Source organism: Condylostylus longicornis, unplaced genomic scaffold, assembly GCF_029603195.1.
Source record: "Condylostylus longicornis isolate FDR11 unplaced genomic scaffold, ASM2960319v2 ptg000163l, whole genome shotgun sequence".
In the NCBI taxonomy this organism is placed as follows: domain Eukaryota; kingdom Metazoa; phylum Arthropoda; class Insecta; order Diptera; family Dolichopodidae; genus Condylostylus; species Condylostylus longicornis.
The window spans coordinates 322,072-564,518 of record NW_026578131.1 but is presented as its reverse complement, the minus strand read 5'-3'; the positions used below and the strand labels follow the sequence as shown (position 1 = coordinate 564,518).

At 26.3% G+C, this 242,447-nt stretch overlaps 3 protein-coding genes across 8 annotated transcripts; 1 reads left to right on the top strand and 2 right to left on the bottom strand.

Annotated features, from left to right (window-relative positions):
- The first annotated feature begins 50,540 nt into the window (after nt 1-50,540).
- On the top strand, nt 50,541-219,982 carry LOC129616211 (ras-specific guanine nucleotide-releasing factor 2-like). Of its 6 annotated transcripts, none has more exons than XM_055531722.1 (30): nt 50,541-50,586; nt 129,654-130,213; nt 138,317-138,355; nt 139,432-139,500; nt 140,002-140,166; nt 142,919-143,025; nt 143,257-143,404; nt 144,760-144,927; nt 147,743-147,898; nt 148,149-148,326; nt 149,549-149,742; nt 150,950-151,178; nt 151,686-151,809; nt 151,898-152,001; nt 152,071-152,313; nt 152,437-152,583; nt 152,668-152,889; nt 162,631-163,227; nt 164,307-164,667; nt 167,527-167,716; nt 174,903-175,015; nt 184,689-184,868; nt 190,550-190,570; nt 202,635-202,784; nt 202,881-203,085; nt 203,150-203,247; nt 205,278-205,397; nt 207,634-207,796; nt 218,714-218,911; nt 219,618-219,982. In XM_055531722.1, exons 2-30 carry the CDS (start codon nt 130,124-130,126, stop codon nt 219,804-219,806), a joined length of 4,968 nt encoding a protein of 1,655 aa, XP_055387697.1. In that variant the 5' UTR covers nt 50,541-50,586; nt 129,654-130,123; the 3' UTR covers nt 219,807-219,982. The 6 variants fall into 6 exon arrangements, with proteins under 6 accessions (XP_055387697.1, XP_055387692.1, XP_055387694.1 ...); XM_055531717.1 differs by having other exon boundaries at nt 167,527-168,247; XM_055531719.1 differs by lacking the exon at nt 138,317-138,355 and having other exon boundaries at nt 167,527-168,247.
- On the bottom strand, nt 77,226-80,857 carry LOC129616154 (inducible metalloproteinase inhibitor protein-like). Its single transcript, XM_055531640.1, has 4 exons — nt 80,827-80,857; nt 80,608-80,760; nt 79,188-79,406; nt 77,226-77,431 (listed from the first exon to the last, which is right to left on the bottom strand). Exons 1-4 carry the CDS (start codon nt 80,855-80,857, stop codon nt 77,226-77,228), a joined length of 609 nt encoding a protein of 202 aa, XP_055387615.1.
- On the bottom strand, nt 81,841-97,405 carry LOC129616153 (uncharacterized). Its single transcript, XM_055531639.1, has 11 exons — nt 97,294-97,405; nt 97,070-97,213; nt 94,310-94,396; nt 94,074-94,256; nt 92,039-92,203; nt 91,448-91,486; nt 90,691-90,896; nt 88,142-88,241; nt 87,915-88,070; nt 82,092-82,254; nt 81,841-81,919 (listed from the first exon to the last, which is right to left on the bottom strand). Exons 1-11 carry the CDS (start codon nt 97,403-97,405, stop codon nt 81,841-81,843), a joined length of 1,434 nt encoding a protein of 477 aa, XP_055387614.1.
- Nucleotides 219,983-242,447: the final 22,465 nt, after the last annotated feature.

Genomic DNA, 242,447 nt, shown 5'->3' with positions numbered 1-242,447 from the left:
ATATGTGTCTGGTACCGTTACTGCGTTAAGTCGTTTAAAGTCGATAACCATTCTATACTTCTTCACACCTGATGAGTCGGGTTTCTTGGCTACTACCCAGATCGGTGAGTTGTAAGGGCTTTTCGAAGGGCGGATAATTCCATCCTCTAGCAGCTTTTTGATTTGTTCCTCTACTTCCTTCCTCATATTGGCTGGGTATGGATATGACTTGGTGTATATGGGATCATCAGTAGTAGTTTTAATTTCTGCTTTCACTTGTGTGTCTATTATTTCCCTGTCGTTTATTGGGCCAAATATTTTCTCGTATTTCCTTATTATTCCCATAATTTTTTCTTGGATTGCCTTCGGTAAATGGTCTGCCCCGATTTCGATGGTGTTGACTTGAGCTGATGCCTTTGCCTTTAACGGAATTTTTATATCTGGCTTGATCCTTAAGGTGTTGTTCTTTCTGTCTATAATGGCTTCGAGCTTCTTAAGCGTGTCGTCTCCAATTATACCATCAAAGGTCTTCAATCCTGGCAAAACAAAAAATTCAATGAAGGTGTTGTTTCCCAGACTCTGAAAAAATCTTCCTCCGATCTTCTTGATGATTGTTATATCTCCTCCAGCTGAACGTATCTTGAATGGTTTTGTTGTTGGTTTGGCATTTGTCGCGATCTCTTCTCTTACAAAATTTTTATTAGCTCCTGTGTCGACTAGAAATTTTAGGAGCTGGTTGTTTTTTGTCTTGAATTCTAAGTAAGGAACGCTTGAAAGGCGTCCGTCATAAAATTTACTTCTTGAACCTCATCATCTGCATATGCTGGTTCTTCGTCATATTCGCTGCATTCTTCTGGGTGGTCATCTACGTCGTCTTCAAGTGTTTCCATATTGAATAGCCTTTGGTGCTTATTGCTAGGCATGTTGCCTACTGATGGTGGCCTCTTGTATATTCCCCTGTAGTTGTCTGGCCGGTTCATATAATTAACCTGACGTGTTTGTATGGATCGGTCAACGTCCATCTTCTCTAACGGTTTTGGCGGTCTAGGTGGAGGTTGCGATTCTCTCTGATGTTGAATGTTGTAAGCCAAGTTCCGTTGTTCCACTGTTAATGGCTGTTCTGGTTGATACGACCTTGGGTTCCCAGCACTTGGTTGTTGTCGTTTCATGGACATTTTGTTGAATGGTACAGTGATTCTGTTGTTATCATTCCTGTTGTGTATAGCGAAGTTTCGGCAACTATAGTTCTGGAGCTCTAGACACGTTGAATATGCTTCTGGCAGAGTTGACGGTTTCTGAAGCATCAAGTACCTGGACAATTCCCCATTGAGCCCTCGGATAAATACGTCCAGTGCTCTGTTTCTTTGTGATTCTATCAGTACGTCTATAGTTTCTTTTGTATAATTCTCGGTCTTGATCTTATTGATTATGAGGGAGAATTGATGGTTGACTCTGGCGTAGAATTCATCTATGGTTGATCTTTCCTGTGTCAGTGTGCTCATTTGGTGCTCCAATGTGCGTATGTCCCGTTTGTCGGCATAATGCAGGGACAAACACTGCTTGATTGCGGCCCATTCTTCGTCGAACAGGTTGTACGATATTAGAGCTGCATCTGCTCTACCTCTAATTTTTCCTCTAATAGCTTGTAATATTGCTCTGTATATGGGTTTGTTTCTGACAACTTCGTAATCTCGTAGAATTGATTCTACGCTGTGCACCCATGATACATACTGCACTGCATCGCCATCAAAGGTTTGTAAATCTTTGACACAGTCCGGAAGTCTCGATATTTGTTTCAGGTCGTCTTCACTTTTCGGTGCTGCCAAATTTGTTACCTGCGGTTGTGGTGTATTGAACTGAGCCTCTAGTTTTGCTAGGCGAATTTCAAACCGTTTGCTTTGTTCAATTTGAGCATTGATGGCTCCATTTAATTTTTTGAGCTCTTCCATTATTTGTTCCATTTTTAACTTTTTATTAAGGTAATTTCACTAATTAAATTATTCTATTACGCGGTTTTAAACTTTTAAATTATATTTTTCTTTCAAATTTTGTCGATTAATTTCAAATTTTTTGTTAAATTTAAGTTTTTAGTTGGTTAATCTTATTAATTTTTCACTGGTTTTATTTAAATTTCTGATTACTTTTGTTTTATTTTTTAATTAAATATTTCTTGGTAATATAAAATTTAATTGGTTAATCTTATTAATTTTTTACTGGTTTCATTTAAATTTTTAATTACTTTTGTTTTATTTTTTGTATTAAATATTTATTGGTTAAATTTTAATTTTTCAATTTATTATCGGTTAATTGATTAATTTTTCAAATTTTCAATTTAATTTTCATTTATCACTTCAATTTTTTTAAATCTTAATTTTTTTAAAATTAACGAAGCTTCTATATTTTTAAAGCTTATTCAGTGAGATGCAGTTAGTTTCCCTCAGTTAAGTTTTTAAGATTAAGTGTAATGAAAAACTACTTACAGGAAAAAAACGTAATTCATCTGTTTGAGTCTTGGTGAGTAATGCGAATAGCGGTTGAGTTGTGTTTGTCCTTTTTAGACGTGAACTTTTATTCTCGTAAACGTCCTACTGCGGCACAATCTTCAACACTTTTTTGTAAGTACGGTTTGCTTCAGTTCCTTTTTCTTTTTATTTCACTTCGGATTTCCACAATACGCGCACTATAGTTGGGTACACTTTTATCGCGATATGCTTATTTTTCTTCTTTTCTTTTAAAATTTAACGAAGAGTTTTGCGATTTCACGATTCAAGTCACGTTGGGCGCCAGTTATTAAACTATCTTGATTCGATTATAAAAAAATAATTTTATTTCACACAATGTCACAACTATTGCTTAAAAATTAAATTTTACAATTACTTAAATTCGAATTGATAGTTTAATTATAATATTCTATTCTTATTAACACCAATTTTAGACTAAATCATATCTTAAAATCTAACAGTATTTATAGTAATTAAAATTAAGTTCATTTCCGGCCTCGTGCAAAATTATAGACGTTTCGTCAGCATTTTTGATGGGAACGATAATTTCGTAATTTCTTCATGTTTAAACATGTTCGATTGCAGACGCTGTGTCAGCAATTTTCATGTGAACAGAAATTAGTATCGTACTGAAGATGTAATTTGATACCACTTGAATATGTAACTAAAGACGGTGATAACTTGTATAAAGTATAATAATTTTTAGCACTTTTCCAAAAATTTTTTGAAAAAAAGTGCTTATTAGTTTCACTCTGTCCGTCCGTCCGTCCGTCCGTCCGTCCGTCCGTCCGTCCGTCCGTCCGTCCGTCCGTCCGTCCGTCCGTCCGTCCGTCCGTCCGTCCGTCCGTCCGTCCGTCCGTCCGTCCGTCCGTCCGTCCGTCTGTCCGTGTGTCTGTTTACAAAACTTTTACACCCTTGAAGATAGAAAGCTGAAATTTTGTACGTACATAGATCTTTACTAGAAACTTATTTCCGTAGAACAAAATTTTTACCTATCTCCCCCCCTCTAGAAGTTATACCCCCCCAAAAACCTAAAAATGGCCTTTTTTAAATATTTGTTGCAATGAAACCATAAGCATTTTTGAAATTTTGCAAACGCAGAAAGGCAGTGGCTTGCCTCCCCTTGCGCGGTATATTATAGTTCAACTTAAGAAAAACAAAATGGCCGCTCAAATTTACCGTTATTTAAAGTCCTTTTTTTCCAAATTTTTGATGTCGTTTTTCTTCTAGACCCCAGACTGTAGAAGCTTGAAATTTTAGGAGCTTTTATATATTAATAAATAGTTCATTTTGTTAGAAGAAAATTTTTTTCCATCTCCACCCCCTCTCAAGTTATCACCTCTTGAAATTCGTAAAATTTGAATTTTTGACACCTTATATTTCCGAAACCGCAAGCTTTTCCAAATTTCTGTAAACGCAAAAAGCTAACGGTAAATTCAGTGAAATTAAAAAATATAATTATTTTTCTTAACTCACACAATTAACCCTTAAAATCGAGCATTATGTTAACCCCTTTTTATATTAATTTTTGCTTTATTTCAAAGACTGCATATATGCGTCATCCTAAATATATGCAATCCTAGAAATAGTTTTGTATATGAATGAAAATAATTTTAGTAGTGTGATAGCTATACATAGATTGTATTTAAAAGCAGAATTTTCACTTGTTGAATGGAAAAGTGCTACAATACAAACCATTGGTTTGACCCAACTTTATTATATATGTATGTATAAGGCTATATTTAATGGTCCACATAAACTAAGTTTATTTCAGTAAAATTATTAACTTGTAGTCAAAAATTACAAAAAAAGTAGCTATTTAACAAGAAAAATAATTTTTTTTTTGCGTATTTTGTGAATGAAATTACATTGAAAAAATTATTTTTTACTTGACATTTACTTGTTTACTATATTGATTTACTTATAAATAATATGAATTTGGAACTTCCTGTTTACGTGTATTGTTTATTAATTTTAGTGACATTTTTATTAGTTTGCTTTCAAGCTAAAATGTTGTAAATAAAAATTTTTCAAATATTTTAATAAAATAGTTAATCATGATAAAGAAGAATTCAACAATAGCTATGTAGTATTCAAAAGATATGGTCAAGCACCGCTCCACATTGATGCTAATAACTAAAAATTAATCTAAGCTTTATTGCGCCTGTATGCAACTCAATAGATTGACCTATTTAATAACATTAATGATGCAGAGTATTTGCACACTTTCATATCTGAAGAATTTTTTATTAAAATTTTAAGTTAGTCTAATGCGCCTAAAGGTATGGATTTTTTTTAGTTTTTCAAGACTTGTTAAATTCGTAAAAATCGCCATGTATAGATGGCTATATTTATATATGTATTTGCCTTACCATTTGTAACGTTAAGAAATAATGGTCTTAGATGTAAACATAAGTGTATGTTTTAACCATTTCTACCCGTCTGCCCGTCCTGTCCGTCTAGTTGAGCTCAGCTCACCAAATTTTCACAATTAATTTATCATAGTAAATGCCGGAACCGTATTTAAATTGAATTTGATTTGAGGTATTGGTTCGGTAACTACCCTACAACTTCAAAAGTTATTTGGCTATATCTTAGCAATTATTGAATTATGTGTGTTAAAAATCGTTAAATTTCTTGAGTTCTTATGGTAGCTGCCATACAACTTTAACAGTTGTTTGGTCATATCTTTGAAATTAATGCAGCCTAATATAGTAATAGGGCAACTATTATTTTCATGTGAATATGTTGAATTCTGAAGAGATTTAGCTATGTCACTCCTTTCTGTTGTGGCAACTTAAAAGTTGAAGGAGCTAAGATCTATACCAAAATTTTTACAAAGTATTTATGATAGTAAATACTATAACTTTCTTAATTCGAATTCGATCGAAGTCATAGTTTATTCAATTGTCCTACAATTGCGTACGGGTATCACAGAATTGACATGATCAACTCTATTTTTTCTCGTTTAATTTTTAAATTTAATGAGGTGAAGTGTTTTCTTTATATAAACATTGAAAATTGAAGTATTACGAGTATTTGAAATGAGGAAAAAGAACAAAAATGTTGATTTTATGAAAAACACGTGTCAATTTTTTTTATGATTTCTTTATATATTTGACCAATTTGACATTTGTTATAACACAAGCCGAAGAAAATAGCTCTACATTATACATATTCACATATGTATTAAATTTTCGATTTTCACAACTATTAATAACTTGAATGTTTGCCACACAATAATTAAGATTCACAAAAATTAATTAGAATATATTCCATGAAATGAGATATTAAATATCATTAATAAAACGTGTATGGTCTAGAAATAATTATGAAGAATCCTTAAAAGTGTTTATTAATTAAAACAAGGACAACCAATTTATGTCCGGTTAATGACAAAATTTTTCATAAAATCGTTATGAGTTTTTCTTAATTTCCTATTTTTCAACTGAACGTGTGGCTATATTTAGACAAATTTTTCATCTAAAATTTAAACTTTTTTTTTGCCGAAGAGGGACGTGGGTAAAATAATTCCTTTCCTCTAGTCACCGCAGCCAGTCATGGCTTATTGTAGTGCACTCATATCCCACTAACTACCCCAATCCCAAGTAAATACCCGGAGATATCGCTCAGGGGACTAGAGCTCCCCAACATTGAGAAAGCGTCACGTAAAAAACCATTTGCACCTCCTGATAGTCAGAGCATTTAATACACCCAATTCGTATGGCTGTCTCCTCACCGTCCCGGCAGAACCGATACAAAAGTGAGTCCGATTTACCCAGTTTGTGCAAGTGAAAATTTAAACTTAGATTGGCATGATTAATTTGAACTTGAAAATAAATTTTAGTATTTGAGCAGTGCAATAAGTGTAGCTCAATAGAGAGTAAGATAAAGTTATTTGTTTTATTTTTTTTAGGCATAACCTTATTAGAATATTTTATATTCGGCCAGTTTAAATCGATATTTAATCAAAACTCGATATTTAATCGGAGTGTTCACATATTGTAGAGATGCCAAATTGTATATTATATTTTATGTTATATATAGTTTTTTCAAGCCGTGAGATATTTTCAAGGCCATGTAAATAAAATTGAAACAGTGAAGAAGTCTGAATGTATAGGAGTCCTATATTTCTTCAAGTGTAATATTGTTTGTGGATTTTGCTTTCATAGAAATGAAAAACGGTCTACTGCCACAGTATTCGAAAAAGTGTCAGAATTATGTTGGGCAAGCAATAAAATGCTATTTAAGGTCATCTAGTATGTTTCGATTGCTTTTATTTAGAAGAAATAACGCACAAAATAATGTGTTTTACAAAGTTGTTTAGTTGTTTTAATAATCTACCATTAAAAATTAGAAACAAAATAAGCTCGAATAATTTGGAAAATATTGTTTTCTAAAATTTTTATTGAAGGAATTCGGCATTTGTTTTGCATGTAAATTTTTTAAATTCTTCATAACATCGTCTGCGTATTTTAATTGATATGTATATATAACGCAATAAATTATAGGCAAATTATTATATTCCCCCATAAATTTATTACTTATAACATTTTATATAATAAAATAATTCGGAAGGACTAAGTTGTTTATCAGAAAAAAATTTTATGGAAAAGAAATTAGTGTTATGAATTTGTATACAAAATACATATACACATAACCTATGACATAACATAATAATTTAATATACTTTCATACTGTCAAATATATGTGCCAATGTCTATAATAAAAATATCCTTTTAGTAAATAAATATTAATATATTAATTATGACAAAGATTTTCCAAAAGAATGTTTATTTTAGATAAAGGCAAGTGTATTTCTCTACAATTCAAAAGTGGAAGTATGTATATATGTTGCCTGTACATAACTAAATAATCATTTACTTTTTGAACCATAGTCAACCTAATTTTTAAAAATGTAGGTAGTAGAGAAAGTTGAGTAAGAATAATACAGAATTCTATTTAAAAATGTAAGTATTTATGCATGTGAATATAAGAATACTATATATGATATGTGTGTGTATAGAATTTATAGAGTGTATAAGAGTTGAAAAAGAAAAGATAAAAAAAATAAGCAACAATGAACTGTTTCAATATAAATATGAGAGTAGAAAGAGAATGGCGATAATAAAATATAATAAGAGACAAAAAAAAACAACAAGAATATTGTGTTAACTTTGGCAACACAACGGTTAAGGACGAGGGCAAGGCCAAAAGCTAACAAATAATATGACCTTTCTATATATATTTTATGTGTACATACATTTAGTTGTATGTGTATACAGATAATTTTTTTATGCTACTATTATTGTTGTTGCTGTTATGATTTTTTCTCATCTTTTCAATGTAAAAAACCAGTAAAAATTTTTTTATTTTCATGTTTTTTTTTTAACATGTTGAGTACAAAAATATTATTGCGGATACCAGAATAAAAAGATACTATGTAGTTTTTCTTCATTCCTTGGAGCTGCTTTTTTTGTTGATTATAAATGTATATATGGCAGCTACCCTGCAAAAAAAACAAGAAAACAAAAATTAGAAAAAAAATCCTATGTTATTTTTTAAAATACAATTTTTGAAGGATGTGTTCGAGGTCAAATTATATTCATGTATATGTAATGTATATTTTTATACATGCGTTTGTTGTCATATATATCGATTATATTAAATATAAAACAATATATATATATATATATATATATATGAGTATTGTGAAGGATAAATGATAAAAAGGACTGTTGCATGATTTTTAAAGCTTTTTTTTATTTTTCCTTTTATTCTTTTCATATACTCATCTTTTTTACATGTATACATTTATAGATTTATATATATATATATCTGTGTATGTATATGTCATATATCTTACGTTTTATTTTACATAAAAATGAAATTGAGAGTTATTTTGGATTGTAGACCATTAGCATGAAAATAAAAGAAAGCAAAAATGAATACATACCTGTTGAAGTTTTCCTAACTTTTGTATTTTTTATTGTTATACATACTTATTATATTTATTTTATGTAATTGTTGATTTAAGTATGTATATAAAAAATATATATTTAAGTATATATTATAATAAATTCTTTCATAGTACGTCTACGTCAATGGTATATAGCGCAAGTTCATGTTTTTATTTTTTTTTGAAAACGTGCTGGAGTATAAAATAAATAGAGAGTTTAGAGAATGAAATAATTTTATTTTTGTCAGAGAGAGAGAGAGAGAGAAAAATCGTATATTTATGTCATATATGTACATTTAATAACAAAATTTCTTTCAAAGAGTTTAAAGAGAAAATGAAACTACACTTATAAAGTGTAAATTTGTCTCTTGTTAGTGTTGTCTGTTTATAGAAATATTCAGATATATTTATGCTAAATTTTTGTTGAAATGATGCCTGCCTCACAGTGCGTGGATTGTGCAGGTTATTAAAATTATTAATTTCTATCTCTTGTAAAAATTCCCCGTCATTGAAGTTATTATCACTGAAGTGTATTCAGTCAGCCAACTACAGAATTGCCTTGAAAATTTTCTGTCACACTTTTCTTATGCAACAAGAGCATTTTCATTAGAAAACCCGTAGATAAAATGCATAACCGTGTACTTTTCGTTTGAACCAAACATTTTCATTTTGTGCTATTTTAATCGAGTTCTCTTGATAAATTATTTCGTTAACTAAATTGGACCGCATTTATGTTGTTGCAACTTGCATTGAGGTCTCAGACTCAAACTTTTACTTACATTTTGCTTTAAGATACTTATTATTTTGCAGGTATTGAAAATTACTTAAATTAAGTCTAACAATATCTGACCATTGGTGCAGTGGTTATGGCACCGGTCCTTTAACCGAAGGGTCTCGGGTTCAAACCCCGGTCAGGTCACTATAAAAATTATATTCAATATTAATAATAACTTAATATACAATACTAATAAAAAAATATTATACAAGTAATTTTCAAATATTCCTAATATTCGATATTAAAAAAAAAAAAAAAAAAACTAAGAAAAATAAACAGTAAATATTAATAACCTCAAATAATTAATATAAATAAAAACTACGGCAGGCTAGTCACCTACCTAGTTAAATCCTATGACGCTATGAAACTAGTGCATGAGAAATCATTTACTAGCCCTATGATCCTTCTAGGAGTGAACAAAGGAAAAAAAAAAAAAAAAAAGTCTAACAATAGTCATACTGTGGTATAGGTCTACCAATTAACTAAAAATTTTTTGGACACAACTTTTCTCTTGCGTCAACAGCTTCGGCGTTATAATGGATATTCATTGGACAGAATTTTTTTCAATCCGATATTGTTGACCCCCCAATATTACCCCTAGAAGAACTACGTCCCTATTCAAGGAATTATCTACCGAGAGCTTTAACACTTCGGACCGGATCCGGCCACCCTGTATATAACTACTGAATATTTTTTTAATAAATAAATGTTGATTTTTTGTACACAAGTTTTAAAATTTCTCTTTAAAATCATTAAAAGCTTTTCATATGCTCTATAAATGTATATTTGGAATTTTTCTCTCTAAAATATAATTTTAATTTTCGTTTCCATTCGATTTTCATCTGTTAAAGTGAAAATCAAGTTTTCTCAACATTTCTTTTATTATCCTGTTTTTTTAAATACATTATATGTGAACATTTTCTGATAAATATAGAGGGAGACGTGTTTCTTGTGTTACGAATGCTAAGAAAAACATGCACATACACAACTAAAATTTTGTTTTACCGTTAATTTTGTACATTACAGTTGTAAAAGTATAATTTTTTTTTTTTGTAAATATACTTGAATTGAAGAGTCCGTGTAAAGAATGTCAATGATTTATTATTATGATAATGTTCGTAAATTATACTAAAATTTGTCTAATTTAAGAGTGGGGGTAGAGATCTTGTGATTAATTTTAAATGTTAAGTAAAATAATAACGTTATTTACACATTAAATAAATATTTTTGAATTAGAAATTATTTATTAATTTAAACTTGCATGTAATTTTGTAAATTCTAATATTGTGTTAGCGTAATTTAGAATATTTTGTAAAAAATAATTTTTAAAAACTTTGATTCGGAATTAAATTTAAGTGCGGTTAAATTTTAACTGATATTATAGAAAATTATTTTGCTCGTAATGCTTTTAGGAACATAATGTATGAGAATAATTTCTCAAAATTAAAGTTAACTGGAGAGACATTAAATTTTGCCTCATACATAAAATTGTATCTATTTTTATTATATTGTGGTTTTTATAATTTTTCATCTTCTTCTAGCATTTAAATGATTAAAGTTATAATACAAGAGTATAGTGATGACGGGAGTGAAAAATCATACTGTCATCTCCATGCGCTACACTCTAGAAACGTCGGAAAGCAAACAGGTGAATAAAATGTGAGGCGGTGGAGGTTGGTTCTATGGTCATATCCAACGCCAACTGTTCGTTCCTGAGTGTTTTAGTCTGATGCTTGAAATCTGCCAACAATAGACGTCCCAAGAAAATTATAAAAAAATCAATGTAACTGAGATCAATAAATGCGTAAAATTTAATCAGAAAATTGTTGATTATTTAACTTAATAAATAAATTTTAATATTATACAACTAATTATTAAAATATTTACTCCAGTATTTATATTTCCATAATTATTTACATTAAACATTTTATGATAATAAAAATTTATGTAAAAAATATTATGAAATTTACATAATATATAAATACATGATATATATGTATTACGTACATATATGTAATTTATTTGTATATATATATTTATATATATATATATATATATACTTTAAAGATCAGGGATTTTAAAAAAATTGATTTACATAATAAATATATGCAATATACAAATGCGTATATATATATACATAATATACTAATCATAATCTACAGTAGATATGAATTCCATAAATACATATATTTACATACATATATACATACTACTATTATTTATATAATATTATACAGTATATGCATATAATGTTAATATTTATTTTTGGAATTCACCTGTTTGCTCACACATAATGTATGTATATGTAATTAAAACAAAAAGTTTTTATATATTAAAATTAAAGTATATATGATATGTGTTTATATATAGATTACAAAAAAATGTAAAATTTTGCAGACATACTTTATATATATTCATTAATATATAAGTTAACAATGTATTCATATAGAGTGTACATAATAATTTTACAATATTTTTGTTATTCTTTTTTTATTTTTATGTTAAAAAGCAATATCTCGCTGTATAGAAGTTCAAAGAAAAACAAATTTTTAACTGGTATGCTTTTTAGTATTTTAGTTACTTTTGTTCAGTTCAGTTGATTTAACCGTATAATAGTACAGAACTAAATAAAAAAATTACAAATAGAACAAAAATAAAGGGGTAAAATAAATAGAATAATTGAAAATTATTTTTTTTTGTTAATTTGTATATAATTAAGTACCTATATACACATATAGATACATACACATATAGTTATTAAGTAAAAGTGCTCTTCAAGGGTAATTTTTAAAAAAAATAATAAAAATATAAATTCAAAAATAAAATATTTAACAAAAATTCTTTAATGTAAAAAAAAGGAGTGAAAAAAATAAATTTTGAAAAATTTAATGAAAAAAAAACAAGAACAAAATAGAATCCTTTTTAATTGTTACCATCTTTTTTTTTTTGTTTGGCTATTTTTATTTGCATAATTATAGGAGGAAGAGGAGGTATTTTTTAGGCAGAATTTTCCGTTTTGTTATTTATTTTATAACATGAAAATGAACGAAAATAAATAAATTGTTTTTTTAATTTAAATATTCACACAAACTCATAATTAAAAAATAAATTTTTTTTTTGGTTATACTTGTGAACATTTTCATTTATTTTTGCTGTTCTTGGAAAAACGGATTAAAAACAATTCTTTTGGCCTTTTTTACGGTAAGGAAAATACTTAAATAAATATTTTTAAAAATGTATGTATGTAGATGTAGATTATTGAAAAAAAAAAAGTATTTTTATATATACACATACCTATATCGTCCTAAATGAAAATTCATGAAATCCAAGAAGTACATTTTTAATAATTCAGCTTTAGAGTTTAAATCAGGCAGTCTTTTTTTCAAATCATTAACTGCTTTGAATAATAAAGTATTAGAGTCTCCTAATTTATGAGACTAATCTTTGAATTCTTTCTAAAGTTTGAAATTTCAACATTAGTTTATTATATCTAACTGATTTTTGTCAAACTTGGATAAAGTTTTCATTTAGATATTTCCGCTTTACATCAGAATCACATTTTGATTTGACGGTTTTATATAGGGTAGAGTAAAATGTTATAAGTGAATTCTTGAAATGAAACACCAATTTTTTGTAAGAAGCTTACGGACCTAGGATAACATAATTTTGAACTTAAATCTTTTGTATTGAAAAATTTGTACTTACAAACTTTAAAAATTAAAAACATAAAATAAAATATCGGCAGAGCTCCTATATCTTCTCATCAACAGTAAATTTAGTACTAAAATCTAAAATGAGAGAAAAAACATAAATTTTACTCAAAAGTCAATTTAGGATAATTTCGTTCTAAGTTGCTGGCGATAATATGTATACATACTTTTTGTTTGCTTTTCTTCCTTCTTACATATACACACATTCCGACTGAGTCTAAAATAATAACAATAAAATTAAATAAAAATATTAAATACAAAAACCAAAAAAAAGTTATTTCATAATTTAATTTTCAACTATAAAAATATTCTCATTTATTTATATACATAATATGTGTACAAATATGTACATTATAAACTTATAGTAAGATGAGCAATTGTCGTTTATTTAGATGTAAAAATTAAATTCTTAGTATTAAAACCAAATTTTTGTCTCTTGAATAATGTGAGTAATAAATTTAAAATAAATTTTAAGTGTAGGTACACGCAAAAGAGAATAATTTAAAATAAATATTAATATTGAATGTTATTAAAAATCATTTTATATAAAAATAAATTTTATTAAAATTAATTACAATATATATTTTATAAGGTAATTCAAATAATTTTATATTATTAAAGGTAAACTAAAACAATAAGTCCGGATATAACATGTTTTCAACTAAATTGCTGGAATATATTATTTTATTAAACAACTTCTATTACCCAAACACTGTTATGTTTCCTGACTTATACAATGCGGTAGCAAATATACGAGTACTAGATAGCATAAAGAGTTGTATAAAAAAAATTCTTTGTTTGATTATCTTGAAAAGGGTATTATGGATGGCCTTTGCATCCTTTTACATTGTTATAAAATAATTCCGAACATCATGAAAATTTTGGAAGTCGTGTAGAAAACTTCCGCGATGGTTTTAATAACAGTAAGTTTTTCGCAGTTCCTCTATGGCCAAGTATACTAAAGGATAAAAACAACAAATGTGGTAATACGAGCCGCTTTAGGAGAAAAATCCCCCAATATTTTTCTTCTTCTTTGAGGGAGAGCATAAATCTCTTTCAGAACACGTGCGGAGGTATCCTTATCATCCACACAGATTCCGCAAGTATCTTTACTTTTCAGACCCAGCCTATACCGAGGTACGTGATCTCACCGGTAAATCGGTAGTATCCCGAAAAGACTGGTTCTAATTTCTGGTTAGAATCGCTTCTGATTATAATTTCCTGCAAGCTTTTTGCTTGCTACAGCTCCGGAACTAGTCTGATTTCGCAGAAGGATAGACCATTACAGAAACGCTTCTTTTAATTTCTATTCTTTCTCCGAAATTAATGCAACATTTTTTTATTTCGTAATATAACTATCTAACTGAGAGCTAAGAGAGAAATGCTTTAGCTTCTCTCTTATTGTATTATAATTTTTAAAATTGGCCAACAACTGTCGAATTCTACATTAACGTCTTGTATGACCTACTAAACTGTACTGTGAATTTTCTGGTAGATTACTTAAATTGTTATTCGATTAAAATACTGAAAATTTTTTCCGAAAATACTTGATGATTTAAACATTTTTCTAAAGAAATCTTAATCAAAATAAACATTTTCACAGGACTCCTTCTACTTTTATCTTGTTCTATATTTTTCAATTATTGCATATTTCAGAGTCTGCACGTATCAAGGCCCCTAAAATTGATTTTTTTATTACTTATAATTATTATATGTAAATAGAAAAACAAAATACAACACAAATGTACACTTGCAATTTTTCATAATGAATTTATAATTTTTCAAAATAAAAGTCTAGACGAAAACTCTTTCAAAATTAAATCCAATGTGATTATAATGCATTTAATATGGTACGTATGTATGTAGATTATACATTTATATAGTACGTATGCATATGGAAAACTGTGAGTAATTTCAAGAATAAAATTAATGATAGTATTTTGTGTAATTTTAGAATGTTCTAGGTTATACAAGTTAAACGAAAAACGATGTCTGTAGCTGAAAATCCCTGCCATGAGTTTTGTAGGCCTGATTAAGAGAACTGGTATGTTAATGGTCTTTTAGTGCCGCGTATTTGTAACACTAAGATTCGACATGTGGGAAGAATAAGAAGATTCATACCTCTCATATATCTTACCCCTTTCAAAACAAAAAGCCAGATGCCAGGAATTCGAACAGCTAAACACCCCGATTTTTGTTCGAAGCAAATGTTTAACTATGTTTACATTGAGGAAAATTTCTCCTTTGTGAAAAAAAGTGTTTTAGTTTAATTAAAATTCCATTTAATTCTATTACAAATTTATTTACGAGCACATCTTATACACCTTCTCTTATAGAGTTATAGATGAAGTTTTGTTACCACACAAGCGTAAGTAATCTAGATAAATATTCTTTTGTTAGAATTCAATATTTGAAACGATTATTTGAGCACAAAAAAAAGAGACAAAAAAAAAAAACATTTTACTAAATGAAAATTTTGATATTTTTTATCGCAATTTTTGTTATTTTTAAACTTAAAAATTAAATGCAAACAAAAAAAAAAACAACAATTTCTAGAACTAAAAGTAAATATTATTGGAAAAGCAAATTAAATTTCCGACAATATTGTTTTTTTGGAATACATTTAAATTGTTTGAATAAAAGCTATATAAAGAAATTACTACGCCATTCTGTAACATTTCAATATTTTAACTGGTTCTAAAAATTTGGTGGAATTTAAAACTCAATCTCATCTACAGTACGCACAAATTAATCACAACATTAATCACATATTAATTAGCAAGACTGTAATAGAGAAAGAAAAATAAAGACAGAGCTTGACCCCGACAAACCCCGGATTGGAATCGGCAAATACCAGAGTCCTACTGATTGCGTGAAAAATTCGAGACTCGTGGGTTACACTTGGGTAAAACTAGGCATATGTCATCCTCCTTGATCTAAAAAATCTTAAGTTGTTGTGCATGTAACTCGGGCAGGGGGTTTTGATTATCTTTACCAAAAATTAAACCAACAATTGGAAATCAAAATATAGCATTTGAAAATCTGTAGAATATAAGATTCTGCTCCGTATCAAATTACTGAATTAAATGCCATCAAAATTTTCCTAGTGTTCACAAAGTTCAATTTACTTTTTAATTTAATTGCTTGTGGGTCTGATTACGAATGGAGTCCAACATAAGCTTTTTTAATTATTAGTCGAATATGAACATCATACGTGAAACTATGATTTAAAATAATGCCCAAATTTTTCACTGATTTTACGAAGGGAACACATATTCCTCCAATAGTAACTGTTTCCTCCAAATGAAACTATTCGTATGAAGCGGCTCTTGCTCTACTATACGGCATTTAAACCTACATGGATTAACAGGAAACTCTAAATCTAAAAACACCATAACAGTAAATAAGTTTATATCAATTTTCATAGAGATATCGGCAGAAATATGAAGTAGAAATATTTGAAAAATAGCTTTGCAAACATTTAAGACTTTTAGGTCAAATTCTCTGTTTTTACTGTTTTGAAAAACAGAATACTTTCACTAGCATGATGGAAAATTGCTTTTTCTCTACACCAAATAAAATTATTGAAAAAGACTATGAGAACCCTTATAATATATAAAATTTTAACTAAATTTATTTGCTTACTTATTACCGTGAAGTAACAGGTGATTAAATTTCTTTGAAGTTTAATTTAATATTGAAATCGCGCTGGGAATATTTTGCCAATCTCGAAATTTCATTAATTTTTAAAAATTTTTTAGCAAAAATAACAAAATTGCATTTTAAATCTTAAAGCGTGTGTGTATAAGAAAATGAAAATGAAAATATCCAGTTCCCTTATTTTTTTTATGTTTTAAGAGCATAACAAGTGGTGGGATGCTCTTTAGTCTTTCATTTTTTAAAAATTCATATGGAATTTATTTTAAAAATTTCTTAGAATTTTATGTTGTTTTCCTTTTCAGAAGAATTCGAAGAATTTTTGTTTTTCTCCTGCTTTTTCAAAATTTACATAATATTTTTTTTTACTTAATTCAAATGAAAATTAATAAAAATTAAAATAGACGTTTTGCAAGAGTGCATAAGTTATTAAATTTTAAATGGTAATTCTAGACAAATTAATCAAATTAGATTTTCTCTTAAATGAAATATATGAATGTAGGCTATTGGTTTTTTAGCAATGCCCTAAGATAAATTTTTTGTGGGTATATATTTTCTGTTTGCTATATAAATTTCAGTGTTATATGAAGTATGTGTATGCGTTTTATGTATTATAAAACTGCAAAACGCACAAACGCACTCTCCGCATCTTATTTCATATTTGTAAAAAACACATTATTAAATATTATTCCATTAGTAGCAAGTCCCAACAAGTTTTATTTCTGGTTAAAAGCAATCCTACATTATCCAGACACTCTGACAGGAGATTAACTAAGAAACATCTGTATTAAATTGAAATTTTATACATGCTTCGGTTGTAGGTCCTTGTGGCAAATAAATGTAACCCAAAAACATTCAAACGGAAAGGCGGATGTATTTTAAAAAAACTCTACTTTTGAAATGATGAAATGATTTTGTGCACAAATTTACAATCTGAATTTGATTTCAATACCTTTTTTTTTGCAAAATTTTTTTAGGTTTAGAAAACTGGAAATTGGAAATCCTGAAAATTTTGCCAAAACTTATTTAAGTACACATAATTTTCATAGTTTCTCTGATAATATTTTCTGAGATGATATTTTTTCGGAAATTTAGAAATTGCAATTGCAAAAATTGATGCTGCAAAAATGAAATTAATACTTAAAATAACCTTTAACCAAATTTGGCCAAATTTCGAGAAAGATTTTGTTAACAAAGTATTAATATTAATACAGATTTTAAGAAGTTCAAGGAGTTTTGTAATGCTTTTTTATTAATTTGTTAAAAAAATTCATTCAATAACTAGACTCTATAGAAATACACAAAATAAAGTAAATAATTCGGAATTATAAAGCATTCAATAATAACTTAATAAATTTAGAAAAAAATTATTTTAATATATTTAAAGTAAATTCCATGTTTATTTTTAATTTCGTATACAAATACGTGAAATTTCATTGCATAATTCATCATTTTCTTTATTATTCCCCAAAAATAGCTTTAATTTATTTTTAGGTTTAAAGTTTGTTTCCTTGAATTTAATATATTTTGAAAATTCAAAATTACAACGTCAGTTCTAATAAAATAATTAAGACGGCAGCAATTTTAAAAAAGTGTAAAAGTGATTCAGACTGTTGATTCGATTTAATTTCTAATCGTATTCTAAGTAGTTTCTGTTTTAGGCAACATATTAACACGATATAGTATTGGAATTGCAAGCACACTTTTTTGGCATGTGGAAAAGTGCTTACTTTTGTAACCAATTGCTCACAGATTACTTTTTTAATAATACTCGCAAGTACCCAATTAGTAAATTGTATAAATAACATTCATTTAAGATGTAGTTACTCGTTGAAAACTAATCCTTTCGTTTAATCACGATATCAGCCGAAAAAACAGTAATCGTATCGTGTTTAACCACGAAGTGAGTCGAAAACTTATTGTTTCGTGTTTTAACCGATTAAATGTTTTCTTTATAATTTCATTTAATTTTTCATTGAAATTTGATGCCTTTACATTGAATGTAACAGTATATTATCAAAATTAATTAACTATTTTGATTGCTCTAATTATTGCTGTAACCCGATTTGGCACAGACCTGACGAATGTAAATGCCAATGATTTAAAGGACTCGGGCTGGTTTACGCCAGGGATATGGAGATCTAGCGGTATCACGACGAGCCCATTTAGTTTATCTTATTATAACCGTAACGTGGAAACCTAAACTAACCTAACCTAATTATTACCGTAATATTTTTTGAATTATGATCTGGAAATTTTCCAAAATTTTGTTTACGTATTTGAACACTTTCAAAGCCTAGAAGATATAAAAGAATTTTACTTTAGTTACGTTAAGAAGCCATTTTCTAAATAATAATTAATACCTTTTTCGTCTTTTCTATAAAATATCCTAAGGATAGCAAATTTTAATTTCACATCCATACTCGTATACACATGCATAAATTTAATCTGTTGAATATTTTTGTTTTATCTTTAAATTTATGAAAGAAAAAAGGAAAATATTTTTATTGTAGGTGTTTGTTATATTTTTAAATGATTAACGTAAGAATTAAGGTTTAGTTTTGTATTATGACGTAATTTTGTATTACAAAACAAAAATTTAAAAATATAAAGATGTTGTATCCTTGACAACAGGTGTCAACTACTTCTTAATCTTCTTATGTGTATAGAAATTAGAATTATAATATAAAACATAATATTATGAAGAAAAACAAAAGTAAAAATAACAAAAATTTCAATTTTAGAAATTATGACAATGTACCATGTTGGTGTAAAATTACACTCAAAATATTTTTGTATATATACATACATACATATATGCATAAATACTTTCGAATTGTTTACTAATTTGAGTTATTTTTAACTAATAAAAATTATTTTAGGATTTTCTTTATATTTAAAACGTAATAAATTCAATGCTTTGTAAAAGTTTGAAAATGAAATTTTGGGTATGAAATCAACCCAAAAACTAAATGAATCTTGTATTTAGTAATTATTATTAAGTTTAGTGCGTTGATGTTATTTGGTTGGGGTGATTGAGATGTTGTCTTTTGATCTGCAATATTTAATTTATGAATTAATTTTTAAATCTATGAATTTCATAGGGTTCTTAAAGCTTACATTTTATTATTTGGTTGGTGTAGCATGTCCATCGCGTCCCAATTAGCACAAATGTGTCGTATTGCTACGACAATCCCGGGACCATCAGGCCGTCAATCAACACACGATTACAAGTGGCCTACTATACATAACGAGTAGTGCATATATTAAAAATTCATTTAAAGTTCTAAAATTTTAAAGAAACAACAGAACTAATGAGTTGATTTATTAAATATTTTAAATAAAAATCAACATTGAATTGATTTCTTGTATATACTACATTTTTGCTTAACAAATCGAAGCCCTTTTTTTTAGTGAAAAAAAATTACTTTTAAATGGGTATAGAAGAGAATAATGGGACGAGAATAATTTTCAATAATTTTTCAATCTCAATGTATAGAATTAGTGTTATTCTATTCCTTTTTTAAATTTCTGAGTGATTGAACATTATTATTGTAGAAGGTCGGAAATTTTTTTGTATTCGATAAAGGAGGACTTATTAATCATATGTATATATTTTGTTTATTTATTACATTACTTCCGCCCCGTATATAAAAGCATTTTTTATTAGTATATATGTAAATGTTTATTATCCTATACTATAATATCTACTTAATGTCCTTGGAGCTCTTTTGATATATGCAAAAAAAACACACACAAATTTGTAAATTAAAGAGGATAGGGCAATAATAAACTAAACTGAAAATTTAGTCCTTTCTTGCTATTTGCATCTTATACAAAATACATGTAATTTAAATTTATTAATATGTATACTATATGTACTCATACATTCATATAAAGTGTACATGGAGCAAAAACTGAAAAGAGGTTAACTAACTTTTTTCTACACTGATGGTGTTTTTTACCTTTTTGCATTTGAACGTAAACGAATTATTTTTGGATTATCGATTTTTTCCTCTTGGATTTTTTGTTACTGCTTTCCTTTTATTTTGTTCTTTTAAAATTATTTTAGAGATCAAAACTATTTTTAGGAGCTTGATGATGGTTTTTTAAAAAGAAAAAATGTTCAAAAAATTCTTTTTTTTTTGTTTATTTGGTTGTTGGGTTTTTAAAATTAAGGTACTTTGTGTGTTTTTGTTCTCTTAGATGAGTTGATAGGGATTGTTTTACAAATTATTTTGCTAGTTAATTTTTTTAATTTTAGTTTTTGTGCTTAAAAAATTTTTAGGTTAACTGTTTCTTTATCATAATCCCAATGTTCTTTTTGTTTGCCCTGTTTAACACAGAATTATTCATGGAGATTGATGTGAAACAAGGTTCTTTTTTACTATACGAGACGTACTAATCTTTTGTCGCCTAGGAGTCTACTCGCAGAAACACTCATGCAGAGCTTTTCAATTTTTTTTATGAAGTGTTCCTCATCTTAAGCTCTTCCAGATTGCTTAAAATGTTACTCCGTGTTTTTAAATTGTCTCCGTATCATAATGAAAAGTGGAATTCCAATAGAATTTCTAGTATATTATATTTGTAATAAATAATAATCACTAATTAACATTAAAGTCACTTGATTGTTCTTTCGCATTTAAGTTTTGTATTTAAGAATTCAGAAACTGAAAATAATGTAATGAATATTCAAAATATTGCCGATTCTTGTAATTATTCCCAAAACAAAACGTGCTTCTTTAATTTTATTAAATTTTAAATTTCAACATTTTATTATTAATGTGTTAAACATTGACAAAAGAAAGTTCAGACTGCATACATACATAGATATATTTTGTAGATTGTAGATTCTTAAGAAAACCGAGTGGGGCAGGAGTATCCTCCGGCCACCGCAGCCATTTGCGACATATTGTAGCCTCCCCAGACCCCCACCCACAACATCCCCGTTCCAAGTGTGAAAGTGGAGACATTCACAAGGGAGTTGGACAGCAGTTTTCGAACGCTTAGGAAGCTCTGTATAAAACAATGCGCCGCCGGACGGCCAGTACCGGGTATATATTATACATATAAAATTATATAGCTTTTTAACATATACACAACATAATCCACAACATGCACCGAATCATCACTTAATGTAATCCGTCCATATGAGCTTTGAAAATAATACCAGTATCCTTTTTAAAATAATGGAACGTTTTAATACAATATAGCGATTAATCAGTAAGAGATAAATGCATTTTTTTTTGTTTCATTTTGAGAAAATTCCGATAATTTATTTATGACCCTTTTAAAATTACAGGATTTTTTAACATTTTAATTTACAACGAAATTATATTGCTCTTAGTCGTATGTACAATTTAGAATTTAGACGCAAGATTTTTGCAATGAAAATTAAAAAAAAAAATAACTTTAAAATTTAATTAATTTGGAATTTAAGATAAAAATAAAACTTATATCCAAGGAAAACCCAATTAAAGCTAACAATTAAGAAAAATTCAACAATAAATTTAATAAAAGTAAGCAAAATAACATTCAAATACCATTTGGAAACGACCCGAAGTCTTGATTTCACTACTAATGATTTCGCAAGCGAGAACATCACAGTCTCCGAGAATGTGTGTGCTCATTTTTCAATAAAATCTGCAAGTATATTCATTTATTTGGCTCAACTTACTGAAGACCGTTAAAACCCCGGAGACAATTCTCACCGGATTCCTCCTCATTTTCATAATCTTCCTCGTTACTATAACAACATCTCGTTAAAACCTTGGGCTACCCGTTTGAATAATTCCTTAGCTCTCAACAAACGAAATGTGGCTCAATTCCGGGCCGAGTAGAGGTTAATTAATTTTATTTCCTGTCACGCCCATACATTTTGACACACAGCGCAGGACGACCCGTTTGTGTGTTTAACGCAACTCATACGTTCTCATATGCTCTGTGAAACAGATACATGCGACTCTCTGCGAAACACCTATATGTATAAATTTTCACATCAAACTGAAGAGAACTTTTTGGGATAGAACATTTTTTAAAATGTGCGTTCTTACACTGTAGACAAAAATCTTTGTTCTATTTCTAAACATTAATAATTTTTTAATATTTTAAATAAATTTAAATTTGAAATTAATATAAAAGGACCTTCATTTTTTGTATGATAAAATAGAAAACTTCATTATTAAAAATTTAATTCTAAATTCAAAAATATTTCCAACGATTATCCAACGTTATTCTTTGAATCCGTATAATATGAAATCATGTCAAGGTACAAAAAACTTCCGACTATGTTATATTTTAAACTTTTATTTTATTCTCCTTAGGTAATTGCAACAATTTTAAATAACCTTTAAAAATTTTTACATTTTCCATTGCAGTCTACCTTTTATTTTATGTTTGAGTTTTAGCGAGAAAATTTACACTATGATCATTAGTTTTATAAATTCATGTATTCTAAATTTGTTCGAGTCTAAACTAATGTATATCATACAAGTCAGTGTAACACTAAGTTTCTAAATAAGTATTATACTAAAATAACCAAAATTGATTTAAAAACATCCGTGAGATAATAATAAAAAATTTATTCAAGAATAATAAGGAACAAAAAAGTTTAATACCCGGAAATTAAAAAAGTTTTTCGTATAAAAATTTTTTAACGAGGACAATTTTTTTTATATTTTTGCCTTTGTACGATATACGATCCTTGATGTCCTTTAATGAAGACGACAACAAAAGTGAAGAAATTATAAAAAATAAGTGAACTATTTTACTCCAAGGTTTTATTAATTTTTAAGTTCTTTTCAATGCTAAAGCAATGAAATATAAAATGTTTTTATGTAGTTTGCTGAAAAAGAGACAAGGAGACAGAAAAAAAGAGATAGTAGAAATAAATTACAATTATTCATGACCTTGATTTTTTATTCATTTTGTAACAAATATGAAATTTTTAGTATATTTATTTTTTACATTCAGCTGGAACATTTTTATTTCTTAAGTTTGCTTTTAGAGCCAAGTGAGAGATCGATCTGTTAAATCGGCCAAATTATTGAGAAAGTCTAGCCTAATTCAACATTTTTATTAGATTTTTTAATTCGACTTATTCGGTTTAGGAATTTGTTTGCTACGTATTTATACGAGACTTTTATTTTTCATTTCATATTCTCTTTCAGATTTTCATTTTAGGAATTTCCAGATTATGTGCTATGAGTTTAATTAACATTTTTTCTAATTCTTCTTCAATATAACAGCGACTGCCAAATTTCTTCTAAATTCAAATGTAATTTGTCAATAATTTGTCAAATGTAAATTGTCATGAATTGAAATTTTCAAATTTTTTCTTATAAAGCAAAAGTATCGAAAAACCTGTTGTGAACTCGCCGTCACTCAACCTTCTCTAAACTTACACAAATTTTCAACAATTTTTCTTTTCTAGCTGCCTTTGACTGCTGTGTTTTCTTTTGCTGTCAAATTTTTTGCATGCCATTTCTCATTTGACATTAAATTTGTGAAAATAAAAAATTAGAGTTGTTTAAACTGAATTTAAAGAACAATTTTGGTAAGAAATTAATGAAATGCAAATATTTAGTTACAGAAATGTAAGTTTTATTTTAGGTACCGGTATAACACAAAATATAGAAAAATTGATGGAACAAAAAATTTCGTATGAAAAAAATCCCGTCGGAGTACAAGCCTCTATATTAAGAAGCAAATTTAGATAGTTCTAGGAACAATATCTAAAGTCTTCTTTCTATTTGTCATAGAATTTTAAATTTAAAGGAATTTCAATGTTCATAATTTTGTACATTTTAAAAATGCGGTCGATTATGTGCTGCTCACATCAGATTTTTTTTATTTATTTGCTTAACTCAAGCTATATGTGAGCGAATGTGCTGTCATTCAATATTTTAATGACATATTATTACTGTCAATATACATAATTAAAATAAATGATGAGAATTATGAAAAAATCACACTATAATTGACAATTTTAATGCTTAGTAATAGTAACATAATTTCTGTATAAAATTCAATTGAATGCGTTAAGAGTTAAAACGAAATCTTTTTGAAATTGAAATCTTTTTTAATTGAATGTTGTTGCGGAAAAAATTCAACATTATCGAAAAGCTTTAAATAAAATTTTTCTTTTTTAAATCGAAAATACAAAAAGGTTATGAATAAATTCAGTAGGTTTGTATTTATTTCTATTTCATATAGAATATCAAAGATTTTTTCTATATATGTATGTGTTTATGTAACTTTAACTTTTAAATATTCCTTCTTTTTATTGACATTTAGGTCAAGGTTATTTTGGATGTTATTATAAGGTTAAGCAAGCCAGAAAAAAGTTTTGTAATTCAATTTGAGTTTATTATTACTTTGAATTGGCAACATTTTACTTCTACATATTTAACTACAAAAAATCTTTTACTATTAAACTGACATTTATATTTTTCTCTACATATATATGTATGTAAAAAGAATTTGTTACAAGAAACAAAAAAACTTTTCTGCCTAATCAAAAATGTCAATGTGTTGTATTGGTGATATGAAAAAAAAGCTAATAAGAAATATTATAAAAAAAACTTGAATTCTTAATATATTCTATGTGTATAAAAATAAACTAATTTAAATAATTTGATAAGGACTTAATATTTCAGAAAAACTTTTCACTTACAATATTTCTTGGAAAAATAATATAAATATGCCATATTAAAACCTCCATAAGGATCAAATTAAAATGGCATTAAAAAAGAAGAGAGTATATTTTTTTTGTGATTTTATACTCTCAATTTTTTATTTTTTACTCTTTCTATGATATTATGTATGTTCTCTTCTGTTCTTTAGTGGTGTATTAAAGATGGCATGGGGAAGAAGAGATGAATATAATATAAAAGTACAGCGATTTTAATCCTTTTGGTGATTTAATTGAAATTATAAAACCAGACAAATTGTCTGGAAAGTTTTCATTTTGCTGACATGAAACTTATGGTATAGATGTAAATAAAATTTTTAATATTTTTTTGTAAAATAAAAGAATATTGTGTTAGTAAAGCAATCAACACGATATTTAACATTGTTTTTGTATTCCCAATTAGATAGTTGAAATTAAATTTAGCTGACAGAGTATTAAAACCAAGTAAATAAGAGTAATTTTGTAAAAATGTTGGAAGACAAATAAGGTGAAAAAGAAGAAAATCAGCTTTGATAAAATGCGTATGTAGCGCACGAAATATATTAGCGAAAAATAAAAGTATTTTATTCCGAATAAAAGGAAGTTTTCTTTTCACACCAATTAAAATAAAATAAAAAAAACAAATAAGGTGCTTACGAGTATTACTGACAATTTTTGGTTCGCCGATTATAAAAAAAAATTTGCCGTTTTTTTACAAGGAAATAATTACCATCCTGCTTTTTAAAAATCTTAACATTTTACGCTCTTATAAATTTCAGCTGTCAATAATTTATTGTGTCGAGACCAGTAACATTCTTTAAAATTCAAGAAACGCAGTGGGACAACATGGGTCAACATTTATTATGACAAAATGGATTTGGAGCTTTATTATTGTTTTTAATCCGTTATTCATTATTTATTCCGGGGTTTTGCCTTTTTTTTTAATTTCAATATTAATTAATAAGAAGTACAGTAAAATAGGCATTAGTAGAAACCAATAAGTTTGTAAAATGAGTAAAAACTATGGTGACTTATAAAAGAAATAATATCTGTATGTTATAAGAATAATAATAATTAAATATAGTAAAACAATTACAATTTAATAAAACATGAAATGATTAAAATAAAATAATAAAGAAAGAGAGATTAATCAATCAAAGAGCAAGTTTGATGAAAAATGTTGTAATAGCACTAAAATTAAAAACACCAATTCGAGACACCCATTATCAATAAATAGCAAAGTATTTGAAAATAATTTATATAATTGATTTTGTAATTAACTTTTTTTTCAAAAGGAATCAAACTTTGAATAGATTTCAATTAACTTGATAAGCTGCTAAACAATCTTGAATCAGCAACTGAAACTTTTTGAGAAGAAAAAGTATTACCAGCTCTAGGAATATGGATATTGTTTCTAAATATGATGTAAAAATTACCGGAGTAGCGCTGGATAGAAGAGATATTGGAATGATCCAACCCGTCTTAACCCCTTTTAAGGTAAAATAACATCGGAATAATATAAATCGAATGTGCTATATCGAATAGGGAATCCAAATGTATTTTGTAAAATTTTGTTTTGGAAAATTTGTAGCCTGTTAACTCCTCCTGTACCACCACCTCATATCGCTGTACCATAAGACAAAATAGAATGGATCAACCCATACTACATTTTAATTTTATCCAAGTGTGAAAACTTATTTTTGTATTTGTACATACGTAAGACCATTAAAAGTATTTAAAATTTTCTGAATAACAATAGCTGATATGACACAAAGCTGAATTAGATGTAGGAATCAATTACTTATTTCTTTTCCAATATTTTATTTAATTAAATCCTTCTCCAAAATTAAATAACAAAATGTCCAAGTTTCCGGTTATATTTTATTAATTGATTTATTTGATAAAAAAATTTAGCATATTTTTGGCTTATGTTTGTAAAAAAATTTATTTAATTAAATATAATTGTTTTCATTATATGCCTAGATACTTTTGGGAAATAACCTAAAAATATAATTTCTTTTTAAAATCCGACCCAAAAATATAATATTTTTTTTTTTTGCCATCTATTTTGTGGTATTTAAAGTCAATTGATTACATTTTAAACTCTAATCAAAATTTTAACACAAAATTTATTGTTGAAAATTCTTTGTCAGACAACCTCTCAACACAACAATACATAACTAGATAGAACATAAAATACATTGGAGAAAAAGGTCATCATCATCTTTATTTCTAAAATTAAATATTGTGTTATCAAATTTGAAATTATATTGTTAAATGAATAAAATTCGGAAAGAAATTGATACCGGGTTTTTTTTGGAAGAAGATGATTTTTTGTCTATTCTGTAAATCTAATCAAGTAGATCAAAATATATAAAAAATATAATTATCCTTTTTTATTTTAAGTTCTTTAAAAGAACATTAAATTTTAATGAAAAAGTTTAAGAAAAAGAAAGAGAAAAGTTTTTTTATTTTTAATGATTTAGGTTTGATTTTTAGTTTGTGGGTGGTGTTTCCCTATATAAAAGCAGATGTGTGTGTATGCGTTTACTTTTTTTATTCTTAAAAAATTTCAAACAGATTGAAATTGTAGACGGCTTATAAGGATAATGGATTTTCGTTTTACTCTAGATTTTTTTAATTTAATGTGTTCATTTACCTTATAATCTATTTACACGTGCCTCATTGAAATTGAATACTCATTCCGATTTTTGAAGCGAGACTGAAATTTATGTTGAAAAATTTTCAAAAGTTAAATATAAACTTTTTTTTTGTGTGTATGTTTGTGATTTTACTTGTATACGGTTTTTAAATTAAAATTTAAAAATAATATATTTTTTTTTTTCATAGCACATTTCATTTGGTTTTGTTAAGCATTTTATTTTGTGGTATGATTTTGAATTGAATATAAGAAAGACCAGTCTGTCAGACATTCGTTTAAATTTTTTATGAATATTTCTTTATATTGAAATAATAAAAGTGTTTTTTTTTTAGTATATTCCCTGTGGATTCTTTATGAGTATATGAATATATATATATATATATAGAAAGATATTATTTATTAAGGTAAATTTATAATTTAAATTCAAATTGATTTACTTAATATTTACGATTTGTTGTATTATGTATTTGAAACTTAATTGAATTTTAATTTTAATATTACAAGATTTTGATTTCGATGAGCTATTGGAGACAACGATTTTTTGAAATTTAAAATTCTTTTGTTAAAATCTGAAACATAATAAAATTCTTAAAGTAAATTGAAATATCAAATGTCGATATTAAGTATCAAGTATTTTTCTTTTTTCTTTTTAAGGATTCACATTTGCCATTTTAAGTTTTAATATATAATTGACAAAATATTTATAAATATAATCTTTTCGATTATTTCACAAATATATATGATTGACACTTTATTTAACTTAATTTTAATTAGCTTTACGATATACAATAATCGTGCAGTGGGGGTAAGCTTTGAAATATTAAAAATGTTATTGAAATGACAACGTGAGGATTAGGTACTTAAAATATTAATTTATAAAACCTTTATGTAGATATATGTATGTTTTTGTTTTTGGTGCGTTGACATGTAGTTAAAGTGATTAGATCAGTTTAAGAGATCGTATGTAGTTAGAAGTTATTAATGAAAATTTGTTTTAATCAATCAGGAATATTTATTTTTAGCCTGCCTTAATTTATTTGGTATAGATTATGTTTCGATATAAAAATTATGATATTGCGCTTGTGACATATGCATTAATTTCATATTCTTGGAAGGGGGAGGGTGACTTTAAGACAGCAACGCGAGTGATAATAATAATTTTCGTTTTTTTCATCCCGGATGAAAACGCGAGTGAATCAAAAGTTTTACAGTTCTTGAACTGATCACTTATTTTACAGTTGACGGGTAGTGCATGGGCTCTCAATATCAAGCTCAATGAATTGCAGTGACAAACCTTATGCTTCGCACCTGTGATTTGCGATTAATGTGAGAAAGGCCAACAATTCTGATTCTCTTCAGAATTGCTCGTTCAGTTTCATTCTTTTAGTTTAGTTTTATTCAGTTCCGGTCATTTCGTTAATTTTTTATTTTTCTTTTTTGATTTTTTTAAAAATAAATGTGAAAATGTGCAGCATCACTTCAGGAAAATGACATATTTGTGTTTTGTGTATTCAATTTTAAATTAGTCAAGTTAAAGTGCTGGTAGTGAGTTAATGAAACCACGTAGAACTCAATTATTTCTCTTTTTCAAATTTAGTTTTGATAAAACTAAAAATATATTTATTTTTTATGAAAATTTTTAATTTTTATGAATAATTTATGAATTTCATTATTATGTTTATTTGCTTATAATTTTACGCAGATAATTTATTGTTTAGTTTGTTTTGTGTTGTTAGAAGAAAATGAGGTTTTTGGATTAACGTGAAAATTAATTTTTATAATTTGAAATGCTTTTTAAAATGTAAATAAAAAATTATATTGGCTGTGTGTTATTACATTTAATTACTATAGAGATATGAAATACATAATGATAATAATTTTGAATTCGGTTTGTACCACATATCTAATTAAAATAGCATATAACTTGAATAAGATGCAAAAAACTGAATTGGGAGTCACAGGGTTGTTAGATTGTAGATTTCTAAGGGAATCGGGTGGGGCAGGAGTATCTCCCAGGCCACTGCTGCCATGCGCGACTTATTGCTGCATCCCTCCTACAATATCCCCGTTCCAAGTATGAGTCGGGAGACATCCGTAAGGAAGTTAGACAGTAGTTCCTGAACGCTTAGGAAACCCTGTCCTAAAGAATTGCGCCGCCGGTTAGCCAGTTCCGGGCAGTCGCAAAGGATGTGTACAGCAGTTTCATCAGTGTCATTGTTGCCCGCATGTCCACTGTGGGCAGGCACCCAAATAAGCGTTACTCCGTTTACCGTTGCCAATTTCACAAGTACAGTGAGGCAGCTCGAAACCAGCCTGGATGTAACCATAATGCCACCCTGTTGTCTGCGAACACATAAATGCTACGGTTTTTATACCCCCTTTCCCAATTACCTCTCAGATAAATCTCTACTGCATGTATTTTAGCCTGAAACACTGTGCAATACGAGCCCAGACTCACATATATACGCGTGTTCGGACGAACACCGTATGCACCCGAACCCACATCCGACTCCGTTGAGGACCCGTCCGCGTACCACATACTTGAACTCGACTCAAGTACCGGAACGCTTCACTCCACGTCCATCGATCGGAAAGCAGAACCCTGTACCTGCAGTCGAAATTGTATCGTGGCAGACAGGAATCCGACATGGTTATTCCCAGAATCGGATCGCCCTCAATAAAATCTCTGTGAGTCCTGTGGGCCTATTTTCGCCCCACTTCGTCCTCGCCAGAGAGAAGTCGGTAAGTCATTAGCCCAGCTTCCTTCACTATGTGAGGATGCAGTGGTGGCAATCCAATCATTACCTGCAATGCAGCAGTGGGAGCCATCCATATAGCCCCGGTAAATCCCAAGCAGGCCGGCCTCTGAAGCTTTTCCAGCGTGGCCCGCACATCCACTTGTTGGACCTTCCTGCACCATACGCTCGACGAGTAGCTGACGATGGGCCTAGCAAAGGCCGTATATAGCCACAATGCCATCCTACGACTGATGCCCCAGGCCTCACCGATGAAGCTTTTACACGTTCATAAGCCCTCCCGATGACTCTATGTATGTAGGTATTCCAGGAGAGGCGATCATCTAGGATTACTCCCAGGTACTTCATCTCCCTAGAGTAACCAATACCTTCACCAAACAGAATTTGGCTCGTTAATTTATCCCTGCTTCTGCGTATGGTGAAGGCAACCCAAGTTCTCTTGCTGAGATTTATATTTAAACCAACGCATCTGCACCACTCTTTCACAACACGTAAATTTTGCTGCAGAAGGTCGGAAATAGTGTTCTCAAATTTGCAGCGTATGACGAATTCCACGTCGCCGCCCCGCCCTGCGGACACCTTTTTTCAGCGGAGATGAAGAGTGTGTCGTCAGCTGTGGTGGACTTAATGATCCTATCCCGTAACATCCGACCAATCCATCTGCTCATTGTCGCATCAATCTCGCGTTTGTGCAACGACTCGCAGATTACATGATATGGGGTGTTGTCAAAAGCACCCTTAATATCAAGAAAGCATACAAATGCCACCTCCCGCACGTCCAGTGAATTCACGAGGACCCCTACTAGACCCTGCAGAGCGAGCGTAGTGGACTTTCCTGATTGGTAGGCATACTGAGACTCATGCAAGGAATTTTTGGAAAGCACAATGTGAAGATGCGCACTGCTGGGAAATTCATCTATGCCCTTGCAGAACACCCCCCATGAGCTTCTTTTCGCTTTCCTTATTTGCCTAGTGTATATCGAGAGTGAGCTTTCATACTACCCCTACGAACCCGACGTCATGGCCCTATTGAAAAACTTTTTGAAAGACATGATTTCAATGGAATAGAGATGTCACGCAGTCAACTTATTCAACATTAATCAAAATTTATTTCTTTGTGAACATAATAACTGTTCAGAAAATCCAATGTCTCTATGGATAGTGTTATAACATAGTTTTTGTAACATTTTTACTTTGAACCCCTTTTTTAATAATAATTATCAATTATTTATGGTAAGTATATTTATTAACCATATCGCACTTATACCCATACCTCGTATGCATATCATTGGAAACCAATCAATTACAAGGTACTGATTTCGTGCACTGTATACATATACTTACATAAATATCTACATATTTGCCAATATATTATTAAAGTCTAAAATATTAAGTTGAAATATGAAAATGTTAACATAAATATTATCATACTATTATTATGATAATTTGAAAATATAAAACGTGAATACCGCCCTCTATAACATGACGTTATTTAAACCGCTAATATATGTGTTTTCCTTTATAAAGCAAATCATTTGGAAAATATTTCGATCCAAATTTTCCTTTTTCATACACTCCTCAAATTTTCTTTTATTTTACTTGTTTGTTCATTGTTATACTTGTGATTATTTTGTTGGCATTATTTGGTATACATTCAAACGTATTGTGTATATCATATATTTTTGTATATGAAAACAGTAAATATGTACAAAATTTTTATACAAATACGTAAATTGACGATTAAATATAATATATTTACCGTGTGTATACCAAGAAGTTTTTATATTTACATATACATATATTATTTATTAATGTATACACATAATTTTGCGTTCGGCAATATGTTCGTCAAAATATATTGATCTAGTTGTAGAATTTGACTGAAATATTTTGTTTTCTCTAATAATAACAGTTACTTTCATTGAATAAAGGCCATAATTTGCTTGATTTTATTGATATTGAATAAAAGTTATTAAAGGTAGAATAACATTAAAAATATTCTTATGGTATTATCAAACAGGTTTTATGTTATGTGTAAACGATATCTGAACCTTATCCAATTGTATAATTAAAAAAAAATTTAAAACTCTTTATTTGTTTTTATGTAACACTAAATTTATTGAATTTATTTCAAATATTAAAAGTCATTAGAAAAATGATTCCTCAAGAGAACCGTGGGCTTAAATAGGCCATCTGTAAGCCTACGCTCAATGAAGCTCAATGGTGCTCAATTACCATTGTTCTTGTCAAAAATAGATGGCGTTCAATAATAATTTTGTATTCATATCTCACAAACGTCGAACTTCATTGAATAACCAGCATAAAATTTGCAATTGTTGGATAAAACTTAATTATATAATTTTCTCTAAATATTTTGTCAGTGGTAAATAAGTGTACTTAAATTTCTTGCAGTTAAAATACTGTGAGTATTTGCATATATGCATATACATACATATCTATCACTTGTAAACATTCACGGTATATGTAACTGTGTATTTATATTCATGTATAATTTTGCGAATAGATATTTATCGTATAATAACTGTTTATTTTTTTAATTAAATTCTTCTATACCTGCGTAAAGAATACGTACAAGTGTTTGTTGATTTTAAACCGTTATAATTTGTAAAAATTTATTTTATCAAAATATTTTGTTGGCGTTTTCCTTTCATAACGGAGCAAATTTAGTGATAATTTTGTTAAATGTGTATACAAGTATATGTGCAAACATGAAATTTCATGTTGGTGTTCTTTTTTCAAAAAGATTTCAAGTTTTTCTATAGAAAAGTGATTTTTACTTACAGACGTACATCTATACATACATATATGTATATACTCGTACATATATATATGCTTATATATATTTCTTTTTAATTTTAGCTTTCTGAAAAGAACTGCGAAAGTTTTGGATAAAAAAATAAGAAAAGATTACCAATTTTTTCGACATTTTGCTTGAAAATATTGAAAGTAAGGACCTGGATCCACGTTAGACCAGATTTGAGGTTATTGGTAGATGCGCTCGCTGCACACTGTTTCTCGATTATGCATTTGAAGAAGATGCGTAAAGCGGACGAGCAAAGTTTTCGTTGTCTAGAAAAAGACGAGACGGTGCAGCGTCTGTTGTGCGAGTGCGAGGATCTGTGGATAATATATTTCGGGAGGGGCTTTGTCATCAATGCTGTAGTTTGTCAAGAGCTTCATAATAAATCTCCCGGTTCTCTATATGCCACAAAACAATAGCTGTATGCTTTTATAATGTTTAAATAGCATTACTTAACAAATGAATTTATACATAAATGAATTACATTTTGACGTATGTATACATTTTGTGAATTTTCAACAATTTCGATTTCGAAAATTTTCTTTTTTAAAGGTAAAATATGTTTCAAGACGGCACTCCAAATTATATTATTTTTGATGTCAAGAAATTATGGGAATGTAAGTGGAATAATGGGTAAGCACAAATGGATATAAAAATGGTGGGAGAAAAAAATAAAAAAAGGAAATAAAGAAAAACTTAAAGTCTGTGGGATTTTTTCTTCTATGATTTGCAAAAAAAAAAATTTTTTTTGTGAACTTCCTTTTGCTTAAAACGTATTAGCCAGCAACAAGTTTGTACAATTTTTGAATGATATGAAATCGATTTAAAGTATATTTAGAAAAATTTAAAAGAAAAGAAACAAATTTGAGAATAATTTAAGATTTGCAAATAAGGCATCTTTTTGTAAAATTTTATTAATTCTGGCAAGTTAAAGCTGTTATTCTGGAAATTAACACAAGAAAAACCAAATCACTTACGATATAGATAACAAACTCTTCCCACTTCGTCATAAATGCAAGCTCAATCCAAAATGTCGACCAATTCAATCTCAGTCATCTGCAAATCTTTACATTTATCCAGAAATACAAAATTCAAAGTATTACATGTGTGAAATAGTCGACATTTGTCGACATGTGTGAAATAGGTTCTCTTGTGTGGCTCCGAAACATGGCCAGCTAAAATGAATACACAAAAAATACAGGTATTCATGAAGAGAAGCCTGAGTTTTATCTGCCGAGTATTCTGGCCCAAAATGGATAAGTAATACGGACGTCATGACTTTAATACACCAGACGCCTATTGCTAGAATAACAAGAAAAAAAATGGGGTTGGATTGGAAATTTATACTGATTTGCACAGTAATCTTTTCAGTGTAAATGAAATGCTTCCCTAAATAAGCTTTAAATTGTCATTGGTGTGGACGTATAGACGTGGAACCCGCAAGGGAGGAGAAGCGTTTGGTGCTACCAGAATACATGGAACAATAAAGAAAGAAATCGGCAGGGCCATGACATGACATGACATGGGTAGAAGTAAAACAAATGGACCCTAAAAGAGTTCGTTGGAGAAGCTTTATTTTATATTCAAGGGTCCAGCAAAGACTTTTTATTGAAATTTTAAATATAAATGAGTTATTAGCAAGTTGCAATTTGATATAACTTTTACTGTGAAGAATAATTAAAGAAATATGATTTTCAAGTAGTATGTCGTATCAAATATGATATGAAAACACATAAAGTTACATCGTGCTATTTGGAAGCGGGAAATTCATGCTGTTTGAATTGAGAAGTTTGCTCATCTGCATGTGAGCCCAGATTTGTTCTCGAAATTTCAGTGACGTCAAAGTTCAATTAAGTGTCAAACAAACCGTCACATTGAAAGAATAAAAGTTAAATAATTTTTTTTTCAAATTAATTTTGTGAAAGTAAAAGTCAGTCACTTTGCCGTTGTTCTTGAGTTAAATAATATCTTTATTTTTTAAATTTTTCCACCGTTATTGCAAATATACCTTTTTGTACTTGGATTATTTTTAGGATTTTTGATTTTTAAGGAGCAAAAAAAAATTTTTTTTTATTTGAATTCGACGTCTTTGTAAAGAGCATGTAGATATATAAATATTTTCTGGCGTATTCAAAGCGAAATATCGATTTTTTTATCTAGAATTAAAAAAATATATAATGAGTTTATGAAAAATTTGCGGTCATATTGAAAAATAATAATATGAGATCTGATTTCAAATAAAATTAGAAAAAATTATTTAATGATTGCCACCATTTAATTATAAAATTTATGGTTTATAATTATAGATATTTGGATTTTATATTAGGTTTATTTTTCTTGTAAATCACAATAACCGCAAGAATTTGATTTAGAAGACGGAAAAGCTAGGCGTTATTATAATATCGTTAATAAAAGACTGAGTAGAGGGGTATATAGTGGAGTATTGTTATGTATGGCACCTGGTGTTTTGTGTTTAAAAGATGTCCAAAGAAATCTTTAGACAGACAGATCAAGTATGGCAGCTATGGCACTCACGTTTTATTTGAATATAAAAACTTGTTATATAATAGATTCATACCTGTTGAATAAATAACGAAGGTAAGTAAAATTTTCTTCTTTGGCGAAGTCATGAGGAGGCTGTATGTGTGCGGGTCACCTGAGCGCTTATGGTGTGCAGGGTCATATCGAGCAGGACGTGGGGATGCCCTCCGTCCATCATGCGGTGGATGTATACCATGGTGGTCGTGCCGCTCCTGACATATGGAGCAGTGGCATAGGCAAGAATGGTGGCTCTTGGTATTGCTACAAAAAATCTGGAACGATTTCAAAAACTCGCATGCATTTGCATCATAGGGGCTATGTGAACATGCCTAACTGCGGCAATGGAGGTGATTTTGGAACTGACTCTCCTGTACCTCATTGTTGGTTCCCAAGTCCCCTGCACCTGAATGCCTTCGCTGCCATTCTGAAGCGGGGAAGGAATGGAGTTGATGTGATGGGGATAGGAGATCGGGACCGTTCCTGAGGGAGGTTCCACTCCTGGCGCTCCCTAGGTTAAACACCTGCATGGGGACTGGGGCAGGAGTGTTTGGTATAAGAATCAAATTCCTCGAATCTATGGGAAAGTTTCCAAACATGACCAGAAGAGTTGCGGTTCTGCCCGCTCCACAAATTGCTCGAGTGCATCAGGGCGGTGAATCTCGAGCGGGATGCTCTAGGGCCGCGCCTCGCACCCAGATTGGGGGGCACAATAGATCCTTTACGTGTTGACAATTCATTGTTACCCCGCGTTTACAATCTACAATCTACAAGTAAAATTTTGACATACTCGTACATAGCACACAACGTAAATATTGTACATACATATGTATTACTGTACACGTATTACTACAGATTTATTTTTTTTTTATTAAAAGCAAACTTTTTAAAAAATATGGTCATAAATGATCAAGAAGCAAATATTTTCATTTTTCATTATTCGACTTTTCTTTATTTTTGTTTAGTTGTTATTTTCCTTTTTTTTTGATAAAAATTTCTGACATAAAACTCTCTGTAAAAAATATTTCCAGTAACTTATGAATTTTTCTTTTCATTTTAATTTTTTTTTTTTTCATTTTATTATTATTATTTTGTAGGATTATTGTATTAAATTAAGACAGACAGTTGCTTTGATCCTTTCCAAAAATATTGTATAGGTTTGTTTTTGTATATAAAAGAAAAGCCAAGAAAAATAAAGAACCAAACCTAATAAATTGTGGATGGCATACTGTTGACGACAATGATGATGACGATGTTGGTTTTTTCTTTCTTTTTATAATGATTATGGCTTTACTTGGAGTATAACAGAAAAAAAATAAAAAAAAAAAATTTAGGAAGGAAAATAATTTTTGAAATATGATTTATTGAATTTTATTGATAAGAAAATATTCTTTAAGTTTTCTTATATGATTTCGTTTGAGGACTTTAAAGAGGAAGAATAACGTATTTGTATACATACATACATTCATAATAATATAGTATATGTCTGTACACCTACATACATATTTAATATACACGTAGATTTGAGTCAAAACTAAGTACAGAATGCTTGATAAAAATACAAAAATACTTTGACATAATAACAAACACTTAATTGCAACCATATTGCAGAGTATATGGTGCTCTAATTATGTGTAGTTACAACTAATTAAATTGTATTTTTGGAGAATTATGGTATCTCTTAGAAATCAAATTTGGAGCTTAGTTGCAAGACTCATTACAAGCTCTTTTTGATCTGAATGTAAAAACCGCAGTAATTTACACAGTTTGTCAATTCCCTTACTCTTTATTACATTCCCAATTATTCTTTCTAAATAAATGATAATTTTTAAAAGATATTCCTCCCGCAATTATGCAGAAAGACAAAAAATATTCTTTGGTGTTATAGAAAAAATTTTCCTATTTATAAATTTTGTCACTCGTATACTAAAAATGAATAATTTAATTATATATGGATTTATGTACTATGTATTATATTACAAAATTTGTTATTTCTTATAATTTTATTAATATTTTGTTTAAATTTACATTTATGGTTTATCCATCTTGCTTATCACTTGCTAAATACTTTTCAACAAAAATTATCGCTTCGCTACGTCACGTATCAGAACGACAACCGGTATATGACTGAAACAAATGTATATTTCTCGATATTCCCCAACAATAATTACTGCGGTCGCCACTTGCAATATCAAATTAAATTTATGCTTGTGATTTACGTCCATGACACATTCTTTGTCATAATTATTTAGCATAGAAACTAAACTTTTGGAAGGCCATCGCCGAAGATGTTATATGAACATTGGTTCAATTTGAATTATTTTATTATTGACCCTATTAAACTACATTCCTCTATTTAAAAAAAAATTCGGTTTTTTGAATTTATTACTACACATTTTTTTTCTCTTTACTTTATAGTTCTAATTGAATTATAATTTTAATGCATGAAAGATGAAACATAAGAAAATCTTTATGATAAAAGTCATTTTTTACAAAATTTTCACATTATTTTTTCATTTTTCCGATTTTTTATTTCTGAATAATTTAAGCATTAAAAATTCTTTTAAAATGATTTCTAAAGTGGAAAGGGCATGTGAAAAGATTGTTTGAAATAAATTTTTAATAAATCATAAGATAAAAGTCATTTAAAAAGTGTTGCTCAAGATGATGTCAATTGATAGATAAAATGAGTTTTAGAAAAAAATAAAAGTTTTTTGATAAATTTTGGAATAACTTGAATGTAAATTTAATTATTTTATGAAAATAATATGTTTGAATATTGTGAAATCATCATTAATATTTTTTGAACTGACAATGTTCCAATGTGGCATTGCAATATACTGTCGCGCGTTTCCAAAATCAATTTTGTCCCAAATTGAGCTGATCTCCAGTTGACTGAATCTCTTTAAGATTTTACTTAAATAAATGACTTAAAAATTTCTGCTTTAAAAGAATGTTACGCAAAATTTTCACTCATAAAACTATACTAAAAAAAGCCTTTAAAAAGGTTTTAAACAGTCACTCGAAAAATTTTACTTAAAGATGTAACTCAAAAAATTTTCACTCATTAGGATATCACCAAAATGTTATCCTCGAAAAAATTATTAAAAAATAAATGGAAAAAATTATAAAATCAAAACATAAAAAACACTCAAAACTTCATTTACAAAAATTTACTAACACATGAGTCACTGACTTTTGTAATTCAATTAGTTTTGCACTCTCCCCAACTCAACGTTTACTGCTTTAGTTTATTCAAGGTATGGAAAACGATTACTACTTCTTTGTGGCAGTGTTCGTAAATGTGGATATCCATTTTGTGCAGGTATTAGCAATGAAATGTGTATCCTCAGGCCGAAATGTGTGTGATGTAGTTATTAATCCCACCATTGATCTGTGAATAAGGCTCTGCCGGTGCTAATATTTGTATATCTGAATCGTAAATTAAACTTAGATTATCAGTTTCAATACTGTCATATTGTCAAAAACGTATTAATTAAAACAATTTATGAAGAAAAATTGGAAGACTTTTGTAAAATATTTCAAAAAATTTTTAATTCGGTTTTGAATTATTTTAGTAATTCAGTGTTCTTTGAAGCTATTCAAGTCCTATACTTATTTTTATTTTACATATGTTATTTTCGAAATCTTTAGTTTGCCTCCACATACAAAACATTTAATATAAAAATAAAACCTGTTAAACTTTAATAGGAAATTTAATTTTATTTTATTTATAAACAAATTTTGTAATTGGAAAATTTTAAATTGGTTGAAAATTACAAGGTCAATTCCGATTCAGTTCACTTGAGAAATTTTACATATTAATTTAAAATTAGATTCTCATGACAACGCATTTTGTTGACCGTGACGCTTTTTTAACGATTTATTGATAATTTATGGAGTATTCTCTAAAAAGGAAAGATCTGAATGGAAATATTTTTAAATCAATTTTTAGAAATCACATTCGAACGAAAACATGAAAGAGAGAAATTTTTACTTTATTTTCGAAAATTTTTTTGATAAATGTTAGTATACACACATACACCATTGTACGTTAGTTTCAGTTATGTTCCAGTAGGAAATGTCAAATCAAAGATTGAAGTTTCTTTGTTTCATCGTGATTTACCCGATCATTATTAGCTGCTGTTTTCGTTGATGTGAAAAAAGCATTTGACAGCGTGGACTACAAAATGCTGATTTTAAAGTCTTATACAAACACGGCATAATGGGAAGTGATTATGAGTGATTTCTGAGCTATCTTAAGAAGAGAACGCAGTATGCTCATTGGAGTTATCAGTAGTGTAGAAAAGAATGATTTCAGCGTGATACAAGGCACTGCTTTATTTTCTTTCGGTGTTAGTTATTTACTGGATTTAAATACAAGAGGTAAACCATTTATATACGCACAGGAACTAGCAATTTATGAATATCTAAAGAAGCTACAAGAAAAAGAGTAAAATTTGTAGCTAATACCGACTTAGCTTCAACCATTTAGGAGAATGACCATATTATTTAAGAGAAAGCGAGCAAAAGTTCTAAAAATTGCGATCAATGTTTGTCAGCTAGATTTACTTATATAATTATATGTTACAAACATCCGGGCGTTATATTAGATGAGAAGCTTACTAAAAGACTATCTAAAACTAGAAAAAGGATCGGCATTGTTAAGTTTTTGAGTAAAAGGGTTTCGCATAGCTCGAAAATTGCAATGAATTTTCTATCGCCGAGTTTTGTGAATACGATCGAAATTTGTACATCTCTTCATGTTTGTTATGTGTAAGTGTTTTTAGAAACCCCTTTCCTGCTTTTTTTTGGCTAGACTTCAACAGTATTTTCATAAGTAAATTTCATAACCTCTTAAAATATACATTATATACATTATTATGTATGTATGCCTTCTTAAAATCTCGATTTAAGTATGGAAAATTTTCTTTCTTTTGGCGATGGCATTTTAATATAAAAGTTGAAATTTTGTTCTTAGTTATGTTTACTCTGGTAGAACTTGACCTGGGATTTATTCCAGACGACTAGAAATTTCTATGCATATATAAAAATAACAAAATCTACATACATGTGCGTATGTGTTTAATTCATACACACTTAAATATCTTTTCATAATATTTAATATTAATTTTATTTGACTATTAAGTCAAATGTCGTTTCTATGACTCTTCGAAAAGGATAAAGAATGGCATTAGTTTACTAATTATTTATTTTTCAAATTTATTTTTATTTTTTTTTGTTTTCGATTTATTTAGTGATTATCTTTTGTATTATTTTGTGTTTTCGTTTTTCATTATCGTTTAATATGTGTGTGTGTGTATTTGGATATTATAGAATACTTAATAGAATATTTACTAAAAAACAAAAGAAAATGTAGAATAATAAATGAAAATTCTAATTCATATTTACTTTAAGGATTAAAAGGACATGCATACGTATTTAAGATAATAATTATGTCTTAAATAATTAAATTTGTTTGAATGAATTATGATTTTTTTTTTTAGATGAGGATGAATTCGATTATATATTAAAAATATTAGAAAACCAAACAAAATTCCAAATTCTCCAAAAGATTTGATAAATTTGAAAGAGAGTAAGTCTTTCTTGAGTATACTTAGAGATAATTTAATATTTGTTTTAATAAAGTTTTGTGATAGGAAATTTTCAAATCAACCGCAACGATTCTTGATAACTCGAAGTCGAACTTCATTTTTGTTGGCCCCAAAAAGTGCCAATTGATATTTATGAAAAATTAAAAGTTTATATGATTTTTCTAATTTCAAATACTTTAAGTTTTCATGCTTACCATTTTATTGTTAGATTTTTGATTTACGCAACTCTAGATAATCTAATTCGCAACCGTTTTTTGTTCTATTGTTGATTTTAGAATTCATTTTCCTTTTAACTCCTTTCCGAGAACATAAAATACTTTATACGAGTATAACGAAAATATAACGAAATATTTAATAAATCATAATCAAACTCAGTAGTATAAAATTATGATGAATTTTTTGTTGGAAACAATCACTATATATACTTTAATTAATTGATTAATATTACATGTCAAGGAAAAATAAAGGATATAATAAATTATGTTAATAACACTATAAGAATTTATAAAACAATATATTAAACTGTTTGTAACCATGAAAAATTTAAAAGCATTTTATAAAATAATTTGTATTTGATGTTGAAAGGCCATAATGTCCTCTAACATGTATGAAATTCAAAGGGTGAATGAAATAATTGAAAGAAGAAATTATAATTTTTAGGCAATTGATTAGACTACATTTGCATGCTTAATATGCAAAATATTTTACTTATTTTTATAAAGGGCTTAAGTGAGGCGTTTCATAAATTGCTTAATAAACTAATTGTTTTGTCCTAAGATTGTCATACATATTTTATTTAATCATATTCATCGTCTTTGTCCTATGTATTACAGCTATTTTCGCATAATTTAAAAGATCCATTTAAAAAGTGTAAAATTTATGTGGAGTACTGAAGGACTAAGTATGCATGAGGGCGTTTCTCGACATCATGTATAGGGAGACTAAAAGGAGAGGCGAATTCTTGTGTGCGGAGGCTCTTAGACTCTTAGGGAAAATGGCCAAAAGGCTTGGGGTCGCCACGACGGAAATGTGTTCCGGATGTCAGCATACTGTAGAGGTGGAGGATATGGAACATATTCTTTGTGCTTTTCGCCAACGAGATTGGATGGTTCAGGTAGGTGATCGTTAGGGTTGAATTATATATGGGGGTTGTGGGCCAGGTGCATTGGCTTCACATTGGTGGCCAGATTGATTTACTATACTTCTATTACTAAATATTTAGTTATGTGAAACAATATCCGTAGCATCGGCTTTGAATTTTCTACGCTCACTCTTCACTCTAGCTCACCATTCCATTAACTAAGACTAGACTTAAGATGTAATTAAATCCTATTATTAGTGTTCAGTTATTCAAAGCGTATGTATGTACGTATCTCAATTAGCTTATAAATTACGAGTTTTTAATTATTAAAATCAGACTTTAATTATTTCGTAGAAAATTGATATATTTTTTTCTTGGAACCCCTTGATTTGTAAAAGATATACGGAATATGATATTAAAATCGTATAATTTTTTACGACAATTAAGTTACGTAAACGTTAACCGTAGATATATACATATGTACGTAATTAAACTGAGAATAATATGAAATTTCTCAATCCGGATTTCGTATTTGTGCCTTTCCAAATAATTTTTTTGCCAATATATTCTGTGATTTTTAATATTACAAATTCAATGGAAATTTTTAATAACATTTTAATTTTTAATAATATTTGTAATATAATATTTCAAATTCCAGTTGCAATTATTCAAATTTTAATAGGAAATCTTAATAAATAAAAATTTTTGTTAAATAATATCATAAATTTAGAGTCATTATCGTTTCTCGATCATAGATCTGTAGAGTTAATACGTATGAAGATTTCATATAATTCCAATTTGATTGTAAAAAATATTATATTGTGAACTTTTTTAATTTAAAAATAGCTAGAATATAGTAAATTGAATTTTAAATTAATTATCCTGGTCAAATAGAACCTTGCAAAATATTAATACGCATATACAGAAATTGTTTAATATTAGAATATTATAGAAGGTTTAATGTTTAATTAGTATGTTTATTTTCATCCTTTTACCCTTTTTTTTTTAATATTACCCACATAATAAATTTAGTTTAATTTAAAATATTTTATACAGCACGGTATATTTAAATGACGTTCATTATAATATAAGGGGCGGATATCCTTGAATAAATTTCATTTTGAAAGGGTAAAGATATTTCGTAGCAAAAATTTTTAGTTAATTATTTTATTTTATTTTTAATTTGCAATTGATTAACTATATATGGGAAAGCAAATTGGCATTATATATGGAAATGGAAGTTATTAATATTTATTTATGGATGTTATGTCCTTTTCAAAAATATTCATATACACTAGGAGATACATATATATACAATATTTTGTTCAGCTTTACTTAGATCAGAAAACAAGAAAATCAATTTCTTTTTCGTTTGGTAGGGATACTGTCGAAACGTGTAATAACAAAATTATTTATTTGTTTTTGTTAATGTAATTCTGTTTGCTATGATTATACACAAAAAAGCTCCTGATCTAAAAAATTTTGTAAAATATAATATAAATTATTGGTAATTGTTACCTGCCGTTTTGACATTCATATAATGTTATGGACTATGGTACTAGAATTTGTTTATTACTCTTATTAATAGTTGATAGACGCTTTTAAACCGAGTGCCTTACCGCGCTAAAATACCGCGCTTTTATAAAATATTATTTTGGTTCCGAACCATTAGCTGGGTTACATACGTAAATAAATTTCAAAAATTTGATTTTGCCGGACCTTTTATTTCAATTTTTTTGTTATTTACTACGTAAAATTAAAAAAAGGAGATAATTTTGAATGAACATATTGTTATGTACAGTATAATTAAAAGATAGATATAAATAGCTCAATTAAATTAAATTTTTCCGAAAAATTCAAAAATGAGGATATGAGCAGTAACATGTGTGGCATTTTATATTGTTAATATTTTTATATATCAATTCATCCATTCACATGTCTGTATATGCTTATGTGTCTTATATAAAACCATTGATATTTTGGAAAAATATTTCAAAATGGTAAAGTGATGAGAAAATTTAGAAAAATATTTAAGGTTATTTTTATTTTTGAATTCTAAAAATAGTGATTTTTATGAATAAAAGGCTTAATGTTAAATAATTAAATTGTATACGCGCCTTATTTTCTTTTTTATTAATTTAGCAGAACAATAATCTGACGTAAAGCCTGTTTTTTTAAATAGAAGAAATTTTTATTTATATAAAATATATTTACGAACTGTTATTACTATTGAGATGGTTTAGTAAAGCATTTATTTGTTATGTAAATTAAATATAATTTTTGATTTTTTAAAATCTTAAAGTTCTGAGTCATATTGAATGTTAAATAGCACTGTATTGAATAATCAAAAAAATTTATACCTGTAAGTTTACTTACAAATCGCTTAACTTTGAAGTTGTTGCTTCAAAACAAAAAAAAAAATTCAAAAATAGTTGAAATTTTAGGATACAACCTCGATCTATCTCTTTGTTTTTTTATTTTAAATTAAAAATTTGCTGGCGCCCTATCTTGAACTTCGTATGCAAATTTTAATACGGCAATTTTAAAAATTATAAATTTTAAATTTTCTTTTTGAAGGCCGCACTTACCCTCTAGCCTTGGAGTGGGTGGCGGCTCCTTCCATTGGGCCGGAACCATATTTTGGGATGCCAAGGATAACGGTCTTGCGTGCCATGAGTGGATGGGAGGAGCAGGCCAGGGTTGAAGATTGGAATGGCTGCTGAGGCCTGTCGCACTCTAAGAAATTTATGCCTCCTCTAAGACTGGGGGGACGAAAGCGGACTATGCTTTGTCGTCCATGTTTGAGGCTATTGGTGGGAGTTCTCACTGGACACTGCCCCTCGATGGTCCATCTGAAAAGGATGGGCAGGATAGGGGACCGAGTCTGTCGTTTATGTAGACGACGAAACGAAGGAGCACTTAAATTTAAATAAAAAAAACCTTCCGCTGCTATACTGCGGTTTGTTAGGTATTTTGGTATTCACATTCTTTTTTAAACTCCCAGCATTCAACAATTAAATTTGTAATTAAATTTAAAAATTTTTCAAACCAAAAACGATACTCACATTTAGAATAAAATATAATGTCTATATATGTATATGCAAATTGAAATATTATGAGTTTTTTCTTTCTTTCAACAAAAGATAAAAATAATAAAATATAAAATTTCAAAAAGTAAATTAAAAAAATTTAAGAAGAAAAACTCAAAGAAGAAAAAATATCCTTTTATTTTTTTTTGTTTGCTTTTTTAAATAAACAAAAATAACAACTGTTTTTAGTATATTTATTTATAATGATATAATATATAGGTACTTATATATTAATATAATCTACTATATACATTATACTATTATATACAAGATAGAAGTATACGCAAAGAGAAATTTATTTTACCTTTAAATATGATATTCGAATTCAAAAAAATGTGCCTTTGCCTTATACTTGTGAAATTTATATGTAAATACTTAAATCTTTGTATATAACATATTATATATATCTATAGGTACTAAAAAAAGAACAGAAATTGTACGTCACATGCTTACGCCAATGTGATTCCTGTTGCGCATCCTTTTACACACAAAATATTTTATAAAAATAATCATTTTTTTTACGTTACGTTTTTGTTTTGTTATCGTTCTTTTTTTTTCGTTATGTTTCTGTTTTTCTTTTATTATTATTTTTTTCTTCTCTTCTTGTTGATTTTTCTTATGATCCTGGTTATTTGATTTTATTTTTTATTCATTTTATCTGTTTTCTTGTTATGTTGTTTTCTGAAGTTTCTGTTTTTCTTTCTTACAACCTGTTTCAGTTTCCAATTTCTACATAGGTGTATAATAAACTCATACACTCATACATGTTCCAATGTGATTATATTATATTATAATACATACGTATGCATATATGTATTATTACATACATACATACATATGCATATATATATGTTTATGAGTACATTTGCAAAATTTGTATCGAAACGTATATGCAACCTAAAGTGTAATGCCAGAGACACATTAAAATCCTTTGGAACACATGCATAGAATTGCTTTTATTTAATTTTTTTTTATTTTTTTTACACCTTATAATGTTCGTTTATTTTATTATGCTATAAGGACATTGCTTTTTATAATGTACACAATTTTCTATAGTTTTTTAACTTTTTTGCGTTTATTACACATTCACTTATATATCTTATATATGTATTTACTTTAAAATACAAAACCAAGCTAAGGACACTAATAAAATACTACCTGTCCTTATGTATAAAATACAAAGCTTACGAATATATAAATATACTCGCATATATAAGAGAGCAATTTTAATAAAACTTTCGCGTATGTGTATGTGTGTGAGAGTATTAATTTTTAGAAGAGATGCTGAAAGAGTTAGAGAGGGTTATGTACTTGAACAATAACACATGTTTAAAAATAATACCCGAGTCCAAGGTTTTTTAAGTGTTAAAAGAAAAATTTTTTTTCAAGTTCTTCTATGTAAGTTTATCTAAAGTAAACCAAAAAGGAAAACAGAAAAATATTGAAAGAAATATGAAAACAAATGAAAAACAAATTAAAAAAAAAGTTTTTAACAGAAACATTGAGAGAAAAGCTTTTTATTATAGTAAATAAAATTACAACAAACTGTAAGAGAATGAAAATTAGAGAGAAAGATAAAGAGAGTGAGAGCCATTGTAAAACTAAGAGTTGTGGTGCAAGAGAATTAAAAACTATAACATGGTAAGTCGATTTTAATTATTAACTTCGAATTCGATTGTGCTACTATCGGCAAAGTTTTAAAAAAATCTAGATTAAAAATAAAAAGAAAATTTAATTTGTATATAAAAACATTCTTGTTTTGAATTGTAAAGTAGTTGCCCTACAATTAAAAAAGTCTTCACTCATTTAAAAACACTTCATACAGGAAATAGTACTGAAGTTGGACATGAGATAATATGAATAATAGTGTTATTAAAACATAAAAAATAAAAGATTATATTAAACAGAGTTGCCATGATCATACAACTTATCACTTGAATTAAATCGCCCGAGTATAACGGTCCGCGGTTGACATGACCAAATTTATCTATTCTCATTTGTATGCATTGTTAAATGAATTTTTCTCTTATTTTAACTTTTATAAAATTATCTTGTATTCTCCCTTCTCACTATACGTACAAGAAAAATGAACTCTTTTAAAAATTATACACGTTTCTCTTTCTCTTCTCTCTTATTCAAACTAAAAAATTTTCCTCTTAAAATTATAATACTCGTACGAGTATTCTCTCGACTATGGTTTTTTCAACATCGAATGACGTAAAAAGGTATTTTGTTTTGTATTTTTTTTTTCATCTTTATATAGAAATTTATATTCAATACACACATACAGTGTATCATAATACGCATTCATAACATTTTATTGTACATACAATTGAACATTTAACATAACACGCAAAAAATATTACAGTCAATAAGAATTCAACCTTTTTTATCTTCTCTTCAACGTATAATTTTCGTTTTAAGGACTTTGAAAGAGATGAAAAAGTTAAAAATATGAAAATAAAAACAAAATGAAAATCTGGACGTAATAGAAAAGTACATCGGAATGTTTTGCATACATACATATATATATACATACAGTATATATGTATATAGATTAAACTGTACTACAATTGTAAAAAAAAAAAGATAAAATAATATTTTCCTTTTGGGAAAGAAAGAAGTGAATTGGAAAACAAGAGACAAGAAACAAAAATTCAAAGTTCTTTTTTTTCACTTTTCAAAATTTAGTTGCTGTCGAAACTCAAAACGTTAAACCACGGACAATTTGAAATTCGTTATCCTGTCGGTTGAAAATAAGAAAAGGAATTTTTTGTTTTTTATTTTCTTGATTTTTTTTTCGCTTATTTACTGTGTATGAACTTTTGTTTTTGTACTTGAAAATTAAATAATAATAACAAAAAAAGTAAAAATAAGAGTAAAAGTGAAGGGAAAATTGTACATTTGTGCTTACATACAAATGTACGTACATATTCTCGATTATAATACAAACTTACATACATACGTAAATGTAAAAATATTTTCGTTTTCAGTTTTGTTTTTTCTTCTTGATTTTTTTTTTGCTTTTGTTTTACAAGAAGTACAATAATAATAGAAAGGAACAATTGAGCGGAAAATCTGTTTTTATTCTTAGCAATTTTTTTTTTTGTTTTTTTTTTCGATTTGTTGTTTTTGTTGTTTTATTGTATATTGTTTATTGTATACCATATTTTGAATTTCAAGTTTATTAAAGTATTCTAGAAAATTTTATGGTTTGAATGATTTTTTTTTGTATTTTATTTTTATTTTGATTTTGAAGGAATTTTTTATTTGTTCGTATAGTGAGAGTTCGGGGTGTCCGAAGAAGAAAACAAAAAAAAAACTTAGTTATTCTGAAAAATATTTCAATAGAACTGAGATTTTAGGAACAATAAGAAGAAAATAAAGTGAAAATGAAAAAAAAAATTTGATTATTTTTGGTATTGGATGCCAGCCATTCTTCTCTTCTTTTAATATTATTCAATAATCGCCATCATACTGACTATAAATTTTATTTTTATTTTTTATTTTTATATTTTTGAAATTTAATTATTTTATGATTGAAATTTTTCTTTCCGTTTTCATTGTTTTTATAAAATAATCTATTTAACAGGTGTAGCTACACAAGATTGAAAATTTTACGATTTCTTTGGAAAATATCCGAAATTTAGAATTGTTGAAAATTAAATTTAATAACTTTCACCACTGATTATTGGAAAAATAATTGAAAGTGTTTTTGTTTTAAAGGAGGAAGGAAAATTTTTTGTTCTATCATAAATATTATGTTTGATTTACGATATACCAATTGAATTGTAAAATGAGTGAAAATTAAATGTTTTGTAAATATTTAAGAATATTTTTGATTTAAACTAAAAATTAAAAAATTAATTTATAATAATATTAAATATTGCGTTTATTTTTAAAATTAAAGTAAAAAAAATTTTGATTTAAATTTGGTGTTATTATTATTCAATGACTTTGAGGTATTAAAATTTTAAAACTATAGAAGAGTATAACATTGAATAATGAATTAATGGTGTGTACAAAATGCAGTAAATACCACTACAATTCGAATATTGAAATATTCTAATTAAGTAATTAGAAATATTTGGAAATTTCAAGTGAAAATTTTTAATTCATTTCTAAATGCTATATTAAAAATATAAATTTAATAATTTTAAAAACTATTTGCTTATTGAATGTTAAACATTACTTTTAAAATGTGAAAATTGTGCAGAAGTTCAAAATTAATGGAATTTTAAATGAAACGATAAATAATAAAAATTTGAATTGTGTGTGAAATTTAACAAGAAAAAATTTTTTTAAAAATAAATTCAAAAAGAAAATTACAATTAATTTCGATTATTAAAATAGCTAAATTAGAAAATATTTAAAAATTCTTCAGAATTAATTAGGGCAAGTGCAGAAACTGAACGTGCTAATTGCTAATAAAAAACCGCATTAAAAAATTCAAATGTGAAATTTTAATTTTTTGAATATTTTAAACTTAGTTCAACATTTCAAACTTAAAGGAAAATTTAATAAATTTTTAAAATTTAATCAGAAAATTTCGATTTTAAAAATTATGTAAATTGGATAATTAAATGTAAAATAGCTTGAACAAAAAAAAATATTTAAAAAACAGAAAAATTTTAAGTAATTAAAAAATCTTATATTTTTGTTTTTTAATTTTTTTTTAAATAAAAAAATAATTAAGTAAAAATTAATCTAAGTCTATTATGTAGATCAAATTTTTTGAGATTTCTGCAATTTTAAATCACATTTTATTATAGGTAAATATAAAATTCATTATAATTAATTATTAATAATAAAATGTAAAAAATTTAAAATTATTGTTTAAATACTATGATAGTAGGTTAGGTTAGGTTGCACAGCCCCCCGAAGGGTATACCTAAGCCACAAGGCGCGTTGTGAATTTTTATTTTTATATTAATATTCTCTAAAATATTAAAAATCTTTCAAATTTAAAGAATTGTCTATTTCATAGTAGATTAATATCAAAAAATAAATGAACTGATAACCAATGATAAATTTTTTCCAGTCAGCAAAAATTATGTATGGGTTATACTTGCTACCTTATGCACACATTTCATTTTATGAATGATTATTACCGTCGACATGGAAATGGAAATACTAGAAATTATTTGGTTTTGAATTAAGTTGTTTGATTTATTCAAAATTTAGAATTGAAATTGTCTATAATTATTCCAAAAACTCATTCACAATTCTATTGAGGAATAAATTTAAAATAGCCCTTATTCAATATAATAAAAAAATAACAAAACAACAAAAGCAAAGTGGTTTAATATTTTTTTAAGGATAAAGGATAAAGAAATTCTTTAATATGTATATGTACATTTTCCCCCATTTTTTTTTTGGGTTTTCAAAAGGTCATGAGCCATATTATACTTTTTGTATTGTGAATTGTGAATTTGTGAATTTTTATTTTTATATTAATATTCTCTAAAATATTAAAAATCTTTCAAATTTAAAGAATTGTCTATTTCATAGTAGATTAATATCAAAAAATAAATGAACTGATAACCAATGATAAATTTTTTCCAGTCAGCAAAAATTATGTATGGGTTATACTTGCTACCTTATACACACATTTCATTTTATGAATGATAATTACCGTCGACAGTGGTTAATTTATTTTTATAAAGAAAGTAAAATATTAAAGAATGGGGCGATACTGTCGCATCACTGTATTGTATAATCTTTTTTTTAACATAATCCGGAATCAATAAATAGAATTTTTTTAAAGATTTGATTTATGATTATACTCAAATATTATTATATTGTACGACGGCTTCATTAAATATATTGAATCATATCCCTGGTTCTTAGTTTCTGAACACATTCGCAGTTCTTGTATCGTGTTCGTTTACTAATCCTCATAGCTTGTTTGAGTGCAAAAGTACAACAGATACTTGGTATATATATGTATTATTTGTATTGATATGTACTGATGATTTATGTACGGATAATTTGTACTGATTTTATGATATAAGTGATTATGGTATTGCTTTTAACCGATTTTATAATGAAAGTATTAAAAAATACTTTCAGTCGACGTTCTTATGTATTAACCTGGTATTAAATTCCTAATAGCTTTATTTTGTAATGTTAAAAATTTACAAATTTTTAACATTCTGCCCATAACTCATTTCCCAGAATAAAAGTCAATAGGTTATATTTGTATGGAATAAACTGAAGTATATAGACATTTAATTCTATTTGGTAAAAAAATGGATGCCTTTGTTTTCCTGAAAATGAAAATACTTCAGTTACTCTGCGGCATCTTTTTGTTATTCCGCCAATATACTCGACTTTCTATCATTTCTTGTATGTTTCATTAGCATATGTTTCGGCTTGTTTATTGTTAGTTTATATATATGTTTTGAATATTGTTACATTGTCTTTATATTGTAAAAACAACATATATAGCTACTGCAGCTATGATAATTAAAATTTATGTAATAAAATAAAAATTGCATATGTTTAGGGGCAGTAAAATTTAAACGAAATTAAAAACAATTTTGCATTTTTTAAAGCTTGATAGTTGACAGCAGGTTTTAATTGCTCGAAACAACAATAAAAATTTAAGTTTGGGAAAAAATTTTCAATTTAATACGATGATAGAAGAGCGAAGTATCCGAAAAGTATGCGACCCGTGAGCTTGATAAAAAGTTAGCTAATTTAAAATTAATTTCATATTTCTAAAATTTTGCTGTTAATTTTAATATTTTTGTGTTAAAAATAATATTGTGATGATTTTCATTACCAATAACTAATTTTTCGATTAAAAATTTTATTTCATACCATGCCCTTATCCTTCTTTTACACAGAGACTTGAAAGAAGAAATTCAATTTATTGTTGTCATAAGAAATTTAGAAATTACTCTCTTTTCAAGATAATCAAGTGAATAATTCAAATTTTTATTATTTCAAATAAATTTTTATCGCGCATTTAATAAAATTTCAAATTAAATATTTCATGTGAAAATGTTTTGTTTCACTTTAAATTCCCCTTAAATTTTTAATTATGTTGAGTTGTAAAGCGAACTCATTAGTTTGAAAAAACAAACACCAAAAATTCAAAATTCTCATACGAGAATTTTTTCTCTTTTTTCTTTTATTTTAAGATTTTCCTATTAAAACTCATTTTAATACTTTGACTTTGCTTACTCTGTGGTTACCATAGAGTGAAGTGATGTAGAGAATGAAAATGTGTGAAGAGGGTCGTAATGAAGACTGAAATTACAGTTGAAAAATAAGGAAAAGACGAAATTTTTTTTTGTCATTCTTGTAATTAAATTCAAAATAATTTTCTTCGTTTGTTCTTGTCTTCGGATGTGTTTTGTAAATGTAAAAGTGTAAATTAAATTTAAAAAAAAAAAAAATTTCATTTTTATTGCATTACATAAAAACGAATTTAATGACGAGATGTGAAAATTTGTATGTGTGTGTGGGTAAAATTAACATTATTTGTGTGTTGTAAGAAAATTTTTCGTGACTTTTTCTTAATTTTTAAATTACAATTTAAATATTTGTGTGTTTCTTGTGGCATAATTATATAGTATAAAAAAAACCAAGTTTGTTAAATTTAATAAGAAAAAAATTAATATTTTTTTTCATAGTTTTCAATTATTTTTAATTATTTGTTTAATAGCATTTGTAAATGTTTGAATGTGTGCTGCATGATTGAGATTTATAATTTATGACATTGTTCTAAAAAATTTTTTAAGTAAGTAAATTTAATTTAATTAAGGCTTTAATACAAAAATTCAATGTTTTTAATGTGAACCATTTATCACTAAACAAGTATTTAAGTTTTATTACAGTATTGAGTTGGGGGAAAGCTGCAATTCCTGAAGCATCAAAACATTTGTTTCATTAATGATAAGAACGATTTTTTTTTAATTTTCTTCTTATTAATTTTAGACAACTTTGCAGTTGATAGAATAGAACGGTAATTTTCAGGAAGGGACAGAACGGTAATTTTTCAAAAGATCGTCAAATTATTCGATATTATTCAAATTGTAATATTAACCGGAAAAAGTGTTAATTTGTAATTATTTAATAATTTTATTCCCAGATTTATAGAATTTGCTTGACAAACATGTATGTATGCAAAAAATTTTGACATTTAACCCTAACTTTAAGAGGTTGAAAACCTCTGCTATAAATCAATATTGTTGCAATCGTTATACTTTTAATTGTTCTAATTCAGCTATAAAACGCCTTTCTTTATATTTTCTCACATTAAATCATATTTTCCATATAATTGAAAATGTTGTCAAACTTCTTTGAATATTAGAATGTCACAAAATTCCTATAAATCTCTTATTTGAATTCAAATTAACTAAATTATTTTTTTATACAATGAATCAATCGAACACTACGATTATATCGAACTCAAACCGATTCTAGTAACTGAATCAAGAACAAATTTTTTTTATTAATTTTAAAGGTCTTATTTTAATTTAACTATATTATAGCTACTTTAACTATAATATTATTTATGTAATTTAAAATAATAAATGAAGTGTACAAATATTTTCAAGTAGCTCCAATAGTATTTAGAGAAACTAAGAGTCTCTGATATAACAAACTTATATTTGTAACGTTGTATTCATTTTTTTAAAAACATGATATACTTGCACAATGAATTTATTTGTATAGGATGGTCATTTTCTATAATTTTACATATAAAGAATGAGTTCAAGTGCCTTTATTAAGAAAGGTTATTCTATTTTATATAATTTAATATCCTATTTTTTTGTATATTTATTTTATAAAACAATAATCTATAAATTTTTTTTGTATCCTTTCACCGGGTTAATCTTATTTGTAAATGAAATATGTGAAAAATTCGATTAATCGGAAAGACAAAATGTTCCTGTACTTTCCATATGTAAGAAATGATTTTACAATGGGGGTTTTATAATTGCCTACTAGTTTGAGAGCCACGGCTTTAATATCTAATTTAATATAGTTTTTAGGTTCTTGAATTGCATATGTAATTTACATAGCTGGAGTTGAATGATAAAATATCCTCAGGGTTTATTTGAAAAATAATTAATTTGCTATGAAATACAATTGAAAACTTTCTCACATTCGAATAAATTTTCATAGAATAGGTTTGTCTAATTAAACAGTTCGAAACAGTAATGGAAATACTAGAAATTATTTGGTTTTGAATTAAGTTGTTTGATTTATTCAAAATTTAGAATTGAAATTGTCTATAATTATTCCAAAAATGTGTAACTGATTCACAATTCTATTGAGGAATAAATTTAAAATAGCCCTTAATCAACATAATAAAAAAATAACAAAACAACAAAAGCAAAGTGGTTTAATATTTTTTTAAGGATAAAGGATAAAGAAATTCTTTAATATGTATATGTACATTTTCCCCCATTTTTTTTTTGGGTTTTCAAAAGGTCATGAGCCATATTATACTTTTTGTATAGGCTAAAATGTTATTTAGTGTTTCTAAAAATTGATTATTATTAAATTTTTGTTAATAATAAAAAAAAAGAAAAAATTCAAATATATTATTGATATTTTCTATTGTTAAAAAATTTTAATTTGATAAATGTACGAATGATAAAATTTTGGGTTCATTATGGATTTTTATTCGAAATTAAAATTTATAAGCTGGTATTTAAGCTATAATATTAAAATAAAATTTTGTTGACTGCAGTTTGTCAAGGATCTACGAATTAGACTCGTATACCCTTATTAATTTAGTCACACAATTTAATAATATAAAATTTAATTTTGCACAAAAATTTATTTTACCAGTGTCGAAGTCTAATTGTTGAAAAATATAATTAAACGTAGTTTGATTCATCCAAATTAATTGAATTTTCAAATGCAATTGGTTTCGTTTAAAACATTGTTCCAATAATTTTTAGATATTTTTTGTTCATATAGTTTCTTACAGTTTTAAAATTTTTTCAAAGAATTCAAGAAATTTTAAGTCAGCTACTTGATTCGCCATATAAACGATGTAAATAATGACAATTATTAAATTAGACAGGTCTACGTATTCTGTAATAACACCAGCAGTCAGTCATAGTGTACGAAAGGTTATTAAATGAAATATAAGATTTTTTTTTGTATTCGAAATTCTTTATTTAGAATTTCAAGTAGGAATCCTTATTTTATTGAATATTTTTGTATATACCTAAGACAACAATATAATATATTTTACATATCCTCCTGGCGAATTTACCAAAAAAATGTTTTGTATGTGTAGATCAAAAATGTTAACAGTACTGAAATGTAAATGTCAATCTTTGTGACGTATTACTTAACCTTTATGATTAAATTATTAAAAAGCAATTCTTTTTTCTTTTTTTTGCTCCTTTTGAAATATTTATGTGAACAAAACAATTGTATAAGTTCTAAAAGAAAAAAAAACAAAACTTTCATTCAACATTATCCATTTAAAATAATTAATAATTCATTAAATTAATTTTCATTTACCATGACTGTGTTTTTTTTTTTCGTATTTTCGTATTTTATTTGAATTTTTGTTAGATACGTGTGGTAACAGTTGCTTTTATACGCATATAAAATTATTACACACATATACACAAAATAATAAACGAGTTATTTTATAAAATTAATGGATTTCGTAAAAATTCGTATATATATTTAGTTAAAATTACAAAGAGAAAATATGAACTACAGTGTATAAAGGAAAACACGTAAAAACATACATGCGGTAGCGCATTGTAACAGTGTATAGAAGAATGAAGAGGCACAAGAGTCATCTTGAACTTGACAGATAACTTTATTGCCTTTTCCTGTTTTTTACCTTAATTTTTTTTTATGTAAAATTTTCCATATTCTTTTTTTACACGTGAGACAAGCGAGTGCCTGATGATTTTCAGTAAAAATAATTGCGTATTCTAATGAAAAAAAATTATTTTTTCTTTCTTTACACAAAAAATTATATGAACAAAAAACAATGTGGAAAAATGTTAAAAAATTTTTTTCTCCATAAAAACCAAATTAGAGTACAAGACCATAAAAGAGAACAATAATAACAAAATATTGAAATCCAAAGCATAAAGGAGAACAAAGTATAGAAGTTTAAAAGTAATAAAATGTTAATGGATGAGAAGAGAGTAAGAAGAGAAGAAAAATATATATAGAGATAAGAGAGTATTTTTGTTTTAACACAAATTTGATATAATTAAGACCAAAGCATGAGTAAATTATTTCAACAGTAAATAATGTTGTTATGCTGCATTGAGTGAAAAGGTCATTTTTTTTTAACTTGACACGGCCTATTGGGGTTAGGTGCAGCCAAACTAATTTTGAATGTATTTCTTAAAATACTGGACTAAGTAAATTATAACTGGATTTCCTTGTTTTGAATGGTGTTCGTTTTTGGTACCTTAATTGGCCGTCACCTCGAAGCTGGCTGACTAAATGGGTTCAAATGAACAAAAAATATTAACTTTTTTCTTTTCCCGCCTTTGAGTGCAATACTGTTGATGTCAAACCTTGTAAATTTCACTTCTTTGATTACAAAGTGGATTTCAACTTGAAATACAAATTGAAAAACTAGTAAATTTTGAGAATTTAGTAGAAGATTATATGGTTTGACAAACCATCCACTTGTAAGCGCCATCTTAACAAAAACAAATATTCTACAGCACTTTTTACAATCACTAATTAATAATTACCATGTCAAAATTATAATTTTGTAGAAAATCTTTTGTGAATTTTGAATTTTCATCATCAACACCATAAGAACTAAAATGTTTTCTAGTCTAGACAAATAATTGGTTTTCTATTTCATTGATTCATTCTTAATGGTTAATTTTAATTTTTAATACCTAAGTACTCAGTTAAAAAAGTGTCATAAAACAGCTAAGCAAACTATCATGATCAAGAAAATGTGAACAATGTTCAAACATTGGAACTATAGAGCAAATATTCTCATTTAATTTTCCATTCAATTTGAAGTAGAAACTAACAATGAAATTGTTCTCATTTAGATTATCGATCCAACTCAATGAAAATTATTTTTTGTACGTCAACCTAGAAAAAGCGAATTAAATGTATGAAGCAATTGTTTTTTATCAATTGAAGTATTTTTCAAAAATATGCGTAATTTTGTGTATGTGAAATTAAAACCTACAAAAAGATAGATACGAATTTTCTTAAGAAGAAATTATTAAAATCTATTTCATAATATTTAAGCGATTGCTTTATAATATTTGTAATCTGCAGAAAAATCGGCCAACTAGCAGACAATGTTTGCAAAGGTTAACCTTAAAGTAATCTATCAGAAATTCAATTGGTTTACGTCTTAACGGATTTTAATTTATAAGTTTTCAAAAGATTTCCAATGACCAATGACGGTCCTATGAACACGAAAACTTTATGAAAAGAAATTATGAAATGTTGAGGTTTTTGTGTGACATTTAAATAACATATTTTGAAAAAGAAAAAAGCATTTTAGAAAATGTCAAAAATTCATTGCAAAGCATTGTACAAATTCATCAAAATTTTATAATTTCTATTCATATACATATATATATGTAAAATATTTTACAAAATTTCTAATATATTGTTTTCTTTCCATGGAACCTGTAAAAAATCAACAATATGGAAGTGTATTGTAGAAGTTATAAAAATACATAATGCCTTGAAAACTTCAAAAACATGGTCGTTTTGCATTATTGAAAAATTTGACATGTCATAAATTTTATTTTAAAATGGGTTTTCTAAAGAACAATATTATTTGACAACTTTAATTAATTTTTTTAACAACAATATGCTAAGGTACAGAAATTTCAAAAGCATGACAAAATGAAAAAGAATTTTTAATTTGGAATTTGGTTCAAAACTTTACACAATGAAAACATTTTCGATATTTCTAATTCTTTTCGGTAAAACTTTTCTTATGTGACCTTAATTGTTAGAGTTATCGAGGAATTCGAGGTAAATTTGTTTAAATTAACTAAGCAGAATGTAACTGCGATTCGATGTGTTTTGTCAAATTTTCAGTTAGAATGCAAAACTATCCTATAGGGATTCCTATTCAGTTAATTATTCAGTAGAGATTCCTGTTCGGATAATTGGTCAATTAATTTACTTTATCCGTTCTTTTCTTTCTCAAACGAGTGCTTTAACGACTGATGGACGGAAGGAAAGCTATAGCTAAATTAATTTAGAATTCGATTCTGAAAAACATAAATTATATATATACATATATTTTGTAGAATCACAAAGTATTCCTTCCTGTTATTATTTATCACTGCGGTTTGCAAAATTTTTATGCAAAGTACTTCGCCTGTTAATATGCAATTTTTTTAACTTTATGCACAATCTAAAATTTAAATTCACGCCTGTACATGTGTATGTATAAATATAATTATTATGTTAATTTACAATGATTTCAATAACATGAAAAATTAAATTAAAATTTTGTTTTAATTTTTTCTTTTCCAGGTAAGCATAATTCTGAAGCAATTCATGCATATTTAGTTCTAAACACCGATTTTATTAATTGTGAATTATGGTAAGATTTTGTCAAAAAAAAATTTTTTCTTAAATTTCGAAATTCCAGTGTTTGAATTTCATCTCCGAATTTGAAATCAAAAAGAGATCCGGATACGATTTTTATCACCATAGGTAAATTAGAGTAAAAGGTTTCTTTACCACCATACATCTGTTCAGCATCGGCGTAGATTTCATTGACGTAAATTTAAATTTTTTTTGACTCGCTTTGTGTACTCCGCAATCACTTATAAATTGTGCCAGCAAGTTTTATTGCATTTCTTTTTTACTTTTGATTATGCTTAAGATTTTCAGTTACATAAGGAATTTTTTTTAATACGTCTATTTTTGATCTACATACGTAAATTTTAATTTTTACAGAGCCTGTAATAACAAGGGTTATATTATATTTTGTGGCAAAGACTACGATTTTTACCACACAATATAATTTTATTGTCAATATAACGATCTGTCTAAAAGTAAAAATTAAATGAAGTTTTTTAAATATAATCTTGTATTTCAACAACAAGGGCAACAGCAAAAAATATTTACAAAACTTTCAAAAACATTAAAAAAAATTTCCTTTAATAATAATGAATCCTTTTTTTCAGGTTTTCGTATTAAAATTAATGTGTTTTGGTTTGATTTTTTTTTTTTGGTTACTTGGAATAAGTATGATTATTATGAATATTTACTTGTCTCCTGAGGTATTAAGAAAAATTGTATAAGGTTATCACATAAAGCAAAGGTTGAAGAGTTAAGGTTTCGTGAACTTTGGACAAATAATGTCTTTACAATATTTTAATTGATATTCCAAAACTCTTAGAAACTTCGTTCTATATTGAATAAAACAGCTTAATTAAAATTTTTGTAACCATTAATCTATAAGGCGAAATTTTTTGCCATATCCGTCGAGTTGCTAGTAATTATTACACCTCTCATCCAATTTCTTCGCAAGTGTTTTATGTATGATAACAAAATTAACACTGAATAAGAGATCATAAAATAATAGGAGGGTACAGAACACATGAGAGCTTGAGAGAGCAATTTACTTAAGGGAGTAAGCACAAAAAACGAACGCACGTGAAAAATTTTCTAGCACCTCGTGGTTTAATCGCTAAAGTTCATTGATTCAAGCTTAAGATGGGAAATTAACTTTTCGAAATTAAATTAAATATCCAATGTTAATAATATGTCTTTGCAGTTTTTAAGAAATAAGAAAATATTTTAAACGACAACACCAAACCTTTCAAGTACTTGTGTGAAAAGTGTGAACAAACACATTTTATTTAAGAAAAAATGTTTCCAATTTTCCTGGAATTTTTTATAAAACAATTTGTATGAGTTTTGAACATTTTGATTTTGCACACTTCACCCCATCCTATTGGCATGAAAAAAAAATCAAGATAAATTGTTATAACGAAATTAGAAAGAAAAGTTGAAAAAATTTTACATAATAATTTTACAGAATTTCTGATGCTTTGCGTAACGAAAATAATGACCTCCATTTTTGCAAAACGCAAAAAAAAAGTAAAAATTTGCCTCGGGTTAATCTTTAATTAAACAAATTAAAATAATTTTTTTTTCGTAGGTTTTTTCTTTTTTTTTTTGTCATGGTTTTTGATGTAGTCCCACTCTTTTATGGTTCATGGCTCAGAAACAAAAAGGCTAAGTTTAGAAAATAAACAAATAAACAAGAACAATATTTTGTAACGGTATTCTTCCAAATAACATAGGGTTACTTTTTATAAAATGAGCAGATAAAAAATAACCCTTTTGAATGCTTTAAAATTTTGACAAGGTCAAAAAATAGACAGACATTACAAATTGGACGTTTCTATGAGCCAATTTGAATATTTAAAACATTTTTTAAGAGATTGGTAATTTCAGACAATCTCTTGACTCTTTCAACATTTTTTTTTTTTTTGACAAAAGTAATAAATATTTAAATTTTTGAAATTATTACTCTCTTAAATATTTCAGTGAAGTTTAACTCACCACTTTATGTTATAGTCTAAATTAATTATTCATTTGTCATTTTTTTTGTTATACAAAAAAAAATATTCAAACTTGTACCTTTGCAAAATTTCAAAGAATCAGCAATATTTTCTTGTTTTTATTTTCCTCGCCAGTCTTTCAATTTTTTTTTATATTCCCTGTTGTTTTCTTGGATTTTGTTATTCATCCTTGAAGTATATCAAATAACATTAAGGTAAAAAAAAATTTTCATCTATAGCCGTTGATGAACCATTTTCTTTTTCCTTCATTTTTAATTATTATTTTTATGATTATATTTTAGGATATATTTTTGTTTAGCTATCATTTTTCTACATTATTAAAATTGTTTCTACTTAATTATAGTGCTAATGATAATAAGTTAAGCGTTAATCTGGCAAAAAAATTAAAAATGAAGTATAAGAATTAAAAATGTTGATTTTGATGGTTGTATAACATAGAACATTGACATAGACATTAATAACTGATAATGATTAATAGAAAAAAAATTTATTATTACTTTCATTGAAATAATTAATGATGAATTTTATGCAACACGGTGATACCAAATTATATTGACAATTAAAATTATGTTTAAAACTTGAAATTCGATGACAATTAAAGCAAGTTTCGTGTCAAAGTGTCATGATATGGTTATGACATAAAATAATAAATTATAATTTAATGAATTATAATTTGATGTTATCTTAATATTATAATGGACAGAAAGTGAATGTTTATCTAGAATGTGAATTTTGTCAAAAGTGGGGAAAATATTTTAAGAATTAAAAGAAAATTCACATCGACCCACTTGTAATGCAGATTTTATTAAAAAAAAATTGACAGAACATTTTTAGCATTTAACTATTTATGACTATAATATACACCGTCACTAATATCGACAAGGTATGTAGATGTAAGCGACAAGTACCATGAAAGTTTGAATCATATACAAGTGGAAAATTTCGTAAACGCTAGAATACATACCGTCACGCGTCAAATTCAACAATATTTGAAAATAACAACTTATTTTAATTGGATTTGTAGAGAACGTTGAACTTGTCTTTTAAGATCAATTAATTCTCATTTTGTTTTTTCCATAAAATATAGAAAAAATAAATTTTGCACTGTAAGTTAAATCAAAAAACAAAAAGTTAATATAAAATTTATCTTGCTTGAAATATGGCAAAACTAAATTCGAAATAATTAACTTTGTTAGTTATTTTTATGCCCATGACATTTATTTTTCATTATTTGTTTGCTTTTTTCCAAAAATCCTTTTTGAAAATCTTTCTTTGCCCATTCTTAGGTCATTATGATTTCATCTGATAATGACAGTGTTTTTCAAAGTTTTTCCATTATATTCTTTTGGATTACTTTTAATTTCCAGCCTCACATGAATATATTTTTATTTCTGTCCTCACAAGAACCAGTCCTAGGTTTTCAGAAATCGGCTAAGGTCCTTAGCAATTGCAATCGCCATGGTTCGTAGTACGTAAAAAGAAAAATGACCCACGATAGAACAGCAGATCATCTGCCATGCAGTTTCCTTGGATTCCGCTGTGTTACGGGGCTCACATCAGCTCAATTTCGGACTGATTCGCCATCTCGTTGAGAAGCGACTTGCCGTCTCGTACCCCTCTAGAAGTAGATTTTTCTGATTCCAGCATTCTTATTGCGGCCTGGCTGTTGGTGAAGATGCTGATTCCGCTGCAGGATACCACCTTGCCAACCAGCTAGCTCATCAAAGCATTTTCTAGTCAACCAATCGCTTATATTTAAACAATTTCGAAAATATTTCAATACAAGTTTCTATTCTTTAAAGTCAAAGATGTTTTTTAAAAAAAAACTAAATCATTTCTCAGGAACACTGGTAATATACAAAATTTAATGTTTGTTTGAAACAAAAAACCTAATGGGTTTTTTAACATGTACCCTTTTTAAGAGAAAGAAAAACGTACCCTTAAAAAGAAAATTTTCTTATTTATTTGCTTTTATTTAACTTTGTCCTGTTTCTTTCTTACCAACAAACTTAAAACTTTTATTTGTTTTTTACTTTTCTTCTTGGTTTACTCTTAATATTATACTTTGGGATCTTCAGAACAAAATTATTGCTTACTTGAAAATATTTTTTTCTTCAATAAAAATTCAAAGGGAAAAATGTTCCTACAAAAGAAAATAGATTTTTATATAAAAGTTTTTAATGCATACCTTTTCCAAAATTTTCACTTTGGGGAAGGAAATCAAAAGAATCTATTATGTACCTACATACGTGAAAATATAGGCAAACTATATTATAGCTTAAGTAACGTTATAGCTTATAAACAATAGAAACTTGCCTTGTTTTATCACTTTCCTATTTATTTATAAAATATATTCTCTATAAATAATATGGGTAAAATTGTAGTAAAGTTTGTTAATGTGAATTGCAGATTATTGAAGAAATATGACAAAGGAGCATTACGTTTGTTAGAGCGGGACAGTCACACAGAATATGTATGGCCGTCTATTTTTCAGAAAAAGAGTTCCATTTGCCAAATTTACCAGACAATGTACAGTAAAAAAGCCAGTAATAGCCAATTAACTCTGAGGAAAACTTCCTTGAGGAAGGAACAGCTTTGCACGATGATATCTCTCACTAGCGTCTCAGCATTCGATTCGTCCCTTAAGCAGAATGGTAAATCTGCCCCTAATAGCAGATTTTTAAAGTCTATAAAAGGGGATGGGCTGCACTAATGGGACCACAGATACCGTCCGCGCTAACTCGTTACCAATTTCGTAACCCCTTTTCCTTTGTGCCCTGGAAAGCAACCGACTGTTGCTGATGCCAGCTTCACCAGTCTGAGCTTCACCAGAAGTTTCGATGTAATCACTAACACCGCTTCCCTTATGTCTGAGAGTGCATAGATGGTACCATTACTTATATCTCCTTTTTAAATACACTCTCAAGAAAATCTCTATTGCATGTATTTCAGCTTCAAACACCGCAATACAGGTTCTGCCAATCGAACATACAGTCTCGTCCGTCTTAAAAGAAAATAGTAGGAAAATAAAAAGGAAGCCGGCATTTCCGGTCGGAATCATTAAGAATCAACTTTAACTGAATTATCATATGAATGAAAGTCGGAAAGTAAACTTTGCTGTTGAAGCAGAAGCGCTCTAAAAGCAGTGGCACGAATTTTCTCTAGAGCTTATAAAATTTTAAGCTTCGCCGTGTTTATCATTTATGTCACCGGATATAGTTAACAGAGGTGGTTAAGCTTGGGTCGAATATGATAATAAAACTTTACAGTTTCAATGACGATCTTCGGGGCGGGTCCATAACTTACATTTAGCAATATAATTTTAATTTAGTGTTATAGATGGAAAGAATTATCATATGAAGTGCAGCAATTCAAAAATTTTAATTTGAATTATAAAAATATTGGTATTCGAAAATTAATACTTGTCCTTTTTTCTAGATGTTCTTGAATGACCTAATCTATTATTAATGCATTTGGCATCAATAATGTGTATGTGATTGTTAACATAATTGGCGTTTATTATTAATTCAAACTGAAACTGAGAGGTCATTCATTTGAATGCAAAAATAACTTTGTTTGCATTTTTTTTTGTGTTGTTTTTTAACATTCATTTTGAATAATGGATAGTGTGGTGTAAATTACTGGAATTAAATAATCAACAACTCATCCATCAATTTTCTTTTCAACATTTTCCCTTTTGTTCAGTCTATTTTAAAATGAATTGAAGCGCGAAGAGATCTTTAATTTTATTGTATATGAAAATGTGTTGGATCGCTTTTATCTTACTTTTCAAAAATAAAGATGAAGTGAAAAGGTAGGTGGATAATATTTTAATGCATATTATATATGTCTACATATACAGTTCTACAGTTAATAGTAAATTTGCATTAAATTTATTATAAGGTTATGTTTGTTTAGCTTGTAACTAGGTCAATGTTGATTTTATTACGGTTATATAACTTTATACCTACGATTTTTTTCTTTTTACTAAAATTTATTTGCCATTCTAGTGCATTATGATATTTTTGTAACGAATTGTACAATGTTAAAAAATTAAAGGTTTTATTTCGGTCTATCTATATATAGCCAGTGTTTGTTGAAGGACTTGTTTTTCTAGTAAAATTTAGTGTGAAATTTGAGTTCTTTGGTGAAAATTAAGCTTATTATATTGATATTTTTTAGATATATTTAGCTGATGTTGTAAATCAGTAAAAACAAGTTGAATTCGAAATTTTCGGTAATCAAATTAAATAAGAGTATGAAATAAAAATCCCAATTTTAATATGGAGCCTTGTATATAGTTTCTTGTATATAGATCCCAATATATTTGCTTATTTTGTAAAAGCAAGCTCTAGTAGTATACTTATTTAGAATCTAACTTTTGTGATAACATATGATAAAGTTCTCGATTTACATTTTTAATTTTTCAAAAATTTTAATTTCTGCATATAATCGCCCGGTGATTTTACTCTGAAATTAAGGAAAATCGCTCTTGTTTATAATAAAAGTTCTTATAGATTATAATGCATAAATTGTGTTTACTTTTGACCTTTTCTAGCGACTTAAATCTATTTGTATCTTATATAAAATGTGATAATAAAGTCCATGAAAAATATTTATAAAAAGGATTATAATTTATTTAACACAAGCATAGTATATGCATTTTTTGTGTGTTTTTTCATACTGCGCCATTAATCTTACACATGATAACTAATTGAAGTGCTGCTCTTCTTCATCATACACAAATATAACATTTATAATTTATTATGGAGAATTCTATATAAATGAAAATGTAAGTAAATAATTTAGGTTTTGGATACATACGTATAATGTAATCCTTGCATGGCGATGCACGTTAGATGATTGGTAATTAAACATATTGGTATACTTCAAAAATGGAATTTACAAAGTTAAAGATTGTAAATTGCTATAAAATATTTGTATACAAAAGTCAAGTTTAAAATTTAAAAAATTATATTTTGATATTTTTGTTATTACGAATACAGAATTTAATTTTATAAGTAATAGGAAATTTCGCTTTGAAATTATGATTAAAACGTGAGGAGACCGGTAATTAAGTACAAAATTATCCACCTATATATAAGATAAAGATCATTTACATAATTAATATAAAGGAAAATTTCCATTTAGATTAAGAAAAATTCTAAGAAATTAAGAAATAACTATGAATAAAAAATATTTCCATTAATTTAGAATTTGAGGACTTTATTCGTATATGAAAAAAAGTTATAGCGATTCTTTCTCATTTCTCTTAACGCCATCTTGTGTTTGTTGTGAGCTAATTAATGTAATTTTCTTTTCCTCATACTTCATATACTTAATGAATTTCACGTACACTTTCTCTTTGTAAAATTTTACGAAAATGTTCTCGAAATGAATTTTAATTAGATAGTAATTTAAAAATTTTATTAAACTATAAAATTCAAAAAATTTTTTTCTTAATTAAAGAATCTTTGGCATAAAACTATTTAAAAGTAAAAAATAAAAGTTGTTCATTTCATTTTCCGCGTAAAAGATAGCAGCAGTAACGCAAAATAATTCTCTTATTCGATTTTTTTGTACGCATAATATGTATGTATAAAATTTACATAATATACGAACAAATATTCATAAAAAGAGCAAAAATATTTTGCAAAAATGGCCCCAATGGTATCATAATGTCAAGAAAGGAAATAATAAATTGTCTATTTTCTTAAAAGAAAATTTTCATTATCATTATTTTACCATGAAAATATAGATACACAGAAACTCACGTAATAATGTATTTGATTATACATACATACACATATATACTAGGGCTTCATTAGAATCTATGAATAATTTTAACAATTTTGTTTTTTTTTTGAAAATACCTAGGTATATTTCTATATTTCTTATTTCAATAAAATTATTTCGCTTGCAAATAAAAATGTAAGAAAAATTTGACCTACTCATAAAAAATAAATTTAGAAAAAATGAGAGAAAAAAAATATGATAAAATTGTAACATTATTGTTAAGTGTACGATATTGCCAACTTGAATAAAACTAGGCTAAATAGTTGGCAAATGTAGCAAAAGTTACATCTTCAAAATCTAGTAAATCGCTTGTATAAAGCGCGTATAATATAGGACTCAGAATACTACTGAGGCACACTAGCCCTAATTGCTCTAAGCGAATAGTACTCGCCGTCTTGTTTGATTCGGAAAAGCCTGTCAGATAAATTTGATTCAGGTAACTTCACGAATTGCAAAAGTATCAGTTTCTTAGGTTTAAATTATAAACCGTCGTGGCAAGTTTTATTGAACGCCTGGGACACGTCCAGAAATATTTTCGAACATATTTGCCTTTGCTCTAACGCCTTTTCCACAATATTTGTTTTTCTGTGTACTTGGTCAATTGTTGCATGCTTTGTTCTAAAACCAAACTGATGAATTGGAATCACTTTCTGATTTTCTATTATAAGCATCAGCCTTGTTAACAACAGTTTTGATATCATTTTTCAAAAATCTCATAGCCTTTCGCGGCAATTCCAGTAATATCTCGGCAGTAATGAGATCAAAGCCTGAAGTCCTATTCGATTTAAGCAACTTTATCGCTTGGCAAATTTTTTTGCATTAAATAAAGCCATAGTGCTTTCATCCATACCAAAATCTTCTACAAAACAAATAGCAGAATTCAGTTCATTTGGTTAAAAAATTCCATCTAAGTGATCAGCAAATAGTTCAGCTTTATCCCTGTTGCTTTTTACCCATAATCCATATGCTTTTTTTAGGGGGGGGATTCGTTTTGTCGGTTTCTTGGTACTCTTCTTTGCTTTCCACAACGAATAATTCATTTCTTTAGTTGCCAATAAGGTTTTTATATAATTCTCGTATGATAATGATTTAAAATTTTCTATTTTTCTTTTGAATGTTTGAGAAGTCTATTTACAATCATTTATGCCCTTAGCATGATTAGTTGATACTGGTTTGAATTCAGAGAATTCTTGTATTTTTCCAGGCGGCTTTCAAGTATCAATTTGATAAAACCCTCCACCTTAGAGTCTAGTTGATCTTTAGTGTGCAGTTCATCATTAATTTATATGTCTAATAACATCATGTTTGAAACCTACCCAATCCGTGGTTGTGTTGACTAAAGTGGATATCCTCCGTTTGTTAGCTATTTTCTCACTAAGAGTTAGAAATCAAAATCATCCTCCAAGTTCAAAAAATATCTCTCTTCAGTAATTTACAAATCTGTAATCTAATATGTATTTGGTCTCTGTTAGGACTCCCAAAAACTTAAAATTGTACAAATTCAAGTATAGTATGTAACACCAATATTTTGTTACGTATGCAACATTTTATTATTATATTTGGTACATTTAAATTTAAACTTGAAACAAATTTATTCATTTCGATAAAAAAAATGGAATAACAACAACATTTCGTTTCTGTGTAATAAGAGTGAATTTGAGTTGGAAAAGTTCGTGGAAAAAGCAGAATAGCATAGATCGCCTGCTTTTAAAGAAACTATGAGGAGAAATAAATAAAAATATGTACTATAACAAGGATTATTTTTCAAAAAAAAAAAATTTGAACTTGTTTTCAATTTTTTTTCTCTTACTTTCTCGTTAATTTGAACTTTAGACAAGGAAGCAATATCATAACAAAATGGATAAAAATTTATTTTCAGAATTCAAGAATTTATTTTCAATGTCGTATTTTATATTGTAGTTGATATAGTGAATGTATGTAAGTGCAGTAACTTGAAGGTCACATTAATGATGATAAAAGGAAATTTCAGAGTAAGAAAAAAAAAAATCTTCAAGTGAAAAATCACCTTCAGTTCCTTCCTCTTGTTTTTCTAAAACATATTCACAAATTCATATTTTAATTTCATTTTAATTTGACCTTTGTCAAAAGATTATTGAATCAAAATTAAGTGCAACAGGTTTTGAAAATTAAATATCACTGAAAAATATAAAGAGCGTAAAAATTAATAATAGGTTCACTCTTAGAGGAGATAATAGTAAAAATAGCTATTTTATAAATCCAATTAAAAATTACTGAAAGAATTTATTTAAAATTTAATTTCAATTAAAATATAAACTTAAACCACATAACAGCAAATTTAGTGTGTAACCGACATTTTTGCTCGGTGCCGATGTAAAACAACAGTAGCGAAAAACCACTTAATGTACTAGATTGTAGGCGGAAACGGTGCCGAAAATATCTTAGAAATGGGCTGAGGAGGAACGTTTCAGCTAAGGTAGCAAAAAATAGAGGAAATTTGCTTTGAGACGGTATTTTTGACCCGCCACTGTTTGTTAGAAGAAATGGGTAACAGACTATGGGCTCCTAACTCGTTGCGTGTTGTCATCTTATTGTGTACTAAAGTTTCTGTGACTGCTTTACTCTTTTTAAGCAGAATACTAATTTTAGAGTTATATCATTTTAGGTTACTTGGAGTAACCTTCAAGGTTGGTTTTTTGAATTTTTTGAAGAGCTTGAATGGTTCTAGCAATTAAAAGAAATATGCAACACCGAGAAATGCAGATTAACTTCATATTTGGTGAAAATTAGGTAGGTTCAGAGACCCCACTTCCCTTACTGTCTAATTATACATATTTTAATAACTTTATTGATTATAAGTAACTTTAAATTAAAATTTCAATTAGAGTATTAAAATAATTTGATTTTCTTAATCAAAATTGATATTGAAATTTGTTTTTTTCATAATTTAAAAGTAAGTTCTATTTAAGGCGAGTGTCATAAATGTTTTTTTTATTTACTTACGTCAAGTATACAGATATTATCATAAATACATACGTACATAATATAAGTGTATTTTACAGTTAATTATTAATTTAAAAACTTATCTGTTTGTTATTTTCGCATAAAAAAACTTTATAATTTATGAAAATGTAGAAAAGTTATACAACCACACTCATATGCATAAACTTATTATACGTAAGTATGAATATGTAAGATTTTTTAAAGAATTCAACAAGTTTTCAAACAAAAAGAAAAATAATTTAAAAAAAAATTTCTTTTTATTTTCTTTTTATAATTGAAAGGCGAAAAAAAATTAGAAAATAAAGTGAATAAATTTTGCCTTCAAATAATAATACTTTTGAAAACTTGAAGTTAATTACTAACAAAAGTTCATCTGACATCAACCAAAACAAAAAAAATACGAGTACAACGAAATAAGTGGAAACACCAAACCACTACCACACGCTTGAAAGCAAAAAACACGAAAAAGAAAATAAAATTTAATAAAACTTTCAAAATAGAGAGCTGAAAAAATGGAAAAAAAAGAGACGGTGAAAAATCAAATTTTTTGGGATGTTTTGCTGCTCAGCAATTTCTAATTCAATTGAAGACAAGAGTCATAAAGAAAATCTTAAAATAGCCAGAATAACATTTTTCAAAGTAAATAAGCAATGAAAAGAGCCTAATTTCATAAGCTTCTATTCATCTTCGGTCGCAGATTTTGTTTTTTGTTTTCACTTTTCTTTTTAATTTTTCATGTTTTTCAAATCTTATTTTTTTGTTTTTTTTTTTTTTATATTTAAAAATTCGTATTAATATTTTATTTTTATCGGAGGAAAAACTTCCTTTAAAATAATTTTTCTTTATATCATGTACGTTCGTTAGTACTAAATATGAAAATTCAAAAATTCGCAAAATGAACATTAAGGTATAGCCAGTTTAGGAACGAAATATATTATATGTGTATAAATGAGCTAAGGTGCTTGGCATTGTAAATCAATAGTTTCAGATTTAAGTGTTATACATATTTCACAGAAAATGTGGAATTTTGTTGTTAGTTAGGAATACGGTTAGTCGGAATGATAAAATTCATAACATTAGATCCAAACTTCCAAAAATGATCGATTATAACGTTACTCTTAAGTTTGTAAAGTGTATCGCTAGAAAAATGAAAATATGGGAGAACTTCGAGTCTAATTACCACTAAGTAAAGGTGTTTCATAAATATTGTTTGCTTATGAACATTTTTGACATATATATGTATTTCAATTTTTTTTTCAAATTTTCATTATTGTAATTTTAAATATGCAAATATGTTGTATAGCTATTACCACTTCAGTACTGCAATTTTTTTTTGAATAGTAATCAAAAAAATAAATAATTATTAAATGTACGAGTATTTACTGTGTCAAAAAATTTTTCATTAACCTCACATAAATATGATGACAACTATGGGAACTGACGTTGTAGATATCTCTTACGTGCTTTTCATTGTGTCATTTTTTTGATCATTTAATATGACATAAAAAGATAATTTTTTCAAATTAAACTCAATTGATAAAAGTCGGAAATTCAATAAATTATCGTATGATTCAAATAATTAAAAGATCATAAAAGTATATTAAATATTTTAGCAATATTAAATCATAAAAATATCAACATAACCCCAAATTATAAATTATGAAGTTATATGAAGTCACAATTGAAAATTCTAATAAAATAAACTAAGCATAAATAAATCGTAATATTATACGTTATTCAAATTACGGTCATTCATTTTCTCTCAAGTTTAATTCCGGTTCTCTCTTCTTTCTTGCTTCTTCTAGGAAATAAGTGAAAATAAACTGTGTGCTTTCAAAACAATAACACTGAAATTAAAAAAGAAGAACAAAAAAAAAAACTTTGAAATAATGAAATAAAATTTTAAATCAGATTTTCGGATTCTTCTGATTTTAAAAGACGCTTTTATTAATAATTTTTGTTTTTTATTATTTTCACAAAATTATACAAAAGGTGAACAAAGTGAAAACTTAGGAACAAAAACATTAAACGGAAAAAAAACAAAAGAAAAAACATAAGAAAAATTCATAATATTTTATAAGGTCACAAGGTCTTACCTTTGAAATTTGTAGGTATAAACAATTTCCTTTCCTTTTTCTCAAAATAAAAAACAAAATTTGTCTAATAAAAGTTAAGAAAAGTGTGAAAAATTTCTATTAAATGTTTACAGTCTTAATGGTAGGATTTTAAATGTTTTTTATTTTACTTTCGTTTTTTATTAATTTTTTCAAAAGCAGTAACATTTATTTGAATTCCTTTTCTTCTTTATTTCTTAATTTTATATTTAACATTTAACTGTATAATTGTTAAAACAATAAACTTAAGAAAAGTTATCTTAGCAAAAGAGTTATTAAATTTCACTAGGGTTGAAAAGACAGACTAACAATAACAAAACAAATTTGATGGATATGTATTCTAGTCAAAAACATATCAAGCAATCAACTGTCAAACTAGCTGTTACACTTCGGTAAATATTTGATATTTTTATTATCGGTATTTCAAGGAAAGTAACCGTAATTAAAAAAATTTCGAATTTATAAAATCACTAATTTTTTAAAATATACATACACGACTACACAAATTAGTACTCGTACTCGGGTTAAAGTTAAGTGGTAAGAATAAGTGAAAAGAAATTGGCCACTTTACCGAATGGGGATAACGGGATAACAAAAAGGTCATTAAAATAGGATGAACTCATTGAAACTAAAATTTTAAGCCGGCTTAGGTAAAGATGGAGAAGAATGATAGATGCTGAAATTTAAAAATATTTTTAAAAAATTGTTAAAATGTTCAACGTCTATTATTATTATGTATATCATAGCAATCATATGTTTATATGTTATCTATGGAAAAGCCGACAAATTCTACATAAATATTCAACAAATCTATCATGCAAATAAACGGTAGCTATAATGTATGCTGCATGTATACTTTTTATACAAATGAAAGACATATATGGCAAGATTTATAATGTACTCATAAAAGGTATACCTACAAATTTTTCATATTTCCTACCATTGTTTTATAATATACAACGGGGTTATTATTTTAAAGTCTTAAGAACTTTTGTTGTTTTGTTAAAGGTATAAAATAATGTATAATAGGATAGAAGTATACTTTTTGAAAAACAAATAGAAAGTGGAGTGTGCTTAAAATTTTGTAAATATAAACTTTGATTTTGAGTAGATTTTCGTAGAATTCATGAGAAGATTCATGGTTTTTCTAAGTATGTAAAAAAAGAGGAGATTTGTTTTTTTTTTCAAATATAAATTTCTAATTATACACTCTTAAGTTTCAACTTTAAAAAGAAGGGTTAAACTTAAAATGTGTGCAAAATTTTTTTTGTAGTGAGAATGAAATATGATAATAACAGTTGTGAACAATTTAAAATAAATTTTATTTTAAATGAGAAAAGTTTAAATGGTATAATGATTGAAGATCTCTTAAAATTAAAAAAATTTTGTAAATATAAAGTTCTTTTTCTTATAATGTGTGCAATGAAGATTTTATACTACTACAGGTTTAATAGTTGTAAAAAATGAAACCTTACGAAATTTCAAGCAAGCGGACATAATTGGAATGGTTAATTTTTTAATTTAAAGACTCTGATTTTATTTTAATTTTTTTTTTGTATAGCTATAAATGTAGTTTTTAGCTTATGTATATCACAAATATTTTGATTGTTCTCTGAGCCTATAATTTCAAATATGATTTTTAAAAAACAAACCTGGTTCTTAAAGAATATCAACGTTAACAAATTTAGCTTGTATAAATGTAAATTTGAAAGTTATTGTCAATAATCTATCTTAATTTAGATAATTAGATGGTGAGTTCGGATTTGAATGAATGAATAAAGTGAAATAAGAATTGATAAATTCAAAACGGCTGGAAAAATTAGTCATTTTTTTCAATTCATTAAATTTTCATGAATTTAATAAAAAATCAAATGCTCTTTGAGAGAAATCAAATATGTCAACTTTATTTTGAGAACAAGAGAGTGTTTTGTCAATTATTAATTGAAGATATAATTTTTTAATCAATCATAAACAACATTTTTTTAGGATCATGAAATATTCATATGTTTTTTAAAACATTTTCGCAATTACTTTTTAGTATTTGTACAAACAAAGTTTTATAGTCAATCAAGATTTAACTTACGTACAATGTTATTGATATAGCAGACAAGTACAATATTTTTTCTGTAGAAAAAGAGAAAAATTCTAGCAAACTTTTAAATTTTATGTTAAGATTAAAAATTTTATGAGTTGAACATAACAGAAAAAATGGGAATATAATTTCTATTAAAAAAGGATAGTTTATTAGCTTCAAGCGAAGATCAACGATTAAAATCGACGAGCGATAAAAATATAACTATAGTTTGTATATGTTCGCCGATTCCGTCTTCATGGGATGCTCTTCTGCTTACATACGTATGTACAGAACTGTGAATGTTATAAAAGGATATTGCCTGTACAATACCACACGTGAAACAGCTAAGAGAAACTTGGAACAATTGCATAGACTCGCATGCACTTCCATCATAGAGGTTAACCAGAGGGATCGTACACCATCATATGGGAAACAGATGGTCGACGGCGTTTGTGCCAAAAAACAAATGTTCTGAGACTATGGCAACGTTTTCGAGTGTACAGAAGATAATATGATAGGCTCTGGTCGGCGCTCTGAATTCGTTTTTTCTATCCTCCACGACATTATGGAGCTGTCTTGGGAGGTTCAATGAATTAGGTAGACGCAATCGGGTCACTCTGTGCTGGATGGCAGTCCAGAAGGGTAGAATGAAATGAGGCAGCTAACGCCTGGTGAGGAGGGGCTTGTATCTTTTCTGCGGAACCGGACCATACAGTTCGTTGGGAGCTAAGAAAGGAATGAAAGAGAAGGCAGTCGGAGCGATTGTTGGGAGAGTGTGATGTTCTCACTCGTAGGAGAAGGGAAATACTTGGGGCCTTGATGTCACGGAGTTTCGGTCTTTCGGGGCTCACAGGGTGCTCAAGCTCATCAGGATGGTGGGTCCTGAGCGGATATCGTAGGGCATGCCCCGAACTGAGAGGACGAACACAATAGATCCTTATACACGGTTGCGGTGCGGTTTTACCCCGGTTATATAAATCTATAATGTCAAACATGATCTAATCAAAGAAAAGTATTCTTGTACGATTAATGTAAAGTTTAATCTGGATCTAATTTACACGTAATATTATTGTCATATTTTCTCTAATTCAGTTTTCACCACACAGATAAAAAAGTAATCTTATCTAGATTTTTAAAATACAATGCCGTCAAAATGAAAAACAACAACAACAAGCAAAAATAATGAAACTTGTTATAAAAGCAAATATCAAAAAATTTAGTATCATGTTATATAACGGTAACTAATGATATAATGAAAATTACCGCGAGTTAATTACATAATTTATTTATTTTTTTTTTCATATGATTAAAAAATAATATTTTTTTTTTTAATTTCTGAAAATGCTTTGAGCAAATTTAAAAATATGAAAATAATATGAACAAAAAATTGTGTATGTGATAAGCGTTACATGTGTTGTGCTTATAAATGAATAAAAATATTCGTATTTGTTACGATCAATGTTAGTAAGTTTAATGAATATTTCTACGCTATTATTGAAAGAATTTTAATTAAAGTTAAAATCAGAGTACTTAGAATGTATTAGAAAAGCATAATTAAATTTTTTTTCTGCTTAGAATAGGATAGAATGAATCACGGTAGAGTTCTGAACCCAATATTGAATAAAAAGGTTTTAAAAACAATACAATATTCAAGTCGGATTTACGTAAGACGAAATTATACTTTTCTCTTCTGCTTTTCAAATAAGGAACAAGTGCGCGTCAATTGTATATGTTCACAAGTTCAAAAAAAAAATGTTTTATTAAACTTCTCAAATTGATGCTTAATTTGCAAATTGAAATATTTTTATTCTCTATAAATTTTTAATAGTTAAAAAAAGTTCTATTTTTAGGATCCCGTTAAGTTATAACGTTACTTTATACATATATAAGTTTTGTTTTGATGCTCACAGACGGTAATTTCGTAAATAAAAAATTAATTTATTTTTTAATCCAATTACTGATAAAAATAAAAACTTGTGTAAATAACATTTTAAATTTAAGTAAAGAAAAAAATGTCTGGATTCTGTTCCTTCCTCTTTCACGCGAAGATATCCACGTACGTTTTTTAGTTAAGCATTTTGTTTCTTAAAAAAATATTGCTTAATTATAATAATTATAAATATATTTAGATAGTGGGAGTTTTGATGATTCAGTTGTATTTTAGTACTTAATTTGTGTAGCAAATTTCATAAGTTAGTACTTCAAAAAGTGTCAATATTTTTTGACGGAATATTTTCAAACTATAAATGCAAACTAAAATTTTAAAAAATCTGTCACAAATTTGCAGTTTCAATGTTACTAATGCAAGTTAAAAATGGTAGATCCAAATATGTCGCAAGATAATTAAAGTTAGTTGAAATTAAAGTAAACTGTAACATACTTCAACAACTGCGAAAATTTCTATTACAAGGAGCAACTTTGAAGTTTTTGCAAAAGTTTTAGTATAGGCTAAAGTTTGAAATTGAAATATTAGATATAATTTTGCAGATATATGTTAACTGCATTTTCAAAAATACTCAGTTTATCAAATTGAGTACTTATTGTCTACGTCGCAATTTAATTTTGTATCTATTAAAAAAACGATTCCTATTACTCCGGTTACACAATATTATCATAAAGAGACGAAAATTTGTCCCAAAAAATATTTAAAACTACTTAAATGTCCATTTATAATGATGAGGGTACAACTTGCCAGTCGAAAAAGGCTAAACATGTGCAAATGCATACATTTAATCTGAAATACCCATCTAAATTTTAAAGCTACAATTATATATTAAAGAAAATAATTTTTAAAAGAATGCCAATTTATTACTATTCGCCATATGTATATTTTAACAATAATTTTTTCTTGAAAATCTTTAGCTTTGTTTAATTTTATACTAGTTATACTTCATTTAAGTTGGCACAGGTAGGCATAATGGGCAATCTGATATTAAAATACATACACCATTATTATCTCTTGTATAACTCGGTTTGCAATAGCAGCCTTCAGTTGGAGAATCGGTTTCGCAGACACTACATATTGTAGAACAACTTGGGTCACAATTTGGTGCTTCATCCGCATATAAATAAATTTCATTTGGGTCCTGGCATGTTGGTCCTGTAAAATGAAAGTTTTCGGAAAAATAAAAATATAAAATTGTAGACACATAATTTAAACTTACTTAAACAGGGTATGTCTTGAGCTGAAATCTCATTTGACAGGTACATTAGTTGTAAAAATATTGAAATAATTATTAATTTCATGTTATTTAATAAAATAATATTGAATTAAATTTCTCAAGGAATTTCAAAGTAGATCTGATAAAAATTGAGGCTATTTCTTTTTTATATAGAATATGTATCCGTTGAACTTCGAAAGCGTGAAAGAAAACAAAGAGAAAACAGAAAAATGTGAGTTCAATATGCGAAATGCGTAATAAATCCCAATTTTTTTTTTGATTTTTAAAACCTTTTAATATTTACATAAGACGAATCACACGTCATTACGCCATATTTGATATTATCGAAAATAATGTGGTTTATTTTTATTCTATAAAACTTGTTGTAAACTTATTGTAAAATATTATGATTTGGTGGTATATCACAATTTTTTTTAAATATTTACTGAATTTGGGGTTCACAAGACCTCGAGTGATATCTTACGACCTTTCGTTGTTGTAGGCTCAAATGTCACCAGCTTCTCAATTATCTCTGAATATTCCAAAAATAAACTTGTTTTTGATTTCATGTTTGATTAGTTTTTAAAAGCAATGTGATTCAATAAATTAGTGACTTGATTTATTTTATATTGTGAAAATTCATATGATATTTCTTCATGGAATGCAAAATTAAACAGTTGAGTGATGAATTTGACGTAAGTTTTGTTTTTAAACTTCCAAAATTATCTAGATTTTTTGACAATGAACAACTCATTATTAACACAAGTTCATGCATGTGCGCATATGTTTTTATGTATTTTAAAAAATCAAAGTAAATTTTACGATATTATTATAAAGGAAAAAATTTTTGTTCGTACACCAAGTTCATTTAATTTTTAATTTCGAAAATCACCAATACATTTGTTATAAATAGCTAAACAACAGTTTGACGTATTGTTTACCTGCGTAACTGAAAGTTCCTTTATTTTAAAATATTCAAAAGTAAACATAAGAATTGTAAACAAAAACATTTTGTTTTTAAAAAAAGTAAATTTAAATATTCTTTTATATGTATATACATACATATGTACATATATTTCATAGACATGAAATATTTACTGAAGTATAAATAGTTGAAGAAAATATACTAGAACTGAAAATATCCGTGTTATGACAGCTGTTATAGGGGGAAAAACGCACTTAATTTATTTGTGCAAACTGCATTTAAAACCTTAAGGTTCACTTATCTACCTGAAGTTTTCGGAATGCGTTAAATGAAAGTTATAATTAAAACGTTTTAAAATAGAATTGAACTCGACGAAAGACAAAGAGTTGTCTACGAAATCCCGTTATGTTCTTGTTTCTTACGGACGACAACGACTTTTGAATATTTTTTTTTATAGTGTGAGTATAATTTATGGAAATTTTCATAAAAATAGTTCATAAACGCTTCTCTGACATTAAAAAATCCATTTTCATGGAAAACTCCCCATGTAAAATTGGGTTATGCAATGCGATCGGTATAAGGATAGTTTCAAAGCAGTATAGTTGAAGGGACTTAATCATTTTGTTTTAATTGAATTCTTCGATATCTTACGTAAAATTAAAGTTTTCAAAATCCTGCAATTTGAATAAAAATTATATATATTATTGAATATTGTTTTTTATTGCAGTAATGACTATTCTATACATTTTTAATTGCACTAGGTTCAGTACCTTGATTATTTTGTGATACATTTTCACCAGAACAAATGCGACATTTATATATTGGAATGCAAACACCATTTTCATCTCTTGCATAATTTGTTTTACAAAAACAGCCATCTACTTTTACATCATCTTTGCATGGTTTGCAAAGTACAGAACAATTTGCATCACAGGCAGGCGCTTCGTAATGATATAAATATATTTCATTTGGATCAGCGCAGGTTGGTCCTGCATATTTATAAAAGCATTAAAATTGTTTTTTATTAAGAAAATTTAAATGAGTCTACTTACTTTCACAAGGAGGTTTAGGTTTTGCAGGAAAGATTTCTCTTAAGCAAAAAATCAATAAAATCAAAAAAATAATAATTTTCATTTTTTGAAAGAAAAAATAGTAAATTTAGATCTGATAACTGTCTTTTGACAAAATTAGTTAAAATCGACAATGCCTTTGTATATATAGATTTTTTTAATTTATGCGCTTATGACGCAATGGCATATTAAATAATGTCAATTTCGATGTAAAGGTTGAAAATATTTTGTTAGTTCATCAAAAAAGCCTTTGCTAATTTCATAACTAAATTTCATTCAAATATCTTATTAGTAAATTGTGTGTCATACGATTTTTTTGGGCCGTGTTACTTTCGTAGAATTCGCATATAATATAAATTTGTTAACCAACCTTCCAAGTTCAGATCTTTTGAACACCTTTTTCTCCAAAACGAAGCTAAGTTTTAAAAGTTTTCTAAAAGACTAAACTGATTAATTCTGTTTATCTGCCAGATTTATCGTAAGATAAGGTGTAATGTCACATGATCCAATTTTCTGTCCCTTAATCTAAAAAATCGCATAAAATTTAATAATAGCTGATCTTAAAAATAATTTTTACAATTCTTTAAAAATACAAAAAAAAATTACTGTAATAAAAATAGATTTTTTATTTTTATAACATACGCTCGAATGAACTTACTAAGTGTCAATGATAAGAAGGTAAAATAGACAAAAAATTAAAATTCGTATTATGTATATTGATGGTTAACAGCTCATTTATTACAATAATATAACTTTTGAGTCAATTAGGGAAATTTAGTGTAGATTAAGCAATGGTTAATTTCAACAGCCTTGCCAACACATTTTAGTCTACGATCTTACAATCCACAACCCCAAATACACACATTCTTTAATTAGCATAGCATATAGGTACAACAAAACCCTGAAAATATTCAAATTTCATAAACATTAAAAATTGCAATAAGGCACAACCAATTATTTTTTTCTACGTTTCTTATTATTTTATTATTTATACAAAACTATTATGTACAGAATTTCTTTAAAAAATAGAAAAAATTAAAATTTGTCCAATTTCCTTTTTAATTGACTATTGGAACATCATTTAAACAAATGCAACAGTCTGGTATTGGTATACAAGTACCGCTTGCTCCTCTAGCATAACCTGTCTTACAAAAGCAGCCTTCAGTAACAACATTATTTTTGCATGGCAGACATAATGTGGAACAATTTGTGTCACATAACGGTGCTTCTTCTCTGAACAAATAAATTTCGTTAGCACCCTTGCATTCCGGTCCTATATGTAATATCACGAAAAAAAAGTTAAAAAAATTTAATATAATTAATTTATTTTGAAACTTACTGGAACACGGAATATCTTGACTAAAAATCATATTTAGGCAATATGCTTGAACAAATATTGCAAAAATAATGCACTTCATTTCTAAAGATTAGATATTTTCTTTTGATTATGTGCTAAAGGATTTATTAAACTGGTCTGATTAATATCGAAAGATCCTTCAGTATTTATATAGTGATTTTTAATGGGTAACGTTAGTGATATAACTTCACACGACATTATGTATAGCTTTTATTAAATTCTTGAAATACTAACAACACAAATGAGAAACTTAAACTTACTTCGTAAATTAAAGTTTTAATTTAAAAATTTAGAATGATCTTTGTTTTAGAAAATATTAGTACTAAAAACAAGGTTTTTTACTACACTACTTAGTCGAGATGAACGTTCTTACTTTTATTTGGATGTATTGGCCGCACTTGGGACGTGATTGCAACAAATAAAGATTTCATTAAGATATTGAAAAATATTATTTTTATTTAGTGGCCGATTTTTTGATTATCCAAGTTGAATAATGTATAATCAGGTGAATTCCAAGGAGAATGGACAAACAGCTTTCAGATAACCGTTCTTGGTTTTTGACTATTGAGGTTATTTTGAGTATATCATTTTGAGTTTTGTACGTTAACGTTTACTTTGGTGAAATTCTTCCCAAAATCTTGTGTCTTAACCTAGCCATAAAATTATGCGTTGATATAATATGGCGTATTGTTATGTGACTTATTGTCAAGAGACATAATTGTGATGACGTTAAAAAATCGTGATATTTGACGAAATTGTTTTTAAAATTAAAGCCTTTATTTTAAACAAAGCAATGCGTTTTTATTTTTATTATGAATTAAAAAAAATATGAAAAAATTTACAATTCGAAAATTTGCATTCAATAGTAGTAAGATTTTGTACTTCATGAAATAAACTGTGCTCCAGTTTCAAATAAACTCCATAAAAAAACGGTTTTGCTTCGTAAAATTTGCAATATATTTTTGCAATAAAACTTCGATTGTGATGAGTTTAATACTAAGGATCATTATCCATTGGTAATTCTGAATTTTGTAAGATAAAAGTGATGTTTTTCTGAAATTCTGCTGTAATATGTCTGGACAAAATTTCACAAGTATTTAAAAAATAAATTCTTAATTCATTAACCATATTATCAATTAATGCCGTTTTAATTAAACAACAAATTATTTTAAATTAAATATCATTTCAGAATAGAATTTTATTGTTTTTTCTTTCCACAAAAAGGGCAATCAGAAATGTGAACACACTTATTATTTGAATCTCTTGCATAGCCCGGTTTACAATAGCAACCAAAAGGTGCTTGGATAAAAACTATAGTGCATGGTTCACATATTGTTGAGCAAGCAGGATCACAATTAGGTGCCTCTCCTTGTTTTAAATACACTTCATTGGGACCGGAACAAGCTGGTTCTAAAATTATTTAAAAATTGTATTAATTATAACGTATACAATTAAATGTCGTGTAGTTACAAATTTTTGTTATTTTAAAAAATTTAGTGTTATTATTCCTAAATGGATATTGTAAGTGACATGCGGTTGTCGAAAAAAATTGATCTATATACATAAACATATGTATGTTTGATCTAATTTTAAAAGCACAATATTATCCGCAGGTTATCCGCACTGGATTCCAATTTCGATTCTAAGTGTCCAGTGTTCAATTAAGTGTTTTTGTGCGGTTCAATTTTGATATGCTCCAGCGAGAATGCTGAATTTAACAATCGCATGCAGTTTCTTCATCTAGGTATAAGCCCTTACTAAGATTTTTACTACGAAATGCTATACTCACTTTCGAAAAAAGGAAAGTATGGTGGCCAAAAGAAGAAACCATCAGCTAACGATACTACTACAAAAAATGATAATAAAACGCAAGTAATCGAAAATTTCATTGTACAGTATTAACGTTTGACCCCCAAATGTCCAGTAAAATGAAGATTTTTCAAGTGATGGTAGGGTTTTTATTAATTTTTAAAATTATAGCTTTGGACATTGCAATAATTAAATTAAAAAAATTAATATTTTTAATGAAAAAGAATCATCTGTTCAAATATCGCTTTGTATAAAACTATTTATGTCGTATTTCAATGGTGTCTAAAGTTTATTTTTATAAAACTGTTCAAATATCATTTTGTAGTTTTGAACAAATTAAGAAAACATGTATTTAAAAAAGAAACTGTTTGTTAACTTGTTGACATATAAAATAAAATAAACGTTATGTAAACGTTGTGACCCATAGTTGAATAGATTGCTTTAAGCAATCATTTGGTTTATAGATTTTTTATAAAGTCGTACAAGATGTGTCAATACGCAAATATTGCTCAAATTTTTTGCAGTTTATAAAATTTTGAACTTAATTACTTTTAAAATCGATTTTTCAAAATCATTTTACATTGAATGATTGTTTAAGTATTTTTAGATTTTATTTATTTGGGTGAATTTGGCCAGTTTTGGGTTGCTTTTTCAACCCAAACCTGGCTAAATTCAGCAAGTAAATTTGTAGTTATTGAGGTAAAATATTAAGCACACATGTTGTTTTACATTCAAGTAGAAATTGCTGACTTCAACTATATTAGGTAATGTTTAGCCTTTCTTATATCCATATCCGAATGGTACGTATTTAAACAAATTTTAGTTTCATTAAGACAGCGTGGTGTGTAATATATTGAAATAATTGAGTCTCGGTCTGGTGCGATGATTGTCTCACGGAATTTACTACACTGTGGATCACCAAGAAGTCTTAATGTAATTACAATACCCTTTTTTTGTGAAGTTATCGGCGGTCTATACAAATAAGTCTGTTCTAATAAGTCAGAACCATTGTCGCCTTGAAATCGACAATAGCACTAGATCCATTTGTAAAATTCGTTAATCCGCACATAATTCTACGTTCACGTTCTATTTCAACAACAAATACGTCTTACGTTTTAATTGCGTTAACTTATTCTCACACTTATTGGAAAACCCTGTGCTATGTAGTTTTTTCATAATGCTGTTATATAATAGGTTGAAGCTAATGCGCGGGCGAAGTAGTAGTATAAGATTACATTTTTTTTTATTTATTCATTAGCTCTTCTGATTACGCAAATAAAAAAATATTTTTGAAACAACATTTTCAATACAAAGCACTCTTAAAGATTAAAGTATTAGATCTATATCACTCTAAAGATTAGAGTATTAGATCTATCCCCTTCTTGACATTCATTGATTAAAATATCTCTGCAATAAGTCTGTATTTATATTTATTGTAAAAACTAATATTTTACAACATTTTTATTAATTTTAGAATTACTTTTAATTATACTTACGGGTATCTTTGCCTGAATCATTACTAAGAACAAAAGTCAGACAAAAGATTTGTAATACAATTAAATAAATAATTAATTTCATTGTCTATAATTAAAACGAATAATTGTTTAGAATTATTATAAGAATCAAAACTCAAATGTAACTAATTATTTATATTGTTCTTGCGAACACAACAATTTTCAACAGAACGTGAAGATTTTTCAATTGTGACTGTAATAAAAATTAAAATGCACAAAAATATATAGAAATCCCATTAAATTTTTTGTAATAGAATAAAAAATTTAAATTTGTCTATGTATGTACGTATTACGAAAGAATATATACATAAATAAAACTTGAACTGGATGTATGTTCCCATATTCCACGAAACAAATTAAGTGAAAGCGAAAACTAAAAGCGAATTTACGTGAATTTAATATTTAGATTGCGTTTAACTCGAATTTAGCAATATTTCAGAATGTAAAGCAAAATTGATTTGATATTTAAAATTTAGTCTAAATAATTAGCTATGAAGAAAGAAATTATTAAATTAATTAAACTTTGTTTCCTTTATTATCCCAAGAATAGCTTAAAGTTGAAACAAGTAACTAAAATATGTAGTTTACTCAGAGATGGACACTCAAGTTCTCCTTATTCAAGTAATAACTAAATTGACTTGAAACATACATGTAACTAATACATGTATGTTTCAAGTCGATAACATACATGGTATTTTTGCAATTATGGTTATTTTAGATATCCAGTTTTGTTTTGTACGGAATTTTTTAAGCAAACAATATTTCCGACGTCTACCTTGCTCCTCTCGGATTTTTGTCGAAAAATATATGTGTAGTTATTTAATCACATATATGTATGTATGATTCCTTTGGTTTTAATTAAAAGTATCACATCGAAAAATCACAACTTTTCTTTAAACAATGCATTTTTACAGCTAGTGTTTTTTTAGTAACTCCGCAGGGGAGTGTGCTTTCTTTTTTTCTCTGGAACGTGGTAATCGATCGGTTACTGGTACTCCTGAAGGGAGTGGGCTATAAGATGGTTGCCGACGCAGATGACGTGACAGTGGTCGTATCTGGAAAACACCTCCACGCACTAAGTGTGCTGGTACAGAGGGCTCTTAGTCTAGTTTCGAACTGGGCGACCGGCAGTGGGCTATCTATTAACCCTTAAAAGACGTAGCTAGTCATTTTCAGTAGGAGATATAAGATTCCGGGCGTAACTCCTCCGAAACTTGGCGGAATCTGCCTATCCTTCAGCAGGGAGCCTAGATTCCTGGGGCTGGTTCTGGATTCAAAGCTGAACTGAAGAGAGTAACTTAACATCATGGAGAGAGTAAATAAAGCAACTATTGCGCTTTACTCGTGCATCGGGAAGAGGTGGGGCCTGAAACCAAGCATGGTTTATTGGTTGTACACCGCGGTGGTGAGACCGATTCTGATGTAAGGAGTTCTAATGTGGTAGCCGGCGCTCCGTACTTACCTAAACCTGAGATTAATCAGCAGGGTTCAGAGAATGGCAATGGTGTGTGTTGGTGGGGCTCTGCGTTCCACTTCCACACAGGCTCTAGAGATTCTCTTGCATTTACTGTCATTGGATATACTGGGCAAGAAAATAGCTGCGGAGCCTGCAGTGCGCCTGGGGACCGCATCACAGTGGTCGTTTGGCCCCGCAGGTCACGCTTCGATCCTTGCGGAGTGGGGGCACGAGGTGGGGTCAATTGATTCGGTTCCTCTCATGCTTTCATTCGTGAGGAATTTCGGGGCATCGGTCCTGCCCAGGAAAAGCTGGGGGGACGCGGTCAGAGATGGCTCCGTCCATTTCTACACGGATGGATCCAAACTTGACGGAAAGGTGGGTGGGGTGTTTACCCCGAGCAACTGGGAGTTGAGCTCTCTTTCCGCCTGCCGAACCACTGCAGTCTCTTTCACACAGAGGTGGTCGCAATTAGGGCGCTGGCTTGGCGAGCATGTGGTGTCCGTGGGCAGTGTTAGCATCTTCACGGACAGCCAGGCCGCGATAAGGGCGCTAGAGTGGAAGACATCAACGTCCAGAACGGTCCTAGATTGTAGGTCGTTTCTTAACTTAACGAGTTAAACTTGGTTTTGGTTCCCGGACACAGTGGGATCTCACTGAGTTGCAAGGCGGATGAGCTTGCGAGACATGAAACGACCTCGGAATTCTACCTCAAAAGGAGAATCTGGGCATGCCTCTAAGCACTCACAGGCTGCTGCTATGCAGAGTAGCGGTAGAACGTACCAATGTCAGATGGGCGAATAGAATTACGTGTAACGCGGCAAGGAAATTGTGGCCAAAGCTAGACTTGCGTCGCACAAGGGATCTGATATCTCTCTGACGGGAGGATGATACTAGGGATCTTGGCCGGTTTCTGAGGAACTTGGGCTAGTTCTAATGAGGGAGAGAGAGGGGATCCGGCGACATCAAAACGGGCCTTAGTGGCCTAGGTGTACCCTTGAGAGGGTCGCACAAGCTAACCCAACCTAACCTTTTTTTCAATAACCTAATTACTTTTATATCGGAAGGGCAATTCATTATGCAAACCGAATTTAAGCCGTGTTTGCGATGTCTCAGATACGAAAATTAAGAGTTTTAAGTTAGGCTCATAAAATTCATATTGTATTTGAGAAACTGAGAAAAATAAGGTCTTTAATATTCTTAGTTAATCGTTTTTTTTTCATTTTTTCATAAACACCGAAAGTCTCGCGAAGATGCCAACGAACTTTTTTGCGTACGTTATAATTGTTATACCAAAAAATCAAAAATATGAAAAACCTTTTTTTTTCTCGTAAAATAAATTTTTGTATAAGCTTTTAAATTATTTTCATTTAAGGTAAATGGACTCATAAATAGAAGGTTAATGTACACATACTTTTGTTTTGGTTTTATCTACATTGTTGTATTATTCTTGTTATCTGAAAAAAATATTATGAACATAACCTTAATAATTTAAATTTTTTAGTTAAATATGAATGTTTTATCAGGTTTTATTTTGGTAATTATAATTTTGAGGTTATATATTGTGTGTATTGTATTGTCTTATAAGAAATAAGATTTTGTTGTTATATAATTTTGACTAATTTTGCATAATAAGCTATATATTGACGTTTCGCATTCTAAATATGAAATAATAGTAAAATAACTCTAAAATTTTTAATGCCTAATAACTCTAATTGTTATTTATAATTTTTAATTTACTTAGAGTAATCCACTTTTTTCCTAAATTTAACTTAATGATAATTTCACGCAATAAAAAAGAATTGAGAGAAGCTCAGAAACATTATTTGACAGATATTTCAAGTGTCCGGCAATCTTTTGCTGACATTTCAGAGTATGAGACCACATTTTCTCAACAGTTCATCGAAGATGTATATTCGAAGTGAAATTTAAATTTATAAACCAGCTTTTTCTTTGTATAAAATAATTGCTATGACCGTATACGGAATCACATGCTAGGACGTATACGGAATTACATTCTAAGAAGAACACAGACACAATCTATGGTATTTAAACTTATTTTATCTGTAGTGAAAAGTTTATCAACTGTTATAAACAAAAGTGTTAACGATAAAGGCTGTTATACATAAAAATTTAGACTTAAAAATAATTTAACATGAATTACGTATAAATGATTTTGAAAAAGAGTTATTATTTCAGTAATCAGATTTAGTTCTTAACCTTCTACTTGATTTTCTTAATTTAATTTTTATTTTTGCAGAAACAGCAATCTGAAATTGGTATACACTTGCCATTTTCATCTCTGGCAAAACTTGGCTTACAATAGCAACCGAAGGGTGCTTGTATAAAAACAATTGCACATGGTTCACATAATTCAGAGCAGACGGTATCACAATTTGGTGCTTCACCTTGTTTCAAGTAAACTTCATTTGGCCCACACGTTGGCTCTACAAAACCAAAACAAAAACAAAAGAATTATTTAACAAATCATCTTTTGAAAATTGAAGAGGAAATTTACCTTGGCAAGCGCATCCATTGACTTCTTTTAGACTTCCGAAGTTTATAATTAAAACTAGTGATAATGCGATTAAATTAAAGAAATATTTCATTGCTCTGACCTTTTATTACAACGTATTCAAAAATATAAATGAATTTTTTTTTTGAAAAAAGAGTTTTTATAGATTTTAGTATGAGCTGCAATGCGAAGTAAAGCATTCAAAATACTTATTAAATTCATCATCTGTTCAAATACAAGGAAATGCAATTCTTTTTTAAATTTTGAAGACATTTTTTTTCATAAAGTTTGTTATCAAGGTTAACGATTGGTCAAAGTTTCAATAAATTGAAAAAGGTGTAAGAAAATACTTAACATATGTTATGTTTAAGTGCCATGTTCCAAAAATTCAATAGCTTAAATAAATCGTGATAATTCATTGGATAAATTGTAAATTTCGTAATAGTTTCGCTTGGCTCCTTCGAAGTTAAACTTTAATGAATTCGATTTAGGAAACTTTTCAACATCATTCTTTAATAATTAACATTAAACACCGTACTAATAATTCAAATATGAAATTGTGTAAAATTTACAAACTTTACCATTTTGGTTATCAAAGAAAATAAAATTTTAAAATAAATTTTAAAATTTCTTTATTAAATCATTCAATATTTGACATACCGCAAATATTGATCAAATCGTAACATAGCCAAATTAAACTCCCATATAAAATTTCATTAAAATCGGTTCAGCCGAGCTTAAGACACACGTGTGTCCACACAGACCGACGCAGACAGGCAAACACACCGGCAGACCGACATTTCTCTAAGAATAGTTTATTTACGCTTTCATAAATGAAGAAGCAAGCGCAGCACCGGAAAGTCGATATGTAAAATTTCGTTTACGAGAAATAAAACTTAAAGAGATGGAACAATATTCTCTTTCATGAATTCCATTTATAACTAACATAACTTATAACTAACATACAATTTTTCACATTCATTCAGAAACTTTACACATACATAGACGCATAGATCTTTAAAACAAACTAATTAAATATTGATTGAATATTTACAGTTATATCAAAAATAGACATACTTTCAAATAACATTATAAATATTTAAAAAGGTGTTATTATTTCTATAAAAACAATTTAAAAATACACAAATAAACAAGCACTCCGTTGTGAACACTTAGCCTTAGAATTCGTTCTTAAATAATGAATATGTACTGACTGTTCCTGATTTTGAAAAAGTTATGAAAGCCCCAAGTTTAATTAGAAACCCCAAGGTTTTCATATCGTAATTAAATGCCAAGCTGTTCAGAGATTAGGTCTATATTTAGACAAAGATTAACTCAGACCCATAAAAGACATCCAAAAGTGTTGAAAAATTAAATCTGCAATTAGTTATATTTTGCTAGTGTTTTACTTTTATGGAGGAAGTTACACAACTGTACAGCAAACTACCACAATACCGTATTCTGCCTGGTGGGAACAATATACGCATAATATGGCACGTATGGTACGTGCGATAAACTCAATGTTGTTTTGTATTTAATATTTATGTTTCAATGCATAATTATATAATTTTATTTTGTTAGCACGAACTTGTTACGGTCAATCCGAGATATATTTAGGGCAAGGTGAAGCACCTAATTGTGATCCAGTATGTGCAACATTATGCCAACCATGCGACATTGTCTTTATACAACCACCATTTGGCTGTTACTGTGCACCTGTTTTTTGTAGGAATAATAATTACGATTGCATTCCAATATCAGAGAGCAAAGCTTGCAGTTATTTAAATAGTTTAAATAAAAAGTGTAAATTGTATTAGTTTAAAAAAAATATATTGGAAATTTAAAATTGTTGAAATTGAACCATAAATTTTTTGAAATGTGAGGATAAAAAATTAAGAGCTCTTCACTCCTGATAAATGCCACAAATATTTTATTCACACTTGAAATCAGAACCTAAATTAGAGTACAGTAGTATTTGATCGCATTTATATTTTTAAAAAATTATGGATTTTTTATAAAATATCCTCCAAAATGCCTTGTGATCCTAACGAAATCCACATTTGAAAATTTTCTACGAATCTTAACTGGGAGTTGTATTTTTATTTTTTTACCAAATCGGAAACAGTAGATTTTCTCGAAACCTAAATCTTAATCGCACTCTTAAGAGAATAATACAATAAACTTTGCAAGGAATAGGTTTAAATTGTAACCTCTAATAGTAGTTTACCAATTTTAAAACAATAATGAACAAGTAGTAGAAACACAGGTGTTTCACCTATACATCGTCGTTTTACAGATTTGGTATCTATCACTTAATTTAAACTAAAACTAATATTTAAGGGGGAAAATAATTATTGATGTGGTGCATAGAAACCATAGACTTATATTATTTTATTCAAAATTATTACAAATATAAACAAATTTTAAAAGTTAAAAATACTTGTTAAATTATCATTTTTAACAACATTGTCTATGTTTGTAAATATATTTGATTTTTTATTTCATCCCTTTAAACCTTTACATATGCAGCAACTTGATATTGCTACACATACATAATTATCGTCTCGAACATAACCAGGTTTGCAATAACAACTTCCACCACTACATGGTGGTGGTATTCCTATTGATGGCCGTCCGTAATCAATGTCTATTGATGGTAGTGGTAGAGGTTTCGGATCGCATAGGCTAGAACAAGTAACATCATATGTAAAGCCGTCATAATCTCTTATAAACACCTCGTTAGTGCCACATATTTGCTCTATAAAATAACAAAATAAAAATAAGTGTTTTTATTCAAAATATTTTCTACGTCTTTGAAAATTTAATGCACTAAAAATTTTGCTTTATTTATAAAATTTACGCAATTTAATTTGTACTTACGGCTTAGACATGGTATTGGAGGAAGAAATTCCGTTTCCTCAATAGCCAAAATAATCGTTCCAACGTAAAGTTGAAAGACAATTGAAATCAGAAATTTCATTTTGTAAAGTAATATAATTAAAACTAGTAGAATTATTTATTGATTACGAAAACAAATATTAAATAATAGTGGATTGAAGAAAATTTCTATGAAATTTGACAAAGACACAAAATGAGTTCGAGTATTTATATAGCTGCACCAGTATTTAGTGTTGGGAAAAAATGCCCAACAGAGAATGCAATAATGCAAAAAATGATTTATACTCTTTTTATAATGCAGAGGCATGATTGCTAATTTCGATTATTTTGTTAAAATATTTCTTGGATGTACAAACCCCAAATCAATGCATATAAATACAAAATTCTATACTCAATAGGTGCCCTAACTACTTATGATATTTTGATTATCTGAATGCAATGCCATATGGTCTTTTATCATATTGCATTTAAAAGTTATCAGCTTTGTTATTTAATTTTCCTTTAATGTTTATTCTCAATTGCAGTAAGTGGTAATAAAATTTTTAAAGCTTCATGGTTTTCGTGTTAAATAAATTAATTTTAAATTCTTTCATGCCAAATAAGTTCTATTTCCACAATTTTCAATAATTTAGATTAAAATTTTAATTTGGATTATTCGATTTTTAATAAATTTTAAAAGACTCAATATGTGTACGGGTTCCCTTAGAAATTTGCAGTTTGTTAATCCCATTTAGGGTCTTATTTGTTGAATATTATGTTCGGCTCATGTTTTTTTTTTCATAATTTCATTAACAAAATCTTGTTCTAGTACACTGATTATTTGGTTATAGAAAACTGAAATTCAGAAATTTTAATACGATATGAAAAACATATGTATGTATATATTTTTAAAAACCTTTCATCACTTTTAAAATTATTTTATCGAATTATATTTAAGATTCTATATTCATTCTTTATCGATGTCACAAGTATTGCAAGCTTCGCTCTCATGTATTGGAATACAAACAGAATTCTCATTCCTACAATACCCAGGTGCACAATAACAGCCGAAAGGTGGTCGTTTGTAGACTACGCCACATGGTTGGCATAATGTTGCACAATGCTGATCACAATTCGGTGCTTCACCTTGTCCTAAATATACTTCGTATTGACCATAACAAACTGGTTCTGTAAAAACATTTAGTTTGTAATAAAAATTACTTGTACAATTTCAAAAGAAATAGATAAAGAAGATTTACTTACGTGTAGGTAATGGATCGTAAGGGTAAAGAGGATAAATTGTTGGATCATATATTCCAGTAGCAGTAGCTTGTTGTGCTCTTACGTAACTTCCCGTATAAAGATAGAATGCAAGCACAACAAAAATTAATATAGATCTCATTTTTAAAAGTGTTATACCGAAATTCGCAAAATTAATAATAATTTTTCAATTTTTAAATGCCTTTTATTGATTACTATGTTACATCTTCATACACTTACACCTATCCCTGAAACCACGTGTCAGTTGTTAATTATCTGTTTTTATAAAATTATGGAAGTAAAGCTCCTCAAAAAAATCAAAAATATTTCCATAACATTTTTTTCTAAGCTAATTTTTTTCTAACTGTTTTATATAAAAATATATACACATATTTTTTTATACATAAATGTTAAATATTTGTTTTGGCCTAATCGGAAACGTCAAACTGCCATCATACGCAAAACAATTTGTATAGTATCCTACAAGACTCAACCATAAAATAATTGCGCGACTAATATAAACGCCGAATTGGATAGCGCTTGTGATAAAGCAAAAAAAAATTTAGACTTTAGAAGCTCTATGGTCCATTATCAACGTTGTCCCTAAGAGCTTCTTTCAATTACAAATATTCCTTGAAATTTATAAAGTTCAATATGTGACGTAATTTTTTGACGTGTACTGGAAATTTATAAAAATAGAAATGTGTTGTTTCTATTTAGAAAACATAAACCTAATGCGTTTCCAAACTAACACCAAAATCACAAATTTATGGTACAATTGAATTTTAAAATGTTTTTAAAATGACGAACAACAACATGACGTTTTCGATTAAACCTTCAAATTATTCATAAAGGTAAATTTTCCTATTCTACGAATGAAAAGCGGGGTTAAGTGTGTATAGTAGAAAATTGGTTGTTTTCGTATTTGGAAAACTGTACTTCATTGTTTGAAACCATTGCAGCTGCTTAAATATTTGACCTTTTATTGTGCTAAATTTATCTCTAAATATAATAAAATTTTATATAGGGAGAATATTTAATTAAAATACTATTGATTTAACGAAAGTGTATAAAAACTCTTAGTAATAATCATTTCAATTGATTACTAATTAATTTTAAATAAAAGAAAGATCAGCTATGTTCAAAGTCGGTCAAATTCTCTTCTTTTGAAGAATACCCGAATATCACCCTCTGCTTTATGTATAAGCAAACCCTAAAATCTAAAACTGGTAGAGAATTAGCTGAGATTGTTCTAAGAATGAAAAAAAGTTTCGCAAAGGTAAAGTTCTGTAACTTATTTTTCTGGAAAGTTTATTACATTATCTAAAGAAGTGGGCTAAAGTAATAAATTTCATACATTTGAAATTCTTGACTTATTAGAAAATGTCAACAATGTAAAATAAAACTCTATTATAAGTTGAGCCGCTGAACCCTTTAATCCATAAATATTAGACACAGACACACGAACAAACAGATACGCAGACAGATTATCTGATACGTATTTCAATTAAAATAGTTTTTTTACTTCGTTGTAATGGAGAAGTGCATTTTTCCTTGAAACTTGATTTTCTCAAATTTGGTGCAATGACACAACCTCCCATATTATATAAGTTCGATAGTAAAATAAAATCGTAGCCGATAAAAAAAATAGTTGGAATTTAATCACAAAAATATTTAACTCAAGTAGTTTGAAATTTTCCATTACTTTTAATTGTACTTGGTCATATCTCTACATATACATAGATAATACATACATATATTCAAACTTAATTTCCGTTGCAATAATTGCAAGGTTTGCTGTCTGATATTGGAATGCAATCGTAATTATTATTCCTACAAAAACCAGGTGCACAGTAACAGCCAGAAGGTGGTTGTATAAAGACAATGTCGCATGGTTGGCACAATGTTGCACATATTGGATCACAATTTGGCGCTTCACCTTGTCCTAAATATATTTCGTACTGACCGTAACAAGTTGGCGCTGCAAAAAATTGGTAATTTAATTTGGAGAGCAAATAAGAAAATTTCACTTACCAGTAGGCAATGGATCATACGGATATCGTGGATAAGATGTAGTGGTTTGTTGTACTGTTGTGAAGCTTCCCATACAAAGGTAGAGTGCTAATATAACAAAACTAATTGACGATTTCATTTTTAAAAGTGTTTTCTTGAAATTCGCAGAAATACTAACGATTTTTCAGTTTTTCTGCCAAATTTATTCATTTTGTACGTTGTGATGTTCAATTACACTTAGTTCTTCTATTACACGAAAGAAAAACTTTCTTATTGAAGAATATTGCCTGTATGTGATTTTATCTGATTATTTACTCTAGTAGAATGGAGTGTGAAATGACGACTATCAAATATTGTGTTGTCTTATTCTGAAAGTTGCTCGGGTACTAGCTGTAATTATTGGAATTGGTGAGCCGGGGCGCTTAAGTTTGGTTGGTATTTCATCTTATAAAATGCCTTCATAATTCAAGTGAACTATGAAGTGATTTCTAATGCGATTCTGGAAAAATTAAAAGCGTAGCAATTACTTTTACATCGTTCCAATTATTATTTTATGAAATAACTAACATAATTTTTATTATTTTAGTTATGATTTTTATTCCTAATTGATTTACGAATAAAATTTGGTATTAAGTGTATAATAACCGAATGTTGATTATTTTCGCATTCTAAATTTATTTTTGTTATTTATAACGATCACAGTTGTTTAAATATTTTAGTTTTTTGAAATTTTTCTATGTTTTTGTATAATACTAAGAATATACTAAGAAAATGTAGATCGTCTTCAAATTATTATATACAAAGAAGCAAAAATCTGAATAATCTTAAGCAAACCATAATCTTAGGCTCTTAGGCTGAAACAAAACAATATTATTTTTGATATTTGAATACCTGCGGTAGAATAGAAAGTACCCGTTGCTTTTCGTTACTTTTTAGCACTTTTCCAAAAAATTTTTGAAAAAAAGTGCTTATTAGTTTCACTCTGTCCATCCGTCCGTCCGTTCGTCCGTCCGACCGTCCGTCCGTCCGTCCGTCCGTCTGTCCGTGTGTCTGTTTACCTTCTACACCCTTGAAGATAGAAAGCAGAAATTTTGTACGTACATAGATCTTTACTAGAAACTTATTTCCGTAGAACAAAATTTTTACCTATCTCCCCCCCTCTAGAAGTTATACCCCCTCAAAACCCTAAAAATGGCCTTTTTTAACTATTTGTTGCAATGAAACCATAAGCATTTTTGAAATTTTGCAAACGCAGAAAGGCAGCGGCTTGCTTCCTCTAGCGAGGTATACTATAGTTAAACTTTAGAAAAACAAAATAGTCGTTCAAATTTACCGTTATTTAAAGTCCTTTTTTTCCAAATTTTTTATGTCGTTTTTGTTTTAGACCCCAGCCTGTAGAAGCTTGAAATTTTAGGGGCTTTTAGACATTAACAAATAGTTCATTTCGTTAAAAGCAAATTTTTTTCCATCTCCATCCCCTCTCAAGTTATCGCCCCTTAAAATTTGTAAAATTTGAATTTTTGACACCCTATATTTCCGAAACCGCAAGCTTTTTCAAATTTCTATAAATGCAAAAAGTTAACGGTGAATTCCATGACATTAAAAAATATAATTATTTTTCTTAACTCATACAATTAACCCTTAAAATCGAGCATTATGTTAACCCCACTTTATATTAATTTTTGCTTTAGTTCAAAGACTGCATAAATCGTTCATCCTAAATATATGCAATTCTAGAAATAGTATCGCATATCAATGAAAATATTTTTAATAGTGTGGTAGATATATATACATAGACTGTATTTAAAAGCAGAATTTTCACTTGTTGAAGGGAAAAGTGCTACAATACAAACCATTGGTTTGACCCAACTTTATTTTTTATAATTTCATTAACAAAATCTTTTTCTAGTACATGGATTATTTGGTTATAAAAAACTGAAATCCAAGAAATTTTAATACGATATAAAAAACATAACTGTTTATAAAAATCTTCCATCACTTTTAAAATTATATTTAAGATTTTATATTCATTTTTGCAAGCTTCGCTCTCATGTATCAGAATGCAAACAGAATTCTCATCAGGTGCACAATAACAGCCGAAAGGTTGTCGTTTGTAAACTACGCCACATGGTTGACATAATGTTTCAAAAATTTTCTTCTTTCTGAGAGTACATGAAATTCACCCTTATAAGCAAATCCTAAAATTCAAAACTGATACAGCATTAGTTGTGATTGTTCTAAGAATGACAAACAGGTTCACAAAGGTAAAGTTTCTATTACTTATTTTCCTGGAAAGTTTATTACATTATCTAAAGAAGTGGGGTGGAGAAATAAATTCTTGGCTAATTAGATAAGATCAATAATACGAAAAAAAACTCTATTATGACTTGAGACACTGAACCTTTACGTCCATAAGTATTAGTTTATATCATAGTTACACGAAGCTCAGTTACTCAAACTTTTAATACAAATCTGTATGTTTGTAATTGTAATAGAGGAAAAATAATTTTTCCTTGAAACTTGATTTTGTGAATTTGGTACCATATTATATAAGTTCGATAGTAAAATAAAACCGCACTCGATAAAAAAAAAAGTTGTATTAACAGAACAAATACTTGAAATTTCATTAAATCAGCAAAATATTTTACACAACTAGTGTGAATTTTTCCTTTATTTTTAATTATACTTGCAATATAATTGCATATTCATATGTATATTCCATTCAATTATTGCAAAATGTGCTCTGTGATATTGGAATGCAATCGTAATTATCATTCCTACAAAAACCAGGTGCACAGTAACAGCCGGAAGGTGGTTGTATATAGACAACGTCGCATGGTTCGCATAATGTTGCACAATGCTGATCGCAATTCGGTGCTGTACCTGGTCCTAAAAATATTTCATGTTGACCGCCACAAATTAGTGCTGCAAAATTAAAATACAGAAGTCAAATTAAAATTGGTACAATAATTTAGGAGAGCAAAAAATAAGGAAATTTCTTTTACATAATACAGGCGATGGATCAATTGGAAGTCCTGCAGATGCTTCTTGAACTGTTGTGAAGCTTCCCATATAAAGGTAGAGTGCTAATATAACGTAACTAATTGAAGATTTCATTTTTAAAAGTGTTTTCTTGAAATTCGCAAAAATACTAACGATTTTTCAGTTTTTCTGCCAAATTTATTCATTTTGTACGTTGTGGTGGTCAATTACACTTAGTTCTTCTATTACGCGAAAGAAAAACTTTCTTATTGAAGAATATTGCCTGTATGTGATTTGATCTGATTTTTTACTCTAGTAGAATGGAGTGTGAAATGGCGACTATCAGATATTGTGTTGTATTATTCTGAAAGTTGCTCGGCTACTAGCTGTAATTATTGGAATTGGTGATTCGGGGGGCTTAAGTTTGGTTGGTATTTCATCTTATAAAATGCCTTCATAATTCAAGTGAATTATGAAGTGATTTCTAATGCGATTCTGGGAAAATTAAAAGCGTAGCAATTAATTTTACATCGTTCTAATTATTATTTTATGAAATAATTAACACAATTTTTATTATTTTAGTTATGATTTTTATTCCTAATTGATTTACGAATAAAATTTGGTATTAAGTGTATAATAACCGAATGTTGATTATTTTTGCATTCTAAAATTTATTTTTGTTATTTATAACGACCACAGCTGTTTAAATATTTTAGTTTTTTTGAAATTTTTTGCGAACATCTGAATAATCTTAAGCAAACCAAAGTCTTAGGTTCTTAGGTTGAAACAAAACAAATATTATTTTTGATATTTGAATACCTGCAGTAGAATAGAAAGTACCCGTGGTTTTTCTCTTTAACTTTGTCCCCTATTTCTTTAAATATGTATGTGGTTTGTGTTTTATTTATTTAATAAAATTAGAGACATAAGTTATAGCAACAGCAAATCTTTTTGTTAAGAAAAAATCTAAAATTTAGATAAGGAACTTTTTTATGTATTTAATAGTATTTCATAATAAAGAATTTTATTGCAAAATACAATTGTTAAAACTGTTTAAAAAATATTTTCAAAATTCTTTAAAAAAAACAATCCCGATATCAACCGACAAAAAAATTTTGAAAAACCAACAAATTGTAACAATTTAGATGTAATTTCAAATTTTTAGAAAATTTTATTTTAGAATCTAATTATTCATTCTTTTTTAGTAATTCAATTTTTTAATTTCACTATATTAAATTTTGGAAGAATGCTTTAATGTATACCACCATGGAACACATTTAGGACCGTGAAAATTTAAAAAATTCTCAACGATCTAGAGATTTTTCGAGAATATTCATTTTAAAGAATCCAGCTCGGGAAGTATATAAATTCGGATGAGCTACAATTAATGTATTGACAATTTGATACTAAGAGTTCATAATTTAGGATGTCTTGTAATAAATCACAATTAACGTCTTATGTATGTAGAATATTTAATTAAAATTCTATTGATTTAATGAAAGTGTATAAAAACTTTTAGTAATAATTATTTTAAATAATTACTAATTAATTTTAAAAAAAATCTGATGTGGTCAGCACATAACCGACCACATTGTGTATTGTCTAGTTGAGTGAAAGTGTTACAGAATATTAAAAAAATGTCTGTTAAGTACTTCTTTCCAATTTTAAGGACATTTGAAAGCTTATAGTTAACATATCTAGAAAAATGTAAATTTGGCTCTTAGTACAGTTTCGTTTTGTGCTATCCGAATTCCCTGAAATGCCCACCAGTTAGTTTTGGTAATGTCCAGAACTCAAATATCAAATTTCATGAAATCCCATCAATTCGTTCCGTAGATATGGTAAAAAACGTAAAATCGGCCGCAAATCAGTTTTCGAGCCCTGATGTTTCCAAAATATTTATATGTTCATTGTTTTAATACGAGGAATTCATATATTAAATTTGAATGAAATCGGTTGATTATTTCTCTTTATATTCACAAAAATGTATATTTGGCCCGTAGTAAACGTCTAGTTGCCAATGCCTGATCTTTCCAAAAAATTTACATGTTCATTGCTTCAATACGAGCAATTCAAATATTAAATTTCAATGAAATCGGTTGATTATTTCTCTTCATATACACAAAAATGTATATTTGGCCCGTAGTAAACGTCCAGTTGCCGATGTCTGATTTCTTCCAAAACATAGGAATTTTCGCGGACGATCGAGCAAAGCTTATATATAAAATTTCAAGTAAATCGGTTGAATACTTTCTTCAAAATGTTCAAAAATGTAAAACAGGCCCGCTAAAAAGTGCAGCTCCCGAGGCCTGATATATCCCAAAAGTTGATCAATCCATGCCATGGTGGAAATAAACTTACATATAAAATTTCATCAAAATCGGTTCAGTAGAACTTGAGATACACGCGTACACACACAGACCGACAGACCGACGGATCGACAGGTTGTTAAAAATAGTTTGCTTACACTTCCCTACTATGGAGAAGTGCATTCCCACGAAAACTCGATATGTAAAATTTGTTGCCATCACATAACCTACCTATTGTTTACGGCGTAAGTTTACCTTCAATAAGTCCCCCACCCCAATCCAATGGTGTTATACGGCCCGTGCCTAGTGGACTAGTTGGTAGCCGGAGGGTATACTGGCTACCGCGAATGGAGTCTCTCTGATACCTGGTCACCTCAGAGAGTATTTTTGAACTTTGTACGTCATGCGGGGTTCTGGCGTAGCGGACTACTCTTACCCTAGCTACTCGTGGGACCAATACATGAATGGGACACAAAAAACAAAAACAGAAAAATCGATATGACGGGAAAACACCGTCATGGTCCGGGAGCAACCGGACAAAACAAAAAAGGAGAAGGTTGCAAGGGAAATGGAGACTAAACCCTTGCAATAACGAGAAAGCGAGGAATGGCATGGAGCAAAGTCGGAGCAAGCCCTCCGCATCCTCGCAGGCTATCCATGTGGAGGGCAAGCCTTCCGGGATGCACCGTGGGGGCAGAAGGAGGAAGCCCTCCTATTTGCCATCACTGGGTCAGTCTGGAGGCTTGGATGTTCCGAGCAGACGAGCACTCAGCGGTGCAGGTGTCAGGTGGTACCTGCGCTTCCTGGAGCAGGAAAAATCACCTCCACTGGCACAGGGGGGCAAGCGCGGACGTGAGTCCTTGGCAGCCCAAGAAGAGCAGGCCAAAAGAAGGAAAACGGCTGAAAGAAGGAATATGGGAATGCACCCCATACCCTCCACCTCGAAAACGGAACCGGGCACTGAATGCTGATCAAGCGAGCGCCAGTTCTGGGCACATGGAGCGGACCAGAATTGATGGCAAGGAAGGGAGATGACATCCCTAAGCCTTGTGTAATCACCATCTTCGTCCCCAGGAGCGGGGGCCAAACCTGGGAAAAAACGCTGGTCATCTTCCAGGCCCAAAACGGGGAAATACACACCCGGGTCTGGAAGCTGATGGGGCAGCGAGAGAACGGTGGCGGAAAGGTTATCCGAATAGGGATCGATAACTCTTTCGCGGAAGCCATCAGGCGGGGCGGTCACATTCTGCGGAACCGGTTCGGGAAAATCTCTGTACACGGGCTCAGAATGGGGCAGCCCGAATGAATGAGGTTGGTGAAATCCTCGGTGGGCCGAGTAGAATCGCCACGGTCATATGATCCAAAAAAGGAATCAGCGGACGAGGGGGGTCTTTCCGAGGGATATGAAACCCCGGATGAGGAGATGGTGGAAGACCTGGAGCTAACCCTTCTGAGTCTTAGGGAGTCCTTCCCAGAAAATGACGTCCCGATGGCAGCGGAAGGTCACCCTGCCAGTCAACTCAACAAATAAGGGACGAAGGCACCAGGGCCGCCCAGGTGAATGTCCACCACACCAGAGCAGCTTCAGCTGTTCTGGCAAGGATGTTCACCAAGGAACATCTGGGCATAGCCATGATACAGGAGCCCTAGGTATACAAGGGGCAGTTCAAGGAACTGTTAATTAGGGATGCACAGGTAGTATGGGATTATGGGCAGGGTCGACCCAGGATCTGCATTCTAATTAGAAAAAAAAAAACTTTATTTTACTTTCAAAGTACATAACAAGGGACCTCACACCTGTCAGGGTCTACATTAATTTGGGGGCAAGGACTTGAAGATAGTGCTCGCATCAGCGTACTTTCCGGGGGATAGAGCATCCCATCCGCCACCGGAGGTACGGAGGCTTGTGGAGCAGTGCAATAGGAAAAGATGGCCACTCATCATGGGCTGCGATGCGAATGCGCATCACGTTGCGTGGGGAAGCAGCGACACCAACACTAGAGGTGAGTATGTAGCAATCAAATGTAAACAAATACTTAGTAATCATGTGGATTACAGTATAAACGCAATGTGGAGAACATTTCGTCGGCAATTTCTTCATGCCTCTGCAGCTCAGTTGGTAGAGCGTCCGCCTAGAAATCGGTAGGTCACTGATTCGAGTCCAGTTCGAGGAGAAAAACTTTTTAATTAATTTTTCTGCCTTCAACTCGTTCCTTTGATTACGTCATCCATCTGTTATGCAGTTGCATGAAGAAATTTCCATTAAGTTAAACTATAGGTGAGTCTTTATTAGAATTTGTAGTTAAAGAAAACCTAGAAATATTTTGTGTAGGGAATGCCCCAATTTTTGTAACTAGGGTTAGAGGAGGTGCTAGATATCACATTCGGCAGTCCGAATGTGGGATTTTTGGTACGCGACTGGAAGGTATCGGAGGAGGTTTCTATTTCAGTTCATAGAATCATCCGGTTTTGTCTGGGTGGATTGATGGAGGAGAAATCTTCCTTCAGAAATCCGAAATCCGGGGAACCTTGGTGGACCCCGCGATTGGAAAACCTGAGGGTCGGGGTTCGCAGGCTTTTCAATAGGGCTAAGCGGGAAGATACTTGGGAAGAGTACAAGATGAACTTGACAGCCTACAGCAAGGAAATCCGCAGGGCTAAGCGCAGAAGCTCTAGATCATGCTGCGGGAGCATAGAAGCAGTGACTGCTTCTTTGAGGAGGTCGGATGGCGGCTACACGGAGAACGAGGAACAAAGGGCTCTTCTCCACCTGGGGGCGCATTGCCCCGGCAGTAGTCCTGGTTGGCAGAGAGCTGCACGCATAATTACGGAGGAAAGGATAAGGTGGGCTGTTGGCACTTTTCACCTCTTCAAGGCGTCAGTAGTGGATGGGATTTCACCAGCACTTCTGCAACGGGGGCTGGAGCCAATTATGCCTTTCTTAATAAGAATATTTAGGGTTGTCTTTATTCCCAAAGTTGGAAGAAGGGACATGGTGCCCAAGTCATTCAGAACGATTAGCCTCACATCGTTCGTATTGAAGACGATGGAGAAAATAGTTGATAACCATGTCCGGGCGGGGGTCACTGAGCCAGCATGCGTATCGGGCGAGGAGGTCGACAGAGACCGCTCTGTTCCGCCTTGCCAGTACCTTAGAAAGCACAATAGAACAGGGAGAGGTGACGCTATGCGCGTTCCTGGATATCGAGGGGGCCTTCGACAACACTTCTCATGAGACGATTGCGGGCGCCCTGAGGCGTAGGGATGTGGATGATAGCACCTCTCTATGGATGTCCAATATGTTGGCTACGAGAGTTGCAGAGACTGCTGTAGAGCAGAGCACCCTAAGGATGCGCGTGGCCAGATGATGCCCACAGAGTGGGGTTCTGTCCCCGCTAATGTGGAGTTTTGTGGTGGATGAACTCCTAGATAAGCTCCTTCGTTAGGGAATTGGTGTCCAGGCTTATGCCGATGATATTGTCATCATCGCTAGAGGTAAGTTTGAGGGAACTCTTTGTGATATAGTCCAAAGGCGATTACGGGTGGCCCGTAATGTAATCCGATTCAGCCTGGAAAGTGGGTATCGGGGACAGGAGATAATGATTACGACAAATAGCCGGGCTGCGATCGGAGCGCTGAACTCGTTTTCAGTATCCTCCGAGGCAGTATATCTTGAGGGGCTCAATGAGTTACGCAGATGCAACCGGGCCACACTGTGTTGGGTGGCGGGCCATTTGGGCGTGGAAGGAAATGGGGCCGCTGATGCGCTTGCAAGGAAGATGGCAAACACACCTCTTCTTGGGCCGGAGCCCTTCTGCGGAATCGCACCATCTACTATTCGTTGGGAATTAAGAAAGGAATCAGAAAGAAGGCGGTCGGAGCGCTGGAGAAGTCTTCCGGGGGTGCGGCAAGCCAAGGTCCTCCTGGGAGTTTATGACCAGAAGCGATTTAAGAAAATTATAGGAATGGGCAAGAACCAGCTGAGTGTGCTCACCGGCATTTTGACGGGTCATTGCAGGCTTAGGGGACACCTCAGTCAGCTGGGCGGGAAAATGAGGATAATCGCAGATTGTGTGGGGAGCATGGAGAGACCTCGGTGCACTTCCTGGGGGAATGTTGCTCTTACTCGTAGGAGGGGAGAGGTGCTGGGAGGCTTTGCTCTAACGGTGGCGGAGTCACGGTCTTCTGGTCCTCACAAGTTGCTTGAGTTCATAGGAGGGTGTGTCTCGAGCGTGCGTTGTAGGGTATGGCCGTTATACAAATTTACAATCTACAAAGAAGTAAGCTGAAGCAATAAATTTCATACATTTTAAATTCTTGACTTATTAGATAATGTCAACAATGTAAAATAAGACTCTATTATAAGTTGAGCCGCTGAACCCTTGAATCCATAAATATTAATTTATATTATTCCCATACGAAGCTCAATTGCTCTGACTTTTAATACAAGTCGGATAGAAACGAAAATTATTAGTAAAATCTATGATAGACAAACAAACAAACAGATACGCAGACAGATTGTCTGATAGGTATTTCAATTAAAATAGTTTTTTTACTTCGTTGTAATGGAGAAGTGCATTTTGCCTTGAAACTTGATTTTGGGAAATTTGGTGCGATGACACAACCTCCCATATTATATAAGTTCGATAGTAAAATAAAATCGCAGTCAATAAAAAAAAAAGTTGGATTAATAGGACAAATAGTTGAAATTTAATGACAAAATATTTTACACAACTAGTGTGAAGTTTTCCTTTACTTTTAATTATACTTGCAATATAACTACATACACATATGTATATTTCATTTAATTTGCGTTATAATTAATTAATTAATTAAATTATCCCTTTAATTTGCATAATTTGGCCTCTGATATTGGAATGCAAGCGAAAACATCATTCCTACAATAACCAGGGGCACAGTAACAACCAGAAGGTGGTAATATAAAAACATTGTTACATGGTTCGCATAATCTTGCACAATGCTGATCACAATTCGGTGCTGCACCTGGTCCTAAGAATATTTCGTGTTGACCGTCACAAACTAGTGCTGCAGAATTAAAATACGAAAGTCAAATAAAAATTGGTACTATAATTTAAGAGAGCAACAAATACGGAAATTTCACTTACGCGTAAGCAATATTTGTTGAACTGTTGTGAAGCTTCCCATATAAAGATAGAGTGCTAATATAACGTAACTAATTGACGATTTCATTTTTAAAAGTGTTTTCTTGAAATTCGCAAAAATACTAACGATTTTTCAGTTTTTCTGCCAAATTTATTCATTTTATACGTTGTGGTGTTCAATTACACTTAGTTCTTCTATTACGCGAAAGAAAAACTTTCTTATTGAAGAATATTGCCTGTATGTGATTTGATCTGATTTTTTACTCTAGTAGAATGGAGTGTGAAATGACGACTATCAGATATTGTGTTGTATTATTCTGAAAGTTGCTCGGCTACTAGCTGTAATTATTGGAATTGGTGATTCGGGGGGCTTAAGTTTGGTTGGTATTTCATCTTATAAAATGCCTTCATAATCCAAGTGAACTATGAAGTGATTTCTAATGCGATTCTGGGAAAATTAAAAGCGTAGCAATTAATTTTACATCGTTCTAATTATTATTTTATGAAATAATTAACACAATTTTTATTATTTTAGTTATGATTTTTATTCCTAATTGATTTACGAATAAAATTTGGTATTAAGTGTATAATAACCGAATGTTGATTATTTTTGCATTCTAAAATTTATTTTTGTTATTTATAACGACCACAGCTGTTTAAATATTTTAGTTTTTTTGAAATTTTTTGCGAACATCTGAATAATCTTAAGCAAACCAAAGTCTTAGGTTCTTAGGTTGAAACAAAACAAATATTATTTTTGATATTTGAATACCTGCAGTAGAATAGAAAGTACCCGTGGCTTTTCTCTTTAACTTTGTCCCCTATTTCTTTAAATATGTATGTGGTTTGTGTTTTATTCATTTAATAAAATTAGAGACATACTTGTAAGGTCATAGCAACGGCAAATATTTTTGTTAAGAAAAAATCTAAAATTTAGATAAGAAACTTTTTTATGTATTTATAGCATTTTTTTTATAGTATTTCATAATAAAGAATTTTATTGCAAAATATTTTCATCAAATTTTATTAAGTTTTTATTTTCTTCTCAAAAGAAAATCATCTTTGATAAAGTGCGTATGTATCGCACGAAATATATTAGCAAAAAAAAAAAAGTATTTTATTCCGAATAAAAGGAAGTTTTCTTTTCATACCAATAAAAAAAAAAGAATTATGTTTTTGAAAAATTATCAACCATTGAAGAATTTTGTGAACATTTTTTATTTGTATGCTATTTCAGGAATATGTTGAAATTTTAAAAATTTGGTGTTGTGTGAATTTGGGGAGAATGTTTCTTGTATGTTGTTTTTATTGTCCGTGTTTTTGTATTCCCTTATTATTTGATTTATGAAAAATTTTGGATAATTATTATATTTTAATATTTCTTTCATTTTTTGTATGTTCTTTTCTATGTATTCCTCAGAGCTTAATGAATAAATTTTATCTAACATATTTCTTACTACATTTCTTTTTTGTTGCACTTGATGTTGTGGCTGAAAATTTAATATTCTGCCGGAAGCAGAGTTACTTAATTATGTTAGAATTTGTTCAATAATTTGATGTAAGAATACATATAAGAAATGTATAACATATTGTAAAAACATTATTATCATATAAAATTATTATTTTAGCCCCGATGAAGATTTAAAATTAAATCGAAACGTTGGTGAAAAGTTAAAGAACATTGTTTTATTTATCCTACACCAGACTACACAAAAAATTTTAAATACTATAAATAAAGGATGCTACAATTAGAACTTCAATAAAAAATTTATTAATTTCAGAAATAAATCATTCGTATTTTCCTTAAAATATCTGTATCTCGAAACAGTTATTAATGACGGTGTATGATAATGCTCCAATTATTAAATTCACTTAATATATGAAAAGAGGCAGATTATGAATCAATATAGATTTGTTATTTTGACAGTATTTTTGATATATTTCTATTTGTAACAATTTTGTAAACGTGAAGTGTATCATTATTTGCAGTTTTAGATCAACATATCAATATAATGTTATTGTTTAGGTATTAATATCTCACAAGTCATTTATATTAATAACAGCAACAAATTTAAAAGTTTTAAATCAAATTGAACTTTTATAAAGATCATAATCTGCTCTACAAAATCCAGCATCCTGTATAGTTAATTAGAAATCACTAAATTATTCCATTCTTGTCTATTGTAAATTAAAAATAATTGTATTGCAATATTGCTACTATTGAAATTTCCATTTACTTTTATACACATGGCACTATAAATAAACTCTGAAATTCTCCGTAAATATAGCCATTTAAATATATAAATAAACATGTGTAAATATATAAGTATTCACTTAATCTAAAATAAAAATCATTAATGTTGATTAGAAATTAAATAATAATAAAATTTTCTTGAAAACTTCTTAATTGTTTAATAAGAAACAAAAAAGAAAAACGTAAAAGCATAATAGAAAAGTTTATCACTTTATTTCCCTTTAATTTTCCCAAAGGAACTGTCATGAAAATCAATTAATCTATGTTCGTTATATAAAAATGTATTAATTTGAGAAATACGTTTGTTTATTATTAGAATACTAAAATCTAGAACATATACAATACCTATAGAATATTATTGTTACTTTATCTACAATGTACATATTTGAAATTTTATATTGGCTTAATAAAGCAAAACAGACTGACTTGCAACAATTTTTAGTATTTTAATAGGTTATATGCTTTATAATATGATAATGAATGATAAAATTGAGATCTAAATATTTAAGATCCCAATAGATAAAAATAAATCAAACTGAATTACTAAAATAAGCCGGAAAGACGTAATATTATTTTTGTCTTAATTTTATTCAAAAATACCCTGGTGAATTCAGACACATAAAGGAGAAATCCAAAATTTATCGGTTAATCTTTGCTTATTCATGTGATTTCTTTAATTAAGTTCCATACATTCATTATCAATATAATTTTGTTCCAAATTACATTAAATCAAAATTTTTATACGCATTCAGGTTACTTTGTTGAATTACAAATCATTTATTGCACACGAAATTGTTTATTAAACTTCAAACTACTCCGAATCAGTTGTATAGTTTGGAAATATGGAACAATGGTACGACGAACTAAAGCTTAACCTAAAAAATTAACATAAGTGTTAAAAATTTAACATTATTATTTTGCATATAAGAATATGAAACCTTGTTTCAAATTAATTTTACTCACGTTTGTACAGATTGCTCACTTCCCAAATCTGGTCCCCTTTGTCTAAAATGGTCATACACTGACAGTAATATATTTTTTGAGTGTTCGATATGCGTTTAAAAGTAAGAAACAGGTTCTCTTTTCGTTTCATAAAATTCATGATATTAATTTATTTTTTTATTTGAGGTGAAATTTGAATGGTTATTCAAACTGATAGGCGTACTAAATCTATATTGTGACAATTTACTTTTACACGTAACGATATATGTATACACACGCACAAATATACATATAATATGGTTTTGTATAACAATATTTTTTTAAGAAACATTATTAATCACGTATTCGATGTGGAAAGTATATTGATTCCTAAAATTAAAATGCCAATAATTTATATTAATAAATATTGAACTTATAGAAAATTGTTAGAAAATTAGGGGAACGTGTTTAAGGTTACACAATATTATGTATAGATATATGAAGAATTATACTCATTATATGAAGAAAAGAAGAATTGCAAAATAAAAATTTTATAATTAGTATGTTTTTTAGTTGAATTGAGCTAATTCTCATAGAAAATTTGGAGATTTAAATTATTGAAGTTTATTAATATAAATACAAGTTCATAGAGTCTAATAAAGTTTATAGAGTTTATAGAGCCTAAGTTAATAATTAAAGTCTAAACGGATTACCTAAAATTTTGCAACTTTTTTTTTTACTAGTTTTGTGACTTTCAATCGTCTTCAGCAATTACAGAGCAGAATTTCTTAATCGAAGGAATAACATGAATTTCCTTTTTCAAAACTGCTCTGAAATCCAAAAACGTTCAAAACTTCTGTATTTCTAATATTGCTTATTCATATGTTTACAAAACAACTTGTGTCATAAGGATATTACGTCAGAAACACTCAGTCCTATCTCTGGTTTTCTTAGAATTCTTATCGTTAGTGTTTATTCATTCGTTCCATTTATCATTTTTTTTACATTTCTTCATTCTTCATGCGTTTCAAATTTTAAATTTAATACATAGATAAGTAATGTATGTATGTATGTAACAATTTTATAAAACTTTTGATATGCTAATATAAAATATTTTGAATTGAAATTTAATTGCTTATATGAAAAAAAAATTCTCAGAAAATGATGAATTTGAAAGAAAAAGCAAATTGTGTGCTTTATGCATGACGATTGATGTTAAAAGTTCTGCAACGTGTCATCTTGTTTCTGAAAGTTAAAAAGTTAAAAAGAAAATTGTTAAGTAGTGAAATTTTTAAAATATTTTGAATAATTTAAATTTTTTTAAAAACTTTATTTGAATTTAGTTTTTAGTTAAGTAAAGACATAACTTTAATTTATAACAAAAGATGGGGTTAATAAAAGAAGTCAATGTTTTGCACCCTGTTAAAGTTCTACATATTTTTTACGAAATTAATTTTCAACACAAACTATTATGATTAAAAACTCAAAATCTCAAATAATAGCCGTAAATAAATAAAGTTCCAGTTAATAAGGAATAGTGACGAAATGATGAAATTTAGTCAGCGATATAACAAAAAATAAAGATTTGAGGATATTTTCAAAGATTTTAGATTTTTTTTTAAATTTCGAGTTCACACGATCGGATTGGATATTTAACTTTTGACTTTTGCAAAAAAATGTTGGTTTTCTGAAGAGACGTAACACTGCAATTATCTTTCCACTTAAAAATCTAGAATTTGTGATCATTTCAACATGATTATTTAAAGAATTCAATTAATTCAGATTTATTGATGGAATTTAACAGAATTACTGTAAAAGCTTTGATGATCATTTTGCTTTTCAATTTTTTTACCTTGATATTTTCTCTAAAAGTACAAATTTACCAAATTATCGATATTATATTATGTAATATTTATAAGTATCTTAGTATATGGGACATTAACCAATATGATTGAGATAAAAAGGATAAGAATTCCATTAAAATTTTTCTCAAAATTCACTTATATTTTTATAAACTATAGATGAAAGTAGAATTATATATACATACGTATATTTATCTTATTTACAATTTATAAATTTGGATATTTTAGTTAAGTAACTGTAAAAATTTTTTATGACAGTCATTATTGTAGTATTATACGGTAAAGAATTCAAAATAGTCAATAAAATTTATCCCAAAATCGAATATGTTTATGTGCATATGTATGTATTCACTTACATAAACATACCATTTTGGAAAGGTACAATTGCATGGAATTTTTTGTGATCTACTCTTTTTAAATTGTTAGAATATTTAATATGATTTACAGCATGACTCTTTTACTTTGAAAATCTTGAAAATTTCACATAAATTGAAATAGCTATTTAAGGTTAACTTGTTCATACATATATGAAATTTGTATAGTGTATATGATTATAATAGAATTTAGGGACATAAATATTACAAATATTTATACATAATATTATTATGTATAAACATTATTAAGGATTACTTAAGAATAGAGAGAAAAGAAAGTTTTATTTAAGTAGTTTTATAAAGAAACTACGATAATTTATAACGCATTAAAAGGTGAAAAGAAAAGAACAAGAAAATTTTAAGAATAATAAAAAAAAATAATTTTGGAGCTGAAAAGTAGTTAGAACTGGAATTATAATGAAAATATTTTCAAAGTAACTAGTTAAAAAATAGAAGCTCGTTATAAAATTATTTTCTTTCTCCTTTATTAGGCAAACACACTATTATGTTAGGGAATTTACAATTTAAAAGGTAATAAAAATATTTTAACAGGACGCATCTTACACAGCTTTTCAAATTAAATCAAGTAGTACGATAAATTTATTAAATAAATTTAAACTTTGGAGTTTTTGGGTACCATATTTCGGAAATTTGATTTCAGTACATCATTGTTGACCATTCAAAAAAAAAAAACTAACAAAATTAAATAAATTTTTTAGAAATTTTCATTTAATGTCTAAAATACAAGTTTTATAAAGTTTAAACAAAAATTTTAAATATTAATAGTTGGTTTAATTGCAATTGATAGTGGGTTCAATCACATATACATAAAAATCTTTATATAAATCTATTTCTAAACCATTTATATACTATTCCTATAAAATTTGGAATTAAATTTGAAAGTATTGAACTAATTCAAAAGAATTACAGTTCGGGTATAGAGGGTTTAAATACTAAAACAAAGCACTTTTCCAAAACATTTCTTCATGTACTTTAAAACATTTAAAATTTCTACTAAATTAATTTTTTCTCAAATAAATTATAAATTTATAAAAATATTTACCAAATATAAATGTATACTGAAGGTCGAAATTAAAAAAATAAATGCGAAAATGAATTGTAACAAAATTATAACAATTTTTTCATAAACACCCATGTATACCAATAATATTTATGTATAAATTTTTAAATAAAATGGCTTAATAAATTCTAAAGTGTTTTGTGTTTAAAATAACCCCTGAATGCAGTTTAAAAAAAATAGGAATATAAAGCATATAAAAAAATAAAATTTTTATTTTAAAAAACGTTGTATACTTTTGTTATACCTACACCAATATTTTTTTTTGTTTTCGCACCATTTCGCATCCAGTCATACATAAACCTTGGCATAAAAATCATAAAATTTGCAATTATTTAAATATGCGCATTTTAATGTTGGCATGAAATTTTTTTTACTTATGTAAACGACTTTAATAAATTTTAATATTGTAAGTGAATTTATTTATGAATATAGATAGTTATATTAAAAAAACACAGGTTATAAATATAAAGAAACAGTATAATTGTATACTATATTACTCGTAACTGTAATAGTTAATTTAATTAAGTATATAAATTAAATTTTTTGCTCGCGTTAGTATACTTAATTTTTAAATATCTTAATTACATTAAATTTAAAAAATATTATTTTTTTGTACAATTACGAGCATTATAATTTAGTTATTAAGTGATTCCTTTGGGAAATCAGAAAAATTTTTCGCTTGTAGAGATACTCCGACCCGCCCATAATACTACAGAATTGCCAAAATATGTAAGTCAATTATATACCTATATTATGTAGAAAAAAGTTTGAAGTTTAATATTGATTTGTAATGGAACTAATAATATGTATGTTAAACTTTAAAAGTTAACAAAAGTAGACAAAATATATAAAATGTGTGTTAATTGTAAAAGTAGACAAAATAGATAAAATTAATTAATTGTATTAAAAACCATTCTCTTGCGGCTTTCTAAAATAAATTAATTTATGGCACAGAATTTTGAAATATTTCAAATATTAGTTTGCAGAAAAATGTGAACGCTTCGCTTTTTCAATTTTCCAAAAAATAGCAATTTTCAAATTCTCTTCAAAGTTATGACTGAAAAAATCGTATTAAACCATAAAATATAAAATTAAATATATAAATAGTGTACTTAGATATAATTAATATCTTTAAATATATAAATAGTGTACATAGGTATGAAGCATTGCTACTTCAGAAAAAGTTAGCCATCACATTCCCATTGACTTGAACCAAACGCTTAATATTGCATATGCTAAGCTCAAAGCATGTTTATTGTCTATACGGCTGCAATATAAATTTTCTTTTCTGAAAAATAATATATTTTAAATTTATTTATTAAAAAGAAATTAATTAAAGCATTTAATAAAAACTATTAGATTTTAATATACAAGTCATGAACATTTGAAAATTTGTTTAAGAGGAATTTTAATTTGTATAAAACAGATACGAATCTCTTTTACAAAATGTATTCAAAAATATACAAAACAAATATTTTATTTACCCCCATTTTAAATCATAAATAAATATATGTACGTATAAATATATATTAAGTTAATGTTAAGATCAACACATATTTTTTCATTATATGGAATAATTTAAATAAATTTCTTATGGTTGGTTATAAATTCACCCTTAATTAAGTTGAAACTTTTAACTGACAAATTAAAAAACCGTTAATTTATAAGTTTTTTGATCCCTAAATAAATATAGATTTTAAGATTTTTTATATGTAGGCATAAATGAAAATGTATGTATACATCAATTAGTCTACAAATTGCCATGAATACATGAATACATTCTTTGTAAAATAAGTGAAATTATATAGTAAAATTAACCCTTTTTTGTCTCAAATTATAATTTAAGCAAAAATATTATTGATTATAATTTTTGACCATCAAAGAACACTAAGAACAGCTTTTGCCAACAAAAAAAAACAAATGCTGAGCTATATAAATAAATAACACTTTTCCAATTTCATTTTTGGCAATTTTACGCAGCAAAGAAAAAAATATGTAAGCATATACACTCAAATAAATTTATTTACCTTCAAAGTTAACGATTTGTTGTTGAAGATTAATTGGGAATTCTTGAAAATTAATTCAAACAATTATGGTTGCAGAATTTGGAAATTACAGTTAAAGTGCATCATTAGTGCTTCAAAAAAAAAAAAAAACTGGAGAAATCAAAGGGTTTAATGTAGATATATGAAAATATACCTACAATCGTGTGTATGCACCTAATTTTAGAAAATATCCGTTTTATATTACAAAATTAACCAATTTTCAAAGATGAAGAAAATTTTATTTTTATATTTTTTATTACCTAATAAACAAAAATACATATATAAATAAATAATGGTTTTGCAATAATAAGGTTAACCATTTTTTAATTATAACTTTATTATTATTATTTTTAAAAATTTCATCCCCAAAAATAAATTATTGTTTCCCAAATTATTATTTTTATTACAATTCATTCATCATAGGAAAATTACAAGAAATTAAGAAGGAAGGAATTATAATTTATTGATGATTTTGTGATTAAAAGAAATATTAGTAGATAAGTGGCAAAATATTTATAATTAAGAAAATTTAAAATGCTTATAATAATAAGAGAAAATTTTGAAATTTACGCATTGTGCCACGGAACCGAAACCAAGCTTTTCTCGAAATTTAACGCCATCTCATTGGGAGGTAATCTACAATCTATCGTGCATTGGCTGTCGGTGAAAATACTGATTCTACCAGGAGATATGATATTTCCGCAATAATCAATATCAACGAAGAATTTCGTCAACCGTAATTTCCTTTACCTAAAAGACCTAGCAGTCATCTGGTAATCACTTAATTATATGAAAACATGAATCAATACGATTAATTGCTGATAAAATACGATCCGATCGATTACATATAGTAATTATCCTAAGAAAAGTGTAATCTTCCAAAATAGCGATGGTAGTATGTAACTACTTTACTTATAACTTTTGATAGGCTCAAGTTTTCTTTCATTTTCTCATTATTGCAATTAAGTGATTTTTGAACAGATTTTGATCAAATAACACCCAAAAACCAATTCTATTCAATTGATGTTTTCGGTATTTGAACAAATGATAACATTCAACATTAGTTACAAATTTTTAAATAATAGTTAAATTTTTAAATAGTAGTTATCATTATAAAAGAATTTGTACTTGTTTAATTCTTGAAAAGTACTAATATATACATGTCTATATAAACATCCTATAAATAATATTTTAGTTTAACATTTTTCAAGATTATAATCTCGAAAACAATAGCAACATACGTCTGAATGTGTGGATTGTTAATTGACTAGGTATAATCTATTTTTGATATAAATCTTAAAATAATAAAGAAATTTCGTTTTGAATATGTTTGTTACTTCAGCAACCTTCAGAATTTTAATGTTGTTATAGTACATTTATTTATGTATATGTACCATTATGTAGATAATATTTATATATAATGAATGTATGTAAAAAAAATTGGTGTTCAAATTGTTGTTTTAAAGAATATTGCCGTATGATGAAATTGAATTTGAAAGAATTACTTGAACAAAATTATTTTTTCTATTTGTAAAGAACGGATTTACTTAAAGGTGTAATAATCTATTATTAGCTTAACTTAAAATACTTAAGTATCTTAGGTGGATAAAGGCAATTAGCGTGATCTACTTTAATTACAGTCATCGTACCATTTATTTGTACCTTTAATTGTTGAAACTGAGTTGTCCTCGAACTCCATGTTATGCTAATTAACTGTACATTCCAGATATTCGTTCATTATTTGTCACTGAAAAAAAGCGACATTGTAATCTCAGTTTTTCTGCCCGATTCCTCATGACAATCGGTAGTTACTAAAAATAAAATATAAACGATAATTTATTAATTTTCTTTTCGAAGTAATATGTATAACGATAATTTGTGTAAGAATTTCTAGTAATATGAAGTTTATTTACAGTAAATTAAATTATTAATATTTGAACTGAGCCAATTTACTACATATGTAATTGAAAAAGATTAAATTAAAGTATCCTACAGTTAGATAAATAACTTTGCATCTTTTAATATAAAAAAAATTGTAAACTTTTATAAACGCACATTATGTACAGGTATCGTCTCTAAATACTAAGTAAAGACAAAATGTTTTTTTATTAAAGAAAACTTAATATATAATTTGTAAATATGTTAACGCATAGATGTGTACATGTAGCTATAAATGCTTATACTATATTAATATCCATATATAGCGGCGGCGAACATTAATGGAAAGGCCACAGAGTTAGTTACCTATCGAACTATGTGTCTTAATTTTAATAACTGAGCTATAATTGTATTACTATACTTAAATTACAGTAAATAAAGATAGGCAGAGAGTTTAAAAAAACCCCGTTTTTAAAAAATTTGTAATATAAATATACACGTATTTTCGAAAGATTCAACGGATTTCATACGGAAAAGACTACAACTGGCCCGAGAGCTGTAAATTATTGATTACTGCTTACATAATACATGTATGTAACATATAGAAATGTAAGTGGAATGTATATAAGATAAGAACCATTGTACATAAAGCATATAAAAGTATATAATTTAATAATTTATTCTGAAACTTTTATATTTATCCTGGGAAATAATTTTAGTGCAAAGAAGTATTTTTGTATTAGAACACATGTACGTATGTATGAGGTTTTATGAGTGTAGAAAATATTATTTGGTATGCTTATATTATTATAATATACCAATAATAAAATATTTATACATTCTTATTATTATATGGCCTTGAAAAAAAGTATATTTTATAGATATATACATTTTAAATGCATATTAAGTTTAGTTTCACTTTTCGATAGAAAATGGGGCTGACTAAAAACAGATATTTGGAAGGGTAGAAGCGTTTCTTGAATATATTCTGACAATATAAAAATTCCATTTGAATTTTTGAAAGATCTATGTACATATTAATATTTTTTGTTTTAAACAAAAACAATTTCGACAATTAGAATATCTGTAAAAACGGAAAATTATTAGAATTCCAGAAAACTCTAATTTAAATTACAAATTAATTGCTTGAAACTATAAATTTCAAATATTTTGAATTATTTTTAGAAAATTTGTAAACGAATAGATCGTGTTAATTGTGATATTCAATAAGCATTTTAATAGACACTAAATTAAAAATAAAAGCGATGTAGTATCTATCAAATTAGCTATAAGGCTATTTAATACTTTTCCAATGTTATATTGAAAGTTTCTTATATGAAATCATTTCAATAATTTGCTTATTTTAAAATTTCAAATTATGTTAATTAGTAGATCCTTCTATAGCAAATGAACAATTTGTCTGACTATATGTACACCATAGGGTGGACTAAGTATAAGGACTCCCACATTATACATATTTAGTTTTTTATTCATTTGAATACTTTCAATCTGTGCTTTCAATGCTATTATATTTACAATACGCAGTCTTTTACAGTTTTTGAAGTTCCACTCCAGAGTTCTTCATACTTCCTAAAGTTTGCAAAATGCACACTTCCCCGGAAATATTCTGTGATCTACATATATCACTATAAACTATTAATAAACTATGTATTAAAATTTTCTTACTCTTTCTGAACAAAATCGTAGGTAGATTAATAATAGTACGTAGTTTTTTCGAAAATATTTTGTCCTGGCGTTGTTGACACCAATGGCATAAATGCTAATACTTTTATCAATGCTTTGAAGAATCTGCAAGAAACATGGAAGATAATAATTACGTATAGCGATATTTTTTTTTCATAAATTTCTCGATCATCTTATATGTGTATTTAAACACCATAATAATATAGCTAAGGTATAAAAAGTAAAATAAACTTAATATCATTATACGTTATATTCGTACCCTTAATATTAAATAGTATTGGTGAATTTTTTTTTTAAGGTTTTCTATTTCTAGATTCTCAGTCTCTTTCTTGTATTTGTTTTCTATATACGTTTTATTAACTTATGGTAAAGTAATCGGTATTCATATCAGTTAACATGGAATTTATCATTTCAACAGCAAGGATTTGTAAAAAACAAAACAAAAAAGAATCAAAAAGAAAAAGAGAAAAAAAAATGATGTTAAGGTTTTACATAAAATGGAAATTTGAAGTGATTTCAAGTTTTTTGAATGAAATGCTGTTGTATGTAGGTGTACTTATCCTCATCATAGGGATTAACTATTTTCTTTATAGAAAATAGATGTCTTTATAGACATCGAGAAAATGTCCTCAATTTTTTTTTGTGATAATAATCTATTAATTATAATAAATCATTCATTTACATCGATAGTTATTTACATTACACTAGTGAGTTCAAAAAATAAAAAGGTTTGATACAACATCTATACATGCTATCCATGTAGTAGTGCTATTAAAATTTTAAGATTTAGTTTTAGCCCATATATTGTAGGAAAACAAATATTATTAAGAGTTTTGAAACTCAGCAGAACCATTTTTGTTGTTACAAATTATGTGTAAGAAATTTGAATTTTCTTATACTTTACTAATCATACCCTTTAAACTATATATAAATTCAATGAATGTGATGGTTTATATAAAATTATGCCGAAATTGATCTCCAATTTTATTTGTGCGTATTGCTTAAATCCTGGTCCTAAAACGAAAAAGTCTGAAATTGAAGTTCTGATTATAAAATATAGAATCGCGTTACTGATACACCTTACGTTTAAATAATATTTCGCGCCATTAAAAAAAAAATTCTTTATATGCCTAAAATTAAAAAAAAAATTCTTTATATATCTTAAGTTTTTCCGCAATCTAGGTATAGTAAATTTTCCCCATTTTTAATATCCCAATACAATTAGTAGGCGGACATTAATATTATTTATAATTAATTTTAATAAAGAATTTACAATAGTAGTTTTTAACTTCAGTAAGTATGAACATTTATTTTTCATGCCGACTACCATACCACTTTTGTTTAAAAAATCCCCAAAAAATAAGCAAATAATTCAAGAATTGGTATGTGCTTAGATCCTAAATAAGTATTCGGAAAAACCAAAATTATAAAGAGGCTCTAAAAAAGGGAATGTATTTGGTATATATATTGTACATATAATTTAATATGCTTTTTTTTTAAATTAATCACTTATTATTAATGTGTTAAAGATCAAGATAAATTTATGTATGAATATGATTGTCTGTCAAACCATTAATTTTAAAAAAAAAATTTAATATAAATCTCGTATTCAAAAAAATCACTCAAACGTTCTTAAATTGTCTACAGGGTTTATTTTAAATTTGAATGTGTTTGAAATTAGTCGTTAAATACTTGATATTAGATAAATTGATTTTTCTAAATTCTTAATGTGAAATTATACTTTTCCCAATTTATTATGACGGCCATAGCGTTTCGTTGTGACCATTTGTCCTGATTAGTTTGTATAACTTGTGACAGTCCACGTTCACTCAGAAACTTTTTATTCCAGTGGATTATTGATTATTCCAGAATCGCTCGCGGATTCTTTCTCGTTCAATTTTCAAAAGGGTTACAACTTCAACTCATTGAGTATAGCCTCGGTATAAAATGTATGTGATCCGCAGTCTTTGAATAAAATTTAGCAAAATACCCTGTTTAATATTCGAGATTAATGTTAAAAGTGAATGGGATTATCCTATCGTTTCTGAGTATTTATTCTAAGTGAAATTCATAGAATCATAAAATAAAATACCTAGAACGAAAAACATTGATTTTCAAAAAGATTTAATCAAATTAAAATGTATTCCAAATTACAAACAAATGAAAGCATATTAAAACATAAAATATAATGAATTTTTCTTATTTGATATTTCAATGTTTTTCAATTATTTCCCTTTTCATTTTAAAATGTTTTACTTAGATGTTTATCCTTTTCCATTTTTTTTCAAAATTGCAGTGATGTGCTACTATAAATGAACGATGAACAATAATTTTGAGCAATTAATAAGGTGATCAAGAAATATTGCAACTTTTACAACAAATGATATAATTATAAGTTGGATGATAATATACGATTGCACAGTCATCAGGCCGAAATACATGCAATAGATCTCTGTCTCAGAGTAAATTCAGAAAGGGTATAAAATTGGTACCATGAATGTGTTCTTGGGCAGCAAGTAGTCTCATTCAGGCAACAATGTGCTCATGGGCTGGCGCGAAAGGTATCTGGGTTCTGCCTTTATACATCCGCCATCTTTCTGTTAGACTGCCTTCCTCTGCCGTAGGGACTAGACTTGCCTGCGTGCTTGTGGGAATGCGAACTTCATTGACGGACACGAACAAGGGCCGGCATGCAATGGTGTTTCTTCCATCACACGCAAGAAAGGGTGTAATGGAAAAAAACATCATTGTTTCTCAGACGCAGATGGATAAAAAATGGGTTCGCGCCGTTGTGAATTTTTTAGCTGGACACTGCCCAGCAAAATATCACCCGCATAAGCTGGGCAAATCGGATTTCCTTTGTGTAGATTATGTGAGAATAGAAATGTACACATCCTTTGCGAATGCCCGATATTGGTCGCCCGGCGTCGCATATATTTTGTACGGAGTTTCCTAGGCATTCGAAAACTTCCATTCCCTTGGAGATATCACAGGCATTGCACTTCGAACAGGTATACTATAAGCGGGTGTAAAAGGAGCTAGAGTAATTCGCAAATGGCTGCGGTGACACCGAGAGAAGTATTCCATCGCATCCATTCGGTTCTCTTGAAATTTATAATCTATGATTGCGCAATTGGATAATATTATTGTAAGTGTGCAACGGTATGATACATTTCAAACTTTAGTTGTTTGGTAAAATAAAAGTATTCCATATTATTTGACCTATAAAATTAGCCCTTTTAAAAAGAACAACACTGCATATTTTTCCTGGCACATATGTTTCTCTCGTTTTTTTTTAAATTATACATTAGTTTTTTTTATTATTTTCTTTCGAACGTCTTTCCATTTAATATAAAGAATCAATTTTATTCCTTAAATGGAAAATCAACAAAATAAATAATAATCCTTTTATTTTTTTGAAGGCTTGGTTCAAATAGGTATACTTGTTATATACATCCATTTATATCTCATAGACAATGTAAATTTAGTGTTCAGTGACGTATTGAAATCTAAATACGGGGGCCCAGATTAGGGAATTAACTTTGATTACCGTAATAGGTATTGTTTGTCACTTGCTTTAATTATTATTTAATCTATCAAGTTTTGTTAAAGAAAAAGTTAATTTTATTGAAAACGAAGGGTTTTCGAATCAGTTGACTAGAATTAGTAATTTGTTAGAAAGTAGAATCACTGAATTCAGATTAAATGCCACCTGTTATAAGGCGAAAGCCAAAATAAATTTTTTTTTTGTCGAAATCAACTTATTCGAAAACTCCGCTTCTGTTCTGTATTAAAATGTGTGCGTAAAATTGAATAAAATTTTTTTTTTATTTTGATTCCTAATATGTGTTTAGTCTCTTAACGATTGTAAGGATATTTTTCATTTCTCTTTCTTTACATCATTCATCTCTTCTTACATTAAGATAAAAAAAACAATTTTATTTTTTTTTAGGGTTTACATGGTAGATATTTTTTTTTGGAATTTTAAGTAGAATTAAATATGTATATGTATGTTAAAATTCTCATGATAGAAACTACTTCTAGGGGTAGATTTATAAAATAATTCTGACAAATAGATATTTAAGTGAGGTTATTAAATAACATGTGAAAGTATAAGTAAATGGAAACATAAAGATAAATATATAGAGATACAAGCACACATTATGTTAAAAGATTCTAGGCGTTATTAGATGAGTTTATTTGGAAACATACTGTTGAAATATGCAAATAAATTTTATATTTAAATTTTGGAGCAGATTTTAACTATAGATATTCGATATTTTTATACATACTAGTTTTATTGATCGGTACAAATTAAATTCCGGATTGAATTATTGTTTATAAAATTTACATAGTTTTAGGATGATGAATATTCGAATGAAGTGATTTATGACTTTCGGTTCAAAATGTTTTTCTGTTTCGAACAAATTTATGTTGTACTTTTAGTTTCCTAGTATTAAAACAAATATTTTACAAGATATTATAAAACTAATTTGATCATCATTTTGATTTTGGAATTACTCATTTTATTTTTCTTGTTTTAAGAATTTTTGATATGGGATTATCTGAGTTGACTCAGTATCTTGATTTAGGAAAACTGTACTACTTTATATTGTGTACTTAAAAACCTCTTTTTTGAGATTTACTCGAACGGGATCCGTGAAAAAAAAATCAATAAAAAAAAACCTTTAGCATATGCAAAATCTATATTAGAAGACAACCATGTAAAATGATGTTGAATTCTTGGTAAATTAGTTTTGAAAAAATAACCCAAATTTTTGAAAAGTTCATAAATATAAATTATTGTCGATCTGGACCTTTACATTTTAATTACAGTCCATTGTGTTTTGATAGCATTCTTGTATTATCCTAAACTTTTACGTTCAAAAAGAAGTATGAGTCTAAAATAATATTTATGTAAAAGTAGTGATTTAGAATATAGTAAATAATTCAAGAACAACTCATACAAAATAAAAACGTGTTACAAAACAAGCCAGGATAACCAAGATAACAATAAATTTTCTTTTTTCTCATCCTTAGTTTTCTTTAAAAGTTACTTCTTATGTATAAATTTATTTATCTTTTAAAAAACAAAAACTACTAACATATACGGTATAGGTACAATTGAATATTGCTTAAATTACAGTTCATCTTCATATATACGTACATACATGTAGATGGAAAGTGTCCTTTTTATATTCATATTAAACATTTAAATTCATCAACATTTTGGGTTGCAATAAAATAACAACTATGTTAAACTTGTACATAGGTATATGCAGAAACCCTATATGTGTTACTTGTAGATATAAAAGTTCAGATTATAACTTACAACTTCTACATAATAATAACGATAACATAAAATAACAGAAAAAAATATGAAAGATGCTATAAAAGGACAAAGAGACTGAAAGTGAAGCACAAAGCATAAAATTTTAAATAAATTTTTTTTTCATATAAATTATTTATAGTAAATTCTTGGTGTTGGAAATGCTAAGAAACCAAAAAAAGCAAAAACAACTATTGTACTTTTTAACTTGTTGCAGCATTTTGTTTTTTAATGAAAGAAATGAAAACACTAAAAAATGTGTTTCACCTTTATTTCATGCACATATGATCAAAAAAATTGTTCAGAAATTTTTACAGAGTGAAGAAGTTATATTCAATTCATATAAAAAGGTGAGTTCTAGTTCATTGTTCGACATATTTAAGCATAACTTAGGAATGGGTTGTTTAAGCAATAAATGAACTATAAAATAACAAGGGTAGTATTCCCATGACATTTACGAAAACAAATATAATGGTACTCAATGTTTTGAAAATATTTTGAAATTTAACAAAATTAACATTTTTACATATTTTTTGTTGTATTTACTCTGTCATTTTTAGTTACATTCTTTACCGTTCTACATGACACTTTTTTAAATCATTAATTTGTCTACAATGAATTACTCTGTTTTTCTTTAAAATATGTAGTTTTAATAATAAAGTTATAGAATACATGTAGTTTTAAAAATAAAGTTTCTAATAAGCGACAAAAGTGCTGTGTAAGTGAAATAATATTATTGTAAAGAGTTTATTACTTATACGTGCATCCAAATTAAAATACACATATATACGTATGTATGTGAACTAAATATGTTGATACCCAAAAGACACAATGCAATAACAAACAAAAACCCTGTGCACGTTTGCTTTGCATATTTTAAGAAATTTTATTATTTTTCATATTATGTAAGCTCACTTTAATATTTTGTTCAAGAAAAAACAAAATAAAATTTTCAAGGATTTTATGATTAACGTTATTCTAAAATATTTCAATTTGATTTGAAAAAAAAATTTTATTTATATATTTTTTTTTTTGATTTGATAAAAGAGAAAATTAAATTATAAAATATGTTTTATTATACAATTATGTTTTGCTCTTAAAAATAATAAAATTTGGATGATATGCCAAATGTTGTGAAAATTTATACTATATTTTGTATTATTAAAGTGAAAGGTTTCTGAGGGAGATTGTGAGTTACACTTTTCTTTAATACAAATATACACAAACTTTTTATTTCTGATTTTCTTCTTAATTTTTATCGTATTATAATTAATTCGACCTGAGGTCCAGGTTTTCGAGTATGTATTAGATCTTGTCAAAATGAAAAATTTGTTTTTTTCGAATATTTTGGAAAAAAATTAAAATTCCTCGAAAGTTTTTGCTAAGTTATTTATTTAAAAAGTTTCAAATTCAATGCAAAAACGAACTAATTCAAATACCAAATCGAAAAACTACATAACATTCAAATTTTTGTACTACAGAACAAGTGTACTATATATCAAAATTAATTATTATGCTAGAAATCTAAACCAAATTTTATTTCTAAAAAACTCATTTACCATTTTTCTAAGTTTATGCACCTCCGTAATATGTGTTATTTCATTAAGTAGTTCGCTTTAATTATGAAAAGGTGAATTATAAACTGTATCTTAATTATTACATCTTACTGTAGATATAACGTCACTTTTGTATTGCTCACATTTCTGGTGTAGCAGCTATAAACTGGTGTAGCAGTATACGATAACGTATACACGTTCATAATACGTGTAACATTTGTGTGAATATTATTATTGAAAATTATATGTACCTGAGTAGCCAGCTTACATTTAGTAATTTATTTAACGGTAATATTTAATGCGTTTGTGAACCGTTCTTGTTAAAATTCGTATTATATATCCAAATAAGTTTTTTATGGCTTTATTTTGAATACGTTGTAATCACGACTGAGAGATAGTACACAATTCACAGCTGACGATATTATGATATTATTATGTCTTTTTTTAAGTATTACCGAAGATCTGGATACCACATGTGACAGAAGCATGAAATATATACTATAATACAAAGATGACTTCATAGGCTTTGTGACACAATTACCAAAAAAGCCTGAAAATTTCAGCTCGTCGACCTTCTTTAAATCATTCGTTAATATGCAACCGTTAGTTTCAGTTTTCATCAACGTTATTTCCTAAATATTTATAATATTGTACCAATTTTAATTTTTGTAAATTGCATATTTAGTATATCATCAGGCTTTCTTTAAAATATGTATTAGATGTTTTGTTTTATCTGCATTATAGTTAACTTATGCTTACACATCCATTCTTGAATTATGGTTCTGCTTTATGTTCTGTTCAAGTAGATGGGAAGTAGTTCCCTTATTCACTATTGTAGCATGATCGGCATAGATGAATGTTTTTTGTAGTTTAATATTTAACAAGCTATTAATCTACATGTCCTTAAGTTTTCTTAGATTTTTTTCTGGAAGAAATGCAAACATGTTATTTGTTTCGAAAAATTACAAATCGTCCAGTATATAGATTGGCAGCATTGAAAATTCTCCAAGTATCTACAAAATATAAAGCTTTGAGTGTCTTATCTAATAAGGCATCTGTACTTCTATATCTGTATTTCTATATTAAATTTAAAAAGTATTAATAATGAATTTCATTATTCTTTTTTATCCTTTTATTTCGTTTTTCCAAATTTTAAGATTATTTCTTATTCGGATGTCATTAATTTTTGTGTAATACGTTCGCGTTATGAATAATTTAAGGACTCCGAATACCAAGTTATAATTTTTTTTTTTTCAATTCCTTTACGATACTTTCTCTCTTTCATTTATACATGGAGTATAGAGTCGCAGTTTTGAATTAAAATACTTTATGTCTATAGGAGGTATCGTTATGTAGGTACGTATGTACTGAGTTGAAAAGAATTGTGTTTGAGCGCATTTTCAGTCTTTTTTTTTTCATTTAAAAATATTCAAAGAATTATGATTTTTCCTACTGTTTTTAAAATGAAATAAATTTTTAAATATATTTTTTTTCTTGTTTTCGGTTAGGTTTTATTATTTTTTTTATCCTTGTTACTTTCAGGACATTAAATAAAATAATAAAGAGAAAGAATAATTTTGATTTTTATGAGCGCACAAAAAAAAATTTGTGGTCGCCATTTAGGCTACCGTTTTAAATTTTCTGTTATGCTGAGGAATTTTTATACTCTTATTTTTAAGTTTTATATTTTCAGTGTGTGCGAGATATGAATATTTAAATATTGGAAATTTTTTGTTTTACTTGTTTTACTTAGGTGTTTAAATATCAGTTTTAGGTTTTTGTAATATTTTTAAGATTTTATTTTGGAATTTTTGAAAATGCCGTATAAACTTTCATTCTTACAAGGAACTTTAGCAATTATTGTTGTGCATGGATAATTAAATACTTTTAATTTTTAGTTTGAAGCAATAGAAGCATAGGTATTTATAGTATTGCTCCTTCTATGAAAACCCTGATTTGGAAATAACAATAACCAAATGACTATTTTTGAGTTAAAGGATGTTATGATTTTTACTTTTTTTGCTATTTACTTTGAAAATATTTTGTGACTAATGCAAACTTTGGTAACAAAAAACGTCTTTGGATAATTTAAAAGTAATTTCATAATCTGTATTAAATAGTGACTTATACTTAATTGATTCGTACTTTCTTGTGTCAATTGGATTAATTAAGCAAATTACTTTGGTTAACTTTGAGATAAAACATTATAAAAACTTACTATTTTCCCTTTTCAACACTTCATTAATTATTATTTGGCATCGACTCAATTCACATTTAATTATAATAATTTAAGGCTTTCACAAAAAAGCATTATGTTTTTTATACTAAATTTTTCAAAAAACACGCGGTATTCTTTAAGGTAAGAAATAGTACTTTCGTGTAGCAGTAGGGTTAATGAAGCGACGGGGGTGTAGCAATATTGTTTAAGTTAAAAAATTTGAAACTTTAATGTTATTCTAGTTCGCTATTCTAAATTGCCGGTTTGTTTTTTATAAATTCATACCTGTGACAACATTTGTTATAATGTATGTTACTATAAGAAGAGAAAAAATAAACAAAATTGAGTACAAATTTTGTAATATTTTTTTTATGGGTTTTTAAGCGTTAATATAACACGCATAAGAAAAGTAAGTATACAAAATTTATATCTTGTGTACGTGGGGGTGTGTGTACACACACATAGTGTACTTATTTATATTTTTAAATTTCCTTCTTTTTCTTTTTAAACGCTGAGCGAAAAATTGGCACGTGTGTTATTGAAATGAATGATTTATTTTTTTTAAGGAATAAAAAGAAATTGTAATATTGAATAAAGCCAAATACATTTTTTTTTGAAAAAATTACTTTTATTTGCAATAAAAACATTTTTATTATATTTAATAGCTTATGAATTGTAGAAATTTATTAGATAATTGCGTTAAAAGAGGATTTTGAAAAATATTAACTTAACTATGTTATTTATTTTATAACTTGTAATGTCATAATGCTGGTTACATATAATTATAGTATAACAAAATGCGTACGTGTTTTTAAATTTGATAACAATTTTTTTTATTTTTTGATCCTTTTAAATGGTTTCCACTTAATTTCGTTTGATTTTATATGCTTTTTAGTAATTTTCTATCATTGATAAAATTTATATTGATTTCATTGGATTCTTTCATAAAAATTTCAAAAATATTACGAGTATGTTAATAAATTTTATATAATGTTCTAATTGGAACATTATTGGTTTCTGTTATAAGGTAGTAAGTACATTGAATCGCATTGAAATTAAATTTATTAATAAATAAATTTCTACAGTATTTATGGCTGTACAAATTATTGAATTTTTATGTTTCATCAAGTAACTTTAATGCTTGGTTCATAACTTTGACAATTTGACGTTTTAATTGAATTTTTCGTTAATCGAAATGTCATTGAATGCTAATTCAAATAGTAATTAGGTCTTAAATTTGAAACGAAATTGGCTGATTATTTTTTTTTATATGCACAAAATGGTAAATTTGACCTGCTACTAGACTATAATTTTGATTAAAGTCTAGTTGCAGAAACCTGATTTTTTCCAAAAATTAGGTAGTTTCTCGTATTGTTGAACAAAAATTATGTATAAAATTTCAAGTTTAACAGTTGAATGTTTTTTAAAAATGATTTAAAACGTTACAAAATCATGTGTCATATTCATTAAAATCGGTTCAGCCGAACTTTATATATACGGCATCTTGTTACAAATAGTTAATTTGTGGGTTTCCACCGAAAGCTCGTTATGATGCCATCACATAACCTCCCTTATAATATGATATACAATCAATGGTGATTGGTGCAATAGGGCACAAAAATTTAAATGATAATTTGATCTTGTTTCACACAGTAACTAAAGTTGTGCTGCTAAATAAATGAAGTAGATGTTAAATTTTCAATTATAGGTTTCAGTAAAATGATCTCAATATTTCATATTAAAGATTGATTACAATAATTTAAGGAAAACAGGGTTAAACAGTGTATTTTAAGTATTTATTTTAACAGATATACCAAAAATAGATAATTATAAACCCAGTTAAAATTTTGCCATGTTTTTTATGATATTAAATTGTAATCTTAATGAATGCAAATATAATTATTTGGTTAATATTGATCCAGACATTCTTGATTAGAACAAAAGACATTTTGTTCTTTTAATTCTCATAATTAAGTTTTAAGAAAATTCAATTTTGTTATACAAGTTAGCCATTTTAAAAATTAAGTTTTTTTTTATTACCATATTAATAAAGACATTATATAAAAAGTAATATCGTACAAAGTCATTATATGAAACTACTAAAAGGCATTCCATTTGTTAAATTTTACGTTCTACAACCTCATTTTTATACTTTCTTTCATAATTTGTTCGTTTGGAGTTGTTCGTACATAAAGAGAAATATTTCATTACTTTAAGTGAAAACTTTTTCTATACAATATATTACTTAACCTATGTTCGATTTTTGGAATCGATAATTTGAATTAAGAATGAAAGCAAAAATTATATTTTATCCTTTTCGATTATAAATAATATTACTACAATTTTAATTCACCTTGAATTTACGTATATGAAATTTTCATTATTTTTTACTTATATCTCCGTTGGTAATCAATAATTAAATAAAGTAATTTTTTTATTGATTTCTTCAATTTTATTAGCATTTGCATTTGTATATAAATATTTTGTTACTTATATATTTTCAATAAATAATAAATATTTACTTTGTTTATTACTTTTGTACAGGTTTGAATATATTATGGTTCGTCTGATATCTTCGATTGCGTGCTGTATCAATTTAAAGCAATTTTTTTTAAATAATATCAAAAGTTAGAAAACTTGACAAATCTCAAAGTTTTGTCTCTCTATTTAACAAAATGCAAAGAGGAATATTATTGTTACAATTGAAATTATACGATAATTATCAATGTATGAAATCTTAATATTGGATCCAATTTCTACATATTCTTAAATAACTTTTAGTGTCTCCTGAATTGAGTTGTCAACTCTGCGGTATTTTAGGTATAAGAAGTAAAGTATTAAAAGCGTAAATGCATAATAAATGCGTTTCGCGATTAAAATATCGTACTGCCATTTTGACATCGCAAAACCATAAGCCGCATGGTAATATTACAGATTGACACTTTATATCAAATTGTTAATATTAAGTTTTATTCAAATTCCCATATGACCACATAATTTTGACATTTGTACTTTTTTAAATTAAGTGCGTTAAGTAAGTTTTAGAAAATTCACTTATGTGCTTTTTTATATTACAAACTTTGGCCATACAATTTAGCTAACTTTTATATTCTTTTATATAGATTTACCCTGTAATACACCAAATATTATTCATTATCGATATTGTAAATAATTTCATGAAATTAAAATTGGAAATCGTTTATTTCTTTTTAATAAATAAGAAAATTATACTGCCACAAAATATGAAAATATTTCAATTCATTGATAAGTTATTTACAGGATGTTGATTTTTAAAGATTGATAGAACTAAAATTTGTATAACACAAAAATCTAAATAACTAAAAATCAATTCTGGCCCATAGACCTCATTTTTGATAAAATAAAAACCGACAATGTCACTACCATCCTCGTCGCTAAATACAATTTCATGAGCGTAATCTCGCGCGAGACGACGAACGGTCTTCAAAGAAAACATCAAGAATTTGGTAAATTAAATAAACACAAAAAGAATACATAATACATAATATTGTGTAAGCACATTTTTTCGTATCTATTTAATATTAGCTAAAATATAAAGTACAAGTACATACGGTTATAGAATTACTATTAAAATTTACTAGAATATAGATTTGGGATTTTACATTAGTTGAATGAATAAAAATTAATTTTAAAATTATTTAATCATCAATAAATTTTTAATTTAATATTTTTTTTTTCTTATATTTACAGATTTCAATTTCATATAAAATTTGATTAAGCGAGAAAATTTAAAAATGTTATTTTGAAGTTGGCCTCCCGTGGGGCTGAAACTATCTTTCTCTAATTAATTAACGAAATTAATTTACAAAATTGAAAATCATTCAAAGAATATAAAATTCTTTGCTTTTTTTGCTTTTAAATTAAAAAAAATTAATTACAAAAAATGTTCAATTTTATAATTAAATCGAAAACTGTGTACATAAACTGTGGGACTAAAATAAAAATATTAAATATAAAAACAATAAAATAATAATTGTATAATGTGAAAAAGTGATAGAAATTTGTTTGAAAAAAATAACGTTTATTTAAAGAATAAAATTATAATTAAAATATCAAAAAAAAAAATGAAAATTAAAAATTATAAAATTATATTTATTTCATGAAATATGAATAATTCAAAGAAGAAATAATAAATCAAAAAATAGTTTAAAGGTGTCCAAATGTTAAGCCCAAAAATGCAGCGCTCCGTTCGTGTGAACGAAAGTCAGTTGTTAATGCTGTCAGATCGAGCGCAATATGATCATTCGATGGTAAGTTATTTAATTATTTTTGTTTTTAATTATTAAATTTAATTATATATATTAATTTTGTACAAACTCATATAAATATTCATAACGAAAATTGGATATTATTTTAATTGGCAAGAAACTTAGAAAAAAATAAAATTTGTTAAAATAATGAGCGATATTATTTGAGTTTGAATTTACTCAAGTTTACTATTATTGTTGAACGAAGATTTAAGAATATTTAAATTTGATTTTTGTAAAAAAAAAATATAAAAATACTTTTAAGTCGAATACCTTTATTGAAAAAAAATTTAATAATTTAAGAAGTCTTGTTAAAAAACAAAATTAATTTTATAATTAAGCACAGGATCGAGACTAATAAATTTCGGATAGGAGGGAGGGTTTTAAATATTGCGCTCAAGAGAGACTAAAAATAGGTTGTAACAAAGTCTTTAAGTATTTAACGTCATACATAAGTAATTAAACATATTTGTTTATTTTATGAAGGCAACAGATAATTTTAATTGTAATTTTAATGAACGCTAATGATTTTTTTTCTGGAATAATTAAAATTCCTTTTATGTTTTGAAATTAATTAAACCATAATTATTTGATTAATATTGATCCAGATTTTAATGATTCAAACAAAGAATAGTCATTTTTTTTTGTTCTTTAGTATAATGCTGTACCATTATGTACGCTTAGATATATAAAGAAAGTTCCACTAAATGTTCATCATTATCAAAAGATTTCTTAAGCTACAAAACATTATATCAAATAAATCAATAACTGTGAAACAGTAAAAATTTAAAAAACTGCAAAATTATGAATTTCCTATTGATCTTGATGACTGCTTTATTTTTCGTAAGTTTTACATTTTATTGGTTCACTTGATTTTAGAATTTTTTAATTTTTTCAATATTTTCAAGATGTCACTGGTAGTTGCTGCTCCAGATCATGGCAAAAATTCAAAATCCGTAGATGATAATTCGTACTACTCTTCTTATTATTCTTATTTCAGTACTTTTTATTCGTAAATATTTCTTGAATTATAATGTATAATTCCAACTTTATGGAGTATAGTTTAAAAAACAATTTTTTATTATAATTTTTCGAACTAAATAAAGATAAAAAAAAATAACGACTTGTTATTTTCATTTTTATATGTATATAATTAATTGTTATGTTTGATTACTTCTAGATAATGCTGATTTGTTCAATTTTACAATATTTGTTAATTTTAATAATATACGATTCTTAACAAACCAATATTGTATAATCAATCATGTATAGGTATCTAAATTGTGAGGCTTAAATATTTTTGTACTATATTTATAGTTTGAAAGAATGTGTATAACTTTCCGTTCGCTTCTGCTACAGTATTTGCACTAAAATGTTACTTATGAGCTAAGGCTAAAAATAAAATTTAACTGCACCATCTAGTAAGGAAGTTGAAACTGTACCAAATCAATTTCTGTTTATCTCTCAAAATTTTGTATAATAGAAGAAAATTTGTATAACAGAAGAAAAATCTTCAAACTCCTACACGATGGTTTCAATTCTCTACAGCGAAGGTTTCTTAGTACATTTAAAAAATAGTGTAATCTATTATATATAAATAAAAACTGAAGATTCCATTAATATGATCAACTTTATATCAAATACACATTAGCATTATAAATTATTGAATGAGGATAGTAATAACTTCTAAATTCTTATCATTTCTACATTGCTTATATTAACTGCATATCATTTTTGGTTTTAACAAAAAGTACAAACTTAAGAAGATTGTAAGTTCTTTTTTTAATTAATTGTACGGCGAAAGTTGACAAGTTTTACTATCAAAGTCATTTTATTCCGCGTTGTCCTTGAAATGTCATGATTTTGCAAAAATTCAAAAAACATAAATGATTTTCTGTTGTTTTTATATTTATTAGAACATAATTTTGTGGGAAAAAAGAAGGTGTTGTTTAAAACTAGAGAAAATAAAAGCATTTTCTTTCTTTAATAAGAAAAAAAATTGTCAAAAGAAAAAAACTTAATAAATTTATTACTTATCATCAAATTTCGCAAAAAAAATTAAGGCTTGTGTATTCTTAATTTGTCATTTATAAATTATACGAAAAAAATTGTTTTTAAATCTAAAACTCATGATGCGGAATGAACACACGACTGAATACATATTAAAAAACATTTAGTAAGTTAAAAATTATGAATATTTTAGACGTGGCACCCTTGTGCTCAAATAAAAGAAAATTTAATTATGAGATTCAAAATTATTTTTAAAAACTGTTTGATTACTAAAAAACGAATTCATTTTGATCAAATAGACTAAAGCTGACTGGAACATTTCCAAGTTTTTATACAAAGAATTTGACAAGTTTTTATACAAAGAATTTGTAAATATCATACGTGAGGTATTTTCGTACGAATAACAAATTGCAATCTTAAAATCAAGGAACTCGATCGAAATTGGCTCCGGATTCCAGAACTTGAAAAAAAAAATGTAATAACATAATATAGACAACATCTTGGGCAAATTAATTAAAATAAGTTATTACCTACACATACTTATATTAATTTGTAAAATTTTTTGTAATTTTGAATAACAAATCCAATTTACTTTTGTTCTTTCACAACAGTTGTTCTAAATACTTTTTCGACTTAATAATAATAATATTTCGAGTTGTTGTCTAAGGCAATTTTAAGAAATGTGTATATATGACTACATTCATTTTATCATATACTTATCTAAGAATTACCGTGGCTTCAAGAAACAAAAAAAATAATTTGTAAAAGTTTCTTACAAATTTAGTTTTTCTTATGTTACTGTTTCATTTTTTCAATTAAAATTATTAAAACTTTTTTCTCATTTTATATATTAAAAATTGTACACGCTTCAGCAAAAAACAAATTTAGGCATATATTGCGTACAATAAAAGAACTCTTTTCCAATATTTATTTTAGCAATTTAATTTACTGTATCGAAATTAAAGCATACTTGAGTTTAACGGCAGTACAAGAAAAAAAAAAAAGACAGGAGCAAGCATTATTTTGAAAAACAAACTTTTATGAAATTTCATCCTTTTGCACATTAATTTTAAGGGTAATGCAAGCAATATACAGGTTGATTATACGTTTATATTGTGTGTATGTCAGTTGGCCAAATGTTAAATTAAATAAATAATAAGCAAGCCTGAATTATACCCTACAACTTGACAATCAGAGCATAAGAACTAATTTTGAAATATTTAGAATTAGCTTCTATGTTCAGCTATCAGCTACGTAAATTCGTCAAGCCATCCCACAAAATCTTCAACGATATATCTGGGCTATAATTGAAAACACGTCTGCCAAATTTCAAGTGGCTAGTTTTATTATTTTTTCAATCGTTCAATATCAGGTTTTAAGGCTTTGAGAGTTTTATGACAACCACCCGAACCTGTGCAACCATTCCATTAAAATTTTCAGAATATATGTAAAATATAATTGGACACACGTTTACAAAATTTTATATTAATATTTTCTTAATTATTAAGGTATTTAAAATAATGAAATTGTATGGCAGTCCCAATCCGTTGTCCGAATCGGTCCAATTACAATAGCATGTGTCCTTGGTAAAATAGAAACCTTGAATTGTGAAAACATGGACGGAGAAACATTTTTAAATCAACGCAGAATTTTACGCTGAGCAAGATAATACATATATGTATATATGGACATTACTCAGGCGACTTCTTTAATGGTTACAAACTCCGTACTAAAATTAATATGCACTTCACGAACGTGCAGAGTATAAAAATAAAGAAATATAACAAGAAGTGCTACAAAGAAAAGGAGGATAAAGAAGCAAAGCAAAATACATTGAAAATAAATGGCAATCGGGATTTCATTTTATTCTTTTTTTGATGAATGGCCATTTGATGATGACTTAAAAAAATAATTTTTGTTTTTGATGAAAAATGAAAATTAAAAAAATTTATTACAAAATTTCTCCGAATAACGTAGGTACCTACTCATAATATATTTAAACTTGTTAGAAATTAAATTTTTGGAAATTTCATTTGTTTCTTTAAGTAAATTTTTATTACAGAAATAATTTTTTTCAAATTTCAATACTTAATATAGTAAATTAAATATATGTATATATTTACATATATGCCGGTATGTATACACAGATATGTACATATTAGAAATCAATAAATATAAAGTGAAATATGTAATAACAACGTTTTAAGGTTTTTGTACGGAAGGGATTGTTGCATTCAACAACTTACTATTATGGTTCCAAATTCAATTAAATAAAAGCCAACTTTCCTTAAATCACTATATTTGGAATATGATTTAGCAATCCAAAGATTTAACCTTTAGTTATTTAATGAAATTAAGAAGACTGCTTATGTTTTAATTTATTATGTAGCTATACAAAATTTATAAGAATTTATGTGAAACAATATATATACATAGCTAATTGGGTACATTATTTCGTTATTTTTTATCTCACTCGCATCGTTAATTAGAATTATTGTAACTTTGAAAAAAACCATTGTATTTTTAAATGCGCTATATAAATATATAACATGAAATCCGGGAATAAGAACCCTTTTCCAACATTTGATTTCTTTTGTATTGTTGTTGTAAAATTACTAGAGAATTCTATTCGATTATGCATTCATTTTTCTTATCCAATTAATAAATATATTTGTATTTATGTCAGTTTTCTCCAATATAGTGAAAACTTACTGAAGTTTAAAAATAATGTGCTTTGGGGTTTTTCTCTTCTACGTTATGTTATGTAAAAAATGTGTACTTATAAATTCAGAATTGAAATTATTAATATTATTCCAAAGAACATAGTAATGAATGGAAAGAACGGAGTAATAAAAGGTTGTATATACACAAGCGATGGTTTTGTTTCACTTTTTTTTAAATGAAATTGTAATTTATTTTGATCTTTTGAAAAATACTTCATAAAAACTTCAATTTACAGAAAGGATAAAAATAGAATAATGCTAGAAAAAAGTAATATGACAATGAAATACACGTACCCGAACCTTTTCCTTCTGAATTCTGACCAGATTTTGCAATATTTTCTTCAAATGATTCCAAACATCCTATAAGATTCTCTTATAACATTTTCCAGAAAAATTTGATTTTGATGAAAAATTTGATAATAAATTTTGTTCTCTTGTTAATTCTTGATATACATATATTTACGTACATATAGTGCCCGCAAATAGGTACAATCAATCCTCGAAAATCTCCTTTGTGAAGATTTGGATAGGCTCCCATTTATTCTAGTAAATATGTATATACATACATATGTTTGTATGTAAGTTGTCTCTCAAATCCATTTTTATAATAGTTTTTCTTGGAAACTGCTTAAGTAAACCATCCTGTTATTTTCCGCCTTTTCACAAATTGGGTTGTAGCATAATACATAAAATATTTTTCATTTTTATTTCAATTAACTTTTTATATATTTTATATTTATATTTCTTTGAAAATAATTCATTGGTTTAGCATATTATTAATATTTTATTTTGCCCAACTGAATATAAATTAAAACTGGCGTTACCGCCACAATTTTATAGATTAATATACATATATCGATGTATCGAAAATCGATAGATATCGAGTACAGCGCAAATTTCTGAAAAACGTTGATGTAGTTATACCGATATTTTTTTCGATTTATTGAGCCTTAATGTTTTTCGAGAGCGACATTGAAATTCGATTTTTAAAAATATTTCAAAATTTATGTCAAATTTGGACTTAATTTTGAATCAAAATGTCTGCTCATCAGAACATATCTGATGGGAAAAAAAAGTTATTTTTGTATAATCGGATTTATTTTAAACTTTTTGAGGAGCTCTAGTTTTGAAAAAGCAGAATGTTTTAAACATTTTTTCTCATTACAATTACATTTGAATGTGTTAAAAAAACTATTTTTAATGAGAAGAAATGGTTCCATTTAGTTTAATGAGTTGTTTTCTCATATTGCAAATCAAAAATACTGTTTTCACAAATGCACAAATCATCAACTCATTTGGCGTTTGATGTGGCGCACATGCATTTCGTTTTGGCTAGTCACGAGTAATTTTTACACGTAAAGCAAAAGGGAAATACAGGTAGAGTGGCTCAATGTGCATTGACAATGTTCCGATAAGAATCGGAATAGTCATTCAAAACTGATACAAATAATATTATATGATTTGTATGCAACTATTATTATTTATAATATTATTTTATTTTTATTTATAATATATTGTCTTCTTTTGTAAATATAATCTTTTATTATAAAGGATTTAGAATAGAAATAGTAGGGAGACTTAACAAACAAAAATTTAGTACGAGTATTAAAAGTACTCCTCTTCATATTTCATTGTTCTTTTTTTTGAAGAACTTATTAAATAAAGAATGCACATAACAAATAATAATAATTTGATTGTAGAATTGAAAGAGACATAGAAATGTAAAGTTAATGGGATTTTTATATGAAAAGATTTTATATGAAAAGATATGAAAAAATGAATATAGGTAGTGAAATATTTTAATACAGAATAGCAAAACTGCAACAAAATTCAATCCTAGAATGTTTAAAACAATTTTGAATATTTAGTAAATTTAACAATTGCGTATTAAACAATTTTAAATATTAATAAAATTTTTGTTGACAGAAATGAATGCTTTAAATACTTTCATTATCTAGTTTTTTCAATGATTCTCTTTCTTAAACCAAAGAATATTATCAAATTGAAATTTCAAGTTCAACGTCAAATAGCGTTTTTCTTTTTAGTTATAACTAAAATAAAAATCAGCTGATTGCTATTCAAAATTCTCAAAAAACAAAAATGTGTGTCTCTATTTTGTTCCAAAAAATCTGATATGGTGCTGGAGTTACTTTTATTATTTTATTTAGAAACACCTGTCAAAAACTATTTTCAATTTTTTAATTGACAATATTTTTATAAATTTCATTTAATATATGCCACTACTTGGAACTATTATCATTTTCCTTTGATTTTAAAATCAATTTGTCACAAACAAATTTCTAACATTGAAATTAAACTTGTAAACAACTGTCAAATAATTGGAATAATTTGGGAATAATTGCCAAAATAATATTAAATAACAAGTTAACGATTACAACATTTTTTTTAAAAAATTTGTTATTTAATTATTGTTTTTGCAATTAGTGTGATGCAAGACTTTGTTACAGAGAAATATAAAAGGCTAAATTTATTTTGATAAGATTTAAGTAAATTTAATAAAAATTAAAGATTTTAATAAGATTTAAGTAAATATGTATCATTTAGCAGTTTTTGACAACGTCAAAGTATATGTCAAAATTAGTATGATTTATTATATTATTTTGGTAAAAGAAATATGTTTATCATTTCTTATCTATATGATTGAGCTAAAATTCAATATGTTCCTGCGAAGGGATCTGATATAAAAAACAAATTAATCGAATGTATCTTTATTTTGACTACATCTGTTTTATGTTTAAAAATATCGACAGTTTCCCACCTCTATTGAAAAATAGGTACGCACATTAAAGTCCAAGTACCTTGTAATTTAAAAAAGATTAGCGGTCTTTAATACCAGAAAAAAAAGAATTAAAAAAAAGGAGACTTTTAAATCAACAAGTTTTCGGCTAAAACTAGATGTGTACATAAACTGTACTACACTGAGAAGCGAGAATGTAGTATACAAAAGTATTTTCTTGTACAACAACTTGCAGTGAAACGATAACTGTATAATATGTTATTAAAAACCTTATTTTTGTTGAAGATCAAAGGTAAATAAAATTTTTATATATGGTATCAATAACATATGCATATACATTATGCATACATACATATATATAAACTATGTATTCACTTAAATAGGTACATACATATGTATATGAATTTGGTAAAGCGTCATTCCTCTATATTTCTTATTCCTATGCTTTAAAACTCAGCTTTATTATTGTTCACTAAGCTTCGGGAGTCAAAATCTATCTAATCATTGTTTTGTTAAAAAACAAACAAAAAAAAACAACGTAAAAATGTGTTTTTTCATCTCTGATTCAGTTTTTATGTTTTAAAGTTTCAAATTTTTCCGTTTAATCTTTTCCAGATACCTGATAACTGTAGGATATCAACGTTAAGTAAACAGGTAAATTTAAATGTTGACGCTTTATATTTCTAAACAAAAAAAAAAGGAATGATGTAAAATTTCTCTGGATCAAAAATTTGAATGTCGAATGTAAAAGAAAAACAATAATTGGCGAACAAAAGAAGTGTTATTTTCTTGTTTGTTGTAATTTTTATTTTTTAACTTGTGATCTTTAATAATTATGTTACTATAGTTTTTTCCTTTCAATAATTTAAAATGGTGCTATATACTATTTAAATTTTATGCTTTATATTTTAAATAAGTATGATTATTGTTTAGCATGCCAAAATCATTTAAAATTTAATTTTAATTTTATATAAAATTTAGTTTGTACAGCGGGACCTACATATTATGTATGTCAAAAATTTCAATTTATCTATTTTATGTTTTATTATTTGTACTATTTTTTTGCTTTAACAAACTTCTATTTTAGTCTTGTGTTGGTTTATTGTTCTATTTATTTGATTTTTTAATCGCTTTTGTATTATAAAATTTGTACAAAAGCTCATAGAAACGGATCATAGAATTACATGTAGTTTATAAATACTTACCATAAAATTTTCATGTAAGAGACTTTCGGAAAATTTTATAAAACCTTAATTCCTGTGAAATATGCAAATATGAAACCTTTATGATTTTTTACATTAAAAATCTGAAATAATATCATTTATTATATAAATGGATCTATCTACTTAATTAATTTCTTCTCAAAGTTTGAAATTAAAGTGAGAACGTTTTCCGTTCTTTAAATGATCTCAAATTAACTAACTTACACAATGTGTGATTCCTGCTCAATTAAAAATTAATATTTGATTGAAACAAAATTTAAATTTTGCAGAAAAATCTTAAGCTTGAGAAAACATTCGAAGTTTCTTTTTTCATCCTTCTCAATTTTCTGAAGTCTTCCAAAATCATTAAATTAAAATTTAAGTTAAAAATAACTTCATTGTTGCTACTTCAAGAATTATTTTATTGTTAAGGCTTTGCGTGTTTGTGTTTGAAAATGGATTAAAACAATAATAGAAAAGTTGGTTTTTAGTTTCTTATTAATTCGGTTTTTTTTTATTCTATTTCAGCATGGCTACTTGCACAAAAGGACATCGGATAGCAATAAATGGCAACTAAGATGGTTTATTTTATATCAGGTAAAGTTCAATTCATGTGTTAATAAATATTACTTTTAAAGTAGGACATACATCTATTACGATTTTCCATTAATTTATTGTTGATTAAATAACATTAATTTAATATTAATTGAATGAGTATAAGTTAATTCAAAGTTATATGTATACCCATTTATGAAGCATAATTCTTGCTTTTTTAGGTAGGTAATTATACTTACTGACGACATTGTGCAATAAAGTTTTCTTACATTTCTTTTTTCCCTAATAAAGGAAATGTAAGGACATTATAAAAATGGATGATAAATAATTATTTAGGAAGTTAAATTTAAGTGAATAGTACCATTTTTTTTCAGTTTTACATGATAGTATAAATAAAATATTGTAGGTACTTGTTCATTTTTAATATTTTTAATATTTTATTATTACTATTGTTATTCTTATTTTTCTATTCACCATATGTACATACATATGTATTTCAATTGTGTTAATTAATTATTTATATTTTGTTTTATCACAACACAGAATTTATTATTTTATTACGAAAACGAAGCGTGCCAAAGACCATCTGGTATAATATTTCTTGAAGGTTGCTATTGTGAAAGGTTAGTTTCAGCCCCATCATGTATTAATTCATTAACATCTGGTTCTGGACAAGGCTCTAAAGCATCTAAAGAAGATAAATTACAGGTAATTATAGTATTTAATTTTAAAATATAAGAGGCATGCGAGCGTGAAAATAAAAATTAATTATTTTTAAATGATTTTTTCATTAATATACATGCATATGTACATACATATGTAGATAATTGTTTGCAAGTACATATTTTATAACTGGGTGGTACTACATATTACCTATTATGATTCACATGTGCTTTATTACACTGCATCACTAAAATGTTTTTGTTGTATTACACGGCTCTATTATAATTAATGATGAGAAATAGCAGCTTTGACATATGCGTATGGTTTAATTTAATTGCGTATGGTTTAATTTAATTGCTCATGAAAATTAGTTGTATTCATTTTAAATTATTTTTAATATTGCGTAAAATAAGCGAGAATGAAAATTATTACACAAAAATTCAAAATATAATATTGAAGAATTAAAATCGTTGCGGATGAAATTAAATATTTAGAATGATTTATTTGGCACAAAAAATTTTTACTTTAAAGAATTTAGAAATTTAAGTTATGTATGTAGGTACAAAATGCTTAAACTTAAATTATGTATAAATTTTTTTATATAATTTCCTAATAACAACAAATAGATGTTGAATTTAAAAAATATTTTTTGTTATTAATTTACTTACTTAAATTAAGTATAAAAAATAGCAAATAAAATTTATGTCGTTCAAATCAAGCCTTACGCTTATTTTGGAAGGATGTGAGTTTAATAAGTTTTGGAGTTTTCAAATATACATATTAGGTATTTCTTTTAAATAGGTAAAAAAAAATTCTTACAAATGTTGAAAAATGTCCATCAAGTAAAATTAATTTTCCATCAAATAGAATTAAGAGTTATTGTAAATTTCAAAAGAACAAAAAAAGTTTCTCATAGAATATTTCTTAGAATTTTTTTATAAAGTTTCATATTTTCAAATTATTTGAACATTTTTTTTTATATCTTGGAATTCATTTAACATTAAGTGTGCATTGAACATTCGTGTCCTGTAACATAAGCACGTTTGATATAGAACGACATAAACTGTATTAAATGTGTACATACGATCCTTTGATTTTATTTTTTTTCCTGCGCCTTAAAAAATGATATCCTTTCGAATGAAAAAAAAATAACTTTCATAATTTTAATATCTGTTTATTCGCTTACTCTTTTCCTTTTTCGGTTAACTGAAGTGGAAAATAAGACAATTTCTTTTTTTATTTTGAATAAAAAGTTGCTTTGTTTTTCTTTTATCTGAGCTCATTATTTTTTTGTATATTTCTCAGAACTTAATTTTTAATTTCTTTATTTTACTCTTTCTTTTCCTAACAATCGAATTAAAGCGGATTTATATAATAGATTTAAAGAATTAATGCATTTTGATTTTTAAATTACCTGGTTTTTATTATTTCTTGATGAAGTTAATACATCAACAATATTAAACATGAGATATTTTTGGAGCGAGGTATTTCTAACGAGTGAAATAAATGAACGTAATTGGAACAAAAGTAAAAGTAAATATACTTTAAAATGGTTTTAATTACTCAACAAGTGTATTACGAATTTTCACAATTATATGGTTATTCCTTTCCTTTTATTCAGGAATAATATTAAAGAAAAACCCGAAAATTATTTATGTAATATGTGCGTTATACATATAGAAAAATGGTTATTCTTGTCTTAATAATTTATAAATAAATCTACACGCTGCAGGCATAAGTAATTAACTTTAATTATATTATAAATCATTGGTCGGTTTTAAATTTCACATATGCCATAAGTAAAAGCGGTTCAATTCAAAAATTGTGTTAAATTATTGCTAGCTTATTTATAAAATTATTTAATTTTAATATAAAATTTTTGAAAAAAAACAGCTAATTTTATTTATTAAACGTTATGTCATAACGAAAATAAAATCAATTACCGCAAAATATAGAATTTCAATTACATAATTGAGTTTTCTTATTCTTTTCTATTGCTATAATTATAGAGGGCTTACCGCAGTAAAGATTTCCACCAAAAAAACAAAATAATTGATAGGGTAAAAAATTCACCACGAAGTTGTTTTTTATTTTAAAAATTTTTCTGTGAATAACCAAGTTTTCCCAGAATAACTTAATTAATTAATTTTATAATTGTATACTGATTACAAGAAATTAAAATGGTTAAATACGAAAATAAAATATAGGCCGGTGAATTTAGGGAATTTAGGGAAGGTCTATAAAATTGCTTTTAAATCACAAATTTTAAGACGGAAATATCTTTTTTTTGGCGGAAAATATCTTTTCAGTCAAAGCAAGTACTTCCAAATTTTTTAAATCATTTATACCTCTTCCGGGTTACTTTAAAAGCAGCTTTGTCATACATTTACATATTTTGCTATGATCATATATTGTATCTGAACTTCTAAAAAAATCGTACGATCCGCTCTATTTATTGATATAAAGTTTGTAATACCCTTTTGAAATACTTATAAAATTATAAATAATAACATCAGTGGTAAGAGTACCAAAAAATTTAAAGCAAATATGAATATGAATTTTAAAAAGTTTGAATGTCTTTATCATTGATAATAAAGTTTAATTACTTTAGGAGTGAAAAAATAACTTCTAAATTAATTAAATTTTATTGTCATCACATTATCTCTCAAAAAATGACGTGATGTGTTTATTCATTATTAAATTTAAGTTTTTAGAACACAAAAATTTAATCAAATCTATAATTTTCTTTACAACAATTATAATGAAAAATAACTCTTTCGTCATTTTTAATTTTCAGCATTGCTTTTCAATATCCTTTAGACGTGAAAATCAACGACAGTATGAATTAAGAGCCAATACTGAATCTGAATGTTCTGCATGGATAATAGCTATACGGGAGGCCAGGTAATTTCATTAAGGCATAAATAAATAATAATAAATGTTCGCTTTTGTTAATTTAATCTCTTCGACACCATAGGAAAAAATAATTAATTTGTTATTGTTTCATCAAACCGTTTGATTGAAAAATTATCAATTTTTTGCAGCTCTTTTTTTTAATACATATTTAACGTCATTTATTTATTTATGTTATTTTTTATGTACTCATCCATTTCCTTTTTTTGGGTTTTCTTTTAGCTTCAATAAACTTTTATTGCAAAAAGAAGAACTCGAACAAAAACATGTACATTTATTGCAAGTTGTTGAAAGTGAAAAAACAGCAAAATGGCAATATACACAACATTGTGAAGAATTAGCATCGGAAATAAAGAAATTAAGAGCGGAGGTGAGATTGAAAATTTTATTTCATTATTCAAATGCAGTTTAATGTTTTTAGAATATTTGTTTAGATTGTAAATATTTTGATTTTTGTAAATTTAAAATTGTGGAACAAGCTCTAGAAGAAAAACGATATCAAAAATATGTAAAAAACGGATTTTTGGATAACGATAAATTTTACCGGTTTTTGTTCAAATATGGTATGCCGTGGTACAAGAAGCAAGATACTATTTTTCTTCTGCCAAAATAAAAATCTAAGTACATTTGAAAATTCAGTTTCTATCTTCAAGGGTGTAGAAGTTTTGTAAACATGTCCACGGACGGACGGATGGGCGGATGAATAAGTAATAAACACACTTTTTCAAAGTTTTTTTTGTAAAAGTGTTAAAAAATTCATTAAAGATCTAAATGAACTATTTATATGCATATGATGTATGTATGTATGAATTTTTTGAGTACATATACACTTGAATTAAGTTTGAATAAAATGCAATTATATTTGCAAATTATAAATAAAGCATAGTTCCGATGCAATTTATTTGAGGTAAAAATTTAATTACAATAAAGTGCACTTCTGGAAAATTTTAAATAAACACCTTTTAGGTACAATTTTCTTTATCAACCTTGAAAATGTTATAATGAGAACTTATTATTAGAACAAACAAATTTTAATTATTTAATTTTTAAACTGATAAATTTAATTCTGTGTTCTGTTTTTTAACTTATGTCTGGTAGAAATTAATTTACAGAATTATTTTTATCAGAATTATAACTAGTCTATTATTGTTTCAAACTGACGACTTATTTTAATCATGATTTTAAAAGTGTTGTTACTTTTTTGATTTCGTCCTGTAATCACTTAAGGAAAAAGGCTTTGAGAGAATTTTAGAATATTAATTTTGACTAGTTAAGCTGTTTTAAAAAAGATTTGTATTTTTAATTTTTAGATTTTTAAAGCTAATAATTCGAAAATTCTAAGGGAATTTGTCGATATGGAGAAAAAGTCAATATTTTACGGCATTGTTAAAGAAATGTGTTGATACTATATAGTTTAACAATAATTTTCTGTTTCTTATTCAAATTCTTAAATCTTTAAAATGAAATTTAAGTGAAAGTATTAGAACTGATTTATTTTGTTTTGACCATAAGCACCAATATTTTCACATTTTTGTGTACATATACCTTTTGTATATGTATATTTGTTATATAAATTATAAAAGTATTTTGAAACTTTAATTATTCTGGTTAACTGAAAGATATTAGAAATTACTTTTACTTTTTTATTTTATTCATTAATTTTTTTTCTTTTCTTTATTTGATTTATTTTTGTTAATTTTATTACAAAAAAAATTCTTTTTACAGATTTGTGCTTTACGAAAAGAATGTAAATCAACGGTATCGAGCACTCGTGAAAGTAGACGTGAAAGTTTCGCAATTGTTTGTGAACCACCACAAAGTGATGAGAATACAAATTTAACAGGACTATGCTCTCAAGTTCAAGATTCTGTTGAATTACGTAAAATAAAAAAGGTAAGAATGAAAATTTAATATGAAAAGGTATTTGTTTTTCATTTTTTCAATTTTTTTGCTTTCCCTTTCCATGAATATGTAATTTGTAAGGAAAAGAAAATATTTTATTACTTATTTACCAAAAAATATGTTGTATTTGTATTTGTAGGGAAGCTAAAAATAAGCAGTTAACATATCGATACAACAAATTTAATAATTTTTTACAATTTACAAAAGAAAATTTTTTGAAATTTATTGTGAGATAATATCAAAACTTTTATGTTGTAAACTACTTGTGTTTCAATTTGTTTAAAGAATGGGTGAATATGAAGGAATTAAAACTATCAAAGACCAAAAATTGACATTAAATTAGTTTAAAAGCAAACAAAGTTTTCAAGTATATTGTTTTATATGATTGTCCCAAGTTATCATTTATTATATATTGCAGACCCATTCGGTATAAATAACAACATAAATTTTTAAAGTAGTATCAAAAGAAATATTGGCACACTACTACGTTTGATTAATGGTTTATTTTTTTTGGAAAATTTTCAAGAAAAAACCATTGTAACGATTGTTTTTTTCTGTATATGACCATCGGTAACGAGTTTCATAATTGATAATAAATTACAATGTTGTATGTGCATATAAAATAAAATTTTTGTGAATTTAATTCAATAAATCAATTTTGAAGTTTTGATTTCTATTAAATAATTGGTTAATATTGAATGAAATAATTGAATTTTTCCATTCTATTTGTACAAATGCTTGTATTCTTATGTGTTCAATTTTTTTTTATATTTTAAATTTATTATAGATGAAATAAACATGCATTATATAAAAAATGTTAGTAGACTGGAAAATTAAATTTGTTTCTTTATTTATAATACATAATATTACAGTAACAGATTTTTAACAAAATTTAATCATTGGGAAGTTATTGTATTTAAAAAACTAAAGTAGTTGTTCAGTCTTATTATAGTTATTGTAAAAGTTATATTGATATTTCAAATACAATAATAAAAAAATAGATTCGATCTGTAAGTTTAGAATAATAAAACGATAAAAATTATTAAATGGAGTGTGCAATAATAATTGAATTTAATTTTGTGAAAACTCTGAAAGTCAGAAATAAGTGTATAATTTTTTAGTTAGAAAGCATTTTTTAATTTACAGAAAAAGTTACAAACATAATATAATTGAAATTAAATTCGTTTATTCTGTATGTATAAGAGAATCAGAAAAAAACTTGAATGTGCATTTGAAGCACATTATTTAATTAATGTCTGTCCAATGCAGTATGGGCAGTAAATCCTAGGTCACCTGTTCTCATATGAGATCCATATAATTTTTTATCATTTTTCATTTTTATATGCGTATAATAAGGGATTTGTGTTCGCTATTTAATTTATGTAAATATCTTAGGGTGGAACATTCGAGTTGTTTTTTTTTCAGGCATAATAATGAAAATATGTTTGCTAAAGTTAAATTAGAGCGTAGGGATTCGAGTAGCATGGTAACACGGTATACGGTAGTATGGTTTTTTAGTTTGATTTAAAACGAACAATAAACCGAAATCTAAACAGCTGCTGACATTTTTTATGTATCATTTAGTTTGTAAATAAATAATACAGAAATAAGAAGCAAAAGTATTTTGTGATCTATAATTGTTTTTTAGTTTATATAATTTGTAATATTATATAAATAACAGAATTATATAAAACCTACATATAACAAGGGAATTTAGAAATTCTGAAACCCATGTGCCATATGTAATTTAATTTAAATTTATATGTTAAGTTTAAAATAATAAAGCCATAGCAATACTAATAAATTATTTTCATTCCTCTCTATAAACTGGCGATCCACCCTAATATACATGTAATATGTTATATAAAATCACTCAGGATTATAAATTTAAAGAAAAAGCTAACATAAACGGTATTTTATCCGAAGTATTATTTTATGTGGTAGATATCCCAAGTGCGTTTTAAAGATTTCTTTTCTAGTCAATTACTTTTCCATTTCATATACTTAAAAGAGAATTGAAACGTGCTTTAATAAAGATTATATTCGTTTATTGCTTTTAATTTAATGTTAAGGATAGATAATACAGACAGAATACAGTTTTGTGTGTAATCAAAAATAAATTTGTTATTTTCGCAATTGGAATGATATAATTATGTATTTTTCAATGTATATGTGGTAATTTGTATTTTTAGATGAATATTATAGATTTGTCATACACATACATATGGTTAAATAATTTTTAGCCTGGTTTATTTGATAATGTTTGACAATATCCATAAAGATTTTAATATGTGCACAATTATCGTTAGCTAATCTCGGTTATGTTTATAAAATTCACATAATTTTTGAGAGTAAAAATTTGGCTTATAAAAATATTTTTCAACAATGCTTCGAATAATTGAAAAAGAAACTTTAGAGTTAGTAACTATCTAATCGATCTCTTTTGTGTCCATAACTTCAAATCGGGTACTTTTATTCATCAGTGTAGCACCAGAGCATGTCCTAAAGCTCCAAAGTAAAAAACATCTAAACAATCCATTTGAATTGAACCAGAGCCCTGATTTTTAGTCAATTAAAAAATATTTTGATGTTATTTTTGGGTTTCTTCTGCCGACTTAAGGATTTAAAATTTGTAAATATAATTCACAATTTAAGAAAAAACAAAAAAAACTTAGTTGTCGTCTTTCTCTTTTGTATGCATTTGAAACTAAACCCGGAGAGTATTTTTATTTAAAATTTGAAAATTTTTTTTACAAAATGTATTTTAATCTCAATTTTTTGCCTTTTTATAAAATATATCTCGAAGGTTCAAAGTTTTTTTCGTGGCTGGTTATGCAGAAGGCGATGGAAACAAATAGTTGAAGAATATATTAAATCACCACATGCCGAAAGTATGAGAAAAAGAAACCATCTGGTTTTTAGTATGGTTGAAGCTGAAGAAGAATATATGGAACAATTAGAAGTAAGCAAATAATTTAAATATCTTTCATATTATTGTGTACCGTTGCTAAAGAATTCATTTCGATGTAAAATGAGTTTTCGTTATTTTAAAATATACGACTCGTTCCCATGGAACGAGTTAGTTAATTAAAAAAAAAATTACTAATTCTTGACGAATTCTTGATTTTCATTGAAACGAAACCCGCGGTGTCGGATATTCACTTTACAAAATGAGTAAACTCAGAGTTTTTATAAAGATTTATTTGTTTTAGATTTTAGTGTCGTGTTTTTTAAGACCATTTCGAATGGCAGCTAGTTCAAAAAGGCCACCATGTTCACATGAAGATGTTAATTCAATATTTTTAAATTCAGAAACAGTATTATTTTTACATCAAATATTTTTAAAAGGTTTAACATCACGTTTGGAATCGTGGCCGACATTAGTTTTAGGTAAGTTATTCTATACAAAATTGGTTTATATAATTATTATGATCACATTTTTAAAATAATGTTATTTGATAAATTCAAAAACATTTAATTAATAAGTAATTAAAAATTATTCTAACTTTCGAAAAGTCCTCTGTACCCCATCTCTTTGATTGTTTGATTTAGTTTAAGGACAGCTTGTAATATCATTAATTACCATTATTTTATATAAATACTTAATTTCAAACCTTTATAAAAGAACCTTGAAAAAAGTAAAGAAGAATTAAAAATGAATGAATGGGCAACTGTGGTTTTCATTAAGTGGGAGGAGATGATGTGAAGTTTGTCTTTTATCAAAATTTATGTTACTTTTTCTTTCAGTCTACATCACAACGCACACATAGCTTTCAGCTACTTTTTTTTATGGATTCATCTCATTAATTTTATATTTTGGATAAAATCCTATTCATAAAAATCATTTTTTTCCTTTCCTTTTATTTAAGTTAACCGCAACTACGATGGTGTTTAATTCACTTTATTTTATATTAAATTATTTTTTACACTTTAACTAATGCGATGCCATTTCGTCTAGGTAAATAAAGAAAAGAAAAATATAGCGGAGAGACGACTGCCTTCCGTCATTAAAACGTTAAAATAAAGGCGGCTTGTGGTAATGTAATAAACTAAAGTTGATAAAGGGACTCGAGAAAAGGAAAAGCGAAATCGGGAAGAATGATAATGAGAAAAATAAGAAAAAGTAACATGCAAATGAAATTATGAAAAAGTAAATAATATAATTTTTTTTTTTTGAAAAGAAAGAGAAGAGAAAATCATCGGCAGACAATGATATGTGCAAAAATTCGTTTTGCGATCTTTTCTATTTCCGTTATAAAGAATAAAAATTAAGCAAATTTTGTACTTTAAAGCAGATTAACATTTTGTAATTGTTTGCACATTGGTTCCCAAATGATGTAGTGCTATTAAACAGGGATCCGTTCGTCCCTTCCGCAGTATGACTACATATTTATATAATTTGTATTTCCTTGAAAATAATATGTGAGAACATATTATTTTCAAAATCTGTGCGAAAATAACCTGACCCAGCATACACACAAAGCTAAGCTTGTTTTACTAAATTTTTCTTCGACATTATTGAAATACATTACATTTTAACTTTATAACATTTAGTAATATTTTTTGAAAATAAAATGAATGTATAATTAAATATAATTTTTATATATATTAGGTGATTTATTCGATATGCTTTTACCGATGTTAAGCATATATCAAGAATATGTACGAAATCATCACTATAGTTTGCAAGTGTTAACGGAATGTAAAAGCAACCCCAATTTTGCGACCGTATTGAAAAGATTGGAAGCAAAACCGGCATGTCAAGGACGAAGTTTAGAAACATTTTTAACATATCCTATGCATCAGGTGATTTAATATACATACATTTTTATTTTGTAGCATTATTCACTATACTACATATCCTATGTTGAATAGAATATGTGGTACATATTCTGCCAACTGGGACAACAGTGCACTGAATTAGAATCTAATGTCCCCCTCCCCCTTGTGGGTCCGGATCCTTTCCTTAAATTAAATAAGAAAGTAACAAACAATATCTTCTCATAGCAATCAGTTTTCGTAATCATTTTGACTATTTTTCAATATTATCTAACTTGCCTGTTTGATATCTAATAAGTCTACAATTACATTGCAATACTTATAAATTATATTTTCTCATAAAAGATGTTATTAATTAAATAGTTTAACAATTTATTTGAATTCATCAAATAATATTCCCCTTGTCAATTTAATAATTATGATCACCTCAAATGATATTCCTCATGGTAAAGAAAATACATTTCGAATCACTAATTTGTTAAAATATAACTAAAATTCCTTTTATTTTGTAAACAATTTCATGATTGAATAAAATATCGTGATAAATTTTAACAATAACTATAATAATATTGTAATTAAATTTTATTTTTTTAAATCAGTTTATAATCTCTACTTTATTCTATAACAATTGTATAACTAATCATTTAATAATCACCTTTATGTACTGTTAACTTATCAACTTTGCTTTCATCGCAAAATGATTTTTCCCTCAAAAGGATATTGTGTAAAATCGCAAAAACAAAGAAAAAAGAATAGAAAAACATCGTACTAAAAGTTTCTTATTTTGTCGTCTTCAATACTGTCTCATTTCTATTCTCAATTCTATATTTATATTGTAGAACAGAATAATTTTTATTTTTTGAAGAAAAAAAATAAAATAAATTTTCTATGCTAAATTAAATACTAATTATATCTTTCTATTCTTCTATTTTTTTATATTCTTTTTTTGTGTTTGGATTTTCTCTTGCATTAAATTATATTGTATTTACCTTAATCCAACCAACCAACCAACCAACCAACAAATGAATGAAATTCTAATAACTACATAATAAAAAATACAATGTTATATAAAATTTATATACACTACATATGGCACTATGTATAACACTATATTCAACATTCAACAATTACTTACATATATTTTATTTTATAATATACATTTAATAATATAAAATTATATTTAATGATGTTATAATGTTTATATATCTATTCGTTTGTAATTATAATAATGCAGATTCCACGGTATATTATAACATTACATGAGCTATTAGCACATACACCTCATGACCATGTTGAAAGAAAAAGTTTACAAAATGCAAGACAAAAACTTGAAGATTTATCAAGGCAGATGCATGACGAAGTTTCGGAAACTGAAAATCTTCGAAAAAATTTGGCTGTGGAACGTATGATTGTAGAAGGTTGTGATATTCTATTAGATGTCAATCAGGTTTTTGTGCGACAAGGTAAATATGAAAAAAAAGAAAAATTTCTTTCAGCATAAAAAAGTGTTCAGAATAAAAGTTCATATAACTTTTTTTTGGTTAATATTTTCTTTTAATATGAAAGCTTTAACATTTAAAAGCTATTGGTTCGTGTTCTCGATTTTATATTTTGGAATAACTGTTAAAATAACAGTAATTTTGAACTTTCTAAAGCTTAAACTATTCAAAGCTTTTACTAATATTTACGACATTGTAGAATTATTTAAATTAAATTTTTGTTATACGAACCATAAATACTCAACAAAACATTTTAAAATTTTTTCAACTACAGAACAGCCATATAAATAACGTTTACTTTGAAGAAAGATTGTAAAAGCTTTTGCATTGGGTTTTATAATATTAATTTGCATAAAAGTTGTTTTGAAAGCTAAGTTTTTCACATTTGGTTTCCGTCTGAACTTTTTAACAAACTTGTATGTAATGATTATTGTGAATTTGAATTTTTTTATTTTTTAATCCATAATATAGGAAGTCTGGTTCAAGTGCCACCAGGAAAAGGACGAATACGAAGCCGTTTAGCTTCTTTTAAAAGTGAAAGAGAAACTGTACGGCAGTGTTTTTTATTTTCAAATCATCTTATCATCGCAACCAGGTAAATACAACATAAATAATTTCAAAAATTTCTTAAGTTTTCTAAAATACAATAATTTTATAATATAATTTTGATTTTTATAATGCAGAACTTCCGGGGGTCGTTTACATTTAGTTCCTGATGTTGGCAAAATTCCATTAGCTGATGCAACGCTAATTGAAGATCCTAGTGATTCAGAAAAAGAAGAGGATGGTAAATAGTAAACGTTTTCTTGAAACTCAAGAATATAATATATCCTGCTTCTCATATTTTAATAAACAGATACTTCATCTCATCAAACTGATGGTGGCAGTTGTCTTAGTGTTAATGAATCATTGAATAATCCTCCAAGTCATCGTGATTTTAAAATATTAATTGATAGTAAAAGTGGTGCACGGCATTGTATACATTTAATAGCTGCAACTGTGCAAGATAAAGAAGCATGGATATCAGATATATCACAGTGCATGGACAATATTCATTTGCATTCATTATTTTCACCTGGATTATTAGGTTCATCTGGAGGTGAAGGGTACAATTTAATAATGATTAAAGAATTAAAAAGAAATTAATTGAATTTTTTTTTTCATTGCTTTTGACGTTTTTTTTTTTGTAAAATTCTTGAACAATGAACTTTAATAAATACAGGTTCGATAGCACATCATCATGCTCTGAGAGCAGATCCTCGTTTATTTAAGGATGACGTAGATATAAGATTTTCTAGAACACTGAATTCATGTAAACTTCCACAAGTACGCTATGCTACACCTGAAAGACTTTTACAAAGACTTACAGGTAAATTTAATATTTGCTATTTTTTATACTAAATTGAATTTTAACTTAATAATTTTCAATAATACTTTATCCTTGTTGTTTTAGATCTTCGGTTTCTTTCTATCGATTTCTTAAATACATTCCTCCTGACGTATCGTGTCTTTACTGATGGAGAAACAGTATTAAATGCTTTAAAGCGGGTATTTTATGAACCACCACTCGATCAACAATGTGATTGTGATCCACAAGTTGACTTATTGGATATACCTGGATCATTTGATGGTGGTTATTCATTGAGGAGAACATCTGCCGCTAGTTCAGTGTCAGGTAATTATACAGTCATTTTTATAGTAATTTTAAATATAAAAAACTATGCCCTGTTTGTAAAGTAATTTAATACATACACCTATTTTATAACTTTTGTTTGTGATAGTCTTCTCTGGATAAGCACCCCTGTTTGTCGTTTTTCAAAATAATTCCTAAATTTGAGTCAATATTTTTCTGAAATTGAAATTAATTTTATTCCAGAAACTACTAGTTTGTAAAACGTTTAAAGCAAATTTCACGATTCAAAATTTAAATTTCTAAAATTAAGAGACGATATTCTTCTATGTAGATCAGGGAATTTGAATAAATACTGTGAATTTTGAATACATAAGTTCCTTCTTGCTTTATTCATTAAAATTACATACATTTTAAAAATGAATATTATTTTAAAATAAAATCACAAAGTGAATATTAAAACATTTAAAATATCTGTGCATTTTATTTTTAAAACTTGACTTTGAATCAGCAATATAAAGCCAAATTTTCTTATTAAACTAATGATTTTGTTTGTGTAAAAACCGTATATAAAGAAAATGAAAATTTAAATATCTAAAAATTAAATAGTTAAAAATTTTTGGTTAAATTATTTTTAAAATTTTGTTACTACTCACCCCAGCTAATGTCGAAATAGACAATGGTATCAAGCCACCGGAAATAATGATGTTATCAATTTGACTTCTCTGCATGAAAATGATTAAAACTTTACGAAATTTTAAATCTTGATTTATCCAATTGCAATTAAAAATTGCTGTTGTTAAATTTCTAGACTCATATAAAAATTCATTAGCCAAAAGGCAACATGGTAAAACTTCAAGAGTTACTGCACATAAATACATTAAAAATGCTATTTTCACTGGATTACTCGTTTCCGGATAAACAATATTAATTACTGATATGCAAAACATGAACGCTGTCACAACAAGTTGAATAAATGTCACTTGACCAATTATTGGGCCAATTAAATTGAACATGCTAAAATAAATTAACATACAAATTATTTTCATGCTTAAAATATAGTTTAACTAATGACATGTTATATATTGTCTAACACATGTAAGAGAGCTGTGGTTTGAGATGAGAGTTATGATTTTCAAAGAGGTTTTACGCAGTTTTGCACCAAAATCATTTGTACATTGAGAGATTTTAAGTAAATGTCTCTTCTTAAATTTAGTAAGCTAGTAAGCATCTCTTTTTTAAATTTAGTAAACAAATAGGAATTTTTTTAAATAGTAAACAAATCGTAATTGTTTTCAATTCATGTGTAATTTTCATGCATGATTCAAGTGCCAAGAAAGTAAAAATACATTTATATTGTTTGTTTAAAAAGATATAAGTTTCATTAAATTTAATTAAATAATACATAGTAAGTTTTGCAAAATTTTAATAATAAAAGTAATTTAATTGTGAGCTTTATTATAAATTATTTACATTATGTTTGTACGTAGTAAAATTTATAAATTAAAATATAGGTTAAATTAAATGTTAATTATGTATATACAAAATAAAAAAGGGATTCTGTAACAATTAAAAACCATAATATGAGAATGAAAATTTACTGAATTTTAATAGCGATTTAAATATAAAATCAATTATTGATGCAATTATAAAATCATCTTAATTTTATTTAATTCAATTTGTATATAAAATTGTACTAGATATGTACGAATATACACTTGAATAAATTATTGATTCATAGTTTTAATTCTTATTCAATATAATTGCATTTATATGCTAATTTATTATAATAATGTTAATTGAATGCAAATAATTTATACGGGTAGTATTTAGAATTTATTAAATTTTTATTTAAAGATTTTTCTACATAAATATTTTATTTGGAATTGATAAATTTTTTATTTTTATATCAATTTATTAAATAAATTTTTACCAATGAAAATTTAGTATTAGATGGATTTTATATTAGGAAAAATGTTAAGTGAAAATTTTTAAGTTACGAAAAAATCTTTTATATTGTCTATGCCAAATTATTGTTTTAATACTTGTTTTATGCTTGTGGTGAGAATTAACGGGGTTTATTCTGAGTGTCGAATCACTAAGTGATAGAGATAATTGTAAAAAGTTTGATATTATTATGTGAACAAAAACATAATTGTTCTAAAATCGTTGCTAAATATTTAATTTTTTTTTAACAAATCTGAGCTTTTTTATCGCTTTAAAGTAAATATTCTCATAAAATATAAAGTAGCACATTGAACTAAATAAAAATATTTTTACCTTAATATAGTTTTGTGATCCTTGATGCAACTAATTAAATTATTATAGTTCTCTTTATTACGGTTATGATTCGTTTTACCAATATTCGATACACGAATATTTAATGCTTTCATATGTCCTAAGAGAATTGCAATATATGTTGGAGGAAATATATCATTTCCAACATTTTGCAATATACATAATATTACTGCTATTATTTGATGGGAAAGTGCAATTAGAAAATATTTGTTTGTATCAAAAGGATATCTTGCATCTAAAGCTAATTCCCTTCTAATTGATGCTTGAACCAATTGTATTATTCCAGCTAAACAATTAACTGTATTATAAATAATAAATGCTAGACCACAACGTCGAATAATTTTAATTAAAACTTGTTTCTCTTTAAAATTTTTAATAATTTTGAGATCAAGTTCTTTAACATAAAACGAAAAATTATATATTTCTTTACGATAATAATGAATTATTGAAAATTTAATTAAACTTGTAATTATAGATGAAGATATTGTTAAACTTGATATTAAATTTGTAAGAGATTTTGATTCAATCATTGCAGCAATTAATGTTAAAACATAAAAAACGTTTACGAAAATATTGATAAGAATTCCATAAATTAAATAGAGAATTTTTTTAATTGGATTTTCTATACAGAAATTAATTCCAAAAAATTTCCATATTAGCCAAATATTTTTAAAAGCTTCATTAGAATCAAAATTTTTTCTGATTTTTCTTTTAAATAGGTTTTTAATCATGTTTTTTACTTGGTCTGATTGCTTTTGCTTTTAAACGATGTTCACTTATTATTTGATTTATTTGGTGCTAGGTACGATTTTTTTTTTTAATTTAAGGTATAAAGTAATAGACTATCAAATTAATACTGCGCTAATATAATGTTATATACGATGTGAAAATTAATAAAAGTGTTAGAGAATGTTACGCGAGAATAAAAAAAAACCGTTTTAACCCTTTCGCTTAACAAAATTTCGATTGTTGCGTGTTAAAGTTCATTTAACAGATTTATAAGGTAATTTAACACCTGATAATTATAATTATTTAAATTGGAAATATTCATATCCGTTTATTATACATTTGTTCATATAGATAAATGATTGCTAATACGATATCCTTAGGAATTTTATAATATATAGCTCTATATTAGAGACGTTAAGGTGCTTAACAACAATTACATTAATGAAATTTTAATTAAATGGGGGATTTATGTATTTAATTACAAGTTATGTCATAAATATACATATTTATTGTACATGTGAGATAAGTAGAGCATAAATAAATAATATTTTGAGTCAGGTAATTATTATTTAAATCTAAAAAATTGGGTTATAGAGGGATTTCGATTTGGAAGTATTGTATAGAAATGATGTTTAGACTTAACGAAAGATGACATTATTTTGAATAGCTTTTTCAAAATATTTTGAGTAAGACTTTCTTTAGAAAGGTCAAAAAAACTTTTCTTTAAAAATAACAGGTAGGACGTTGAATTAACCTTTCAAATAAACTGCTTTCTTTTTTTTTAACTGGTTTTAATTTTGAATTTTATTTATTATTTAATATAGAAACCTTATTTATTTAAAATCATGTAGAAGTACATTGTTCTCTTCTCCAAAAATGTACCCTGAAAATGATTCCTAAATAAATTAGTTTATTAATACCCTTATTATGATCGGTGAAGCGAATGACTAGGCGAGTCGAATGAACTAGAGATTCGAATAACATTTTAAATTATCATCGGTGAATGCTTTCATTCGCCAGATCCAAAATGTTAAATCCAAAATTCGCCTAAAATTTAGGCGAATTCGCTAATCATAATACCAAAAATTTATATTCGTAAAAAATTTCATTCGTTTCGCCGTAATGAATTTTTTCTTTATAGCTTAAATTAAATAATATTCTTTTTTGAACAATTAGCACATTTCATATTAATTGGCAACACTGATTATAATTTTATTATTGAGTGTTAATAAACTTTATACCATTTTACACCATAATATTTTAGAATTAAGTGCATATAAATTGTATATTTTAATACACATACATTCTTATTTTTACATATTAAAATCCTTTTTTTTTATATAATTCTTCAATCTATACGTATTCATGTTATAATAAATCCTTCATCATCAAGTAAAATTTAAGAGAATTCATAATAAAATATCTTAGAAGTTTTCGAATGATGATAAAATTGTGTACAAGGAAAATGCAAATTTCACTATCTGAAAATAAAATAATATACAAATGCATAAATAAATATTATTTATATAAATAATATAATATAAATTTATATATATATATACAAAAACATATTATGAATATTTTATTTATTAAAATCTTGTAGTATAAATGTGTATATGTGCATATATTTATAAAATTATAAAGTACATCAAATCAATTACAAGTATTAAATATTTACATAAATTAATTTTATATAAATTGTATAATATTATTTAGTGAATGCTCTATATGAATGTTACACAAAATTCATATTCTGATTTACTTACAAAATTTTGCTCTGATTTATTTTACAAAATATGTTATTATGTAAGTAGGTCTATTAAAAAATAATGAGAATTTTCAAAAGCGTTTCAAAAAACTGATCTTTCATCACTAATATATCACAGAGACGAAATATTTCATTAAATACCTAACCACCCTTTCACATCTAAACACAAGAAACATATAATATTTTAGGAAGGTAAAGCATATCGTTTCGTAAGTGATATTAATTAATGATGGAAACGCACAAGTAAAACATTTCTATTAACTATGTGGAGATCATTATTTTAGGTTGAAAATTGCTCTGCTATAACATTGTTTTTAAAATTAAATTCATAGTTCTTATCCTTTTTATGATTAAGAGTTTAATTACCTTATTTTATTCCCCCATTTTTATTTACTATGATTACAATTATATAGTCTTCATTTATTTCACGTGAGATGTAGAAAATGTGGGCTGTAGAAGATAGGTTAGCTTAGGTAATAAAGAGATTCTGTTCAACTTTTAACCAAACTATGTATCTTGCAATTTACAAGATTTTTAGATGACTTCGTAAGATTTTCAATTCAAATATATAACTTGCACTTATGTATGTATATATGTGTGTATAATACTTTATATAATATACGAATTTAATTTTTTTTTTTTTTTTTTAGAAAATACTTACAGAAATAATTGTACCAATTGTTAAGTCTGTTATACCACCAGCTTTAAATGCAATTTTCTTTTGTGTTCCTTGCATAAATACAATTAATGCTTTACGAAATCTTATATTTTGTTGTAACCAATCACATTCATATATTGATGTTGTTAATTCTGAATATTCATAGGTGAATTGATTTGCAAAATAACAGCAAGGAAATATTTTTAATGATAGAGTAAATATAAATATGTATGAAATGATTTTCTCTTCATATGATGATTCAAGTATTGTAGCCTTGACTGCTGACATACAAAACATAATACCAATAAGACATAATTGCACAAATATATCTTTACTTATGACGTAATCTAAATCATTAAACATCCTGAAAAAAAAGATATGAAAAATATGAAAAATATGAAAAATATATAAGCACATAAATATAATATTTGTATAAATAATCTATATACAAATATAGAGTTCTTATGTATATGAATGTATGAATATGTAAATTTGATGATTTTGATGAAAAACAGAGAAAAAATGTTTTTTTTTTTTAATAAAGTAAAAAAATAATTTAACAAATTCTTCAAGAAATTAAATTACATAAGAATTTGCATTTTTATATCACAAATATAAAAAATATTATATTTTTTTTTCTAAGACCTTAGAATGCCATTTCATTTTGGAGAAGAATAACAAAAATTTTTGTTGAATTGAATGAATAAATTTGATGACTTATGTTTTTTTGTCACAGAAAGGAGTATAAAAACAGAAGAATTGATGGGCATTGGCTTAGCTTTTTTTCTTCTAAAGAATATTAAGGAATGTATTATAAAATTTAAGTATTTTTCATTGAATTTATTCCAAAATATTGAAATCATTTGCTATAATAATGCTTATTTCCATCTTTATATTTGAAATTATAGAAAACATTACCTCTGAAAAGAACGGAAAGCATTTTAATTATTGTAAAATTAAACAAGTGAATTTTGGAACCAAAAAAATTTATTATTGCCTAATTAAAATTTCTTTAGTATAAGTCTGAATTTATATATGTATATGATGTTTTTCTCCAGAGGGGATTTTCAAATAGAACCTCAATTCATTGAATTTTAGTTATTTCATATTATTTATTGAAATATGAAATTGGAATTTTCGAATCTGGTTTGTTTTTAGGATGTCGGCACTGCTTTGGCATGTATGTTTCTTTAGGTCTATATAATTACATTAATCTTAAACTAATGAAAAGTACCCACTATGCCTTTCTTCTATGAACTTTGCAAAAATGAAACGTAAAATGTAAAACAAAAATGACAAATTTTATTTTGCCAATGCAGTTTTAAATAAGAATATTTTAACTTACCTTAGAATGATTCTGTGATCTTTAATACATTCAACTAATTCTTTATAATTTCGTCTATCATCAAACAAAAAATGTTTACCAATTTTTATAACTCTTAAACGTAATGCTTTAATATGTGCTATTAACATTATTATATAAACTGTAGAATAACTTTCATTAGGTGATACTTGAAAGAACAGCAATGTATAACATAAAATTTGTATCGGCAATGCTAATTCATAATAATAAATTTTATAATCGAATGGAAACCACATTTCTGTCATTAATTTATGTTTGGCTACGCTTGATATTGTTACTAATATTGTTGTAATTAACATTTGAATTGTAATAAATTTAACAATATTTGTACCTAAATTTATATGATACTTTAATATTTTCTTTTCATCATCACCTTCATTATTATTATTATTACTGATACGTAGATCAAGTCTTTTCAAATACGTTCTCCAATTTAATAATTTATTACTTGAATATATTAATGTTACTTGTTTAATTGTAGATGTTAATGCTGTTAATGTATGCGGTAATATTTGAAATAAATATGCAAAATCCGATGTTGACATGAATGTAAGAGCTAAACTAGCACCAGTATACCAAATATTGCAAACAAAATTATGAAATATAATAAAGCTTATACTTAACATTCGTTGATAAAAATGATCATATTTTGGTATATAGACACCAGTCTTTGACCAACAGAACCAAAAAAAATTAAGTGCAACATTTGTATCTAATTGATCCATTTATTATAGTGTATAAGAAATTTCAAATTTAATATTATTGTACGAATTCTTATAGAGTTGATGTGGTTTTGAACACTTTGAATAGTTGAAAATTTTCAAAATTCTTATTAAGGTTTTAAGACATTTCATTTAATTAAGTAATTATTTCATTATTTTTTTGTTAAAATATTTAGTATGTTGGATAATTGAGGATATTTAATTATAATTTTATTTTTAGCTCTATTTTAGAATTATTCTGTAGAAAAAAAAATTAAAAGCCTCAACGTTAATTTTTCATTTAAATTTGTTGAATTTATTGAAAATTTATAAGGTAGCTGTAGAAAATGCAATGATAAATTTTATAAACTACTATGTAATTCATTAATATATTGGGTTATCTTGTAATTTTCAAAAATTAGAATTTACATGAAAAGTTTGCAAAAAATTTAAAAAATTTGTTTACTTATTTATGAATTAACTGGGTTTTAAACTGTGCAAGCAGGTAATGCATTTGTTGATCTGCAAAATCCAACAATAATTTGCAACACAGTATTTCAAATGCAAATATTAAAATGATTCTTTAAAGGATTCGGACTTTTGTTAACGATTAAAAAAGTTGTAGTTCTTGAAATTGCAAAGATCAGTTTTAAATAGCAAAAATATTCATTGGTTTAACGGAGTTGTATATAGTTTAAGAGTAGATTTAGCTTTAGAATTTATCGATTATTCTAAAATATTTTAAATTTGTTTTATGTTAGAATTCTTTTATTTCCTACTGTAGTTACTTATTATCCTATGTAATAAATGATTGTTTTTTTTTAAATTTATAATTGTATAAATCATACCAATTAAGTTATTTTTTCTGAGTAAAATGTTTAAAATTACTTATATGAATTTATGGCATTTATGTGTTCATATACAAAGAATGGACAATTCAAAGCAATTATTGAAAATTATATTATTATCTACATTTGTTTATTGTATTAGAATATTTAATTACTAAATTTTTGGAATTATCAAAGAGAACTAAATGATGTGGTTACAAATTGATAGATTGATAATACTATGAAGAATGATTGAAAAGTGATTTACATATTTATAAGTTATGAATTAAGGATGAAAAATTTGAACTTAATACTATAGGGTATTAAAGAAACAACATGGAAATTGTAATAGAAAGAATTTTCATTGTTATAGTGTGTATTTGTAATGTCACAGCAGAGATTATAGTAGAATAGAATACATTCTTTTTCTATATTTTCCAAAATTGCTGAAATTAAACATTAAAATTTGAGCTTGATTATAGTGTTTAAAGTTTTAACTAATTTTTTTCCAATTTTAAAATAATACACAAGGTATTAATAATGGCCTTGATAATAGTCTTCTAATTTATGCTTTTAATGCAAATTAAATTAAAAATAATTTATTGATCGAAATCTGCACATACAAATTATACTTTTATCATAAAGGGATTAATTATTTTTCAGATTTTATATATTGCACAAAGATATATTTTACGTTTGTATATTTACGTTTGTATAATTTGTTTAAAAATTACTGTGATACTTTGTATTACATATTTGTAAAAAGCAATTTCTACTTGCATAATAAATTTTCTCTTTACAATAATTCACCATGGCCAAGCATTTCTGTGTATATGAAAATATTTTTCTTAATTTAAGGTATATTTTAATTTTTTAATTCAGCCTAAATTGGAACACTTACAAAATGAATTGCTGTATTTTATTACTATAGTAACAAGATTAAGAGTACATTTGCAAACTTACAATTACAAAATTGTTGCTTTATCGTTTAATTTCCGAGCAATCATTTATTAAACTGAAAAAAATTTTCGTACCTAAAATGCGTATCACTAGAAAATTCATTCAATTCAAAACTTAATTTGCTTTAATGCTATTCATGTAGACACATTATATAAACAAACTTACATAATTATAGGTACAAATTCCTATTCTTAAACATAAAAATTATATTGATTTTGCAAAAAAATGAAATTTACATTGATTCTATGCAAAAACACTTTTGGAAAAATAATCGATAAAAAATATCCTTGCGTAATATCCTTTCCCTTTGTATTCTACATATCCTTATTTTTCTTTTGTTTTTAATTTTTTATTAAATGCTTATTCAGCAATTTTAATAATGTGTACAACTTCCCAAATTCTGTTTCATTTCGTTTTTATCTTTCATATCCTTTAATTTTATACATGTCTTATTCTTTCTTTTTTTTCTCTTTTTTCAACAGGATATTGTTCTGAAGGTGCTGACCGTGATCGCTCATGTAGTACTGATTCATCATATATGCGTTTACGTTATAATCGTAGAATTGCATATCAGCAAATGGGACATCATGATGATTTATCATGGATACCAGAACAAGCTGGTTCAACCTTAACTGGTCATAATGGTCGTGGTGACACTAACGGTATCGGTATTGGAATTACCAGTATTAATACTCTAAGTAGCGGAGGAGGTGTCGGTAATATAGAAAAAATAGCATTAACAAATGTGAACAATAAACAAGCGATATCATTATCATCACCATCGTCAACGATAATAACAGCAGCTTCATCAGCTGCAGCTGCTGCAGCAGTTGCTGTTGGAGGTATAATACAACAAAATCAACAACAGCAACAACAACAGCAACAACAACAGCAGCAACAAGCTCAACAACAACAGCAGCAAGTTCAACAACAGCAACAACAAATTAATCAACATACACAATCTTCATCTGTATCGACAACACCTAGTCCAAAAGATATTCAGGTGAAGACTATTGATAGTTATTTAAGTGTTCCATCAACAACAATAGCTGCATCAGGAAGTTCCGACACATTAACAGGTAAATTTAGTGTAAAAGGAGTACAGAACATTGTGAAAGATAATGGGAATTGTTTGTAATGTAATATACCGTATAAATACTAAATCATTGTTTATTTTGTACATATATATTTGTATGTGCATAATAAAATGTAAAATAGACTGAAATGGAAGTAAAAATAGGATATAGAGAGCAATTATTTGATTGCATACAAACTAAAATTTATTTCATAGGAAATGTTGTTAAAATGGAGTTGGAAAATGTTATTTCATATATATGTATATATTTGTATTGAACAGATGGAGAATTTTTCATCAATTTCATTTTCGGATGACTGCTCACAAATTACCTTCAATTTGAAAATTTAAATTTTATAAAAATTGTTCCTCAATTTTAGTAGATTTATACATACATATACATAGTTCCTGTATGAAATAAAGGAAATCATTAAATAGTAAACATTGCAATGCAGTAATAGCTAGTCTTTATGTACATATATACGTAAATGAGCGATCATAGTTCGTTATTTACAATGAGAATCAAAAATTTTAAAATTCACATTAAATAAATTTTGTATTTTTTATGAATTGGATGTTTGATTCAATACCAAAAATTAATTCAAATTTGTATTATCGTATAAATGTAAGAATTTCTTTTGAATACTTTTATTATAAATATAAGATGTCATTTTTAAAACTTTGTACCACTGCTGCAAGTTTTTTAAAAACAGCTTTTTTGAATTTTGCAAGACGATGGAATTATAATTTTAACGTAATATGTGCATAATGTACATACATATATGAATAATATTGAAGGAACTCTTTCTCTATCCTTTTGCCAATAAAATCAAACAGACGGAGTTAACATTTTAGAAAATGTTTCATATTTTATCGAAATTCCGAATTTATTATATCCGCAGAATATAATTTTATTTTAATAAATTAACGCAAAAGCAAAAAATTTATTAATTTAAGGATAAAAGGCGTAAAATATTTACATTTTAAAAATATTTTATTGTCTTTTGTTTTTTCTTTTTTTTTTTTGTTAAAATTTCGTATTTTAATTTCACATTTCAAAATTTTTTCCTTTTCTGAATATAGAAAACACATTAAGTGGCCCATCATCACCATCAAATTTAAGTTCTGTAACATTAGTTGGTTCAACTGGTTCCGGTTATATTGATCGTAGTGATGATACTACACCAACTGATGAAAAACATTTTAAATATTCAAGAGCACCAACAAGTCCATTACCAGAACGTGTTAATAAAAGTAAAGTACAACAACAACAACCGCAACTAAATCAGCAACAGCCACAGCAACAACAGCAGCAACAACAACATCAAATACAATTACATCAACAGAATGAACAACAATTGCAACAAATACAACAACCAAAACATCGTAAATCAATTGAAAGTGATATTGTTATTTCAGTAGTATCGACTACTGGAGGACATAAGTGCGTTTCAATTTTGCTTTTGGTGTTTGTTGTTTAATTTTTTCTTTTCTCTATCATTTTAGTTTTCTTTGTGTTTTTTTTAACAACACAAAATAAAATTTTAATGCGAAAATATTTCAATGAAATGAGAGTTTATTTGAAAATTTCAATAATAAAGTGTTATATTGGTATTGAAATTTTATAGATTAAGGGTTTTTGTAAAATAGAAATAACTTAAAAAAAAGTAGTGTTAAAATTTGAAAGTCGAATAATGGAATTCTCAAATTAATTTAAATTGTTGAAATTGGAACGTAAGGATACGTAAGGATTAAAAAGTAATAATACTTGTTTTTGTTTTGTTTAAAAATCGTGTGTTCGTGATAGAACTACTCCTAAATTAAATTTTGTTTCTGTTAAATCAATTGGTACTGTTTTGAACAATAACAAGGAATCGAATTTCAACATTAATTAAATTTGTATTTTTTTCTGCTTGAAAATGAAAAAGTTATTTCTACTACAAACAGTTTTACAAATTATTGTGACTACTTTAATTGAATTTTTGCAGTAAACTTAAAGAGAATATTATCTTTCGTCAGATCAAAGTTAATAAAAACTTTCGCTTATGTGCTCACCAGCTTAACTCGAATGCTGTATTTGTCATTGGCAGATAAAGAATAAAAACTTAATTGTCACTCATACGTTTTCTCAGTCATACCCATTTCTATAGAAATTGTGAATATGTATTCGAAAATTTTTTTTCAACATTGCAGTTTGAAAATTTAATTTTTATTTTCCGCAGAGATTTTTCTTTGAAATTAAAGTGCCAAATTCTAACCTACTAACAAAATAAACATAATAAAATTAATAAAGCTAATTAAAAATGAATAAAGAATGTAATGTAGCAACTTATTAAAAATTTTAATAGATCTTGCTAATTTTTATTTCTTCTGTAGCCATTCTGAGATATAACGTATCGTTAACAGCATTTCACGCAGGACCTGATTTTCAAATTTTTATTAGTTTATATTTAGGTTCTCACATTCTGTTCCCGCAGTTGAAAATAGAAAACCTAGATTAATTTATATAATTAGTTATAAATCAGAAGTTTGTTTTATTATTCACAACAAATACTTTCTTAGGTTTGATTTTTTTTCGTGTTTTAGAGTTTGTTTTTAGTTTTTCTTTTTTTGAAATTTAGTTATAATGAATCATCTAGTTTTTTAATATATTTTAAATATAAATGTGTAAATTAAAATATTGAAACTTGTAGTCAAATTTCCAACTCAGTATATTTTTGTTTTGAAAAAATTTCTTTCAATTTGAAAAATTATTTTTTCAATTTGACATTATTCTTTTTTGTATAAAGTTTACACAATAATCTAAGTGAAACTTGGTTTTTTTTTTCAGAGCACCTCAATTACAAAGCCTGAAACTATTTCATTTTACTATTGATATACAAAATAACTTTTTTTAGAAATAAGGAATAGAAAATCTTGTTTATTTATTGTCCTCATAAAAGCAAATCCTTGTGGAAATATTTTAATGATTATTTTATGACCTTGAATTTTTCTATTTACATCAAAATAGAAATAAGAAAAACCAGAAAAAATAGAAAAATCAATAATTTTCTATTTAAATAAAAATCTCATTTTTAAAGAGATGAAAATTAAATTTTTAAAAAATTTGCTTTCTTTTTAGTTTTTCAATTTATTCCAGTTTTGATTTTTATTTAAATTTCTAATTAAGTGCTTTGCTATACACAAAAAAAATATTTTAAATGGATTTTTAGAACTTTTAAAACTTATGAACTTTTACAATTCTTTTTTTTTGTACAAAGATGAAAAACTTATTTATTAGAAAATAATTTACTTTTAATATAATTGAAGTTTAAGGAAAGAGAAATTTGTTTTCTTAATGTTTTTTGTGTGTTTATAAGAAAAATATTTTTAAATTTAAATGAAATTTAATTTTTCAGTCATTTATGAAAAGTGATAAAAATGTCGAAATCAGGTTTCATACTTAAAGTTGTTTTTCTTTTTTAAATTAAGAATTTTGATTTTTTTTAAATTGTAGAAGATATTAAAAATAATTTTATTTTATACAATTTATTGAAGTGGAATCTAAAGAATTAAAATGAAGTTGCAAAATGTTAAAAGTCGGAGAGTCCATTAAAATGTTTTTTTTATTTTAAGCAAAAAAATTAAATTTAATTATTGAAAATTGTTATGTAAATTAATTTCTAAGAAATTTACTCAAAACCAAAATCTTAGTTATAATTGCTTGTGTCAAAAAATCGTTTAATATCAATGTATTATTTATGTATGGAATTTTTATATCAAGGATATGTAGAAAAAGTGTTATATAAATCAACACTGGTCCAACGATTAGAATTTTTCATAATTTCTTCATATGTCAGGAAGTGAAGCATATGTCTACAAAATAAAAAGTAAAACTTCGAGTTTAGTTTGTGAAAATATTCAGCTTTTTGTTTTAGACATAGTTATTTCCCTGCGCCATTGATCTGTGTTGTAAATAAAGGACAAAATTTATGAAAATAAATAAAAAAAATTCCTTCCTTATAATTCCTTAAAAAGAAATGAATCAAGGCAGAAAAATTAAAAAACAATTTTCTTCTCGAACTGGACTTAATTCAGTGACCTACCGCTTTAGTTACAAAAAATGTTTAATTAATTTTATACGAACAATTTTGCTATATTAATTTTTATATTGATAATCGGGGTTTTTGTATTTACAGACACACACGTATTTTTAAAATTTACTTTCTTTGTCTTCAATTATTTTAACAAGTTTCCCTACAATAAAATATTTGCGTGAACATTGTCAATATCAATAATTGAATTTTTTTTCTTATTATTTTAGCGTTGATTCATCAACAATTGTTAGTGAAAGACGTAGTAGTAGTGTATCATATACATCTCCATCAACATATCATTCACAACAACAGCAACAGCAAAATCAACAAATTAGTTCAAATAAGCAACAGCAGCATCAACATTATTTACAACAACCGCAACATCAACAAAAACAGCATCGTCAGTCATTACCAATGGTAACAACAACATTATGTTGTGAAAATCAAAATTCTAATGAAATAAAAACACCATCACCGTTATCACCAAAAAATACAATAATTAATTTACAATCATCGATGGCGCAACAATTACAACAATTAAATATAAATAAAGATAATAATCAACAATATATTAATAATAATGTAAATGTTAGTACTACTAGTAATATTGGTCAGTTTGGTACAAGTGGCGGGGTTGGCGGTAGCGGTGGTGGAATTGGTGGTGGAAGTAATGTATTAGTTAGTGGTACAGGTGGTAGCGGTGGTGGTAGTAATAGTTGTAGTATAACACAAAAAGACAAAAATACATCATTGTCACAACAATATTTAAATCAAGAAACAACTGTTACCTCACCATTGCATAAATTACCGCAAATGTCAATATCACCACCAAAAATGAATTTGTTGACAGATCGTAGACCAAGTGCTGGAGCAAATGTAATACCACATGCAGCATTATGTCAACATCGTCGAAGTTTGCAAATGAATGGTGATGGTGGGGTATACAGGGTGAGTTAAAAAATAATAATTTTGAATTTTTTTTCTTTCTTTTTCTTTTTTTTTTTTTTGTATAAAGTTATTATTGGATTGAATTGCTGAATTTTACAATGAATAATTTTTTTTTTGTGAATCTATTTTTGTCATCTGGTTCATTGATAATTTAGTAATAATGTGAATGAATTTTGTAACTTAAATAATTTATGTTCATAATATTTTGTTATTTGCATGTATTTTTATGGTTTTCTAATTTGATTTTAAATGTTGTAAAGGAGACTTCAGAATTTTTTATATTGTAAAGTTTTTTTTATTAGAATACAGGACAGGAATGTACATAATATTATGTAGGCATTTATAAACATACGATAATAAGTTCCGTTTGCGTCAAAAGTTTTAATTACATAATTTGCGCAATCGTACCATTAACGTGTAAAACATTAATAATTGCACAATTTAAAGTAACTTACACATATCAATATATTTAAATTAGAGCTATTTTATTGCGTATTCACATATATGTTGCTTTAAGGTTTTTTTTCTAAGTTATATCATGTGAGTAATGCGTTCGTTTAAAATTATTGTACTATACATTATTGTGAAGAAGCGAAATATAGTGATATTGGAAAAAAATAGTTAGTACAAAAATTATAAAACTACGAGAACAAGTTGAACTTGTGTTAGCAATTAAATGGTCAACGAATTGTAAGGAGACTTTAAAATGCGGTTCGTTACCATCATAGGATTATTTTTAAAAATTAATTTAATTTAGACTTCTTTTAAAAGTAACTTAATTTTCCTAGTATTAATTGCGGTTTTCACAATGTAAATCTCTTAATGCTGTTTACTAAGTTTGAAACTACATTATGCTTTCTCTTGACTACCGTATTGAAAGTTATATTTAGTAAAAATTATACTTAAATTTTATTTATAAAAATCGACTATCATAACTCGCCACATCGAATGGCTCGAAAATTACTTTAGAAAAGTAATAGTTTTATTTAACAAAAATTTAAAGAAAACGAAACGTTTATAATGCCAGACGAAATTTTCGAGAATAATATAATATTTGCAACTTCATGAAATAAATAAAAGCATCAAATTGATTTAAAGTCTTGTTTCGTTAAACAGGAAAATATTAGCTTTAATTTTTTAGAAAATCAAAAAATAAGTCTCTAAATTTAAAACGGAACACTTGTTGTTGGACATTCAAAACGAATAATCTTTTGTAATATATCAATTTAACTATAATTTCATACGATGATTATATTTTATTACATGTGCATAAATAAAAATAACCTTAGAGAACAAAAAAAAATAAATGTTGAAAAAAATGTATACGTATACAAAAGTACCGTTATGAAAGCGAATATAGATACTAAGGATTGTAATAATGCAATCTTATGTATTATACGTATTATAGATATTGTGAATGTAGCTGTCCAACAAAATATAATGAAAATAAAATAAAAAAATTATGAATGGACTCTAGAGCACATTCGCACAAGAATAAGGAATGAAGTAATTCAAAGAGACTACAAAACGAATGAATAAAAACAAGAAGAGAAGATACAGAAAAAAAAAGCAAAATTATAAAAAAAATAAAATAACTGAAAAAAACAAACATTGTAAGAAGTTGCAAGAAAAATGTTTTACTTTCAGGGAATACGATGATGCACTTTTATGGATTCTTTTTTCCTTCTGCTTATTTTTTTCCATTATTTTTGATTTATAACTGTTAAGGATAACATTATTATAAAGCTAAGAGAGTAATAAAAAATTTAAGAAAGAAATGAACTGAAAAAGTAAATGAAATAAAAAATAGAATGAGTTTTGAATAGCGCATTGCTATAACAATATGGCCAACGTTGTTGAATATTAAAAGCTGCGAATGTAAGAAAAAAAAATACAATTAGTAGATGAAGGGAATAATAAAAAAAAGGAAGATATATAGAAAGAATATAAAAGACAAAAAAAAAAGAAAGCTAGATCTTTATTCTATATTTATAAAAGGGTAATTTCCCGGTCAGTAAATGTTTAACGCGACTATTAGAAGGAACGAAGGCTTGATTTAGTATAGCTTACTTTAGTATTGGCACATTTCTAGATTTCCTTAATTTGTCTAACTAATTTTTTTCGATTGGCTTCCGTTTATAAGAACGTGTGGCAAATTTACTCAGCTCCAGTTCAAGTAGCAATTGGTTGTTCTTTTACGTTTTGCTTAAAAAAATATTCTGCTGGTTCGCGTTGTGTTTTCACCCAAATCTGCAATCTACAGTCATGAGAACAAATATAATTTTTACATGAATGATCGGGAAATTTTTAATATTAGAAACAAACTTATTTTTAAGCATTCAACAAATATAAAATTACGCGATTCTTTTTTTCCTTTTCATTTAAATAAAAAAAAAACTTTCCAATTCAAGATGGTAACAAATAAAAAAGTAAAAATGCAAATAAAAAGTGAAGAAAAATTATTTTTACATTTATTATCTTTGTTTGATAATTTTATTCTTTTAGTTATATCCCAAGGCGCTAAAGAGATGAAAAAGAAAAATGGAGAAAAAAATGATAAAGGAAAAAAAGTAGAGACAATTTTAAATAAAAGAAAAATATTGTTTGTAAAAAGAGAGCAAATGAAGAACAAAAAAAAAAATTGGCCGGAATTTCATTTTCAATAAATCAATTGATTTGAATTTTATTTTTACAGATATTAGAATGAATAAATTTCCGGTACATTCCAATTATAAATTAAATATGAATATAATATGTAGGTATAATATAAAATACACAATCGCAATATTAAAGAAAAAAAGGAGTAAAATAAGGAAAATAAAGGGAACAAATAGAAAATGGTATTTCCACGTTCTCTTTTTTTTTTTTTCGCTTGTTCACTTTGTGCTTATATGGAAGGAAATGATTTTATAACAAGTTCATAAATATTTATTCTATTATTAAATTCTATTGTATAGAAAAAGCAGGAGCGACTAAAAGGATATTGTTTGTAGGAAATGTGATGTGAAATCGTTTTTAATTTCTCAATGTAATCAAAATTAAAATAAGAATATTCCATTTTAAATTGTTGGCAAAAAATTGAAAAATATTTTTAAATGAATGCCAGATGAGAGAGAAATACTACTTATTTTAATTTGGTTCTAAGATTTCTTAATTGTTGAATTATTTATTTAAAATAGAACTTTTTCGTTTTTTTAATTAGATCCTGAGTTCATATTGTCATTGAATATTAATTAGCAATTACAGAAAAAACTCATGAATAATGAAAATTTCGGAATGATAGGAAAAAATATGTGCCAGAAAATTGATGACTGAAATTAAATGAAACTCATCCAGAAAAAGGTTTGAATGCTGTTTCATCTAGTCGATAAAGCAGTAGTAGTGGAAACTATTTTTTAAACGATTTCGGGTCACTATTTCTATCATTTAATGTTAATTATTGAAAGATTGTGATGCTGTAAATGGTAACAGGCATTACTAGATAGCTAGAAATATAGACATTATTAAAACTTTTCCCAAATAGATTAAAAATTAGGTTGAAAAAAAAAATAAAGAAAATATTGTGTCAACATTTACAAACATACCTTAAAGACTGTACGAGTTAATAATTTTAAGAGTTTATAAATTATGTCTACTGGTCGCAAACTTGATTATTTCCGATAAATATTAACAAAACGCAAAAGGTACTTAACAATCAATGCCTATAGAAACTGAATTTTCATAATTTTAATTTTTCTCTTATGCATGATTTAAATTAAAATAAGTAATACTTAAGCTATGTTATTTAACTTTTATAAAATACCAACTTTGTTTTATCTTGTATAAAAATCTAAATTGAAGTGAAATTTATACATTTATTAATATTTTTTAACATACTTACAATTAAAACTCACTTTGATTATTAAAATATTGATGTTTAACACAACATTGTTTTTATAATAATTTTTCTATTACCTTCTACTGTTATGGTAGTAAACCTTTTTTTTTTTAAAAAATGCGATTATTTTCAGAAATCACTTTTGGATAAATGCAATACCGATTTTCTTTTATTTGGTTTTTAATAATAAAAAGTTAAAAAATTTTTTTTTCGTATTTCCTTTAAAGAGGGTGCATATATAAAGTTATTTGTAGAAAGAAAAAAAAAGTGAAAATTATTTTTTCTTCCTTCTTAATTAAAATTATAGAAATTTACTTCTTATATCTAGAACACTGATTCTTATTAAAATATATTTGAAATACAGTTGAACTTTTTTAATTTGAACCATCTACAGATTACAAGGTAGAGAGGTTTTTATTTTTAAATTATTATTAAAATTATAATTGGTATTTATATGGACAAACGTGTATATCGAGCTCACAGTGCGTATTATGTAAAAAAACAAAAATATGTAAACTGCAGGAAACGAGCTTAAAAGTTTACCACTATATTACAGTCGACATGATTGTAAATCAAAACTTATTATACATTACACATTGACACCTAGGTAATTTAAAAATGGACTGGGCTCGGTTTTGTACGTATATATATACAATTTTATGGTGTATAAATAAATTTTTTGAGAGCAATACTGAATATTTTTTGGGAGTTTTTTTTTGTTAAAAAATAATATAATATCCTTGTTATCTATTATTATCATTTTATACAAACTATGCTCCGGCAGTAGTTTATAGTGCTACAAGCTCTTAAAAGAAACGGTTCTTTAATATGGTGATGGCATTTTGAGTCAAATACGTTGCAATAATTGAAGTATGTGACATTGATATTTTGTTGAATGTCACATGATTGATCACAAAATATATTTATTATAAAAATTTTATACAATTACCAACAAAATTTGAAATTCGTTTCAGTAAATGCTGCCTTTGTCATAATAAATATTGTAGGATATTTTCAGAAGTCATTAATAATTTCTGCTTAATAAAATTAATTGAATTCATGAACATAATGACTGATACTGCCTGTATTGTGTTTCTATATTTAATGTGATCGAAAAATTTTATAAATTTATTTGAATTAGAGAAGTTCGACTGTGCGCACTCAAGCATAAAAATGAATGTCCTTTTTTTATATCCAATGTTATTTTTCCTTTCTTTGATTTTTCTATTTTTTCTTTTTAATCTTAATTTAATAATCCTTATACATTTTCTTTTATTTCTTTAATTCTTGTTATATTTGTTTTTTCTTATTTTCTCCCGCAGGATAACTTGTACTCCATTAACCTGGTTTTTTAACTACTATATATTTAATACTATGTTATATATATTAACTTATAGATGTATAAATGTATTACATATATATATATATATATATATACATAATAATCAAACACTGCTATTACACTACTACATGTACATAAAATACAGATATATAACAAAAAATGAATATATTAAATACATAATATGTATCTACCGTATATATGTATGTGTATAAATGTAGATTTAAGAAAAAAACATTACCGTTAACTGATATCGTCTTCAAAATTAAATTTCATCTACTATATGAATTTTCCAATTGTTTTTTTTTTGGTTTTAGTTTAACAATAAAAATATAAAATTAAAAAAAAAATAATGAAGAAAGAAAAAATGAAAAACAAGGAAGAATTTTTTCCACTTTTTCTTTTTTTTTATTCTTCATTCTTATAAAACATTATCCTTTATTATAATCATATAACTAACATTTACAGTAGGTTGTTGTAGTTGTTGTCGTTGTTATCCTTTCTTATTTTTTGTTATACTTTGTTTGTTTCTTTTTTTTTTTTGTTAATAATTTGTTACTTTTGTTTACTTTGTGTTATTCTAAATATTATTCGGTAAACATTGAAAACCTTTTGATATAAGGGTGAAATTCGAAAAAGTGAAGTTGAAATCACAGATTTTTTAGCGAAATTGACATTAGAATGACACTGATATAAGCAAATAGAAATTACTTCTACTGTGTCGGTTTATTTTTCAAAATTTTGTCTGCACAAATTGATTTTGAATCTGTAACTCCGATGAAGGTTTATTTTTGCAATCTAAAACGTGACATAGTAAGTTTATGTATTTTATCTAAATGAGCTCATTAAGACTAAATAAATAATTATACTTTTTGAATAATATATTCATTTATAAAATAAATTCATAAATTTTCCAAATCTCTCAAAATGAAGAAAATTTTCCTTTTGATTCGAAAAGGCCACTGTATTTCTTTCTTCCGCTTTATCGAATTTGATTTTCTTCTGATCAAATTCCATGAGTAAATATTAAGGATCACTTTGTTAGCCAGAACTTAACCAGAAAACACGTTTAAAGTTTTAAATATCTTTTCTCAAAATATTTCTCTTAGAGATTTTTATTAGGTCGCCTCGTCGAATTCCGGATGACAATTCAAATAAGCCCTTATGTTGAATGTTTTAAATGTCATTAAGCCAAAAAAAAAAAAAAAGTGAGATAATTCGATGTTCCTACATTTCTTTTATTTTATATTTTCTTTTTTTTTCACAAATTCTTGTTTCTTTTTTTTTACCTCTTGTTTTCATTTTTCCTTTTTTTTTTAATTATATATTCTCTTTTCCATTCATTCCTTCATTCATTCATTTGTTTTTTGTTGTTTTTTTTATTTATTTCATTTTTATCTTTTATTTTCTTTTCTTTTTTTCTCTCGTTTTCATTGCAGAATGCTCCAAATATTGAAAAAGGTGGTAGCCCACGTGTATCTCATCGTGTCATTAAAACGCCTGAAAAACAGAAGAAGAATTCATTTTGTTCACCACAGAGAGAGCCCCCAAGGTAAAGAAAATATGAAATAAATAAATATAAAACATAAGAAAGAAATTACAAGGAAAAAAATAAAAAAAAATAGTAAAATAACAAAAAAAAAACGGGAAAAATTCCCTTAAAAATAAAAATGTATAGCAAACCCAGGGAATTGTAGGAGCTGAAATTCTTAGTTTTTCATAATAATTATATTTTTATAAGGACATAACCGTTATGCAGGATATTCTATTTCAATTCAGTACAAATTTTGTGTTGAAAATTTTCTTTATTTTTATTATTTTTTTTTGTTTTCTCTATAATTTAAAACTGAAATTCCCATGCGTTACTTCTATTCTTTTAATTTTATTTAAACTTACAACTAAAATTTCAAAATTAATTACTATGTAGGTTAATAGCAACAGTTTCACTTATTAAACTTACAATTAATGCCGTTCTCGTTTTTAGTTTATAATTTTATACTCGTATGTTGGGTTATTGAATCTTGTAGAATCATAGTTGTTATGGAAAAGGAAATTTTTTTACAAACATTTAATAATAGATTTATTTTACAAAAAAAAAAATCAATTAGGTCTAATTGATTTTTAATTCTATGAATTTTTTTAAGATCAAATAATTTCGATTGGGACTTACCGTAAAAAAATATCGATATGATAAAACGAAAGAGTATTTTTTCGTAAATATCGTATCGTAAATAGGTTAGCTTAGGTTAACGCGGCCCAGAAAAGAAGAGGCCCGTTGTGGCACTGCCGGATCTCTCCTTTTCCGCCCTCATTCGAACCAGCCAGAAAACTAAATAACGATACGTTTAATTAGAAGTTGATCAAATTATTGAATGAAATCTACATTGCGATATTTTCGTTCAAACTTTAAAAAGTTCCGTCACAAAATGCATTTTTAAAAAAATATTCGCCGACAAGGTATTCACTAATTCTCTCTTATTAGAATTTTTTGCGCTGTGATATCCTATGAAAAGGTTCTCTACGAATGTTCTTCAAAATTTCAAAATGTTTATAAAAATACACTTCGATTTTGGATTTAATAAGGAAATAAACTTTATAAATTTGAAATGGGACTCACTTATTAATCATTTTTAATGGACTAATTAAAGTTAATAAACTTGTACTTGTTAGTTAAATTTAGAAAAGATATAAATGCGGGTCATAATAATTCTTTTATTTTCAACTTTTTTCTGTAAAAATAAAACATTTTACTGTTAACTCTTTTGGGACAGATCGAATTGATCGAGCTTACAAACCAGATTAGTCGAAAAACTTCACGTTCAATCTTACAAATGCGACACAATTTTCGCCACACATTCTAAATTCTCAATCACTGGTAGTTTCTAAAGTTCATTTATTCTAAATTTAGAATGTAGACAAAAACTCTTTTGTTTTTAGTCAAATTTAATGTTAAAATAATGTAAATCAATCTTAGCTAAGAATTAGACCTTAATTTAATCAAAGTATTAAATATTTTTAATGTTCTCTAAATGTTCAAATTAATAAGGAAAAATGTTCTTTAAATAGTTAATAATCCAAGAAAATTTTCATATTCTAAAAAAAACTTATAACTAAATAATTTTTTATATTTTTAATCCCGTTCTCTTATCGCCCAAAGAGATTTTTGGTTTAGTGAACCTTTGAAAAATTTACTCGTGTAATTTATAAGTTGGGTACGCTTTTTACATATTTAACATATTAAAATGTTATAGAAAATTTCATCGTGCTGACTTAATAAAATTTTTAAAAAAATATACCTGCTTATTTTATTTTAACACATTGCTATCAGCAATTCTTTTGAATGACAGCTTTTACAAGAGCACTGAAAAATGTACTTGTCCTTTATGATAGATTGCCTTTGACACAATGTGAACATATGAAAAGGATATTTATTTTATTTATATGTAGGTTTACATACTCACCTATACATATTAAAATTTTATAATTTAACAAAATTATCCATTTGGTTAAGACACAAAATGCAATTTCAGAATAAAAATAAAATTTTAAATATCCTTTGTGGTGGTGCTCTGCTGAAAACTCTCAACATGAAATATAAAAAAAAAAAATTTAATTTATTTAATTTTATGTGCTTTTTAATTTTTTTTTATATTTATGCATTCCTTGCGCTTACTTATGTTGCATCAATCATAAAAAATAAGATGAATATAAAAATGTTCTACTTTTCATTTTATAGTTGATGCATTTGTGAGCGAACCAAAAACTATACTAATATTTTTTAGGTTCCATTGTGTTCTTATTGTTATAAATTTTTTTTGTGCTTTATTTTGTTCTTCTAGCATTAAAATTCAATTTATTTCCGGTGACGAAAAACACCCCATTAATAAAGTTCGAGGCTATTTGAATTTAATGTGTTATTTTTATTGTTATTTTTTCTTATATCTTTTTCTTTTTGTTCTTTTTGAATGATTATTACATTTTGATATCAGTAGCAGCATGATGATGGACTGTATTTTTTGTTTTTGCTTCTTTTTATGAGTGGAAAAATGCTTCAAGCCTTTGTTACATTTCTGCTTTTGTTATAATGTTTGTGTATTCTTGTATACTACGGACTATAACAAAAAAGATATTGTAATATAATAGTTTTGATGAAAGTGTTAGTGAATTCGATTTATATACAAAAAGTAGGAAATTGTTTAATAAATAGTCAGGCTGATTTTATCACATATAGTTCTTTTTTATCGGTGATTTTTCACTGCTATATAGGAGTAGGGACTTAACTAATAAACGTAATTTCTGTATCTCTCGTCAAGTGTTGCCCGGTAGTATTTCTGGTCTGCCCATAATCTTTCATAGCCATTTCAGTAAGCTTGGGCCGCTTTTCTACACCTCTTTCAGCATCTTCATCTGTAGTAACTGTTCTACCAAGATATCAGAATTCAGAGACATCCCCTATGTTGTTGTTATTTATTTTTAAGGGAGTAACATTAATTAAATTTATTTTTAAGCATTTTTTCTTGTTCGCATGTATTCGAACTGGAGATTTTTGAAACAGGCTCTTTATTTTTTCTTGCATAATATGTGTGTGCCAGGAGCGCTATTTTGTCAGATCGTATTCCAAATCTACCGATTTTTTTGTTAGGATCCATTTTATTCCTACTACTAGACTTGTTACTTTCTTTACAGCCTCATCAAGAACCACATTGAATAGGAGTAGAGAGAGAGGACAGCATCGTTTGACTGCTGTTTACAGCTGAATTGGATCCCTCATTTACTCTTAATGAAGGACTTTCAGCTCTGTATTCTTATATACACATAATACCTTGTTTATGTTGATTATTTTTAGAGAACTTCTCTTATTCTTTAAAGAGCGGTATTGTGCATCTCGAACTAACGCTGAGATTCGTTCAGAATGCCCTCCTCTCTATAGTAAATTTAGCAATACCTGTGATTCACTATGTAAGCGCATACCTACGCACGTACTTTTAAATGAAAAAAAAGGTTATGAATACATTCATAACGACGACGAGTATATGATAAATGTGCCGCTATGTATATTGAAAATAATGAAATTGAATGAATGAGAAAAAAGAGAAGAGCAAAATATTAAATAAAAAGGTGACACCATTTGTGTGATAAAATTTCACATCACTCCCTTTCATGATTTATCATTACCATGTCATAATGAAAATGATTGTTGCCTGCTGTTTTAAAATTGAAAGAAGAAAATCTTTTACTATTTTTCCTTTTTTTGGATGTGTGTTAACCACTTTTTTTTTATTTTATTATATTCGTTTTTACAGAATAAAACAAGAAAATCAACCCAAAAGAGTCGTTTTGGAGACAAGAGAAATTCTGTTTTTTTTTTTTTTTTGAAAAGCAACTCATAAAATACACATAAAAAGTATGAATGAATCAATTTTCAACAAGTTGATTGCAAACAAAATTAAGAAAGAAAAATTCATTTATAACATTTTTGGGCTACTTTTCACTTTATAAATGTCACTGTTGAGTCTAAAAGCTTGTGAAAACGTGAATGGCAATGAGTGTAAGAAATAAAAGAAAAACGAAAATTGAATGCAATTTTATTGAAAAATTATTATGACGAATCTGTCATTTTATTTGCAATGCATATCAAGTAAATAAAATTTATTAATTTTAATTCAGAAAAATTTTATAAAAGAGTTATGGGATCGCTAGGGATCGAATAATAATCAATAAATTAGTTTATGTATTCATTTGGTAGGGATTTAGTTGTAAAGTTGATCAATTGACCTGCTCGATTTCAATTATATCGCTTTTTTTTCTTTTAGCTTACTTACGAGTATTCTTAAAATTAATTTTGTGACTTGAGTAATTTTTACATTTTTAAATCTTTCTTCTTAAAAAGATTTGAACTTTCATCCCAAAAATATTTTTTTTTTCTCCTTTTCTCATTCACGGTGGGAACATAAACCTTCAAAAAATCCTCTGAATTACATTCTGTTTTGGTCTAGATCGTTTATTTCTAACCCGCATTTTTCATTTGATTGGGCCTCCTTGTATGTTTTGTTGCAACATGTTAAGGTGTCTACCCACCTTCTTTTGTGGGGGTTAATCTAATACCTGCTGGGTTATCATATTATTCGGCCTGTATAATGTGAGTTTCAATCATCTTCACTTTCTTTCTTTTATAGTCACGTTTATGGACGTGTGGTTCGTAGTTGTCCATAGTTCATTGTTTGTTATTGTTGTTGCCCAGAATATTCCACATATCGTTCCGTCGATTAACATATCGTGATTTTCAAATATTTTCGGCCAATCTTTCTCTGTTCTTATTACGAACAGCCACTCCATGTACACCTGTTGTAGTTGTAGCCTATTACAATGCATATTTCATTTCTGGATATTCTGCACAATGTTATAAACTGTTTGGGAGACGAGTGCATGGTGTCTTCGATTCTCTGTGGAGATATAGCTGTATTAGATATGGCTTTTCACGCTCATAACGTGCTTGCTCTTCGTCCTAAGTTCGTGTCGTTTCGCTCAATCAATTAAACTTATAAGTATATTCTTTTTGTTAACATGTCAGTAAAATTTTGCGTTTCAATTTCTATTGTAAAAGACTATAGATAAGTTAACCTCTTTATATAATACATTGGGATTTTTCTATATGGGAACTGTTTTCATTTAACTACGAATGGAAAACTCATTAAATATCAATTAGTTAACGAAAGAAAATTGGAAAAAAAATATAGATAAACTTAAATATTGTGGAAATCGTATTGAACTGGCATACATTGATATTGAAAATTGTTTTAATGTTTTTTTTCTTAGTATTGAAAATTATTTAAGGTACAACATGTTGTGATGACCTATAAAAATTTTTTTTAAATTATTTTTGAATTCAATTCAAATATTTTTTTTTCCCTGAAAATTTTAAAATTTTTTCATTATTTTTACATTTTATGTAAATAATTTAAATATAAAATGGCGATTGGTAATTAAATTTTTGAGTATTTTTTTGGAGTTTTTTTACATGTGTGTTATAAAAGAGTGTGTTTAGTTATTTAGCTATTATTGGAAAAAAGAATGTTAGAAAATGCGCTTTTTCGATTCGGTTTCTAATTTTTTATCCCACTTTTGTTCGATGTCTTTACAATAAAATAAGCAGGATAATAATTTTAAAACTATTAAGATAGTGAGTTATTGTGATTTAAAATATTTTCACATTTTTCCACTCAATTTAACTTGTAGTAAAGGTAAGTAAGAAATAAGAAATTATTGAAGTAAACAACAATTGGTTTCGTTTAGTTTGTTGTAGTATTCTCGTTAAATCATAGTACTGTGAATTTTCTTGAGGTTGAAATAGGGTTACAATAAATTTTACTGTTAGAAAATGTTAAACTATGGTAATTGATAGATTTATAGTATTTAAAGTCTTCTTAAAGCACAATTTTTAATACAACGCATTTTATAGCTGTGCACAAAGGAAAAAAAATTGAGACTTGCAAGAAACGTTGAGAGAGGCGTTTTGTGTCTGAAAATACGCATTAGCATGACACAATGTGCATTTCTAAGTCTGTTTAAAAAAATTTTATTGTTACACGAGAATTGATAAAGTTGATCCTATCTGGGGTCTACTCTATAAATAAAGAATTTAAGGAATTATATGAGAACGAACACAGAACATGTTTATATTTTGGACTCAGACCATAAATTTTCGGTTTCAGCTCTAACAAAATAAATTTATACATGGTACGAATATGAATTTCCCAATACAATTATGCAATATTATTAAATAATCAGAAATATGAATACATAGATTATTTCAAATGATTTTTTTTGTACATACATATTATATAAAATATTATTTTTGTTAATATTAGAGTTTTATTTCTTTATCGTTTTTAGTAGATTTCTAAAATAAATTTTGAAAATTTCAAGAAACAAAATCCTATTGCTAAAATAAAAATAATTTTTTATAGTGAATTTATTTTTTTTATTGATAATTTTAAAGTGAAAATTTAAAAAAAATTATTGTTTTATTTTAAAAAAAAATTTATTAAAAATTTATTGAAAGTAATTTTCAGTTGTTTTAAATAAAATTTAATTTTTATAGCTGAAAATTTGTAGAATAGATTATATTGGCATCATGTAGGTAATGAACACTGAAATTGAATTGAATCTTAAATTAATAAGTAATGAAAAATCAAGTTGAATTACACAGTATGGAACAATAAATATAAATCATATTTCTTTTTTTTTTTAAAAACATTTATAAAATAACATACATTTATTGTTAATAATTATAATATTAAATGGAAGTATCAATAAGGAAAAGGAATCTCTATTATTTGTTATTGTTTTTGCGCTTTTAGAACGAAGACAAATTTTAACTCGAATAACGGGAATTAAACGAAACATATTTTACGAATAAGGCGAATTAAACCAAATAAATTTGAATTGAACCAATGGCTTTTAAGTAGTTCAAGTGAAAACAGTGATAGTATTCGTTAAATTATAATATTAAAATGTCAAGTAATATAGGCTCCTAATGCGAATAAGTAATGATAGGCTTCTCCTAAACGTATGCTAAAATTTTTTCTTATCACTTACTCAATATCATTGCGGTTATTTATCATTGGAATTAATTCTCAGTATTTAATCAATTAGGAAGGGATATTGATATTTATCGTAAAAGTTTCAAGAAATTTATTTGTTATATATACGAAACATTTAGGCGAATGAGTTTCTGTTACCATTAATAATATCAAACTTTTTACGATAACTATCACTTAGTGATTAGATACTCAATATAAACTACTTTATTTATTTGCTTTTAGACAAACATGAATTATGTAATACATTAATTGAAACTAATTCATAAGAAAAATTTATTAATTAATTAGAATTTAAATACAAATACATAGTTTAAATCAAAATTAATTGTACATTAATTTGCAAAATTAAACAATTTTTTTTTCAATTAGAGTTAATATAAATAAAGGAAGAATTAACAATGTTGAGTAAATCCTTTTCCTGTTCATATTGAAAAGAGCAAATTTCTCATGTTTTGTACGTGCGTCATTATTATTGATACATTTTTAATATTATAATTATTAAGAATTCCAATTAAATATTAAGTAAATATTAGAAAAATAAAATTATTCCCTTATATATATTGCAAAATTACATATATAAATATAATTTATTTATTAATATTATTTTTCTCATTATCTTTTTCCCGTTCTTTTCTTTTCTTTGTTTTTTTTTTTCTTTTGTTATATATTTACGTATACTTATATAAAAAATTTTTGATTTTGTTTTCTAAACCAAAAAAAAAAAACAAAAACAAAAATCGAATATAATATAATTTCGATGAAATCCACTTGACAACGAACACAATAAAACAATTGTATAATTTCATCTTGTATAAAAAACAAAAAAATACAATAAAAATTCTTCTATGTCTAATAAATTCATAATACAAACACATGTACATGTAATATATTTGTATAATAACATGCGTCAATAACAATAATATTATGTAATCTATATTACATTACCATTCAACAACAACTTCAAAACTCATTAACAATGAAAATAATCACAAATGACAATCAACATGACAATAAATTTTCTGTTCCTATACTATTTGTGCTATGTTTTCTTTTATATGTTTTACTATTTTACAATGACGAAAAATATTCATGCAAACATTCACATTCATATATGTATTCATTTTTGTTTCCTTATTTTCGTTGTAATTTTTTGTTTTTTTTTTGCTTTTGATGCAATTCCTTTAACTTCGGTATATAATTACGAAACTTGAAAAAATTTTCAACAATCAACATCTTCAAAAAAAAAAAATGCTAAATGTATGATCTTTTTTAATATTTCCTTTTTTATTTAACAAAAAAACATTCGTTATTTCGCTGAATATGCAATTGCAATTCATACAAAACAAAAAATGGCGAAAATAAAAACACAATAAAATTTTTGCAATAACAACACATTGCAATTTCAAAAATACAAAAAAAAAACAAACATCAACACGGCAATTTAATATTTTACTGTTTTACTGTTATGATACTATTACTTTATATACTATTGTCGCATCGGTAATGACAATCTCACACTCTCCTTATATATGTACAAAATACTCAATTTCTCAATGTCTTCATTTCATTGAAATTTGTTTCGAATCTCTCTCTCGCCCTATCTCTCTGTCTTATTCTATGATTGAACACCATAACCGTATTCTGTCAACACAAATAATAATTACTAATTTGAATAACAAAAAAATAATAAACAAAAACAAAATAATCAATTTTATTTTGTAAAATTACGGTTTCTGCAAATTGCATACGTCGTACAATCAAATATAATATTTTGTACATGTGTACGTACATATCTATTACATTTTATATTTCTTTATCATTAAAAATTTTCTTGTTGCCACTGTCGCATGATGATAATGACTTTTGGTAAATAATGATAACGATAACGGTAAAACAAACATGATAAATGACGGCAACTGCAATTTTCTTTTATCCTTGTTATATACGGTGTTTTCTTCATATCGTACGTTATATAACTTGTAAATTGCATCTTTCTTTCCTTGCGTATATCGATTTGAATTAAAAATGGCAAATTCATCAAAATCTTATGCTTTTTCACCACAAAAATGCAATAAACTTAATAATTGCATTAACAAAAACATAAAATAAAAAATTTCTCATTTATTTTACTTATTGTACTCTTTACCTTCAACATTTTCATTATATGCAAATAAATTATATAAAATCTAATCCTTTGTATATTTTCATAAACAAACATAATGAAAATAAAATCATAAAAAATATACACACAAACAAATATTAATCATTGATCCTTTTCTATTTTTCTGTTATTACTGTGCTCTTATTTTGCTTATATAATCCTTTCATAATATATATATATATATATATATATATATATATTATATCCTTTTTCGATGCATTCATTTTAATATATCTATACCTCATTTAATTCCTTGTAATATATAAATACCTACACATAAATATGTACATATTTTTCCTTATATATATATATATATATATATATATATATATATATATATATAAAACAATATCTTGCATCTGATTTGAAAACATCATATTACTTTTATCAAATCTTATATAATAAAATACACATCATATTATAAATGTGTATGTGTATGTATATATATATAAAATAAAAAGGAGATTTTCGGAGAGTGATGATGATATGGTATCATCAATATATACAACACCGCGTGGTTCATTAGGTGGTACATCACTTGGTACAATATCATCGCGTGCTTCAATGCAACATGATCCTGTCACCCATTGCCCTAGCAAAGTTGGAGTTGTAATCACTTCATATAGACAATCACATCGCAGGTAAGCAGATAATAATAATAATAATAAAAAAAAAAATATTTTTCTTGTTATTTTAATTTTTTTTTTTTTTCAATTTAAAATAGAAATTTTGTGTTAAAAGAGAAACAAAAATTATTTCATATACAGGATGTTTTTGTTTTTTTTTATTAGTAATTTTTTCATTAAATTATATAAGCTATAAAAGATTAGATTAAGAGAATACGAAATAAAGCTTGCGACAAATTTTTAAGTTTAGCATCTCGTCATTATTTTTCTGTATTATTCAAAAGTCGCCATTTAATTTATTATTATCATACTAGATTCCATAAAAACCATTTGACAATTCGATTGGCTGGAAAACTCATTTTAATATTAGCAGAAAGCACATTATTGCGGCACTAAAAAAATAACTAAAAATTTTTTGTACGAAATTGACATAATTTTTGCGAGGAAAATTTATTAAACCATTATGGCCGAAATTTTACTAAGGAATTTTTAGATATTTTTCTCTTAAATAAGTTCGAAAAAATTATAAAAAATTATTAAAAAATTGTTGATGCCTTTCAAATTTTTATTTAAGGTACTTTTTACCGACACGGGTTCATTTAATCGTACTTCCTAACGATGGGTGTTCAATTAGACTGAACGTTTAATTAGCATGCGTAACTTCATTTTATAATCAGATAAAGAGGAATCGGGTTAATGAATTTTTATTTTATTTAAATTTTTCATTCAGAAGAGTTTTTTACATTCAAAATGTAAAAAATATTAAACTTTTTTTTTGTAATTTTTAAAAATTTCCCCCAGTTTTTTTTTTTCGAACAACATTTTCAAACATCCTGTATATATGACTATAATTTATATTTATAGTTTTATATGCATATAACACAAAAATAGAGTAAAATTAATTACCTTTATGTTAGATTTAGACAAAAAAAAAAATTAAAAACGAAAATTTCCCTATATTCGTTTTATTCCTTGTTTAGAAAATAATTATGATTTCCACACCTTTGCTCCTTTCACCTGTTTTTAATTTTTTTCGTTTTTGATTTGCTTATTATTTTTTTTTTATTGCAAAAGTTTAAAACTAAATTTAATTTTGTTTCTTGCTTTTATTTTGCTATTTAGTGTACATATAGGAAAAATTTTTGTTGAAAGGATTCAGAATTTTTTTTTACTTTTCTATTTTGGAATTTAGTAAAGAGGTTGTTAAAAAATGATTTGAAAGAACAACATTTTTTAATTTTATCTTTAGTGTTTTCGTTACGTTACGATTATGATGTGAGCAAAAATTAGGTGACAAAAAAAAAATGGTTTTAATTTTTGCTTTTTTCTTTTGTTATTTATTAGTGTACATAGAGAAATGTATTTGAACAAAATTAATCCTTGAAATTTAATTTTAGCGTTAATTTTTGTTTTCTCTATTATTTTCGTCGCTACTTTACATACATACAAAATATGTAGGTATACAATGAAATTCAAAATAAGATGTACTAATTTTAGTGATTATTAACACTGGTTTTAACAATATGAGGTAAAAATGATGTTTATTTAGGACAACATTAAATTAAAATAAAAAAAAAAATTGGAACGAAATTCATTTAGGTGAAAAATTTTTATGGTAATGTTGTTAGTTAGTAAAATTAATAACTCTGATTTTCACCTACAAAATATTATTCTATATTATAAGGATCAAAAAGGATATCATTCAGTTTTCTAAAAATAGGTTTTTAAATATGAATATTGTAAAATTACAATAATTTTTGTACATAAGGATGGGAGGAAATTTAGTTTTATTTTATAATAAAAATAATTTTTTTATAATGTTTGTTTCTCGTTTTAAAAAAGTTTGGCAAAATGGTTTCTGTCGCGACATACTTGAAATTTTATTTTAAGAATATTCGCTTTAAATTAATTTTTAATATTATCAGGATATTTTTTCAAAAGAAAAAAAGTAATGTATATAAATAGAAAAAAAAAGAATGCCCAAAATTTAGTTTATTTTTAATGATGTTAAAAGAAGGAACTGCTCTCCTTCTTCGTTTTTAAATTATATTTTGAGGGTGAAGAAGAAAAATTTAAACAAGTAAAAATATGTGGAAATAAGGAAAATATGAAATGAAAACAGAAGAACAAAAAACAAAAAGAGATAAAAATAAAAATTAATTTCGTTTTATTTATAAAATTTTTCAATGGAAGGAAGAATTTATTTGTTTGTTGTTTTTATTCATTTGATTAAATTTGTGTTTAGGATTCCTTTATAATATTGCAAGAATTTAAAGAATCACGGAATTTTAAATAATTTAAGTATATAAAATAAGTAAACTTTTAAAGCCAAAAAATATGTGGGGGGATGCAAGAAAAATAGAATAAAATAAGAAAGAGACTTAATAATTACAAAATGTGTCGTTGCTGCAGACAAAAAGATATAAAAAAAATTAAAATGGAAAGATAAGTAACTAAAAGAATTTCCCAGATTTTTTTTTTGAAATCAAATTAAATATTTTAAGTAAACACATAGCTACTTAAAAGCCCTCTTTAAATTATATAAAAAATTAAATTATTTTGTCATTTAGAAATAAAATAGCTTTAAAAATCACTTTGTATAGAATTAGGAAAAATGACTAAACGCTCCTAGAAATATGCAATTTTTTAAACTTTTATAATGGTATATTTTATAATAATGTTGTAAAAATAGTTTTGTTTTAATTTACAATTCTAATTTTTTTAATTTTACTTTTTTTAAGCATTATGATCTTTGCAAATTATTTTAAGTATTACTTCGAAACAGAATTAATTAAATCAAATTCCATATATTAAATAGATCACAAATACTCTTAATAAAATTAATATTCTAAGTTATTCGAAGCAAAATTTCATCCCTAGTAACAGAGTTTTCCATAAAAATATGTTTAACATTCAAAATATTGCCACAAACGGAATAAGTCGGCACACTAGTATTATTAAATAGATACTTCTTCGTGAACAGCATATGACTTAGACGCAATCTGCAAATTTTTGTTTCTACAAATCTGTTACTTATTTTGTACACCGGAGCAGCCGTGCGAATTAAAATTATAAATATTAAGATAAATTAAATTTGTAAACCCATAATGGACGTGGCAGCCCAGTGTATTGATAATGTTATTATAATTTATTATATTATATTATATAAATAAATAATTATATATATAAATTATATTATATAAATATTATATAAATAAATAGGTATATGGTATATGGTATAAAGTACTTTGTTCAGATAATCTTTTTGTAAGAAGATTACATCTTCTAAATATTTAGATCATTTATATTTTTCTTTTAATTAACATATTAGTGAGCTGTAAAGATATACTAGCCACTGCAGGATATTACATCATTTACAAAACTAAAAATACGAGAATCACACCACAATCAAATAATTGCGTTGACTCTAATTTATAAACCTATAGTTTTTATTCTCATTCACGTAATATTACAGTAATAATAGGTGAGTTCTTTGATTCCATAAATGACATGTTAATTATAAAGGTGTGAAAATTTCAATAATTTCATATTTAAAATGAAATTTTACATCATGAATATTGTCGCTTGTCATACAGTCACTAATTTCATAATTGCATTGCATTGCATTAAATGAAAAAATTTTTTATTTCAATATGCAATTATTATAATAAATTAATATTTTAAATATTTATATAAGATTTACATAATATTATTATAGAAAGGACAATATAACCATTTTAATTAATTATTATAATTAAATTAAATCAATAAAGTTATTAAAAAGATTGCTATAGAATTTTTATTTTTTTTTTTTATTAATAAAATTGAAACATTTAAATGCATATTTTTTTTTTATTTTATACCGGTTATTGAATAAATAGATTAATTAAGAATATAATTTTCAATTATATACTAATTATATATAATTTTCATGAGTATTTAAACAAAAAAAAAAAATCTTATTGAAGTGACAATTAATTGTAAAAATATAAATAAAAATTTATTTTCGTTTAAAATTCGCATATCACAGTGATAATACAGAATTTCTGTTTTTCTTTTTGTCCCTTTATTAAATTTAAAAATCAAATAATTATCAACTTTTGATATATTAACCTTTTTGGTTTAATTTATTTATTTTGAAAATAAAAATTTGAAAATTTAATAGTGTAAGAAATCAAGTGGAAATTTATGGAAAATATATTTAAATTGAATTGAATTTCATAAATCTATAATCCTTTCATCAAATATTTGAAGTTTAAATATGATATGCAGATTAAAGTAATACGATATGAGTTTAATAATAGAAGGAAAATATTGTAAATTATATTTCAAAATTTATTTTTTTGTCATTTAGTAAAGATTATGAAAGTTCACTTTAAGTAATCAATTATAAAATTTTTTTGGAGAATTGTAATATTTTTGGAGAGTTTATTTGGAGAAATTTAAAAATTTTGCTTGTATAAATTATTTCATTAATATAACTTCTTGTATAACAAAAAATTAAGGTAAAAATTAAAAATATTCTAATATCTAACCTGAATTATGCATCTAATTATTTTATTACCTATTTGTATAATTAGAAAATGTTGCATATTTCTGGGGGTATCATAAAATAATCCAACTAATAAACTGTTTCTCTAATCCTGCTATCCCTTAATTTGGTTTAACATTTTTATTAGTTTTCGTGACAAATTTAAAAAAAAAATAAAAATAGATTTTTTTGATCAGTGTAATGGAGATTACTTCATTTAACCTTTAACCTATACGAGGTGAATTTTTTTACATATTCGACAAGGGGGTAGTATTTGATTATGTACTCTTTTAGTCAATGATAAGGTATGATTCATTGACTAAAAGAGTACATAAAGCTACAGAGAATAGGAAGGTGTTAGGGAAGGAGCAATTACAAAAGAACAAGTGGTAGATGTAAAATTTAGTAACACCTTGCCGGATAAAGGTTAATATAATAGGAATTTTTACAATCATATATGAAAAATTGTGCTATGCTCTTATCGTTTAAGAATAATATTCTCTAGTTTAAATATTATTAGTTTAAGTATTAATAGTTTCTCTATTTTAAGAATAAATATCAATTTGATTATATGGGAATAAGTTCTGTTTCATTTAGAATAAGAATCTAAGCGCTTTGTTCTGTTTTCAAATTAGGTAATTTTTAATTTTATAGTTTTCAAGGTTTTAATTTCGCGTACGTATTTACGATATTCAAGATGAAAAATTTTTAAAAATACTTGTTTTCTTTCAATGTTTAGGTAAAATGTAAGAGCTTGTTTTATTTTTTATTACGAGTACTAACAAAATTATTTTTCAATATTTTTTTTTGTCTCCTTTAATTTTTCCTATTTATTTATTAAATGAAACTTTGTGCTCCTATGTGTAATGATGACTTCATGTTTTTGTTTATTTATTTTCATTTAATTAAAATGTATTTCTTAAAATCTTTCCATTTTCTCGAATAATTTTTTTATTTAGTGAACTAACGAAAATATTTTTATATTAATTGTTAAAATTTATTGTTTCTTATTGTTATATTTATATGTGTGTGTATATTGATTGCAAAATGACAATTAAAAATTATTAAATTAACGTTACTTTGTCAATCATTTTACTTTAAAAAAAAACCAAATTCGAAATCATTAAAAAAACAAATTTTTATGAAAACTAAAAAAAAAAAATAGTATGGGACCAGATCCACTCTGGTAAGTTTTCAGAATTTTCTCCATCATTATTTTCTTTTTCCCACTTTTCTTACATTCTTATTGTTGTTGTAGATTTTTAGAGTCACTTTTTATTTTAATTTTTGTTTGGACTAAAATTAACACTACATTCATTTATTTATTATAAAACAATTAATTGGTTAGATAAAAGTAAATTATAAACAAAAATTGTAGTTCTTCACATTTTATTAAATTATTCTTTTCTATATATCCACAAATTTGAATGCCTCAAATATTTTTTAAAATTTATAAATTACTATAATATTTGTGTTTAATTAAATTAAAATTTTATCAATAAATTTTCACAAATTCTCCCCGTAATTTATTTGAATAAATTGAAATATAACATTTATTATAATATTTTTTCAATTTTTCTTGTTGTTTAATTTTATTAATTAAAATATTCAATTTAAAGAAAATTGTATTAATGAGATTGTAATAATTTTTATTATTATCTCAATTAAATGTCGCATTTTATTAGCATGTTGAAATTATAAAATATTAAAAATAGATTTTTTATGCAGAATATTCCAAAATTTAATGTTTAATAAATTACTTTATTAAATTATTTTAATTATTTTACAATAAATACATCAAATGCTAATTTAAAATTATTATTGATTGTCAATTGAATAAAATTTAATTTACCGAAAATTTAATATTAATGTTGTGTTATTTTTTGAAATTAATCTGGAATTAAAAAAAAAATGTGAATATTTTTTAATTTATAAATGAATTTAGTTTAAGAAAAAAATTGTATGTATAAATTTTTGCTTATTAAGTTTTAAATACCTTATTTTGTCCAAAGAGTACATATGAAAATTTGCATGTTTATTAAAATTATTTTTGGCCGCATTATGATTTTCTATTTATTGTGTAAATTAGTAACTATCGAATAGTAATGATCGAATAGAATTCTTAATACACGTAATTCATAATTAATATGCAAAACAATGTAAAAAATAAATCATCAATAACTTTTTCATACTTCAAGAAAAAGTTAGCCTTTTAATTTTTGTGCCTTAAAATATCACGAAATTCATATGTGCCGCTATTTATCTGTAATATTTAATATAAGATATGTAATTCTAGTTAGTTCAAAAACGTCTTCTCCTCCGCATTTCGATGCCACAGCTTCGCTGGCCAATATTCGATTAGGAAATACACACCGTTTTTGCTATATGTCCTAATAAACCGTGTCGCGTCAAAATTCAAACCGCAGTACTGAACGCCTCCCGTTCTTGTTCCGTTCCTTTTTGGTAACAACACCTTTGTTGTTTCACAACTTCGCACGCCATCCCGAAGCAAGTTCCCATTCCTTTTAGTTTCCCCATCTACAATATTTTTCAACATACCCAATAGTGGAAGCACCAAACAGTCCATTTTCGTAGGCCCTTTTTTTTCCTCTGACGTTAATGTGGCCAGAAACTCAGAGCAAGGTTACCCAACCGCAGAACCGCTCTGGAGCGCCCCACTATTAAGATATGTACTATTATGTCAGTACAGGAGTTCAGTAGCCCAAGAGTCGCTTTGCTGTTCACATAAATAGTAACGCCCCTAAGCCGACACACAGTCAACTATCGCCAACTCGGCAGTCCAGTGACTAGGAAGCACCTCAGCCTGAAATACACTATTATAATCCGCCAGGCTAGTAGAATCTCCAGTCCTATTTTCTCGCAGAATACTCCTGCTCTAAACCTAAGGTTTGCTATTCCACTTACATAGATACACAATATCGATTAGTTGATAGCGAGAAATTTTAACTTTAATGAAAAATCCTTACAGAAAAGGAAAATTGTTGTGCTGCTTTCCGATTTGTGACCCCAAATCATATTTAATTATTGTATTTGAAATAAGCATGTACCTTACCTTTAAGAATAAATTTATAATTATTTTCATGTTGCTTCCAAAACTATAATTTTCGACGAATTTTTAAAAAACATTTAATTTTGATTATGTAGTACTAGAATTTTTATAATTTTTTTTTTTTGGTAGCTCATATTAATTTTGAGTAAAATGTTTTTTATGTAGAAATTATTTTAAGTTGTTTTTAAAACTATATTATTATTTGTTTTTTTATTTTACAAAAATGATTTTCTTAAATTACATATATTTACTATTTAACCCTTTTATTTTTCTAATTTCCCCATTCACTCACTTTATTTTTAGTAATTTTTTTTATATTTTTTAATTGCTACAAATTCCCAATCCCTTTTAGAGAAAAAGTAGTTTAAATTCTAGGAAAAATTCACTTATATTTTAATTTTGAATTATTTTTTTATTCGTAGTAATGTCAAGAGATTTAAAAGTAGATAAAAAAAAAAAAAACAAATATTTTTTTATTTTTTAACAATTTCAAAATCACCATATTAGTTTTTATCAAAAAGCGTTGTGTATTTAGGCAAAATATTTACCAAATTTTATAATATTTTATCCCTTTATTTTATTTAAATAGTATAAACAAAAACAAAAAATAGTAAAACCAATCCAAAGTCAAAAAATCACAATTAAAAAATGAATTTTTAAAGCAAATTAAAATGCAATTTGTTTTTGTAATTTTTTTAATTTTATTTTTCTATTTTTACTATTTTTGTTTTATTATTAAAAATTTATATAATATTTATGAAAAATAGTGTAGAAAAACACAAACATGTACATTGATATTTTATTATTAATATTATATAAAATAAAATTAACTTTTTAATATTATTATGATAAAAAAACTTGTCTATATATATGGTAGATAAAATATATAATATTGTATATAATATGCACATAATACGTATCTATAAAGGATATCCTAAATTTGATGGTATAAGCGTCCTATGTAGAGAATCAGTTGTTCAGTAGGATTTCTTTTTAAATTTCAATGAAATTCTGAAAAACTTCACAGCATTGTTAACCAACAAAATCATTGAATTTCAAAATGAATTTGAAATCAGCAAAAATTTGAACAATTTGTATAAAAATATTTAATTTTTAATTTGTCATTTTATTATTCCACAAAAGTAAATTTAAAAATTTTAAAAATAAATTAAAAAACAAAATCATTACAGTTGATTAGATTTTTAGTTTGGATAAGTAACTTGCTTCAATCAACCGAGTTTAATAGCACTGTTCTTATACAAGTTTTACAAGCTTATGATTTTTAATGTAATAGTTGTCAAAAAATGCTACGATATTTTTATCAAATGCCTTTTACAATCCGATTTCGAAAAGTCTTGTAATTTTATAAATTTTTGAAAAAATTCAATTTAATTATGAAAAAATATTTGAAAAAATCTTGGCGATAGCTTTAATCTACGTTTACGATTACTTAACAATTCAGGTCTTGAAAGAAGCAATACTTGCTGCAAATATCAAAACTAAAGCAAATTTGGAGCAAAAATGTCAAAACTAAAAAACTGACAAAACAACAAGGCAAATATTGTCAAAATTATTAATTTTGACAATATTGTTATTAATTTTTTTTAAATAATTTTATTAATTTTTTGCCGCAAATTGTGGCAGAACTTTTGCAGCGTAAACCAAACCATTTATGTACATACATTTGTGTTCATTTTAATGTGAGTAAATTTTAAACTGTTACGTCATTTTTCATTTCAGTAAAGGGAATACATCCGCAATATATTAAACTTTAATTGTACTTTCAAAATCGCAGCACTATTTGAATATTGATCAAAATTAGACTATTGATACGAGTATATTTTTACAATAGAATTCGAATTTTTAATTTTAATTATTTAGACACATCGGCAAATTTATAATTTTTTAGAATTTTAATAATACTATGTATTTGCAATTATTCGAACCTGACGATTTTTGGATAACCTTTTTATTATAATTTTATATATACATATAATAGATAAACTAAATTAAATATTGTTCATAAAAATTTCCATTTAAATTTTATATTTAATGCAAAAGTATTTAATTATTTATAACTATATATATATATATATACAAACATAAATATTTGTATTTGTATTATTGTCAATATGTTTATTACGTAAATTAGAAATTAATATATACATACATACATGTATTATTATAATTATATTGCATAACATATACATGTACGTACATTTGTATATTAATATAAATTTATTATTATTTTTTTTTCAAATATTTTATAAATATTTAATAAAAGTAGTTAGAGAAATTAAAATTTATCACATATAATAATAGTTAGAAAAAAAAACAAAAATATTAAATTAAAAAAATTAGAAAATAAAATTTTTTTTTTGCCCTATAATGTTGTAGTATTAAAAATGTCCTTGTATATCCTATTTAAATTATCATATTTTGTTTTAAATATGAATATTAGTATATACAGTGGAACCCGTGTAATTGCAATCCGTATAAATGCAAAACCCCGTTAAAAGTGTAAGAAATTTTTATGTTTTCTCATTTTTGAAATATTTTAAAGGAATTTCCAGCTGATAATTCCAACCCGCATAAACGCAAATAATATTCTAATTGCAAAGTATTCTTTAAAATTTTTAAGACATCACAGAGATGAGAATTTTTTTTTTACAATCTGTCAATATAATTCTATTGTCAATTTGAGCCTTGATGAGCTTTGATGAGCCAAAAACATAAATTTTCAAAAAAAACATTAGCTCCTGCTAAATGTAATTGTATTGCAAGTATGAGGCGAAAATAATTATATTGCAATTGTTTTTCAGTTTTGCAATTATCCGGGTTCCTCTGTACTCACAATTATACATATATATATAAATATAAATATTAGAAAAGTACAATGTTTACGTAATACTTTTTTTTTGTAATACGATTTAATTGTGTTATAGATTTTTTTTTTTATAAAATAATAATAATATTGGCCTAATATACTTTGTATATAAAATATTTAATATTTTAATGACTTAAAATATTTGCTCGTTTAATGAATAAAGTACATATAAGTATTTAATAATGACATTGACATAAATATTTTTTTTTTATTTAAATTTGTGTAAAAAATAAAACTTATTATAACGAAAAAGATTGGTTGGTTATCAATTTTAAAATACTAAAAATTTTTATAAAGAATCTTTGAATTTGATATTGGGAATTATAATATTCGGATAACTGAAATTGTATAAAATATAAGCCTTTATATGAATCAACCCTTTAAGGGAAACTCTTGATTTTCCAATAACAAATCCGAGTCGAAAATATCAGTAGTGCTGCTTGTTCCATAGAACATATTTAAATTATAAAATTGTAATAATTTGTTAAGTATGTCTTGGAAAGCATTACAAGTTCTAAATTACTAAATTGCTTCTGTTAGTTATCTCCTTTAATACGGTCCTATTTTAATATTTCCGTTAACAAAACATTAATAAATATGTTCAGAAACTTAATTAGACACTATAATATTTAGCAATAAATCACGAAAAATTACCGCTCCCGAAAAATTTAAATTGTTAAGATATTTCCAAAAATACAGAAATTAATCATATGAAAAATCAGTTTTTTTCTAATACGTTTTGTTGTTCCGACTGTGAAAGTATACACTTAGGTCAAATAGATCTGTATCGTTCTAATTTTAGTATATGTTCTGCTGAAGCAAGAACTTATAAGCGGCACTTATGGAATTGGCATCGGAGAACAGAGTGACGCTCATTTGGGTGCCGGGCCATAGTGGCCATGCGGGCAACGAAGTTGCCGATGAGCTGGCGCGGAGGGGATCTGGGGCTGCCTTTGTGCAGCCGCTGCCTTTCTGCGGTCTGCCTTCTTCCGCCGTGGGGGCCAGGCTTGCCTGCCTGCTCGCGGCGGGGCGGGACAGGAAAGGGTGCCGTCATGCGAAAGTGTTTCTTTCGGCGTGCTCCGGCGGATTCGCCGCGGAGTTGCTGGGGATGAGCAGGAGCCGGGTTCGCACTATTGCGAATTTCTTCACGGGGCACTGCCCAGTGAAGTACCACCTGCATAGGCTGTGGAAGTCGGGCTCCCCCTTGTGTAGATTTTGTGCGGGTGGCGATGAGACCGCCGTGCACATCCTCTGCGACTGTCCGGCACTGGCTGTTCGGCGCCGCAATTGTCTTGGACATGGGTCTCTAAGTGTTCGGGAACTGTTGTCCAACTCCCTTAGGGATATCCCCGGATTTGTGATTGGGACGGGGATATTATAGACGGGAGAGTTGGGGGGCTACAATAAGTCAAAAATGGCCGCGGTGGCTTGGGGGGTTACTCCTGTCCCACTCGGTTCCCTTAGAATCTACAGAATCTACAGGTCAAATAGATGACCCCCTTAGGGTTGTGATAATCGCTAGCCTTGCATTTTTGCAACCTCTCCTGAACCTCCCCCCGTTTTTGATAAACCGATTTAGATTTCTGGCATTATAAGTCGTCAAACGTAAAGAACTTTTTGGTCATGAGCACAGAAGATGAGTCATTGATTCGACCTCCTCTTCCTGGCCACAGAACCTTCTGCAATGATCGTCAATAGGCCTTCCCATACGCCTTACCGCTTCTTGGTTATCTGTGAAAAAGTGAACCTCGTTTATTGTGATTACTTCCGCCTCAAAGAGCCTGTAGTGGTCTAGAAGACGAAAAGATGTTCTGGAGTTGTCAAGTTCTTTGGAGTAGATTCCTCTACTCATTAGATCGCATAAGTTATCTTAACGTCCAGGGTAATAAAGAACTGAACTTTTCAGAAAAGCGAAAAAACTAAAATTTAATTTTTATTTAATTGAAATATTTGGAAAATGAGAGAGAGAATGTAAGAATTTTTTTTGATTAGAAAACTATTAGCATAGGTTCTGAATTTTCATTGATCTCAAAGTTGACCAATTTTGTAATGTGTACAAAAGTATACATGTGTAGCATCCAGAAACAGACATAAAAATTTAGATTTTATAAAAAAATTTTAAATTTAAAATTAATAATTTCTCATAAGAACATTAAATTTTAAATTAAAATTTTGAATTTCTTATACTAAAATGTGTAATTGTTATTCCATTTGATATTGACCTCGAATTTAAAAGTCTTAAATATTTTAAATTCTCTAAAATTAGTTCCTTCTGACCACAATTATGTAAAAATGTAGAAAGATAATATTCAAATATACCTAATCACTTTCTATTATTGTTATTTTTATGATATTTTGTTAGTCTCTAAACTCATATTGATCCGAACATTGTTATTGCTATCATTTCATTTTATTTTCAATGAATATTGCCCTGAGTTTTAGAGAAAATAATATTTTTTATGGCCACCTAAGGGCATCGGATGTTGAAAATAAAATAGTATTCATTTATTTATTTATTTATTTTTTATTTTTTTTTTTGTTATTGAGTCATTTAAAATAAAATTACCCCATAGGAATACAAAATGCACACAAATATACATATATATAGAAGAAATTAAGTAAAATCAAGTTCTGTTTTGTGTGATAATAATTAGAATAATAAAGAAAACCAAAATGAATTGGTCATTAAATTTGTCATTTTATACAAAAAGGAAAAAAAGGTAAAAAATTTATATGCAATAGTCCTAAGAGAAAATGAAAGAAATAGTAGTAGGTCTGAAATTTTATAAATGAAAAAGATGTTTTGCAGAAATTCGTTTTAAAAAATCAAGAAGTTTCTATGCCTAGTGTAGTGTGTGTGTAACAACTGTAATGTATAGTACAGTTATTACTCGACGGTACCATATTAAAATGTGCTACTAGTTCGACTTTTGTATAAAAGTCGAACTATACTAAAATTGCTTGCAATTATTCTTTAATAGCTTCCATGACATTTTCAATGATCCAAATCTTGAAATCTGCTTTTCCTTCTTATATAATTTTACCGGTCAATACGGTTCTCTTATTTTCCGAATCGTGCAACCTTACTAAAGTCTTTTTATTTTACTCTTCCTTAAAGTGGTGTCTTAATTTTTCTGATTTTTCTGTAAGGTGGCTTGGATTTTGCTAACCTTCTTATTATAACGGTCTTCTAGCTGTACAACGATTTTTTAATTTTCATAAACCTCCGCCACACAAAGGTCCTTCAGTTCAGTTGATCTTCCCGCCAAGCAATTCGTTTTTCCAATCTTATTTAATCATGCCGAACCGATTTAATAATCAACTGAGTCTCGTTTTTTTCTAATTGTTAATAGTAAAAATAAAAATTCATTTTTTACTCGTATATATATATAATTTTTTTAAAAAATTAAATTTGATTTTATTAGAGTTTTTATCCTTATTACCCTTTTTTCCCTAATAAAATAAAAAATATAATAATGTTGATATTTTTGAAAGTGGGTTATGATAAACAAAATTTTTATCTAAATGACCATTTATGTTTACGTAAATTTGAAAAAAAATAAAAATTATTTTATTAATTTTTATAAAATTCATGAAGGACGTTTTATTAAATTAAATGTACAGAGTATTTCATTGGAAAAATATTTCTGTTTTAAGTCATAATTTTTATAACAACTCTGTTTTGAATATTTATCTAATCGTCTAAGTTCTAACTAATATTCTTCAGTTGATCTTAGAATCAGTTCTCTAATATTTAAAAATTTAGAACTCATTAAATAAAATGTAGGTCGAATTATTTACATATATTTAAAAGGCTAATTTCTTTATACTTTGAAAGAGAAAAGTAATTGACTGAATTTTTATACGGCTCGTTTTTTAAAAACTGTCGACGGTAGTAACTGCAATTAATGTCAAAGGGTTTAAGACGAAAATATTGAAAGATTTAAGAAAGTTTTTAAGTATATAAAACATTCACCAAAACTGAATTACATTGTACGCTTTTATATATGGTTTAAGTGTATGTATTAGCAAGAATATTGTATATTTTCTATACATACATGTTTATACTCGTATGTTGTATATGGTTAGAAAAATGAGTAAATAAGTAACTTAAACATATATGAAAATAAATAAATTGCCTACAAATTTATTTTTCAAATTCGAATTAAATCTGTTAGTTACTATTTCCTGAGCTTGGATATTTGAATTTAATATATACATAAATACATATGTATATTGTACATTATATTCGAAAGCTGTACTGGGTTTAGACATTTTTTTCTTTTTGTATTATAATTGATTTTGTGGGTCAAAATTATTTAAATTCTCGATAAAATGGTTGAAAAGTTAAAATGTTTATTTTCTGGTTTTAAAAATTTAAAAATAAAAATTTAAGTGATACAATTATATTATAAAATTTTGTGGTGTGTGCTGAGCAGTTTAACCGCTTTACTAAAATTACACTACACAATGTAGAGTGATATCTGAAATGCTAAAAATGTATTTTAAATATTAAAAACTTGTGCAACAATTTTGTGTTATTCAAAACGATACTAGATGACGCCACTTTTGTTCTTTTAGTGTCACAGGAGTGTTCTTCTATTTGCAAACGTTCAACTATTGGCTTCATTCATTGTTCATTTTTTTTGCAGTATCAATTTCTAAGCAAAGTAAATCGAATTCATTTTCATTTCAAATTTCTTCCATGATTATGATCCTTAAAAAAATATAAATGTTCAAAAAATTAAGACATGATTGAAGAATAATAGATATGTACTTACAAAAATATTTCAAGTTTTCCTGAATAAAACAAAAACCTTCAATACTTACATATATTTGCTTTTTATCATTTTTAAATCCAATTACATAACAAAACAAATGTAATTTGACAAATCGGCAGAGTAAAATTTTTGTGTCTGCAGAAGAGAGTGTTGTCATAACTTTTGCAGAACTACAAACTTAAATTGTGGGTTATAAGCATAAAAAAACCAAAAACTGTTTGCATTTGCAAATCTAATGTAGTATGACCGCCCTGAATTCAACCTAAATAAAAGTACTCTAACCGCTCTCTTTTGCTTCCTTGATTTACTGTTGAGTGAGAACGAGCTCGTATTATAAAACTCTCTTTTATTTTAAATCTCTTTTGTAAAGACAAAAAAAGTTGTATTCATAATCTTTTTTTAGGGTCTATCCCTTGATCGAAAGTTATGAATATATTTAAGGTTCCCCTTACTTTATTGATAATTTGTTGATACGAACTTTAACATTAATATTTCATTATTGAGTTTGTTTTTTAAATTCTTATGTGTACAACAATGTCCATTTTTTTATATTAAATATAAAATTCGCGTATAATTTTTTTTAAAAATATTTAAAACATAAATTTTATATACATACTAAAATTAAAATTGTGCTTATTAGACTGGCTTGAATAATATTTTTATGAAAAAATCAATATAAGAAGAAATACATAATAAATTTAATTTTTTTTTTATAAAAAAAATAAACTAAATTAAAAATATCAGAAAAAAAAAACACAAGAGTATATAGGAAATTAAAATAGGGTTAATTTAATTATGAATGTATTCAATTAAATAATTAATACTAGAAAATAAATTACATGGATATTAAAAATATTTGACTAAAAATAAAATAAAAATCAATAAAATGAGCACATTTATGAAAAATAATTAATTATGAAATGAATTAAAAAAAAATTCCCATGTTTTTTTTTTATAATTCATTTAATTAAATTATTTATTGTTATTGTAGTTGTGTTTTTTTTTTTTTTGCTAATATTATGAAAAAATAAAACAAAAACTAATTAATTCTAGGAAAATTGAAATAAAATAAAATAGTTTTGTGTTATTTAATTAAAAAATAATAATTTATGTTGAAATGATTTTTTTTTTTTTTAGAATTTATTTACTTTAATTTACATTTGACACTGATTATATTTTTTGGAAATAAAAATTATTTTAGTTAATTTAATAAAGCGAGCGGTTTACGGAAAAAAAGTGCTTTAAAAATAATTCATACAATAATTTTGATATTATTCGCACTTAATTTAGTCAAAAGTCAATCAGTCACAATTTCTTTTATTACTATGAGGGTAAACTGAACATTCACTCATCGTAAATGTCACAACAATGTAATTTTTTTTTAGGCAATGTAAACAAAACAGTTCATTATTTTTTGCATTGTATGACACAAGTAGTTTTCTTTCATTTGTTTTTAAAAGTATAAAACAGCTTCGCCAATGAACAATGATGTTTTGTTAAATTTAGCATAATTATACAAAAGTAATAAAATTTTGTGTCAAAACAAGTGTAATTTGACCTTTTGAAAACACCGCAAGCTTTGAAAATTGTTTTAAAATATTCTCGATACGAAAAACCCGTCGTAAATGCGTCGCAAATTAATTGTGAAATTGTGAGAATATCGAAAGTGTTTATATGCATTCGTATTTGATCATGAGACATTGTGTTGGAGACGTCTTTAAAACATTCACGATGTCAGCGGTATTCACAAGATTTACACTATGTAATTTTATTTATTTTTGAGTGTGACGATTACAATTAACATTGTAAATTTTAAATCTTGTACTGAGACATTGCATTGTTAATTATAGATTGCAAAAAATTTGGAAAACTCGTTTTCGCTCGTTTTCGCCTTTTTCTCCGTTTTTTTTTTTAATATTCTCAATCAAATTTGGATTTGATTTGGATTTTCTCAATTATAATTGGTGTTGTTTGCCTACAAGTTATCATAAGTTATCATCATAAACGGCAGAACGCCAATGTTATATAACAAGTATGAATATTTGATAATATTAAAAATAATTGAATTAAATTTATTTTTGAAATTTTGATACTTAATACGTACACTTTGATTTTTTTTTGTTATACTCTGAGCACATAATTTAAAAATCTTAAATATTTTTTAAAAAATAAATTAGTCGTGTATAAATAAATATATATTTTATGTATAACTAAAATAATAATATAAAATTATGTTTATCTTTATTATATTTTTAAAATAATTAATGTTCGTATGTATTAGGAAACTTTTATGAACATAGTATATATATATTCATATATATAAACCTATTTATATAATAATATTTAAATATCAACCTATTTTAATTGTTTTAATTTAAATTTGAAACTCCCAACACATCTAAACTAAATAATTTAAAATATTTTTTTTTAATTTTAAAATCCTAACTAATTTTTTGATTAATTTTTTAATAAAAAAAAACAACACTACACTACATATATATATATATAAAAGGAGTAGCACATCAACAGCTGCAGCGGCCTTTGCTATTGCTACATCAGCTTCAAGTAATCCTCGGGATGAGCCCCCTGAGATTGAAGCTAAGAATCGCAAGGAATCTGTAACTAGTTCACCAGCTACAATGCGTGTGTTAAATGTGCTAAGGTAATTCATTATAAATAAAAAACAAAATTATATTTATAAGGTAAAATTTAATAAAACAATGTCAATTATAATAAAATTAAATTTCATTTTAATTAGGCACTGGGTGTCAAAACATTTTCAAGATTTTGAACAAGATGCAGCCTTACGTTCACAGGCAATTGCATTTTTAGATGATATTACATGTAGCCCTAATTTATTACCCTCTGAACATAGAGCTGCATCACAATTATTACGTTTATTGTGCCGTGATGATTTGGATTCAAATATGCATAAATTAGATATAATATTGAGACCACCTACTGTAAGTTAAATTTTGATTTTAGATGTTTTTTAGTATTTTTAAATTTTCATTTTTTTTATATAAGGTGGCAAGTAAAGAAAGTATTGAAACATTATCAGCATTAGAAATAGCTGAACAAATGACATATTTAGATCATCAAATATTTTTGGCTATTCGAAGCGAGTAAGTATATGAAATCTATGTGGTTAAAGAAATAAGACAGTAAAAATTACATGTAAGTTGTAAATTGATTATTGCAGTGCCAGGATACGTAAACTTAAAAAATGGATTGTCCCTTCATCTTATTCTTGAGCCTACAATGGCCTCCTAAGAATCTTAAAATGATGACACAAGGTTTCGGTTCATTTCAATGATTATTTTAAAACGCAGGTTTATTTTAAAACTCATTTACCCTGGGTGTCTTCTTCAGTTTTTTACTGTCAATAGTTCATAGTTGGTTTTTTTAAGTTTTTTACAGAGCGTACTTACTCAAATTCCGTCAAAAGATTTGATCTTCCCCGTTCACTACTGAAAATCATTCAAAACTTCTATATTTCCATTCACCTCTAGGTGTCTTTGCATCTGTAATACAAAGTAAATCTAGAATATTGGCCTTTTATTATTGTGCTCTAATCGGGTAGCAATAAGGATTTCAAGAAATTTTCTAAAAGTTTACCTTGTTTTTGAAAATATAAAGGAAATCCTTTTTCTTTATCAAAGTACGTTCAATTTAATTGGTCGTTGTATGGTCGTGACAATCGTAACAATTAACATAGTGTAAGTTTATTTTATCTACTTAAGTTTAATTTTAAAAAAATAGTCGTTTAAATTGTTAAAGTCTACAAAAAGAGCAGTTGCAAAAAAAAAAAAAACAGTTTTTCTTTAATTTTTTTATCACAGTAGTGTCCTTCCTCGTGCTAAAGGATCCATTTTGAGATATTTTGGAAGTAAACAAAATTAAAAAATAATTTACACAATAATTTCATATAAAAACTGTCAATTTATTTTGGAAAAGCGGCAAACTGTGACAAAGTTTAATTTAAAAAAAAAATTGTTCATGGAATCTGAAAAAAAAACGAGAAACTTCAAAAGAAAAGGAATTTTTTTTATACCACCAGTGGCGTTTAATGTTTTTGGTTTTTTTTTGCACAAATTCGTTAGAAGGAAGCGTCAAAGTGAAAAAAACCAACCATCACATTATTAATGCCTTGTGGTTATAATTTTTTTTTTCGTTCCTTTACTAAATATGTATAAGAATTTAGTTTCTTTTTTTCATTTTGATTTATCACATTAAGTTCAATATAGACTCAGATATATTCTTTGAGGGCAAAGAGGGGGATAAACACAATAACATAGGAAGTGGAATAAATCACTGTTGAAAGTGTTTTCAATATTTTTTTTTCGTATTCGTGGTAAGAATTTTTTTTTTGAAAAAATCTTTTGAAATTAATTCACTCAGATCAAAGTCTATTATAATAAACATTTTTAGAATATTGAAATATTGAAAGTATCCTTCGATTTTTTTTTTAATATTTGTAAACTTTAATAACTACTTTGCCTATTATTCAATTGATTCACAAATTTTTTGTTAAGTACATTAAAATTTAGTTTTTTTACAGTTAACATCATAATAAAGCTTATTCATGGCAAATTTGAAATAAGAGTTTCAGATTTTTTGCCAAATAAATGAGACGCCCGTTTGGAAAGACTATATGAATAATTGGTTTGAACTCGTAAAAGTAACCTAACTCTATGATAAACTGGATAAATAATAGTAACAACAAAATCAAACCGGTGGACGACAACGACGAACAATTTCCATTATTAACCCAGAATACACAGAATTTTTATATAATAGCACACATATTGGAACATATGATGACCAAAAAAACTGCCAGCAGGAAAATAGGAACTTAATTTACTGCCGGCTGTGGAATTTGCGGCGTTAATCTCGATTGATTCTGAGCAGTCCCATTTAAATATAATATGTATTCTAAATGAATTCTGACGTTTCGCTACGCAAAATCGTCTTTGTTTTGTTTTCAATTTAAATTAGACAGAACCTAGTTTAAATACAGCCAATTGTTAAATTTTATCTGTAAATTATCATTAGGCCGTATCAGTTGAATATTAAAATTTGAAATACTATAAAAATTTTGACGAAATTAATACTTGATATATATTTTTAATTTGTGTTTTTTTTGTTTTTTAAGGGAATTCCTTGGGCAAGCTTGGATGAAAGCTGATAAAAAGGAAAGAGCCGAACATATCATATTAATGACGAAACGTTTTAATGATGGTTCAAGACTTGTTTCGTCTGAAATTATATCAAGGTTTGTATATATAAATTTTATATATTTTAAATCAATACTTAAAAATATAATTTTACTTTTTTAGATTAGATTATTGATATAACGTAAGCAACAAACGCGTGCCGTGAAAAAAGATTAATTTAATGGCAGAGTTCTTTGCGGTATATTGAAAATATACGAAACCATTCGTTCACTAAGCGTGTCCCCAATTAAAAATTAAAATTTCCAAGTAGTTGCTCAGGCGCTATTTTCTCCATGAGTAACATTTGCAACAAATCGAGCTTAAAAAACAAAAATTACACCTTTTATCCTATTATAAATTAATCATATTCATATTTTTAATCAATATTTTAGACTAGCTACATTACTTTAAGGGAAAGATATTTAAAATGGCCTTATTTTATAAAATTTCTGAATTTCTATTCCATAAATATTGAATATGTTAGCATGGGCGTTTTTGAACAAGGTTTTCTTTTGCATTGTTTTTAATTCCAAAAATATGAAATCTAAATAAAATATCCTTAGATTTTACGTGTTGGACAAGAAATTTCTTATTGTATTAGGTGGTAACCTTTAAATAATTTTGATTTAACATACAATGTGATGTGATAGGTTTTGTAGTTTTTATGATTCATAAAACATAAATTGGTTTTTACCATTGGTGTGTTTTTTGTTTGGTTTATTCTATTTGATTTTTCAAAATCCCTATTTTCTATTTCAAGGTCTTTTCTATCTTTTGATTCATAGACCCGAATTTTTTTATATTTTAGTTATTTTTTTTTCTTTAAAGTTACACAGATGGTTTGCTTTTTTTTTTTAAGGTTCTGTCTGTTTCAAATATAACTATATGCCCTTATTGGTATTCCATATTAAAATGTGAAATTTTTGTTTTTTGATTTTGTTAGAATTTGTTTTTCTACTTAGCTTTTGCGATATTAGATTTTAATATAAAACTTTTAAATATTTTAAGTCATAACGTCAATAAATTGAAAAATCTAACACTTTTCCATTCGTTTTTCGTTTTTTTTCTTTTTGTAGGTATAGGGTTTGTTTTTTTTTCTTTCAAATGAAAAATTATTTTTTGTGTATCCTTAAGGGTTTAAAACTAAATTAAAAACGGGATTTTTTTTTGGGTATTAAAAAGATTAAAGTAACGAAATTTTTTATATAAAATATAAATTTGTTATTTATAGCTTTATAGTTAGATTACAAAATGGAATTTAAAATTAAGGTATAAATTACAATTTTTTTTTCTTCTTTTCGGTTTAAATTTTCTTCAGAAATATTAGAAGCACATATTCAAGGTTCCAAACATACAGAGAATCACTAAAAACAAGTAAAGTATCGGATAAAATAAATTTATTTTTCTAATCGTAAAATAAATTCTCTAGATAAATAGTCTAGTTAAAAAAAAAAGGAAAATTGCAGCTGTTTTTGAAAAATTTTAAGTTTGAAATATAAACGAGGATAGTAACGAAGAATTTTTTTTTTCTTTAATGAAAAAGTGTTTCAGGTGTAGTGTGCGAGAAGCTGAATAAATTTTGCAGAATGTTCCGGAGGAGAATTTCAAAATATTAAGTAGTTTTATGTAAATTATTTACTAAATTGAAATTGCAGTAAGTGCACGATGAAAAAAATTTTAAAGAGCATCCACTCACGGTCATAGAGAAGTTACACGTCATAATATAGAATTAGCCCTTGGATCGTGATTATTATACTCCTGAAAATTTGCTTCAATCAAAAAATCATGACAAGAATAATCAAATATTATAAAAGTTAAATTGTTTGTGTGTGTTCAGTGACCCACTATCAGGAACTCAAAATAAGTTTTCAGTTCTCATTTACGTAAAACTTTTTTAAAAAGTCGTATGAACAGGAACAGAAAAAATGAAAAATAATGTTTTGGAGAGATTGGTGAAACGGTTTATTCAGAACAAGATTTAAGTAATCCTTTAAAAATGGTTGGCTTTATAAGAATTCGGTGCGACAGTCGTCATGCGATTTTGCATTTACTTTAATACATTACTCGGCACAAATTCAAAAGCAAATTTAAACAAGTTTAAAATGATGCCAATGAGAGGGTTAAAATAGGCTATATATTTAAGTAAACATAATTCTTTGTTTGGAACAGTTGTAAAATTATTTTTAATTTTACAATTACGTAGTAACATTGGAATTTTAAATTTATTAACATATTTTTGAAATTATTTCTTTTTCTAGATTTACTTATATAATATGTGTTTCTTTTTCATTTTAGGACAAATATGTCTGCACGTGTAACTGCTATCGAAAAATGGACAGCCGTTGCTGATATATGCAGATGTTTACATAATTTTAATGGTGTTTTACAAATATGCGCTGCATTTACAAATGCTGCTGTATATCGTTTAAAAAAGACTTGGGACAAAGTGCCGAAAACAGTAAGTTTTTGTTAATTGAAAAATTTTATAATTTTATTCAATTATAATTGATAACATCTTTTAGTGTAAAAATGTACAATTTTTTATGGCATTCAAAATTAACTAATCCCATTTGAGTTGATATTTGAACTCCCTAACAAATATTTCTTAAAATAAACTTATATTTGTCAAGATAATTGAGTTAACCCAGTAAATAATTGGGTGTAGTGTCAAATCATAGAATTATTAAATTTTAATCAAACTTGTTAGATTATAATTTAATTATTACTTATTAAGCATATTTTTTACATCTCGTTTGTAAAGATGCGGTTCAATGCAATATGGAAGTGCCTCTTAACTGGCATTTTTTAAATTAATGCAATTGAAGATAATTTCAAATTTTGCATATTTAAATGAAATTTTTGGCATAAGAATAAAATATGATTTAGAGTTCTACCTAATATTAATTAATTTTCTAAAATTTTCAATTACGATACAATGGAACATTTCAAATATTAATTTGAAGTAATATAACCAATCTATTTTAACAAATTTTGTCATAAAATTAAAAATGAAATTCGCTTCCCTTTACTTTATATGGAGTAACTATAATATGGAAGCATGTATAGTTCAATTATATATATATTTATTTCCAATATAATCGAATTAATTAAGAGTATATTTTATGACTTCAAATTATGCATTCAATTTATAATTTTATTTTTGTATGGATTTTTTTTTTGTCATAATCTTTTAATCAAAACTATTTTATTGTTGTTTTTTTTGGGGTGGGGGTGAACCAACAATCGTCAACATTCTGTTGCAATGGAAAGGGATTATTATGTATGTATGTGTATGATATAACAAGGGATTAAGATGATATTTTACTTATGGACACATTATTATTCTCTCGAAAATTTTTTTTTCGTTACTATTACTATTACATTGTAAATCAAAAATCTTTAAAAGCAATAAACCGGAAAATTAATTATGGTTCATGGCGATGAGGTTTTTCATTTTCTATTTATTTTATATTAATACATATACATATATATATACATTTCCATTTTAAGGATTTTCATTTAATGTGTGGTATATTGTACGCACATAATAAATAGAAATTTCTGTCAAAATCAGCACAAAAATTTTCATCTTTTGAGTTCTAAATACAAAAAAAAAAGAAAAGGATTTTTTTTTTTACCACAAAATGGTTTTATTTTATTATTTATATATCTATATCATATATGCGTACGTTTAGTATAGAATGTTTACTAAGTATGTATGTTGGATGTTACGTATGTGCAAAAATTTTATAATAAATAAAGTTATAAAAAAGGAAACAAAAACGAGAAAGAAAAGACTATGGTTTTTGTATTTTTCTGGTTTTTGCTGTTGTTTTTAAGTCTATATTAAATTGCTTAACGTATTAAACGAAAGATGAAAGATTGTAGGGGTCCTGTGCCGTAAAAAAAACGTCTGTACGTATATGATATACTGCGTATGTTATTTATGTTATGTATGTATATTGGTACTTAGAGTTAAAATAGGCTTACAAAATATTATGTTTGGACAATTATTCAAGCTCTTATTTCCTTTCTAACCTATTGTAAATTTATACACATATACAATCTATATGTAATACATAATTGTTTAGAATGTGTTTTATATAATGTACTTTATAGGACAACTGTTATAATTTTGTATATAACCTTAAGTAATATAAATCAATTTTTTTGTGTACATATACATATACGACGCATATATACGAATTTATAATAAAATATAAAGACTAATAACATCCGGAAATGATTATGTCCTTTATATTTTAAGGTTTTTTGTGATTTTGCAAGAAAAAACGTAATTGAAAATTTTGTTTCTTTACACTCATAATTACTCAAATTATAATTTATATATGTACATGTATGTATAGTTATATGATTTTGTAAACTATATGTATACCCTTCTTTACAACCTATCTATTATATTGTTGCTCTTTCGAGATATAAGGATTAAATAATTACTCTTCTGTTATGAACGATGGGGAGGGGTCAGGAAAGGAGTATTTTGTTATAGAATTTATAAATTTTATATAAAATAAGAATTTAATTTATTGAATAAATTTATATTGTAAAAATAATAATTTTGCCTTTTATGGACATTAATTTATTTTAAGAATATTTGGAATATTTGTAAGCAATTCTCATTAAAATTGGAATTACTTAGTAGCTGTAATCAATTAGTAGCGAAATTATGTAATCAATTACATAAAACTTTTCTTAATGATTATTAATAAATACTGCATTATAATAATTATTAATAATTAAACCGCATTATAATTTCATCTCGATCTTTATTTTATTTCCACTTTACAATTTTTGTAGTGACCGCCTTATAGTGTAATACTGGAATGTATGCTGGATGGCCTCATGTTTTACGCTTACAAAATCGACTGATGTGCAGTAGAGAAGAGTATTCGTCTCCTTAGATTGCTCTATGACAATTCTGAGTGTGTTGCATGGATCTATAAGAGCTTCTTTCGGAATCTGACCAGTTCTACTCCGAGTACTTTCAAGCATGTAAAAAACAAATTCGGTTTTCGTTTTAACAAAAAGTTTTCATTTTACTTTTTAACGATTTCATATTCTGTTGGATTTAAAAAAATCTCTGTACCCTATTTGCTTATATCTACTTGCAGCAAAAAAAGAATTAAATTTTTGACATTTTCACACATTTTTACTAAAATAAAACCGGAAAACTCTGAAGAAATTCAATATTTTAAGTGTATTCTTGATCTTTTACAATTATCAAGTTAAAAAATTTTGTGTGAAAATTTAAATGAATATCATATAACAGTTATGAGTGTTTAAATGTTTGTTATATAAGATTGTGTGTAACAAGAAGAGTAACACAAAAAATCTAAAAATTTCAAATTTTGTTCCTAAATGAAAACATTTTATAATTTAAACGCATTGTTTGGAAAATTAGTTTTATAATATCAACATTAAGAAAAAAAAAAAAAATAAAAAGCTAAATAAATTGTACTTAATTTAAGTTTCGCTTTGTAGTTGAAAACTTTTTCCAAATTAGTTTTTAGCTTTATTTTAATAAACTTTTGACTTTAAAATTTGGTTTTTGAAAAACGGATAGGTCGAAAAAAATGACCTTCAGTGAAATTTTAAAGATTTTTTTTGTTTTTTTATGTATGGTACTCGTTTTTTAATTGGGAAGTGAATAGCTCGGAAATATATTTTGCCAAAATCACTTTGAATCTTCAAAGATTTTGGAACAAATTATGTATTTTGATCTCATAAAAAATTTAGTAAACAAAAATTTTTTGTATATTTAAAACAAGGTTATTCAATAAAAAGAACAGACCACAAAATATTTCATTTCAATAATTTTGAAGCGTTGAGCTACGAATTGAATGTGTCAGCTATTCGGTCTATTATACCATTATTATAATCGGCGAAGTGAATGGTTTGCCAAATTAAGTGATCTACGCGAATCGAATGACATTTCAAATTATGAACGTTGCTAGCTCAAGTCATTAAAAAATTACATTACCATATCGGAATTTTTCTCCATTAATTGATCAAATTGCTTTGGGTTAGTTTTTTTTGTCACGCTTAAAATAATGCTAAACAATCAATTTTTTTGCAATAATCTGAACTTTTCATTATATCAGGATAAAGAAAATAAAATATTTATTTTGATTTTGTTTTTCCAAACAATACGCCAAACTTGTCCAACAAAATTTTCAAACGACAGTTTTAATACTTCATTCCCTTAAAATTCTGGCGCATTCGCTGATCACATCACAATACTAAAAATTCATATTCGCCGAAAATGTAATTCGCTTCGCCGATCGTAATACGAGTAGCGGTGTTAATATTCAGTTGAAAACATACAAAAATATATAAAAAAACTTTGTCTACTACTAGTAGACAAAGTGAAGTGTGACTACAGAATAATTCAAGAAAATTCTTATTTTATATTATGCAGCGTTAGAGTAGCTTTTCAATAATCCCCCTTACAAATATGTGGTAATTTTATTAGGATTTCAATTTTCAACTGTGATATATAATTTAAAATTTTGCTTAAAATCTAAAATGTCCTTAAAATTTCAATTAAATTATCCAGAATTACACATCCAACATCTTTTAGCATTAAATGAATTGTTATATATGGTTGGAAGGAATCAACAACATCCTTTCAAAAACGAATGACGGTTTTTAATGAAATTTCCTATATATACAGAACAAAAGTTGACTGCAATTACATAATTTTAAGTGAAAATTTTAAATGAAAAATTTTTTCTTATATAATTTTTAAAAAATTTAATTAAAAACAATGCAGCGAAATCCTTGTATGAGGAAACATTATTATATATGTGTTATACAATCTTGTCCTACAGAATTGTATTTACAGAAAATATGAAATTTGTACAAGCAGACAAAACAATACAACTAAAATAATATGATGGGCATTAAATGATAATGATATACGATATAAATTAATTATTAAAATTAATTCTGACCTTTTTTTTATAAAATCAACTGCTTTTCCTATTCATTATTCGGAAAAAAAACCCCATTTTTTTGTTCTCTTTCATGTTTTCAGATTTTTAATTAAAACACCTTGTAAGCGCAACACTGTCTTGTCACCAATGTTATTTTTGAAATTGTTTTTTTATATTGTAAACTATAGAATAAATTATAGCACTGTTCGGAATATTGTAAGAGTTGTAATTCAGGAAGTTGAAACTGAAAGCAAATAAAACCGGAGGGAAAAGAAATGTAAAAATTAAGAGAAGAAGAAAATAAAAATTACAGTTCAGCAAAACTAACGGGGCTAGAGAATTTCATATTTTTTGACATAATTTTTCTTGAACTAATTTTTTGAATTTTTGTTTTTTCATTGGTTGTTCCTATTGATCACAATCATTTTTTCTCTATTGAACTGCAAATAAGGGTAAATAAGCAAGCTTCAATTTAACGCTTCTATTATACACGCTAGAGTTCGTAAAAGGCGATTGAACATATGTGCTATCGGCCTCCTCAGTTGCTGTCTTAAACATACGGACAAAAGGTGGAAAAGTTGAATTGATACCTTGCTAATTTTAATAGAATTTCGTCCCCATAATTGCCTTTGGGCTTTGGATAAATAATCATAATAGGGAACATTTTTTCTGCCATAGGTGTGACTTAGAATTTTGTGTTCAGCTATACGTAATTAATATCTAAAAAATGTCAAATATATATCTAAGACAAGTGTCACTCTCATACAATATTCAAAATTTTAATCGGTCTTCATCTGCCAAAAATATTTTCGTCCTTATAAACTATTACCGAATAGTTTCAGATTGTATGCAGTTTTATCATAGAATGACTTAAAAGTTTTGTTGTGTTGCGCCTAAATACCTTTGCATGTTTTATTTGCTCTTAATACTCCAAATAAATCTCCTAACAGCAGTAGTTTGTGTTACAATTTAATTTTAATTATAATTTATAGTTGACATCACAAATATAATTTTAAATTTAATAATATATTATTTAGTTTATTGTTATATAGATCGTATGAATTTCGAACGGTAAAAACTTTTAAACATAATTTTTTATATACGATTTCCTTAAAAAAAAAAAAAAAACAGAAAACTTTTATCGTTAAGGAAAGAAAACGGAACATATGATAAAATTTTATATAATATCAAAAATCCTTCTAAAACTACACCTGAACTATAGTACACAATAAAAAAAAGAGGGCAGCGGGCAACAAAGATATTCTAGCTATGTAGATAATTGATATCAAGAAAAACACAAAAAAAAACTAAAAATACCGAAACGAGAAAATATTGTTAAAAATGGAGAGAGGATGATGGTGGAGGCGCTCTAAGCACTTATAGTTAGAAAAATATTATGTTTTAAAAGTTTGATAGTTAAATTTTAAGAACATTGTATATGCATACATAATTGCTATTGTATTACACACCACTTTATACTGTATATGTAATGTGGTAAAACATGTACAGTGCAACAAAATAAGTTAAAAAAGGAAAAAAATTAGTTTTTCCTACTTGAGAATACAGCTAAAAGGAATTTTTCTTTCTCTCTCTTCTTATATTACACTTACGGGCTTAAAAAATCTTACTGCATGTGTGTATGTATTCAAAAAAAAAAATATATCCTTGAACTAATTTGTAAGAAAGTGCATAAAAAATGAATTTATTGTATTATACATGCATATACAATAAATAAAAAATACATGTGTAATGAAATTACATTTACATGACATACACTCAGGCACGGTTCTGACCTCTTTGGTGCCTTACGTGATTTTTAAAAAGTGCGCCCCCTGCACCCCAAATAGATTGCGCATAATAAATCGCTTTCGTCTAGCTGAGTGAATGCTAGCTGAAGACGAAAATCATCCTGAATGCAAAATTAATCATAATCTGCAATTAAAAGCCACGAAATAAATTTTGTATTTTTTTTTTTTTTACAAAGTTTGCATATAAATACATGCTTGTGTTGATTTTTCTGTAAACAGAAAGTAAACATTTTTGGAAAACACGTAATGGACAAAATTTGAAAAAATTCATTATTGTTATTTTTCAAAGATGCGCCTGTTTTCCGACGCCCATTGTAAATGCTTACTTTGCATGTATGGTAGATCCAGCACTGCGTACTCTCATAGACTTATACGAATTCATATACGAATGATATTTATGTATGTATGAATGTGTTATGTAAATGTTCACGTACATTTATACTTATGCAAAAAAAAATTTTGTTTTTTTTTTTTAAAACATTCTCATATGCAGTGTAACAGAATGCAAATTTATGACTTTTTATAAAAATTTTAACATTTTATTTTAAATTTTTCTCTTTTTTTTCTTTTGAGGTCCCCCTTCTCTCTCTCTCTTTTAATGTCCTTTTTCTTTCTTGACTATTTTTTTTTTTGCTTATTTTTGTGCTATTAGAATAGCATATGTTTATGCATTATTTATTTATTTTATAAAGAATATAAAATTGTAATGGATTCTCAAGAAAAAATTGGATTGCATAAGAGAAAAAAAATAGAAAATGAAAAGGGAATTTTAAATGACATTCAGATTTATAATATTGCATATATTAAGGAGGTGTCATATATATTCGAGTAATATAATTGCATTTCAAGGTAAATAACGGTAACAATTTATAAAAAAAAAAGTAGAAAAAAACATAAAAACAGAAGGATTTTCTTAGACTAACGATGAGCATTCTTAAAAATTTATTTTACATTTTATTCTATTTTATTATAATTTATGAATTTTTTATTTTCTTTTGCTTTATTTTATTGCTTTGTTTAAAAACAAAGCGTTAGCTGAGTAAGAATAATAATTATAAAGTTTTAAAATATTGGAAAACATTTATTGTATAATGAAAAAAGATAATATTTCTTATTTTGAAACTTTAACTTAATTACTGCCTTATTTCATTAGCGTACACTTTAATTAGAGATATCTATTATGTGACGAAAATTAATAATTCGTGAAAACTTGTGATGAAATATTAAAAAATTGAAGAAAACTACTACACCTATTTGTATGGCTATAAAAAGATCTGGGGGTATTCCTGTACACGCAACTCAACTTATACATAATGGGTATATTTTATCAAAAATCAGGTATAACATATGTACTCGTAGCTGAAGATCCTGCTCAAAATTTATCATAAAACATATTGAAACAATAACGAATATATCACTAACAACATTATTTAAACTTAGTACTAGAATTAGTATTGAAGCATTATACATTAGAGTTAACACATTTGATATACGTCAATAAATAAATAAAAAGAATAAATCTTCTAATACATCAGCAAAACTGTGTATTAAAAATATAAATGATGGAAAATAGTATGAATAGTCCAAACGAAATGGCGACATCTATTGCCGAAATCATGAAATTTCGTCGAAGATTTTTTTCACCTCACTTTAAAAGTAAAATTTGTTAACATTAAAATTCCAATTTAATTTTTTGCGTCTTTTGAAATTTATTTGATTTTCGTGGCTTAAAAATTTTCGAATTAAAAGAACTTCAAATTTCAAAAGGATTTGATAAGGTTTAAATTTAATTTTCATATAAATATGAATGAATGTTCGACATAAATATAAATGTTAGGAAAATAGAATGACAGACAATTATGATAAGGGTTTCCACACGCATCCACACGTTGCTCTTATGATGCGTTTAAATAAAGAAAAAGAAAACAATGTTTGTAACAACAAGGATAAAGGATCACCTCATAATATTTGTGATCTTTGTTATAACGTTGTCTAACTGTCATCGATGATGTCCTTGGGATTGGTTTTTGAATACTAAGAACCGTTGTGGTAGATTTTAATTTTTTTGTTATTATTTTTTTTACAGGGTTTATTTTGTAGAATATTTTTTTCCTTTTTCTTTTGTTTCCTGATAAATCAAAAGGATAATCATATCTACAGAATTTGAAATATCAATAAGAAACAGAAACGCAACTTAACCTTAAATTGTCAATAAATTACTTATTTTTTGATTATTTATAGTATTATTGTATTGAAAGGTAATAAATTGGACGAATTCTGGTGTGGCGCGAAAGATTTTGTGATTATTTGTAGTCTGTCAAGAGATTTGTCAAAAGCGCTTGGTCTGAAACGAATCAAGCAGCTTTCACAGGGTTATAATCATTATTCGTTGGGGGTAAGGTAGACGATTCTGGCCTGTTTCATTAAAAAGAATGAGTTTATTGGCTGAAGTAGGAAAAGTAAAGGCTTGTAGTTGGCGGCCGATGTTTTTACTGCAGACTGATCAATCACTTGCACAACCCTGATATTAACTTCAAACTTGTTTGTATTGATTATACATTATCTGTTATTTTCTAATACAGTTTATCTATTTGGAAGTTTATTCATACATGAAATTTATAATCCGGTCAGTCTGATTTTTAATTGATAAATTTCGATTTTAAAAATCTCCTAATTAAAATTTCTGATGTTACAGCAGTGTTTATCATATCAGCAATTATTTTCATATTTTTTTTTATTTTAATGGCCAACATTTGAAATTTTTTAGCCCTTTTTTTGTGAAATTTTTGTATGACATTTGTATGAAATATTTTTTTAATTTAAAATTTTTTCTTCTGAAATTCACCTCATTCCAATGTTATGTAGCGTTTAACCTGTATATACGTACAACAAATGTACATATCAGGATTTATTCACATATACTCACATATCTAAATATATGCATATGTACATAATAAGTATTATTTATATATGTACCTACATGTACATATAGGAAAAAGGGAAAAAAAATCTAATTTTGTCCTGTTCATTCAAGCAAATCCATCACTCACATTTTAGTTCAAGATTATATTTTAGGACACGACCAATCTTCAATCTTTCTTTTGAAACTTTCCAATTTGAAAAAAAAAGACAAAAATATTTTAATAAAAAAAAACAAAGAGCAAAAATTATAAATATGCTTACCTACATGTCCTTTGGAATGTACTTTTTGCGGATGAATTTAACACTGTACAAATATTTCATATGATGAGATCAAACTTCAACAAAGAGAAGAAATGAACATTCTATCAAGTGTAAGCGCTCATTACATCAAAAGAGGTTCGGCTTGTCTTTTGAAATTAGTTTGTATTGTTGGCATATCTTAAGAATTTTTTCAAAGGTTATTGATTGGAATTATATTACTAAGTCCTTTCGTTCAGCCGATTACAACCACTTATGTATGTAGAAAAAAAGTTGCTGGTTTTCGTATTCTTTTCATTCTTTTCTTTCTCCTACTTTCAAAATTGAGGATTTTTTTATTATATCTTGTATTATTCGAAAATTGCTTTTTGCTATCTAAGTCGGCATTCGGGAAAAAATATAACTTTCCTTCAAATTAGATCAATATGTTCGTTTGCTTCAAATAAAGCGAAAAAATGGATTCTTTACTCTAACAAAAATTCTAACAAATATTCTAACAAAAAATAAAAACGTTATTTTTTCTTGCCCTTCCATAACAGGAAATAAGTTTTATCCTTTCACAAAAAATAAAAAATTTAAGGAATAAGAAAAGGGAAAAGGCAAATAAAAATCTAAGAATGTCAATGATCATTTGTTTCTCCGATGACATTTCATCCGGGAAACATTAATCTTGTAGTAATATTCTGTGAGTCCTTTTTTTAACGTCTTTCAAAGAAAACAATATTTTATAGAAATGAAAATGTTGATTGTATAAGTTTTTAATTTTGTTTGACTATTTTAAATCATTATAAACGATACAGGCCTGGACATTCGAGTTCAACACCTCATTTAACGCCAGTCTCGGATCATCCAAATTATTCACAAATCATGCAAATATAAAATCTTTATCACTCATTCATTGAGGAAATTGTCCCTTTTGGAAAACCGTTTATGCTTTTCTGACAATTCATTGAGTTGAAATATTTTGTTCGAAGGTATTTATTTGAAAAATCTTACAAATTTCGAAAAACTTTGAATTTCTGTCATAATTGAAATCCTTTTTTGATCATATTTGAAATGATAACAATTAAATTTAAGATGATGAATAAAATCCTTGGTGTCAAATATCGTCTTCTTGAATAAAAAGCATACTCCTAAACTTAAAGTTTATAAATTATATTTATGTTTGAACAACACAGGGGAGTATTGCTTTAATATATAAAAGTTTTCTTATATTTAGAATAACTTCTACTGCATATTCGAATTGATTTTTATAAAAAATTAGATATAATGAAAAAATTCTGAAGATAAATTTATGAATTATTATAAAAATTTTGTACATTTGTTCCAAAACCTAAAAGTATTTCAACGAACGATTATGATTTAAAACCATATCAAGTACCAAGTTTGATTGTTATATAAAATTGGATTAATTTTTATCTTTTTATTTAGATTAAACAGACAATCACAAAATTACAAGCAGTTGTCTGCTCTGATGGACGTTTTAGAGCAATGCGTGAAGCATTACATCGATGTGATCCACCATGTATACCATATTTAGGTATGTATTTGTCGGATTTATCATTCATTGAAGAAGGCACATCGGATTTTACCCCAGATGGCTTATTAAATTTCTCGAAAATGAGAATGGTAAGTTTAAAAAAAAAGTTTTAAATAACATATAAGTTATTTTTGTTTTCTATACAGGAGTCAAAAATAATCAACAAACAAAAATAGGCGAACTTAAATCGTCGACAGATCTATTAATAGTGGGAGGGCTTTAACCCTAGTTAAAACGCACCTGATCTGGTCATAACAACCTAAAACTACTCAAATTAATTAACCATTAATTTTACTTTTTCGTGTTTTTGTGTGTATATTCCGTAACACGGAAGTGCTGTTTCAGCACTTAAGGCTAAATGTAGAAGTCTCGTTCGTTTCAGTTTTTCTGTCCTAACCATCTCGTCTATATGTGAAGCGGCTTCAATATTCCCATGCTACTCCAAACGTACCCTATGTTTCATGGTTCCTAATTTCTTCACTTACCTCGGAACAGCCCCACCGCTGTATATATATATCAACACTTTGTCGTATGCTGCCAATTTAGACCCACGACCAAGGAACCAATAGTTATTTAAATTGCTTCAAATTTATATTTGACACACTTGAAACATTTGTTGCAAATGTTTGGCTCATATTGATTTCATTTCATATCTTATAACTTAATTACGAACATAATTTATAATATTTTTTATATTTTATTAATTTTATTGTTTTATTATTTTTTTTCATTTAATATTTTATGTTTTTTAATATATTATTATTTGTTTTTTTAACTTTTACATTGTACAATTAGATATCTCATGTTATTCGGGAAATTCGCCATTTTCAACAAACACCATATAAAATTGATCATATACCAAAAGTAACTGGATATTTATTGGATACAACCTTATTGTTAGATGATGACGAATTATACAGTCGTTCACTTCAAATTGAACCAAGAAGTTCACGTTTAAGTGCACCAAATACACAAGCTGTATAATTTTTAATGAACATTTGGTTACATCAAGTGTTAAATGTTGTAATCAAATTATTAATAAATTACTTTTATAGAATATTTTTATGTTATTTATTATATTATGATTTAAAACACATAAAGTATAAATTTAAAATCAATAATAAGAATTTTTGATATTTTGTTAATATGAGAAAATTTAGTGCAACGCATCTTTGTTTTTTTTTTAATTATTAAATTTAAAATAATTAGATTTTAATTTAAATGAGCATATATTGAACAGAAAAATTGTATATTAACAATAAGGCATATCATTTTAAAGTAGTGCAACATTCAAAGCAAAAAAAAAAAAAAAAACAAAATTAAAATTTAACATGTAGTTTAATTCAAAAAACGTTTATAATATTAAAAAATTTAATATCTATGATTATGTCAATATGGAGTAAATTCTTGTGTGTATAAAAATGATAATGTATAATTAATTAATTAATTTTATTTAATTTTAAATCCGTCAAAAGAAGTCTTTGCATCAGGGCTGTTAAATGTATAATATCGTAAAATTGTTAATTGTTGTTTATATATTAACACACAAAATAATATATAAAAATTTGTAATTAATAATATTTAATTATAATAATATAATATAATAATAAAATTATGGCACATGCAAATGCATATAAATGTATATCTATACTTAGCACGTACGTGTATACTCCGAATTTAATATACTATAATTATTTTTAGATTAATTTGTCAACAATATTCCTACATATCAGTTGTTTATATAATGTAGTATTACATATACACAAATTAAACCCATAGTTACTAAATAAGAAAATTCATCAAAATAAAATTCTATTCCTTCATCACATGTAATGTAGGTTTTGGTGACTTGAAATTTATTTTTTTTTTTATAGTAACGCTTATATGGCACGATTTTCATTGGGCTGGTACCAGAAAAAATATCGTTAAGCCATTTAATTAGTTTAGTAAGTCTGACTTAATTAATTTTTTGTTTTATTGTTTACTATTGTAACAATTGACATTAAAATTAGAGAATACCTTACTTCAATTGCTCAGATATATCGCAATTTTTATATGAATAAAAATCTGCAAAGTTCAAAGTGCAATGTAGTTTGTTATGCGTCACATTTGGGTTGACGAAAAATGTTATTTTGTTGCTGTGCCTGCACTTAACGAACTATAGGTGCAATGCAAACTATATATACTTGTTATATTCAGATTGTAGACAAACGTAGGTCTCTCTTTCCTTAATTAAATAAGGTGTTAATAGCTGTTAGGAACTCATTTCCGGCCAGTATTGTCGAAAATTACAACTCTGACGATCTTCAAATTATTACAGTTAAAATTGATTTTGCTATTAAAAAAATTGTTTTGGGTAAATTGCTATATTTTCAGATTACTCAAGTACTATGAAAATTACTCACGATATATGCTAAATTTTCTTTAACGTTTGATTATGCTTCCAATTTTCGCAATTCAGAATTTTTAATCTCCTTAAAATTAGGTGTACTACTTATGACGAGGAGTCATTTTTAATTCCAATTGAAGGCTTCGTATTGTATTTCATACATTCCTTTTATTTAAAAAACTTAAAATAATCAAAGCAATTGGATATTATTTTCACCTCTAATTGATATAATTAACTAGCTATTATTGCATAATTGCAACTCCTTGCCCGTTGGTTCATGTTGAGTTTTATCAACTCCCTAATATCCTTCTCTTATTGCATTGGCATTTAGAAGTGTTGCATTTATAACGCATAATATCTGCACATAATTGAAGTCAGATTATTTGTTGATATAAGAATTTTATTTCTTGCACGTACACACTACATGTATTAATATACATCTTATATAATATTATCAAACAATAGAAAAACAAACAATAATAATAATAAAATAATGATCTTTGTTTTTTAAAAACCAAAAATTATAAAATTTTAATGTTTTTATAAAAAAGAAAAAACAAAATTTAAAAAAATTTACTTAAAAAATTTCATATTTGATTTTTACCAAAAAAATCCAAATATAAACAAAATAAATAATAAAAAACTTTATTAAAAAAATTTTCAGAAATTTTATAAAAATATTCATACGCAATAATATGTACATATAAAAAATTATTATGAAATTATTTCAAAACTATACAAAATATTACATTTAAAGTGCTCAAATTTTTTTGAAAAAATATGAAAAATTTCTTATAAATAAATAAACTTATATAGAAAACAAAAAAGATACAAAAATTAAAATTCCTAGAAAATTAAAATTTAAAATTTTTATGATCATTGTTGAATAATTTTTTTGGACTATAAATATTAAAAAAACAATAAAGAGAAAAAATAATTAAAATTTAATAAAATATTATGGTAGAATCAAAAAAAAAAATCAGATATTAAAACGAGAAAAATCAGTAAAATTTTGCTATTAAAAATTTATACCCGGTGTAAATAGTTTTGGTCCTATAGAAAAGTAAGAAAAAATAATCCAAAAATAATAAAAAATCTTTTTCCCATTTTTTCATATTTTCCAAACTTAACTATAGAAATTGGAATTTAGAATATTTCTTTTAAATAATTAAAAACGTATAGAAAGGAATGTATAAGATTAGAGAAATTTTAGGCATAATATAGATTTACGATAAGTAACATTTTTAAATATGACAGTAATAATAAATAAACCGGTCAGGTCAACCTTACAATTTAATGAAGAAACTATATGTTTCTGTTCAACCCTACGCTTTAATTTTAAATTTCATTCGAAAATTGAATAAAATTTTTAGTGAGAAATTTGTTGAAAAGCTTCCAATTCGATCTTAAGGCTATGGCAGACATGCAATTTTTAGTTTTGCAACTATTTAATTACTTATTCGTTTAATTAATTTTAATTAAGCATATTTTAATTATTATGAATAATTTTATTCCAATGGTTTATATTCAAGCGACAGGAATTTTTTTGTTTAGTAATTTCAAATAATTTGGTTTTCGGTTCAATTCAACTCTATTTGAAATCTAACATTCTTGCTTTCAGATTTTTCAAAATCAAAACAAGTATTTTAAAAATTAAAATTCTCATTATAAAATAATTTTGAGTCTAATAATGAATTTTTTTAAGAATTACTTATAAGACAAAAAACATCCAATTTTAAAGTTGACTAAATTCAATATTTATTAAAGCTGTCAAATAATAATCGTACTAAATAACTTCAAAATAGAAAAGAGAAATAAAATAATTCACAAAAAAAAAAAAAAAATTAAAAATTTAAAATAAACAAAGAAGAAAAACTCACGCAAAATGTACAAAATGGACAATTGAAATTTTATTTATAAAATGTGTAATTGTTTTTTTTTTTATATATATTAAAATAAAAGTAGGATCCACATTTTGTAGTAATTATTTTTATTAAAATACAATTAAATAAAAATGAAAAATAATAAAATAATAGAAATTAATATTAAGAAAAAGTAAATGGTTAGGCTTAGGTTAATTTAAGAGAACAATTTAAAATTATAAGTTTGAGTTTGAATTTTTTTTTTACAATTATTCTGTTTAATTACAATGTTTTGAATCATTTTGGTTAACATTGTATTACCTTATTATACTTTTAATTTATTTTTTTAATATTATATTTAGTTTTCTGTTTAATTATATGCCAGCATTAAATTTTGCCTCTTACTATAAATTACAATCTTTTTTAGAAAATATTCCAGCAAAATCAGAATTATTTAAAAAATATCATATTTTTAAAATAATTAAATATCAGTTTTTTTTATAAAAAACCATTCCTGTTTCAAGTGCTCTTTAATTTTTCTTCTTTCTCTGTTAACTTAATTTGGTTCCAGAAATGACTTCTTTGGGTCATTCTTAATTCCAATTTTCCATATTTTTAAAATTTCTTACATAATTACTTTATGAAATTTTACTTAAAATTTTAATTTCTTTTTTTATTCACTTTATATATAAAAAAAAAAAAACTAAAAAAATTGTTAAAAGCATAAATTTCAAAATCATTGTAAATATTTTACTAAAAAGGTTTCACTATTACTATTAAAACTATTAAGAATTTTTTATAAAAATCTGTTTACAAAATAAAAAAAAAAGACGAAAAATATTCTATTAAAACTTATAAGAAATTAAAAAATATTCTTATTTATTTTGTTTTTTTTTTTTTTAATATTATATATAAAAATAATTATTGTATACAAAATATCAGTTCATACCTTCAATTGTCTATTGTATTTCAACTAATTAAATTTAGTTACAATTTTAAAAATTAATATAAGTATATTTATTCATTTTAAATAAAATTTTTAATTATAACATTATTGTATAGGTAATAATTGTTTCAAAAATTTTCAAAATAAAATCATTTTCGACAAAAGAATAATCAAATTTTATTTATTTAATTGTAAAATTCAATTTAAAAAATGTAATTATATAAGACATAACAAAATTATCCTATACGTACAAGTATATAAAAAAGTAAAAATCATGTAGCTATTAAAATTAAGAATTGCGATAATAACAATTATTAACAAAATGAAAAAAAAAATAAATAAAAAAAAACTTATTTAAATTAAATTTTTAAAAATAATTTTTCGACAATCTTATTAATGCAGGTTTATTAATTAAAACAAAATAAATAACTAAACCTAATATAAAATTGAAAAAAAAAATAAATATAAAAAAAATTAAATACTTTTATTGTTTAATTTTATGAAAATTACAAAAAAATTAACGATCTATATATAAATGTATAGTATAATCTTATGAAACAGTATTATTAAACTATTTATTAAAAAAAATATTAAAATTAAATTATATACTAAAAAATATATATATAGAAATACTATAGAATAAGGTTATTTCAAACTATAAAAGAAAAATAATATTATATAAAAATTAATTTAAGTAATTTCTGTAATTTGAAAAAAAAGATATTGAACAAATTAATCATAATTAAATTCAAAAATATATAATTACAATATTATAAAAATTATGAAAATATATTTGAAAATTTTAATTGGAATTTAAGTTGCTGAAAAGAATCGTAAACAAATATTAAAGTATTAAAAGAAAAATGGATTAAAAATATTTTTAGTTAGAAAATTTTAATTAAATTTTTATTTTCCATTTAATTTAACACTAAATTAAAATTAAAGAAACCAAATACTTTTCTTATTAAATAAAAATATTTTTTATTAATTTGAATAAACATAATGAATTTGTTTTTTAAGTGGAATAATTTAAAGAAAATTCGGATTTTTAAATTTGAAAATTGAAAATTTCTAGAGTATAGGTACTTTCCCAGAACATTATTAATCTGACGATCATGCCAATCAAGACAATCATTTTCATTTTGCAAATGAAAGTAATATGCGAAAAAAAATAACTCGTGTCAGTTAATGTTTTATAATTTATAAAAAAGAAAGTATTGTTTTCCTTTTCTACATCAAAATCAGTCATTTCAGTAAAACATGAATACATACAAAAAAAAAGCAAATGATGACAATTATTTGCGTTAGCATCAAAAACTGAAATTCACGACTTTGCAAAATAACGTCAAAAAATATTGGCATTCATGATTTTTGCAAATTATTTGCAAATTATGTCCTGGGAAAGTGCCATATTAAATCGATGAATGAATACTTTTCTGTAATATGCTAATAAATTTTTAATTATGTTAAATTATATAATTTCAATATAGCTTCTTACTTACTGAAATTTAAATGAAATTTTAAAACATTACATTTGATTCAATTCAATTTATATAGTTAAAATTACAATTATTTTCATTTGTAATTTCGGAAAGGAAAAATGAAAATTGTTTTTATAAAAATACATTTTACGGAATTTTTTTTTTTTTTTTTGAAACAGAAATCAACTGTAGTTTTCGACAATCACAATAAAATACAAACTATGATCTAAATTTAGTTCTTAATCAAACTAACTGTAGATTCGAAAAAGAGAATCAAGAATTATAGATAATCATTTAAGAAATTTTTAATTCAAGTCAACAATAATTTAGCCTCACAATTAATATCGGAAAACTACTTTATAATTAAAATTTCGTTCAAAATTTTTTCAGTTTTTAATATTTAACAAAATTTTTATAACTTTAAATTTCATTAAAATTTTGATAATAAATTGTTAAGAAAATAATAATTAAATTTTAAATTATATTGTCATATTAATTATAATGAAAAATTCGAAATATTAACAATCAAAATTTTTTGAATTAAATTTAATTAAATTCAATAAATATAATAATACCTACATAGACATTATACATACGTACTATTTATACAAAAACATTATAATACAATATTTTAAATAACCTAATTAAAAAAGAAAGAAAAAAAAATTAATTCCCTTCGAAAAAAAAATTTTTATTGAAATAACAATATTTTTATTCATTCTGAAGAATTTTTTTACATAAAATTTATTATTAAATATTTTCATATTATTACATTGTAAAAGAAAATTTATTAATAAAGTAAGAAAACTCAATACCTACAATTTATTATTATTATTATTATTATTACTATTATTATTATTATTATTATTATTATTATAAAATATAAACTGGGAAAAATTTTCCAAAGAAATTTAAATAAGAAAATTTTAACAATCAATAATCAATAATAACTATTATTCAATAAAGCAAAATATATGGATAGTTTATTTTGAAAGTGGCCTTAGTCCATTTCAACTAAAAATGAAGTTAAATTGAATTTCAATTAAAATAACCAAAATTTCGGTTATTTTTTTTTATAGAATTGGGATTTTCAAGCATAGTAACATATCTGTAGAAATTAAATATTATATTTTTTCATTTATAGCATGCATATTATAGATTACAGATTGTACAGATGGCATAGAATGTATCGCGACGAGAATAATAGGATCTATTGTGTCCGCTTACTAAATGTGAGATACACCTTTACAACATTCCTTCGAGGTCTCCCTGATGAATTTGAGTAACTTTAAAGATTCGGATTATACTTTCGTCGGAATGAGTACATAGCACCTCAATTTTTCCATTTTCCGGCGGGTAAGGTCCCTACAATATCTTAAAAGATGCTTGTGTAAAGAATTTGCAGTTTGGATTTAGCAAACGTGCTAAAGATCTAAATTACAACTGAATTAGTTAACATAAGTTTCAATTCCAACTATTGGCATTATCATTAAGTTTTGGAAATAAAAGGGTTTTAAAATTGCAAATGGACTTAGGTAACTTTCAAAATAAACCATTTATAGTTTTTTTTGTCCCCATAAAATATTTCTTTTGTAAATATCGGAATCAAATAAAATTCATATTAATATTTAAAAATATATTATTATTATTATTTGTATTATTATATTTATATAATTTTTAGTATAATAGAATAAAATTAAATATAAAGAATGTTAACAATTTCACAATTTTACAAAAAACAAAAATAAAAAAAAAAAATTTAGAAAAAAATGCATTTATAAAGAAAATAATTATTATTATGTAACATTAATTTTGTAATAAAAAATATAAAGAAGAAGAATTAAGAGAAAATTACAAATAAATTCACAAAAAAAAACTTCAAATATATTTAAAAAGAAAATTTAAAATAATTAAAAAACTATATATACATATATAAGTATATATAAATATTTTATTTATTTTTATTAAATTATTAAAATCACATTTATTTACATGTGTAGTATATAAATTTATTATAAATATATATATATATATACATATATATATATATATAAAAATCTAATGAATTGTTAATTGGTAGAAAAATCAAATAGTAATAAAAATTATTATTATTATTATAAACAAATTTTAAAAATATTAAAAATCAATTTTAAGTGCTGAGTAAAACACAGTATTATAAAAAAAAATAATAAATTATTGTTAAATAAACAATAAAATATAAAACAAAATATTCTAATTAAATTAAATTTGTTATATGTTTGTGTATATGCGTATATGTTTCTGCATTTTTATTTGTTATACAATATAATTTACATAATATTATAAGTACATAAATGTGTGTTCAATTTAAATTTATTAAAAAAAGTATTTTTCTATTAATTTTTTATTTTATGAAATAAAATAATTTGTAGGTACTTTTAAAATGTCACGTAAATTTATTTTTTTTTTAAATCTTATGCAATTAAAATTATGAAATTTAATTGAAAATTTTAAAAATTTTTAATTCCAAACTATTGTTTTTCTTGTTGTTTGAATAATATTCAATAAAATCAAAATAATTTAATAATTTTTCGATAAAGTCTAGATTATTTTGTAATTTTTCAATAAAGTGTAGATTTTTTTATAATTTTATGTAATCAATGACTAAGTTATGTGCCATGTAATATTTAAAAGGATTATTAAAAATATAGTTGAGGAAAAACTTAAATTTTTTTTAAATAAAAATTAATTTCTCTTAATACAAAATAAAGATTGGTTTCGGTTCGGTTCAGTTTATAATTGGATAGTATAGAATTTATTTTGTACTTTGCTTCTCATTTGCTAAATAATACACAAGTTATGATTTTTTCTTTAAATAATTATAATTTATTTTGCCCTAAAATATTTATTAATTTTCCACCTTTTTGGTAAAACGATCTTTCTTTAATGATTTGTTAAATGACAATTAATTACCTAAAAATGACATGTGTGTATGGAAATTTTACTTCTATGACTATAGTATAATATGCAAATGTGAAATAATTTGATACGTTAAAATGTCAAAATTAAAGCCTAAATTATACACTATGAAACAGTAACAACCAAGTTTTAATTTATAAGTTCGTAAGCACGCTGCGTTTTCAAAAGAATCTTAATTTACGCTGACACAATCTCAATATGTAATGCCTAAAAATAATAGGTAAAAATAAATCTCGAGAACGGGATTCCGACCCTCAACTTAAAAGTAAAAAGGGAAGAAAACCCTAAAGTACGCAAATTTACGGGGAGAATAACTTGTTGTCAGTAAAATTATAAAAAACGAATGCCAAATTTTAATTTTTATTTTACAATTTATTACAAGATCGTGAGTCAATTTTCAATCTTACTGTATTTTTGTTTTAATTCTAAACATACATATATGCACACATATAACAAATAAAAAAAACTTAAAAAAAAAATCAAATTATGTAATTATTAAAAGACAAACAAAAAATAAACGTAAAAGAAAAATTGTACTAAGAATTAGAGAAAAAAAAGAAAAGAAAAAAACACAATAAATACATAAAATAAATTTATGTATAAGAGTATATAATGCATCTTTATGTATATGAAAACTAATTATTGATAATTTACATATTATGTATTATGTAATTTCCGTGTACATATATTGTTTTTTTTTTTTGAAATAAAGAAAATTCAATAAAAACTAAATGCGAATGTCACCGTAAATATTGTGTGCGTTTGTTTTACTGAATTTCGCTTAAAATAATTAATTACCATAAACGGTTCCCTTTCCATACTTAAATGGCTTTGGAGTGTGGAGTTGCTAAGCTTTTCTTCGGCATTTAAGCAGGTTTTAATTTTTGGAAATTCGGTTTGGTAATTTTGAATAAAAGCATATCTAATTTTTAAAAATCGTTCGGCTTTCGAATCTTTTTTTTCTCTTGTTCCACGCTGTTTAATAACTCTTCAATTGTGTTCAGGTATTTTTAAGAAAAAATGCTGCCTGCAATTAACAAAATAACAAAAATGTCGAATAAGTTTTATTGTAAAAATCATATGTTAAGTATGACAAAATTGATTTTTTCTCACACAGTCACACTTCCATCAACAGATAATCAAATACTTTTGCATTTGATCTGAGTTCTAAACAATAATTTTGAAATTTCCTTTTGTATGAGAATTTTCAAATAATCACATACAATTTAATTATAAAATTATAATAATACTTAATATTCTTATATTTTTTTCCACAATTTAAATTAAAGAGATTGTAATGTGCAATATTTAATTTAAACTAAAAAGATATTGTATGCACATTGAATTAAATTTATAATGCTGCAATCAAAGATTTATTTAAAAATAAAGAAAATTCTTATATACATACATATGTACATACAATTAAAAAACAAAAAGCAAAAAAAAGGAAAAAGTTTTCTCTTTACTTTCGATTTGTTTTTACTCCATTTATTTATTTTCTCTTTTCATTTTGTGTAAAGATTATTTTAAGTAATAAAAAATTGAAAGCACTCTAGGAGTATAATTTACTTTCTCTGGGAATTCAACAATTAATTACGATAGATACGAAAAAAGTAAGGATACCTTGAGAAATTTTTATTACTCCACAGGAATTGTTAAAAATTTTTGTATAGTAACCAACAAACTTTTCTATAACTTAGAGTTTCTTGTTCAACATTTTTGTTTTTGTGTTCCTAAGTATATTTGGACCTAGGTAAACAAATTTCATAGGTAAAAATTGTAAAAAACCGCAAAATGAAAATTCAATTCAAATATTTTACATTTCCTTTGTTCATAGTTCATATAGTTGTGCATAGTTGAATCTTCATTTATAAACAGTTTTGTTGTAATATTTCAAAGGTTGCCCCATAAATTTTAAGAAAAAATTTTAAGATAAATAAAAATATACAAGAGATTCTTTTTTTTTTACATTTCATTTTGTTTTTATTTAAAGAAAATTTTGGTAAAAATGAAAAGAAATGAACAAAATTTAAAAAATTCAACTTTTTTATGAATTTCAACATAATTTCATTTTTAAAGTTCTTTTAACAATTAAAATTTAATAGGAAATTCAATTCAATAGGAGTTTAGAGGTACATACTTTTGAAAAAGTTTTATTTTCTCGATTTTCTTGGGGAAAAGAACGTCATAAATGACCTCATTCTCTCAACTTAATAAACTTTTAATGCAAGGAATGGGTTCTATATATACGAAGCTGGCCAATACATAAAAGATAAATATTTGAAAACTTGAAGAAATCGATAAAAAAATTTTGCAAAGCCGGAATCCACTCGAAGTGAGGTAATTTCAATTGAATCTCGAAGAATCTTCACTATACCTTTAACAAGAAAGTGACTTATTACATGTATTCTCCTTTCAGCGTACATTGCAGGATTTGAGAGGAAACCTAAAAAACTCGAAGGACCTAAATTACATCACGAGTTCTATTATACATAACGTATGAATGTATATACTAACAATATTATATCAATAGGGAGTTACATAGGACATATGTATAATGCAAATATATATCTCCTATACTTAGTCCACTACGTGTTGGTCAGATTGGAAATTTCTTTTTGCATTTTTTTATCTTTTAAAGATTACTTTCTTGAGTATTGATCGGATTTATAAGAAATTAAATGCTCGAATAAAGAATGTGTAGTACATAAAAATACAGAATATAGAAGTGTATGGTTTGTAAAACAGCACGTTTTTTTGAAAATTGACTTAAAAATTTTAGTAGGAAATCTATGAATTTTCTGCGTTTTCCAAAATTTATAATAATTTGGTCATAGTTTTGACACAACAAGTTGTGAAACAATTTTGTTTCCATGAAATTTTTTAAATTGAGGATCAGAAGTTTATCTGCAGGTAAATTATAAGTACGGACGAACAGGTGGGCGCACAAAATAAAATTAACCTCCTTCAAAAGTTTTTTAGAAATTTGCTTAAATTTGAACGAAAAATGAAGAAAGTTAAAACTAAATGTAAAAGCAACTCAATTTTTGTTTAAAATATGTAAAATTATAATCGGATATAATTATATATTTAGGCAAAAAGATTTTGTTTAGTTCAAAAGCCTGAATAATTAGAATTAGAACTAAATCATACCTAAATAAACATTGTTTTGACTTATCCATCGATACTTCAAAATTCACTGACTTCTAAGTGAAATTGTTCATTTAGAATTTTAGTTTACACTTTCTTTAGTTGGTAAGTGTACACTGTAACAATCTCTCGAAGATTACATATGTACCTTTACTGAATAACTACTATGTTTCTGTTGAATGTTCCAAACTTATCCCTTGTAACATCCTTATGAAATTTTATGAGAATTGAAATTGTTTTTTGAATGACAAACAAAATGTTTTGGCCTAATTTGGTACTTCAACCTAGCTCTTTAACTTATCGAATTTTTATTATGTATCACGAACTAAGGCTACGATTCTGCAATAAAAATGTAACATTGTTGTTACAAAATATATTACTTGTGGCTATTCAATATAATGTAGGTAAAAGTGTAAACTAATGTAAAGGGTGAAAACCACATTTCAGTATGGTTTTAACTATTTAAGGAAAAGAAATAAGTATTTTCTTTAATTTTATTTTTATTCGATCCAATTTTTTTTGTAGTTTTTTCTCTCTTTCTCTTAGGTGAGTTTGTATGTCCATTTGAAAATGATTTTACCATCAGCTATGGTATATGCAAGAACGTATGTTGTAATAAATCAATTTAATGGTTTTTAGGTTAGGTTTTAGGTATAGCAGATAAGAATTTTTTTATTTTTGTATATTCCACTTTTCCTTTTGAAAAATGCATAATGTTCTTACAATTTTTCTTTAATTTTAAATAAGGGATAAGAACAATTTAATTTTATTATAAAAAATAAAAAAAAAATAATCCACAATCGTAAGTTTAAAGCAATTGCCATTACAAAATCAATAGATTTAAATTGTAAGAATGACGAAGTAGATAAGATTTGTTGCCTCCAAGAAATGATTTATTAAATGAACTCATACATACTTTAATAGAAAGAACTGAATTTTCTGTGCTTTTACAGTATATACTGTAGTATACTTCCAGTTAAGCGCCACTGAAGTCAATATTTGTGACTGTAACAGCCTGATCGTGTACTTTAAAATCAAAATTCTCAGTATTTTCTCATTCGTTCGTTTAAATCAATTGTCAAAGTCATGCGTTTGGTGCTATCGTGTTGATTTAATTTTCGATATTTTTTTTCAGACAGATAACAATATTTTTATATTTACGCTTTGAAGCTTATTGTTGAGTTGTTTTTCTCTTTCGTTGAAATTCGTTTGAAACTTAAAAAAATGGAAGAAGAAAGTCAAAGTAAATTGTAAGTATTAGTAAATAAACAAAGTTAATTGATATAACAAGTAATTTCGTAAATAGTAATTTTTTCTAATGGAGTTGAAACGCATTATCATTAAAATTTTCTTTTTCTTCAACTCTAAAATACACATATATACATATAAAATAAATCTGGAATCCATTTTTTTTGTTGCGCGCTTTTACTATTTTTTAAGTCCGTGTTAGTTGTTTGACTTGTAATAAAAATATCGTAACATTCCTGTTGCAAAATGTCAATAATTTCAATTGACAGCTTAAGTGATCAGTTGTGCTTCATCGAACGCATACTCAATTTTGCTAAATGTACCATTTAAAATAGGAATTTTGAGAAATCATTATTGTTCCACATATTTTTACATTCACAAATTGGGAACGTTCAGCCAACTTGCGCACTTTGACGAATTGCAACGCTTTGTTGATTATCCCTGCAACAAAATATAACATTTGGTATGAATGATGACTGTCAGTTATCTAACGTTATTCCTGTATTTTTAAATTTTTAAAAAACAAACAAAATAATGGCAAGTAATAAAAAATACTTATGTTTTAAAATAATGAAAATTATAATTTAAATAAACTGTATTTGTAAAATTTTAACCATATTTTTAGAGTCTGACATAAACATATATGACATCCAAATGTCAAAGTATGTTTAATTATTTAATTATTTTATTTTTTACCGCTGCATAATGAAGCATAATTTCGTTTTCTTTCAAAATTTTATAATTCGCTTAAGTTAAGCTGTTAAAAATGTAAGCATTCGGCAGAAAATTGCTTGAAGGCCTTGAATAATCTTAAAGCGCTTAGGTTGGCTGAACGCACCCATTATTTGATTTCGTTTATGCGACAGCATAACGACAATATTAATGTTGAAATATTTTTATTCCATTTACTACAGATTTTATTTCATTTGATTTCCATTTAATTTTTTCTATTATACACTTTCAAAATTGTTTTAATATTGTTTAAGGTTTAATCGGTAGAAACACACTGATTTAAAACTTTGATGTAATTGCATAGCGGTTTAGCAATAGTGCATTTTAAATTGAAATTTTACTCAATCAGTTTAGTTTATTTAAACCTTAATTCAACTATATTTGTTAAGTATAGAGGTGAAAACTATAATGAAAAGAAATTGGTTAACATATTCAATGTGACATTTTATAGAGGATTCAAGGATTAATTTGATGATTCGAATCACCAAACAGATATGTGTATTTATATATTGAAAAGTTTGCATTCAATTAGAAATGAAACAGAAAGAAAAAAAGGAAAAATGTTAAGAGTATAGTGGTCTCTGGCAGATTTTTATTTCCACATTTTTTCCATTTTACGAGTATTATAGTTCAAAGTTTTTAATTAATATTGAATGACACTGACAAGTGAGAGTGCGGATACTCTATATATATATTGAGAGTAATGAAATGAGAGTACATATTTTGTTTTAATTGAATTTCACAGATTTTTAAAATGAAAATGGTGGGTACACTTTAACCGCTTATTTGAAAATAATTAATTTTTATATTTGCGAAAAAAAATTAAAATTGGGTCAAAAGCATCAATAAAATAAAATGACATTTTTTTCTTTCATTTAATTTTCTATACATAATTTTGTGAAAAACATTATTGGAACAGACTGTACTGAAATTGCCTCATTTAGTTTTGTTCATATTACTTATTCAATATGGATATATCAAATCAATTACAAAAAGATTACTCAGTTTAAAGATTAAAATTAAAAAAATTTGTGATCTGATCTGATTAGTAATATAAAATTAATTTTGCAATCCTCCGAGAAGAAAAGCGTTAATCTTAATTAAATATCATTCTAAACAATTCTCCAATACGAAAATAGATAATGCCCCATATCTGTCAGATTGCCAGACTGAAATTATTTTCCGAAGTGTTCCGAAGTAATAATAAGAGTAAATTCTAATCACGTATTTTAATTGAAACTTTAAAATACAGGTTCTGAGTCGATATACGTCCACGTTCCACGGAAAACAACTGTAAATATGAAAAAATTATTTTCGAATTCAATTCACTATTCCCAAAGTTTAAATTTATTCTGTTTTTTATTTTTATAATCTCTTTTTTTTAAATATTAAAACATCTAGTTTGAGTTAAGTTTCTTCTCTCAGATTATTCAAAAGAAAAAAAAAAGAAATTTCTTTTACAATTTTTGAAAAATATTTAAAACTAAAATTTATTCATATCTTTAGACTAAATGTATTTGTATTTTGGAGTAATAAATTTTAAAAGTTGGTTTATACATACGTATAAACGTTTGTATAAACGTATATACGTATTTTGTATGTATGTATGTAACTATATGTACACACTGAGTACAAAAAGGAAGAGAATTTAGAATTTGACGGCCTGTACTATGGGGTGTAATAATTCTAACCAGCACAAATTGTTTCATTAGAATATGTGGATATTTGCAAATATATTAAGTAAGATGATAGCAAATTATTAAAGATCTAACGTAGTTCTCGAGTACGATACATATATAGGATACTTCATACTTTGATTATATGTTTGGCATATTTACAATCATTGTAAAGTTGACGTAATCATCTACAAAAATTTTATATCAAAGTTTTTGTGGTGGAATTTTTTAGGCCATTACTATTCCAGCTTTACTTCGAATAAACGTAAAATGTTATCAAAGTTTATTTGCAATATTATTTATAAACTGTTCATTTATAGCAGCGTTCGTCAGAATTAACAGTCCTTATATTCGCTGTAGGTCTAAACATCTTTGTCATACAGCTGTTCTTGCAGAACTTTAGGTCCAATTATTTACCAAGGGTTAATTCGAAATTTATCGAATATTTACCATTGAAATACCTATTTAGTGCTTTGAAGAGAAGCTTAGAGTTCGATGGTAGCTTAAATTCGATAGCAAAAAACTTTCTAATCTTAATAAAAATATTATTGAATGCATTTTATTTTAAAGTGGTAGTTTTTTTTATTTTTCTTAATTTTTTTTTGTTTCTATCTCGCTTTTGAAGTTTTGAATTTTTTAATATGCAAAACGGAAAAAGAAAAGACAAAAAAAACTTGGAATTTTTTTTTAAATTTATTTGCTAACTTAGTAAAATTTGCTAAAATTTATGTAAATAAAAATATTTGAAGTACATTCAACTTTTGAATTGCAACATAAAAAAGGTATTAGAAAAATTTTTGGAATTACTTTATGGAACACACAATGAGATCTCAAATGCTAAAATCATATTCGAATGTCCAAAATCAAAATAATAGGGTAGAACAATATGAATGTCAAAATCATTCCATGATGTAAACAAAATAAATCAGATCAATAAGTAATTTGAATAAAACTAAGAAAATGTTTTCTTCAAAGGGTGATAGAATCAATTAATTGAGGAACTTGGCTTGTTGCAATCTATGAACCTTAAAAACAAAACAAAATTTTCAAAAGTAGTAAACATTCTCTGTAAACAATTAAAGAAAGCTCTTAAAATACAAAATAATTTTTCAACACAAATTTAAAGCTGCAATTGAACTTAAAGAGTTGCTAAAACTGATGCCATCTTCATTTAATACCAAAAAATCATTGAAATCAGTGAACGTATGTTCTTCAAGTAAGAGTATTTTATAATTATTCAAAATTGGTTAATCTATTTCCCATCCAAAAGCCCATATCATGCAACCCTTATAGAAAAGGTAACATTATTTTCGAAATTTATAAGATTTTTGGTTTTTTGCATGTAAATGCATTGCCTTATATTTTGCATGTAATTTTTCTCTTTTTCAGGTACCTACAACTTATTGCAGAGAAATAAAGTTTCCACAAAATAAAAAAGAACGGAAATATTACAACTTTTTTTTTATTTTTTTTTTTACTTTTCCAGGTCGATTGATACTAAAGAAGAAGAATAAGTTTTAAAAAATATCAGGATGTAATTACATTAAGTAAAATTTGTTTGAAATTAAATAAAGAAAAAATAAGAGATTTAAGACGGCAAAAAAAGGAAAGTTGTGTTCAGAAAAGTTTTCGTATTTTTCGATATTTAGTAATTGATATGTCAAAAATTTTGAATTAGATATATTCACTAAGTAGTATATGAAGCTTCCGGTTAGCTAGATAACATTTTTTATGAGCAGAACTTTTCCAAGTTTCATGAATTATTGCCTATCTGCATAATTTTTATGGAAAAAATTGATATTAACTTTATTTGTTGGAATTATAAGTACCTATCTTTTTTACATAATCAATAATATTTTTAACATAATTTTTAATTTGTAATTAATAATTTTAATTTGCAAGTCCTATTCCGCAAAACAATGGGAGGAACCTCAGCAAGGCAACAGCTTTATCAATAACTATATCACCTTGATCAAAACGAGTAGAACCCGAGTAGGATTCGATATAGACTCAAAGTAAGATTCATCAACAGAAAAACCTCTGCCAGTCGAAAAAGTGACTGGAAAATGAGAAGCAAAAAATTTCGATATAACATCAGGGTCACTTGAAGTCTGATTAACAAATTAGAAAGACGAAGCATAAGCACCAGAGCTACGCTTACTATTTACAAATTTAAAAAATCTTCTAGAATCGACAAAAATTTCACTCTTACTACGGTTAAGATAACGCCCATAAAGAAATTCAGAAAGAACTCTAAACTGATCATAGCTATTAGCAAAGACCAAATAATCTGCATTAAATCTCAAAATTGTATAGGTTTTCCACGCCGAATTTCTAGAATTTCTAGCACGCAACTCCAAATTCACTGTAAATACATAAAATACGAGTACATTATTGCAATAAAGCTCGAAATAAAAAAAAATCGGTTTTCTGGAAACGATTTCCGAAAGATTAAGATTATATTAAGAAATGAAATATTCGAAAAGTAATTTTTGTATATTGATTTTTATTATGCCTAAGATAGTTTTTTTGGCAATTTTCTTTACAAGATAGTCAAATTAATCTTTTGCTGAACAATGAAAAAATTTTTTTTATTATTGCCACTAATCGAAAAAGAGTTTAATTTATACATGAATTCACAAAAAACGCGAAAAAAACGATAAAATAAAAATTTGGTATTATTTCTCTCGTTTTTCCGGGGAAAAACTTTTAGAATAACAAAAGAATACTGAAAACTTATAGAGTAATAAATTTTAATACTTTTCTAGACGTCTACTGCAGAATTTTAGCGAGAAAAAATTAAAGGACCTAGTGCGGATATAAAAAAATAAAGAAAACAAACAAAAAAAAAAACTGCAATTACACCAATTCTGGTTTTTATTTTTCATTATTTCAAATATTTTGTTTTTTTTTTCCTTTTTGCTCCTAAGTTAAAAAAGGAAAGAAAACTGTTTTAGACCTAAGACACAAAACATAGAATAAGAAAACTATTGAATAACAAAAAAGTGATGAATATTTTTAAATTTTTTTTAAAAAAAAGTTTGCAAAGAAGTTTATTTTATTCTTAAAACTATAGAATAGTTTTTTTTTTTTTGGAATTTTTAGGAAATAATTGGGTGGAGTATATAAATTAAGTATACGTTTGAAGAAACAAGATTTTCGCCATGCTTCATAAAATTGCAATTAATATGAAAATTTAAGAAGGATACCGTTTTGTGGCATTTTTTTTTTAAAATGCAGGCATTTTTATATTAAAAGTATAAATTCACACTTGTTTGCAGTCACAGTATAAAAGTTTAAATTCTCATACAACGCTTATAGCGCAGCAAATAACTTAAAATAACGACAGCACTACTGCAGCAGTTTATGTTGCTTAACAATATTTCGCGTACTTTCTTTTCATTTTCCAATAAATTTTGTCAAAATATCTTAAAAATATTTTGAAAATTGTAGATAGTGAAATTAATTGAAAATTCAATTCAGTTTAACCCGTTATTCTCAGTGTACCACATAATGTTCTACATATTAAAATTGTACCGAACAAAATTTCATTGAAAAAAAAAATCGAAAAAGCAGCGGTTCGATACAAGTAAACAATCTTTATCCTTGGTTGTAACCACGTTTTAAATAAACTACGTTAGGTAAAAGGGGTTAAATAATAATGTAATTTAGTTACTGCGTAATTTGTCTGTGCTGTATCACAATCTTAGTCTTATTTTACTGTTTGTGTTTATGTAATTTATTACTTAATTATAGTATATAAAATTGCAAAAAGTTGACGCCAAATAATGGGATGACATTTTTTTTTACTGGAAATCTTCTTTGCAATAAGTTTTAGTTTTTCATTTTAATTTTCAATTTTCATTCTACAAAATTAGATTTCTTTATAAACAGCGATTGCTATACAAATCTTCATCAACCAATATAATAATAGCAAATTTAAACTGTTTGAAAAAAAATAAAAAGTTTTTTTAAAGAATATTCTTGGTTTTTGTTTAGTAACAAGAAAAAATATTTTCCTTTTAGATTATCTCACTGAACTATCGTCGTCGTTTATCCGTTTGTTGATATGGTCACCATGTTGTGTTCTTTGGAATACGAGTACAAAAAAAAGGAGAAAACCCCTTGCATTCGAATGAATTCGGTTTTGTATTTATAAATTTTGTGTTCTTTTTCTTATTTTTGCCTTTTACACATTTTCTATTATATAGATTCTCAGAAAACGTAGAGGTAAACACCTTTAACTTTAACAACTATTATATTTTTTTTATCTCCATTGTACATTTTATATGTACTAGTTGTGTATTGTACTCATGAATTGTAACTTCTATAATCTATACATTGTAGTTATGTATTATATGACACTCTTTTCTTAGATTACTTTATATACATTCATATTATGTATAGGTAAATGCATTTTGTTTGCACTTCTTAATAGCAGTATATATTCTCCCCTAAAGAAGAAAAAAAAAACCTTTCATTTCCACTTGAATTCCTTTTGGGAATTAGTTTTATAATGCGCTCGCTTATTTTCTAACCCATTTAGAAAAGAATCACAATATTATATTATAAGATCAATTTGAGGAGATGAGGAGTGTAAAAGAGAGTAATGCAGTTTAAAAATGATGTTGAAAAATAAAAGAATGAAGAAGAGCAAAAAAAGTAGTACTAGTTAAAAAGTTCAAGTTACTTTTTCAATGAGAGTTTCTATCTTTTGTGATATAGGATGCTACACACATAGTATCACATATGAAATTGCAACATACCAAAAGAATTTAGGAAATTTTATCACATTTTTTCTTCTTCAATGTACCTTATATGTACAATAGGTATAGAGATGCTTTTGTGGTACAAAAGATATTATTAGTTGTGAAAAAGGATGTATCCATGTTTTCGCTGTACAGAAATTTTATATGATTGCATATAAAAAGTGTCTACATATTTTTATTTTCGGTTTTTTTTTTCAAGAGGAATATTGAATGAATAAGAAATAAGGAATAGAAATGAGCAGATTAAAACCGAAAAGAAAATTAAATTTTTTTTTGTATTACAATTTAAAAAGTTTAAAAAATTATAAAGAAAATTTTCTATTATTGTTACGAGATAATTGCACCGATAATATGAAATGTACATAGAAATTGAAATTAAAAAGTGATTTTATGTTATACAAATAGAAAAAATGGTAAAGATTAAAATTTTATATTTGAATTAATTGATTTTATTGTTGATAATAATTGCCTTATGAGTTCGAGCATTTACGAATTATTAAAACTAGAAAATTCGATGAATTGAATATTAGTAGATACATATGTATGTATGTATGTGGTTATAAAGAGTTGAAACACAAAACTGCTTACAACTTACGTGATTTGATTGCCGTTAATATTTAACATTACATGATATCATACACAAAATATGCACAACTTTATTTTACATACTTACACTTAACATGAACAACAATTTTCTTAAAAAAAAACCTCAGTGCTGTCTATTATACTGAATGTTGTTGTCAACTTTTTGAATTAATATTAAACTTTATTGCACGAAACAGTATAAATAAACTGTAAATATAGTTAAGATGACTCTAAGAAAATAAAATGCAACTTTAAAATTTGACAATTTCAAAAATTTTTGCTAATTACGTCGAGTGAAACACAATATGTCAAGGCAACACTTTGAAATTTGATAGTATCAAAGTTTTGTATACTGAAATAGTAGCAACAACTTAATTGTAAAAACAGAACCAAAGCGTTGAACGGTAACGGCAAAAAACTTTACAGAGTTTCGCATATAATGTTAAAGACACATGCAAAAAATTATATAATGTCAAAAAAATCGCTAGGGTTAAAAAATGAATTTAGGCCATTTTATGGCCGGCGGTTAAATGTGCGACGGTAATTTCGCCTGATTCTGGGCAGTGTAATTTAAATACATATGTGTATTTTATATGAGTTCTGGTAATTCATCGCGGAAAATCGATATTGTTCTGTTTTCAATTTAATTCTGCTGTCTAATCATATGTTTTAACAGTCTGAAGATTCTAAATCAAAACATAAAACTGAAGCGTATTTTTTTGTAGCTGTCAAACTCTGAACTGCATATCAGCAGTTCAAAGTTATTATGTTTACAACATAAATAGTAGTAAAGTTTTTTTTTGTTAAAAATAAGAGGCAAAAGTGATGTTAACTTTAAAATTTTGGCGAAAATAAGCAAAATCATTTTATTGGAAAATTATTGATACCGTAAGCGTATTTATTTTGTTTTCTTGACGTTTTTCGTATTTTTGGAGGAAATTTTAAAGTATAGATATTTATAGCCAACAGAATTGATTCAGGTACATATATCGTCAATTTTGTATAAAATTCTTTAAATTTTTTAAAGTAGAACGAAAGGGACACGAACTTTGTGCAAATTTTCTTGTATATACTGCAAACTATTTCGCAAATAATGAATGTAATTTTCGCTATTTATTCGTTAAAGCTTATAAATATAAACATAAAATAATATGTATGAATGTGTGAACAAGTATATATACAAAAGTGTAAATCTAGTAAAATTCATTATATTTGTTATTTGGCAGATGTGAGTGTGACAATTAAAATTTTTCCTTTTTTTGCTTTTTTCTTTCGTATACACCTACCTTTATTATAACGTCAACGTAGTTAACGGGGCAATTTTTGATAAAAATTTTTATTAGTCATTTTAATTGTTGTAGCAAATATCCTTTAAATATTTCCGAAATTCTTATTTTTTAGTGTAATAATTTTTTATTTTATTTTATAAAATAAATGCAATTCAATGTACATACATATATGAAAAAATTCATTTATTGACTGTGTAAAAGGTATCTGGAGAATTCACAGCTGTGCGGTTTTTTGTTTTAGGAATCGTAAATGACCAAAGTTTAAACTTGCACATGCGTGTACATATATACATACATATGCATATATGTACATATTTATGAAGTGAATTACTTTTGCACTTTGGGATGCTAAGATTATAAACCTGTTATGAATTTATCATTTTGATTATGATGCCAGAAAGATTGAGATGAAATCATTGATTAATGGAAATTAATAAGGAAAACAGTAATAACTTTACAAGGAATTTTAAACTGTGTAAGTTGATTTTTATAAGAATTGATCCAAAATCACAGTAGTTATAGTTCAAGAGAAATTTTTGC

What these genes read in the sequence shown, in the direction of transcription:
- LOC129616211 (XM_055531717.1), top strand. Translation starts at nt 130,124, where the DNA reads ATGTTAAGCCCAAAAATGCAGCGCTCCGTTCGTGTGAACGAAAGTCAG. An exon ending in AATTACGTAAAATAAAAAAG is followed by an intron (nt 144,928 to 147,742) that starts GTAAGAATGAAA and finishes TATATCTCGAAG; the next exon opens with GTTCAAAGTTTTTTTCGTGG. An exon ending in TCGACTACTGGAGGACATAA is followed by an intron (nt 164,668 to 167,526) that starts GTGCGTTTCAAT and finishes TTATTATTTTAG; the next exon opens with CGTTGATTCATCAACAATTG.
- LOC129616154 (XM_055531640.1), bottom strand. Translation starts at nt 80,857, where the DNA reads ATGATTTTTAGTCAAGATATTCCGTGTTCCA. An exon ending in TTATGCTAGAGGAGCAAGCG is followed by an intron (nt 79,407 to 80,607) that starts GTACTTGTATAC and finishes ATAAATATGCAG; the next exon opens with GACCAACCTGCGCTGATCCA. An exon ending in TGTATCACAAAATAATCAAG is followed by an intron (nt 77,432 to 79,187) that starts GTACTGAACCTA and finishes TTCATTTTACAG; the next exon opens with GACCAACATGCCAGGACCCA.
- LOC129616153 (XM_055531639.1), bottom strand. Translation starts at nt 97,405, where the DNA reads ATGAAATCTTCAATTAGTTACGTTATATTAGCACTCTACCTTTATATG. An exon ending in GTATGATCCATTGCCTACTG is followed by an intron (nt 94,257 to 94,309) that starts GTAAGTGAAATT and finishes AATTTTTTGCAG; the next exon opens with CGCCAACTTGTTACGGTCAG. An exon ending in AGATAATCAAAATATCATAA is followed by an intron (nt 90,897 to 91,447) that starts GTAGTTAGGGCA and finishes GTTATTTTATAG; the next exon opens with AGCAAATATGTGGCACTAAC.